This window comes from Bubalus bubalis, chromosome 4, assembly GCF_019923935.1.
Source record: "Bubalus bubalis isolate 160015118507 breed Murrah chromosome 4, NDDB_SH_1, whole genome shotgun sequence".
NCBI classification, from domain to species: Eukaryota; Metazoa; Chordata; class Mammalia; order Artiodactyla; family Bovidae; genus Bubalus; species Bubalus bubalis.
Window position 1 is genome coordinate 18,626,257 of NC_059160.1, and position 281,355 is coordinate 18,907,611.

General features: G+C 41.5%; 6 protein-coding genes and 1 non-coding gene across 16 annotated transcripts; 4 read left to right on the top strand and 3 right to left on the bottom strand.

The window, feature by feature from the left end:
- Positions 1-1,958: 1,958 nt before the first annotated feature.
- On the top strand, positions 1,959-8,701 carry GDF3 (growth differentiation factor 3). Its single transcript, XM_006069793.4, has 2 exons — positions 1,959-2,481; positions 7,804-8,701. The coding sequence occupies exons 1-2, from the start codon at positions 2,214-2,216 to the stop codon at positions 8,628-8,630; spliced, it is 1,095 nt and encodes a 364-aa protein (XP_006069855.2). The 5' UTR covers positions 1,959-2,213; the 3' UTR covers positions 8,631-8,701.
- A 17,885-nt stretch (positions 8,702-26,586) lies between these two features.
- APOBEC1 (apolipoprotein B mRNA editing enzyme catalytic subunit 1) lies at positions 26,587-32,350 on the top strand. The gene is made up of 5 exons (XM_006069764.4): positions 26,587-26,779; positions 28,351-28,378; positions 30,154-30,551; positions 31,305-31,423; positions 32,069-32,350. The coding sequence occupies exons 1-5, from the start codon at positions 26,764-26,766 to the stop codon at positions 32,216-32,218; spliced, it is 711 nt and encodes a 236-aa protein (XP_006069826.3). The 5' UTR covers positions 26,587-26,763; the 3' UTR covers positions 32,219-32,350.
- Positions 32,351-49,425: 17,075 nt separating this feature from the next.
- Positions 49,426-178,585, top strand: RIMKLB (ribosomal modification protein rimK like family member B). 6 transcript variants are annotated; one of them, XM_006069769.4, is made up of 7 exons: positions 137,020-137,081; positions 137,299-137,381; positions 152,602-152,832; positions 165,786-166,016; positions 168,762-168,848; positions 170,409-170,612; positions 174,214-178,585. In XM_006069769.4, the coding sequence occupies exons 3-7, from the start codon at positions 152,658-152,660 to the stop codon at positions 174,675-174,677; spliced, it is 1,161 nt and encodes a 386-aa protein (XP_006069831.2). In that variant the 5' UTR covers positions 137,020-137,081; positions 137,299-137,381; positions 152,602-152,657; the 3' UTR covers positions 174,678-178,585. The 6 variants fall into 6 exon arrangements, with proteins under 6 accessions (XP_044796986.1, XP_006069832.2, XP_044796985.1 ...); XM_044941049.2 differs by lacking the exon at positions 137,020-137,081 and adding an exon at positions 149,262-149,376 and having other exon boundaries at positions 137,089-137,381; XM_044941051.2 differs by lacking the exons at positions 137,020-137,081; positions 137,299-137,381 and adding an exon at positions 49,426-49,554.
- Positions 65,780-77,057, bottom strand: AICDA (activation induced cytidine deaminase). Of its 2 annotated transcripts, XM_006069765.4 has the most exons (5): positions 76,666-77,057; positions 71,193-71,340; positions 68,247-68,520; positions 67,873-67,988; positions 65,780-67,078 (listed from the first exon to the last, which is right to left on the bottom strand). In XM_006069765.4, the coding sequence occupies exons 1-5, from the start codon at positions 76,671-76,673 to the stop codon at positions 67,025-67,027; spliced, it is 600 nt and encodes a 199-aa protein (XP_006069827.1). In that variant the 5' UTR covers positions 76,674-77,057; the 3' UTR covers positions 65,780-67,024. The 2 variants fall into 2 exon arrangements, with proteins under 2 accessions (XP_006069827.1, XP_044796990.1); XM_044941055.2 differs by having other exon boundaries at positions 65,780-67,988.
- TRNAE-UUC lies at positions 82,614-82,686 on the bottom strand. Its single transcript has one exon. It is a non-coding gene; the product is annotated as a tRNA-Glu (tRNA).
- MFAP5 (microfibril associated protein 5) lies at positions 96,528-108,642 on the bottom strand. Of its 3 annotated transcripts, none has more exons than XM_025283165.2 (10): positions 108,519-108,642; positions 108,235-108,368; positions 107,699-107,758; positions 106,127-106,162; positions 103,132-103,176; positions 102,212-102,247; positions 100,632-100,661; positions 99,642-99,729; positions 98,625-98,698; positions 96,528-96,963 (listed from the first exon to the last, which is right to left on the bottom strand). In XM_025283165.2, the coding sequence occupies exons 1-10, from the start codon at positions 108,617-108,619 to the stop codon at positions 96,851-96,853; spliced, it is 717 nt and encodes a 238-aa protein (XP_025138950.2). In that variant the 5' UTR covers positions 108,620-108,642; the 3' UTR covers positions 96,528-96,850. The 3 variants fall into 3 exon arrangements, with proteins under 3 accessions (XP_025138950.2, XP_044796989.1, XP_025138947.1); XM_044941054.1 differs by lacking the exon at positions 102,212-102,247 and adding an exon at positions 102,622-102,654; XM_025283162.2 differs by lacking the exon at positions 108,519-108,642 and adding an exon at positions 102,622-102,654 and having other exon boundaries at positions 108,235-108,380.
- A 31,401-nt stretch (positions 178,586-209,986) lies between the features above and the next one.
- A2ML1 (alpha-2-macroglobulin like 1) lies at positions 209,987-258,579 on the top strand. Of its 2 annotated transcripts, none has more exons than XM_006069772.4 (36): positions 209,987-210,113; positions 211,225-211,411; positions 211,916-212,078; positions 212,799-212,851; positions 217,578-217,598; positions 218,326-218,485; positions 219,647-219,731; positions 220,426-220,552; positions 221,421-221,535; positions 222,323-222,432; positions 224,033-224,200; positions 225,887-226,111; positions 228,805-228,865; positions 229,393-229,538; positions 230,224-230,373; positions 230,915-231,109; positions 232,660-232,753; positions 233,153-233,273; positions 234,223-234,451; positions 234,992-235,118; positions 236,918-237,039; positions 237,997-238,048; positions 238,413-238,496; positions 241,424-241,600; positions 241,765-241,846; positions 242,624-242,780; positions 245,613-245,687; positions 247,542-247,704; positions 249,585-249,799; positions 251,007-251,222; positions 251,608-251,735; positions 251,899-251,989; positions 252,514-252,582; positions 257,001-257,103; positions 257,874-257,915; positions 258,441-258,579. In XM_006069772.4, exons 1-35 carry the CDS (start codon positions 210,049-210,051, stop codon positions 257,912-257,914), a joined length of 4,377 nt encoding a protein of 1,458 aa, XP_006069834.4. In that variant the 5' UTR covers positions 209,987-210,048; the 3' UTR covers position 257,915; positions 258,441-258,579. The 2 variants fall into 2 exon arrangements, with proteins under 2 accessions (XP_006069834.4, XP_006069835.4); XM_006069773.4 differs by having other exon boundaries at positions 210,009-210,113; positions 211,228-211,411.
- The last annotated feature ends 22,776 nt before the right edge of the window (positions 258,580-281,355 follow it).

A 281,355-nucleotide genomic window follows, 5' to 3' on the forward strand; every position in this document is an offset into this window, starting at 1 on the left:
CAGTCATGTCCAACTCTTTGTAACCTCATGGACTGTAGCCCTACAGGCTCATCTGTCCATGGAATTTTCCAGGCAAGAATACTGGAGCGGGTGGGTTGCCATTTCCTCCTCCAGACATCAACTGTTTATCAATTTTAAAACATAAAAATAATTTTCCAAAAGATTGAAATGGAATTACTAATCAAAGGATATGACTATTTTTTATTTTTAAAAATTGTGGTAAAATGCATATAACATAAAATTTTATCATTTTAATCATTCATAAGTATGCAGTTCAGTGCCATGAAGTACACTCATTAAGTATATTCACATTGTCATCAATTTCTGGAACTGTTTCCATCTTGCAGAAGAGAAACTTTATGCCCATCAAACTCCCTATTCCCTATTCTTAGCATTTAGAATGAAAGATACTTAAATAAAAGGATATGATTCACAACCCTCAAGGAATGTGTTATCTGGGAGGGTTGTAAGCAAAACACAGTGAAATGCATGGTGATAAGTATTCTCATGGATGCCCACTCAAAACTCATGGGAGGAAGAGGAAGTATCCAGACCTGTTTTGGTGAGTCAAGGAAGTCTTTGCAGTGGAAGTGACCTTTGACCTTGGTCTGTGCAAAGGCTCTAAGATGAAATAAGCTCATAGGAAAAATAAAAATACATCAGTATCATTAAAGCATTAACACTGAAGATGCTGAGTATTAGGAAATGAAACTGGCTAAGGAGATGGGTACCAAACCAAGGAAGTCCTTAAATGTCAAACTAAGGAGTTTAGATTTTATCCTATAAATGGTGAGAAATTATTATATATTAGAAACAACATTTTGTTTTTCCTTTGGGAAAACAAGCTCTTAAAACAGAATCTTGGAGGGCACAAACAAAACCTTGTGTGCACCAGGACCCAGAAGAAAGGAGCAGTGATCCCCCAAGAGATTGAGCCAGACTTGCCTCTGAGTGTCCAGGAGCCTCTGGTGGGGGCATGGGTGGACAGCGGTCTGCTGTGGGGTCAGGGGCACTGAATACAACAGTCCTGACTTAAGTCCTTTTGAAGGAGGTTCTTAAAATAGGTGGTATTTAAAAATATGTGGGAGAGAAACTGACCAAATTCAGAGAGCCTCATGTTAAAGGGTTTGAGTTTATGAATGGTTACAATTTAGGGCAATGATTTGTGACCCCAAATCATTCACGACTCTAGAAAACTACCCCCTTTCCTACCACTCTCAAACAATTTAAAAGGTTCAAATGATAAATTTACATAAAACAGTTGCTTATTGCTTATAGAAATAAAAAGCAATGAAAAATATGTATATATATATTCTTTCCATTTACTGCAATAAAAAAATTTATCAAGATAAAAAATAGGTAGTATAAAATAATGTAAAATGATAATGTCTCTGTTCTCAAAAAGCTTGAAAGTTATTTTCTCTACAGACAACCTGATTCTTCTGCAGCATCTGAAAAGACTTACAGTTGTTAGGCCAAAACAAAAAACCCAAACAGAAATTGATTTATGCTGCCTTGTTTAAGCTACTCAATAACCTCCATGCCTTTGCACATGTAATTCTTTCAGCCCTGAATGTCTACTAAGCTTTGCAGTTTTTTTTTTTTCCGCTGTGAACACTTTGTGTGCGCTTCCCTGGTGAAGCGCAGGGAAGAATCCGCCTGCCAATGCAGGACACGTGGGTTCGATCCCTGGGTCAGGAAGATCCCGTGGAGAAGGAAATGACAACCCACTTCAGTATTCTTGTCTGGAGAATCCCATGGACAGAGGAGCCTGGCGGGCTGCAGTCCTTGGGGTCACAGAGTCGGACACGATGAGCGACTGAGTGCATGCATATTTGTCTAATTAGACTATGAATGACAAGACCTTGAGCTACTAATACATTTCCAGCACTCATCTCAGCGCCTTGCACATAATAGACGCTTAGTACATGTTTGTTAAATTAGTAAATCTCCTTTCTACTCTGTCTACTGCTGACAAATTTCAGATGGTTGTAGAGTTAGCTCCATGCATGGGTAATCTCTTGTGAATTTTTTTTCTGGAACAGTAGAACTAGGAAAGAGGGAAAAAAAAAATTCTGTTCTTTTGTATCCAATTGCCTTTGAGAGCTGGGAAGAGAGCAGTTCACACCTGATTATCATACGTCAGATAAATCAGCAGCACCTGAATTGCTGGGCAGCTCAGCGCTAGAGCTCTCTGCGGCTTCACCTCAGCCATGCTTCCTTCCCTAGCAGCCTTGGCTCTCTGCCTCCTGTTCACTCTGGCCTTTGGCCAGACACTCCAATTCCATGAACATGTCTTTCTCCGATTTCTGGGTTTAGACAAAGTGCCTTCACCCAAGAAATTCCAACCTGTGCCTTCCATCTTGAAGAGAATTTTCCAGGCTCAAGAGGCAGCAGCCAGCACCGGCATCTCCAAAGACTTGTGCTACGTGAAGGAGCTGGGCGTCCGTGGGAACATCCTCCGGCTTCTCCCAGATCAAGGTGAGGACTTTGGAGTGTTTCCTAGAGGAGAATCTGGGGTGAAGAAAGGGCTAAAGGGGGAATAACAATGACTCAGATGGTGAAGAATCCACCTGCAAGGCAGGAGACCTGGGTTCCATCCCTGGGTTGGGAAGATCCCCTGAAGGAGGGCATGGCAACTCTCTCCAGTATTCTTGCCTGGAGAATTCCCCATGGACCGATGAACCTGGCGGGCTACAGTCCATGGGGTCGCAAAGGGTTGGACACGACTGAACAACTAAGTACAGCACAACAATGACCCAGGGGTTTGTGGAAGGCCATGTGCTGGCATTTTACCTGTTCTACCTAATTTAATCCCAGCCACCGTCCTGAGAGGAAGGCAGGTATTCTTAACAAGTTTTTAACAATGAGGAAATTGAGGCTCAGACAGGAGATAACTTGTAACCTATTCAAGATCATACAGCTAGTGTGTGAACAAAGCCAGGAGTCGAAATGTTTTGTTTTGTTTTCTGAATCAACAGCTTTGTGCTACAGTTTAGGTAGTGGGGAGGAGGTGGGAGGGAGGGTGGAATTAGGGCTCAGTCTCCTCCTCTTGAGCCCACGCTTTACGTATCCCGATGCCTTTGAGCTCAGTGTGTCTGTAAATTTTGCTTCCCCCCCACCCCCCACCTCCCCGATCCTTTTGATGGGTAGAAAAGGCTATTCTGGATTTGTAACTACAGAGGGATAATATATGCCACTGTCATACCTTTTAGTACAAGGATCTGAGTAAGTGCCATTCAGTAATTTGCGAAACTGACCACCCACCAAAAATTACCCAGATCAAGTGTTAAAAGCTGATTCTCCAGTCTAGTTCCTGCTCCCACCTGATTCTTATTCAAAGTCGGAGATGGGTGTTGTAATCTGCATTTCTATATAGCCTCCCAGGTGGTTGAGATGCAGAATTGAGAGCTCTGGTTGGTTAGTTTTACAGCAACTGGAAATAAGGTTTCTGTTCAAGAGGCATTTATTGGATATTTAACTAAATGCCAGGAAATCTGTAAGACATGAAGATACAGAGACCGAAGTCTGCCCTTTAAGAGTTTATAGGAAGAGAAAAAAAAAAGTTTATAGAAAAGACATCAACAAACAGATGACTTCCATATGTCCTGCTAAGTGTCTCGTTAGAGGCTCATGGCCTTGGGGGTGGAGTTTCAGGGATGAATTCTGGAGAGTTTTAAGAGGTGAGGGGAACTAGCTTAATGGATTTTCCAAGGAGAGAGTAGGAAATAGCTGAGGCTGCTGCCTTCCCTTCCCCGTGGGAAAAAAATAATTTTTGTGATGATCGAAATTTTATCTAATGATATAGGAAAAGGACAAAATCTTGTAATCACTCCTCCCTAACCCTCCCCCCTCAGAGAAGGCAACGGCACCCCACCCCAGTACTCTTGCCTGAAGGGTCCCATGGATGGAGGAGCCTGGTGGGCTGCAGTCCAAGGGGTTGCTAGAAGTCAGACACGACTGAGCGACTTCACTTTCAATTTGCACTTTCATGCATTAGAGAAGGAAATGGCAACCCACTCCGGTGTTCTTGCCTGGAGAATCCCAGGGACGGAGGAGCTTGCTGGGCTGCTGTCTATGGGGTCACACAGAGTCGGACACGACTGAAGCGACTTAGCAGCAGCAGCAGCAGCAACCCTTCCCCTGGAGAAAATCATTAATAGTTGTATATTTTTCCAGACTTTTCTTCTTTACATTTATAATATAAACTTGTAATATTTTTATAAATGGAATCATGCTATACATTCTTCCAGTATTATGAACATTTTGTACAAGTAAGAGCAAATAGTGAACTTATCCCTATTTTAATGGTTACATGATACTCCATTGTATAGACATAATGCTACAATTTATTGTAACTGGTGCCCTGTTGATGAATATAAACATATGTAGTGTAGCTTTGTATCTATTGTGTACATGTGTGCACTTTTAGTTTTATTTCCATAGGATCATTTCGTAGAGGATTGTTGTATCAAAGAGTAGGCACATGTATACTTATTTTTTTACATTTCTATGTTTAATATACAGCAAATAGCCTCTAAAATTTATACTCCACAATGAGTGTATGAGAATTCTCACTTACTCTGACCATAATCTCTTTAAAAATAGAAACTTACTGAGGTATAATGTACATTCAGAAGTGTGAGTGAATTGTAGGAAACAGCTCAGTGAATTTTTGCAGAATAACTAGCGCCCAGATCAAGAAATAGTACATGACCAGCACCCCAGAGGCTCCTTCATGCCCCCTTCTGGTTAATCACTGCTTCTCTACAGGGGTAATTTCTCTCCTGACTTATAACATCAATCACCTACTAGTTTTGTCCTTTATTAACTTCATGTCAGTGAAATTGTGAAATGTGTCCTTTCTCACGTCTGGCTTCTTTCACTCTACTTTTGTGAGATTTATCCACAGTGTATGTATTTGTAGTTCTTTCTCATTGCTGTATAGGATTTTATTCTCTTGGTATGTGGCAGTGTACTTCATGCTACACTGGGGAGGTCATTAGGTAACAACACTCGTTCAGCGTTTAACTTTTGTTAATCTGGTAGCAGAACAGGATCTTTCTGTTTTAATTTCTGTTTCTTTAATAAGGTGAAATGGTGCATTTTCAAATGAATGATGAATCATTTATTTGCTTATTTATTTAAAAGTTAGAATATAGTCTCTTTTTCTTCAAGCTTTATTGAGATATAACTGACATGCAGTGCTGTGTAAGTCTAAGGTATACAGCACAATGATTTAATATATATATATGCGCGTGTGTATATATATACACACGCACATATACATCACAAAATGATGATCACAGTCAGTCCTATAAAGGAATTCCCTGACAGTGTCCAGAGTTTAATGAACTTGGCATTTTCACAGTTGTGGCCTGGGTTTGATATCTGGCCAGGGAACAAAGATCCTGCAAGCTGCAGAGTGCTGCCAGAAAATAAATAAGTTTAGTGAACATCTATCATCTCATTAGATAGAAAGTTAATAACATAAAAAACAATTTTTTCCCTTGTGATAAAAACTCTTAGGATTTACTTACTGTCTTAACTTTCATATACAACATACAGCAATATTGATTATATTTATCATGTTTAACTCAATGTGAATCATTCAATTTTATTTTCCAAATAATTGCCTATTTACATATTATGACCTTTTTCCTGTTTAGGATTCTTTTCCTTAATGATTTGTGAGGCCTCTTAATCATTCATAAAAGCTGTTTATAAACATATTGCAAGTATTCTTGGTTGTCCTTTCTGCTTTTAATTTTGTTAGTAAAAAAAATTTCATTAATGGTGTCTCTTTGAATACAATTTTTTATATTCATGTTTTCAAATCTGTTCTTCTTTTCCTCTTTGGCTTTTAGGTTTTTTTTTTTTCACTCACACCTAAGGAATGTGATTTAGTGATATGAGTAAAAAGTGAGACTAGTATATTAGAATTAGAGCATCGAACAGGAGAGATCAACTGTTTAGAGAGGATGAGAAGGATAAGCTCTGTGAAAACTTACCTGAATTTGCTAGTTTGCTAGTTAGTCAACGTTCAAGACAGATGTTTATTTCAGTGGAGTAGTAACAGTAAAAGAGTTGGAAAATAGGGACTTCCCTGGTGTTCCAGTGGTTAAGCCTCCAAGCTTCCACTGTGCGGGTCATGGGTTCAATCCCTGGTCAGGGAGATCCCACATGCCAAGTGGTGTGGTCAAAAAAGAAAGAAAGCAACAGAAGACTATATGGTAAAAGGAAAAGATAGCAAACAAAGGCTTTTTTTTTTTTTTTAAGAAGATAGTTAACAAAACAAAACAGAGAGGGGACATTTTTGGTGATCCAGTGGCTAAGACTCCACGTTCCCAGTGCAGGGGGCCCAGATTCGATCCCCAGTCAGGGAAATGGATCCTACATGCCACAAAAGTGGTATGTATTCAGGTATTCAAAAGTACAAGACTAGAGGTTATTGGCACTGAAAGTGTTAGGACATTGTACTTCCACTGCCGGGATCCAGGTTTGATCCCTGGTCAAGGAACTAAGATCCTGCAAGATGAGCTGTGCGGGCCAAAAAAAAAAAAAAAGAATTACCTAAGGATAAAACATAAGGGAGCACCAGATAGCCAGTATTGGTGGGATGACAGATGTTTGTTTTGAAGTCCTTCTAAGTGGTTACAACTCTTGACAGCATAGGATGTTCTTTGTGCCATGGGTTCCTTTGGCAGTTTTGTTGAAGCTGGTGAACCTTTTATCAGAATAATTGTTTCTATGCTGCTGCTGCTAAGTCGCTTCAGTCATGTCCGGGCCGACTCTGTGCGACCCCATAGACGGCAGCCCACCAGGCTCCACCATCCCTGGGATTCTCCAGGCAAGAACACTGGAGTGGGTTGCCATTTCTTTCTCCAATGCATGAAAGTGCAACGTGAAAGTGAAGTCACTCAGTCGTGTCTGACTCTTAGCAACCCCATGGACTGCAGCCTATCAGGCTCCTCTCTCCATGGGATTTTTCAGGCAAGAGTACTGGAGTGGGTTGCCATTGCATTATCTGAATTGTTTCTATGCCTAAAGTTAAATATTTAGAATTTTAAAAGAAGTCAATTAAATATGGAAATACATTTATAGATATATTATAAAAATAAATGTGTGTATATTAATATAAATGATGCTTTTGTGCAACAAGTAACAAGATCTAGAGAAGGGACTATACCATCAATTCAGAGTAGTTCAGGCATAAATGTTACTTTGAAATGTTTGCAACAACTTAATATATGAACATACCTATGATTTTTATTGGTAACAGTGTCATAGGCTCTTAGAATATTATTAAGATTTGTTGCCTATGTTCATAATCGAAAGAAATGATAAATTTCACTTAGAGTTTACTGAAGATAAAGATGTGATTCTTTTTCCCATCTAAGATGATAGACCTTCTAAGTCCTATTCAGGATCCCTTGGGGACCTGCAGTTATGAAGACAAGAATGTCTGGTCATAGATAAGGAGTAAAAGAAACAAATCCTCCCAAATGGAGGGTTTGAGTATAACTGAGATTTCTCATCCTCTTTTTATTTGCTGTTTTATTTTATTTTTCTGGCCACACCCCGTGACTTCTGGGATCTTAGTTCCCCAACCAGGGATTGAACCCATACCTCCTGCAGTGGAAGAAGTGTGGAGTCCTTACCACTGGAATGCCAGGGAAGTCTTCCCTGCCCTTATTTTGTGTGTGTGGATATACATACACTGTTTGACATTGATATGATCACACAGGTTGGGGTGAAATGAAAAACCTCATGATGACTCTCACATCTTTCGTTCCCATCTAGGTTCCTTCCTTTACTCCGAGAGCCTTTCCCACACCTCCTGCCTACAGAAGCTCCTGTCCTTTAACCTGTCTGCCATTGGAGATGAGGAGCAGTTGACAATGGCCCAGCTGGGCCTAGACTTGGGGCCCAACACTTACTATAACCTGGGACCAGAGCTGGAACTGTCTCTGTCTCTGGTTCAAACAGAGCCCCATGTTACAGACCAGGCCACCCCGAAGATGGGTAAAATGTTTACACTGCAGTCAGTACCGTGGCCTCAAGGTGTCCTTCACTTCAACCTGCTGGATGTGGCTAAGAGGAATAATGACCCCCACAAGAATTTAGGTCTGTTTCTAGAGATAGTGGTCAAAGGAGGCAGAGCCTCGGGGGAGAATTTTCAGCTCGAGGGCACCTGCGCCAGGCTGAGACGTTCTCTTCACACTTCACTGCTGGTGGTCACCCTCCACCCTGAGCAGTGCCGATCTCCCTCCCGCAAGAGGAGGGCAGCCGTCTCTACCTCGAAGGCTTCTTGCAAGAGCCTCTGCCATCGCCACCAGCTGTTCATCAACTTCCGGGATCTGGGTTGGCACAAGTGGATCATTGCCCCCAAGGGTTTCATGGCCAATTACTGCCACGGAGAGTGTCCTTTCTCACTGACCATCTCCCTCAACAGCTCCAATTATGCTTTCATGCAAGCGCTGATGCACGCTGTCGACCCGGAGGTTCCCCAGGCTGTCTGCATCCCCACCAAGCTGTCCCCCATCTCCATGCTCTACCAGGACAATGATGACAATGTCATTCTACGGCATTATGAAGACATGATAGTTGATGAGTGTGGGTGTGGGTAGACTGGCAGCAGTAGACTAGAAGGGGTGCTCTCGGGGTAAATGCTCTAATAATAAAACTACCTGGCTTATGACCTTTGGATCTGAATTGTCAGTATGTTTATGCTTACAGTTTATCATCATTATCCACGATTAATGATGTCCCCTAGTTATACACACACACACACACACACACACACACACACACGGTCTTAATGAACTTAATTTCTGCATCATGCACCTGAGGGTATATTAGAGTCTAGATAGAAGGAAACTGGAATTTACTGATAGCCTATTATGGGCAGGCACTATTCTATGCATTAACTTATAAATACATGTCACTGCTCTTTGAGGTAAGCATTATTATTTATGTTTCATAGATAAAGCAGCTGAGATTTAGAGCAGCTAAATATCCAGTTTTTCTAGAGGCATCAACTTTGGGAGTTCCCCAGAAGTCCAGTGGTTAGGACTCCAGGTTTTCACTGCCACTGTCTGGGTTCAAGTTCCTGTTCAGGGAACTAAGATCCTATGAGCCTTCAGACTTGAACGAGGGAGCCTGATTAGCATAAGCAAAAGTCATAAAAGTTCACCTGTGAACCGTTTATCATTACGTGAGTTTATAGTAAGATGCCAAGGGAAGAGGACCAGCCAACATACTGGGCTTCATTAAAAATAAAAGTGCACCAGTAATTATATGAATGTGTATTAGGAAATTAGAGGAAGGGATTAGTTAAAATTTAAATGCCAAGATTCAAGAAGCTTCAGATCTAGGTACTAGAGGAATTCTAGTTATTTCAGACTGTGCCACTCCTGTCAATATTCTTCAATCAAGAATCTGACTTATGGTTGGATCTGGCTTATTTGTAGTAAGCCATGCCAGGTCTAGTTTCTTCAGTGTGTAAGTTGCTCATATTAATTGGGATGATTCCAAACCATGTTGGCGAAACATGAAAAATCAGCCTGTTGGGTAAATTATTTCTGAAGCAAATTATCACTAGTTTTACTTTTATTATTTATTGAGCATCTATTATATGCCATTTATTGTACAAGGTCTTGGGAAAGAAAAGATTTCTTGGGAAATTTCGCTGTAGTGTGTAAAATCTAGCATGTTGTGCTGTGCTTAGCACTCAGCCATGTCTGATTCTTTGCAACCGCATGGACTATAGCTCACCAGGCTCCTCTGTCCACGGGAATTCTCCAGGCAAGAATACTGAAGTATGTTGCCATTTCCTCCTCCAGGGGATCTTCCCAACCCAGGGATTGAACCCAGGTCTCCTGCATTGCAGGTGGATTTTTTATAAGCTGAGCTACCAGGGAAGCCCTAAAATCTAGCATATTTGGCTTAAATTATTTTAATATCTACAAGTGAAAAAGAATATACCCCAATAAGTGAATATTTAATTATTCAAATTATAATAATGAACTATGTTACTACATTGTTTAAGTGAAATATTAGCATATATCATTGTTCAAATTATATTTATTAACTACTGTATTACTATATGTACTTTAAAAGTTTTTTTTTTTTAATAATTTTTTTGGCTGAGTGTGTAGCTTATGGGGTTTTTTTTTTGTTTTGTTTTTTGTTTTTTAATTCTTAGCTGTTGTGGCTCTTCATTGCTGTGCTTGGGCTTTCTCTAGTTGCAGCCAGAAGGGGCTACTCTTTGTTGTACCCGGGCTTCTCATCGCAGTGACTTCTCTTATTGTGGAGCACAGGTTTTAGGCTCGCAGGCTTCAGTAGTTGTGGCTGGTGGGCTACAACGAGCCCTGACTTAGTAGCTGTGGCTCATGGGCTTAGTTGCTTCTCAGTGTGTGGGATCTTCCTGGATCAGGGATCAAACCCTTGTCCCCTGCATTGCAAGGCAGATACTTAACCACTGGACCAACAGGGAAGCCCCAGCATGTAGGATCTTAATTCCCCAACCAGGGATCAAACCTTGGCTCCCTGAATTGGAAGCACAAAGTCTTAACCACAGCACCACGAGGAAGTCCCTGTCTGAAAGTTTTAAAGAGAAATTTTAACATTTTCTTTGCTCATCTCAGTGTTTCAGGAATAGAAATTCTAATATTTTCTTCCTCCTCACCCAGATATTTCAAGGTGTATTTCCCCCAGGCTACACACACCTACTTTCTAGACTTTTTTTTTTTGGACTGAGTACATTGACCATGATAATCCTGTTCTCCTGACCCCAGCCTTATGATGATCAACCTTTCATGGCCTTTCTTACCTCAAACATTGAGTTGTTTGGGTCAGTTATTGAAATTGCAAGAATGTATCACTGAGACTTCCCTGGGGTGAGCCAGTGGTTAAGAATCTACCTTGCAAGGCAGGAGACAAGGGTTCAACCTCTGGGTGGGGAACTAAGATTCCCACATGCCACAGAGCAACTAAGCTTACCTGCCACAACTGAAGCGTCCCACATGCTGCAACTAAGACCCAATACAGCCAAATAAATAAATACGTTTAAAAAGAAGTGTGTTACCAAGTCGACTGACCACAATTCTTGAGACTGCATTGCTAAATTTACTTTTGAATTGAGCTGAATTGTTACTAACAGATTTCCTGAGTCAAAGAAATAGATTTTGTGTGTGGGGGTTGTCTGTTTTTAATACCTTATGTTATTTTTAAAATTATTTATTTTTAATTGAAGGATAATTGCTTTACAATATTGCTTTGGTTTCTGCCCTCCATCAACGTGAATTAGCCATGTGTGTGTGTGTGTGTGTGTGTGTGTGTGCTAAGTCGCTTCAGTCGTGTCTGACTCTGTGTGACCCCATGGACTGTAGCCCTCCAGGCTCCTCTGTCCATGGGATTCTCCAGGCAAGAATACTGGAAGGGGTTGCCATTTCCTCCTCCAGGGGATCTTCCCAATCCAGGGATCGAACCTGTGTCTCTTATGTCTCCTGCATTGGCAGGCAGGTTCTTTACCACTATCACCACCTGGGAAGCCCATACATACATAAGTCCCTTCCCTCTTGAACCTCCTTCCCCTTCCACCCTTTCCCATCGGTCTGGGTTGTTACAGAGTCTCAGTTTGAGTTGCCTTCATGTTATTTTTTTAAGTTACTGAAAAGATAGTGGCTATTTCCTTCTGCTAGTAGTTCTGCAGTTAGCAAGTTTAGTCACTCCTGACTTAAGTTATCTCCTGAGGCCATTACCACTCCTGAAGCTATATTACACACACACACACAAACCATGCATTACTGCCTTCTGACTTGATTCTCTTATTGTCCTGCTTCTCTGTTGGAATCTTAAATGTCCACTTAGATCAGTCTATAAATAGCACATGCCAGGAAAGTCAAGTTGTATGCTGTGACTGGGGCAGAATGGCACAAAACAAATTCCAAAATATGTTATATACAATGTGTATAGCACAGCTATTTCAGAACATTTCAAGACTTAAGATCTTCTTTAATGGCAGGTCCATCCAAGTACCACAGGCCAGTTTGATTTGAAATTTCACCATCAATTTAATTCATTTAAATTCAATTTGACATTTACTGAATATCTTGAAAGGTAGAAAGAAGGGCACAAATTCTGCCTTAGGGTAGTTTATTATCAAGTGATGTTCCAGCTAGATTTATAAAAACTAGTTCAAATAGCTTCCATCAGGCTCTGATCTGTTTTAACACACTTTGACTTGTTTTTCAGATGTCTTGTCCTGTTTCTGATAAGTTGTATCATGGCACCTGATACTTGTCTCTTTTTAACACTCTTCTGTGGTGCTGGAGAAGACTCTTAGGGATCCCTTGGACAGCAAGGAGATCAAACCAGTCAATCCTAAAGGAAATCAACCCTGAATATTCATTGAAAGGACTGATGCTGAAGCTCCAACACTTTGGCCACCTGATCCAAAGACCTGACTCTTTGGAAAAGACTCTGATGCTGGGAAAGACTGAGGACAGAAGGTGAAGGGCCCTGGTGACAGAGGATGAGATGGTTGGATGGCATCACCGACACAATGGACACGAGTTTGAACAAGCTCTGGGAGATAGTGAAGGACAGGGGAGCCTGACATGCTGCATTCCATAGGGTTGCAGAGATTTGGACATGACTTAGTAACTGAACAACAACTTTACACTCCATTCTTTGTAAGTATTCTTCATCCCAGAGAGAAGGCCATAGTTCTATAACCTCGAGAACCATAGAAGCCATCAGGAGACTACCTGATGCCAGCCTTGAGTGTCTTCAGATGTCTATAGATGAAAAAAAATGCAGGCTGTGCACATACTCTGATCTGTATCAACTACCCTGCTCCTTGAATGATAACTATAAGACCCCTTGCTACCCTCTCCAAGACAGACACACAGAGAGCACTAGCCCGCCATGGCTCACCTTGCCTCCAAAGCAATAAAGCTATTCTTTTCTGCTTCACCCAAAACTCCGTCTCCTAGATTCAGTTTGGTCCCAGTGGATAGAGGCTGGATTTTGACAATAAACATCAGATTAGGTTAGGCCTAAATTTTCTTTTAACATAAGAAAATATGGCATAAATAGAATATCAGGAGTTGTTTGTGGGTTGTTTCCTTGTTGGGGGCCAGCGTGAGGCACTCCACCCGTGGCAAAGGTCATGAAGAAGGAGGCTCGACATACCCAAAGGCGGGATCGAGCCTCAGGAGTCCCCCTGGAAATCCTCGAGCATCTACCCCCATAACCAGAGCCTGCCTACTTTGCTACTTTGTGCTCTCACCTACACCCCTGACTTTACAGGGAGCTGTACCCCACCACCTCTTTCGGAGAAAGAGTTAACTTAGAGCTCCAGTTAATGATAATTCCTGGGCGTGATAGGAGTGTTTCAACCTACAAACTCCTCTGAAGGTTCTCTAGCCTGCCTGACAGGCTTGTCCGGCCACATGTAATTGCTCACAGCCTCCCATCTGTGAGAGGCACTAGATGCTTTAAACCTTCTAAAAACAGGTTCTCTAGAAAAGTTAGAAAACCATTAGTATAAGTATAGTGGGCTGATTAGAAATTGTATTGGTGAAGGGTTTTTCATTTGTTGAGCCAATGTTTGCTGCTAAGTTTCCACATCCCCTGCCCTTATACACATTAATGAATATATAGAAGAAATAAGTATTAACCTTTGATATTAATCACGTTAGACCTTAGGCTAAGTAAATTCTTTCCTTAATTAAAACCCACTACACCCTCACCCTATAGGAATGTAACTTTATCTGGTACCTTCGGAAGGTGGAGTCTTTTTTAAGAATAATCACCCCTGGAGAAATAAGTGTCCTGGTTGACTGACCGTTGTCACAAGGAGAGGGTCATAAATTGTCAGCAGGCCCCCTGGCCAGAAGATGATGTAACACCCCTAAGACCTCTGTATACATTTGTATGAAGCACCTGACTTTGATAAAAGTCAGGACTGCTGACTCCGCATGACTTTTGCATAACATCTCAGTGTATAAAAGTAGACCATGGAAAATAAAGTATTGGGATCAGTTCCTCGAAAGACTGGTCTCCCCATGTCTCTCTCTCTCTCTCTCAAACTCTGGCTGAGTCACCATCTGGAGCGCAGAACCCGCCATGCTTACTAATTATGCCTGGGCTTCTAAGATCCGACCGGGGAGGCCTCAGTGTCTCCTCTCCTTCGGGAGAACGGAAGGACACCTGCAGCCTACATAAGTGGTGCAAACTTCTTGTCTTGAAGTTTTATTAGTCTCCCACGTAAACCAAGCTACTCAGCCTCTTTACTCCACAGAATTTTCCTACTGAGCTATCCTCATTCTATTACTCTTTACATCTCTAATTAATATCTATTTGAAGCTATTGTATCCTGATCCTCGCCGACGCCGTCCCCGCTTCGAATACCCTGGATCAGCCGGGGCTGGACCTCGGCAGTTTCCTTACCACTTCTTTTTTCACTAAAGACAATAATAAACACTTCAGCTAGTATCTCCATGGAGAAGGCAATGGCACCCCACTCCAGTACTCTTGCCTGGAAAATCCCATGGATGGAGGAGCCTGGTGGGCTGCAGTCCATGGGGTTGCTAAGAGTTGGACACGACTGAGCGACTTCACTTTTCACTTTCATGCATTGGAGAAGGAAATGGCAACCCACCTCAGTGTTCTTGCCTGGAGAACCCCAGGGATGGGGGAGCCTGGTGGGCTGCTGTCTATGGGGTCGCATAGAGTCGGACATGACTGAAACAACTTAGCAGCAGCAGTATCACCAAGGTTTCTCTCTCTTTTTTTGGTCACCCTTTGCAGCATGTGGAATGTGGGGTCTTAGTTTGCTGGCCAGGGATTGAACCTATGCCCTCTGCATTGGAAGTGTGGAGTCTTAACCACTGGACTGCCAGGAAATTCCCCTCACCAATACTTCTTACTGTAAAAAAAAAAAAAAAAAATTATTTTAATTATAACCATCCTGGTAATTAAGAAGTTTTATTTCATTGTGGTTTTGTAGTTTCCTGGTGATTAATGATGTTGAGCATCTTTTCATGCGCTTTTTGACTATCTATATATCAAAGTATTACAATATCCACCCTCTTAGAACTTGGGTTCCTTACAGCAAAACACTCAGACAAATAAAAATCTATGGGCAACTTACCAAAGTTCCATTTGGTCGTTAATAATTACCATGGTCTGTTATCATATCCTGTGACAATGTCTCTCAGGGAAGGTTACTCAGGCTAGCAGGCTTTCGGTGGAGATCTTGTGAGGATCCCCAAAGCAGTAGTGATCTCAGTAGATGGACAGCTTCACCCTTTCAGATATCTGGCATAATTGAGATAGGAGACAATATTATCTCTTGCACTGAGCCTTTTTCCCTAGGTGTTTTTTGTTATTGTTGTTTTTTAAAGTCTTTATTGAATTTGTTACATTTTTGCTTCTGCTTACCTTTTGGTTTTTTGGCCATGAGGCATGTAGGATCTTAGCTCCCTGACCAGGGATAGCACCTGCATTGGAAGAACTCTGCATTGGAAGAAGTCTTGACCACCAGGGAAGTCCCCCAAGGTGTTTATTAACATTGGATTTTCTTTATATTCATTCCTTTACCCTCAGTGACCATTCCTCCTCTTCAGATACTAAATTTTATGTATTTGTTTGCCTCAATTAAAAACTAAAAAGAAAATACATGTAACCAGTTGACCATAGATGTATAGGTTTATTTCCATGTAGAGGTCTTGCATATGCTTCAAAGGATAAAAAGAGAAGGGAATTCCCTGGTGGTACAGAGGCGAGGACTGGTCACTTTCACTGCCCTGGCCCTGGGTTCAACCCCTGGTTGGGAAATTAAGATCCTGAAAGTTATGCATTGCAGCAATTAAAAAAAAATATATATATATATATATATATATGTTTATATATATATATAAAAATAGAGAAAAAATCAAAATTAAGAGAAAGGCAATAAAACCATAGATATGAATAAAACAATACTATGTAGCAATTGAACATTAACAGAATAAAATGAGAAATTATTTAATCATCCCAATACATGCAAAAACAATAATATGACAAAAGTCACAACTGTTAGTGATTAAACTCTCAACAAAATAGAGAAAATATTCTTTAGCTTGATGAAGGGCACCTGTGAGAAACCTATAACTAACATCATACTTAAAAATGAATAACAGAGGCAAGTCCCTGGAGATCCAGCGATTAGGACTGGGCACTTTCACTGCTGTGGTCTGAGTTCAGTCCCTGGCAGGGAACTAAGATCCCACAAGCCACATGGCGTGGCCAAAAAAAAAAAAGAACAGCTGAATGCTTCCCCCTGTTAAGAAATTATAAGCCCCAAATATAGTCACTTATGTTAAGCCCACATTATTAAACCAAGACTTGATAGCTACCTAAACTAAATGCAGTTTCAACCTTGCCTAGGAATGTAATCTTCCCAGGTCAGTCTGGAATTTCCTGGTCAGCACCAGAGAAGTAATGTGCCTAATAGACATTTTATTCCCCCAAAGGAAGTAACCTTGTCAGAAAGAACCAGTTCATTTGTTTATGATTTCCTTGTCCCACGTCCTCCTTGCTATTTAAAATCTTTCCTCTTCTGGAGTGCTTTGGAGCTCCTTTCTCTTGACTGGCTAGGCAGGATGTTGCCCAATTCATGAATCTTTTAATAAGACCAATTAGGGACTTCCCTGGTAGTCCACTGGTTAAGAATCCACCTTCCAATGCAGTAGACATGGTTTCAGAAATAAGAGCCCACATGCCTTGAGGAAATTAAGCCCATGTGCTGTAATTAGAGAAGCCCTTTAAGAAAGAGAGAGAGAAGCTCTTGTGCAACAAAGATATAGCTCGGCCAAAAAAAAAAAAAGAGAGAGACAGAAGTTTAAAAAAAGCCAATTAGATTTTCAAATTTTCTCAAATTTTGTTTCTAAATACCCCTATGATTGGGAATAAGTAAGGACATTCCCTATTACCTTCTCCATTGAACATTTTATTGGTATCCTTAACTATTCCAATAAGACAAAAAGAAGAAATAAAAAGGCACACTTGTTGGAAAAGAAGTTAGACTGTCTATATTTGCAGACAGCATAATCTTTGGAAAAGCCTAAAGAATCTACCAAAAAAAAAGAAAAAATTAGGAATAAGTGAAGTTAGCAAATTCACAGATTGGTTCTGTAGGGGAGCAAAATATACCCCTCTCAAATGTCTCTTTGGCATGTGGATTATTTCAAGTTGAAAACAATCAAAGTCTCAAACAAACAAAAACTCAACCAGAAACGTTGACTTTCCTCCTTAGCCGTCTAAAGAATTGAGATAAAGGGCCTTTTCCAGAATAGAGCTGTCGCCAGAAATATCTGCCAAGAATATGGGTTGAGTGTGGTGGAGCGAGACTGAGCAGGACCTAGAGATGAGAATCCACTCTGGATCCCATTGTCTCTGTACAGCTCGGCAAACATCTCTTTACCATGTGGTTTTGCATTTCTCTGTGAATTTTCTCCCTCCCGTTTGAGGTCGCTGGAGAAGGAAATGGCAACCCACTCCAGTATTCTTCCCTGGAGAATCCCATGGACAGAGGAGCCTGGAGGATTACAGTCTATAGGGTCGCAAAGAGTTGGACACGCCTGAAGTGACTTAGAATGGATGTACATCTTTGAGGTCCCAAACCACTATCCCAGAATCTTCTTTTGTCTTTAGCTGATGTGAGGGCTTTGGCCATTGTGACAGGTGATTCTATTTTCCTGGGTCTCTCCCATGTATGCATGCATGCTCAGTCATAAAGGACTCTTTGCGACCCCCATGGGCTCTTGCCCACCGTGGGCAAGAACACATGGGATTTTCCAGGCAGAATGCTGGAGTGGGTTGCCATTTCCTATTCCTGTGTTCCCCATGTATAGATGTTGTGAAACTTTTGTTTGATTTTTCTCCTGTTATATGTCTCATGTCAGTTTAATTCTTAGACCAGTCAGAAGAACCTAAAAAAAGGTAACATTTCTTCCCAAAAGTTACAAGGTGAATATACAAAAATCAATTCTATACTATCAATGAAGAGTTAGAAAATGAAATAAAAAAAAAAAAGCCAATACCACTTATAATCAAATTAAAACCATGAAACACTATGGGATAATTTTAATAAACTATACAAGACACATACTGAATATCACAAAACATTGCTAAGTGAAACTAATACCTAAGTAACTGAAAGAACATAGCATGTTTAAAGGTTAGATCCTGGGTTGGGAAGATCCCCTGGAGGAAGGCATGGCAACCTACTCCAGTATTCTTGTCTGGAGAATTGTGGGCTAGAGTGGGATCCCAGTTTCCCAACCAGGGATGGCACCTTATGCCCTCTGCACTGAAAGTGTGGATTCTTAACCATTGGATTGCTGGGGAAATCCCCCTGCCAAATTCTTCCATTGAAGTTCTAACCCCTAATGTGGCTATATTTGAAAATGGGAGCATCTGAGAAACTAAAAGTTAAATGAGCTTATAAGGCTGGAACCCAAATCTAAGAGGATTAGTGTGCTTGTAAGAAGAGAGCTCCCCACCCTTCAGGCTGCACACACAACATAAGATCGGTAAAATTGAAAGTGTTGGTTGCTCAGTCATGTTCGACTCTTTGCTACCCCATGGACCCCATGGACTGTAGCCTGTCAGGCTCCTCTGTCCATGGGATACTCCAGGCAAAAATAGTGGAATGGGTTGCCATTTCTTTCTCCAGGGGATCTTCTTGACTCAAGAATTGAACCCATCTCCTACATGGCAGGCATATTCTTTACCATCTGAGCTACCAGGGAAACCTGCAAGTTCAGGTGAGAACACAGCAAAAAGGCTGTGTCTACGAGGCTGTAAGTTCTCACCAGAACCAGATTAGTTGGAACTTTGATCTTGCACTTCTAACCTTCAGAAGTCTGAGAAAATAAATTTTTATAGTTTAACCCATCCATTTTGTGGTAGCCCTAGCTGAGTAATATGTAATATCCATATGAACAAAAGTCAACTCTGTCTCTTAACATCACACCACAAAAAAAAAAATGGATTGTAGACCTAATATAAAAGCTAAAACCAAAACTACGAATACTAGAAAATATAGGAGAATAGAATATCTTCATGTCGTTTGAGTAGGTAATGACTTTGTAGACAAGATCCAAAAGGCACTAACCATTAAAAAAAAATTGATAAATTGAACTTCCCCCAAATTAAGAACATTTATTCTTCAAAAGACACCATTAAGGAAATGAAAAGTCAAGTCAGAGACTAAGGAAAATATACATACAGATATATATAGATAGATACATATAAATATATACAGTATATATACAGGTATATACTAAAGAAAATATATACACAGAAAGCATATATAAATATATACAGTATATATACAGGTCCTTTTTTTATTTTTATCTCCTTACTAATTTGTAGGAATTCTATACATATTTTAGATACAATTCCTTTGTCATATGTGTATATATGCTTTCTGTATATATATTTTATGTACTACATAAAATATATATATATTTTATGTATAGAATTCTTACAAATTAGTAAGGAGATAAAAATAAAAAAAGGACAAAACACTCAAACAGGCTTCAGAAAAGAAGATCTATAAATAATTAACAGGCACATGAAAAGATGCTCAACATCGTTAAGAACCAGGGAGATGCAAATTAAAATCTACATACCCACAGAAATTACTGCAACTAGAAAGGCTGACCAAGTGTTGGGGAGGACATCAAACGACTCAGATATTCATTTCCTCCTGGTAGGAGTGTAAAGTATTATAACAGCCCAATAATATTCTTAAAAGTTAAATGCTTACCTATTTGATCCAACGATTTCACTCCCAGTTTCTTTACCCAAGAGAAGAAAATAAATAAGGTTACACAAAGAATTGTACACAGTGTTCACATCATCTTTCTTCACCATAGCCTAAAACTGCAAAATTAGCCTAAGTCCACCAAAGGATAAATGAATAAATAAATTGTAACATAACCCTATAATGGAATTCCAGAAATAGAAAGAAATGAACCACTGATACACCTAATCATGTAGATCAATTTCACAAAGTAGTTGAGCAAAAAATGTGTTGGTGAAAAATTAATCAGTTCATCCAAGAAAGAATTGAAAAATTTTATTACAGACAAATTTGAGGATTATAACCCAGGAAGCTCTTAGAATCATTCTGTTCATTAGAAGTTGAGACATAGTTCATGTAAGTTTTTTGAGCCAGAGGGCTGTACCTTATATGACAGTTTACATAATCCAGATTTAAACCCCATTGTGGTGGGTCCTGTGACAAGATCAAGAAGGAATATTATCTTTTAAGGAGTTGTCTTGTTGATGCTAGAATTTGCAGTTCATGGTTGAGCAGGTATTCCTGCCAATGGGGGAGATTTGGTTCATGCATAATGTAGACACACAATTCACAGTGTGGAGAGGGGTGAGGTCAAAGGGTAGAGAATTTTCAAAAATTTATTTTCATTTTCAGTTGCCCTGGATCTTTGTTGCTGCACGTGGGCTACTCTCTAGTTGCAGCGAGTGGAATCTACTCTTCACTGCGTTGCTCAGGTTTCTTACTGTGGTGGCTTCTTTGTTGCAGAGCTGGGGCTCTAGGCACTTGGGCTTAGCCATCGCAGGGCTTCTGGAATCTTCCTGGACAAGGTATTGAACCTGTGTCCCTTGCATTGGCAGGTGGATTCTTATCCACTATACCACCAGAAAAGTCCCAGAGAAGAATTTTTATGTTTAAATTTTTCTTGTCTTGCCATAAATGTGAATTTTATTTTACAAAAGCAATCATCAAAGTTTGACACATTATATGATTCCTTTTGAATGAAATTATAGAAGAATCCAAACTAATCTTTAGTGATAGAAACATTAGTGGTTGCCTAGGACTGGGAGTGTGGAAAATTCTGCAAGAGATAGGAATACCAGACCACCTGACCTGCCTCTTGAGAAACCTATATGCAGGTCAGGAAGCAACAGTTAGAACTGGACATGGAACAACAGACTGATTTCAAATAGGAAAAGGAGTATGTCAAGGCTGTATATTGTCACCCTGCTTATTTAACTTCTATGCAGAGTACATCATGAGAAACGCTGGGCTGAAGGAAGCACAAGCTGAAATCAAGATTGCCAGGAGAAATATCAATAACCTCAGATATGCAGATGACACCACCCTTATGGCAGAAAGCAAAGAGGAACTCAAAAGCCTCTTGATGAAAGTGAAAGAGGAGAGTGAAAAAGTTGGCTTAAAGCTCAACATTCAGAAAACGAAGATCATGGCATCTGGTCCCATCACTTCATGGGAAATAGATGGGGAAACAGTGGAAACAGTGTCTGACTTTACTCTTTGGGGCTCCAAAATAACTGCAGATGCTGATTGCAGCTATGAAATCAAAAGATGGTTACTCCTTGGAAGGAAAGTTATGACCAACCTAGATAGCATATTAAAAGGCAGAGATATTATTTGGCCAACAAAGGTCCATCTAGTCAAGGTTATGGTTTTTCCAGTAGTCATGTATGGATGTGAGAGTTGGACTGTGAAAAAAGCTGAGTGCCGAAGAATTGATGCTTTTGAACTGTGGTGCTGGAGAAGACTCTTGTGAGTCCCTTGGACTGCAAGGAGCTCCAGCTAGTCCATCCTAAAGGAGATCAGTCCTGGGTGTTCATTGGTGGGACTGATGCTGAGGCTGAAACTCCAATACTTTGGCCACCTCATGTGAAGAGTTGACTCATTGGAAAAGACCCTGATGCTGGGAGGGATTGGGGGCAGGAGGAGAAGGGGACGACAGAGGATGAGATGGCTGGATGGCATCACCGACTGGATGGACATGAGTTTGGGTAAACTCCGGGAGTTGGTGATGGACAGGGGGGCCTGGCGTTCTGCAATTCATGGGTTCGCAAAGGGTAGGACACGACTGAGTGACTGAACTGAACTGAGGACTGGGAGTAGAAGGACTGACTGCAAACAAACATGAAAATTTGGGGCAGTGATGACAAGCTTAAATATCTTGATTATGGAGTGATTACAAACGTATATGTTTATGTATTTTTTTTAAATGTATAACAGGAACAGGACACTGACCGAAATTGAATATTTATATATTTTTAATTGGAGTATAATTGCTTTACAACGTTGTGTTAGTTTATGCTGGACGATGAATTGAATCAGCTATCAGTTCAGTTGAGTCGCTCAGTCATGTCCAACTCTTTGCGACCTCATGGCCTGCAGCAAGCCAGGCCTCCCTGTCCATCACCAACTCCCAGAGTTTACTCAAACTCATCTCCATTGAATCGGTGATGCCATCCAACCATCTCATCCTGTCATGTCCTTCTCCTCTTGCCTTCAATCTTTCCCAGCATCAGGGTCTTTTCAAATGAGTCAGTTCTTCCCATCAGGTAGCCAAAGAATTGGAGTTTCAACTTCAACATCAGTCCTTCCAATGACCATTCACTGGTTGGATCTCCTTGCAGTCCAAGGGACTCTCAAGAGTCTTCTCCAACACCACAGTTCAAAAGGGTCAATTCTTCGACACTCAACTTTCTTTATAGTCCAACTCTCACACCCATACATGACCACTGGAAAAACCATAGCCTTGACTAGATGGACCTTTGTTGGCAAAGTAATGTCTCTGCTTTTGAATATGCTGTCTAGGATGGTCATAATTTTTCTTTCAAGGAGCAAGTGTCTTTTAATTTCATGGCTTCAGTCACCACCTGCAGTGATTTTGGAGCCCCCCAAAACAACATCTGTCACTGTTTCCACTGTTTCTGCATCTATTTGCCATGAAATGATGGGACCAGATGCCATGATCTTCGTTTTCTGAATGTTGAATTTTAAGCCAATTTTTTCACTCTCCACTTTCACTTTCATCAAGAGGCTCTTTAGTTCTTCTTTACTTTCTGCCATAAGGGTGGTGTCATCTGTATATCAGAGGTTATTGATATTTCTCCCAGCAATCTTGATTCCAGCTTGTGCTTCATCCAGCCCAGTGTTTCTCATGATGTACTCTGCATAGAAGTTAAATAAGCAGGGTGACAATATACAACCTTGACATACTCCTTTTCCTATTTGGCACCAATCTGTTGTTCCATGCCCAGTTCTAACTGTTGCTTCCTAACCTGCATATTGGTTTCTCAAGAGGCAGGTCAGGTGGTCTGGTATTCCCATCTCTTTCAGAATTTTCCATAGTTTATTGTGATCCACACAGTCAAAGGCTTTGGCATAGTCAATAAAGCAGAAATAGAGGTTTTTCTGGAACTCTCTTGATTTTTCCATGATCCAGCAGATGTTGGCAATTTGCTCTCTGGTTCCTCTGCCTTTTCTAAAACCAGCTTGAACATCTGGAAGTTCACAGTTCACATATTGCTGAAGCCTGGCTTGGAGAATTTTGAGCATTACTTTACTGGTGTATGAGATGAGTGCAATGGTGCACTAGTTTGAGCATTCTTTGGCATTGCCTTTCTTCGGGATTGGAATGAAAACTGACCTTTTCCAGTCCTGTGGCCACTGCTGAGTTTTCCAAATTTGCTGGCATATTGAGTGCAGCACTTTCACAGCATCATCTTTGAGGATTTGAAATAGCTCAACTGAAATTTTATCACCTCCACTAGCTTTGTTCAGAGTGATGGTTCCTAGGGCCCACTTGACTTCACATTCCAGGATGTCTGGCTGTAGGTGAGTGATCACACCATAATGATTATCTGGGTCGTGAAGCTCTTTTTTGTACAGTTCTTCTGTGTATTCTTGCCACCTCTTCTTAATATCTACTGCTTCTGTTAGGTCCATACGATTTATGTCCTTTATCAAGCCCATCTTTGCATGAAATATTCCCTTAGTATCTCTAATTTTCTTGAGAAGATCTCTAGTCTTTCCCCTTCTATTGATTTCGTCTATTTCTTTGCATTGATTGCTGAGGAAGGCTTTCTTGTCTCTCCTTGCTATTCTTTGGAACTCTGCATTCAAATGGGTATATCTTTCCTTTTCTCCTTTGCTTTTCACTTCTCCTCTTTTCACATCTATTTGTAAGGCCTCCTCAGACAGCCATTTTGCTTTTTTGCATTTCTTTTTCTTAGGGATGATCTTGATCCCTGACCAGCTATATGTATACATATATCCCTCTCTCTTGGGCCTTCTGCAGGCCTCATCCCATCCCACCCCTCTAGGTCATCACAGAGCACCAATCGGAGCTCCCTGTGCTGTAACAGCAGGTTCCCACTGGCTATCTCTGTTACACATGCTGGTATATTTATTTCAAGCCTGCTCCCAATTCATCCCATTGTCCCCTTTCTCCCTGTGTCCATGTGTCCATTCTCTGCATCTGCATCTCTATTCCTGCCCTGCAAACATGTTCATCTGCACCATTTTTCTAGATTCCACATATATGAGTTAATATGTAATACCTGTTTTACTCTGGTAGCTCTGGTGGTAAAGAACGCTCCTGCAACATGGGAGACCTGGATTCAATCCTGGGGTTGGGAAGATCCCCTCGAGAAGGGAATGGCAACCCACTCTGGTATTCTTGCTTAGGAAATCTCACAGACAGAGAGCCTAGTGGGCTAGAGTTCATAGGTTCCCAAAGAGTTGGACACAACTGAAGGACTAACACACCTGTTTTTCTGACTTACTTCACTCTGTATGATAGACTCTAGGTCCATCCACAGCTCTACAAATGACCCAATTTCGTTCCTTACATTTTTTTTGTTTTTAGAAATTATTTGTTTGTTTATATTTTTGGCTGCGCTGGATCTTCATTGCTGTGTGGGCTTTTCTCTAGTTTTTGTGGCCAGGGGCTTCTCATTTCGATGGCTTCTTTTGTTGTGTAGCACAGGCTCTATGGCTTGTTAGCTTAGTAGTTGTGGCTCCCTGGCTCTAGAGCACAGGCTTCAATAGTTGTAGCTTAGGGGCACGTGGGATCTTCCAGGATCAGGGATGGAACCCATGTCTCCTGCATTGGCAGACGGATTCATTACCACTGAACCACCTGGGAAGACCTCTGCCTACCTTTTATAAAAGTCTTTGGACTTCCCTAGGGGTCCACTGGTTAAGATTCTGTATTTCCACTGTTCAATCTCTGGTCAGGGAAGTTCTGCATGCCAAGAAGTGCAGCCAGAAAAATAAATAAATAAAAGTCTTTAAGATTGAGACCAGTTGTATAATTCAGGTTGATCTTACTGCAAGATTCATACCTTAGTCAGTCTGCAAAGTTTATTGTGCTACTGTAAGGCAACATATGTATACGTTCCAGGGATCAGTTCAGTTCAGTCGCTCAGTTGTGTCCAACTATTTGTGACCCCATGGACTTGGCTCCTGAAGGACCTTTAATTATGATGTGGCACTTCTGCCCCTTCTTCAAAACTATCGCCGGCCACTCCAAACATCTGCTTCATCTTGTCCAGCTCCAGCTTGATTTTGTGATTAAGAAAATCTTATGTTTAGAGCTTAGGTGTAGGGTTCATAGAATTTGAGACTTAAAGTACAGGGGCTGTAGTTCTGAGACCCTGTGTTGTGCTTAGTTGCTCAGTCGTGTCTGACCTGCCACCCCATGAGCCTGCCAGGCTCCTCTGTCCATGGGGATTCTCCAGGAGAGGGTTGCCATGCCTTCCTCCAGGGGATCTTCCCAACCTAGGGATTGAACCCAGGTCTCCCACATTTCAGACTGGTTTTTTACTGTCTATGCCACCAGGGAAGCCCTAGAGGGAGCCTTAGATCTTGAGGGTGACCTCAATTCTGGGAGTGTGTTTGCTCAAACCCAGAGGAGCTGAACTCAGAGTTCAGGCAACAGGAGGCAAAGGCAATAGGGAGTATAGTATTCATTTCTTCAAGGCAGATAAGGAAGCGGAAGTGGATGGGGCCATACCCTTAATCTTAGCTTCATGAAGCAAGAGAAATCACCTGAAACTTGTTTAGTTATAATTCCCTGACTCAGAGACCAAAGTTCTTTTGATTTTGCATCTATAATGCCCCTCCCCTTTCCAAGAGAATCTGGGGTGAAGAGTAAAATAAGAGGAAGTTAGAAATTAATGAATAATGGCAGAAGGGCAAGGCCTCACTGTTTCACCACATACCAATGAAAACCTTCAGGTCACAGAACCAGGCCAATTGGCTCTTCCCTTTCTTCTTCCTCTCTTCTCTCCAGTAAACAGCAATGTGTCAGTCTTGTTTTAACTTTAAAGGGAGATATCCCTACATTCATTTGCAGTGAATTAGGCTACGAGATTAATTATCTGCATCATAAGCTTTCTTATCAACCCCCACCAACTGCCCTCTTCATCTGCTACCTATCTGCACAGTCTGTTGTTGTTGTTCAGTCACTAAGTCATGGCCAACTCTTTGTGACCCCATGGACTGCAGTATGCCAGGCTTTCCTGTCCTTCACCATCTCCCAGAGTTTGTCCATTTAGTTGGTGATGCTATCTAACCATCTCATCCTCTGCCACCCCCTATTCCATTTGCCTTCAACCTTTCCCAGTATCAGAGTCTTTTCCAATGAGTCGGCTCTTCGCATCAAGTGGCCAAAGTATTGGAGCTTCAGGTTCAGCAACAGTCAGAGTTGGTTTCTTTTAGGATTGACTAGTTTGACCTCTGTACAGTCTAGATACCTAGTATCTGCCTGAGACTCAGGAATGAGTCATCCTCTGATCAAACAGGTGGCAGTGGTCACACCTGCAGAAACTATGTTCGGGCAGGTTGCTGGCAGCAGCGATTAGCACAATATAACTCCAGAGGAAAAAGTCCAGAGACAGAGCACCATGGCTTCTGACAGAGGTAAATGGTCGGGGGCCCGAAATCTCCATATTCTTGAAAAACTCCAAAACTCTGTGTGTGCTTGCCTATATGTGTGTGCGTATGTGTCTGGTTCATGCTTGTATTCATGAACATTTTCCAACTTTCCTATTTATTAATATCTTCATATTATTCTTAAACAGGAGTTCTTATCGGTGGTGGTGTGATTATTAATACCATCTGTTCATACTGTAAATGATTTTGATCAGATGACACTAAAGCAATGCTTGTTTCATCATAATAAAAAAAACTTAAGTTAAAAAATATGACTCCTAGATGAAAATTTAAGATAGCAGCTGAAGTTCTAGCACCAGGGCATGTTAATGGATTATTTAAAGTTCCATTACTTAGTGTTAGAAAAATTTGTGGGGAAGGAAGAACACCAGGTGGTGGAAGGAAATGATTTTCAGATGAGGTGGGTTTTGAACTTGGTCTTGAAAGGGCAGAATTTTGGTTGGCAAAGAGAAGGAGATTCCTGTTTGACTGACACCAGGAGTTTAAGAGAATTTTCCAAAGATTGTGTGTGGAATAAAATGAATGAATTGATTAGGCTACAGAAGAGTTTTTGGAAGCAATCAGCAATGTGATTAGAAAGCAAATTTGCTTTTTTTTTTTTTTTAATGGACTACAGTTGCTTTACAATGTTGTATTAGTTTCAAGTGTACAGCAAAGTGAAACAGTTATATATATATATGCACTCTTTTTAGCTTTTTTTCCCATATAGGTCATTACAGAGCACTGAGTAGAGTTCCCTGCGCTATACAGTGTAGGTCCTTATTATCTATTTTATATATAGTAATGTGTATATGTCAATTCCAATCTCCCAAATTTATCCCTCTCCCCACCCTCAAAAACAAATTTGAAGACATACTGTTGAGAGTCTTGAATTCCCAGCTAAGGAAATTGAGGTTGATTTTTTTTATTTTAGATTTTTCTCTTTTCCAATATGGTTTTTAATAGTTTACTGTGTATTTTTTTTTAATACGACAAAATATTTGGAGAATTTGTGAATAGCATGCGTGCATGTTCAGTTGTGTCTGACGTTTTGCGGCCCTGTGGACTGTAGCCCACCAGGCTCTTCTTTCCATGGGATTTCTCAGGCAAGAATACTGGAGTGGGTTGCCATTTCCTCCTCCAGGGAATCTTCCAGACCCAGGGATCAAACCTGAGTCTCCTACGGTTCCCGCATTGGCAGGCGGATTCTTTACCACTGAGCCACCTGGGAAGCCCTGTGAATAACACAGAGATGACTAAAACAGTGCTTTAGACACATTTACTTGGCACCTGATGCCTTTTTGTGTGTGTTGGCTTTTGATTTTGGCCACACCGTGCAGTATGCCGCATCTTAGGTTCAAAAGCAGAGATTGCACCCCTGTCCCTGCAGCGCAAGCAGGGAGTTTTAACCACTGGTCCACCAGGGAAATCCCAAGAGAGAATCTTCCAACTGCATTTTCTGATATGATTGGTGGATTTAGAAGAATAGAGCCTTTTTTCTTAGTGGTTCGATTTGTACATATGGGTGTTACTTGACATGATCATCTCTTGGTCAACAGGTCCTCCAGCGGGAGATCCCACATTGAGGTAAGAATTCTACTATCATAGTGCACATTTAATTCAACCCAGAATAGATGAGCATTTAGGAGGGGGAGGACTACAATTTCCTTATTGTTCCTTTCCTCTTTTCTGATGCTCCCATTCTTTGTTTTTGCAACTCCATTCCTTATGCTTACTATTGCTTCCTGTGTCTTCCCTCCTATGCCTTTTGGTTTCAGTTGAAAACAACTATCTTCCAGCTCTCCTTTGTTATTCTCTTACTATTGTTTTTCTCCCTTTAAATCACAAGTTTTCATAGAAATTAGTGAAAACTTCAGCAAACTGGTTTGTCACTTTGATCTTCCTATTTTAAACCCTATTCCCATTTTCTAGACCTTTTTTTTTTTTTTAATTTTACTATTCCACATAGTTTGGGAGATCTTAGTTTCCCAATCAAGGATTGAACCCAGGTCCCCCAGCAATGGAAGAACGGAGTCCTAACCACTGGACTGCCAGGCAATTCCCTAGACCTATTTAAAAACTGCATTTATTTTTAATTGATTGATGATTGCTTTACAATATTGGTTTCATTTCTGCCATACATCAACAGGAATTAGCCATAGATGTACATGTGTCCTTTCCCTCTTGAACTTCCCTTCCACCTCCCACCCCATCTCACTCCTCTAGGTTGTTAAAGTGCCCTGGTTTGCGTTCTCTGAGTCGCTTCCATGCTACTCTCACCATTCATCTCACCCTCTCCTTCCTCCCCGCTGCCCTCATCCATGTTTAGAACAGAGAGATTTGTCAGGGAACATCTTATCTCTTGACGGGTGGGAGGATTACTCTATAAAATAAATTAAGTGATCCTTTAGGAATGAGTGGAGAATATGAGAATGTAATAAACTTATGACTCAACCATACTGCAGAGTCCTTGGCAAAATTCTGAATTTTCCCTGAGTCATAACTTTGACCCACAGAGAGTGTTATGTCTAAAGATGTCCTCGAGAGAAATTTTAATTTCTTTCTTATGAGGAATTAGTATACACAGAATTGAATGTGGAAGAATCCTGAGGCTAAATTACTTTCTTCTCAGAGTTGGTAATAGACTCCTGTTGGCAATTTGAGGATTCCACACCTGAAAAAAAAAAAAAAAAAAAACTATTCCATTGAGGAATAATGAAGATTGAGTGGGACAGGTCACCTCTAAGTGTGAGACAGAAAGTTCAGAGGGACTTCCCCGGCAGTCCAGTGGTTAGGAGTCAGCGCTTTCACCACTGAGGGCCAGGTTCAATCCCTAGTGCTGGGAACTAAGATTCTGCAAGCTGTGAGGCCGAAATAAATAAGATTAGAATATAGTAAGAAAACTTTAAAAGAGACACAGAGACATATTTACACCTGAATTCAAGACTACCAAGCAGTGGTAATAGAGAGTGGTAACCCAAGAACGTGAGTTGGGAAAAACCTATTCCCTGTTTGTGAGAGAAACTCTGATAATGCAAACAGACCTCCCCAGATAACTTTGAGATACAGAATAGAAAAAAAATTCCTGAGATGTCATGTTTTAGGTTTGCCTGATAGAAAAGGAGAAGAAATTATTTCTGTTGTTGTTCAGTCGCCAAGTCACGTCGGACTCTTTGCGACCCCACGGACGACAGCACGCCAGGCTTCCCTGTCCTTCACTCTCTCCCAGAGTTTGCTCAAATTTGTGTCCATTGAGTTGGTGATGCTATCTAACCATCTCATCTTCTGCCACCCTCTTCTCCTTTTGTCTTCTCTCAAATGATGACATGACAACATGGTGGGGGGTGCTTTTTATATTTCAGGAGAAGAATTGAACCCTGGGAATTTGAATTCTCCTTTGACCCCAGAAAATTCTGTAAAGAGGCCTGTCTGCTCTATGAAATCCAATGGGGCAACAACCGGGACGTCTGGCGACACTCGGGCAAAAACACCACCAAGCATGTTGAACGCAATTTTATAGAAAAAATTGCTTCAGAAAGATATTTTTGCCCATCCATCCGCTGCTTCATCTTCTGGTACTTGTCCTGGAGTCCCTGCTGGGAATGCTCCAAAGCCATTAGAGAGTTTTTGAATCAGCATCCTAACGTGACCCTAGTTATTTACATAGCACGGCTTTTCCAGCACATGGATCCGCAAAACCGGCAAGGACTCAAAGACCTGTTTCACAGCGGTGTGACTATCCAGGTCATGAGAGCCCCAGGTGAAAACAACACACCAAGAATCTTAGGTGTTTATGAGAGGCTGTGGTGGTGGTGGTATGTTTCTAGGCCAGGAGACTGGATTATCCCGGACTGGAAGTCTTAGAAGTGAAAGCCCAAAGTAGAATAAAAGCCCACTTCTGAAATTCATAGCAAAGAAAGCATCAAAGAGATGGCTCTTTTCCTTGCTCCTTATTTATTTTATTAATTAATTTATTTATTTTTGGCTGTGCCGGGTCTTCATCACTGCGTGAGCTCTTCTCCACTGGCGGTGCTCTGGCTTCTCATTGTGGTGGCTTCTCTTGTTGCTGAGCAAGGTCTCTAGGGTGCTCAGCCTTCAGTAGTTGTGCCTCCTGGGCTCTAGAGCGTAGGCTCTAGAGTTGTGGCTTTCGGATCAGGGACTGAACCACATCTCCTGCATTGAAAAGTGGATTCTTTACCACTAGCCACGAGCAAAGCCCCCTCTCTACCATCTTACAACGAATTGCTGAATTCCTTTTGGGAAACTTCCCTGGTCGCTCAGAAGGTAAAGAATCTGTCTGCAAGGCAGGAGACCCAGGTTCTATTCCCTGAGTCAGGAAGATCCCCTGGAGAAGGGAATGGCCACCCACTCCAGTTCTTTTTAGGGATGCTGGAAGAATCTAGCCCTTCTCCAGCAGGAAATAGGCCAGAGGGATTTATATATGGTACATTTTTAAGTTGGATTCAACTTTCTGTTGTATGTGTTGAATGAACCAAGATTTGTGTTTCCTTAGAGTATGAGTACTGCTGGAGGAATTTTGTCAACTACCCCCGTGGGAAAGAAGCTCACTGGCCAAGATATCCCCCTGTGTGGATGAACTTGTATGCACTGGAACTCCACTGTATCATTTCAGTAAGTTACTGCAATGGACAGATTCTGATGCAAAAAGAAGCATCTTTCTTCAAAGTTCTCTCCTGATTATTTTAATATGTGCTCTTCTCACCATCACTTTGCCATTTATATTGAGATTTAGTTATTGACTTATCTTTTTAAAATGTGAGCAAGATAACCTCTTTGTGGCAAATAAGAGGGGAAAGGGAATGGATAAACTGATCTAAGATATAGGTGATGGTCAACTCTTTTGTGATCCATGTACTGTAGCCTGCCATGCTCCCCTGTCCATGGGATTTCCCAGGCAAGAATACTGGAGTGGGTTGCCATATCCATCTCCAGGGGATCTTCCCAACCCAGGGATCAAACCTGCATTCCTTCTTTGGCGAGCAGATTTTTTACCACTGAGCCACCAGGAAAGCTCAAGATATAGGTGGGCGCCATAATTAGATTTAATCATCATCATCACTGTTGTTGTTACAATGCATACTGGTTATACTGAATTGCAGATATCCTTTTTCCTTTTTGATGTGTGTCATCTTACTGAAGGAATGTAGGTGACCCATTTGTATTCTCTTGCAAGTAGTTCAGTGGTCTTCCAAATGATGTTTTAAAATGTTCCTGGCATTAATAAAATTATTATTCTAACCTATTTTTTTATTTCAGGGTCTCCCTCCCTGCTTACAGATTTCAAGAAGATATCAGAATCAGCTCATAGTGTTCAGACTTATTCTTCAAAATTGTCATTACCAAATGATTCCACCCTATATCCTTTTAGCGACGGGGATGATACAACTTCCTATGACTTGGAGATGAATAGAATGAATTATTGTGTACATACTGTTTCATGAATAGGCCCTGATGACCCACTAAAGAGTAAGCACCATTAGAACTGAGATATTTTTAGATATTTTTGTATATTTCTGTACACTAATGGCAAATCATCTGGAAAGGAATTAAAGGAAACAATTCCACTTACAATAACATGAAAAACAATAAAATACTTAGGAACTAATTTAACCAAGGATATGAAATAATTTAACCAAGGATGTGAAAGATCTGTACATGGAAATCTATAAGGCATTGATGAAACAGATTGAAGAAGACACAAATAAATGGAAAGACATCCCATGGTCATGGATTGGAAGAGTTAATATTGTTAAAAAAATCCCTACTACACAAAGCCATCTATAAATTCAATGCAACCCCTATCAAGATTCCAAAGGCATTTTTACAAAATTTTTTAAAAAATCCTAAATTTTGCATGGAACAACAAAAGATCCTAAGGGCCAAAGCAATCCTTATACACCTGAAGGAAATGAAATCACTTCCATGTTCCTTGTGGTATTGTTTACAATAGCCAAGACACAAAAATAGTCTAAGTATACACCAGTAGATGAGTGGATAAAGAAGATGTGGTATACTGTGGTATGTATATACACAATAGAATGTTACATAGCCATGAAAAAGAAGAAATCCTGCCCTTTGCAACAACATAGATGAAACTTGAAGGCATTTTGCTATTTATAATAAGTCAAACAAAGACAGCTACTATATGATCTCACTAACATATGGACTCTAGAAAAACTGAACTCATAGAAAGAGAGCAGGTTAGTGGTTACCAGGGGCAGAAGTGAAAGTTGTCAGAGAGCACAAATTTTCACAGTGTTTTTTTTTTTGCTGAGCCTAGTGGCTTGTTGGATCTAAGTTCCCTGACACAGGATGGAACCCAGGCCTTTGGCAGTGAAAGCACAGAGTTCTAACCACCAGGGAATTCCTGGGCAAACCTGCAGTTTTGAGACTAATAAATTCTGGGAAGGTAAGGTATAGAATGATGATTATAGTTTGTACTGTGTTGTGTACCTGAGATTTTCTAAGAGTAGATCTTAAAAGTTCTTATAACACACAAAGAAGTGTAACTATGTGAGGTGATGGATGTGTTCAGTTCAGTTCAGTCGCTCAGTCATGTCCAACTCTTCGCGACCCCATGAACCGCAGCACGCCAGGTCTCCCTGTCCATCACCAACTCTCGGAGTCCACCCAAACCCATTTCCATTGCGTTGGTGATGCCATCCAATCATCTCATCCTCTATCGTCCCCTTCTCCTCCCACCCTCAATCTTTCCCAGCATCAGGGTCTTTTCAAATGAGTCAGCTCTCTGCATCAGGTGGCCACTTAGTTAATTTGGTAATCATTTTGCAACATATATCAAGTCATTATGTTGTACACTTAAATTTATGCAATGTTATGTATCAGTTATGTTCAATAATACTGGGGGAAAGATTTTTAAAAACAATATAGAAATTCTCTTTAGAAAAAAATATTTTATTTTTGCTTATTTATTTATTTGGCTGTGCCGAGTCTTCTTTGCAGCATGTGAGATGTTTGGTTGTGGCATGTGAACTTTGAGTCGTGGCATATGGAATCTAGTTCCCTGACCAGGGACTGAACCTGCGTCCCCTCCTTTGGAAGCGTGGAGTCTGCACCACTAGACCATCAGGGAAGTCCCTGAAGAGATTTTCACAAGCAGCAGTATCACAGATAGTATTATCTACTGCTGTATCACAAATTTCCCCACTACTTTGCAGGCTTAAAATAACAGTGAGTATTTATGATGTCACCATTTCTCTGGGTCAGGTATTCAGGAGTCACTTGTGTGTTGGTGGCTCAGGATATCTCATGAGGTTGCAGCCAAGCTGTCAGCCAGGATCGCAGTCATCTCTAGACACGACTGAGGCCACAGAATGTGCTTCCCAGGGGGCACACACGTGGATGCAAGTGGGCACCTGTGGGCGGTGGGGGGGGTCCTCAGTTTCTCACCGTGTAGGTCTTTCCATGGGCTTCCCTGGTGGCTCTGCGGTAAAGAACCCACCTGCAAGTGCAGGAGATGCAGATTCGATCCCTGGGTCAGGAAGATCCCCTGGAGAAGGAAATGGCAACCCATTCCAATATTCTTGCCTGGAGGACCCCACTGACAGAGGAGCCTGCCAGGTTACAGTCCATGGGGTTTCAAAGGAGTCAGACAGGACTTAGCAACTAAACAACAGCAGGTATCTCCACAGCGCTACTTAAATGTCCTCATGACACAGTGGCTGGCTTCCTACAGAGCAAGTGGCCTAAGACAGACCAAGGTGGAAATTACCGAGTCTGGGAGTCATATAGTATTTCTTCTGCAGTGTTCTTGGATCACACTGGCTAGCCATGATTCAGTGGTGGAGGGGGTGGGGCATAGAAGGAATTCTGAATTCCAGGAAATGAGACTCAAGAGAGGCCATCTTGGATTTGACATGTAGGGACTTTGGCTGTGACTTCAAGCTAGATAATGACATGGAGCCAATTTCTCAGAAGATGCTAAAGGGAAACACAGGACAATCTAGCATCCGCACATTGTTGCTGTTGTTTAGTCGCTAAGTCATAGAAAAGGGTTATTTCTCACTCCCTTTGCAGTCTAATGTCACTTGGGTAAATGTTGTTTCTCCCTGAAGTAACTCAGGGGCCTCAGTTCCTTCCATCTGATGACTGCACCATCTCCTATGGCCTTGGAGTCCTCTATTGAGTTCTCTACATCAGCTGGCTCACAGGAGGTGGGAGCGGGGCAGGGGCCACACAGAGAAAGAAAGCATTTTGCAGTGTGAAAGGTCTTTTTCAGAATCAAGGACTGGAGATGGCAAATGTCACTTCTGACCTTTGCAAAGGTCACTCAGCAAAGATCAGATCTGCGGCCCCACCTAGCTCTAAGGGTGGCTAAGAGACAAGTCCAGACATGTGCCAAGGAAGAAGAGGAAATGGTGAACACATGATGTGTTTGCATAACAAGGAGGCTAGGAAACAGAAACCTTTTGCAATTGGCCAGGGTCAGACAGGCAACACCATGGCAGAAATGAAACTAAAGAGAAATGTGCTCTTTCCTCCCCCCACCCCCCAAAGAATGCAGGGTGTGCCAGTAAGCAACACAGGATCACTTTCCATAATAGGGTCAGACTGGTTCAGTCTGGCTTGCCTTCCTGGGTTGGCATGGGGATAAGGCAGTCTCTTTGGGGGTCATAGATCGGGTGGCATCCTATCAGATGTCTGTTTGAAGACTGTCGATGCATTTTTAAAAACTGCCATGAAAAACAGCATTTATTATTTTTATAAAAATGGGATATTAGGGGAAAAAAAAACTCTCAAAGATACTATAGAGGCAGTTTCTCACATCTGATGTATTTCCTTTTACTATACAGGAAGAATAGTGCAAATCATTAATTTTTTTAGAAAGACTCATTTGTTTTGGTTCTCTGGGGCTGAGAGCCAAGATTTTTCACTTTTCTGGCTTTTTAACTTTCTTTTGGCCTCGCTGCTCGGTTTGTGGGATCTTAGTTCTCCAACCAGGGGTTGAATCCGTGTGCCCTGCAGTGGGAGAATGGAAGCTCAGAGGCCTAACTGCTGGACTGCCGGGCAATTCCCAAGTCAGATTTTATTTATTACATCTGTTGCTTTGTTTCATAAATTGAACATATTCCTCCAAACTCCTCATCCCTCACGTCCTGTCTTTTTATTCTCCATTTAAACATTTTTACTAATTTGACTATTAAATTTATGATCTGGGAAGTTGGTATGGATAAGTCATAAAAATGTGAGTGATAAGCATCCTAAGAACTATGTAATAAAGTTATGGAACAATATGGGAAGGACCTAAAATTTGAAATAAAGAGATAACATTAAATAATTACTATATTTATGATTACCTATTCTTAGAAGGCATGCCTATGATTACCATTCTAGAAGAAGGATAAATCTCTCTTGACTCTTGACTAATCTCTGAGGTAGATACAAATTTTGTCAGTCTCCAAACTTCTCTCTTTTTTTTTTTTTTAAACTTTTTATTTGTATTTAGTTCAGTTCAGTCTCTTAGTCGTGTCTGACTCTTTATAACCTCATGGACTGCATGCAGCACGCCAGGCTTCCCTGAGCCTTCCTGGAGCCTGCTCAAATTCATGTCCATCGAGTTGATGAGGCCATCCAACCATCTCATCCTCTGTATTATTTGTATTGGGGTAGAGCAAATTAACAATGTTGTGATAGTTTCAGGTGAACAGCAAAAGGGACTCAGCCATACATATACATGTATCCATTCTCCCCTAAACTCCCCACCCATCCAGGCTGCCACATAACACTGAACAGGGTTCCCTGTTGCTATCCAGTAGGTCCTTGTTGGTTATCCATTTTATATACAGCAGCGTGTACAGGGAACCATAAATTTGTTCTCTAACTCTGCGAGTGTCTTTCTATTTTGTAAGTAAGTTCATTTCTATCATTTATTTTTAGATTCCACATATAAGGGATGTCATATGATATTTCTCCTTCTCTGTCTGACTTGAAACTTCTCTCTTGCCAAAATATTTCTGATGCTTTTTCTTTCTGTTTTTCTGAGCCTTCTCACATCCACAACTCTCATCAAAAAATTATCTCTGTATAATACTATTCCACAGTTCATTTTTGTTTTTTAATATTAATGTTAAGCAATTTTTTTTTTCCACTGGGCTGCATCCTTGTTGTGGTGCAGGGGCTCTCTAGTTGTGGTGTGTGGATTTAGTTATGCTGCAGCCTATGGGATCTTAGTACCCCAACCAGGGGCTGAACCCGTGTCCCCTGCATTGAAAGACAGATTCTTAACTACTGGAACACCAGGAAAGTCCTCATCTCACAGTTCTGCTTCATACTGAATCTACTTAATTTGCCTCATCTACCTTTATATCACCAGTGTCTAGGTTATTGACTGAGAGGACCTGTTTATCTACAGCAGTAACTTAATTATAAAAAAATAAATTATTTGTAATTATTAGAGGCTATTGAGAGAGTACAAAGAGCATTGTTTTTGTCAGAAAACCAAAAATGTTCATAGCTCTATCACTTAAACACTGTAACTTAGAATGCATATATTAACTTGTCTGAGCCTTAAATTCACTCATCTATAAAATCTGAATTGAGATGGGGTGGGAGGTGGGAAGGAGGCACAAGAGGGAGGGGAAATATGTATACCTGTAGCTGATCCATGTTGCTGTATGGCAGAAACCAACACAAGATTGTAACTATCCTTTAATTAAAAATAAATAAATTAAAAAAAAATCTACAGTAGTAGTGTTAGTCACTCAGTAGTATCTGACTCTTTGCAACCCCATGGACTGTAGTCTGCCAGGCTCCTCTGTCCATGGGATTCTCCAGGCAAGAATATTGGAGTGGGTTGCCATTCCCTTCTCCAGAGGATCTTCCTGACCCAGGGATCGAACCCTGGTCTCCTGCACTGCAGATTCTTTACTGTCTGAGCTATAGGGAAGTCCCCCCAAAATAATCTATAATAAAAACCTAAAAAAGGAAGAATAAAAAATCTGGATGATTAAGGCTTAAGGAAAATGAAAACTGAAGCCAGAAACTTCTATTTCTCTTTATTGCATTAGTTACAAATCACCTAGCCCCAAACCCTAGCAGCTTATTCAGAACATATTTATTATCTCACAGTTTCTGTGTCAGAAATTTGGGAGTGGCTTAGCAAAGTGGTTCTTGTCCTGAGTGTTTCATGTTTCAGTTACATAAGGGGCTTCAGAGAGGCTCTGCTCACCTAAAGGCTGGACTGGGGCTGAAGGACCTGCTTCCAAGATGGCGCCCTCACATGGCTGTTGGCTGGAGGCCTCAGTTCCTTGCCATTTTGGCCTTTTCATGGATTATCTTTGTGTCATCACACGCTAGTAAAGTAATGCTCAAAATTCTCCAAGCCAGGCTTCAGCAATATGTGAACTGTGAACTTCCTGATGTTCAAGCTGGTTTTAGAAAAGGCAGAGGAACCAGAGATCAAATTGCCAACATCTGCTGGATCATCAAAAAAGCAAGAGAGTTCCAGAAAAGCATCTATTTCTGCTTTATTGACTATGCCAAAGCCTTTGACTGTGTGGATCACAATAAACTGTGGAAAATTCTGCAAGAGATGGGAATACCAGACCACCTGATCTGCCTCTTGAGAAATCTGTATGCAGGTCAGGAAGCAACAGTTAGAACTGGACATGGAACAACAGACTGGTTCCAAATAGGAAAAGGAGTACGTCAAGGCTGTATACTGTCACCCTGTTTATTTAACTTCTATGCAGAGTACATCATGAGAAATGCTGACTGGAAGAAACACAAGCTGGAATCAAGATTGCCGGGAGAAATATCAATAACCTCAGATATGCAGATGACACCACCCTTATGACAGAAAGTGAAGAGGAACTAAAAAGCCTCTTGATGAAGGTGAAAGTGAAGAGTGAAAAAATTGCTTAAAGCTCAACATTCAGAAAACGAAGATCATGGCATCTGGTCCCATCACTTCATGGGAAATAGATGGGGAAACAGTGGAAACAGTGTCAGACTTTATTTTTCTGGGCTCCAAAATCACTGCAGATGGTGACTGCAGCCGTGAAATTAAAAGACACTTACTCCTTGGAAGGAAAGTTATGACCAACCTAGATAGCATATTAAAAAGCAGAAACATTACTTTGCCAACAAAGGTTCGTCTAGTCAAGGGTATGGTTTTTCCTGTGGTCATGTATGGATGTGAGAGTTGGACTGTGAAGAAGGCTGAGCACCGAAGAATTGATGCTTTTGAACTGTAGTATTGGAGAAGACTCTTGAGAGTCCCTTGGACTGCAAGGAGATCCAACCAGTCCATTCTGAAGGAGATTAGCCCTGGGATTTCTTTGGAAGGAATGATGCTAAAACTGAAACTCCAGTACTTTGGCCACCTCATGTGAAGAGTTGACTCATTGGAAAAGGGTCTGATGCTGGGAGGGATTGAGGGCAAGAGGAGAAGGGGACAACAGAGGATGAGATGGCTGGATGGCATCACTGACTCGATGGACATGAGTCTGAGTGAACTCCGGGAATTGGTGATGGACAGGGAGGCCTGGCGTGCTGTGATTCATGGAGTCGCAAAGAGTCGGACACGACTGAGTGACTGATCTGATCTGAACATGGTAGCAGACTGCAGTATAGATATCAGATGTTTGCTTAAACATTCATGAAACTTCCTAAAAGAATATACTCAGGCTTTAAAAAAAATTAACAATTTCCTGTTGGAGAGCAAGTGGGTGGCTAGAGAAAGTGCAGATTTAACACTGACTAATCTTTTTTGGTTTCTTTGAACTTCCTTTTCCTCTGCTTGTCCTTTAAATGATGGTATTCTCTAGGTCATATCTGTGGGCTTTTTCCTCAATTCATTTTATATATATATATAATCTTTATAATGATATAAAATTATATATATAATTTTTTAAAAGAACTCTAATCTGCACCTCTATATTCCACTGTCATCTTTTTGTTGACATCTTCTATCTTTTCTTTGTTCCTCTCTTTGTTGATGTCTTCTAAATCTACTTCTTTAGTTAGGCCTCTCTCCTAAAATAATTCCCAGCAAAACATCTGCACCCATATAGGCATAAGAAAATCAAACTCAGTTTTTGAAAAGCAAATATTCTTTATTCTGTAAAATAACTCCACTATCTACTTAGTCACTCAAAGCAAAAAACTGAACCTACAAATGGTTGTACTGAGTGAAGTAAGCCCGACAGAGAAGGACAAATATTGTATATCACTTATATGTGGAATCAATGGTGCAAATGAACTTATTTACAAAACAAAAATAAAGTTGTTACAGATGTAGAAAACAATCTTATGGTTGCCAGGGAGGAAATGAGGGGAGGGATAAATTGGGAGATTGGAATTGACAAATACATACTACTGTATATAAAATAGATAACTAAGAAGGATCTGCTATATAACACACAGGGAACTCTAATCAATACTCTGTAATGACCTATATAGGAAAGGAATCTAAAAAAGAGTGAGTTTATGTGTATGTATAACTGATTCACCATGCCGTATAGCCAAAAGTAATACAACATTGTAAATAAATTATATGCCAATAAAAATTTAAAAATATATAACATTAAAAAAAAAAAAAAACGAAAAAAACCTGAGATGTCTAGAAATTTCTCCTCACTCTGCCTTCCCTCCACTGCAGAATGGTCAGGATAGGTAGTAGGCTAAGGTGGTAGAAAAAAATTTGTGTAATCAAGAGTAATTAAGATGTAAAACTAGGGATGATTGGACATGGAGGCTGCAAAAGTCCTATTGTGCAACTGAAATATTAGTGCAATCAGAGTGTTGTTCACTGACACAAAGCACATGATGAATATTGTTTGATATATCATTAAATAAATACTTTTTGGCCCTCAACATGCCGTATCTTAGCTCACCGATCAGGGATGAAACCTGTGCCCACTGCCATGGAAGTATGAAGTCCAAACTACAGGACCACCAGGAAACTCCCCAAAAGTACTTTCTAAGCCTACAATTGCTAAGTTGCATTCTGTGGTGACTGCTGCTGCTAAATTGCTTCAGTCGTGTCTGACTCTGTGCGACCCCATAGATGGCAGCCCACCAGGCTCCCCTGTCCCTGGGATTCTCCAGACAAGAATACTGGAGTGGATGAGCAGAAAAGCTCAAAAATGAAAAAATGAATATCAAAAGACTACCCCTGTCCTCCACGCAAAACCCACCCAAACAGTTTAGTTCTGAGCCTACCATTTCCCTAAAATGTTGATACCAGAAGCTTTAATGTACTTAAAGCTGCAGCAGTAACTGTAGAAAGCACCACACTACAGAGGAAACTCCAGGAAGGGTTCAGCAGCCGCCCACCCAGTCCTGACCACCCCCACCCCAGTAATATGTAAAACCTCCTGTAAAGTTTTTTTATTACGCTAATAAAGGCATACTAGACTCTCTTAAAGATTCATTATGGGAAAAAAAAAAAAAAGATTCATTATGGACATTCATTTTTATTTATTTGTTTATTTTGGACATTCATTTTTAAAACACACATTGGGAACCTTTCAGAGATTCTGTGCAGAATTTCCCAGCTTCTTAAGAAGCAAACTTTAAAAAGACACATATTTGAAAGTCATGTAAAAATAGAGTTCCATGAAACACACTTTGAGAAATGGAGAACATCTGTAAGGAAACTGAAAAACCTAGGAAGGAAACCCACTTCTGCGGAAAGGTTTCAGATTTAAAATATTAACAAAACTGCAAATGTTTGACAGGTGGCAGGTCTCTTATAGGTGCGAAAATTCTGCCCAAGCAAACTTTCAAAAATCAGGTGAAGCTAGACGAGGTTGAATCAAGAAATCCTTACTCATTGTCCATGTTTTATGGTAATCAGGAAATTAGCCAACCATTTGAGTGGCTGGGATAAAGTCTCTTTAATAGATAAAGGGGTTAGGCACCAAGTCACGTCTGACTCTTTGCTATCCCATGGACTATAGACCACGAGGCTCCTCTGTCCATGGGATTTCCGTGGCAAGAAGACTGGATTGGGTTGCCATTTCCTTCTCCAGGGATCTTCCCAACCCAGGGATTGAACCTGCATCTCCTGCATTGACAGGTGGATTCTTTACCACTGAGCCACCAGGGAAGCCAATAGACATAGATTCTCATTCTAACTATACTCCCTCTAGTTATGACAGTTATCCTGGTTATCAACAGATTAGGGAAACTTTAAGGTAATTTCAGCACCCAGAAAAGTGAAGTCCTACTAAATGCAATGATATTGCAAAGGAATGATATAAGCATCTGAATGCGGAGTTCCAAAGAATAACAAGAAGAGATAAGAAAGCTTTCCTCAGTGATCAATGCAAAGAAATAGAGGAAAACAACAGAATGGGAAAGACTAGAGATCTCTTCAAGAAAATTAGAGATACCAAGGGACCATTTCATGCAAAGATGGGCTTGATAAAGGACAGAAATGGTATGGACCTAACAGAAGCAGAAGATATTAAGAAGAGGTGGCAAGAATACACAGAAGAACTGTACAAAAAAGATCTTCACGACCAAGATAATCACGATGGTGTGATCACTCACCTAGAGCCAGACATCCTGGAATGTGAAGTCAAGTGGGCCTCAGAAAGCATCACCAGGAACAAAGCTAGTGGAGGTGATGGAATTCCAGTTGAGCTATTGCAAATCCTGAAAGATGATGCTGTGAAAGTGCTGCACTCAATATGCCAGCAAATTTGGAAAACTCAGCAGTGGCCACAGGACTGGAAAAGATCAGTTTTCATTCCAATCCCGAAGAAAGGCAATGCCAAAGAATGCTCAAACTACTGCACAATTGCACTCATCTCACAAGCTAGTAATGTTCAAAATTCTCCAAGCCAGGCTTCAGCAATACATGAACCGTGAACTTCCAGATGCTCAAGCTGGTTTTAGAAAAGGCAGAGGAACCAGAGAGCAAATTGCCAACATCTGCTGGATCATGGAAAAAGCAAGAGAATTCCAGAAAAACATCTATTTCTGCTTTATTGACTATGCCAAAGCCTTGACTGTGTGGATCACAATAAACTGTGGAAAATTCTGCAAGAGATGGGAATACCAGACCACCTGATCTGCCTCTTGAGAAACCTATATGCAGGTCAGGAAGCAACAGTTAGAACTGGACACGGAACAACAGACTGGTTCCAAATAGGAAAAGGAGTATGTCAAGGCTGTATATTGTCACCCTGCTTATTTAACTTCTATGCAGAGTACATCATGAGAAACACTGGGCTGGAGGAAGCACAAGCTGAAATCAAGATTGCCGGGAGAAATATCAATAACCTCAGATATGCAGATGACACCACCCTTATGGCAGAAAGTGAAGAGGAACCAAAGAGCCTCTTGATGAAAGTGAAAGAAGAGAGCGAAAAAGTTGGCTTAAAGCTCAACATTCAGAAGGAAATGGCAACCTACTCCAGTATTCTTGCCTGGAAAAGTCCATGGACAGAGGAGCCTGGCTGGCTGCAGTCCATGGGGTTACATGACTGAGCATGTGTGCACGAGGGTGGAGGGTCACAGGTTGGTAGCAATAAACTGGTAGAACTAAAAAAAAAAAAAAAAAAAAAAGCTCAACATTCAGAAAATGAAGATCATGGCATCCAGTCCCATCACTCCATGGCAAATAGATGGGGAAACAGTGGAAACAGTGTCAGACTTTATTTTGGGGGGCTCCAAAATCACTGCAGATGGTGACTGCAGCCATGAAATTAAAATACGCTTACTCTTTGGAAGGAAAGTTAAGACCAACCTAGATAGCATATTCAAAAGCAGAGATATTACTTTGCCAACAAAGGTCCATCTAGTCAAGGCTATGGTTTTTCCAGTGGTCATGTATGGATGTGAGAGTTAGACTGTGAAGAAAGCTGAGCACTGAAGAATTGATGCTTTTGAGCTGTGGTGTTGGAGAAGACTCTTGAGAGTCCCTTGGACTGCAAGGAGTCCATTCTAAAGGAGATCAGTCCTGGGTGTTCTTTGGAAGGAATGATGCTAAAGCTGAAACTCCAGTGCCTTGGCCACCTCATGCGAAGAGTTGACTCATTGGAAAAGACTCTGATGCTGGGAGGGATTGGGGGCAGGAGGAGAAGGGGATGACAGAGGATGAGATGGTTGGATGGCATCACCAACTCGATGGCCGTGAGTTTGAGTGAACTCCAGGAGTTGGTGATGGACAAGGAGGCCTGGAGTGCTGCAATTCATGGGGTCACAAAGAGTTGGACACAACTGAGTGACTGAAATGAACTAAAATGCAGTGAAATGCTTGGTGACTTGAGATAATGGGAAAATTGGGATTACAACTGTTCTACGGTATAGAAAAATATATATAATTACTGATGCCAAAAGCTCAGTCTCTGTACACTGGTGATGAATCAAATATCGGATGCAAAGTTTTGGGTGAAGTAGGAAAGGATTGCTTGGGACTTCCCTTGTGGTCCAGTGGTTAAGACTCAGACCTTCTAATGCAAGGGGTGCAGGTTTGATCTCTGGTCAGGGAAACAAGGTCTCATGTGACTGCCTCGTGGTGTGGTGGAAAAAAAAAAAGGTGACCTTTATTACTTTGCCAGACAAAGCAGGGACACAGCAGGCTCCTACCTTTAAAAACTATGTGTCCCAACTTGGAGAGGTTATTGAGAAATTTTGTAACAATACTTCCCAAGGGTGGGGTTGCTGACAAGATTAGAGTTCCTATAGGATCTCAGGTGGTCTCCTAATCTTAATGAGCTTCTCTGGTCCCTTTAGTCTTGCCTAGGGTGGTTTCTTGGCTGCTGCTCCCTTGATTAGCATCTTGTTAGAATCTGCCCTTTGGAACTTAGGGAAGGTCGTGGAGGTTTGGAGTCTTGCCTACCATAGATGGGGGAGCTAACAAAAGAGGCCTCGTACCTGACAGTCTCACAGAGTCCTACTCAAGTTTCATTACCCACCACAATAAAAAAAGTCTGAGTTTATAAATTTCCATGAGCTTCCCTGGTGGCTCAGACAGTAAAGAATCTGCCTGCCATGAGGGAGACCTGGATTTGATCTCTGGGTCGGGAAGATCCCCTGGAGGAGGAAATGGCAACCCTCTCCAATATTCTTGCCAGGAAAATCCCATGGACAGAGGAGCCTGGTGGGCTACATTCCAGGGGTCACAAAGAGTCAGACATGACTGAGCAGGCATGCACGCACTTGTGGTGGGGCACAGCCTCCCGGTTGTGGCGGGCTTCAGTAGTTGTGGCTCCCAGACTCTAGAGTTCAGGTCAATGGTTATGGTGTAGACAAGCTTTGGTTGCTCCAGGTCATGTGGGATCTTCCCAGACCAGGGATAGAACCCATGTCTCCTGCAGTGACAGGAGAATTCTTTACCACTGAGCTACCAGGGAAGCCACGACCCATGCTTTTAAAATTCTTGAAGATAAAATGTTTCTCAGCTGACTTCTACAGTCAGGCAAGTTGTCTAATATCAGTGGGAATAAAGACATTTTTGACATGCAAAGTATCAAAAAAAGTGATTTTCCATGCTCTCTCAGAAAGCTACCAGAGCATTTGCTACATCAAAATGAGGAACTAAATCATAAAAGGAGAATGCTTGGAATTCAGAACACAAGTAAGTCAACACAGAAGGGAAGGGGAAAAATTCACAGGATGATAGTGAAGGGAGAGCCCAGGGCAACAGAAAGTAATGATCTAGTTTGGAGAAGAGGGGTACAAAGATCCAGAAGAAGGTATCCAGGAGAATGCATCCAAGAAAAAAAAATTCCAATTTTCTTACATCCTTGCCAACATTGGATAATGAAAAAACACACTCATGCGTATCTTCCCTTTATTCTCAACCTGCTTTTCTATTTTACTTTTGACACTAGAGGTGTGGGGTTTTGACACATCAAGTAACTCTCTCATTCTCGGTACTCACTATCAGGTATTCCACAAATCTAATTCAGTTCTGATACTATCTCATGTCAGAGCCCACTGGTTAAGGGCTCAGTCTCTTGAGACTGCCCCCACTTTAGAAATCAGTTGAAAGTCCAGGTTGGGCTTCCCTGCTGGTCCAGGGATTAAGAATCCGTCTGTCAATGTAGTTCGATCCCTGGTCAGGGAAGATCCCGCATGTCTCGGGGCAGCTAAGCCTGTGCATCACAACTACTGAAGCCGGAGCGCCTAGAACCTGTGCTCCCCAACAAGAGAAACCATCGCAAATGAGAAGCCTGAGCACTGCAAGAAAGAGTAGCCCCTGCTCAATCCAACTAGAAAAAGCCCAAGCACCGCAATGAAGACCCAGTCAAAAATAATCTTAAAGAAAAAAAAAAAAAAGTCCAGATTGTTACCTGTGCTTCTTGTAAACTGAGTATAAATTTGAGATTCCCTTGATTGACTCTTGGGGTTCCATTAATTTGCTAGAGTAGCAGTTCACAGTATCCGGGAAGCCAAATGACTTACTAGATAACCGGCTTATTGACCAAGGATATTAAAGGAGGCAAATGAACAGCCTGATGAAGATATACACAGGGTGAGAACTGGGAAGGTCCTGAACCCCGAGGCTTCTGTTCTGGTGGAGTTTGGGGTGTGCCCACCCTCCTGGGATATGGTTAATTTCTGGCTCACCAATATGAAAGCTCTTGGAAACCCCTCTTTTTGAATTTTTATGAAGGCATCATTCAGTTCAGTTCAGTTCAGTCGCTCAGTTGTGTCCGACTCTTTGCGACCCCATGAACTGCAGCATGCCAGGCCTCCCTGTCCATCACCATTTCCCAGAGTTCACTCAAACTCACGTCTGGCAGAATTGACTAAATCATGGTCCACAGTGATTGAACTAAATTCTCTCCAGCTTCTTTCCCTCAAGGTCAGGGGCTGAACTGAAAGTTCCAGGCTTCTAGTCACATGATTGATATTCCCAGAAGCAAGACTTCAGCTTTAAATGACCTAGGGGGATTCCAAAAGTCACATGATAACTATAACAAGGAACACCTTTATTGTGCTCTGACACTTGGGAGTTTCAGAGGGTTTTAGGAGCTTTGTAACAGGAACAGAATGAGGACTAAATATATATTTCTTATTCTAAATCACTATGTCACACTGGGTATGATAAATCTCTTAAACATTTGACAGTCTGATGGATGAACAACAGCACTTCAATTTCTAATTCTTTATTTGTAATTTATTTTTTAACAATTTACTTTATTTTATTCCCTGGTGGCTCAGACGGTAAAGCGTCTGCCTCCAATGCTGGAGACCCGTGTTCAATCCCTGGGTCAGGAAGATTTCCTGGAGAAGGAAATGGCAACCCACTCCAGTACTCTTGCCTGGAAAATCCCATGGATGGAGGAGCCTGGTAGGCTACAGTCCATGGGGTCGAAAAGAGTCGGACACGACTGAGTGACTTCACTTCACTTTATTTTATTTTGGCTGCTCTGAGTTTTTGTCACTGTACAGGCTTTTCTCTAGTTTCGGTGAGTGGAGACTACTCTTCGTTGCAGTGTTCCGGCTTCTCACCGCGTTGGCTTCTCTTGTTGTGGCGCACAGTAATTGTGTCGCACAGGCTTAGTTGCTTGGCAGCATGTAGAATATTCTCAGACCAGGGATAGAACTCACGCTTCCTGAGTTGGCAGGCAAACTCTTAACCACTGTACCACCAGGAAGTCCTAATTCTAGTTCTTTAATTTGCAATTTCCAGCATTTTGTGTGTGGGTGTTCATTGACTGTCTTCTGGAAATTGTGTTTTGCTCTTGAGGAGGAAGAAATTTCCCTCTATTCTTCTAGCTTCTTCAGGCTGGCCAAAGAAATACACTGACATGGGACAGATAACAGGAGAAAATTAAAAGTTCAGTAACGTGTACATGGGAGTGTTAGTTGCTAGGTCGTGTTCGACTCTTTGTGACCCCATGGGCTGTGGACCACCAGGCTTCTCTGTCCATGGAATTCTCCAAGCAAGAATACTGGAGTGGGTAGCCATTCCCTTCTCCAGGGGATCTTTCTGACCCAGGCATCGAATCAGGGTCTCAAGCATTGCAGGCAGATTCACCAGGGACACCCATATTCACAGGACTTGCCCAGGAAAACAGAATAACTGACCCAAGTGGCTGAAGCCCTAATTTTAAATACCATCATCGGCTAAAGACAAAAGAGGCTGGAAGTAGTGATTTGGGATCTCAAAGGGGAGGAAGGCAATTCACATGGAAATGGAAACTGAATGGTAAACAGAAGTTTTTCCAGGCTATGCATAGACATCGGAACACCGAGTGTATTCTCATCTCTGGGACCTGCCTAGTCTCCACCACACCCTCAGCGCTTCTTTGCAGATATTTCTGGTGATAGCTCTATTCTGGGAATAGGAGCTATATACATTTCTTAAGGCAGTTAGAGGAAAGGTCAAAGTTTTTTCTTGAGTCTTTTGGGCTTTGATTGCAGCTTGAACTAATCCATATGCCAAAGAGAATTTTAGGACATGCTCTTCTACAATCCTTTGCCCCACGCCTCCCCTACTTTTTTTCCTATTGGTTCGTCTTCACTCTATTAATTTATGAGGAAGTTTTGCAGATTTCTGTTTCCTTGGAGGCTCAGACAGTAAAGAATCTGCCTGTAATGAGGGAGACTCAGGTTCAATCTCTGGGTCACTAAGATCCCCTGGAGAAGGGAATACCCCTGTATTCTTGCCTGGAGAAATTCATGCACAGAGGAGCCTGGTGGGCTACAGTCCTTGGAATCATAGAGTCGGACATGACTGAGAGACTAGCACTTTGCATTTTAGAGAAAACCTCTATATTTCTCATTTGTGATTTTTCCCGGTCTCTTGACTTTATTGAAACCAAGCTGGATCGTGTGGGGCCTTCCTAGGTACAAAAGCCCCTCTGTGTCCCCCTTGTTTCTTGTTTGTTAGAAAAAGGATTGAGTCTCCAAGCTCTCCCCTGACTTTCAAAGACCAGATTTCAGCAGTTACTAATTAGGAAGCTGAGGGAGTGCAGAAACTAAGGAAAAGCAGTCAAGAAGCAATAGTCCCTTCCCAGGTGGCTCAGTGGTAAAGAATCCACTTGCAACGCAGAAGACACTGAAGCCTAAGGTTCAATCCCTGAGTCAGGAAGATGCCTTAGAGGAGGAAATGGCAACCCACTCCAGTATTCTTGCCTGAAAAACCCCATGGAGAGAGGAGCCTCGTGGGCTACAGTCCATGGGGTCGCAAAGAGTCAGACTCCACTGAGCAACTAAACAACAAAGAGCCTTCCTTCCTCTTCAAGGGATTTGCCTGCTCAGTTGCTCAGCTGCATCCGACTCTGACCCCATGAACGGTAGCCTGCTGGCTCCTCTGTCCGTGGGGATTTTCAGGCAAGAATACTGGAGTGGGTTGCCATTTCCTTGCCAGGGGATCATCCCAACTCAGGGGTCTAACCTGCATCTCCTGTGTGTGTGTGTGTGTGGTGTGTATATATAACAATCCAATGCATATCTTTGAATTGCTCTGCAGAAAATAGAACCCCAGCCCAGCTGAAGGATGCTGAACACAAACATGTGGACTCTAGACGGGTTGGAACCAGAAGGTTGATTACTTAGTTTCTGAAGCACCACCCTGTTACTTCATCACCAACCAATCAGAAAAAAGTCATGCCCTCTGCAGCCCTCACCCCAAATGGTGCCTTTAAAAACTCTTTCCTGAAAGCCATCGGGGAGTTCTGGTCTTTGGGATTGAGCCGCCCCATCTCCTCCCTCCATACTCTGCAATAAACGCTGTCCTTTCCCCTCACACAACTTGGAGGCAGTAAATCGACTTTGCTGCGGGACCGGCGAGCGGATCCAAGTTCAATTCGGTAACGTTATGAGTTTTCTTAAGAGGAATTTAAAATTTTACGTAGTCAGATATATAATTTCTAGTTTATATGGCATGCTGATGAAGATACTTTTTTTATGGGGACTGATATTATGAATTATAATAAGGAATATATATTGGGATTTTGTTCCCTTTTTAAGGCTGCCCTTATAAAACCGTTGAAATTTCCTTAGTGATGAGAGAGATAAAGGTGTTTTGCTATGTTAATGAGGCAACTTTAGGAATGCCCTTATGTCGCCTAAGGATAAGGGCTGGTTGCCAAGGGAGATACACTGTGTTTGTAGGGTTGGTACTTTATCCTTTTCACACTTGGACCTTCTAGGAGGGGTTGTTGCTGTTCAGTTGCTAAATCGTGTCCGACTCTTTTGCTACCCCCATGCAATGCAGCACGCCAGGCTTCCCTGTCCTTCACCACCTCCAGGAGCTTGCTCAAACTCATGTCCAACGAGTTGGTGATGCCATCCAACCCTCTCATTCTCTGTCATCCCTTTCTTTTCCTGCATTCAATCTTTCTGAGTATCAGAAAGAGCCAGTGAGTTGGCTCAGCGGTAAAGAATCTGCCTGCCTATTCAGGAGACGCAGGTTCAGTCCCTGGCTCGGGAAGATACGCTGGAGGAGGATATAGCAACTAATGGCAACCCACTCCAGTATTCTTGCCTGGAAAATCCCATGGATGGAGGATCCTGGCAGGCTACAGTCCATGGGGTCCCAAAGAGTCAGACACGACTGAGGGAGTGAGCACTCACGCACGTGTGTGTTGGTTGGGGCCAGGGGCGGGGATGGGGGGAGGTGGTAGAACTCCCCGCCAACAGTGGAATTGGGTCCAGAACCTAATTTTGGGACCCCCGGAATGGAGGCTAGCCCACTTTGAAACTTCTGTCAGCCCTCACATAAACAGGAAATGCCCCAGGGTCCAAGAAACCTAACATAGACCAGTCACAATCCTCCCACCACGCTTACCTAACCCTAGAAAATAAGCTTGCAAGTCTTACAAGAAAACCCCTGAGCTCCCAATCATGAATGCCTTGTTTACAAGTTGCTGCTTCTAATGCTTTATAAAACTCACTCTAGCCTAGACATCCTGGGGAAGAGGGTTCCATAGCTTCTGAGGCTCTGTATTCCCCCAATTTATGGTTTGTTTTCCCTTTGTGTAAAGAGCATCAAACTGGTTACTAAGTTTTTTTTTTAATAATTTAAAAAATAATTTATTTTTGGCTGCCCTGGGTCTTCATTGCTGTGCATGGTTTTCTCTAGTTGAGGAAGCTACTCTCTAGTTGTAGTGCTCCGGCTTCTTGGTGCATGAGTACTCTTTCTGTATGTGTAGTCAAGGGTATGGTTTTTCCAGTAATCATGTGACAATGTGAGAGTTGGACCAAAACCAAAGAATTGATGCTTTTGAATTGTGCTGCTGGAAAAGACTCTTGAGAGTCCCTTGGAATGCAAGGAGATCAAACCAGTCAATCCTAAAGAAAATCAACCCTGAATATTTATTGGAAGGACTGATGCTGAAGCTGAAGCTCCAATACTTTGTTCTCCAACGTGGGGAGGATGAGTTGACAAGCGAGATAGAGTAGACTCACTGTTGTTAGTTAAAAGAGCCCCTTTGGGATGCTGGTCATGCGTTTATAGTCTTTAACCTGCCCTATTGTGTGGCATTTCCCCACTGAACTGAGTTGGTAAGGTGCTGGCTTGGAGTATGCTGCTGCTGCTAAGCCGCTTCAGTCATGTCCGACTCTGTGCGACCCCATAGATGGCAGCCCACCAGGCTCCCCCGTCCCTGGGATTCTCCAGGCAAGAACACTGGACTGGGTTGCCATTTCCTTCTCCAATGCATGAAAGTGAAAAGTGAAAGTGAAGTCACTCGGTCGTGTCCGACTCCCAGCGACCCCATGGACTGCAGCCTACCAGGTTCCTCCGTCTGTGGGATTTTCCAGGCAAGAGTACTGGAGAGGGGTGCCATTGCCTTCTCCATGGAGTATGCTAACAGCCAGTTTCAGAATTCTGGCAGATGAGAGCAATAAAAGGATTTGAGGGACAGAAAAGTTTTAGATGAGTCTATCTCTGAGTTGGATAAGAAAGAAAATGAAGAAAGGAAGAGGGCTGGTGGGTTGGGGAAAGTCAGAAAGGTCACTGAATTGAATCTTGATAAGATCATTATACAGGTTTTGTTGTTCAATCGCTCAATCATGTCCAGGTTTTTGGGACCCCATGGACTGCAGCACACCAGTCTTCCTTGTCCTTTACCAACTCCTGGAGCTTGCTCAAACTGATGTCCATTGAATCAGTGATGCCATTTATCCCAATTTATCCCCACCCTCATCATTCTTCATTTTCAGAATTTTCTCAGATTTCTCACATGCTTTTTCTACTAAATAAACTTTAGAATAATTTTGTAAGAGTTCTTAAAGAGCCAGCAGAATTTTCAAAGTGTCACTGGTCAAAGTCTAAATACCAGATTAAAAAAGGTAGCCCTTCCTCTATGCTCCAATTACGTGTTAACCTCATGGATCCATTTTTTCCCAGTCAGGTTTCTGGAATTACTAGTGTAGACTCATTTTTCTATTTATTTATTTTTAAAAAAATTTTCTATAGCTGTCCAACTTGGCATGTGGGCTTTAACTTCCCCGACAGGGATGAAACCTGCACCCCCTGCATTGAGAGCACAGAGTCTTACTACTGGACCACCAGGGAAGTCCCTCATTATTCTTTTCTTTATCTTTTGTTGCTCAACTCCTTTGTAGGCCTTTGCTAAGGCCACCAATGGGCTGTCTTCAATATTTAACTTCTTTTACCTATTTGCATTGTTCATATGTTTGAGCACATTATACTTGGCACTCTACGATATGCAAGACCTATTCTCTCCTCGTTCCCTTCTTCCCAGCTTTCTTCTCAGGCATTCCTTTCTTTGTCCACCACTGAATTATTAATGTTTCATAAGATTATCAGCTCTCATTCATTCATTCACTTATTCAGTAGATTGAGTAAAACCAATTTGGTAATCAGTTCAGTTCAGTTCAGTTGCTTAGTCATGTCCGCATGGACTGCAGTACCTCAGGCTTCCCTGTTCATCACCAACTCCCGGAGCTTGCTCAAACTCATATCCATTGAGTCGGTGATGCCATCCAACCATCTCATCCTCTGTTGTCCCCTTCTCTTCCCACCTTCAATCACCCCCAGCATCAGGGTCTTTCCAAATGAGTCAGTTCTTCCCATCAGGTGGCCAAAGTATTAGAGTTTCAGCTTTAGCATCAGTCCTTCCAATGACTATTCAGGACTGATTTCCTTTAGGATGGACTGGTTGGATTTCCTTGCCATCCAAGGGACTCTCAAGTCTTCTCCAACACCATAGTTCAAAAGGATCAGTTCGTCGGTGCTCAGCTTTCTTTATAGTCCACTCTCACATCCATACATGACTACTAGAAAAACCATAGCCTTGACTAGACGGACCTTTGTTGGCAAAGTAATGTCTCTGCTTTTTAATATGCTGTATAGCAGTAAATGGGCTTCCCTTGTGGCTCAGCTGGTAAAGAATCTGCCTACAATGTGGGAGACATGGGTTCGATCCCTGGGTTGGGAAGATCCCCTGGAGAAGGGAAAGGCTACCCACTCCAATATTCTGGCCTGGAGAATTCCATGGGGCCGCAAAGAGTCGGACATGACTGAAAGACTTTCACTTTCACTTTTTCACTTATATAGCAGTAAATAAAACAGACCCTGTCTTTGCTTTCACAGTGATCAAACATTAGGTTTCCCATACTATATCAACACACTTCCTGGGACATCTCATTCATTTCTATGGCTTCAACTACACCTATAATCAGAAGTGATCATCATAATGTATTAACAATGGAATCATCCATACACCAACTAAATCAGAACAGCGTATCAACCAATCAGACTGTCTGGTTGTAAGCTGTTGGAGTGGCTGAATATCAGCTCAACCTTTAATATGTAAATATGATTTACATATTAAATGGTAGTCTGGTAGTAACAGGACAGATTGGAACCTCCAGACCACTCAAATTCCAGCTGCATGACCTGGGGCAAATTACTTCACCTGTTAGTGCTTCAGTTCCCTCTCCTATAGGATGAGATAATGTACCTACATCACAGGGTTGTTATATGAGTCATACAATATAATACATATAAAGCATTTAGAACAGCCTGGAATATATAAGCACTCAATAAATGATAGTTATTATTATTTATTATTTCACAACTATGTTTCCTTTTTTTTTTTCAATAATTTACTTATTTATTTTTGGCTGTGCTGGGTCTTCATTTCTTCGAGGGCTTTCTCTTGTTGTGGTAAGCGGGGGCTACTCAAGTTGTGGTGCATGGGCTTTTCATTGCAGTGGCTTCTCTTGTTGTGCAGCACAGGCTCTAGAAAGTGCAGGCTTCAGTAGTTGTGATTCCCACAAAGGCTCAGTAGTTGTGGTACACGGGCTTCACTGATCCATGGCAGGTGGGATCTTCCTGGATCAGGGAACGAACCCATCTGTCCTGCATCGGCAGGCAGATTCTATACCACTGAGCCACCAGGGAAGTCCAGAGTCATTTTATTTTGTACTAAAATACTTATGAAATGTCATCTTTGTGTGAACCAATGTGAAAACATTTCATTAGGAATTGAAAGTTTTCTAGTTAGGAGAAAAAGTGTTGGAGTTTGTAATCCAAGATTTTATTCTCTCCTTGACTGATTCTGATTTTTAGACCCTAGTTCAACTTCACCAATTTTCATGAAGGCCTTTGCAAACTTCTGTAGCTCACTGATTTTGATATGCTTTATCCCTCTTGGCTTAATTTCAGATTCAGATCTCATCTATGATAAAGGGTACATGAAGCTCCCTTGGGATTTAAAAGTAGAAGGAAAAAGAAACCAAACTGCGTAGACCATGACAGCTTTAAAACCCTAGGGGCAGAATTTGATTAACCCCCAGAGGTGGTTATTTGTACTGGGTAGGTTTCATGGTCCAAAGATTAGGACAGCTTGTTAAGCATCAAGCTAGCCAGCCTTTCTGCCTGTCTTCCTGATGGCCTGTGACTTCACAGACATGATCTGTCCAGAGCTGACTCTCCCTACAGCTAACTCTTCCAGTCCTGAAGATCATACTTTTCCTGGCCTCTCAGCCAAGACTGGGGATAATGCCTGAACCCCAGGACACTTCATTATCTCTTTTTGGCTCCCATAAACTCTTATCTTCACCTTATAGAGTGTACACTCTGTTCTTGCCAGAGTTCTGATTTGTTATGAAGACAATCGGAAATATATATATATATATTTTTTAACATATTTTACATTATAGTCGATTAACAATGTTGTGATAGTTTCAGGTGGATAGTAAAGGGACTCAGCCATACATATCCATGTATACTTTCTCCTCCCCCACCATACTTCTCTCATCCAGGCTGCCACATAGCACTGAGTAGAGTTCTCTGTGCTATACAGTATGTCCTTGTTGCTTATCCATTTTATTATTATTATTTTATTTATTTGGCTTTTCCAGACCTTAGTTTTGGTATTCAGGACCTTTAGCTGTGGCTTGCAGACCCTTAGTTGTGGCACGCTGGATCTTATTTGCGGTATGTGTGATCTAGTTCCCTGAGCCCTGTCCTCTGCATTTGGAGTGTGGAGTCTTTACCACGGGACCACCAGAGAAATCCCTATCCATTTAAAATATATCAGTGTGTACATGTCGATTCCAAACTCCCTAACTGTCCCTTTTCTCTATCCTCCCCTCGTGGAAATACATTCTTGTTCTTCCCAGATTTTGTAGGCATTGGCAATATTTGTGATTGTATTTGTGGACCGGCATATGAATGCATGAATTAGTGAGTTGTGGCTTACACAGCCAGGAATCCACAGATAGCCCAGCCCCTCTCAGCTTGTACACCTGTGTGGAATGGAAACTGGGGACAATTTTTGTGTACCTAGCTCTGCAGGGCCAGCAGAAAAACCAGGATACCATACTGCAGGGTGTCTACCCAGAACCTGTCTTTAAGTCACATGACCTTCCCACACTGCCAAGTGTTAGAGATGGCCAAGGTGTCAAAAAAAAATACTTCGTCCAAGCATCTACTCTATTTTTCTTTTTACTTGAGGCTAGGTGTGGGTTTCTGAGCTAGAAGATCCAGGAAGGATGTTTATGAATAGAGAAAAATTGTTGAAGATGAGAATCTAAAGGGTTATTAACTTTATCACCTTCAGTAACTTAAAAGAAAAGAGAAAAAAAGGGGGGGACGGGCTTCCACTTTGGACTGGAGAGAACAGGGCATCAAGAAACAACCCCCACCCCCTACCCCCCAAAAAAATCAGAAACCAACACAATTCTGAAAAGCAATTATTCTTCAATTAAAAAATGAATAAATTTGAAAAAAAGAAGCAAACTAGTCAGTATCTCTTGATTGAATTTTCTCTTGATAACTGATGCTTTCTTTCACTTTATGCTACAACTTAATATCGTAAAAAAACCTAGTAAGTGGTGTGGAACTCTTCCTGGGCTTATGATAGTACACTGTGCTATGAACAACCTGGTAGGATAAAACCACACTTGCTGTAGACAATATACTCTTGGTAGAGGAGCGAATTATTCTACCAGTTTTCTGTGAAGGCAAGGTTGGTGGGTCAGTCATGTTCTCTGGCAGGTAAATGGCAGGGGTATTCTCCCAGGTTCTGACTACTCATCACTGAGAGAACTCAAGAGGACTTCCCTGGTGGTCCAGTGGTTATGACTTCACACTGCCAATGTAGGGTGTGTTGGTTGATTCTTGGTAGGGGAACTAAGATCTCACATGCCATGTGGCCTGGCCAAAAGATTAAAAAAAAAGAGAGAGGACTCAGACAGTGCTTTCTAAACTGGTGCTATCAAAAGGGAGCTGTATGAGAGATTATTTAGCCAGGTTAGCAATGGAGGTAAGATAAATTCAGAGTCTTTTTGGGAGGAGTCACACCAAAGGGCATGCAGGATCTTAGTTCCCTATCCAGGGGTTGAACCCATGCCCCTGCAGCGGAAGCAAGGTGTTCTAATTACTGGTTAGCCAAAGATTTCCCAGAGTCTTAAAGTAATATGGAAAATTACCCTGTGTCTTCCTGAATCCCCAAATCCTTGAATATGGAAATGTTTGTATAATTTTCCAGCTGTATCTCAAATCAAATTTCCATGGAGGGTCACGTGTTTCCTATGAATGTTCTCATTCTACAAGGTAGTAAATTCTTCAGCCTTAAGTAAAGTTTTCTGTATTACCTCAAGGCATTTTCCCCCCAAAAGAAACGGAAGTTATCCTCTATACAATGCATAACAAATAATAAAGCTATGTTGAAATATAGATTCTAGGTTGTCAGTTTCCTTTACACCAGCCTTAAAGGTCATGCACATACAAAATAAAAAGTAATGTATATTATAACAATTTAGTCTCCTAGGGAAATACTAAAACCATACGGAAGTAGAAACATTTTTCCTTTCTATCTTAATTCTTTGGCTGGTGTAATTAATTAGCACAAGACAGAGTAACCAGAGGAAAACAGTTTTCATTTTGTGTTTACAGGAGCCCCATAGAAATATGAGATTTAAAGAACTAACCAAAGCATAGAGCTTCTATATAATTTAGGCAAAGAAACAATGGGTTGTGAAGAATGGACTGGATAAAAGGGGTTTGGGCTTGCTATAGTATGCAGATGAAGAAGTAACAAGATTTGCTTACACACCCTTCTTGGCTCTCAATTTCTTGTCTCTAGTGGCTCAGTGATGAAGAATCCACCTGCCAAGCAGGAGACTTGGGGTTCTATCTATCCCTGGGTTGGGAAGATCTCCTGAAGAAGGAAATGGCAACCCACTCTAGTATTCTTGCCTGGAAAAATCTCCTGGACAGCCCACCCCTGGTGGGATACAGTCCACGGAGTCCCAAATGACTTAGCAACTAAACAACAACAACAACAAAACAAGGAGGGTACCTTTTGCTTGAGAGGTTTAGCTCTAATTTAGGTAGACAAGGGAGGGTCAGAGTGTCTTTGTACCAATTTTACCATCTTTCAGAAAACTAGAAACCCTCTTATGGGTTAAAGGGAATCAGTTTAGTTCAGTCGCTCAGTCGTGTCTGACTCTTTGCGACCCCATGAACTGCAGCACGCCAGGCCTCCATGTCCATCACCAACTCCTAGAGTTTACTCAAACTTATGTCCACTGAGTCGGTGATGCCATCCAACCATCTCAATCTCTGTCATCCCCTTCTCCTGCCTTCAATTATTCCCAGCATTAGGGTCTTTTCAAATGAGTCAGTTCTTCGCATCAGGCGGCCAAAGTGTTGGAGTTTCAGCTTCAATATCAGTCCTTCCAATGACTATTCAGGACTGATTTCCTTTAGGATGGACTGGTTGGATCTCTTTGCAGTCCAAGGGACTCTCAAGAGTCTTCTCCAACACCACAGTTCAGTGTATTATGTATGACTTGGGTGGGGGGTAAAGGCACCAACTGGATGCATACAAGGCCTTGAGGGAATGAGTCAAGGAGATAGCTAAATGTTATCTTAAGACCTATAAGCCTGAGGCAGTCCTTACTTGGGGGTTGGAAGTGTTTAATATCTTTTTTTTCTGTTTTATATTCCTTTGTGAGATGATCATTCAAGTGCAGCCATGAGGAGACACAGTAAAGTTTATTATATTCACAGATCTTAACACAGGAGGCACAGTATGCCACACAGAGTCACAGGGAAGAACAGCAGAGTGGTCAGGAGACACAAGACAGGAAGGACAGGTTTAGATCAGAACCATTATTGGTGTTTCCAGGAGGAAAGGCCAGAAAACGTGGGTTTGATCCCTGGGTTGGGGAGATCCCCTGGAAAAGGAAATGGCAACCCACTCCAGTCTTTTTGCCTGGAAAATCCCACAGACAATGGAACCTGGCAGGCTACAATCCATGGGGTCGAAAAAGGGTCGGACACGACTTAGCAGCTAAACAAGAGGAAGGACACGGCAGTGCAGGGTAAGCAGGTTAAGCCTGGCTAGTTTGAATTAATTTCCTCGGGTTCTAACCTATGGTGTGTTAGTTGCTCAGTTGTGTCCGACTCTTTGTGACCGCATGGCTCACCAGGCTCCTCTGTCCATGGGATTTCCGATAGTTGCCTGCTACCTGACCCTGGGATGATTAAGAGAAATGAATAAAGTTGTCTGTCAAGAATCAAAACTGGAACTGGCAAGAAGTAAGGGTGTTTGTTGAGCAAGGTTTGGTTGGGACCTCAAATGGATGCATCTTTACAAGGCGGGACCTTGAGACCATAAGCGTGCAGTTGGCAGTGGATATTATTTTCAGATTGGTTAGTAGTGTCCCTGAGTTAGATACAGTTCAGAAAGTTCAAGTTCTCAGTCATGGAAGAACATGTCCGAAACTACATCCACAATGGCTACCCAGTTCCATTTTGATGCCATTTTGAGTTTTAAATGAATTCTTTTCTTTAATGGTTAATTCTTTTCTTCAATGCATATTTAAATGACCACACCGCAGGCTGTTCTAATTAGTGTACACTTACAACAGGTAGTAAGCCAGGATGACTTAGGCATACCTCAGTACTGTAGGATTTCTTCCTTCATAGTCAACTATAACTTCTACAGCTGATTAGCAAAAGATAGGTGCTACTCCCTAGAATTCACATCCCTTTTATGAAGGACATAATTATTTTTGTTTGAAAAAATCCTTTCAGATATTCTTTATAGCCTGCAGGTTTAAAAATTAAATCCCTCAACTTAATACAGGGTTTTTCATGATCAGTCCTGTGCTGCCCCACCCTCTAGACTCCTCTTCTCCTACAGCTGCACCTCCTTAAATGTTACCCTAACCTCTCCATCTTTAAAGTGCTATTCTCTCTGCCAAATGTATCATTAGCTCTTCTCACTATTAATTTTTCATTTAAACGAGGGCTGGGACGCAGAATGAGGGGAACTTTTGGAATGTTAGCCGTGTTTTCTTTTCTTTTTTTTAATGGCATGTGCAATTTCCCCAACCAGGGATCCAACCCAATTCCCCCTGCAGTGAAAGCATGGAGCCTTAATCACTGGACCACTAGGAAAATCCCTGTTTTATTTCTTCAAACATTTTTAAAAATTTATTTCTTTATTTCTATTTTTGGCTGCATCGGGTCTTAGTTTCAGTACATGGGACTCCTTCGTGGTGCACAGGCTTAGTTGCTCAGTAGCATGTGGGATCTTAGACCCCCAGCCAGGGGTCGAACCAGCATCCCCTGCATTGGAAGGTGGATTCTTTACCACTGAAGCCCCAGGAAAGTCCCTTGTGTTTACTTGTTGATTGTGCTATTTGTCAGACGTTTATGAAAATTCTCAAACTGTTGCTTAGGATTCTGGCACTTTTCTCTACATAAAACTTTATTTTAAAAATTATTTATGGACTAAGAATAAAAAATAGAGGGACTTCCCTGGCAGTCCAGTGGGTAAGACTCCATGCTTCTGCTGCAGGGGGCATGGGTTCCATCCCTGATAGGTGAACTAAGATTACAAAAAAAGAAGAGAATATTGGAGAATCTATGATGAGTTGAGGTCATATGGAGCAGGAACTTTCAGAAGAAGATAGCAAGTAATGGAGGCGAACAGAGGGAACCCTTGTTGTTGTTCAGTCGCCTAGTCATGTATGACTTTGTGACCCCATGGACTGCAGCATGCCAGGCCTCTCTGTCCCTCACCATCTCTCGAAATTTGCCCAAGTTCATGTCCATTGCATCTGTGATGCCATCCAGCCATCTCATCCTCTGACACCCTCTGCTCCTTCTGCCTTCTACCCTTAGGGAGAAAAAAGACACTGAGAGAGACAGAAGCCATGTGGTCCTTGAAAAAGCCAGGAAATGTAGCTAGTCACTAGAACCTCTTCGTGGTTTAGTCACTAAGTCGTGTCCGACTCTTGCGGCCCCATGGACTGTAGCCCACCAGGCTCCTCTGTCCATGGGATTTTCCAGGCAAGAATACTGGAGTGGGTTGCCATTTCCTTCTCCAGAGGATCTTCCCACCCAGGGATCGAACTCAGGTCTCCTTCATTGCAGGCAGATTCTTTACTGACTGAGCTATAAGGGAAGCCCAACCTCTTAGTCACTAGCAAAACCATCTCATTTTTCCAGTTATTGTCTAGTACTACTACTACTACTAAGTCGCTTCAGTCGTGTCCGACTCTGTGTGACCCCATAGATGGCAGCCCACCAGGCTCCCCTGTCCCTGGGATTCTCCAGGCAAGAACACTGGAGTGGGTTGCCATTTCCTTCTCCAATGCATGAAAGTGAAAAGTGAAAGTGAAGTCGCTCAGTCGTGTCTGACCCTCAGCGACCCCATGGACTGCAGCCTTCCAGGCTCCTTTGTCCATGGGATTTTCCAGGCAAGAGTACTGGGGTGGGGTGCCATTGCCTTCTCCGTTATTGTCTACATGTGACTGTAAAACAAATTTGCTTTTTATGAGTAGATTGAGTCAGTCTCTGCTATCTGCAGTGAAATGAGCTACACTAAGGAAATGGCAACCCACTCCAGTACTCTTGCCTGGAAAATTCCATGGACAGAGGAGCCTGGTAGGCTACAGTCCATGGGGTCGCAAAGAGTTGGACACGACTGAGCAACTTCACTTTGGTGAAGCCCCAGATATTCGGTCAAACACTGATCTGGGTGTTGTTGGGAATTTTGTAGATAAGAAGTCAGTAATCCCTTAGTTGGAATTCCAGTGATTAGGACTCTGCTTCCACTGCAGGAGTCACAGGGTTCAATCCCTGGTAGGGGAACAAAGATCCCGAATGCCCCGCAGCACTGCCAAAAAAAAATGCTTGATTGTATTTTACATAATCTGAGTGGGTCTTATTCAGTTAGTAAGGATTTAAGAGCAGAACTGAGAGGCTTCCAGGGAGATATTTCAGTAGAGGACTGAAGCTTCTGCCTTAGAGTTCTCACCAGTCCTTCGTGCCACCCCGTGCTGCAGATTTCAGACTCTGTGCCAGCTCCTACACTCGTGTGAGTCAACTTCTTAATGTATATTTTTTTGTTTGTTTGTTTAATTTTTTTTCTTTTAAACTTTTTATTTTGCACTGGGGTATAGCCAATTAACAAACAAATGTTGTGATAGCTTCAGGTGAACAGCGAAAGGACTCAACCATACATATACATGGATCCATTCTCCAAACTCTGCTCCCATCCAGGGACATAACATGGAGCCACATAACATGGAGTAGAGTTCCATCTGCTATAATGTATATATCTTTTTCTGGTTCTCTTTCTCTGATGGAACCCTGACTCCCTCTCCTGCACGTTGTCCAGCCTTTAAAGTGTTTCATAAATCATTGGTAAAGAAAGTTTCTAGACATGTGCTCACCTATGCCCTCGAATCTTCTCAACCCCTGAAATTAGTGGAATAGTCTGTATGTTAGTAAATAAACATTGGAGAATAGAAAACAAGAATTGCTATTGAGTCCTAAGTTTTCAATGGTATTTTTCTAAAATTTTAACTATTAAAAACTTATGCTTTTTTTGGTAGAACTGTATGGAGTAAAAAGCATTAAGTTCCCTTTCCCCTACTTTCTTTCTCCCATCCTATTTTTCTCTCTGGAGATAACCCCAGATGAGTTTGGATATTATCTTTTCAGTCTGTAGTGGCTAAGTGTTATGTGTATCTTTAGGTGTCCAACTCTCTATGACCTCATACACTGCTTCCCAGGTGGCTCAGTGGTAAAGAATTCACCCGCCAATGCAGGAGACTCAGGAGACTTGGGTGCCATCCATGGGTCAGGAAGATCCCCTGGTGGAGGAAATGGAAACCCACTCCAGTATTTTCACCTGGGAAATCCCATGGACAGAAGAGCCTGGTGGGCTGCAGTCCTATTGTGCTCAGTCATGTCTGACTCTTTGTGACCCCACAGACTGGAGTAGGTTGCCATTTCCTTCTCCAGGGGATCTTCCTGACTCAGGGATCGAAACTGTCTCCTGTATCTCCTGCACTGAAAGGCAGATTCTTTACCACTAGCGCCACCTGGGAAGCCTGAAGAGGAGAGGGGGCCCTGAAATACCAGGTGGTTAGTTTTTATGGGCTGAGTAGTTTCCTGGGCTGATAAGTGGGAGGAACATTCTAACCAGCTTGGAGGAGGGGTGGGGATTTTTCAGAATGGAGCCACCACCCACTTTTTGGCCTTTTTGGCCCTAAACTGTCCTGGCCCCTGTGGGTGTGTCATTTAGAGGATAATGAATTATAATTATTGTTTAATGAGACTCAAGATCTACTGAAAGTTGAATCTAGTTGGTTCTAAACAGTTGGTTCTAATGGCTGTGTCCTGCCCCCTTCCTTCTGTTCTCCAAATCTATTTGTTTTTAGTTCAAGATAATATACATTCAAATATAATATAAAGAATCCTACATTAAATATTGGCATTTCAAGCTGAAAGTTTTAAGAGAATTTGAGTCTCTACACAGTGTTGAGATGTTTGAAATACTTAACTTTTATTTTACCTTTTTATAGTTTAATTTGTTAGATTTCTTTGCAATGGGCTTCAGTAGTTGAGACTCATGGACTTAGGTGCTGTGTGGCAAGCCGGGTCTTCCTGGACCAAGGATCAAATCCATGTCTTCTGCATTGGCAGGTGGACTCTGAACCACTGGACCATCAGGGAAGTCCCTAGGTTTCTGTCTTCTGAACAGAAAATGGCAATGCTATTCACTAAAATAGTGCCAGCTTTGTGTAATCCTCCAACTTCATACGAAAAATATATGAAAAGTTAACATCATACCCATTTTACAGATAGGAAAGTAAAACTTTACAAAGGTTAAATACTTTGCCCACTGTTGCAGGGAGTCAGAACTCTGGATTTATCTGTTTTGGAAGTGGACTTATACAATACTTGGTATTTTATATCTGGTGTCTTTCACGTAGCACAGTGTTTTGAAGGATATATTGCAGGATATGTGTGTGTGTATGTCTGTCACTGTCATTCTGACTCTTCGGCCCCATGAACTGTAGCTGGTCAGGCTCCTCTCTCCATGAGATTCTCCAGGCAAGAATACTGGAGTGGGTTGCCATGCCCTCCTCCAGAGGAATCTTCCCAACCCAAGGATCAAACCCAGGTCTTCCACATTGCAGGCGTATTCTTTACCATCTGAACCATCAAGGAAGCCCAAGAATACTGGAATGGGTAGCCTATCCGTTCTCCAGGGGATCTTTCTGACCCCGGGACTCAAACCGGGGTCTCCTGCATTGCAGGCGGATTCTTTATCAGCTGAGCTACCAGGAAGCCCTTCTACTTTTAGGCTACTACCAGTAATGCTGCTAGAATATTCATGTGCAAGTTTTTGTTTGAACCTTTGTTTTTAGTTCTCTTGGGTATGTGCCAAGGAGTGGAATTGCTGTGTCATACAGTAATTTCGTACTGACTTTTGAGGAACCACCAAACTTTTTAATGTAATTTCATACTGACTTTTGAGGAACTACCAAACTTTTTAATAGTGGTTGCACGATTTTACATTTCCTCTAGCCAATATATGGTTCTAATTTCTCCACATTCTCACCAACAATGGTTATTATTTTTTTGGTTTGTTTGTTTATACCCATCATAGTAACTATAAGTGGTATCTCATTGTGGTTTTCATTTGCATTTCCCTCATGACTAAGGATGTTGAGAATCTTTTCATCTGCTTACTAGAGGTCTGTTAATCTTCCTTGGAGAAATGTATCGGCATTTTTTTTTTTTTTTAATGGAGCCACACAGCAGGTGGGATCTTAGTTCCCAAACAGGGATGGAACCCGAACCCCCTGCATTGGGAGCGCCAAGTCTTTTTTTTTTTTTTTGCCTGACACGCTTTATTCAATGCCACCCACAGAAGCCTCCCGCAGCCTCCTAGCTCCTCCCCTCAGGGCTGCAGCGGAGGGGCTTTCCTGGGGTCTGTGGCTACCTGGGCAGTGGTACTGCAGCCTGCATGGGGCAGTGCCCAGTCCTCAAGGCTTTGTGCTTTGACTGAACTTGGGAGGACGGGGTCAGCCAGCCTCCCGGACTGGTGTCCTCAAGAGGGAGCCGGCAGTGTGACCCGGCCCCCAGAGGCTCCCAAGGCCACTACCACCCCGCCAGCAGGCCACCACAGCCCAGGGAGTCCGGACAAACGAGGCAGTGACCCGGGCCTCTCCTGAGAGTCATGGCCTCAGGTGCGGCAGGCATGGGACAGGTCTGGCATTCACAGGCCACACTGGCCATGGCTCAAGCCTCCAGGCTGATGGATGGGCTGCAGCGAGGGTGCTGGCCAGGATCCACTCAGGCAGCAGGGTCTCCCTTCGCCCAGGCCCTTGGGAGGGAGCGCCAAGTCTTAACCACTGGACTGCCCAGAAGTCCCTAAATTAGGTTGTCTATATTCTGGATACTAGACTCTAATCAGATAATATCTGTAAATTTTTTCCTCAGTCTGAGTTTGAAACTGAATCCTCGTAAAACAGAGTTCCTCTACTGAGTTTATGATTAACATCTCTATCTAAAACTTTGTTCCCTTCTTGTCCCACTCCCGTTCCCCTCAGGATTGAGTCCTATCAAAAGGAGAACTGAAAAGGACATGCCCAGGAAAGGCCCCGCTGTGTTCCCTGTTTCTTATTTGTAGAAAAAATCTTTAGTATCTTAGGCTTTCCCTGAGTTTTGAAGAGCAGACTTATGCAGGTATGAATTAGGAACTTTCTCAGACTTAGGTATTTGATAAACTTTGAATTAATTTGTGTGCGTGTATGATCCATATTCAGTCTTTTGTCGATGGATATACACTTGTTCCAGCATCATTTGCTGAGAATACTGTTCTTTCTCTACTGAATGGTCCCGGCACCCTTGTCAGAACTCAGTTGAACATAGATGTGTGCACTTGTTCTTGGACTCCGAAGTCTATTCCATCATACGGACTTTGTGTAGTTTAACTTTTTAAAAATCACCTTTGGAATTACTTTAGTTTGACCTTTTATCTCCAAAGCTCCAAAATTATCATTTATTCAGCTGATTGAGCCAGAATCAAATTTGCTGTGGGAAAAATTTACTAAAAAATCAAGAAAATGGATTTCATAGCAATGTTAATACAATGTTAGACTATGTTACAATTATATGATTTACTATTAGCATTTTCAAAGGTATAAATGTATGAGACATTACAAATCCATTTTAACAAAACAAAAAGGAAAATTATGATAAATGAGACACTGCATACCATAAACATATAATATGAATACATGAATAAGGGTTTTTAATATTTAATTCTTTCACAAATTATGTACAATAAGAGTAAAACAGTATAATTATGCATTCAAGTTTTTTTCTTTTTTTGCTTTCAACTTTTCCTGTAGATCTGTTTATCTGCATTGCAAGGGTTGCTAGGTAATAGTTGTGTTATGGTTATTCTGAATATTTTTCTCACAGTCCATGATAGTTATTAGGAACAAATAACCAGTTTGTGCTGTGGTGGATCATTCCATTTTAATGGATAAAACACTATTTCCTTGCAATGCTCTGTCGTCCTCTCTCAAATACTGTCTTCTGTCACAGTCTCTTATATTGTCACATCTTTGAGAGAAGGGACCCATACATGCAAAAAAAAAGGGAAAAAATCTTGACCTGGTTGACTTTCCTGAGGTTCAGAGAGAATGGACTTTTTTCTTTTCTCAACATTCAAGCAACTCCCTTCCAAGTGTTCACTAGTTACGTGGGAAATGTGTGGTTGCACAATTAAGATTCTAAAAGGATCTTTTTGCAGATTTGTTACCTGAGGTATCAATTCACTTGTAGCATGTCTTTTCCACAGCCCTCAAATTCATTTTAATCTCCTTTATTATACAGCATCCTAACGGTGATCATGCATATTCCATGCCAAGAAAAAATTAGTATGTACAAACATTAAAATCAGGCTTCAGACAATTCAACACAGAACACATGCTTGGATATTAATGCTTTGAATAGACAGCTTGGGGTTGCAGTCACCCAGGTTTTCTCATTAGGTTCTGTGGATCACAGGGTGGCAAGTTTGTTCACTTGAAAGTGAACCCCAAAGGAAAAGAGTAGAAAAATCTATCATTAATACCGTTAGAAAACGCAGAACAAGAATCAAATAATTAAAAATACTGGTCATAAAACCTCTGATCCTCTCACCACGCTCCTCAGCATTAACCTCTTGCTTTCTCTCTGCTTAAAAGTCAAGAGTAGGGACACAGGGCTTCCCAGGCCCTGCAGTTCTGCCATTTCCCAGTAGGGGGCGATGTTACATTGAAAAACTGAACCAGTTTTTTGGCATTAACCCTGGTGGGTCTGTGTTCCTTCTCTTTTCAAGACAGTTTTTTAAAAAAGTCCTCTATGAATACTTTTTTTCTAAACTCAAAGAAAGTGAGAGTTGAAGAACAGCAGAATTCTTCAAAGATAGTTCTTTTACCCCACTATCTTCACAGATACTTCTTTGTATGTGACATTCTTGAAGGTTGGTATCAAAGTCCCAAAGTACGAAATGCATCCCGCAAGTCATCAACCTCGTAGAGTGGCTGTGGAGAAAGACAGTGGGTGACTTTGTAATTTTTGTGTCAATTTTTTCTTGTTAAAATTTATATCTTTTGGTTGCACCGCATCTGGGATCTTAGCTCCCCGATCAGGGGTCGAACCCGTGTCCCCTGCCCCAGAAGCTCGGAGTCTTAACCACTGGACCACCAGGGACGTTCCTATTAATATTTTTTAAGAAAAGAAGGGGAGAGGGAGAGGAAAGAGAAAGAGAGGAAGAAATTTTCCTAGGAGTAAAATGGATTCTGGGGAGAGTCTAAGTTAAAGATGTGAGTGAGGAAAGAGAGGGTAGGGGATTAGGGTGGGGAAGCGGAGAAGGGAAAGGAATCTTACTAGAAGGCTGGTGCTTGGGCTAAGTCGTGTCTGACTCTTTGCGACCCCATGGACTGTAGCCCACCAGGCTCCTCTGTCCGTGGGATTTCCCAGCAAGAATACTGGAGTGGGTTGCCATGCCCTCCTCCAGGGGATCTTCCCGACCCAGGAATCGAACCTCTTTTTTGTCTTCTGGATTGGCTGGCGTGTTCTTTACCACTAGCGCCACCTGGGAAACCCCAGAGGGCTAGTACAGGGCTTTGAATTGTGAAACATTAGAGCAAACTCAGTTGTAGAAGAAATGACAACAAAAACAGAAAAGAGAACGTTTTCATCAGGAAAAATAAGGGGAGAATGATAAACACACACAAACACACACGCGGAAATGTAGGAAATATAAGTAGTGCCAGGGATAGATAACTTTGGAGGGAGAAAGAAAATGAGAAGCAAAGAAAGCCCCCTCACTTACCAAAAGGATGCGTCGAAGCTGTCTAGACAGACGAACCGAATTTTCATGCAGTCCCTCCCAGGCTTTGAAAGTTCTTTCACGATTTTCCACAAAAGTATTCCAGCAATAAAAGTAATCTATTTGAAAATTTAAAAAGGAGAGGGGAGGGGATGGATCAGAGCTCAAATCATGAGGAAAGAAAGAAAACCCTGCCACCCCTCCCCCAAAGTCTTGGGTCCACCGATTCTTTTCCTCCAATTCTCCTTGATAGCTTTCAGCCCCAAAGGCGAGTTAGGACTTTGGGGGCGAGTAAGAATTCTGCCCCCTCTCTCCTCTCACCCAATCTGAATGGCCAGTCCTGCTCTGGAGAGCCGGGCCGAAAGGTCCCTGCGCACCTTTGAACGTCATGATGGCGATCTGGACTCCAGCGCGGTGCAGCCGCCGCAGCCCCTCTGGTTCAGCCTTGCGCTCCTTGTCGCAGAAGTAGAGGCGAGCCGTGAAGATCCGCAGGCTCAGGTTGGGGTACCCCCGCAGGAAGTCGGCCACGTGCCGCGCACAGTCGTAGCAGGGGCTCCAAGACGTGAACCAGGTGACGCGGTAGCACCGCCCAGGGTCCAGATCCCAGTCAGAGATGTAGCGGAGGAAGAGCAACTCCACGTGGCATCCGGCCTGGGGAGAGAGCAGAGACTCAGGGGATGGTGACCGACCTTGACTGTCCTGCTGGTAGCTTCACCGTCATTAATTTGTGTCCCTCCCACCGCTCAGCCTTTTTGGGGTGTCTGTCTTCGGTTTTGTCCGAGGTTACAGAAAGGCTAAGCAACTGTCTGAAAGGACACAATGATGAGTGGTGATCCTACTAAACTCTTTGCACTTTTGGCCTTGGGAAGGGAAAGGGGTGCAGATTTTCTGTTGAACAGTGGGAGGATGAAATGAGTTAAGTGGGTCAAGTAGCATCACACTATCTCAGATTTAGTTTTGTTTGTGAAGTTGCTTTTCCTTCCTTGGAGAGGAAGAAACGGCTTGAAGTGCTGCTGATGTAACCGTTGTGAAAATACACTGGACTCTCCTACACCAAGTGGAGAATAAAAAGTTAGGGTTAGGAGAGTCTGAGACTGACAAGTGGGTGTTGTAAAAGAGGTAGTAGGCACCGGTTGTGGTTTAAGAACAATTAAATACAGGGGTCCCTTGTTTTATTGTGCTTGGCTATATTGGACTTTGCAGATACTTTGTGTTCCGAAGGTTTGTGGCAACCCTGCCTTGAGCAAGTCCACTGGTGTCATTTTTTCCAACAGCATCCACTCACTTTGTGTCTGTGTCGCAGTTCGTGATTCTTGCAAATTTCAAACTTTTCATTATTATGGTTATCTGTGGTCAGTGATCTTTGTTACTAGTATGACTCATTGAAGGCTTAGATGATAGCAATTTTTAGCATTAAGCTTTAAAATTAAGATATACACTTTTTGTTTTAGATATAATTGTATTGCATACTTAAAAGAACTGTAGTATAGTGTAAACATATAACTTTTGTATGTACTAGGGCTGCCTTGGTGGCTCACATGGTAAAGAATCTGCCTGCAATGGGGGAGATCCAGGTTTGATCCCTGGATCGGGAAGATCCCCTGGAGAAGGCATGGTAACCCACTCCAGTATTCTTGCCTGGAGAATTCTATGGACTAGAGGAGCCCGGCAGGCTACAGTCCATGGAGTCACAAAGGGTCAGACAGGATCGAAAAACTAGCACTTTCAGGAAACCCCCAAATTTGACTCACTTTATTGCACTATTCTCTATTGCAATATGCTTTATTGCCATGTTCTGGAATCAAATTTACAAAATCTCCGAGGTGTGCCTGTAATGAGTTTGCTCTTTGTATGACCCCCCCATGATTGTAATAGTAATCACCATAGTGAGATATAGCAAGTCCACTTCATAGTGCAGAAAAGTCATTGCTCCCAGAATCTGAAGACCTAAGTTCCATAAGTCACCCAACTCTTAGATCTTCTGATTCCTCATAAGTTAAATGGAGTTTTGTTGTGAAGACTCAGGGAGAGGGAAGGAGAGGAACACAAAAGCTTTCTATGTTTAGAATGTGTCTTATCACCAAATAGGGAAAAGATTAGAAGCTACAACAATTGCAGTGGGACAATGAACACAACACAAATAGAGGCCAAGAAAAGTGGGATGTGTCAGTGTCATTCTACCCAGGGAGTCTTCCCTGCATTTCCACCAAGACCACATGTCAACTGCATGTTATGTAAACTCTTCTGGATTTTGGTGACGAAGTCTCTTGAAAATGTAATTCTCTGATCTTCTAGGCTTTTTTTTTTAATGCTAGATGTGTTATTGCTCAGTTGGTAAAGAATCTGCCTGGAATGTAGGAGACCTGAGTTCAATCCCTGGATTGGGAAGATTCCCTGGAAAAGGAAATGGCAAGTATTCTTGCCCACTCCAGTATTCTTGCCTGGAGAATCCTATGGACAGAGGAGCCTGGCAGGCTACAGTCCATGGGGTCCCAAGAGTGGGAGACAACTGAGCAACTAAACCACCACTGCCGCCATATTATCGAGAAGCAGTTTTTATTATTTATCTATTCATGGCTTCTCTTGTTACAGAACATGAGCTCCTGGGTGCGAGGGTTCAGTAGTTGCAGTATGAAAGCTCAGTAGTTGTGGCACGTGGGCTTAGCTGCTCCAGGGCATGTGAAATCTTCCTGCACCAGGGATCGAACCTGTGTCCCCTGCACTGGCAGGCAGATTCTTAGCCACTGTGCCCCAGGGAAATCCTGATCTTCTAGTTTTAATTCATGGCTTCCCTGAATTTTCTGAGGGTCACTACGATGAATGTACTTACTGGCTTATGATCCAGGTGAGCAGGAAGGAATAGAAATCATTTGAAAGATAGAACTGAATCATTAATTTTTCCTAATTCTTCTTCCTTCATTATTTAAAATTCCAAAGCCACAATTTGTTTTTCCACGTTTACAGTTCAGCTTGAATGAGCTGATAATATTCCCCCAAATAAAAAATCTCTTTCTTTTGGTTTCTTCCTTAATCTGAAAAGCAATTTGGATGCTGGGGAAAGGAGAGGAAGGTTTGGGGCAGTGATTCTTAGCACCGAAACAAGGTGTGGCCTGATGTGCCCAGCAGGATTCGGGAAGATGTTAAATGAACCTGTCTATTGTGGGTGCAGAGACATATAAAAGAGAAAAGATATCTCAGAGATCTAATGGAGACAAATGAACCAGGCTGAGTAGCATCATCAGCAGGTGGCTATAAAAGTGCCCTCAGTGTAGCTGCTTGGGAAGCAGGCATTAATTAATTAATAGCAAGATATTAATTGATACCTTGTTTCGAAGGTGCCCGAAGTCCAGTGAGAAGGAGGTGGGACTGTCCCGCCGCTTCACCACGTAGCACAAGTAGGTCTCATGGCGGCCCTTAGCCCAGCGCACGTTTTTGAACTGGTAAAGAAACTGTCTCTGCTTCATCAAGAGGCTGTGGGTGAGAGAGGAGGGAGGAGATTCAGCCTTCTTGGCTTTCCATCAGCTTTTAAAGAAAAATCTGTAATACTTGGGCCAAACCAGAGGAGACGCTCTTGCTTCCTTATGCTGGATGCCTAAGACTTACTGAACTTCAGATCCACTACAAACCCCTTTTCATGCTTGTATTTAAGACCAGTTGAGACAGCAAGAACCCCAAAGTGATCCACGCTCACAGGACAGGCTCCTCCCATGGCTGCCTTCTGGATATTGGTAACTTGGAATTACAGACGTCTTTCCCAGTTTCATCTTTTCAGGTTTTCTCTCCATTATTAGTCATGTCTGACTCTTTGCTACCCCACGGACTATAGCCTGCCAGGCTTCTCTGTCTATGGAGTTCTCCAGTCAAGAATACTGGAGTGGATTGCCATTCCCTTCTCCAGGGAATCTTCCTGACCCAGGGATCGAACTTTTGTTATCTCCTGCATTGGCAGGTAGATTCTTCACCACTGAGCCACCAGGGAGGCCCCGACCTCTACCTAAATGTCCAACATAGACCTCAGATTCTAAGTGGTCAAAACAATATTCCCAAATTGCCCTGTCCTGACCTCCCTCTCCTATCCTACCAACTTGCCATCCCAAGTATACAGTCTAAAAGCTGGGAATCATTTTTGATTCTCCTTCACTCATATTTAATTAATTAATCATCTAAATTTATTGAGTCAAACTTTCCAGTATTTCTGGGAGTGTCCCTGCTCTGTTCTCTTGGTTCTCTGCTTCAATCCAATCACTAATCGTTCCTTTTATCACATTGTCCTGATCTCTTAACTGATCTCTCTGCCTGTAGTCCCTTCAAAATAACAGTTTCCATGAGGTGCCCTAGAGATCTCAGAAAATCTAGAATAAACTCCAAACTCATTAATTGTGGTAAAGCTTTTACAATTGGACACATCTACATTTCTAGCCTTGTTTCCTAGTATTTTTCTCTTTTCTCCCATCATTTCACCCCCTTCCTTACCCCTGTAGCAGGCCCCCTGGCCCTAGTCTCTAGTTTTCTTTCCAGCCAACTTGCTGGAATACATCTCCTGACTGAATCCTTACTTGCCTTTTTTACCCCCACTGTGCAAAACCTACCCCTCCTTCAAAGCCTAACATCAATTTCAGCTCTTCCAGGAAGACCTCTCTCAACTGCCACTATCCCCTCTTTCTAGGCAAAATTGAACATTAACAGCAACAAAAAAAACTCTCCTGAAGTTTCCTGCTGTTCTCCACTCATCCCTATCAAAGCATTCAACTTTTATTATCAATTGATTGCTACATCTGTCCCCCTCAGATGTAGAATGTAGATTAGAATTTCTGTGCTTTGAGTCAGGAAGTGACACTTTTTGAGTCATATGTTAAAAGTGTGAAAGGTATTTGACCATTCTTAACTTGAATATTACAAAAAAGCTGAAAGTGAAAATTTTTTTAATGTTAAAGAATTAAAGTTTAAAATACCAATATATCTAGTGATAATTAGACATGGGGCTTCCCTGGTGGCTCAGACAGTAAAGAACTTGCCTGCACCATGGGATACCCTGTTTCGATCCCTGGGTTGGGAAGATCCTCTGGAGAAGGAAATGGCAACCGCCTCCAGTATTCTTGCCTGGAAAATCCCATGGACAGAGGAGTCTGGTGGACTACAGTCCATAGGCTCACAAAGAGCTGGTCACATGACTGAGTGACTAATACTACTTTTTACTAATTAGACATACTATCTAATGATAATTACTGTTAATATACTTATGTTTTTCCTTCTAGTCTTTTTATGCATATATATTTACAAGATTTGAGTTAGGCTGATCTCATGTATATATTCACAATATAATCTAAATATTTTGCCATGTTCTTCACACACCGGGGATGGGGGTCAGGGATAGACTGCTTTTTGTTTTTCGGCACAGTGTCTTGCATGTTATAAGCACTAAATTTTAGAGTTGAATTTGTAGAAATAACTCTCTGCCAACACAAGTTCCTTTGTAGTTGTGAACATAGCACAAGCTATACAGTGTGTGTGTGTGTTAGTCCCTTAGCTGTGTCCGACACTTTGTGACCCCATGAACTGTAGCCCAATGTGGTTGATAACCAAAGCATCAGAAGTTAGTGTCCCTGGTTTTTGTCCTCTGTCTTTTTCAGCAAAAATATCTACTTGTAGAGATAACGCTGCCACCTAGTGGCATTGAGCAGAAGTGCAGACAACTTGTCAAAGTAATGATCTAGGCAGTAATTTGAATACGGTTTGCTTGCAAGAGAATTGAAACTTATTTCAATTTTTTTTTTTTTTTACATTGAGGTTTCCAGGTGGTACCGTATAGAATCTCCCTGCCAATGCAGGAGGATCGGGTTTGATCCCTGGGTTGGGAAGATCCCCTGGAGAAGGAAATGGCAACCCACTCCAGTATTCTTGCCTGGGAAATCCCATAGACAAAGGAGCCTGATGGTCTCCATAGCGTTGCAAAGAGTCAGGCATGACTGAGCGACTGAGCACACACACACATAATTTACATACTTCACCCATTTAAAATTCACAATTCTGTGAATATTGGCAGATGTAAACACCTAAAACTGCTGCAACTCTCAGTGCACAGAACATTTTCAGGGTACCCCTCCCCCCAAATTTTCTCATCCATCTCTTCAGTAGGTTCTTTTTCTCCCTCCCAGGCAGCCACTAATCTGTAACTATAAATTATGGTTTATTTTCTAGAATTTTATTTTAAGTATACATTATCACCTCATTTGTGTCTGACTTCTTTTATTAAGTATATTATGACTTTGACATTCATCCATGGTGTTGCACGTATCAGTAGAGTTTGTTCTTTTGTCCTGCAAAGCAATATTCCATTGCTTCGATACAGCACATTTCGTATCTATTCACTCACCTGTTGATGGACATTTGGATTGTTTCCATTTGAGGGTTGTGAATAAAGCCTCTACACCCACCTTTGTATGGACATGTTGGTTATTGATACTTTGATAGTGAAATACATGAGATAGACCCAGAAGTCAACTTCCCAAGTATCACCCTTAGTAAATCAGTAAGCAAGGACCAGAGATTTTTAAAGGTGTTGTAATTTGAATGTTTTTCTCACACATATGAAGCTTATTGGAAATCTTTTGGGGGGGGGCGGTGTGGGGGGTGGGGGCACTATGCCACATGACATGTGAGATCTTAATTCCCCAACCAGAGATCAAATCCATGCCTCCTACAATGGAAGCATGGTGTCTTAACCACTGGATTACCAGGGAAGTCCCTGGAATCCACTTTAAATCCTGAGGCAGAGAATTAGATGTATCACCAGTGTATACATTACATATACAAAACCATATACAAATTAGCCAATCAAATTTTTATAATTAAAAATTGACATTTGACAGGAATCCAAAATGAATGTTAACAAAGATCTAATAATCACTGGCTTTATTCTAAAGTGATAATAATTTACTATGGTAAAACCACTACAGCACTACCTCTGTTACTATTACTATTGTTAATTAATTAACATAACCACCCTTATCATATTACATAAACCGAATACATAGTAGATGCATAATAAATACTGGAGAGGAAGAAAAAAAAATTCTCTCCTTTGGGCCAGTTTTAAATAGATTAGGCATCATCTCTTACCAATAAATTCCTTTTGCATTTAACCTGTCCTCCTGGGCTGTGTGGATGAGAAGTGGGGGAGAGGATACAATATCATGCATTGCAGGTGGTATTGGCAGGGTGTTCCCGTAGGAGGAAAAAGTGTCCTGGGAGTATGAGGAAGGATAGGACACAGATTAAGGAATTCAAATGGCCTTCTACCCCCACATGAAAATACAGTTTCCATCAGAAGTTACCAGTCACAGTGAACTGAATTGCATGCCTGTGACCTTGTTAAGTATCTTTAATGGAACTAGGCTGGGGGCCTAGTTCCAGCACCCTATTCTCTGGTTTCTCTCTCTCTCTTTTAAGAAATATTTATTTATTTGGCTGCACCTGGTCTTATTTGTGGCATGTGGGATCTAGTTCCCCCACCAGGGATTGAGCCCAGGCCCCCTGCATTGGGAGTGTGGCGTCTTAGCACCAGCGAAGTCTTCTTTGGTGTCTCTTAAGGATGCAGAGGACTCAGTAGAGACTGTCTGTAAGGCCCACAGGTTGACAGCTGTGCCAGACAGCTGTGTGCCCTGAAGCGGAACCCTGGCTGCATCCCCAGCAATGCAAACCAGAGACAGATGGGTTAAAAGTAATCGTGACCGAGTCATCCTTTCCTGCCGCGTGCCATCAGTACTGTGCTCTGCAGATAGTATTTTCCTTAATGAAAGTCACAGTATTTCCCTTTTTCTCCTGTTGAATTTCATCCTCTCTCCTTCTTTGACTTTCTCTGAATTTCAACTCTGATTTTACTGTTGCTTTGCATTTTATTATTTACAAGTATCTCCACTGAGCCTTTTTCCTCTCATACCACAGATTAGTTTTCATTGTAAACTGAGCTGACGTGTGATGTGTGATATTTTGCCCTCAGGTATCTGAAGGACATTTAATCCACCATTAAGATTCTACATTGAGATTGAAGTATATGGATTAGGTGTAAATTTGCATACATTTGCAATAGAAATAGATTCAGTTCTATGGTAATAACAATTGTCATAAACTTCATGTGAAGACATCATCAAAATTTTAGAGTATGCATTAAAGAAGTAAGTTAAGTCATGTCTGAAGAAATGGAAAGACTAGGTAAAGAGTAAAAATGCCATTAACTGCCTCTTTGGCCTATAATATTAAAGAAGTTTTTTCAATTGAATTTATCTCCTTGTCACAGACATAGTGACTGACCTTCAAGCAAATACTTTTGAATATTGGCATTTAGAAAATAATTTCTTGACTATGTAATTATTCAATAAAGTCTCCATAGTCAAGTTTTTCTTCAAGAGGTTCTACAGTTGAATGTTTACAGAATTATTACCATTACCACTACTGTTTTTAGTGCAGTATTGCCATGACCTTTTCATGATTTGAGTCTCTTAACATTTGCCTGATTAATATTACTACCGTAAACTAACCTAACTGCAAGGACCAGTCAATGTATGGTGCATAAAAGTACTTTCGAGTATGGAAAGAAAAAAGAGAGAGAGAATTGGGCGGAAAGCACGTAAGATCTGAACAGAAGATGAGACAGATCCAGAAAAATAACTGTGCATCTTGACCAGGCAGATCCTGTGAGTCAGTGTTAGGGGAGAAAGGGAAAGTTTGCGCATCTTATTACTCAGATTTGCTCTGAGAGGAAAGCCAGAGCAACTACCCACAAGCAGACTGCTTTACCTGTCCATGGTGGAATCCAGTTTGTCTTTCTTGGCTCCCTGAAGATCTTAGGAAGAAAAGCTTGCCTCCAGCACTTCTGCTGCACTGGCTGACAAGGCACCGGTCTCACACATTCAAATTTGAACTCAGCCCTTTAGGCTCCTCCCCCCAGCAGCATCACCACCAACAGGTACCCCATACCCCAGCAGGCTTCCTCCTGTTTGGGTCCACTGGAGATGGGTGGGGTTTTCATAGGCAAAAAATCACAGAGAGAAAATGACTGTGGGCCACTCTGCCTAATGTATAGGTTCCTTTAGTTCTGCTTCTTTAAAAATGCAGTCTACCCTCCACAGGTAGTAAAGATCAGGAGACAGGAGGAGTAGACAGTTTGTATATTGTAATCCTGGTTAAAAAAAAAAGATATCTTTATTCATTTATTTATTTCTTGGCTGTGCCTCAAGGCTTGTGGGAATCTTAGTTTTCTGACCAGGGATTGAATCGAGGCCATAGCAGTGAAAGCACCAAGTCCTAACCACTGGATTGCCAGGAAACTCCTTAAAATGGTATCTTTAATTTTTAAAACATAAGAATAACAATAAACTTAAAAGCATCGTGTGTTCGAGCAGCCAAAAGCATCTATTTCTCATTTAATTACACAATAGCTCTGAGTCTCAATGAAGACCGACACTAACTGTTCCTGCTTGGTTGCTGGCCAAGTACACTCAGGACTTAGGACAGAGGTTTTTGCCTCCCAAACCACTGATTTTTTTTTTCTTTGATTGCTTTATAAGAATTGCTAAAAGACTAGATGATGACACCAAAGGATAATTTTTGCATATGCTCATCTTTTCCACAGAAGCCATATATTAATTTGAAGTCAGAAGCAGCAGCATCTCAAACAGCAAAAAGATTTATTTCATCACACAGAATCAGCCTCTAAGTGACTGCACTGAACTTAGAAAACAGGTTGGGCTTTTCAAATAAGAGGTTTTAAGTTCCCTCCTTCATACAAGCTGGTCTAATATTTTTACTTCTCCCTCCTGCATTCATATGCATTCTATCTGTTCATTCAGTAGACATTTAATACCCACTAGGTGACAGAAGCTGCCAGGTGCCGGTGTTGCAATAGTGAGCCAAGCGGCCAGGGTTCTTGCTCTCTTTCTGCTTCAAGGCTTTAAAAAATCGTCTATATGTTAATGATCCTCTCCCTGCCCCAGTCTGTAGTTCTAGCCTGGAACTCTCCCTTGAACTCGAGGCAAGTATGCCCATCTTCCACCTCAGCATCTCCCTCTGGATGTCTGGGCATTTCAAACATGGCTAAAAACGAGCACCTGTTGTCTCTCCCAACGTATAATCCGGTCCTCTTACCTCTTTGTCTCAGCGGCACTCAGAGCCATCCTGGCCATCTTCTTGGTTGCTCTCTTTCTTTTAAATCTCGTGCCCGAATCCTGTTAACTCTCCTTTCAGAATAAACCCAGACCCTGACCACTCGTCACCACCTCCAGATCTAAGCATCCTGAAAAATTATATTCAGCCGCTCAACTGGCCTTCCTGCCACCACTTTTCTTCAGTTACAGTCTATTCTTACAGCAATCAGAGTAATTCTTTGGGGGGGAAAATATATATATATATATATATATATATATTTATTAAGATTTATTTTCCTTTTTGGCTGCATGGCATGCAGGATCTTAACTCCCTTACCAAGAACTGAGCCCATGCCCCCTGCATTGGAAGTGTGGAGTCTTAACCACTGGGCCACCTGAGAAGTCCTATTTTTGAAATATTTTTGATCATGTCACTCTGCTATCAACTCTCCCTGACCCCTCTTTTTCTCAGTAAGAAGTCAACATCTTTACAAATGGCTCCCCAGACCCTTTGCCCGGCCCTCTGCCCCTGCTGTACCGCTCTCCTTGCTCTGCACAAGGAACACACAGGCCTCAGCCTCTGCACTTGCTTGTCTCTCTGTCTGGAATAAGCTTCCTCTTACTATTATTACTGCTTGGTCCTCTGTCTTTACTCAGATACTCCTTGTATCGAGTTGAGACTTTTTCTTGTCTCATATCTAAAATTTCCACTATATCCCATCACCCTCACCTTTCTCTTTCCACTTCCTTAACATATATTTTTATTTAGCACTTATAACTTCAAATACGAAATTGTCTATGTTCACTGAGTCTTAGGTCCGTGAGAGGTTGATTCCTCTGCAGGGATTCTGCTGGTGGTGGTCTAGTGGTTAGCAGGCTTCCCAGGTAGCACTAGTGATAAAGAACCCTCCTGCTAATGCAGGAGATATCCCTGAGTGGGGAAGAGTCCCTGGAGAAGGGCATGGCAACCCACTCCAGTATTCTTGTCTGGAGAATCCCATGGACAGAGGTGCCTGGCGGGCCACAGTCCATAGGGTTGCAAAGAGTTGGACAAGACTGAGAGACTTAACACGCATGCACACCAGTGATTACCACTCCATGCTTTCACTGCCAAGTTCGCTGGTTCAATTCTTGGTTTAGTCTCCTCTAGTTGAGCGAATTAAGATCCCACAGGCAGTGTGTCATGACCCCCCAAAATAGAAAAAAAAAAATTCCTCTGCAGAGGCCAAGGTGGGATCATCCAAGGGCGTGTAAAATCTGATCCTCTTGTTTCCTCAGATATGAGTAGTATCTTTACTATATTATCAACTGATTGTCTAGAGAGTGACATGCACACACATCCTTCCAAAAGAAGTTTAAATATTAATTCTCAGAGATGGTAACATGACAAAATCTGAAAATTAGAAAAAAATTTCCCAACTTACCCCAGTGGGAAGCTCAGTTCCTGATACTGATGGTGGGAACTTGACGTGATCTGACAATGCTGATGAGCTCCTTTTGTATATTCTCTCTCTTCAAATTATGCCCTTTTGTTCCAGGCAGAAATAGGAAAACAGACTGGCTGCTGATGCACCTGCTTTGTTTCTGTTTAGTTTTGGATTGGTTTCTGGGATTTTAACTTTTTTTTCCCTCATTGGCTGCACTGCAGATCATGTGAGATCTTAGTTCCCTGACCAGGGATCGAACCTGTACCTTCTGCAGTGGAAACATAGAGTCTTAATCACTGGACCCCAGGGAAGTCCCTCTAACTATTTTAAAAGGCACAGTTCAGTGGTATTAACTACATTCACAATGTGCAGCCATCAAAAACCTTTTTCATGACCCCCCAAAAAAGCCCATAAACATTAAACAGTAACTCACCATTCCCCCTAGCCATCTCTGGTAATCTTATATGGATATGACGATTGTAGACACTCATAAGTGGAAACATACAATCTTTGTCCTTTCGTGTCTGCCTTATTTCACTTTTCATAATGTTTTCAAGATTGATCCATGTTAGAGCATACATCAGAATTTCATTCCTTTTTATGATCTGCCTTACTTCAAAGCTCATGCAATGCTATCTTGCTGATAAAATCAACCTTGCAGATCTTAGTCAGATTGACCATATCCGTTTAGAAATCTTCATCAGAGCTGCAGAGAAGAGTCTTCCCCCCCATATTGACTGTGTCGTTAGAATTGGGTTTGGCTGTGTATGTCAGACAGACTCAATAAATTGCTTGTGCAAGATACGATTTCTTTTCCACATAAAAATGTAGACAGTTGGTCTAGCAAGTAATTAAATCTAAATCTAACTGAAGCGTGGATTTTGGAGCTCTTTGTTTTGTTGAAAGAGTCTCTGGTGGTCATTTTTCGCCAGAATGTTTCCCCACCTCTCAGTTCAATAATGGGACATGAGTCTCAGCCAAGCAGCAAAGAGGAATAAAACACTGTGTTTGGGGAAGCATACAAGACCAGGCATTGTTGGGGAAGAACAGAGAAAGATGGCAATCATGGTGGTCCCTTGATTATGACATGGCCTTTCACTGCCATGGGCCAGAGTTCCACCCCTGGTTAGGGAACTAAGATCCCACAAGCCACCAGTTACGGCAAAAAAAAAAATATAAAATTTAAAAATTTGGAAATTCCCTGGTGATCCAGTGCTTAAGACTCCATAGTCCCAAATCAGGGGGCATAGGTTCGATCCCTGGTCAGGGAACTAGGTATGCCTCACAGCTTGGCCAAAAGAAAAAAGAAAAAAAAAAGGTGGCAGTCAAGTCCATTCCTCCGGAAGCAGAATTATCTGTTCAGTTCAGTTGCTCAGTCATGTCCGGCTCTTTGCAACCCCATGAACTGCAGCATGCCAGGCCTCCCTGTTCATCACCAACTCCCAGAGTTTACTCAAACTCATGTCCATTGAGTCTGTGATGCCATCCACCCATCTTATCCTCTGTCGTCCCCTTCTCCTTCCGCCTTCAATCATTCTCAGCATCAGGGTCCTTTCCAGTGAGTCAGTTCTTCCCATCAGGTGGCCAAAGTATTGGAGTTTCAGCTTCAACATCAGTCGGTTCCTCTGCCTTTTCTAAAACCAGCTTGAACTTCTGGAAGTTCACGGTTAACATACTGTTGATGCCTAGCTTGGAGAATTTTGAGCATTACTTTACTAGCCTGTGAGATGAGTGCAATTGTGCGGTAGTTTGAGCATTCTTTGACATTGTATTTCTTTCAGATTGGAATGAAAACTGACCTTTTCCAGTCCTGTGGCCACTGCTGAGTTTTCCAAATTTGCTGGCATATGGAGTGTAGCACTTTCACAGCATCATCTTTTAGGATTTGAAATAGTGCAACTGGAATTCCATCACCTCCACTAGAATTATCTGTGGATATTTATTTAATTCTATTTCATAAATTAGATTTGATAGGGTTGATGACTGAGCAACTGAACAACAAAAACATCAAAGCATTGGTAGAATCTAATAATGTACAATTCAATGTACAGTCTTATATACTGTCTCTTGTTTTGAAAATCTTACTTTTCAGTGTAGAGATTGCATAAAGAAGATTCTCTCCAACATACACAAATTCAGTACTTGAAAATGAAGGTTGTGGGGGAGGAAAAAAATCTATTGTGTTTGTTTTAATGTTTTACCCCTTTGGAGATAATTCAAAAAGTGCTTTTATAAGTAATTTATAAACAGCATCTTTGAAAACTGAAATTCATTCATTTAATACTTATTGAAGGCTTATTATGAGCAAGCATAAGGCTGAGCTTTGAAGGGGAACAAGGGAAGCATATAAGTTCAAGAAACTTACCTTTCAAGCTTCAAAATAGGTGATCTTAAATGACAATATAAAAGAATTAAATGTCAATAAAAGACTTGAAATAAAAATGAGAGAATCATTGCATCTCAAAGTTGAAGGGACGACTGCCTTGTGCTTCTAAAAATTGGATACGCATATCTTCATTGGATACGCATATCTTCATGCCTAAATGTGAATTCATGGCAATATAGGGCTTCCCTGGTGACTCAGTTGTAAAGAATCTACCTGCCAACGCAGGAGACACAGATTCGATCCCTGGGTCAGAAAAATCCCCTGGAGGAGGGCACAGCAACCCACTCCAGGATTCTTGCCTGGAGAATCCTCATGGACAGAGGAGCCTGGTGGGCTACAGTCCATGGGATCACAAAGAGTCAGACACTACTGAATCAACTTATCATGCACGCATGGAGGGTAAGTCAACATCTGGCAGGCACACAAGTAAATAGAGCATCGTGTTAACATTAGAGAAAAAACATAGATTCCAAAGACATTTCAGCCCAACATGTGGCTGGTTTAAGATGCTCAGCATTCCTTATTTTACTTCTCTTTTATAGGAACATTTAATGGGAAAACACATTGAGGAACAATGATTCCATGATTCTCTGTAGAGAATTCTTGGTAAAGCGTCCCACACAGTGGTCTCTTCACCTCTTATTTAATCCTAGTAACAGGGTACCACTGCCCACTTAGTATGATGAAGTCAGAGGAAGAAAAGAATTCATAATCTATTGCTTCACAATAGACTGATTTCCTTTTTCTTTTTTCTTTTTTGGCCAAGTGATTTGGCTTGTGGGATCTTAGTTCCTTGACCAGGGATTGAACCTGGGACCTTGGCAGTGAAAGTGCCAAGTCCTAACCATTGGACTGCCAGGGAATTCCCTAGATTGAGTTCTAAATCAAGATTCTGATGAATGGATAGAATTTTAATAGAGTACAGAGCTCTATCCCTGGTTGGGGAACTAGGATCTCACATGCCTTGTGGCCAAAAAAAGGAGGAAAAAAACGTACAGAGCAGAGAATTTCTGGAGGATAGTCTGAAATCTTGGGTCCTGGGTCTGTACCTTTCACTTATGAAGCATATGACATTGGGAAAGAATTCTTCACAAAGTCATTCCAAGGATCTGCTTAGCTTTACTGTGTGAGTGTGAAAGCTTAGTATCTGGAATACATGAATATGTTTGATAAAATTTCTCATCCTCTCTCCAAGTTGGCAGAAACAACATGAGCAAACACAGAGCTTCGACATGTGCTTCATATGTTTTAGCCACGATGATAGCTTATTCTGGTATGAGTGATGGCTTGTAAGAAAACAATGATGACAGATAAAAATGAAATGTCAAATTCAAGAGGAGACAGCAGCATTGATTCCAAAGGGATATTTTTATATGTGGAGGTGGAAGTATGTGAGGGTGTTTCAGTATAATGCCCCTGTTATCAAAATGTTTCTTAATTTGTGTGCCACATTAAACAGCAGTATCTCTCAAAGTTTGTCAACTGGAGGAAAAAAAATGTTCAAATCTATTTTTCTTAAGTAAATTCGGTGATATAATTATCTATGGTTGGTAAAAGGTTTTTTGTTTGTTGAGGATTTGAGCTCAGTTAAAGAGTTAATTTTATTTTAAAGGAACATAGACTTTGAATAACAATTTTCTGGGCATGTTTAACTAACCTAATTGAGAAAACCATGGTGCTGTTTAATTGTAAATAGAGTGATATAAGATTGGACCAATACTTGATGTGTGCAAGTTTAGTATGTAGGGTTTTTGTGCTTTTAAAAAACAAGTTCAATTTTTCTCTTTTAAAAAAATGAGATGTCATTCATATTCATATAAGCTTCTTAAGAAATGCTTTCTAACAAAATGGAGAGTTAAATAGCTTGCATAATGGCTGTAAGAATTATTTAAGAAGCTTGCCTCATCCAGCACTAGAAAATAACCTTATTTCTCAGAAAGTTATAGTACCTGCTCACCTTTCTTCTGTTAGAGGAGAAAAAAAAGTACATCTCTTATCATGACAGTAGCATTTTTCATTCCTGGAGATTTGGAGTTACTGAGATTAACAAAAAATGGGGTTTCCTTCAGGTATTTTTAAAAGTTATTTTCCTTACTAACTACCCTCTTCCCTCACCAACTTCTCTTGAAAAGTCGGAAACCACAGGACTACCTGGCTAGGTTATTTTTAACGGAAACAACATGACTTGGAAATTGTGCCTCCGGTGGCTGAGTTGTCCTGGACATCTGGGCTTCACCACCAACTGGACTTTCATGAGAAATACAAGCTGGGGTTTCGTTATGGCCAGAAGTCCCCCTGGTAGTTCTCCAGGGTACACATTCCTGTGTCTGAGAGATGAGATGCTCAGACAATGACTCCCTAGACCCCTATTTTTGGACACCAGGTAGATTGTTCAATATGATACTTTGTTGTTTTTGAAAAGAGCCCAAAAAGGTTTCCGCGTGGGTTAAAGTGTGGTCTTGGAGTGCTTCAACTTCTGCATTTCCCAATTTTTGTTTTTCTCACTTTACTGCCAGCCATATTACTGAATTTCTCTGGGGTATGAAAAAGTTGAGGGACATATACAGGAATTACTCACTCAGTCTCTGCTGTGCAGCTGCCCAGAACTTACTGAGGTTGAAAGAACACAGAAGCATTCATCAAAAGCCTGGGGCTGGCCAAAGGTCTAAAAAAAGTTATTTTTGATAGGAACATTAACTAAAGCTTCATTAATCACGCATATACAAGAAAGAGTGAAAAGTTAGGTTTTTGTAATCAAAGACAGGAAGACTTAAGTTCTGTCTCCATCATTTCTTAGTGAACTGTCTTTGTGGGTTGCCTGCTGCCATATGTTATACTTTCCCCGTGTATAAAATGTGAATAAATAATAGTAATAATAACTAACCATTTTTGTGCACTTTATGATAGGCTCTGTGTAAGCAAGTTGCACATATTATCTCGTTTAAGTCAAAGAGGTAGAAACTATTATCCCAATTTTCAGATGTGAACATTGAGGGCCAAAGAGTTGAAATGCTTATCTTAAGACTGTTGAAAGTAATTTTTAAGAATAATTTATTTACTGGTGACTGTACTGGGTCTTTGTTGCTGCAGTCTTTCTCTAGTTGCGGCAAGCAGGGGCTGCTCTCTGGTTGCGGTGAGAGGGCTTCTTGTTGCATTGGCTTCTCTTGTTGTGGAGCACGGAGCACCAGCTCTAGGTGCGTGGGCTCAGTAGTTGTGGCTCCTGGACTCTAGAGCATGGGCTCAAGAGTTGTGGCTTAGTTACTTTGCAGCATGCGGGATCTTTCCGGACCAGGGATCAACCCGTGTCTCCTGCACTGGCAGGTGGATTCTTTACCACTGAGCCACCAGGAAAGCCCTTGTTAAAAGTAATTTAAATAAGATGTTCTGCATGTGGTCTAGTGCATGGAAGGTATTCTATAAACAATAACTGTTTTGATAAAATAGTATTTAATAGAAGCTGAAAGTATTAAGAAGATCAGATACCTTAAAAACATAAATTACGATCATCTAAGTAATCTGCTCCCATGGTTCAAAGTTTTCTGATAGTAATAAAATGTGAGTAATAAAATACATTTTTTAAGTAATAAAATGTGAGTAATTTTGAGGTTCTCATACTCTGAGGAAGTATATAAAATTGCATATTCCAGTGTTTAATTCCTACAGATTTTGGAGTCATTCTGGAGTACAGCCCAGTACTCTGCCTTTTTGACAAATTCCCATTAATTCCAAGCAGGTGGTTAGTTTTCATTGGCCTAGAAGACCTTCAAGGTCTTCCCCGGCTCTAAAATTCTGTGATTGTGTGACTTTATGTACTTCTGAAAAATTTGTGTGTATCTGTGTGTGTGTGTGTTTGCTTGCTTGCTTAATAGACAATTGAAATGCCAGGGGAAATTAGAAGTGCTTCAAATAACGTACAGGTCTTTCTTTCTCTTTGTGGGCATTTGGAAAACCAAATTCCATATTATTTGTATGCTCAGTGATGCAGTATAAAGGATGATGTGATTTCATTGACTGGTAGAGATAATTTTGATTAAAAATAGCTCTAAAATGAATAAGGGATAGGTCCTGAAGCAAGGATAGCAGATTAAATGTTACTTGCAGAATCGCTATTCTCTACTCTTTCTGACTACTCACCAACAGTCGTTGGTATTAGATCACCCTCTCTTTAGGAAGTCCTGGCATCATATTGGCACATTCTTTCTCCTCAGTTCTCACCTTTTTTGAGGGTCTGTAGTGATCATTGCCTTACAATAGTCATTCCATCACTACTGATTAGATCACACTGCTTCTTGATTTAACTAATTTCAGGATCTTAGAAAGTTGAGAAGCATTTATTTGACATCAACAGCCCCAGATTCCTTAGTGTGTGAACCAGGTTTCCTTCTCCTCCAAGATCCCCTTGTTTTTCCTCTCCCCCAACCCATCCTCACGTGGACTAAATATACCATCAGGAGGTCTTCACTTTGTTACAGAAGGCAGGAATTGTCGACTCGGCATAGTTAGAAAGTCATTCAGTGCACTCAGCACTTTGCTGACATTGAACATGGTTCTGCTACCCAAATGTCCTGGTTACTGATTGCTTTATTTCATTATTTTTACTTTTTATTTTTTGGTTGTGCCGAATGGCATGTGAGATCTTAGTTCCCAGACCAGGGATTGAACCTACATCCCCTGCACTGCCAAGTGGATTCTTAACCACCAGGGAAGTCCCTGTCCTGGTTACTTTAGACCTCCATCCACAGGTTCCTTACAGGAGATACAGCTACAGCATAAAAAGAGGTAGAAGTTGCTTCTATTAGTCATTTATGTCCCATACGATCACCTTAAAACCTGATGACGGCAGACACAAAAGGCCACATAGTGTATGATTCCATTCTGGATATTATATGAAATATCCAGAAATTATATGAAATATCCAGAATAGGTAAATCCAGGGAGGCAGTAAACAGATGGGTGGTTACTCAGGTGCTTGAGGCAGCAGAGGATAGTCATGAATGCTTAATGGTTTAGGATTTTCTTTTTGGGGTGATAAAAACTTTTTGGAAGTAGATAGAGGTGGTAGTTGAACAACAATATATGCACTAAATGTCACTGAATTGTATATTTTTAAATTAGTAACTTATGGCTATGCTGGGTCTTCATTGCTGCTTTCGGGCTTTCTCTAACTGGGGAGAACGGAGGATACTACTCTCTGTTTGTGATGTGTGGGCTTCTCACTGCAGTGGCATTTCTTGTTGTGGAGCATAGGCTCTAGAGTGCGGATTCAGTAGTTGTAGGGAAGGGCTTAGTGGCATATGGAATCTTCCTAGACCAGGGATTGAACTCATGTTATCCTGCTTTGACAGACAGATTCTTACCCACTGGACCACCAGGGAAGTCTGAATTGTATACTTTATTTTTATTTATGTGGATTAACCTCATGCGAAGAGTTGACTCATTGGAAAAGACGCTGATGCTGGGAGGGATTGGGGGCAGGAGGAAAAGGGGACGACAGAGGGTGAGATGGCTGGATGGCATCACCAACTCGATGGATGTGAGTTTGAGTGCTTAATGGTTTAGGATTTTCTTTTTGGGGTGATAAAAACTTTTTGGAAGTAGGTAGAGGTGTAGTTGAACAACAATATATGCACGTCCACCAACTCTGGGAGATGGTGATGGACAGGGAGGCCTGGCATGCTTCGATTCATGGGGTTGCAAAGAGTCGGACACGACTGAGCAACTGAACTGAACTGAACACCTAAACAACAAATTTTAAAATCCTGATTAATTCAGAGAAACTTCAAGGATCTGAAGAGCTGGAGAAAACATGGGAGTGATGGGTATCTCTCAGCTGTCAGTATGTGTAAACAGAGGAGAAAGCCCATAACTAAGAGAGGCAAAGATGATACATTCCCTGGATCAGAGGAGAGTAAAGAACAGGAGTGGGAAATTCAGGTGCACAGAATGGGTACTTACAGGGAATTGAAGGCTGTGGGCCAGGCTGTACAAAAGTAAGCATCTCTCTGCCCCTGAACAAGAGAAAACAGTCTGTGGTATAAATGAAAGCTCTGCTTTATCTTTGATCAAAAATCAAACCTGGAAAGACAACAAGAAAACACACGCTATGGCAGGAGGTGAAAGTAGAAACAAGTTGAGTAACCCACATGACTCATCTGCTTGGTGAAGTCAGGATTGGTAGCCATGAGGGCGAGCTGCAGAGTTTGTGCTCAGAATCACTTTCTCTATTGCCCAAAGAAACCATGATTAAAACTGTTGACTAATCAGCCAACAAACTGGTACTCCATCCTTCTGATAAGAGGAAAAGTATGGCCATCTTGGGCTTTTCTCACTTTCTTCCTTCTAACCAGGCTCATGGTTCACAACCCCTGGCTGTCCCCACAGAATTCCAGAGTGGCGCAGTTCCTGGGTGGTGCATGTGGTGTGTGACACCAAGGGCTGTCTAGATTCGCTCACAAACCTTCTTCAGCAACCAAGGAAATTACTTGTAATTTCTAAATAAGATGTTTCTGAGTTTTCCTTTTGCAACTGAGTGAACATTAATATTAACCTAAGGTTTAGAACTTAGTTCAGGCATGGTTCTGCCATACTTTATCCAGTAAGTAGATGGGTCCCTTCACTTTTATAAACCTTGTTCCCTATCTGAAAAAGAAGAATAATGATCCCTCTGCTGTCCATCTCAAAGAATCACGCTGAAAATGAAACAATGTTTGTTCAGACAAACAAACACACCCACCCCTAGCCAAGCAGTAGGCTCCATCAATAAGGGGGCTTTTTCCCAAAGAAGAAGCACAGGGAGCCCAGGGCCAGGACATCTCCCAAGGGTGTTGGTCAAGCTGTACAAATATTTGGCCAGGGAACCAACTCCATCTTCAGCCAAGTTGTGCTGAAGAGGCTGTTCATGACTTGCCCCAGCCAGCCGAAGCTTTCCCTTTCTTTTGTGGATGGTCGGGAAGATAAAGCTTCCTGGCTGAAAAGACAAGACAGCTGTGGTTACGGGGGTTATGCTGCATGATGCACGTGTCCAGGAATAACCCCCAAACTGCACACCTGCCCACACTGCAGGTGTGTACTGCATGGGCACAATCATGGCAAGGGCTGCATTCCCAAGGCCAGAGGTGAGATCACCTCAGGGGCTGTGGCCCTGTCCTGCCCTCTGGTGCTTAGAAGGGTTGCAAGGTGTCTAGTTGTCCAGTGCTTGGGAATGTCACACAGCCCCACCCATCCTACCTGCACTCCAATCCTGCAAGTTTGAGCATCAGAGGCTGACCCGCCAGCTGCTACTGCAAAAAAGACCCTGTTCTGCCCAAAAGATTTTGGATGCTGAAAAAATCAAATTTAAGTTAGGAAGGTCAAACTGTAGAGAAACTAGCATTGGTGGCATTGTACACCCTTGGCAGGTTTCCATACCTCTCCAGGCAAAGCCTACTCCATCAGGGTCATTTCACTTTGGCCTTCCCTGGTGGCTGAGATAGTAAAGAATCCATCCGCCATGCAGGAGATCCAGGTTTGGTCATTGGGTCAGGAAGATCCCCCAGAGGAGGGCATGGCAACCCACTCCAGTATTCTTGCCTGGAGAATCCCATGGACAGAGGGGCCTGGTGAGCTACAGTCCATGGCGTCACAGAGTCAAACACAACTGAGCCACTAACACACCCGTATACACACACACACCTCAGTTTGTCACAAGGGAAAGAAGAAAGTCAACCTATTCAAGGAGAGTTAGGGAGAAACCAAATGGCTTAACTAGGAAAAAAGTCCCTTACTTTTATTAAATACACAATAGTCTTACAGGCGAAAAACCTTTGAATACATGACCTTGTTAGTCCTCAGAAACACTCCTAAGGCAGATGTATTGTGACCAATTTACAGTTATAACAGGTGATTACCTTAGGATCACACAAGGTGAGTGTGACATCAGGACTTGCCCAGAAACCAGTATCAATTCTTCTATGCCATTCAAACAAATAGGATGATACAAATACACATTTTATTATACCTAGAACCACACTGATTTAGATTTTAGATGCTCTGTGTTTGGATGGTATAGTTTTTTAGTTTGTTACATGGCAAGAGGGAAATTATAATTTTTTGTGTGTGATTTTATTTATTTGCCTGTTTTTTGGCTCCGCTGGGTCTTCGTTACTGCTTGGGCATTTCCCTAGTGAGGCCAGTAGGGTCTTCTCTCCAGTTGCATTTGTGGGGTCTAGGGCATGCGGGCTTCAGTAGTTGCAGCAAGTGGGCCCGTAGTTGTGGCTCGTGGGCTCTGGAGCACAGGCTCAGTAGTTGTAGGGCACCGCTTAGTTCCTCTGAGGCAGGTGGGATCTTCCTGTATCAGGGAACCCACATCTCCTACATTGGCAGCTGATTCTTTACCACTGAGCCACCAGGGAAGCACAGAAATTATTCTTGTCTGTTCATTAGAACAAGATTCCTATGAACTGTAAATTACAGTTTTATAGGAATCACAGTATGTGATTTAATTATGAATGATTGTACTTACAATTAATCAGTTTATTGCACAAAGACTGGTCTTTTGATCTCAGGTAGCTAATGGCACAGAAAAGAGCATAGTTGTTTAACTCCATCAGATTTTAGCTCACCTTCCAATAAATAATAGGTTTCTCTCAATAACCATTTAAGGAGCTGCCATACATATTTAATATGAGCATTTTTTGAAGTAATTTTTGTTTTTAGAACTTTGGTTTTAGTGTTCATATTACAGATTTTCATAGGCTTATTTGTATGTAGATTATTTTATTTTCCTTTCCCCCTCTGAATTTAACCCATTTTCAAGAATGGTGTTTCTGTAGAGTTCTCACTACCCTTCATTGTAGCTCTTTGTGTTTGACCTTTTGGGAAAGGACAAAATATTAAGAAAACATGCAATGACAGGCTTGATACCTCAGTGCCCACCAATCCCATTTTCCTTTAAAATATTTACCTGTACCTGCTCAAAGCCTATCACTATTTTTTTTTAATTAAAGAAAATTTCTTTTTTGGATTGATTGGGTCTCCATTGCTGTGCACAGGCTGTCCCTCATTGCAGCGAGTGGGGTCTACTCTCTAGTCATGCTCAGGCTTCTCATTGCGGTGGCTTCTCCCGTTGAAGAGCATGAGTTTTAGGCGCACCGACTCAGTGGATGCAGCGCACGGGCTTAGATGCTCCACGGCATGTGGGATTTTCCCTGATCAGGGATCGAACCTGTGTCCTCTACATTGGCAGGCAGATTCTCAGCCACTCGATCACCAGGGACGTCCTCTATTACTTTTTATAACGGTTAGGGGAGGAGGTGAATCTCACGCACATTTATGAGATCATCCCGAGTTCAGCCCTTATGGATTGGTACAGAACTATGGTAATGAACTCCCCAAAGCTCCACAGTATAGATTTATGGCTGGGTAAACACACAGCAGAAAGGAAAAGAGAATGAATGAGAAGAAAGCCGGAGACAGAGAAACGAACTTAGAACCTGTGGGTTAAGAAAAAGCTAGAATCTTACTGAAAGTGATTGGACAAATTTAAAGAGAAAAAAAAACCCCGTTATCAGTTATTTTTAAAACCATTGAAGGTTTGAGGTGAAGCGAAGCTCATTTTGTCAACAGGAAGCTATGGTACACGCTCTACATTTCTATTTATATAAACAACATTTGCTTTTCCATCTTAGGTTCTGCCCAGAAGTTATCGTCTGACCGCCACTTCTGGCTTTGGTTGACTGGTTTTTAGAAAAAAAAACAAACTGTGACCACCTGTTTCTCTCTCTACCACAGAGAAAGTCAAGTCACTTTCGCTAGTGCTTGGTTAGTGAAAAGTGCTAAGACACACAAGGATTTCAATTTTTATTAGAATGTTGTATTTTTTAATTAATTTATTTATTTTTGGCTCTTCTGGGTCTTTGTTGCTGCACGGGCTTTTCTCTGGTTGCAGTGAATGGAGGCGACTCTCTCGTTGCAGTGCATGGGCTTCTCATTTTGGTGGCTTCTCGTTGCAGAGTACGGGCTCAAGAGTACAGTCTGAAGAGTACAGTCTGAGTAGCTGTGGTACACAGGCTTAGTGACCTTGTGGCATGTGGGATCTTCCCAGATCAGAGATTGAACTCATATCTCCTACACTGGCAGGCGGATTCTTTACCACTGAGCCACTAGGGAATCCCTGGAGTGTTGTGTTTTTAACCAAATCTTTGTCTCCCAGAGTTTGCCTCCCCAGTGTTCCCTCTACCCTGTAAGGTTCCAGATGGGTTGGTATGGAACTCAGATCCTCCACCACATTTCTCCCAGACAGATTTGTGAATTTCCACCTTCTAGCCTCTGGGTTCCCCTTCTCTGGTGTCAATCTCTTGACACTCTGCCATCCCCTACTCCCCCTTCTCTGGTGCTCTTCCAACTTCTCTTTCTATTCAGGTGTGTTCCAACTCTTTTCAGTGTGTTCCAGCTGCTTCTGTACAGAAGGAAGCAAAGTTGCTTGCACCTTCTGATCAGGTGTAAACATCAACTTTCGCAACGAGCGCCAGGCATTGTGGAGGGGGAGGAGTTTGTGGCTGGTAGCACATACTGCTTGGGGACATCAAAAGAAAGGTCCAGAAGTGGGGAGACAGCTTTTTGCACCATGAGTCAAATGAATACTCAGAGAAAGTGTGCAAGGAGCTCTTTTTAGCGAGTAGAGTGCACATTTGAATCTCCAGAACTTCTTCATTCAAAGAAGAAAGAGAATTTATTTCAGTCACATGCATGAAATGATGGGGGAAAGTTAGGTTCAGAACAATTTTGGAAAAGAAGACAAGAAGAAAACATGTTTTTTTTTGTTTTGTTTTGTTTTAAGATGAGGTGTACAGGCAGCTGAGTCTGTCTGTTCAAGGTGCCAGGAAGAGATAATCATCACTGCCTAATGATACTTTTGCAGGCATGCTTAGTCATTTCCAACTCTTTGCAACACCATGGACTGTAGCCTGCCATGCTCCTCTTATTGATGGAATTTTTCAGGCAAGAATATTGAAGTGGGTTGCCATTTCCTTCTCCAGGCGATCTTTCCTACCCAGGGATTAAACCCCTGTCTCCTGCATTGGCAGGCAGATTTTTTGCCACTGAACCACCTGGGAAGCCCAATGTTACTTTTACCAAATCTTTTATTTCCAACACTAAATATCCACTGTTTCAGTTCAAATAATTTTTTCTTTTTGGCCATGCAGCAAGGCTTGCAGGATCTTAGTTGTCCACCAGGGATTGAACCCCGGGCCTTGGCAGTGGAAGTGGACCCCCAAGAATTCCCTCAAATAACTTTTTTTCATCAGAAGTTCCTTGCTTAAGAAGGTTGTCATTTGTGTTCACCTTGAAAAGAATAATATTAATACCATAAAGAGTAAAATGTTTTCAAATCTTTTTCTCGGGTGGACCAAGGGAGGAAAACTAGAATACCAGGGACCTGAAATGGGCTGAGAGTAAACAGCAACAAAAAGGAAGTGAATGAAATTTTAAACTTTTTATTGTGTTTTGGAGTATAGCCAATTAATAATGTTGTGATGGTTTTAGGTGTTTAGCAAAGGGACTCAACCGTACATATACATGTATCCATTCTCTCCTAAACTGCTCTCCCATCCAGGTGGCCAAATAACATTGAGCAGAGTTCCCTGTGCTATAGAGTAGGTCCTTGTTGGTGATCCATTTTAAATATAGCAGTATATGTCCATCTATATGTATGATGTACATGTCCATCCCAAACTCCCTAACTATTTCTTTCCCCAATCCTTGCCCCTCGCAAGCATAGGTTTGTTCTCTGAGTCTGTTTCCATTTTGTAAGTTCATTTGTACCATTTCTTTTTGGATTCCACATATAAGGGATGTCACACCATATTGCTCCTCTCTCTGACCTACTTCACTTAGCATGGCAATCTCTAGGTCCATCCATATTGCTGCAAATGGCACCATCCTTTTTAATGGCTGAGTGATATTCCATTGTATATATGCACCACATCTTTATCCATTCCTCTGTTGGATGGGCATTCTTCCATATCCTGGCTATTTTAAATAGTGCTGAAATGAACATTAGGATGCATATATCTTTTTGATATATGGTTTTCCCCAGATTATGCCCAGTAGTACGATTGCTGGATCACATGGTAGTTCTATTTTTAGTTTTTTAAGGAACCTCCACACTGTCCTGGCTGTACCAAAAAGGTGGATGGAATTTTGTAATGGGGAAGACAGGACAGAGGGAAAGAAAACTGGAACCAAAACTAACCTCCCGAAACTGCCCTGGGACTGTTCTTAGAGCAAAGTTATGAGAGAAAACAAGCCTTTGTAAGGGGGAGGAAAGCAAGGATGAAAAGTGAGTTAAAAGTGTTGCTTTCCACTTGGAGAAGAAGACAAAAGCAGAGAACATCAGAAGAGCGAGAAATGGCAAAGCACAGGAATTTGATGCAAAAGAAAAGGAAGGGTGAAACATGAAACTGCATCCCGTAAGACTGAAGGGGACAGAAAAGAAAGAACTTTCTGGAGAACAGAGGAGTGGGCCACATCTGGGGGAGAGTAAACAAGTTTGTAATGTTGGGGAACCAGTGGTCAAGGAAGGAGGCAAAAGATGGAGAAGAGCAGAGCAAAGATATGTGAGCGATGCTGCTACTCAGCTTTCAAAGGGAGATAAAAGCCCAAGTTCAGGTCTTCTTTCTAAACATAGAAAAGAAAAATAGACCAAAGGAGATCACTGTCCTCTGAGAAGGAAGTTGGAAAAAGTTTTATTTTGAATGTCTAATTTGCAATATGTACAATAATGGGATTGGGGTGCTTTCTGGTGGGAATGCCCCCTCTCAGCCAATGTGCAGTAAGGGTCAGTTTCATGAAGAGGCTCTTAAATGGTTCTCAGAAACGCGGTGCCTTCTGAAACCTCTCTCCTTTGGCTACAATATCCATGGACTCTGTCTGTATACAAGTACATCTTCTTTGAGGGACTGAGGCAAGGATTCCATGCCTCAAGGGTTTTTTCCTAGTATTTCTCTTTAATCAGTTGTGCAAATCCTATTAAACTAAGCTGCTTCTTAACAGACTTCCCTGGTGACTCAGACTTCCCTGGTGGCTCAGACGGTAAAGTGTCTTGCGTCTTGCTTACAATGCGGGAGACCTGGGTTTGATCCCTGCGTCGGGAAGATACTCTGTAGAAGGAAATGCTTCTTGACAGCAAGAATCTAGTCCTCGTATTGGTAGTTTTTCTGCAAAGTGGAAGGAATCCAACCCTTACCAAGTGGACTTTTGCCACATAGAACTGTCTCAAAGTCCTCTCGTTTCTATTTGAATTCCACTGGCTTTTTTGGAAAGGTACTGCGTTATCTCGATGAAAGTATCCATGATGTTTAATGTGTCACTCATAATATGGTTTTGTTCTATGACGTTGTGGACTGTTGTCCTAATATAGAGTATTTCTCTTCTTTTAAAGCAGACATGATAGTTGTGAATTAGACTGCATCTAGGCTTCAAGCAATATGAACAATGCATTTAAATCTCATCTTTGAATGAAAAGAAACCTCTGAATAAACATAAATTTCTTCCATATTAAAGATGGGGCAATTAAACCGGGGCTTAATATTGAGGGAAACTGACTGATCTGAGTTTACCTGGTTCCTGCCAGAGCCAGGATAAGAATGCAGGTTGTCTGAATATTGTGTTTCTTTTACTCTTCTCTGTAAACCATTGAGTATACTTTATATTTGCCTATTAAAATTCAGGTCTGAATTCCCTTCTTTGGCCCCTAATCAGATTATTCCAGAATCCATCTGCATGATAATCTCTAGATTATGGTGATGAGGATAAAAGAAGTAGCAACAGCTCCAGGAACTTCAGAGAAATGATCTGATTTCATGTTAAGCTGTCTGATTAACTTGTGGAGGTGGAGGTGGAGGTGGAGGTGGGCTAACCCCATTACTACCGCAAAGAATACTACATAAGACTTTCTAGCTCTGCTTGGTGATTGAATAACTAACTGCATGAAAAACTGGATACCTTTATACCTGGTGTACTCCTCTCTCTAGCCTCAACTTTTGAGCTTAGCAGAAGACAACATTTTGGGTCTTTATAGTAGGACTGAATAACTCTTGTCTCTGGAGTACTTTCTAGAACTACAAAATTACCATAATCCTTCTCATAAAGAGAGCATATAAAGAAGGCTGAGCCCCAAAGAATTGATGCTTTCTAACTGTGGTGCTGGAGAAGACTGAGAGTCCCCTGGACTGCAAGGAGATTAAACCAGTCAATCCTAAAGGAAATCAACTCTGAATATTCATTGGAAGGACTGATGCTGAAGCTGAAGCTCCAGCACTTTGGCCACCTGATGCAAAGAGCCAACTCATTGGAAAAAAACCCTGTTGCTGGGAAGGATTGAAGGCAGGAGGAGAAGGGGACAACAGAGGATGAGATGGTTGGATGGCATCACTGACTTGATGGACATGAGTTTGAGCAAACTCTAGGAGATAGTGAAGGACAGGGAAGCATGGTGTGCTGCAGTCCATGGGTGTAACTGAGTGACTGAACAACAGAAAGAGGACATACCAGGCAAAACTTAGGACAATCCAGCAAAATAGTAGGAGTAAAGAGGACCATGTAAGTGAATGGGGAGTTAATCTAGGAAATGCTTGAATGTAAAATATTGACGTTCTATAGTTAGTTGAGATTGACTGTGATAGCATCTTCCCCCCTAAGATCTATCTCAAACAGATTCAGTAGTTAATATTTTTAATAATTTTATTCAAGTTTATTTTCTCTTGACATTGTACATAGAATGTTTCTATCTAAGCGACACATTAGTCATTTATCTACCAGGTCTATGATATGGAGAAAAAGCAAAACCATGCAATACTACAAAAACTATATGTTATATACTGAGAAATGACAAAGCGGGTAAAAAGAAAAATGAAGAAGTAGGGGCAAAAGCTAGACATTGCAAAGGGATCGGTTTAAGAACTACTCATGTCTATGGGTTAGCTGACAATGGTTGGACAAGGATTTCCCTCCCACCCACACATTCTTTCCTTCCTCTTCCTGGTTGATCACAGACCACTGGGTCCCTGCAAATTCACATTATCACAGGGAGGAAGGCGGAAGTAGTTGGAGCGTCGGAGTCGCCTTGGGGGCAGACCAGCCTTCTGACGGCAGAGTTCATCTAGAAGAGAAGGAGAGCATGTTGAGATGAGAATGTAGGAAGGTGGCCAGGGCTCCAAGAAAAGAGAAGAAGAAAGAGGAGACTGCAGGGTGGTGCAGTGAAAGGGTTGAAGAGAAATAGATCAGGGTTAGAACCTGGGATCTGTAACTTAATGGTTATTTACTCCCTACCAGAAAGAGTCTTGACTTTTCTGAACCTCACCATCCTTTTCTGCAAAACAAGCATTGAAATACCTGCTTCAAGAATGTAGTTGAAAATGAAAGACTGGATGCAAAAGAACTGAGCACAGGTGGTCAGTTCTTATTCACACCTTGCTCCCAATTCTTCTAATTGTAGACTTATTAAACAGCAGGGGGGAAAAAATGAAGTCCAGTCATTCAAAAGTGTTTACTGTGTGCAAATGGCTAACTTTAGCAAGTCCCCCGAGACACTTGAAAGTGCCTCGAGTCCCAGATACTCATCCTCAGTGTCAAGGTGCTTCCCTTGCAGGTGGCTTGCAGAGCCAATGAAGGCAAGGGGTAAGTTTCCTTCTGCGAAGTTAAGTACAGCTCTTACTCAGAGGGGGTTGGTGCAAGGCCGGCAGCTGAGTCAGAGTGGCTTTTGCGTGTGGTGACTTTGACGACGGCAGCCATCATCTGGGGCTGGGCCAGGGGAAGGTGAGAAATAGTGTTTTCACACCATACATAGGGTCTAACCACACATCTGGACTCTTGTAATTTTTTTTTTTAATAAAATCTTTCTACTTTGCTCTACCTCTGAAGTTTCACAATAAGCAAGGGAAATTGTTCTTGGAATTGGTAGACTACTGTAAAGGTAGCTGGTGTTCAGCCAATGTCCAAGTGACTTTTTATGTATCCAAATGTTATAGCCTCTAAATTAGTGGTTTTTTCCCCACCTGGGCTTATGAACGTGGCTGCAGGACTAGTAGAGATTGTTATTTGTAATAGTGGACTTGGCTTTTCATCTCTGGTGAATGATGTTCAAAGTAGCAGAGCATCTGAATGCACTATCTATACATAAGAGAAGTTAGGGGTTTCTGTCTAGTTGGAAAGGGATTTAGCCATGCTTTCTTAAGGGTTATCAATTTTTTAATGTTAATAATGGAAGATAATTGCTTTATGATGCTGTGTTTCTGCTGTATGACAAAGTGAATCAGCTATGTTTTGTTTACTTGCTCAGTCATGTCTAACTGAGTAGCCTGCCAGGCTACTCTGTCCATGGGATTTCCCAAGCGAGAATACTGGAGTGGGTTACCATTCCCTTCTCCAGGGGATCTTCCCAACCTAGGGATCAAACCCAAATCCTCTGCATTGGCAGATGGGTTCTTCATGGCTGAGCCACCAGGGAAGCCCTATATGCATTCATATATCCCCTCCCTCTTCAGCCTCCCTCCCTCCTCCTTTCATTCCACACCTCTAGGTCATTACAGAACACAGAGCTGAACTTCCTGCACTGTACAGCAGCTTTGAGGGTTATGAATATACCAAACATGGTGCTTTCTTCATATTGTTTATTGGGGGAACTAGTTGGAGCAGGAACTGATGGAAGTCAGAGAGCAGCCTAAAGCCCCTCCTCCACAGCCACATCTTGGATCTGTTAGCACCTTGCCCCAGTTATCAGTTGCTCTCATTATTGTTCCTCCCCATCAAAGCTAGTCTTACCTTTCATAGCTTCGTGTTCTTTACAGACAAGACGGGAGCAGATCTCATTGTTGATGACATACATACGCCGTGAACTGCCATAGATCCAATGTCATGGTGCAAGAAGGACATGGAAAAAGCATTGAGAGGGAGAACTAGCCTCTGCCTGAGATGCCTCTTTTAACTCCTGGAAATACCTGGATTTCCTTAAGTATTTCAGACTTCCCACTCCCACCCCTACCCAAGTAGTGTAGAAGATAGAATGGTATCCATCATGCTTGTTAGTTACAACTTTGCACATTCCACCTAGACTCAAGCTTTAATATTTCCCACACTACTCCCTACTATTTTCTACCTTCACACTTGCATCTTCAGCTCCAGCTTATTTCTCGGATGTGATGAATTTGATAAACCAGTGTTTCCCTCATGACCATCCTTCCTCTAGTACTCACCATCCTTGCCTTCAGCATCTACATTTGTTAGTTAAGCTGTTCCGTGTGCCTCAATCCAGACTCAAGGTTCTTTTTTCCTTCTATCATAATACACTTCCCATTACTTATTTCTCAGGTCTTAAGTCTATTTGCTTTTTTTTAAAAGTATTTTTATTTTTAAGAAAGCTTTTTATTTTGTCTTGGGGGTAGAGCTGATTAATAATGTTGTGATAGTTTCAGGTGAACAGCAAGGAGACTCAACCATAATATACCCGTATCCATTCTCCTCCATGACACTGAGCAGAGTTCCCTGTGCTATACCTTAGGTCCTTGTTGGTTCTCCATTTTAAATACAGCAATGTGTACATGTCCATTCCAAACTCCCTAACTATTCCTCACCTGCATCCTTCCTCAGCAACCATAAGTTCATTCTTTAAGTCTGTGCAGACTCTAGGTTCTAATTGGCACCTTCGGAATAGCTTAAAGGGTGATGCTTAAAACTTCTGCCCCCTTAGAGGCTGAAATTCCAGAGCGGGTGCTCATTAAATGGTTACTGACATGAAAGCGCTATCATGGGCAGCTCTCTGGGTGATATGGGACCCTTTACCTGGTGAAGCATATCTGATGGAGGCATTGCTTGATTGGCCGATGCACGGAGTAGAGTCTTGTGCAGGCAAATTTCTCATCCCGGCACTCTGAATATACCCACCATAAAAAACACATGGTTAGAGGAATGGAGGAGGAGAGAGAGAGCTGGGAAAACCTACTGTAGTCTCTACAGAGGATCACTGTAAGCTGGGGTATGTTCTTCCTGTAAGCAATACAAAGCAATAATGTCCATCTCTTTGTGATCCCATGGACTGTAGCCCTCTAGGCTCCTCTGTCCATGGAATTCTCCAGGCAAGAATACTGGAGTGGGTTGCCATGCCCTCCTCCAGGGGATCTTCACGACGTTGAACCCAGGTCTTCCGCATTGCAGGCTAATTCTTGACCAGCTGAGCCACCAGGGAAGTCCACAAAGCAATAATAGATGTTGGCTAAACAATGAAATTTAGGTGCTTCCCTACCTGAAAGGAAAGAGAATAAAATAGTCCCTGTGGGTTCTTCTAGGAAAAAGTCCTTCTAGGGTTAGACAGGTGGCAACATGAAAGATGAAATGCTAACAGTCATATTCTGAAGAATTTGAATTCTAAAGTGGGTCACTATTTCTCTATTGGTGGTTTTTAACCCTAGCTGCACATCAGAATTATCAGTATGTTAGAGAAAGCATGACATCTACAGTAATGCTGAGTCCTTGAGGTCACTTCCTGACCCACTAACAAACAGATGATGTTCAAAGTTAGTTTATGGAGAGGACTGTTCTGGGAACATGCAGTAGTGATCCCATCTTTTCCCCATGACCTTTAGAACAGGAACTCATAGACACTGAGGTAGGGTGGGAGGGATATGAAGAAGACTACAAATATTCTTTGAGAAAGAATTGGAAATAAAACTAGAAGATGTACCAAGTATTCTCCCAAGAACAAGGAGATTAGGAATCTTCAGGAAGAAAAAAAAAAAAAAGCTTAAGAAAAAGACAGGCAAAAGACAATCATACCTGTGGTAGTATTTTTGTCGTTGAGTGAGGCTGAAAGGAGGAAATTTTATTCAGTTATTACTGGTTCTAGAAGTCACTGCCCTGTAACTGTCATGCCTTACTTGAGATCCACATGTGTGCTCAATCATGTCCAACTCTTTGTAACCCTGTGGACTGTAGCCCACCAAGCTCTCTGTCCATGGGATTTTCCAGGAAAGAATACTGGAGTGGGTTGCCATTTCCTTCTCCAGAGGATCTTCCCGACTCAGCGATCGAACCCGCATTTCCTGCATTGAAGGTGGTTTCTTTACCCCCGAGCCCCCAGGGAAGCCCCAGTCCTAACCTAGGGGCAAGTTAAATACTGGTTGAGTTTGTAGAATGGAGAGTAAGTCAAGGAGTAAGATGCATCTTGAAGAAATGGACTAACCACGGGAGTTACCTGTAAAATGTTATCGGAAGGGTTGCTAATAGGATACTATAGGAAGAATGTTAGCTGGGTGATCTCATCTATCCCCCATTTCTTTGTTTCCACTGCACTGGTTCGTAGCTGCAGCATGCAGGATCTTTACTGGGGCATGTGGACTCTTAGCTGTGGCATATGGGATCTACTTCCCCTACCAGGGATTGAACCCAGGCTCCCATGGTTTCAATCACAGGTTTATATGCTGAGAATTCTCAAACTTCTATGTCTAGCTCAGAACTTTCTTCTAATAAGCACCAGGTCTACAAATACAACTGCCATTTTGTGGAAGAGCTCATGGATTTTTTTTTTAAAGATCCTTCCATATCTCAAACTGCCTTCTTTCCCTTCACCAATTCAAAATGTTCAGTGAATGGTGCTACCATCCACCCAATAGCTACCATCTATCTAATAGAAAACTGGACTTCCTCTCAACAGTCTCTGCTCCCTGACAGCTCATTTCTCTCCCATACCTCTAACAAAATAATTCAGGACATCATATTTTATTGGGACTAGGCAGCAGTGTTCTTGCTGGCTTTCCAGTTCAATAATCTGCTTAGAACTTTCCTTTGCATGAACTGTTCTCTGGCTGGTTTTCATTTCCATCCTAAGCCTTTGCCCATATTGTTTTCTTTACCTGAAAGCTCTTCGCCTTTCCATTCATTTAATTCACTTCTATTTGTTTTCCAGGAATCAACCTAGTCAATGTGCCCTTCAGAAAAGCCTTTCTTAACTCTCAACACTGAATATAATCAAGGACTCTGAGATTTCACAGCTTCTTTTGCTTGATTATATATGTTTGGTGAAACTGAATAAAATTATCCATTCCTTTGTCTTATCTCATCTGTTAGACAAAAGATGTTTAGAAGAAAATCAGTTTTGTTCACCTTTACCTTTACCCATTCAATCTTGGAAACTTGGAGAGAAAAATCAAACCTTGGCAGTTTATGCATCAAACCACGGTTCTTGCTTGTTAGGGGCTCAAACATATCATTAATTTAAATTAAACCGTTGGGCAAATGCTCTGCCTAATATGTAGTCCTATTTAGGGTTCTTCACCAGCTGTACTGTCTTCCATCATGGGTATTGCGGGAAGCCCAGAACAGCCCCCGTGGCCCTGAGGTCCCAGATCTGAACTCACCCAGGTCATCGGTGGAAGGCTTGATATCAGCCAGAACTGAAAAGGCACAAAACAGTGATGTGAGAAGGGCTCCGGATTGACAGAGGGGAAGGCAGAGTGCAGGAGGGAGAATGTGGGTAACAGGAAAAAGCTGAGGCAATGGCTGGGTTTTTTATATTGTGTCCAGGGGAAGAGAGTTCATTGAAGATAATTTTTTTGAGCATTATTTGGCCTGTTGACATTGGAAGTCTTTATGTATGTTTTTTAAAGCTATGAATCCACTTTGCTTCCCTTTTTTAGGGGGCCAGGAGCATCTTTTCTTTCATCCCCTTTCCAGTGATAAAAATTATAAGATTAATTCAAGAGCTAGAATAAATACTGTGACTATTAACATGAAACATGCCATTTTTAAGAGCTGGAGTGAAACCTACCTGTTTCATCTGTAGCAGGATCATTCACCAGATCTGCAAAGATACGATGGATGCAGGGAATGGAAAAACGCAAGCAGGAAAAACAGCAAAGGGAAAAACAGGGTGAGGCATGATGATCTAAAAGGAGGCAAGATTGAAGCGAAAGAACGCGGACTCTCGGGGGGGAACTATAAGGGACTATCACAGAAGGAAAAGGAAGCGGCAAAAAGATTGGGCATGTTTATAGCCTTGGTGGCATCTAACATAGACAACAGGGCTCTGAATCCGTCTCTCTCTCTTTTTAAATATACTTATTTATTTGGCTGTGCCAGGTCTTAGTTGCAGCATGAGGGATCCAGTTCTCTGAGCAGGGACAGAACTTGGGCACCCTGCATTGGGAGCGTGGAGTCTACCTGGACTACCAGGGACGTCACTGAAACTCTTTAATAGTCTTCCTCTTACTTCATACAGACATCATCCTGAATCCTTCTAGCCACAGTGTGAGAGCAAGGAAATAAAAGAATATCTTACTAGGATCTTCTGTGAATGTTTCTGAAGTCACTGTGGTCACATCATCTGCATAAAAACAATCAGAAAACACTTTCTGAGCATTCTCTGCCCCTCATCCCCCACCCCTGCACTCCCAAGAAGTGAAATTGTCAAGCACAGAAGCCATCATGTAGTAAGATCCTAAAAGGATTTTTCTTTGTTTCCCAATCAAAGTCCTTTCCCCTGTAACCCAAACAAATGTCACACTTTTCCTACTCCCATGAATATACTCATACAATCCTAACCCTAGACTGTCCCTTTCCTATTGTTCTTATTGAGAGGAATGAATGAACTACGTGGCCATTAGATAGTCTACTGATTAAACTTTGGTTCAGCATTGGACTGCAAGAATGACTTCATCCTAACAGATAATAACTGATACAGCTAGTTAGGGATTACTATGGGCTTGCTTTACAGATGGTAAAACTGAGCATCAGCAGAATAAATAACTCATCCAAGGTCATAGAGCTTGTTGATAGTTATTATGGGCTGATGACCTCTTTGTGATACTTATTTAAATGAAAATTGTCTTTCTCAAAAAGACTGTGATTTTTTTTTTTTAAATCTTTTGACTGTGCTACTGGGCATGTGGGATCTTAGTTCCCCGAGTAGGGACTGAACTGGCACCCCCTGAAACGGAAGTGCAGGATCTTAACCACTGGATCACCAGGGAAATCCCCAGACTGTGATTTTTGACATTCGTGATTTTGATATTTTTGGATATCAGTCTGATGATTCTCTCTACACAGAGTTCACAAGAGGTTACATTGGTCGTTTTCGGATGCTCACAGTGACAAGTGAGGTAGAGAGGAGAGGAGGGGCGATGCTTTGCTCTTGACCCTTGGAAAGTAAAGACAAAAGAAGTAAAAAATGGTCCAGGTCTTAAGATGGAAGATATTCGGATAAATTAAGAAAACTTCATCTGAAACTGTACATAACAGCAACTCCTGAAACAAATAGTCTCTGCTTTAATAAGCAACACAAAAAAGCAGTGTGAAGAACTAGACGTTTAACAAACCTCCCATCTGTAATGAACCTTCACTGTAAAAGGCTTATAGTCATTATCGGTTTTACCCACTAGAGGTCAGCAAATCCACGTAATACTTTGCTTGAGGTCAGCATGCAAGTGTCAGATTTACAATCTGGTGAGAATAGCATTTTTATAAAGCATATCAGAGTTACTGATCCTTGTACTAGAAGCAAAACACAAAACATTTTAAAGGAATTTCCCCTGCTTATTCCTCACTCATCTTTTAGAAAAAAATTCCAGATAGAAAGGCATCAAATGGGACAGGAACCTTTTTAACATCTTTTTTTAACACTTTTTAACATAAGCTTTCTTCTTTCCGAGCAGATTTTGATAAAAAGGAATTCAAGTTTGCTCCAGTCCCACAGGATAAATGAAAAACCACTGACCCGATTCATTCCAGAGGCTGTAAGAAGGGAGTGGATTTTCTCCGGGGTGTAGCCAATTCCTGTCCTGTTTCCATTTCTCTCCAGCTACATTCCAGTCCAACCACTCACGGAAATAGAGGAAGCAGTGGGTGAACAAAGGGTTTGAGAATATCCTAGCTGTGTTTTTAGAATTTCAGGCACAGTGCTAGTTTTCTGTATATCCCTCAGTTTACCCACCTTTTCCATGAGCTACCTCCATAACAGCTTTATTAAGGACTTATGAATGTTTTCTGAGAAGGAATCTTATGGAGACATTTTCATCAGCTCTTACAATATTTCTGCTCAAAAAGCATCACGAAGTCATAAAATAGGACTGGACCTTAACCAGCCCAAAGAAAGGAATTTGGATTTGTAGTTGTGCTAGTGCTGGGACTTCCCAGCTGGCTCTAGTGACAGAGAATCTGCCTGAAATGCAGGAAACATGGGTTCGATCCCTAGGCTGGGAAGATCCCTTGGAAGAGGGAATGGATGCCCACTCCAGTATTCTTGCGTGGGAAATCCAATGGACAGAGGAGCCTGGCGGGCTACAGTCCATAGGGTCACACAGAGTCAGGCACGACTGAGCATCTGAGCACAGCACAGCACAGGGCTGAAATAAAATCTGGGTTCAAGAATGTATGGATTCAGACCAGAACAGAGAAAAGGATTTTCTGTATTTTTATTTTTCTACCAAGATGCACAGTAAGAAATTATATTGTGAGCCAGTATATACATATAAAACTGAAAGAAGAGTAAAAATAGTACTTCTGTAATCTACTTGCAGTCTACTCTATTTTTATTTATCTTCTAAGAAATATTTATTTTGGCTGTGCAAGGCCTTAGTTCAGGCTCTTAGGATCTTAGTTGTGTTGTGGCATGGGGGTTTTGGTTCCCTGCGCAGGGATCAAACCTGGGCCCGCCTGCATTGGAACCATGGAGTCTTAGCCAGTGGACCACCAGTCCCCAGGGTACTCTGTTTTTCTGTTTTTATTTTAGTCTATCTTAACTCGTTAAAAGCACCAGTTGTGACCTACTCATTAGATCTTTCGACTTATTAAAGGGTTATATACTGTAGTGCTCTCAAGGGTTGGGAAAAACAAGAGAAATTATAATTATGTTGATGCCAAGAGGCAACTGCAGATATTGAATCGAGCTGAAGGAAGCGGACCTTTGGAAGCCAAAACTTACGGATTCTGTCTCATTGAGCCACAATTTCTCTATAGGACTGGGAAGACTTCTTTTTCTGTCTGCATTTTAGTTTTTCCACTCTTACATGGATAGGAAAATCCTGTTAGGAGTAGCAGGCGTTATCCGAGGGTGTGGAAATGAGACGGACATAGAGAAGATTTGAGTGATGTTATTTCAGTAGTGAATGAGAAAGTTTTATGAATGGGATGACAAGATTGTTGAATTCATTTCTATTATTTCACACACCTTGGCACTTCATCTCTGTATGGTATGACAAATTCTTGGAACTCTGACCATTTGGTTCCATTGTCCTGATAAGAACCCCAACAGAGCCCAGATCCATGGGATCACTTACCTCCTCGCTGTCCGCTGACCCCTAGGGGTATCCGGCCTGCACAAAGGAAGGAGAAGTATGTGAATGCTTCCAGCTCTATACTTCATAAAGCTTTTCTGAGATGAACCAGAAAATGATGGGAAAATTGCTGTACTTTATCTTGCCATGTTTTATTTCTGTTACAGCTCCATATAGAAAGAGGCAGACTGTTAGTATTACACACAGACCCGGAAGCACTCAAAGACAGGAGACTGCTGAGCACAAAGGGGAGCCCTGACTCAAGAGGCCTCTTGCTCTCAGTCTGTTCAGAAGGGGTGGGGTCCTGATCCACCCACAGGCGGCAGCCCTTCCCGATGGCCTGTCCTTCTGTCCCCACAGCCAGCCCCTCCAGCTACACTACTGAAAAAGGCCCAAAATGATTATCTCAGTCTGTGTTGGGCAGAATTAAAAAAAAAAAAAAAAGAGTAAGGTTTTTTTTTTTTTTTTGGAAAGTCCAAGGTTCACAGAGTGGCCAGTCATCTAGTTTAATTCTGTGCAATCTATGAAGATCATTTTCCTTTTGCCTATAGAGGTGGCAACATTTTCGTGTGCACGTGAATCTGCTTGTGTGAGTCTGGTGCTTGTGTTTGTTAGGTTAATATATCCCCACTGTTTTCCTTGACAGTTTTAAGACGTGGTGTGTGCTCAGTCACTCAGTCTGACTCTTTGTGACCCTATGGACTGTAGCCCGTAAGGCTCCTCTGTCCATGGGATTCTCCAGGCAAGAATACTGGAGTGGGTTGCCATGCCCTCCTCCAGGGGATCTTCCAGACCCAGGGATTGAACCTTCATCTCCTATGGCTCCTGCATTTCAGGGCAGGCAGATTCTTCACCGCTGAGCCACCAGGGAAACCCCTTCTTCATGGTTTAAACTTGAGTTTCTTGTGAGGAGGTCCTTATGTCTGGGTACACAATTGGATACATCAGCTTCTCCTTTTGCTTTCTTTTTTTTGGGGGGGGGGTGGTGTTGCTGGGATCTTAGTTTCCTGACCAGAGATTGAACCCGGGCCACGGCAGTGAAAGCATTGTGTCCCAACCACTGGACCACCAGGGAATTTCCTCCTTTGGTATTTGTTTCCCTGTTTGTATATTTATGAGAGTGGCCCTCTTGGTTAATATGCATTTGTGTGTATCTTAGTTTTGCTTTAATTTCATAACTCTCAGGCTGCCTGCCTTTCCCCAGATCTGAGGTCATCTCCAATCACATCCCTCTAATCGCAAAGTCTTTTCTTCTCTTCTCTCTCTCTCTCATTTTTTGGTCATGCTGCAAGGCTTACAAAACCTTAGTTCCCCAGCCAGGAATTGAACCTAGGCCCTTGGCAGTGAGAGTGCAGAGTCCTAACCAGGGGACTGCCAAGGAACTCCCTGTGTTCTTTTACTTCTCTTTAATGGGAAATTCTAGAATTAAATAGCAAGCATCTCTCCTCCCATTCCCCTTCAGCCTCCTTCCATCCTCCCTCTAACATACGCCTCCACCCTCCCTCTAACATACACCTCCACCCACCTAGAGGAGCTGACATTTTAGGGAGAAAAGAAAAAAAGGTAGGGACTCACCAGAGGACATGATGAGGGTGGTGAGAAGCAGGAGCACTTTGGGTCCGAAGAACACCATGTCTGACAGGTGAGTGGGGAGAGTGGAGACTGTGATCAGCACTTCCGCTCCAGGCAAGCATATCTGTAGGATGCCTTGCTTTCCAAGGTCTTTCCTGGTCCCCCATAAGTCTCAGACCCTTCCTCTCTTTTCTTCCAACACTTCTTCAAACTCTCTTCTGTGATCATTTGCCATCATTCTCACCCCTTCTTTCCCAGCATTTCAGGAAATTTTATACTGATGGACCCCCCCATCCACCCTATGGCCTCTTTAAACCCTAGTATCTAAACTTTTGTTTTGATATCTGTTACTTTTTTAAAAAAATAATATCTGCTCATCTAAGTTTCTCCTCATTTGAATTCCATGGATAATTGGGATGTCTGTTCAATTCTAAATCAGTGACATTCTCCATTTTCTGCTTCCAGCCCTTTAACACACACACACACACACCCCCCCTCCCTCTGTCTATTTAGGGTTTTAGACAATCCAAGCCACTCACTGTTGATGGTTCTCTGCTCTTTCCACCGAGCCCTTTGGTTGTTGAATGTGTCTCTCTCCTTCTCTGTTCCACTTTGGCTGGGGTGTAAGATGAACAGGGCCACTCCCTGGAAAGGACTTCGAATTTGGCCTACTCTGAAACAATGAGATGAGGGAGAGCAAGGAAGAGAGAGAGAGAGAGAGAGGGAGGGAGGGCGGGAGGGGGAAAGCCAGGCTAGAGGAGTTTGATTCAGTGCTACTATGATGCGGGGAGGATAAGGGCGATGGGGCTTTGCAGTCACTCACACCCTCGTTCCAAAGGTTATGATCACACTGATGAGAGATGGTGCTGCTCCCTTGACGGGTTGGCTCAATCTCATATATGCCTTTCTTCCATGAACCACCATCTGGCCCCAGTCTCACTTTGTCCTTGGGTTACTTTTTACCTAAAGAGAGAGAAAAAAACAAAAAAAACAAACCCCCGGAATCCATTTCTGTGTCTCTGGCTGTCTTCCATATTTGAATCATTCTTCCAACCCCCTTTCTCACTTTTGTCTTTTTAAAATTCTGCTCCCCCAAATGTCTTTGTTTCTTCGTGTCTCTCTTTTTTCTTTTCCTCTTCTTGACCCACACATTTAGCCTCCCCCCACCCACCCCCATAATCTCATTTATTGCCACATCCAAGCAAACAGACACCACACAGAGTTTTGTCCAGGAGAAGGGCTGGCTGTCTTAGGGTTAGGGAAAGTTAAGGAATATAGGACCCTCATCCTTTTGTAATGTGGAGGAGCTCCATGAGAGAAGACAGCCTTAGGCTGTCTTTTGGTTTTGTTTAAGCTTATGTTAAAAATCTTGGTTTCTTGCCTTTGAGGACAAAAATGCCATCAGAAGGCCAATGAAAATTGGGAGCCAAGTTCATTCTGCTTGCTTTATTTCCCATCATATCACATAATATGTATATAACACTTTCTCTGATCCAGGCGCTATAAAAACTTTGTCTTTGCTCTTATTCCTAGAAACTCTCGTGCTTAGACCATTACAACATCTCCACTTCAGCAAGAATAAACTTGAATGACAGAAATGCAAATCTGAAAAATGGTTGACCTTAGGTGCACTAGCAGGGTGTCAAATTCAAGTTATCTGTTGGCTTCCTTAGTCTATATTCCGTTCCCTGAACAGCTAAATTAGAGAAGCATCCAGGTAGACCCAGGTGGCTCAGTGGTAAAGAATCTGCCTGCCAATGTAAGAGGCTCAGGTTTGATCCCTGGGTTGGGAAGATCCCCTGGAGAAGGAAATGACAACCCACTCCAGTATTCTTGCCTGGAGAATCCCATGGACATAAGATCCTGGTGGGCATCCATGGGGTCATGAAGAGTTGGACATGACTGAGCAACTGAGCACCAGCGCCAGCACAGGTAGACAGAGCAGATAATATTAATGTGTTACAGACCAGAAGAAAGAAGAAAATTAATGATGTAAGGGAGGAAGGGAGGAAGGAAGGAAGGAAGGAAGGAAGGAAGCGGTCCTGAGGAAGGAAGAGCTATGGACATAGAAAGAAGCAAATAGCACCTGCGGTTTCTCTTTGGAAGCTGTACCTGCTCCATCTCTGAACTACACGGGTTCTGGTTAGTTCCTAGAACAAATCTGTGGACTAAACCCAAGTCTTCCTCACCAGCCTGGTCCAAAACTTGATCTTTTTCCATCTGCTCCATAACGAGAGTGCAGAGGCTGCAAAACAGATGTCTGGGGAGAGCCAGAGCAAGGAAAGGCAGGGTGGTGGGTGTGGGGAAGGAACGAAAGCAGATGCAGAGCAGAACTCAGGCAGGACGCACAATAGAGGGCCTAGACACACTCATGTTTTCCGTGAAGCACAGACAGATGGAGGAACTGAACTCCCGCCAGTCGTTTGGCAGGGCCGGCAATGACCTCAACTTGCTGGCCCAGCCAGAGACTGTAAGACTGTATGTCCGGAAAGCCTCCCCAGGCAGTAGGAGGGGGCGCTCTCCTGGGGTCCCAGGGGGCGGGGAGTCTGAAGTTAGAGCTGAGAAAACAGGGACAGAATGTTCAGAGCAAGCAGAGGGAGAAGGCAGGCAGCGAGTGGGACCTCAGAAGGAAGGGAAAGGGGAAGCTGGAAAGAAGGCGGGAACTAGTGAAAGCAGAAACCACCCTGTATTCTTGCTGATCCTTTAAGGATGTCATTTATTTGCAAGGACTTGGGTTGATTTCTTATTCATGACCTTAGAGAGCTTCAGATTTACTTTTCTCTGATGGTTATCATTATAATTACATCAAGTCAAAGTCAGCACCCATGGCCCAGGAATGAGCAACGGCCACCCAGAGACGTGAGCTGAGACTCTCCCCAGGGAAGACCTCCCTGAGCTGCAGTCCGTATACTCATCCAATACAAGCTGGAGCTGCTGCAGGTCAAGGACACAGGAAAGGCCTCCGAGGAATTGACTGGCAGGTGCAGAAGCGACTTAAGGCAGGCATTCTCATGTCTGAGAGAGCCAGGAAAATACTAGTTTTTCAAAAGAGGTCTCCAATTGGTGGACAATGGGTAAAATGCAAAGACCGAGAAGGGAGGCAGAGATGCAAGACTGTGTGCTGGTTTATTCATCTGTTTACTGGCCTGTGAAGAATACACCCATTAGCTGAAGGCCTCTGGGCAAATGTACAGAAACGTTATTACTGCGGTACGATCCAACTAAATTAAATCCAGGGCCTAAACACACACAGATCCCATAAAAGGGAGGAGAGGAAAGGAGGAGGGTTATATGAGGTGGGGATGGGGGGTGGGGGAGTGCTGTGTGTAGCAGAATGAAGCAATAAAACGGTAACAGCCAAACTAAGAGATGGACTCAGCGGAGGCCTTCAGCGCCAACAAACGTATGTCCTCTGAGATCTTGGGCTAGGGAGAGCCTCCCTTGTCTTAGTAACCATGCACCTCTCCAATGCTCTGCTCTTTACACCTCCATGCCTTGCACTTTCCGTTCCTTCCTTTCTGAAATATCCTTTTCCCAACTCCAGTAAAGGCCTGTGAAAGTGTTAGTGTTAGTCACTCAGCTGTGTCCATCTCTTTGCAACCCCGTGGACTGTAGCCTGCCAGGCACCTCTGTCCATGGAATTCTCCAGACAAGAATACTGGAGTGGGTTGCCATTTCCTTTTCCAGAGGACCTTCCCGACCTAGGGATCAACCCTGGGTCTCCTGCATTGCAAGCAGATTCTTTACCATCTGCGCCACCAGGGAAACACAAAAATAAATACCTATACGCACATCAAAACCCAGCCCCAAGGCTGCTCTTCCCAGAAATCTCTGCCTGGTCCCCTCTGCTTCTGAAGAGTTAACCAGGGACTTCCCTGGCAGTCCAGTGGTTAAGACTTCACCTTCCAATGCAGGGGGTGCGGGTTCAATCCCTGGTCTGAGAGCTAAGATCTCATGTCTTGAGGCCAAAAAACCAAAACATAAACCAGAAGCAATATTGTACCAAATTCAATAAAGACTTTTAAAAATGGTCCACATAAAAGACAATTGTTTAAAAAGGTCAATTATTTCCCTCTACTGAGCTACCTCTCCATTTTATTTTTATCATTGTGGCATCAGCTTTATTATATTCTTTTACGTGTCTGTCTTCTTGATTACACTGTGAGGTCCTTACTCCGCTCTGGCTGACATAATGATTAGCACAGAGCAACTCAAAATTTGTTCATTTGAGTTGAGATGAAGACTTGGAAATATTTTGAGATATAAACATTCAAAAAATGCAAAAAAAAAAAAAAAAAGTCGAGGGGAAAGTTCTAGAAAAGAAAGTAGTTTGAGAGGATACAGGAGTTCAGCCAGTAAAATAATTAACCAATGTTTTGATCCAAAGGGAGGGGAATAGAGCTAGAGGAAACAGGTATAGAAATCAGTTTATTCCAGAAATAAAGGGATTTTGGCAGCAGGGCTGTGAAATCAGTGCATGTTAAACATGTGACGAGTGCTTCTGTCTCATCATTTTCAGAAGGTGTGGTGGCCTTGCCCTGCTCCTCTCGACCAATTGTGCAAACATAAAATACTTGATCCAGGTTCAGAACTCTTGTCAGGTTTCCTGAAATGGAACTCACAACAAATAAATTTGAATAACCGATAAAATTCGCTGTAGACACACAAAATAAGACAAATACCTTGTTCACTGATAGGAAATCTCTATCTTCTCATTCTACTCATCAGGAAAGAAATGAAAACAAAGTCTGGAATTCAAAAATATGAAAGACATCCAGGAAAGTTCAATGTATAATTTTTTTTTAACGCAGTGTTCTTATTTAATTTTTTCATCTTTGTTGCTGCACACAGGCTTTCTCTAGTTGCAGCGAGCTGGGCTACTCTTTAATTGTGGTGTGTGGGCTTCTCATTTCAGTGGCTTCTTTTGTTGCAGAGTATGGGCTCTAGGCAAGGGCTCAGTACTTGTGGAGCAGCTGCCTAGTCATCCTGTGGCACTGTGGAACCTTCCGGGTACAAGGAATCAAACCTGTGTGCCTTACATTGGCAGGCGGATTCTTTTTTTTATTGGAGGCTAATTGGTTTACAATATGATAAGCAGATTCTTACCTACTGGACCACCAGGGAACTCTCATGTATATAATTATTCTCAAATAGCAACAGCTAGTAAAATAGCACATTTATATGTTTGCATTTTAATAGATGGTATGAGCCAGGACACCTACAGGATGGTCCTTGGTGATCCCCACGTTCTATTCTTCACCCCTACATATACTACTAGCCAATAAGATAACAGCAGAGGCAATGGACTATATCTTCCCAGAAGAGATTACAAAGAGACTTCAGCTTTTAGGGCTGGTGCTCTCTCGATCTCTTGCTTGTTTTCCCTGAGCAAACCCGGCTGCCGCTGTGAGTCACTCCATAGAGAAGGTCATGGCCAACAGTTGTGTGAATGAACTTGGAAATGGATTTTCTCTCAGTTGGCCTGGAAGACTGCAGCCCCAGCCAACACCTTGACTATAGCCTAGTGAGCTGCCCTCAGCCAGAGGTACGCAATAAAGCTGTGCTTGGCTTCCTCACCAACAGAAACTTTGGGAAAATAAATGTTTTAAACTGCTAAGTAGATAAGAATGCATCATAAAACTATTGTATTCCAACTAAATAGTATATAATAAAATCACATTAATACAATTATACTATTATGAAATACTGCTGCTGCTACTAAGTCACTTCAGTCTTGTCCGACTCTGTGCGACCCCATAGACAGCAGCCCACCAGGCTCCCCCGTCCCTGGGATTCTCCAGGCAAGAACACTGGAGTGGGTTGCCATTTCCTTCTCCAATGCATGAAAGTGAAAAGTGAAAGTGAAGTCGCTCAGTTGTGTCCGACCGTCAGCAACCCCATGCACTGCGGCCTACCAGGCTCCTCCGTCCATAGGATTTTCCAGGCAAGAGTACTGGAGTGGGGTGCCATTGCCTTCTCCGATGAAATACTAAATTAGCTAGTATAATACATATGTTCAGTTGCTCAGTTGAGTCTGACTCTTTGTGATCTCCTGAACTGTAGCCCACCAGGCTCCTCTGTCTATGGAATTTTCCAGGCAAGAATACCAGAGTGTGTTGCCATGTCCCTCTCCAGTGGATCTTCCCAAACCAGGGATTGAACCTGCATCTCCTGCGTTGGCAGGCAGATTCTTTACCACTGTGCCACCTGGGAAGCCCTAGCTAGTATAATATGTTGGCTATTAATATACACTAGTTTAATACACTAGTGTTAATATATACTAATGTTCATGGAGCACTTACCATATGCTAGGCACTGTGTTAAAAAGTGTGATTGGGCTACATAAATTAAATACATCCTTTTGAAATTAGTACATTCATAGGAAAGCATACAGAAAAGGAAGGAGAGATGAAAAGGAAGAAGAGATAAGGGAGAAAAGAAAAAAGAGGGTGGGAGAAAGAAAGAAATCACACAGAAACCATAGAATCACCTTTAATATTCACTTTGTATCTAGATTTGCTAGGGACTTTTGGTGGTCCTTCCTTCTGGAGAAGGAAATGGCAACCCACTCCAGTACTCTTGCCTAGGGTATCCCATGGACGGAGGAGCCTGGTAGGCTATAGTCCACGGGGTCGCAAAGAGTCGGACACGACCGAGCAACTTCACTTTCACTTCTGGTGGTCCAGTGGTTAGGACTCTGCTTCCAAAGCAGGGGATGCAGGTTTGACCCCTGGTCAGGGAACTAAGATCCCACAATCCTTGTGGCCAATAAAATAAAGTTAAAATTAAAAAATTAAAGAAGACTTTCTATAATTTAGTACTATAACTTACTTGAAATGTAGAAAATCTTATGAGCTTCCATAGAAAAGAATTTGACAACTAAAACATCCAGTTTGTAGTCAAGAACCAAAGGAATTTGTTACTCTGCCTGGAGCAGAAAGCCTGAGGGAGGAATTTAATAGTTTTTTAATGTATACTATTTTGAAGATTTTGGTAGCTTCATATTTATCACTTCCACAAAAATTAGGGCAGAATAAAAATGAATTTCTTTTGGAGGTTAGTTTAGATGATATCTTAGAGAGATTTCCTGAATATAAGGCCATGAATAATTAAAATTCATTTAATCAGTCAACAGACTTCCTATACTCCAGCCATTCTGTTAATATGCAGTTGGAATAGAACAGAAATAAAACAGATATTGTTTTGCTTTTATATTACTCACAACATTTTCTAAGGAAAGTTCTAGAAATGCTTTCCTTGGAGATAGTAGAGTGATTTGATGTATTTCTAGAAACACAGATGGATTGAATGATTAGTAAAGTTAGATCTGAATCTCATGACAGGAAAATTGGAATTTGCTTGTTTTGGGTTTTTTTATTATTAATATATAAAAATAAATTTTATTCATGGCTGTGCTGAGTCTTCTTTACTGCACGGGCTTTCTCTAGTTCTGGTGAGCAGAGGCTACTCTCTAGTTGCAGTCTGCAGGTTTGTCCTTGCTGTGGCTTCTCTTGTTGTGGAGCACTGTCTCTAGGCATGAGGACTTCAACAGTTGCAGCTCCTGTGCTCTTAGAGCACAGACTCAATAGTTGTGGAGCGTGGGCTTAGAGGCATATGGGATCCTCCCAGTTCAGGGATCAAACCCATGTCTCCTAGATTGGTAGGTGGATTCTTTACCACTGAGCCATCAGGGAAGTCCTGGAATTTGCTTGTTATTGGGTTCACCTGCACCCCTTGCATTTTCTGGTATAAGTGAAGGAGGCCTTCAGAGCTGTCCTGAGATGGACTTCTGGGTTGGGCAGAAGTACAAGGCTATCTTTCTTATCTTGAACCTTGATAATCTTTCCACTTGAAGATCCTTCTCCCTAGTTCCCATAAGAGTGATCTTTAACAAACCACACTGACACTTAGGATTTTGAAAGAAAAACAGCTTATTATTTTCCATGATTTTGTACATTGGTCAGGCAGTAAGTCTGCTTGACATGGTGTTGGCTAAAAAATCCCAAATGGTCTCACTCATGGCTCTCTGGTGCTGGCTGCCCACGGAAACGAGCCTCTGATGGGGCTGCTGGCAAAAGCCTCAGTTATCATCTATGTTGTATCTACGGCTGACTCACTTGGGCTTCCAACAACATGGCCCTGGTCGAGAGAAGAAACATCCCAAGAGGCAAAGGAAGAAGGTGCAGATCTCTTAGGATCTCCTTCACTTTGTTTTCAGTTTTTTATTTTTTGGCTATGCTGCTGGGCATGAGAGGGCTTCCCTTGTAGCTCAGTTCGTAAAGAATATGCCGGTAATGCAGGAGTGAAGTGAAGTTGTTCAGTCGTGTCCAACGCTTTGCGACCCCATGGACTGTAGCCCACCAGACTCCTCCATCCATGCGATTCTCCAGGCAAGAGTACTGGATTAGGTTGCCATTTCCTTCTCCAGGGGATCTTTCTTACTCAGGGATCGAACCTGGGTCTCCCACCTTGTAGGCGGACGCTTTACCATTTGAGCCACCAGGGAAGTCCGTAATGCAGGAGACCCGGGTTCAATTCTTGGGTTGGGAAGATCCCTCGGAGAAGGAAATGACAACCCACTCCAGTGAGAATCCCATGGACAGAGGAGCCTGGTGGGCTACAGTCCATGGGATCGCAAGAGTCGGATACAACTTAGGGACTAAACCACCACCTGGGCATGAGGGATCTTAGTTTCCCGACAAGGAATCAAACCCGTGCCCCCTGCAGTAGAAGCATAGATTCTTAACCACTGGGCCACCAGGGGAATCCCAGGTCTCAGCCTCACAAGTTCCCCAGCATCACTGCCACTATATTCTGTCAGGTAAAGGAAGTCTTCAGGGTCTCAATTCCAAATTAAGGGAAGGAGAAATAGACTTCTCTCCTTGATGAGAGGAGTGGCAAAAAAAAAAAAAAAAAAAGTGTCACAGGACTTCCCTGGTGGCTCAGATGGTAAAGAATCCATCTGCAATGAGAGAGACCTGGGTTCGATACCTGGGTAGGGAAAGTCCCCTGGAGGAGGACATGGCAACCCACTCCAGAATTCTTGCCTATTGAATCCTCATGGACAGAGGAGCCTGGCGAGCTACAGTCCACGGGGTTGCAAAGAGTTGGACAAAACTGAGGGGGCTAAGCACAGCAGAGCACACATGTGTCACAAGGATAAATGGAATCTTTAACAGATTAGGTAAGAGCCAAAGAACATTTGTGTTTTGTCCTTTCCCTGAAGCCTAATTCCCTCTCATCACAATTCTAAAGACCTCTTGTATGCTCAATAAGATAGAAAAAGTTCAGTCTTTGGTTTGTGCGGCATCCGACACTGTTCTGCTGCTTACACTTCATTGCTGGAAGTGTTCAAGTTTCTTCCGCAGACACCTGTCTCTTGACTGTACCCCACTCCTGTGTCTCTATTTACCATCTTTTGCTTCTGCTCCCAGATCTATACCTCAGTCTCTTCTACACCTGAAAGTAAAATAGGCATCTCTAGTTGGATGTTTCATTGGCACCTTGAGTCCGTCAGGCTTTATCTTAGAGAGAGCAGGATCATTTAAGCAGAAAAGGGTGGGTGGGGGCGGCAGAGGTGGGGAAGCTAAAGAACAGACTCCTAGCAGTAACCTCCAAGAGACCAGTACCCATCTTCTGGAGGCCACCTTGCATGCTGAGATATCACCACTCAGTCTACAGAAGCACACAGGCTCTGCTAGAATCCACACTAGCAAAATGCATCTTCCCTCCCTGCCTCTCTCTTCACTTAAGTGGCTTTCAATGCAAGTCTTCTCGGTTGCTGGAATGTAAACCACATTTAAACTCTAGCTATAAGAGAGTCTAGGGTATGTAGTTTTTAGTTTTCCACCCTCTATAATACGGGACGGTGCCCAAGAAAGACATGTGAATAAATGTAAAGTAAATTGCCTTATTTTTGCATATGGAAAATTGAGTCATTCTCTGCATTGGTTGGTGCCCCTCTCATTCTAGAAATCTGCCACCATCACCCAGATGAAGCATGTGAGTCATCCCTGAATTTGTCTCTTACCCTGAATCCCAACACACGCACACACACACTCACACACATACACATACATCCGTTTTCTCTCTTATTTCCATCACCACCCCAGTTCAGTCCAAGTCATTACTCTAACAGTCTCAACTCATCTCCCAATTTCCTCACCTTAATTGGTAATACACAGCACTATGAGTAATTTTTATAGCATTACTCAACTTAGGTCATCCTGACTTAAAAATCTTAGAGGCATATCATTATCCTTAGAACACAGATAGAACCTCTTAGTTCCATCTCTCACCACCAGTGCTCCAATCCAAGCACCCCAACCCATTTTGCATATTGCTTTCCGACCACACTGACTGACTTAACAGTTCTGCAAAAGCTCCAAGTTCTCTTGTTGCTTCTAAGCCGCTGTACATACTCCATTCCATTTGTACCACCTCCCCCAAAATCCTTAATATACCAATTTACAATAACAACCCTTGTGTTCATCTGGCTAATTTCTTTTTCTTTTTTTTTTTCTTTTTTTTTTTTTTACGGAGCAAACGTATTTAATAAGTTATAAGATACAATTTACAGTCGGCATTTGGTTCCAGTTTCACTTCCACGTCCCAGTTCATGAGGCCTGTGGTCCTTCCACATCAGGCTTCGGGCAGTTCCAGTTTCTACTCATCCTTTTCAGCTCGGCTTTCAATTGTTTTCCTGAGTGTCTCCACCACAATGTGGGCTTATTGTGGGCAGATGTTTTGCTCACTGTTGCATGCCCAAAACCAAGCCAGGGACTCCTATTTGTGCCTCAGAATACAGATGCTTAGTGGAGAAGGAAATGGCAACCCACTCCAGTGTTCTTGCCTGGAGAATCCCAGGGATGGGGAAGCCTGGTGGGCTGCTGTCTGTGGCGTCGCACAGAGTTGGACACGACTGAAGCGACTTAGCAGCAGCAGCAGCAGCAGCAGCAGCAGCAGTGTAGGGGAGAAACTGTATTTCCTAAGACTGAACACAAGAGGGCGACAAATCACTTCTCTGGACCTGCTCTGACATTTGGCTGAATTTTCCTACACCTCATTTACTATTCCAACTGACTGTTGACATAGTTCATGTAGCACAACTCTTGAGCTGTGCCCAACAGGATGAAAGATTCCTAATGACTCAGAACTGTACTTCATTTATATTCTGGCTGCCTTCTCAGTGCCGGGCACTTCACTACCTACTGGTAATTAAAGATGAATCAGTCCCAAGTCCTCCGTTCAAATAATCTAGTGGGAAAGAGAAGCGAACTTAACTTTATTCCCAGACATAGGAAGACACAACACATTTTTTTTTTTTTTCAGTATCACTGGCTTCTTAAAATGGCAGAAAGGTTAACAATTGGGTGTAAATAAGACTGAAACTTAGAGGCTTCCCTAGTGGCTTCAGTGGTAAAAAATCTGCCTGCCAACGCAGGAGACACAAGTTCGATTCCTGATCTGGGAAGATCCCACCTGCTGCAAAGTCACTGAGCCCTTGTGCCACAACTACTGAGCCTGTGCACTATAAGAGAAGCCATTGCAATAAGAAGTCCAGACACTGCAACTAGAGAAAGCCTGCATGCATCAACAATGACCCAGCACAGTAGAAAATAAAAAACAAAATAACCAAAATAAAATTATTTAAAGACAGAAACTTAGACTTTCCTAAGTGACATGTTTGAAAAGCATAATCACCACCAATCCAGCTAATTCTACCCTAGGTAATTCTAGGATAGTTGGAGAATTATGCCTCATCCTAAGCCCATTATTCCCCCTCCCCATTTTGAATAGACTTTTTTTTTTTTTTGTCCAGAGCAGTTTTTATGTTCAGAGCAAAACTGAGTGGAAAGTACAGAGAATTTCCATATACTCCTTGCCCTACATACTCACATACTTCCCCACTGTCAGACCAGGGAAGTCTACTGTTACAAGAGTAAATTAGGGTTCACTCTAATTTAGAATGCTGTCCATTATGTGGGTTTTGACAAATGTGTACTGACATGCATCCACCATTATAATATCGTACAGAGTAGTTTTACTGCCTTCAAAGTACTCTCTGCTCTGCCTTTTCATGACCCCTTCTCCTCTGAGCCCTGACAACAACTGATCTTTCTGCTGCCTCTTAGGTTTTTTTTTTTTTCTTTTTCCAGAATACAGATAGTTGGAATCATACGGTATGTGTTTTTTTTTTTCAGACTGCCTCTCTTACTTGATCATAATGCATTTAAGTTCAGTCCATGCCTTTTCATGCTTGGTAATTTATTTCTTTTTAGTGTTGAATAACAGTTAAACTGTGCATTCACCTACTTGATTGTTTCTGTTTGGGCAATTATGAAGCTGCAATAAGCATACATGTGCAATTTTTTGCATATTTTTTCCTTTGGATAAATACCAAGGAGCTTGAGACTAGATCATATGGTAAGGGTATGTTTAGTTTTATAAGAAACTAATCTGTCTTCCAAATTAGTGGTACCATTTTGGATTCTCAGCAGTGAATGGGAGTTCCAGTTGCTCGACATCCTTGCCCTTGTTTCATATTATCAGTATTTTGGATCCAGCCATTCTAATAGGCATGTAGTGATATCTGATTTTTTTTTTAATTCTCATTTCTCTAATGACATAGGATATAGAGCGTTTGTTTCATTTGCTTAGTTGGCATCTTATATTTTTATTGGTGAGGTACGTGTTTCAGGTCTTTTGCCCATTTTAAAATCAGTTTTCTTTTAATATTTATGTATTTATTTGGCTGCATCGGGTCTTAGTTGTGGCAGGTGGGCTCTCAAGGACTTGGGCTCAGTACTTGGACCTCTCTGGCTGAGTTGCTCCATGGCAGGTGGGATCTTAGTTCCCCAACCAGGGACCGAATCTGAACCCTGGACTGAACCCAAATCCCTGCTTTGGAAAGTGGATTCTTAACCACTGGACCACTAGAGAAGTCCCTGTTTATTTTTCTTATTGTTGATTTTTAAGAGTTATTTGTATCTTTTGGATAACTATTTTTTATCTGGTATGTATTTTGCACATATTTTCTGCCAGTTTGTGGCTTGTCTTCTCATACTCTTGAGACCATGTTTTGCTGAGCAGAAATTTGGAATTTTAATGATGTTTCAGCTTATTAATGACAGTGACTTTGTATCTAAAAAAGTCACCACCATACCCAAGGTCATTTATCTATGTTATCTTCCAGAAATTTTATAGCTTTTCATTTTATATTAGGTCTATGACACATTTTGAGCTAAATTTTGTAGAGAAGAGCATAAGGTCTGTGTCTAGATTCTTTTTGTGGGGTGAGGGGAGGGCATGTGGATGTCCAGTTGTTTCAGTACCATTTAAAAAAAATTTTATTCATTTATTTATTTTTGGTTGTGCTGGGTCTTTGCTTTACAAGGGCTTTTTCTCCAGTTGTGGCGAGTGGGGGCTTCTATTTGTAGTACAAGGGCTTCTCGTTGTGGTGGCTTCTCTAGTTGCAGAGCACAGGCTTTTGAGCTTGCAGGCTTCAGTAGTGCTTCTGCTCAGCAGTTGTGGCACACGGGCTTAGTTGCCCCGCAGCATATGGAATCTTCCCAGACCAGGGATTGAACCCGTGTTCCCTGCATTGGCAGGCAGATTCTTAACCACTGACCACCCGGGGAAGTCACAGGACCATTTCTTAAAAAGACTGTCTTGGCTCCATTGTATTGCCTTTTATCCTTTGTTCTAGATCACCTGATTGTTAATTTATGTAGGCCTATTTCTGGACTCTATGATGTATCTTTGATCTTTTGTTGCCAATACCACACTGCCTTAATTACTGTAGCTTTATACTGTTTGATGCACAGAAAGACAAATGCTGAGACACAGAGGTGTGCAGCAGAGAAAGGGTATATTCATGAGGCAGCCAAGCAAGGAGCACCAAGCTCAAATCCACCTCCCCCAAGGTGAAGAGCTTGGGATGTTTATGAGACAAAGAAGCAGGGTGGCCTGAAGTAGGGCTTCCTACGGGGAAAGAGATGGGAGGCAAGGTAAAGATGAAGTAATCAGTGTTCTGTGCAGGTGTATCTGATTTTCGTGCTTCTCATGGGATGCTTGTTCAGAAAACAGCAGCATCAGCATGATCCCAGGGTGGGAGTTTTGACCCCCTGATGTCAAAGGTTATCAGGGCCAATGGTTGGTTTGACCTGGACAAGACTAGCTCCCAGTTTCTGAAAAACAATTTAAGCAATTGTAGTGTAGCATGCATACATCAGAGGTGTAATTGATCAGGGCTGTTAAAGGAGTCTTGTGATGTTTCATCTAAGCTACGTGAAGTTTTGAGCGTATGCAATCCGCAAGAACAATTAAAGCAAGCTTGGTCAATGAAGGCAGGTTACGGGTTATCATTTATTAAGCAAGTTATAGTTCAAAGGATCTCAATAGTAAGTCGTGAGGTCAGTTAGTTTTAGTCCTCCATTTTGTTGTCTGTTCTTGGTCTGGGTCAGTCTGTGGACATTCAGAAAATAACTTGCTGGAATTTTGATTGGGATCATATTGAGTCTATAGATCAACTGGAAAGAACTAATATCCTGACAATATTGAAGTCTTCCTATTCATGAACATGAGATAGCGACTCATTTAGTTTTTCTTTGATCTCTTTTTTCAGAGTTTATGGTTTCCTTTGATCATTTTTGTATTTAGGTTTATACCTGTGTGTTCAGTCACTCCGTCGTGTCTGACTGTTTGCGACCCCATGGACTGTAGCCCACCAGGCTCCTCTGTCCATGGGAATTTTCCAGGCAAGAATACTGGAGTGGTTGCCACTTCTTCCTCCAGGGGATCCCCCCCACCCAAGGATGGAACCCTCTTCTCTTGCATCTCCAAAGTAGTTCATTTTATTGGGTCTCTGCTGCCCTCGTCTCCCTCCCTCCTAGTACACAGCACATAAAACCCTGGGAATATCAGAAGTTACTTGTCTATTCTAAGCTAATGAGATGACTGGTGCTGGGGACTCTAGGACCATCATGGGATGAATGTTCATTGCTGGGGTAATTACCCATGTGATTAGAAGGTTGGAATTTTCAGCCATCTCCCCAGCTCCAAAGAGGCGTGAATTATTGTTGATGGACTATGATTTAATCCTCCCCCATGTAAGGGAGCTCCATAAAAATTACCTGATGGAAGGGGTTTGGAAAGTGTATTTTGTGGGGAATACATCCCAGTGCTGACACGGTACAGTGCCCAAGGATGGCACAAGAGCTCTGCATATTCCTCCCTCATACCTTGCCCAACACGCCCTGTCCCTTTGGCTGCTCTTGTTTCTAGCCTTTACAATGAATGGGTAATACTGAATAAGTAAGATACTTTCTTGAGTTCCATGAGTCATTTAACAAAATTATTGAACTTGAGGAAAAGATTGTGAGAATACTGATTTATAGCCTGGTGTTCAGAAGCTCAGGAGGCAAGACTTGTAACTGGTAGCAGAAATGGAAGCAGTCTTGTGGCACTAAGCCCCAGACTTGAGAGATCCAACGCTAACTCCGGTTACGTAATTTTACAGTCTAACTGAATTGTAGGATACCCAGCTAGTGTTTGGAAATTGGGAAGTGTCAGAGAGCCAGACCCACACATTTGGTATGTAGGAAAAAAAAATAGTTTCTTGGAGTGAGACTTTTGTAGAAAAAAGGCAGAAGCAAAGCAAGAGAATTATTGCTTGGCTATAACTTAAGGCCTATATGGCTGTTTGTGGTTGGTTTACTCCTTGGAAGAAAAGCTCTGACAAACCTAGACAGTGTATTAAAAAGCAGAGATGTCACTTTGCCAACAAAGGTCTGTATAGTCCAAGCTATGGTTTTTCTATAGTCCTGTACAGACGTGAGAGTTTGACCATAAAGAAGGCTGAGTGCTGAAGAACTGATGCCCTTGGTCAGCTAGGAGATCAAACCCTAAAGAAAGTCAACCTTGAATATTGATGCTGAAGCTGAAGTTCCAAAACTTTGGCCACCTGATGGGAAGACCTGACTCATTGGAACAGACCTTGATGCTGGGAAAGATTGAAGGCAGGAGGAGAAGGGGCAATAGAGGAGGATAAGATGGTTGAATGGCATCAATGACTCAATAGACGTAAGTCTGAACAAATGCCGGGAGATGGTGAAGGACAGGGAAGCCCGGTGTGCTTCAGCAGTCCATGGGGTTGCAAAGAGTCTGACACGACTTAGCCATTGAACAGCAACTACCCTTAGGTTTCAATTTCGTAAGCTTGAGGCATTTACAGGCTTAGATTTTGGTTTGCTTATATACAGCCACCTTGGAATTAGAGCCTCCACAGTCTAATGGCTCCCTGCTTAATTAACTTAATGATTTCTCCCTTCTGACCATCCTCTTGTACCTCTTGGGAGATTCACCAAAAATTTGGTATTAGCAGAACTCCTCAGTCACCATCAGAATTAAGTTGCTTTTGTCTCATTGTGATACTGATTACGATGTCAGGTTCACAGAAGAATTTGTTTGGGGGGAGTTCTCTGGCACTCCAGTGATTAGGACTCTGTGCTCTCACTGCCAAAGACTGGGGTTCAATCCCTGTTTGGGGGAACTAAGATCCCACTAGCTGCATGGCCCAGCCAAAAATAAAAAAACATTTTTTTTTTGGTTATTCATTTTGTTTCTGTTATGCAAGCACAATGAGACCATTTGACACGCAGCTGATGGCTATGAATGTGCATTTAAGACCTGTGAGAGAACACAGTGCACCAAGGAACCAACCATGGTTATTATTCAATTCAGTTCAGTCGCTCAGTCGTGTCTTTCTGACTCAACCCCACTGACTGCAGCACGCCAGGCCTCCCTGTCCATCACCAACTCCCGGAGTTTACTCAAACTCATGTCCATTGAGTCGGTGATGCCATTCAACCATCAAATCCTTTGTCGTCCCCTTCTCCTCCTGCCTTCAGTCTTTCCCAGGATCAGGGTCTTTTCAAATGAGTCAGTTTTTCACAGACCATAAGGAGGATAATACCAAGAGTGAGAGGTATATTCCTTAATCAGAACTTCCTATGAACCAAACCAGTTGTTATCAAATAAATCAGGGAATGTACCTGAAGGGTCATCAACCCACCAAAGGCAAGTGGCTTATTCATTAATCTCGTGTATTTAGCACAATACCAGAGTGTAGTGGTGTTGATCCAACTGTGACAGGAGGCATTCTGCCGTGGCACAGTTTCCTCCTTGTTAAGCTGACAAGTAACGTCAAGCAATTCTATTATCCAAGACCATCCTAGCAAGAAAGCGTCAGGACTTTTGTTGTGCAACTATGACCTGAGTTATACATTTAGGGATAATTGCCAGATTTAAGGGCCTGGCAGGAAGTGACCTTCCTTTACCTGCAAAGGCTGCCAAGAATCCTGTAAACAGGTTAGCAGGCCTGTTTTTCCCAAGGGGCTTGACTGACTCCACAGAGTCGACCTGAGTTTTACTCTGGGCTTTGAATTCCTTCCAGAGGCGAATTTCTGTTCTTATAAGGACTTCACTTAGAAGGGCAAGTATGGTTGTTTTTAATCCTCAAAGAATAGGGCTGAATGAAATCAAGAGGCTGATCCACCCACCCAAATACATGAATTAAGATGGAAATCTAGATTCCTGTGTTCTAGATTTAGAGCTGTGGGTCTCTGGAATGTTTTCGTAAATGCTTCCACAATGACCTCAGCATGTTTTTCTTTCCCTTTGGGTACATAGTTTCATTTTAGCTTAGGAGAAAATGCCTTAAAAAAAGAAAAAAAAAAAAAAAAAAAGACTTTTAAAGCTACTTCCAATTAGGCCAACTTTTGACCACAGGCCTACATTAAAAAAAATGTAGATCTTCTCCTCCCCTCCCTCAAATATTTTGTCAGGTTTCAGCTGGGACAAACAGTAAATTTTCCTGGTAGTTTGGAACAATCCCAGGGATCCAAGAGGTGTTTCCAAAGAGGATGCTAAAGATAATACCTTCCTAGATCTGGAGCCACTTCGAAAAATAACCCAAAGACATCCAGCAACAGTCAGTAGGACCCTAGCCACAAACAGCCCACGTTTCTGTCCAGCTATATTTTGGGGCTGAAATGCCTGCATATGTCCCTAAGAACCGAAAACCTGAGTGCCCCAGGCAGGCAGAGAAACTTGTTGTTTAGTTGCTAAGTCGTGCCTGATTCTTTTGCGACACCAAGGACTGTAGCCCAGCAGGCTCTTCTGTCCATGGGATTATTCAGGTAAGAATACTGGATTGGGTTGCCATTTCCTCCTCCAGGGGATCTTCCCTATCCAGGGACTGATCCTGCATGTCTTGCATTTCCTGCATTGGCAGGCGAACTCTTTACCACTGAGCCACCTGGGAAGCAGAGAAACTGTAGAGGAGGATAAATAATTTTCCTTCTACTCTTGAGAGAGGCTGGGAGTCCTCGTTGTCTAGGGTATCTCTTGACTGGATCTAAAAGTTAAAAGATCCCCCACTCTGGCCACTGCAATTCAAGATTATCTTTGGTGAGATTAATATACTTGTTCAGTCTTAAAATTTATTCACCTGCAGGCTCACAATGGACCCAGTTCAGTTTAGGTCAGATCCAATCCCATCCCCAATCCAGTCTGGTTCTAAGTTGGACCCAGTTTGACTTTGGCTGGTTTCTGGACCCAATCTGGAAAGATGAAATGCTCAGATAAAGTCTGACAGCTCATAACCCAAGGATCCAAGAGGGTTTCAGCCACATCCTCCAGAGAAGCTGTGCTTTAAAGGGGCTAAGTGAGTACTTCTACATGGTTTCTCATTTCTCTAGGAGGCCACTCAGGAGCTCCTTCTGTTCCCTCTGCTGACAACAGAAAGCTAAGAGACCAACTGAGGCATATTAAGAGTATGTGAAAATGTTAGTTGCTCAGTTGTGTCCACCTCTTTGAGGCCCCATGGACTGTAACCCTCCAGGCTCCTCTGTCCGTGGAATTCTCCAGGCAACAGTAATGGAGTGGGTTATCATTCCCTTCTCCAGGGGATCTTCCCAATCCAAGGATCAGACCTCCGTCTCCTGCATTATAAGTGGAGTCTTTACTGTCTGAGCCACCAGGGAAGCCTAAAAACAAAGACGCCAAGGCAAGCTACAGTCATGTGCCATGACTCAGATTTTTAAAATCTGAGTATTTTGCGAGTATACATGAACAATCAATTCTAATTGAGCAGCTTCCATGGGAGTTGGGGAGATTTTTATAGGGGAAAGGAAGAAGCAAGAAAATTATTGGTGGGATGTATTATGTTGGTCAAAATGTTCGTTTCGGGTTTTTTTTCCGTAAGACCTTACTTATATTCTACTTGGTGGCCTTTCATCCTAATGGCCCCCTAATTTAATTAACACATGCAGATTTAGGAAGGGCTCCATGAAAGAATTGTGAGGAATAGTGGTTATCAAGCCTTAGTGCATCAAAATAATCCAATGTACATCACAACTCTTGAGCTGCTTCTTTCATTTTGGTGTGACTGGCGTGGGGATTAGAAACTGCAAATGGGGATAAGAACACCTCTAGGTGGAGGTGTTCCTAAAAGTGAGGACTTCAGACTTCTTCATACCAGTATTTCTTAAACCTGAGAGCCTGAGTCAGAATCCTCTGAAGGTGTGACTGCCAGAAAAAATGCACGATGGTTAAATAAATTTGACCTGCAATAATAATTTTAGTATATATAAAAAATTGCACTATTTGGGATAGATCATCTGTTAGTTTAACTGAAATTCAAATGTACTTTCTTTCCAAGCATCTTTCAAATGAGTACTTTGTGTTCCTGTTGTGACTGTTGTCTGTTTCGTCTTTTTCAGAAATTTCAAACGATACAATCTCATCAGGAGATTGTTTTATCTCTGATTCACCTACTGAATCTTCTGACCTACTTCTAGAATCACCTCAGTTACTTAGTGGGTAACAAAAATTTCAATAAACCTTTATACTTCTTTTTTCTTAGTTTCTCCGTTTATTTTCACACTTCAGTTTGGTCTCTCCTCTGCTGTCCCCTCCTAACTCTTGTTTCTCTGCTTTTGTTCAAGCTGTCTTCATGGAAATGCCTCCCGCGGCTTTCTCTCCTTCCTTCCCTTCTGTTTCCTTTCTCCTTTTTCCTTCTCTCCAAGCCTCCCACGGCAAAATTAAACTCTGCAAACAAGTTAGGACACTAGGGACCAGGCCACAGTATTGTGTTCCAGAAGTTTCTGTTCTGACAGTCCTTTTGCAAGAGCAAGTTCCCAGTCTGGGGAAAAGAGAGCTTCAAGAAACAATCGCTTCGCCCGAGGATCTGTTGGGGGAGTGATGGATGGTACCGCAGTTACTTAACTGCCGGAAAAGGAGGGGAGTCACTGCCAGGCAGCGGGAGGGGCGGAGGTGGCTGGGAGAAAGAGCCAGTCAGGAAGAGCCATGAAAGGGGGCGGGGAATGCGCTGCCTGTGTATGCTGCCTGCAAGACCTTTCTGCAGATACTGTGTCTTTGTGAGCTGACTGCGGAGGCCATGTGCATGCAGAATGCATGTGAATGTATGCGTTGCTTATTTCAGATCGCGGGTCTATGTGAACTGCTGACTGCAAGAAACAGGAATGTACCGTTGAAAGGATTTTGCAGTCAGAGTGCTTGTTTGTGGTTGTGTGGTATGTGTGACTGACTTTTTGCCAAATGCGCTGTTTCAGATTCCAGCTCTCAGAGTGGAGTGGAAGTCTGGCTGACTAAGCCAAGATGCAACAAAGTCAGAAGGAAATATGGGGGCAACTTGAGGTGGAAATAGAGAAGCTTGTTGCAACAAGAGAAAGAAAAAAAAAAATTGGAGAAAGGAGAAATGAATGAGAAACAGAATATAAGCACCAAAAATTCCTTACTTGGAAGAAATTTGTAAGGAAGAGAGAAAGAAAAGCAACATTCTTCCCGATGTAGGCACTATATATATATATATATATATATAGTCACTATATACTATACATAGTGTACATATGTATACTATACATAGTGTATATATATATATAGTCACTATATACTATACATAGTGTATAACTAAAGATACATATATATCTTTAGTTCCTCTGGTACCTTGATGAGATTATCTCCTAGTTTTTCCTCCCTTATTTCTTTCTAGACATAATTCATCTTGGCAGGTACATTACACATATATTTTGGTTACACCAGGGGATAGTTTAAAACTTAACAGTTATCCAGAACCAAACATTACCAGTTCTTAAATGAGAGATAGGGGCTTTTATTTATTTATTTTTTTGGTGCTGTTATTAGACCAGAGAGCTATTGGCTGTAATGGAAAGATGTCCAGTTTGGGGGTTTTTTGGGGGGGAGGGGCATCCCTGGATAGGCTCAAACCAAGGACATTCAGTTTTGATCAGGAATTTGTTTCATTTTAATTGTTTATAATTGTTTAGTGATTGAAATAGTTCATGAAGTCCATGATATTTCAAAAACAGGGGTGTTGAATTACAGTCTCTGCATTCCAGAAGTAGTTATTGTTATTACTATGATTATTAACAATTTGACAGGGAGTACCTACACCTGGAGTGAGGTATTCAACTTGGTCATGAGAACTTCTAGATCTCCGTGGATAAATAGCATAACTTTGAACTTGGAGGTGGGCTGGGGAGGGAAGTCTTAATTGGGACCCTATTCGTTTTGCTTTGTTGCAAACACACTACATATTTTGGATGGCTTCAAAATGGGGTCATTACGATGTGTTCCTCAGCTCTTTGCTTGCTTCATTTTTAAAACATTAGAGATTATTATAACTGTATTTCCGGTACTACTTGTCCTCCATTCATTAATATGTCTTTTATTTTATTCAGCCATCTTCTCCCTTTCTTTTCATCTGCCTTGCTCCTTCTTGTTTCTCATCATGTTTCCCTGGATTTGATTAAAATTCTCTTCACTTCTCTCCTCACCACTCTCTTCTTTATGGAAATTATTCCTTTTCAGGCTTGTCTTTTTCCTCATTCCCTTCTCTGGTGTCTTTGTCTGCAGCAGAGGGGGTCTGATGTTGATCTGAGGTAGGGAATAAGGCCTGGGAGAAAGCAGCCTGGGGGAAAAGGAGGAGGAAGCAGAGATTCAGCTGTTTCTGCCATTATCTGGTGAAAGGCAGGCTTTAAGCCTGCCTCTGTAAATTCCTCCCCTCCCGCCCCCACAGTTCCCCACCTCAAAGGGTCTCTCCACTTCTCCACCTTAAATTCCATTCCCCACCCCCACCCCCCCCCCACCCCCCGCCCCCCTGCCATTTCTCGGGTGACATTGCTCTCTACCAGCTCTGACTGCCAGGGACACTGACCTACTTTCTCCCCTCTCTGTCAGGCATGAACCCTGATTTGTCTAGTAAACCCTGAGTTTCTGCTAAATCCTTTTTTGCCCCAACCTATTAATGGGCCCCTTTTGAACCTCAAAGCATTTCACAATTTCCCACAAAATAGTAGTTTTTATGTTCAGCAACTGAAGTTTGAGAAGAAGCTTAATGATAAAAAATCTGTGACTTTAGCAAATCCATCTATGACAAATGAATTGGTACTTTGTTGATCACAGTAGAATCTATACATATTCAGAGAGTAACAGTAATAGTTTTTTGGTTGAATCTTTATATGTTTGATTGATGGATTCGTAGATTCTTTGTGACAAATTCTAATACACACACACACCGTTATTTATCAATGGTATGTTATGTTAGAGACATAAGTCAAAATATCAGGCATTGCTATCCTAATACTACTTTACATACTAAGTAGTAGGAGGAAACTGCTGACAAAATCAACTGTGCAGTCATTGAGGGTTTATAAGAAGTTGGTTCAGAGTATGTACTTTGATGCTTGAATTCAAATCATGGCTTTGCCACTTGCTAGCTAGTAATAGCTGTGTGAGTTTGAACAAGTTATTCAGACTCTCTGTTCCTCAGATGGTTCAGTGGTAAAGGATCCGCCACCAATGCAGGAGACACGGGTTTGATCCCTGGGTCCAGAAGATTTCCTAGAAAAGGAAATGGCAACCCACTCCAGTATTCTTGCTTGGGAAACCCCATGGACAGAGGAGCCTGGAGGGCTACAGTCCATGGGGTCCTAAAGAGTTTGACATGACTGACCAATTAAACAACAACAACAATCTTGGCCTAGCTTGTCTGTCCTAATTGTCCAGAAAACTTTTGGAAAACTAGCAGGAAGGTTTGGAACTTTCATATTAGAGATTTGCCTAGTAATTGCACTGTGTCACTCGACATAAAATTTCTTTTTCCTTTTTTCTTTCTTTCTTTTCAGTGTTTCCTCATGCTGCCAGGATGAATCCCAAATTGAGTTTGGGGGAGTCAGGTAGAGTTTTCTATTTAACCTAAGAGAAAAGTAAGGAAGATTAAATAAATCTAGCTTAATGATCACTACGGGTTTGAAACCCAAGAGAGCAAGAATGATTTAAAAATGAAATGAAGAAATAGATATTGTTCTGTTTCTTTGCTAATGAATGGAGCTCCCCAGTCCAACTTTTTATAATTTTATTTATTTATTTACTTATTGGGTGTACTAGGTCTTCGTTGCTGCTCAGGCTTTTCTCTAATTGCAGAGAGTGGGTGCTACTCTCTGGTTGCAGTGCGTTGGCTTCTCATTTTGGTGGCTGCTTTTGTTGTTGAGTGCTCTAGGGCTTCATCAGTTGTGGCTCCCAGCTCCAGAGCACAGGCTTAGTAGTTGTGGTACACATGCTTAGTTGCCCCATGCTACGTGGGATCTTCTGAGATAGGGATCGAACCTGCATCTCCTGCATTGGCAGGCAGATTTCTTTACCACTGAGCCACCAGGGAAGCCCTAGTTTAACTTTTTAAATGTGAAAAATGCAGCAACAGGACCAGAGCGATCAAGATGGTGCCAGGTCATTAGAATGATCCCAGAACTCTTTCATTCTTTCATCCATTCAATCTGTAAATATTTGTTAATCATTCAAGGTGCTACTGGTGACATTCATGGCAGATCCAACAGCTCATGTGTGGTTGGATATCATTTCTATGGTTGAAACGTCACCAAATTCAATCAGGTGACTCTCTGCCCTGAGTGGAGGGTTCTCCCCTATTTCTTTTTCCCCCTATTATTTCTTTAAAGAGAACATGCTGATACCTTTCCACATTTGCTTAGTCCATTCTCTCTTCTTCCATTCTTCCTAGATTGAGATACTACTAATAAAATTTTACTTTTATTATTTATTTATTTTTGGCTGTACTGGGTCTTTATTGCTGTTTGGGCTTTTCTCTAGTTGCAAAGAGCGGGGACTACTCTCCAGTTGCAGTAGGCGGGCTTCTCATGGCGGTGGCTTCTCTTGTTGTGGAGCATGGGTTCTAGGGTGCACGGGCTTCAGTAGTTCTGGTTCCCGGGCTCTAAAGCACGGGCTCAATAGTTGTGGCTCAGGGGCTTAGTTGCTCTGTGGCATGTGGGATCTTCCCTGCCCAGGAATCGAACCCATGTCTCGTGCATTGGCAGGCAGACTCTTTACGCACTGAGCCACCAGGGAAGCCTAGACTGAGATACTTTTAATAAACTCCAGTGGATAGAGAATCCGGAGACTGGGAAATTGCCACCAATGATGTTACCTCATTGCCTCAATTTTCTCTTCTGTTAGAAGAGACTAACAATATTTACTCAACATTACAAGGTTGCTTGGGGCTTCCATTGAGTTTATAAATGCCAAGTGCTTTAAATTAAGAATATTTTACAGATGGCTTGTTTCTTTAAGACACTATTCTCAAACTTTCCTGTGTCTAAGAATTACGTGGTAAGCTTGCAGGCTATTGGCTGATTCTATAAGCTTTGTGTTTGGCTCAAAAAAAAAAAAATGCAGATACTCTGGCAAATTCAGAAAGTCAAAGGTGAAGGCTAAGGAATCTGCATTAAACATTCTGTGTACTCTTGTGTAGTATAGTAAAAGAGACAGTGGGCAGATACAACTAAAGGAAGGGGACAAAAAAACCTATATCGTGCTCTTTCTAAGTCTTTTTCCTTTACACTTTTTCCTTCTGTGATTCAGCCAATGTACCGTCTTTCCTGACTCTTGCCACCCCATCCTCCTTTGTGTTGGCATTGGCATTTTCTTAGCATAGTTAGAGGCGCTTAGCTTACTGTGCAGAAATGGAGTGGAGGGAAAGGAGGAGGGACGTGGGTGGAGAAAGGCTAGATCAGGGTTTAGCGATTTCTAACTGTGAAGACTGTTGTTGCCAGGCTGGTTCTAGCCGGCTGACTCTGGGAGAGGAAGCCTGAGGAGAGCTAGACTGACTGCAGCTGCTGCTACTGTTCCTTATTTGCTTGTGTACATTCTGATAGAAGACTCACTACCTTTTCTCCACCCACAAAAATCACATTAGTTATGCTACTGGTGGACACTATTTTAGGTACTGATAACAATCCTGGATTCCTTCCTGTTTATAGTTTTTTCTCTTTACTACTTTGGGCCTTTCATTTTGATCAAATCCCAGCTGGTTTCTTTGTCTTTAACCCCAGGAGGTAAAGACATGCACCAGATGGTGGCTATGGGGTACTTAAAGATTTTTGCTTGACCTGCAGTCTCCGTGGTAGATGAGTTATGCTTTTCTGACTGATGTAACTCTACACCAGGGCAACTCGAGCAGAATCAGAGAGAACCTGGGCAACTTTGTTGGGAGATTTTGTTTCATCAAATCCTCTGTTTTATGTGCCTCCCCCATTACTGTTTTCTCATACAGATAATTCCAGCATCTCTATTGTCTAAACCTTGGTCTTGAGAATTCCCAGAAGAGTGTTAGCAAATACTGGTGTCTGGACCCCAACCCCAGATATTCTGATGTAAGCTCCCCAGTGGTTCTATTATGTCTAAGAACAAAAATCTGGAAATGTTTTGCTTTATGAAAAGGATGTACTTTAACTTTGTCTCACATATTATTCAGGGTAGAGTTGGTCTCACAATCAAAGGGACATCAGTAAATATGTATCTTTGTACAATCACCACATGTCTGAACATTGTATAACTTCTCTTTGGTATTTGACTATTTCGGTATCAGCCATGTATAATAATAGCTAATGTGCAGTTTCTATATAGTGCATTATATTTATGTTACCTCATGAATCCTTGAGTTTCCCTGGTGGCTCAACTGGTAAAGAATCCACCTGCAATGCAGGAGATCTGGGTTCAGTCCCTGAATTGGGAAGATCCCTTGGAGAAGGGAATAGCTACCCACTCCAGTATTCTGGCCTGGAGAATTCCATGGACTGTATAGTCCATGGGGTTGCAAAGAATCAGACACGACTGAGCTACTTTCACTTTCATGAGTCCTTAAAGTTCAATGAAATAATCTTCATTTTGTTGACGAGAAAACTGAGGTGACGATCCCATGACACCAGTAAATAAAGCTAGGATTTCAAATCAGATAAATCAGATTTATCTGACTCCAGAGATGTGAGGTTACTAATAATATGGCTTCTCAAGGGATTCAACTGACCCTCTTTTGAAGAATATTAATTTATGGGTTAAAAACTAATGGTGCATGATTAAATCAAGATAAACTACATTGTTCCCGAATAGATGAGTCCTTACCTGTCCAGACATAACTACCATCAACCTATGAAACCTATAACTACTTCGAACTTATGATTGAACCTAAGAAACTGAACCTTGCTTTCCCACTATGGAAATGCTAAAAATAGTGTCATGCCACTAGCTTTGTGTTTTCTTTTTTTAAAGTTATGTATTTAATTTGGCTGCACCAGGTCTTAGGCCTGTGGGATCTAGTTCTCTGAACAGGAAAGGAAGGCAGAGTCTTAACCACTGGACCACCAGGGAAGTCTCTCACTGGTTTTGTTTTTTTAAAATATACTCCCAGGTTTGTTTTTTTGTTTCCCTGACTAGGTTACATGAAGGCAAAGTTGCTATGTTTTCTGAATTTCTTAGGATGTGTCTGGCACATAGTGATAGTGTATTGAATGATTGATAGCATTTTTTAAAAAGATAAGCAGCTAGTTAGTTACTAGTCTAATACTCCCTATCCACACTTGCACCTATACAACCTGGGTTTCCTGGATGTTCATGGCACTGTGAATTGGGATCCTCTGTTGGGCATGTCTGCAACCTTTTCTCTGTGCCAGTTTCCCTGTGTTTCTTGGGCTCACTGTGGTCATATCTCTGTGATCAAGCTTTGATTGCAAAATAATTCTCTTTCCTCTTCAGATTGAAGAGAAGTACTTTATGTTCCAGGAGATAGTATCAGAGTGGACTATATAGTAACATTTTAGTTCTGTAGACCTTTCCCCCTTTCTCTTGAAGGTAGTAGATCATATGTATTTCCCTGTTGGCTCAGTGGTAAAGAATCCACGTGCTAATGCAGGAGATGTGGGTTTGATCCCTGAGTCAGGAAGATACCCTGGAGAAGGAAATGGCAGCCCACTCCAGTATTTCTGCCTGGGAAAGCCCATGGACACAAGAGCCTGGTGGGCTGCAGTCCATGGGGTCACAAAAGACTGTCATACAATTTAGCGGCTAGACAACAACAACAGGTCATATAGCACTTTTGCCCCTCTATGTGTATCTTTGATGAAAATTGTTCACTATCCTTGGTTACGCTCAGTGACATAACATATAGTAACAGCAGTACAACACCCTAAATCACGCTACATTTCTCAGTCAGGGGACTCTGGTAAATAAATAAAAAAGCAGACTGTAAAGATTGGGGAAGGAATGCTGAAAAGAATTTGTTGGCTGAGGGGACTGAGAAGCTATTGTGATCTGCAAGAAGGCTGACTTGTTAGGACACAACTGTAGCACAGCTGGGGATATCTGGGGGTAAGAAATAAGTAAGGTTATTTGGAAATGACTATCTTCCATATAACTATGGTTTATCACAGGATATTGAATATAGTTCCTTGTGCTGTATGGTAGGACGTTGTGTATCCATTCACTATAACAGTTTGTAACTTCTAATCCCAAACTTCCAAGCCATCTCTCCCCCATTTCCACTCTCTGAGGCCTGTTCTCAGTCTGTTTCTCTTTTGTAGATAAGTTACTTCATTTGTATCATATTTTAGATTCCACATATAAGTGATATCATATGGTATTGGTCTTTGGTTTAACTTCATTGAATATGGATACCCTCTAGGGTCATCCACCTTTCTACAAAGGGCACTCTTTCATTCTTTTTTATGGCTGAATAGTATTCCGTCCTACCTATACACATCTTCCTTCCCCATTCACATTTGGGTTGTTTTCAACAGATTCATATTCTTACGCTCCTTTGCAGAGGAGTTTTTGGACCTTCCTCACCAGCGTGAAATTACCAGCACCATCTTTTAAAAAATCTGTCCCTTCTCAGCCATACTGTGAAGAAACTTACTGAAGTGAACATTCCTTTTTACGCAAAGCTTGATTACAAAATGCTTTCAAGTGTATTATCACATTTCATTCTCACAGCAACCTTGGAACATACGCTGTTCAGAACAAAGCCTCAGAGAAAGTTAGGCAACTTCATTTTTCCAAGGTTTGCACTGGTTTCTAAGTGGTAGAGCTGGCTGTGCCACGCGGCCCCGCCTGCATCTTAAAACCTGCCAAAAGCCCTGAGAACATAGGATGTAGTTAAAAATTGGCCTCACACTACACAGAGGCATTGTCCTTACTCTGAACACGGAGAAGGACCTCAGAGGTATTTACGATCTTTGTCCCCAGATCTTTGCCTCCTGCCTCCGGAGTGGAGACCACCGTTCGAAGGGACTCGCGGGGACCGGGGTCCGCAGGGGAGCGCGGGCGGTGGGCGGGGCCGGGCGGGAGGCGCCGAAGGGTGGACACGCACACCGCCTACCGCGTCCCCCCGGACTCGGGGGGCTCGCGTCAGGGGTGGGCTAAGTAGGGCCCGAGGAGGGGCTATGAGGGAGGGCAGGGTATGTACAACGGAAGGGATTCACCACGCGGTTTCGAGTTGGGAACAGACCTCGCCCCTCCACCGGTTTCCCTTTCTCAGTGAGGACGGTTTGGGGGCGGGTGGGGAAGGCGCGTCCTCGAAGCGCTCTCGCGCTCCCATAGCCCTCCGGGTGCGCGCGCCCACCGCCTCGCCTCGACCCCAGAGGCCGCAAGGGCTGCGAATGGGGACGGGGCGCCTGAGGGGCGGGACCCGACGCAGGTGTCAGATCCGCTCGGCCGGGTTCGACTGGCTGGCTAGCTGGCTCAGCCCCTCGCTCGCCGGCCACCGCCCCCCGGCCCGCGGCCGCGCCGCAGCAGCGTCTGGAGGGCGGGGTCGGGTGTGCGCGCGGGTCCTCGGCACGCGGGCGGGAGGTGCGCGGCGCTTGGGTCTCAGGGAGCGCGGGGCGGCCCCCGCCGGCGTCGCGCGCGCTGTGTGAGAGCGGGGTCGCGCGCGCGGGCGCGCGCACGCCAGGCAAGTGAGGGAGTGTGAAGGGAGTGTGAGGGAGAGGAGCGGCTGGGGGTGAGTGTGCGTGTGTGGGGTTGAGTGTTTGCCGGGGTGGGGGTGAGGGAGAGCCGCACCAACCGCGCGGCTGTGAGCAAGGGGGCGGGGGGTGAGTGGGCGAGGGCGTCGGGCCTGGCTGCTGGAGCCGCGGCGCCGGCGGCGGCGGCAGCGGAGAAAGGAGGCGGCTCCCGGCATCCCGACCCCCCTTCCCCTGCCCTCCTTCTCGGACTTCCAGCCCGCCCGGCCTCCCGCGCTGCCCTCATAGGCCCCCAGCCCGGCGCCGCCGGCCAAGAGCGAGGGAGGAGCCGCCCGAGCCAGGTGAGCTGGACCCTCGCGTCCCTTCCAGGGGGTCGTGGCGAGAGGTGGAGGCCCTCCCGCCCTTCGCCTCAACCCCCGCCCACCGCGGCCGAGTTGGGGCGGAACGTGCTCCGGAGGAGCGGGCCGGAGCCGGGGAGCCGCCGGGGACGGAGTCTTGTGGAGGCCGGTGGTCTCCTCAGAGCCGGGGGCGGCGGGCGTGAGGCGGACCCCGGGCGGGGAGTGCGCGCCGAAAGGGGTTGAGGATGCCGGTGCGGCAAGCTGGAGGGAGGGAGGCGGCGGCGGCTTCGGGCGCGGAGCAGTGCGGTCCCCCTCGTCGAGGGGGTGTGGTGAACCGGGAAGGCGCGGCCGAGCCGCACACGCGTGGCGCTAACCTGTCCCCGGGAGCCCGGTAATCGCTGCCTCGCCTGGTGCCATCAGACGGATTCCTGTGGTGTGAGACCGAGGCGGGCGGGGTGGTGATAGTCCTGCAGTTAATTCTGTTCTGATTTCACGTTTTTCTCCTTACGTTTTAGAAAAAGTGACAGCCATTCCCCCTTTTCCTTTTGACAGTCCTCTGGATAAGAATGGGGTGACATTTAATAATTGGTTGTCCTGATTTTTTTTTTAAAGGCATTTGACCATGATGCAAATCTTTTAACCCCTCCCCCCATAAATACAAAATAGTTAAGAGGATAATAACTTCAGATTTGCCTTACTAATTTGTCCTCATCTCTGGTAGCAGATTTGTTTTATCCCCCGATTGTGTGTGAATAGAGATGAGGCGTTGATTCTCTTCTGGGAGTGGGATTTTTGTACTAACCGTGCTCCATGTAACCTCCTTGTAAATTCTTTCATTGTGCTGTTTTCCCATTAATTACCAGACTTGTTCCCACATATTTGTGGAGTTGGGTTAGATTTGAAATCTGTATGGAAACTGGGCAGCCTAATATGGAAGATTTTCTTTTTGTGGGCTTGATAGGTTGATTATGTTTATGGACGACTTAACTTTTAACTAACCATTAAAATGTAAATATTATCTATTTTAAACCTCACTTTGATAACATCGGATAGTGTCAAGGTCGTTGAAAAATCTGTTGATTGTCCAAACACTTTAAAATATTCATTTGGATTAAAAACAGCCTCTGAAATTTCAGTCATGGAGAGTCACCATTCATTTTCTAACTTTCGGAATGAAAGGCTCTCATATAGTTGTAAGGTAGTTATAGTTTAAATTTCTTTTATATTGTTTGGTTGGTGTGTCAAAGGGGAGGAGGCCTATTCTGTTTTGACGTGATCTTTTGTTTATTCCATTCTGTCTTGGTTAACTATTAGTTTCCTTCTTTCGTGTCATGGATTTAGTTGTTCGTTTGGCAACATGGCTGATGTTTTTCTCGCTCTGTCTGCCTTATTTTCTCTCACCTTCTCTTATCCTTACCCCCAGATGTTGGAGTCTCCTTGTTGGGGAGGTGGGCAGTGTGTGATTCTGAGAACCAAGAAGGGGAACAGCAAATTCAGTCTTCTGTTCAGTAACATTCAGAATCCTCTACTTAGTCAAGAGCCAGTTTTCTCATCCTGCCTTTCTCTCTGCAGGGGGTAAGGAGCTGTTAAAATCAAACTTCAAGACTTGTGGCTACCAGCTAAAATTCCACTGATCTTAGTTTCTGGTTATGATATCCATGCGTGCTCAGCTGTGTTCAGCTCTTTGCTGCGACCTCATGGACTGCAGCCCGCCAGACCCCTCTGTCCGTGGGATTCTCCAGTCAAGAACACTGGAGTAGGTTGCCATTTTCCACTCCATGGGATCTTTCTGACCCAGGGATCGAACCTGGGAAGCCCAATTCCTGGTTGGATAAGTTAATCATTTCTCCTGTTTCATCTTGAATATGATGGCACGTAGGGATGGAGGGGAGAGTAACAACAAGAAATTGTCCTTTTTTTTTTTCCCTTTTCCCTTCTCATTCTGTCCGCTTTTGCTCACCAGAGGGAAATTACTAGCAGTATGTTATAAATATTCTAACACTTCTTAGCCATATTGTAAAGAAAATTCTAAAGTGAAGGTTCATTTTTTCCTCTAAACACCAACCAAGCTTAGTGCATTACTTTTTTGGGACCCAAGATGAAACATACCTTTCAAATTATCTTCCAGTTCTTACTTTCCCGTATTTGTAGTCACCTGGAATTTGCTACTGGATAAGTTACTAGAGTGATTTCAAGTCCTCTCTCCTCCCTCTGAGCTGAAGGACTGAACACTGGGCCAGGTCAGGGGAATGGAACAGAGCAGAATTAATTGTTCCACACTTTGGGACATAACACTTTCCTCTGGGAGGCAGACAGAAAGCTAAATATAGAAAATGGGTGGAGAAAGAACTTCTGTACCCATGAACAACCCACGAAGAGAGAGAAAATTGAGTTTTATTGTATGTTGTTTGCTGATAGCTGTTTTCTCAGTGGGGGAGTACATAAGTGATGTAGATTTGTAGAGACTTTATATGTAGATTTGTAGAGACTTCAAAAACTGGTTAGTTTTTGAAGAGTGCTCTCTGCAAGTGGGATTATCATAAGCATTTGAGAAAAGAACCTTTAGAAACGTTATTTAATTGAGGGTGTAGATTATGATAAGGACAATGATAAAAGTAGTATTATTCAATGTTAGCTGTACTGGCATGTGCAGTTGTTTCAAGAGAGGTTGAATAGGGGAGATTAGGCGCAGAGGTTGGGTAAATTGTCTTTCAGTACTTGGGAATTTTCCTGCTTGTCATATTTTTAGGGTCATTAAGAAATAATACCTTCAAAAATATCTGTATATTATATACTTTAGATTTATGTGCCGTACATATCTGTGTAAATGTTCAGCTTGCAGAAAAGGACTGATTTTCTGGCTTCATCGTAACTGATGCCATGGTGTTAGTTTCAGTATTTTCTTTTCCAGTGTTTTTTCCCTTTCAAAATTGGCTTGGAGGACAAAAGCCACAGAGCTAGCCAGCTCTACTCCCTTAGAGTCTGGTCTGCATGGAACCCTGCTTATATCTGCTTATATCTTTTTTCCTCTCCTTTCTGACCCTAACCCTAGCCCCTACTTTAATTGTTAACAAAAGTAATTATTTCAATATCAGTTGTATAACAAGGATGGGAAGTAGCAGTAGGTTTGGGTTGTTTGTTTCTTATGAGAAACTGAAAACTTAAATTTCTAAGTTGCATTTAGATATTATATGGCAGTTTACTTGGTGTTAGTGTTTAATATTGAAAATAGCTATGTTTTTTTCATCTCCAGTTATACTTCAGTAAAACAAACTTCTTTAAAGTAACTCCCTCTTAACCCTGTCCTTTCTGAGGTTTTATGCTTCCCACTGGGGATATTAGTAGAGAATAAAATAGATGGGGATTCTGTCCTCATAAAGTGTATAGTTTAATTTCATTGTTCTCTGTCCTTTGCCCTGTCAGTCACTTTTCTCTTCAATGTCTTGAGGAGTCTACTCTATCTGTGAATTGATGAATTAGCAGAACAAATTTGTGTGAATATTGTTATGCCAGTTTTTTTACTACTTTTCTTTCAGAAGTTACAGCGCACCACAAAATGTGATAGAAACAAACAAACAAACAAAAACGGCCCCTTAAATGTTTTTTTCCCATTCATCTTCTTAACAGTCCTCCTTTCTTTCTGTCTCTCTCTCTTAACCACTTCTAATACTAGCTCTTACCTTCATGTTATTAGAAATACAAAGGTAGAGCATGGATTGGCTGTATAAGATCAGACCTGTTCTGTCTTACTGCTCTGCTGTCCTGTATTGGCATTATTTCAGTCTTTTGATACTTTTATCAGAAAACTGCATCTTGAAAATACATGTGAGTTTGCCCAATTATAGCAGCATTGGAATTCTTCCGTGATGTTTTTCTCAGTTGTTAGCTTATTCCTTTGACATGTGATGTAATTAACCATATCCATAAAGTCTTCTTGAATATAATAACAGTTTCCTAATTGTTTTTTTCAGCATAGTGTCCAGAAAGAAAATTTGGAAAGAAGGCCCAACATTTAACATGTTAAATGTGATGAACTTTGAACTGTACTGTGCATTGCATCTCAGGAAACTTTTGAAATTTTGTGCCACGTCCAGAGATACTCTGATGTAACATTTCTCTGTTAAGTGAAATCATTAGAAATGTTATTTGGATTCCAGAGAAAACATAGGTTTTCTTTATACCACAAAGTATTTTAGGAATTTTAGTAACTAACCTACAGATTATTTAAAGGTAGCATTTCAGGCCCTTTAATTGGGAATGTGTGAACATTTGCATGTTAATTTGTCCATGACAATTTTTTCTTTTTCCAGTTTTCTTTTTATGGTATAGTATACACCTAAATTTGACCATCTTAACAGTTTAGTGGTATTCAGTATACACATATTTTGCAACCACCACCATGGCCATCTCCAGAATTCTTTTCTTTGTCCTGCATTATTGACAACCTGTACCCATAAAACATTTAACTCCCCAATCTCTCAGTGCCCCAGCCATTAACAACCATCATTATGCTTTCTGTCTCTGTGAGTTTGAGTACTCTAGTACTGGAGCATAAGATTCATTCATGTTAAGCATGTAACAGAATCTGATGTCTTTAAAAGGCATTGTGTGTATACTGCATTTTTATTTATTCATCTGGCATAAAGGTGGCTTGCATCCACCTTTGAGCTCTTGTGAATAATGCTGCATGTGTGTACAAATACCTCTTTAAGACTCAGCTTTCAGTTCTTTTGGGTATATACCTAAAAGTGGAATTCCTGGATTGTGTGTTGATTCTATTTTTAATTTTTTGAGGAACTGCCATACTGTTTTCCATAGCAGCTGCACTATTTAACATTCCCACCAGCAGTTTGCAAGGCTTCCAGTTTCTCCACATCCTCCCCAACACTTGTTATTTTCTGTTGTTATTGTTCTTTTTTTCTTTTTGATAGTAACCATCCCGTGTGTGAAGTAGTTTCATGTTTTTATTTGCATTTTCCTAGTGCTTAGTCATACTGAACACTTTTTCTTATTCATGACATTTTAACATCAGGTCATTTTTAGTTCTCTGAGGGCTGAGACTTCATTTCTTACCATGATTTTCAGTGTCTTCAGATAAAGTGCATAGTAGACACTCATTAATTAAATGTATTATGCAATTGAATGTTTAGTTTTGTATATTTAGTAGTTTATCTTTTTTGACTATAAAGGAATCCCCAGATATCTTTGACATAAGTTAAACTTATTTCTTCCTCATGAAAAAGAGATAGTAAACAGTTTAAGGTTATAGCACTGTGCAGTCAAGGTCTTGTAACATGTAAGCTGTGCTTTTTACTCCAAATGGATGTTAGAGATACATAACAACCATGGAGCAAGGATCAAGGAAGAGTACATCCCTTTAGTATGCTTCCTGGAAGTTGGAGTGCAGTACTTTGACTCAGTGCTTTGATCATATTTAGTTGTGAGAAAACCTAGGGAATACAAATAAAGGTTCTTAGTCCTATGGCACTTTGCTCAGCTAAATATCAGATACATTATTGCTGAGGAGTAAGTAGATAGTGGATATTGGGAAGCAAGTGGCAGTCTCTGCTCTTGAATATGTAGAATTTGAGGTGACTCTGGGCTCTTCCTCTTTCTAATTTAGACAAGTGACCTGTCTGCTAGTTTAGCTTCACCTGCCAAATGATAATAATAACGTGTCATGAGGATGATTGTGAGGATTAAATGAGAAGATACAAATAAACTGTCTTAACATTGTATTTGGTATATGTAATCACTCAAGTGAATTTATTTTCTTTATTTAAATTCCCTTTGATATCTTTAAGTATCAAAATAGTTCAGAGAAATTAAAAAACTTGAATCCTAGTCTTGGATCTGCTATTGTGATATCTTGGGCAGGTCGTTCCTTTAAGATGGGATATGTTATGTCTGTGTTTCTCACGTAATTATGTACGAACTAAATGACATTCACATAATTGTATGCAGATTAAATAACAAAATATAGGGACTTCCCTGGCAGTCCAGTGGTTAAGACTTAACCTTCCAGTGTAGGGGTATATGTTTGATCCCTGGTGGAGAAGCTAAGCTCCCACATGTCTCTCCACCAAAAGACCAAAACATAAAACAGAAGCAATATTGTAGCAAATTTTCAATAAAGACTAAAAATAGTCCACAACAACAACAACAAAAATCTTAAAAAAAAAAAAAAGGCAAAGTGGGAAATGTTTTGTGAACTATAAATGGAGAATGTTTTTAACCCCACTTGTATGCATTGTTTTGCTTTTGTCTTGCATATGTATAAAGAAGGGAATTTATAGATGCTTGTTTATATATTCCAAAGTGTTGCCTTTCTTTATTACCTTCATTGTTTTCTGTTTCTGTGTAGACACTGTTTTACTGTTTTTCTTATGTCTTTTGACAGAGGGTCCCTATTGAGTCTGTAGAGAAAAATGGCTATCCTCTCAATTTTTCACCCCCAAATCATGTATATTCTTTTTTTAAAAAGGGGTATTACAAATTAAAGAGCTATATGGAGAGAGTGTGAATGAATATGTCATATAAAATTTGGAAAATAGCTATTTGCTCTGTTTTTGAGGTATACGCTTTCAGGAATAATGAGGGGACTGTCATACTTTTCTTTTCTATCACTGTAGTCTTTGATTAATACCTAACCTCCTGCTCCTGCTTTCAAAGCATTTCAGTCTACCTTCAAGTTAATGTGCTAATGAAAATGGTGTCCAAACAGTGATATTATTGTTAAAGTGGCATCTTAACTAAAGGATGAGATTGTAGAGGAAGTATCTCTACAAGTTTCAAAGGGACAGTCGTTTTGTGGGTAATGGGGTAACAGGCGTATTTCAGAAAACTATATTTATTCATTGATTTGGTTTCCCTGGGTCTTAGTTACGAAAGATGGCATCTTTAGTTGTGGCATGTGGGATTTAGTTCCTTGACCAGAGATTGAATCTGTGCCCCCTGCGTGGGGAGCACAGAGTCTTAGCCATTGGACCACCAGGGAAGCCCCCAGGTCTAACACTACTAATTGATTGTTTGAGATTCTTCTGAGATTTTCATTTTATCATTCATTTTCGTTTGTGGTTGTTGTCCAGTCTCTTGAGTCGTGTCTGCCCTGAACTGCAGCACCAGTCTTCACTATCCTGGAGTTTGCTGAAATTCATGTCTGTTGTGTTGGTGATGCGATCTGACCATCTCATCCTCTACCGCCCTCTTCTCCTTTTGCCTTCAATCCTTCCCATCATCAGGATCTTTTCCAATGAGTTGGCTCTTTGCATCAGGGTAATCAAGTATTGGAGATTCAGCATTAGCATCAGTCCTTCCAATGAATATTCAGGGTTGATTTTCTTTAGGATGGACTGGTTTGATCTCCTTGCTGTCCAAGGAACTCTCAAGAGTCTTCTCCAGCACCATAATTTGAGAGCATCAGTTCTTTGGTGCTCAGCCTTCTTTATGCTCCAACTTTCACATCCATACACGAATACTGAAAAGACCACAGTTTTGACTATTCGGACCTTTGTCAGCAAAGTGATGTCTCCGCTTTTTAATATGCCATCTAGGTTAGTTATAACTTTTCTTCCAAGAAGCAAGCATCTTTCAATTTCATGGCTGCAGTCACCATCAGTTCAGTTCAGTCACTCAGTCGTGTCTGACTCTTTGTGACCCCATGCACTGCAGCATGCCAGGCCTTCCTGTACATCACCAACTCCTGGAGTTTTTTCAAACTCATGTCCATTGAGTCGGTGATGCTGTCCAACCGTCTCATTATCTGTCCTCCCTTTCTCCTCACTCCTTCAATCTTTCCCAGCATCAGGGTCTTTTCAGATGAGTCAGTTCTTGCCATCAGGTGGCCAAGTTTTGGAGTTTCAGCTTCAGCATCAGTCCTTCCAGTGAATATTCAGGACTGATTTCCTTTAGGATGGACTTGTTGGATCTCCTTGCAGTCCAGGGGACTCTCAAGAGACTTCTCCAACACCACAGTTCAGAAGCATAAAGTCTTCAGTGCTCAGCTTTTTTTATAGTCCAAGTCTTACATCCATACATGTCTATTGAAAAAACCATAGCTTTGACTAGACAGACCTTTGTTGGCAAAGTAATGTCTCTGCTTTTTAATATGCTGTCTAGGTTGGTCATAACTTTTCTTCCAAGGAGCAAGTGTCTTTTAATTTCATGGCTGCAGTCACCATCTGCAGTGATTTTGGAGCCCAGAAAAATAAAGTCGGTCACTGTTTCCATGTTTCTCCATCTATTTGCCATGAAGTTATGGGACCAGATGCCATGATCTTGGTTTTCTGCATGTTGAATTTTCAGCCACCTTTTTCACTCTCCTCTTTGACTTTCATCAAGAGGCTCTTTAGTTCTTCGCTTTCTGCCATAAGGGTGGTGTCATCTGCATATCTGAGGTTATTGATATTTCTCCCAGCAATCTTGATTCCAGTTTGTGCTTCCTTCAGCCCAGTGTTGTTCCATGTCCAGTTCTAAACTAACTGTTGCTTCCTGACCTGCATGCAGATTTCTCAAGAGGCAGGTCAGGTGGTCTGGTATTCCCATCTCTTTGCGAATTTTCCACAGTTTATTGTGATCCACACAGTCAAAGGCTTTGGCATAGTCAATAAAGCAGAAATAGATGTTTTTCTGGAACTCTCTTGCTTTTTCGATGATCCAGCGGATGTTGGCAATTTGATCTCTGGTTCCTCGGCCTTTTCTGAAACCAGCTTGAACATCTGGAAGTTCACAGTTCACGTATTGCTGAAGCCTGGCTTGGAGAATTTTGAGCATTACTTTACTAGCGTGTGAGATGAGTGCAATTGTGTGGTAGTTTGAGTATTCTTTGGCATTGCCTTTCTTTGGAATTGGAATGAAAACTGACCTTTTCCAGTCCTGTGGCCGCTGCTGAGTTTTCCAAATTTGCTGGCATATTGAGTGAAGCACTTTCACAACATCATCTTTCAGGATTTGAAATAGCTCAACTGGAATTCCATCACCTGCACTAGCTTTGTTCATAGTGATGCTTCCTAAGGCCCACTTGACTTCACATTCCAGGATGTCTGGCTCTAGGTGAATGATCATACCTTTGTGATTATCTGGATCGTGAAGATCTTTTTTGTATAGTTCTTCTGTGTATTCACCTCTTCTTAATATCTTTTGCTTCTTTTAGGCCCATACTATTTCTGTCCTTTATTGTGCCAATCTATGCATGAAATGTTTCCTTGGTATCTCTGATTTTCTTGAAGAGATCTCTAGTCTTTCACATTCTATTGTTTTCATCTATTTCTTTGCACTGATCACTGAAGAAGGCTATCTTATGTCTCCTTGCTATTCTTTGGAACTCTGCATTCACATGGGTATAGCTTTCCTTTTCTCCTTTGCTTTTTGCTTCTCTTCTTTTCACAGCTATTTGTAAGGCCTCCTCAGACAGCCATTTTGCTTTTTTTGCATTTCTTTTTCTTGGGAATGGTCTTGATCACTGCATCCTGTACAATGTCACAAACCTCCATCCATAGTTCTTTAGGCACTCTGTCTATCAGATCTAATCCTTTGAATCTATTCCTGACTTCCACTGTATAATCATAAGGGATTTGATTTAGGTCATACCTGAATGGTCTAGTGGTTTTCTCTACTTTCTTCAATTTAAGTCTGCAGTCACCATACACAGTGATTTTGAAACCCAAGAAAAGAAAGTCTGTCACTTTTTCAATTTAAAACCCATCTGTTTGCCATGAAATGATGGGACTGGATGCCATGATCTTAGTTTTATGAATGTTGTGTTTTAAGCCAGGTTTTTCACTCTCCACTTTTACTGTCATCCAGGGGCTCTTTAGTTCTTTATTTTCTGTACCTTTAATAAATCTCACACTCCACCACCACATATACATACTAAAGTGTTTCTTCCTTTCTCTCATCCTTCTTAATGCTTTTGTCCCTCTGCCTCTTATTCCCACTCTTATTTATAACAGTAATACAGTCCCACCTCTTACAGAGACCTTTGGATAAGACAAGGAAAGGAAAAAGAATAAATTTCATATATATTCCAAATTGTGTTTTGTTGGGCTTGGAGGGGAGGAGGGAAGCATTAGAATTTATTGAGAGAAAAGCATTGATAATCAGATCATTGGTTAAAAACCTTAAGCATAAGAAAGTAGGTGTTAAAGGTTTTAATTGAAGTCAATATAGGTAGGTAGTATGATTTGGGTAGTATGATAGGCAGGTAGTATGATTTAGTAGGTTGTTGGGACTGAAAGAACATCTTTGGAAATTCAGGCTATGCTATTTAGTATCACTTAATTAAAAAAAATAGGTGCATTTCTTAATTGTATTAATGTACATTTCTTAATCTGTAAATGGTTACTGTAATCAGTTCAGTTTAGTCGCTCAGTTGTGTCTGATTCTTTGGGACCCCATGCACTGCAGCACGCCAGGCTTCTGTGTCCATCACCAACTCCCAACTCCTGGAGCTTGCTCAAACTCATGTCCATCGAATCGGTGATGCCATCCAACTATCTCATCCTCACTTGTCCCCTTCTCCTCCCGAATTCAGTCTTTCCCAGCATCAGGGTCTTTTCAAATGAGTCAGCTCTTCGCATGAGGTGGCCAAAATATTGGAGTTTCAGCTTCAGCATCAGTCCTTCCAGTGAATATTCAGGACTGATTTCATTTAGGATGGACTGGTTGGATCTCCTTGCAGTCCAAGGGACTCTCAAGAATCTTCTCCAACACCACAGTTCAATAGCATCAATTCCTTGGCTCTCAGCTTGCTTTATAGTCCAGCTCTCATATCATACATGACTACTGGAAAAACCATAGCTTTGACTAGTAATACCCAAGGTTTAATTTGAAGTAGTGTTCATTTCGGAGAAGGCAATGGCACCCCACTCCAGTACTCTTGCCTGGAAAATCCCATGGATAGAGGGGCCTGGTGTGGGCTGCAGTCCATGGGGTCGCGAAGAGTCAGACACGACTGAGCGACTTCACTTTCACTTTTCACTTTCATGCACTGGAGAAGGAAATGGCAACCCAATCCAGTGTTCTTGCCTGGAGAATCCCAGGGACGGGGGAGCCTGGTGGGCTGCTGTCTGTGGGGTCGCACAGAGTCGGACGCGACTGAAGTGACTTAGCAGCAGCAGCAGTGTTCAGTTAACTTTCAGTTTTAAAATAATTCATTATTCAATTTGGAGTTTGATAAGGCATGCCATTCAACATCTTTAAACATTGTGATTCTATTAGATCATCTGTTTATAATGTGTATCATCACACACACACACACACACACACACACACAGAGTTGACTCTTGAACAGCATGGCTTGGAACTGTGCAAATCCAGTGATTCAATAAATATGTACTGTAGTTCTTTGCTTGCTTAACTGAGGCAGTAGTGGGAGCACTGAGTTAGGGATGCCCATTAGGCACATGAAAAGATGATCTGAAATTCAGTTCAACTCCTGGTTGGAAAAATATATTTAGTAGGTCAATGATAGTAGTTGAAACTGGGCTGAGAATGACTTTTCTTGAGAAGGGAAAGAAAGATTTAAGAATGAAGCCCTGGGGATTATGTACAGGAGGAGAGCTGACAGGAGAAAAGAGAGAAGATAATAGGCAAAGACTGACTGTTCACACATTTGTTATTTGTGTGTATAAACCGGATTCAGCTCCTGTATTTCACATCTGGGACAGAATGATGTCATTGAAAGCATATCTGTAGTAATTGCCAAATGGAGTAAATCCTAGTTTTTATTTAAGTGTATATATTTTCCAACATTTTTTCCTTTTCTGTCTTTTTAGTCTGAGTTCATTTGATGTATCTTATCTTTAATAAAGAATTTTTCTAGTAGTAAGAAATGTCCTTAATGTTATCAGATGGTAGACTGTGATTTTGCTTTTTCCTTGGCAGAATAATTACCATTGGGAAGAGGCCTCTCAAGAAAAATGAATGAAGAAGCATCTTAGGATTCTCATTTAATTAGCCTTGCCTGGACTATTGGAAGATAGCAGATAAAGATAAATTGGTGTGCTTATCCATAATTTTCACAGGAAAACTCTCTAATATAAAATTAAATTTTATAAATTTCTTCTATTTCAAAAACACGATTTTAGCATTCACGTAGTATCTGATATTTATATATCATTTTCCTTGGTACTTTTAGATGAAGAGGATGAGAGTTAGATCTGATTTTACATTCTAAGAGGAAAAATAAGCTCCTATGTGTATGTGGGCATTTGCAAATGCTGTGTTTATCTTACACTTTTGGAGAATAAACTCTTCTCATACAGATATGTTATTGGGTAGCCAGACTTACTCAGTTAAATGTCAGGGGAAAAGGGGGAAACCATTTTATTTTACAAGGGACCCTTTCTTGTCATTGATTGATTGATTGCTATGTGGCACAGCTTGCAAGTTCTTAGTTACCCAACAAGGGATTCACTCTGTGCCCCCTGCAGTGGAAGCAGAGTCTTAACCACTGGACCTCCAGGGAATTCCCTCCTGTCTTTTAAATAGTGAATATGATTTGAACTTCAAGGTATTCCTTCTATTGCCATACTTTGGGCTCCTAGGCTGTGTAGATTTACAGTTATACTTTTGACTTTTTATCGTTTTCCTTCATGTTAAGAGGTTGGGTAAAAGGAAAAGTAGATGTTTTAAAATAATAGGGAAGGAGACACCAATCCATTGGTCTCTGGCCCGTAGGAATGTGTTGGTGGCCTCTCAGGCCAGGAGGGGCCATATGGGTGGGGACAGTTGGGGACACAGAGCCTGTGCCTTTGTGGTTGGCGTCTTCACCTGCCTGTTTCCTGGGTTACACTGTCACATGGTTAGATGTAGATTTCAATGGAACAGCCTGAAAAAGACAAACAGCCACTGTAGCAGCATCCCTGAGCACCAAGCCACTTACCTTCCTATGAAAACCAAAGTGGACCATTGGGCAAAGAAGAGGTTGTACCCTTTGACTCCCTGGCAATAATTGGTCTCTGAAGATGACTTAAGATGGTAGTAGATAAAAATCTAGACAGGTGTTATTTGAAGATACCAACACCAATGGAACAGTAAGCTAAGGATGGTTAAGCACACTTTGCCTTTTATAACCTGGTGATGCCATTTACTTGGTGTACAGGAAGACTTGAGTTGGAACACAGTGTTGCCACATACCTTTGCAAAACTTTATAAAAAAAACCAGGGCATAACATAATATTCTGAAAATTTTTAAGTATTCTGCATAAGATACGTCAGTGCAGCACAGGGTGACAACCCCCATGTTGTCTGCCACTTAGGTGGGCTTTGAGGATCCATAGCCATTGACGACATCAATGTAGTCTCTACCTTCTTCTGCAGGGTAATAGCGTTCTTCCAGTTCTACATTAGGGGGTTCAAGCACCCCTTCTTGAAAAGCTGGGGTCCAGTTGTGGCAATCTTTACTTCACCTCACCCTGACAGAGAGGGAACATCGTTTTCTTAGAACCCTGGGTGCAAGAGGATTTAGAGCCTCTTCATTAAAAAGAAAATGAAAAGAGCTAGGGAGCCTAATCTGAGCATATAGTTAGTTGTTCGTTGTGTACCAGCATAGAAACACCCAAACTTTACTACGTGAGACTATCAGAGCTGTGGCCATGAGGCCAGACAAAAGGTAAGCTCACAACACCATCTCTTAGGAGTCTGCAAGACTGTATGAGACTGCAGTCTTTGGATGCCTTTTATTGTGTGATTATAGAATCATTGGAAGCACCGTGTATTACTCTTGTGGCCTGGGCATTTTCCTGAGAGCTGATTTTACCGTAACTGCTTCCCACTTCCCAGTGGCTACCACAGCCCCATCCTGATTTCTACTGGGGCCACAACTGAACTAGTAATGCAGGGCAGTTTCATGCAGTGAAATCAATCATAAAAACAGACAGTGGTCTAGACTTCAGCATGAGTGGAGGCACAGAGGTATTGAGTATTGAAGGTCAATGAGTGGGTGTTTCAAAAGTTACCCATTGTAAACACTTTAAGGGCATTTTTATATTAATAGTTTCCCTCTCATTGGAAACTGGGCATCTCTCTGGTGTGACTTGTGGAGCTTTTTCTTCTAAGTGAGACCTTTTCCAGTGGTCTGGAAGCCCACATTCCATATTCCTAGTGTGTAAATTGAGCTCTAAACCCCTTTCTTGTGCTTATTTACTGGTATCCAGTGATTGATGCCTTTGAGTCGGTGGGTCCCTTGATGTTCTACTCTTACTGTGTGCATCTGTGGAGCAGGCCCTTCTGGTTTAGACTGGCAAAAGCACACGAATAGTACCAGTTGCAGCTGCTATGAAGCAGTGTATATGTAGGGCCATTGCTTCCCCTTGTTCTTTCCTTTTGCGTTAGTTTTGCCATGTCATGTGGAATAATACTAGGAATCTTTTATTTGTTAAAAATCACCTATTAATGCTTGTTAGTAAAACTTGTAACTTTTTGCTGCTTTTCATGAAAATGATTTCCACTTCTCTTACTCATGATATAAACTCTTAAGAAGTAGCACTCTCTTTTTTGGTGGCATTCTAGTAAACAAGCTATGTTTGTTTAATAAAAATCCTATTTAAAGATAGAATAAAAACATTGAGTAAGAGCATGCTGTCTCTTGACTGAAAAATAAATTTTACTGAAGAGCTTTGGCATTTATTTTGGTTATTTAAAAATTTTCCACCACATTCTCAAATTTTTATTTTGATTAAACGGTGATTGACATCAGTAGTGATGCTCATCTAGTAATATAGTTACTACCTTCTCATTTTTAAATATACCTATAAAGATGTTTATAATAAATTATACACGTGCTGTGTGTGCTTAGTCGTGTCCAACTCTGCGACCCTGTGGACTGTAGCCCACCAAGCTCCTCTGTCCATGGGATTCTCCAGGCAAGAATACTGGAGTGGGCTGCCATTTCCTCTTCAAGGGGACCATCCCGACCCAGGGCGTAGAATCCGAGTCTCTTGTGTCTCCTGCATTGGCAGCCAGGTTCTTTACTACTAGCACTTCCTGGGAAGCCCAGCAAATTGTACATACGTGTATGGAATAAGGAAAACAGTTGAACAGTAACTGCACAAATGTACACTATTTCTTTGAGTTTGTAGTGATGGAAAAGATACAGGGATATAGTTTTTCCTATTTTTTTTATGGTTAGTATATAATTGTAGTGTTTATTTGTGTGTGTGAGAGGAAAAAAAAATAAGATTTCTTGATTTACTTTGTATGTGTATTATTCTTTTCCATCTAGGAGGAGTCTATATTCAGGACGAAGTAATCCCAGGAAAGGAAGAACAGCAGATCAAGATGTGTAGCTCTGTGGCTGCCAAGTTGTGGTTCTTGACAGATCGTCGAATCAGGGAAGACTATCCCCAAAAAGAGATCTTACGAGCATTAAAGGCCAAATGTTGTGAGGAGGAACTGGACTTTAGGGCTGTGGTGATGGATGAGTTGGTGCTAACAGTTGAACAAGGAAACCTGGGTAAGTCTATAGTTAAGTAACAGTTTGGATTTTTACCTAGAATTTGGTGATTCTTTTTGTTTTAGAAATAATTAGGTCAAAGGATCTGATAATAGGCTTTATCATTACTGAGTATCATCTAGTCTAAAAATCTAGTATATCTTACAGAAGAAATGAAAACAGCAGTATTTATTAAATCCCTCATTATAGTATTTATTAAATAGTTGTGAGGGAAGTTAAAGATAACCTACTACTTTTTCCCCATTATTATTGTCCTCTAGTTTTTAAAAAGCCTTGTTTTTAAGATGCCTCTAAAGGAATCTGTACTCCAGTCAGGGGTCCGTCTAGTAAATTAATCAAAATCCATGTGTGATTCTTCTTTTCTTTTTTCTTTAGCAAATACTTTATATGTATAGTGTAAAATATTAATAGTATTTTTAGTGAATAAAAGTGTCTTAACTGATGAGTTTTTAAAAAAATATTTCTAATAGTTCATATTGTTTTTGGATTACTAGGGGAAGATATTTTGGAAATGTGTTGGAAATTCTTTAGGACTATCTTTCAGGACATCTTTCCTTTGGAAAAGTTAGGATTTGTTACAGCTAAATTGGTCATCTCTGTTAGGGAAAGGTGGTTATTGGTGGCGCTAGTGGTGAAGAATCTACTTGCCAATGCAGGAGATGCAAGAGAAGTGGTTTCAGTCCCTGGGTTGGGAAGATCCCCTGGAGGAGGAAATGGCACCCAACTCCAGTATTCTTGCCTGGCGAGTTACAGTCCATGGGGCCACAGAGTCTGGCTTGACGGAGCAACTGAGCTCTCGCAATAGTAAAGCAAAGCACAGGTCTGCTATTGTAGGGTAGTTTCATTCATGAGCTAGTTAATAATAGATCCAGAATCTTGCCTGATTTATACCATGATATCTTGGGTTTAAATAAGTAGAATCTTTTAGCACTCACTCTCTCTTTATCTCAGTCCTCTTAACATTTTTTATTGCATTCTCGTTATCTTTCGGCAGTTATTGTTTCTTTACAAATAACTGCATTAGAAATATTTCTAAATTATTTCACTTGAATTAATAAGTAGTTACTACCTTTATAAGAAAAATGCATACCATGTTATTTTCAGTCCAGTTTTTGTTTTTTTTTTTTTAATACATATGCCCAGTTCCAGCACCTTACACAGATTCAGAAAAATCTGGGGTAGAGCGTGTGTTATTCATTCATTAAATATTGAGTACCCACTTTGTGCTAGTTAATTGGTATGGCATGTAAAATTAGACATTAACATTCATCAGTTGATCACACAAATAAATGTAAAATTATTATGAAAGGAATTGGATGTCACTGCACCCTCCTGTACCTGTAACAGATAGATTTCCCTTGAAATCTTTTATCTAGTATCTGTTACATGCTTTTACAACTTTATAATTATAAGGCCCATACAACTGTTGTTGAAAATAAAAACTCAAGATACTTTATGTTAGAAGCATGTTCTTGAAGTCTGAGGGAGAAGAGATCTCAAGGACAGTGTGGTTTTTAGCTCACTAAACACAACTTCCACAGGGTTCTGGTGTATGTTTCTGTGTTTTAAAGGTTGAAATACTAAAGGCTGCATTTCCAAGAGTCCCCTGTGTTCCTCATGTGACCTAGCTTCTGTCAAATAGGCACATTACAGAAAGATTTGGGAGGTTAGAAGATCACTATTTTTCAAAAGTTTCATAGGTTGAAAACCATTGTGCTTGCTTTTTTCTTAGGTGCCTAATGGACATTTTTACTTTGTTCTCAACTGTTTCCACGCCAGTCTTTCAAAACCGAATCCATGTTTTCCCCCTAAAACAGTCTTCTTATTTCAGTTTTTCTGTCTTTGTAACATTGCCTTTTGGCCTTTTAATCCATTCTTAAGAGCCATTTATACCACAAAATATTGTTGCTTTTTCCTTCTAAGCCACAACTATTCTAACTTCAACTTTTCACTGTCCTGGATCAGGGTCTTAGGGTCCAACATTTTCATGACACAACAGGCCCATATCTCTTTTTCACAGTCTTTCCTCTCCAGCCCTCTCTCATTCACAAATACTACCTTTATCATCTTAACATGATAAAACCTTGAGAAACTCTTGTTTCCCCACAACATTGAATCTAATTTTATATTAAGGACTTCATTAATGCACATCATATGAATCCAGGAATTCCTAGTTGGTTTTTTTTTATTTCACATTTTGAATATTTTTTAATTATTTAAATCTCATACTATCTTATAAGGAAGGTAATAGTATCATTTTATAGATGAGGAAACAAATGAGGAATTAAGTGGAGAAGTAATAACTTAAAAAAAGAAATAATAATAAACACTATTTATATACCTTTATTGAGAGATTTATTTTTGCTTACTACTTTGAGTTAACTGACAAATGTCCTGTCTTTTCACTTTGCAGCTCATAAACTCATTCAGTGTTTGCTTTTCTGTGAATGCCTCTTTTTTGAATTAGAGTTTTGCTGGGAGTCTTAGTTGGTAGTTTTTTCTTTTAGCAGTTGGAAGATACTAACTTCCTATCTTCTGGCCTCCAAAGTTTCTGATGAGAAATTTGCCAGTGATTTTATTGAGGATCCATAGAATGTGATGATTTGCTTCTCTCTTGCTTTTTTCAAAATTTTCTTTGTCTTTTGAAAGATTGATTATAGTGCATTTCACCATGTGTCTGTCAAAAGGTGGAGATTGTTGAGCTTCTTGAATGTTTATATTCATGTCTTTCATCCAGTTTGGGAAGTTTTCAGCTGCTATTTTTTCAAATATGATCCTCCCCACAGTCTTCCTGGGACTCCAACAATGCATAAGTTTACTGATTGTTCTGTCTACTCAAATCCACTTTGAATTCCTTTACGTCAATTTCATTTCTGTTCTTGTTCTTTCAGCTCCAGAGTTACTTATTGGTTTCTTTTTATGTGTTCTGTCTGCTGATATTAACATTTTGTTCACACATTGTTTCCTTGCCTTTTTTCATTCTTTGAGTATCTTTAAGGTAGTTTCCCCCCTTAAAAAAAATTTTTTTATTAGGTATGCTGCTGCTGCTAAGTTGCTTCAGTCATGTCCGACTCCATAGACGGCAGCCCACCAGGCTCCGCCATCCCTGGGATTCTCCAGGCAAGGACAGTGGAGTGGGTTGCCATTTCCTTCTCCAGTGCATCAAAATGAAAAGTGAAAGTGAAGTCGCTGAGTCATGTCTGACTCTTCGAAACCCCATGGACTCCAGCCCACCAGGCTCCTCCGTCCATGGGATTTTCATGGTTGATTTATAATGTTGTATTAGTTTCAGGTATACAGCAAAGTGAATCATTTATATTATATATAAATATATCTGCTCCAAATTTATCTCCACCGCCCCCCATAGTTTCTTTTAATGTCATTGTCATGCTCAGTTACTCAGTCATGTCCAACTCTTTGCAACCCCATGGGCTGTAGCCCGCCTAGCTCCTCTGTCCATGGGATTCTCCAGGCAAGAGCACTGGAGTGAGTTGCCATGCCCTCCTCTAGGGAATCTTCTTGACCCGGAGATCAAACCCAAGTCTTTTATGTCTCCTGCATTGACAGGTGAGTTCTTTACCACTAGCACTACCTGGGAAGCCCAGTGGAGGGAATGGTGTAACAAAAAGTACTATGGCCTCTTTGTCTGCACCTCTGTGATCAGAAGCTGCATCCAGCCATCAGAGCAGAGATCCCAGATATTTTGAGGGCAGGTCATTATACCCACCCTGACTCCTGCAGGGTGTGTCAGCTGCTCCAGAACCAAGTGCACAGTATGGCTAGAGAATGGGGGATGAGTAGTTGCTGCTGTTCTGAAATTGATCAAAATTTAACTGCATTTATGATCCCAGTCTTTTTCTAAAAGTTGTGGTCCTTCAGCAAATTGATGAGGGGTTGTCTAGATGACGAGGCAGAGTCCTGATGCTTCCTCCTCCTTCATCTTTCCAGAATCCTCTCTGTACTTATTTTTGATTGAGGTGTATCTTCTTGTTTTGTTGTTTTATATTTTGGGAACAAGTATCTTACAGGATTATGTGTACCATGAATATCTTTTATCTGTGGCTTGCTTTTTTCACTCTGTTAATGACATCTTCTGGTCAGTAAAAGTTTTGAATTAAGTACAGTTTATATTTTTCCTTTTTTGATTAGTGCCTTTTATGTTGCAGTTAAGAAAATTGTGTGTGCCCAAGAGTCTTTATTTTATAATACATGCTGAAAATCTATTTGATAAAACACAGTATTATTAGGTGAAATTATTGTTAAGAAAAGGGCATTATAGTGTGGTACCATTTTCTAAGGATATGTGAGTGTTAACTTTTGCTGGTTTAAGAAATAATTAATAAAAGGATAAACCATAATTTTCTAAGTATGGGCTTCCCAGGTGGCTCAGTGGTAAAAAATTCATCTGCCAATGCAGGATATGTGGGTTTGATCCCTGGGTCAGGAAGATCCCCTGGAGAAGGAAATGGCAACCTACCCCAGTACTCTTGCCTGGAAAATCCCATGGAGAGAGGAGTCTGGTGGACTGTAGTTCATGGAATCACAAAGAGTTGGACGTGACTTAGAGATTAAACAACAAGAACAATGATGATTACCTTTAGGGAAAGGAAAAGGATCAAGAGGACAGGGATGAGCAAGACTACTCTGACACGTTTGGGCATGTATTGATAATTGTTGAAACCAGGTGATAGTACATTGGATTTATTATATTTTTATTTTCTATTTAGAATTTTCCTTAATAAAAAGTTGAAATGTTTGACCTGATGAAAGTTTGTTTGACTCAAGGATAGGAGAAGTAATTTTGGAATTTAGTTATTTTTGGTGTGGCACCTTGTTGAGTTTATAGGTTGTTCTTCTTGCTTCCTGGATTCCCAGAATTGCCCTGGTGTTTTTTTTACCCTGGTTTTTACATCTTTCTTTCTTTCTTTTTTTTTTTTTTTAATTCTGTGCATGATCCTATATACCTCCATTATTATTTTTCCTGCTCAAGTTAACTAGAGATATTTTAATTGCTTACAAATCAAATAAGCTTCCCCAATACAAAAATTAATTCCAGAGAGCATGTTGCCAACAATAGACCTTCAGAGACTTGGTTACTTGGCATAGATAGGGCAGAAATCAATTAAGACTATCTTTCCAGAATGGGATTCTAATAACCCAAGGCACACAGTGATGAAACTGGAGATTAAGTAATTACTTTTATTCACTTGGAACCATGGCCTCTTGATGAAAGTCAAAGACGAGAGTGAAAAAGTTGGCTTAAAACTCAACATGCAGAAAACTAAGATCTTGGCATCTGGTCCCGTCACTTCATGGCAAATAGATGGGGAAACAATGGAATCAGTTGACAGACTTTATCTTTTTTGGGCTCCAAAATCACTGCAGATGGTGACTGCAGCCATGAAATTTAAAAACGCCTGCTCCTTGGAAGAACAGTTACGACCAACCTAGACAGCATATTAAAAAGCAGAGACATTACTTTGGCAACAAAGGTCCATCTAGTCAAAGCTGTGGTTTTTCCAGTAGTCATGTATGGATGTGAGAGTTGGACTATAAGGAAAGCTGAGCACCGAAGAATTGATGCTTTTGAACTGTGGTGTTGGAGAAGACTCTTGAAAGTCCCTTGGACTGCAAGGAGAACAAACCAGTCAATCCTAAAGAAATCAGTCCTGAATATTAACTGGAAGGACTGATGCTGAAGCTGAAATTCCAATACTTTGGCCACCTGATGGGAAGAACTGACTCATTTGAAAAGACCCTGATGCTGGGAAAGATTGAAGGCAGAAGGAGAAGGGGACGACAGAGGATGAGATGGTTAGATGGCATCACTTATTCAATGGACATGAGTTTAAGTCAACTCCGGGAGTTGGTGATGGACAAGGAAGCCTGGTGTGCTGCAGTCCATGGGGTCACAAAGAGTCGGACACGACTGAATGACCGAACGAAACTGATTCAACCGTCTGTTGAAGATAAACCTTTGTCGTCTGTTAGATACTGCTGCAGAAAACTTTCAGTTTAAAAATTATATTTCTTTTTACAAACATGTTAGTTTTCTAGGAACCTACTTTTATCTTGGCCGTTCTTTTCTTTAGATTTTTAGTTATTGTTAGTTACTCAGTCGTGTTCGACTCTTTGCAACCCCATGAACTGTAGCCCAACAGGCTCCTCCGTCCCTCGAATTCTCCAGGCAGGAGTTGGAGTGGGTAGCCATTCCCTTGAAGGGATCCTCCCAACCCCAGGGATCAAACCCAGGACTCCACTGTAGTGAAGCCCCAAAAGAAAGCCTGTTTCTGCCTGGCTTCAAGTCGAGGACCTTTTGAGTGTGAGGCGAATGTGATAACCTCTCCATTATGGAAGCACAGTTATTTTGCTGAACCTCACCACATGCGGGACCTTAGCTCCCTGACCAGGGGATTTGCTTTTAGTTCATTAATTTCTGTTCTTCCTTTTTCTTAGATGTTAATGATTTGATTTACCTCTGGTGTTTTAGTTATTTACATCTTGTTTTAGGCAGTATGTCTTCAGACATTACGTAAAACACATGCTCTGTGTCTTAAAAAATGATGAGAGGAATTTCTCTGGTGGTTCGGTGGTTAAAACTCCAATGCATGGGGCAAAAGTTTGATCCTTGTTTGGAGAACTAAGTAAGATTCCGCATGCTGAGTTGTGTGTCCCACCCCTTCCATGGTGAGACAAGTTCAAATTTCAATATAATAATAATTGAGTATCTACTCTATTCCAGATAGTGCTGGGGGATATAGCTTTGAACAAGGTAGTATTTCTTACTCTAATGGAAATTTCTTGTTATTTTGACTCTCAGTCTCCCTTGTGCAAAAGAGGAAGATGGATGGGAGAGATGATTAAAATTTATTATGCTATGCTATGCTATGCTAAGTCACTTCAGTCGTGTCCAACTCTGTGTGACCCCATAGACGGAAGCCCACCAGGCTCCCCCATCCCTGGGATTCTCCAGGCAAGAACACTGGAGTGGGTTGCCATTTCCTTCTCCAATGCATGAAAGTGAAAAGAGAAAGTGAAGTCGCTCAGTCGTGTCCGACTCTTAGCGACCCCATGGACTGCAGCCTACCAGGCTCCTCCGTCCATGGGATTTTCCAGGCAAGAGTACTTCTTATTTGCCGGGCACTTCCGAACTAATGTTAACAAAGTTAATTCTCGTCACAACTTTATAAAGGAATTACTTCTACTATTCTTATTTTAAAGAACCTGTGGCACAGAGAGGTTCAGTAACTAGCCTGGGGTTACACAGTGGAGAAACAGTAGAGCTTGGATTTGAATCAGATATGGGGTCGTTGTTGCAGTAGATCTGTTCACTTTCTGTGTTTGCCTTTGCTGTCCTTTCATTATCTACCTTTGATAATGAGTGAAGAACCTTAATTTACTTACCCTGTGGTTTCTTCAGAGTTTTCTGTATTCGGTGAGTTTAACACTGTTTCCTTCTTTATAATTTATTATTCTATAGCTTTAAATTTTATTTAAGGTTATATAAATATATATTTATATTTTGAATTTTATATCAAAAAGTTCTAGATATCATCTAGTTACGTCACCTGCTCTACTTTGCCAAAGTAGGTTGGAACAGACTATATATTTGACTTTAACCTGGAGCTGTTAAAAAGTTTACTCTTTTTCAAAGTGGAAAGTGAGACTTGACATTTAAAGGACACCACAAAGATACCTTGCTTCCCCTCTCGCCTTGTCATTACTAGTCTGTTGCTGGAAAACTGCAGTACATTTTTATGACTGGCTTCATTAATAGTGATTAAAATGATACACTTCCCCACTTTTCTTTTCTCTCCATATATATATTCAACTATTTCAGAGTAGATTGCTATCTTATGGGGGGAAGAAAATGTATAGAGATAGTATTTCATACTTGCATAATAGTAAGGGAAAAAACTTCATAAAACTTTTCATGCTAAATGAGAAAAATATATTTATATCTTTTTGCTTCCAATACTGAGACCTTATGCATCAAGTATTAAGTAAACCCAGTTTGCTTGGGAGCTGAATACAAAAGGAGATAATCAAGTTCCCAAGGTATATTACTAGTAACAATTAACACATGTGCCATCAGGCTACTTCATCCTACCATTGTAAACTATAGAAAAGGTAAAGAGAATGTACTCTAACATGCTGAGCTCGAATACCAACATTTATAAAATTTAAGGAGTTTAATTAGAAGTATTTAGTGGCATCACATTTTTCGGTATTTGTTATATCTTACCTCCTTTTGAGGATAGAGTTGGTTATATTCACTCCAGATTCTATAGTTTCTAAAGGCACTTAGAGCAGAAGCTTGGAGAAGGCAATGGCACCCCACTCCAGTACTCCTGCCTGGAAAATCCCATGGACGGAGGAGCCTGGAAGGCTGCAGTCCATGGGGTCGCTGAGGGTCGGACACGACTGAGCGACTTCACTTTCACTTTTCACTTTCATGCATTGGAGAAGGAAATGGCAACCCACTCCAGTGTTCTTGCCTGTAGAACCCCAGGGACGGGGGAGCCTGGTGGGCTGCCGTCTATGGGGTCACACAGAGTCGGACATGACTGAAGTGACTTAGTAGCAGCAGCAGCAGCAGCAGGGCAGAAGCTAGCCAGTCATTGCCTTCAATAAAAGATGTCTTTAAAATAAACAGTCATAATCTGAATGCTTGTTTGTTTGCTTTATACTTTTCCTTATCTCTTTGTCCTTTCCTCTCTCTCCCTCTCCCTTTTTTTCACACATGACTGTCAGCTGCTACACAGCAGTGCTCAGTGATAATGAGGCACACTGTTAAAGTAGTCCCCTTTTGTTTCTTTCTGGACCACTGATGAGGGACCTGGGAAAGAAATGTTATTGGTTCCTAGTCACTCTCCAAAGAGGACATCTTTGGAGAAAGTTTGTTTTTGCTATCTGGGATTAATAGTGAGACAAGTCTTAGAAACAAATTTGAGGGGGAAAAGGATTGCTGAGGATATTAAGGAGGGATGGTTTGATAGGAAACATAAAATTTATTTTGATGGGAAGCAGGTGAGCAGATAGGAAACACATATATATTCTCAAAAGAATGGATTCTTACATTATGCCTGGTTTTTTGATACTTGATAATTTCTAGATATGTGAGTTCTAACCCAGCCTTAATAAAGACTTTTTAAGTATTTTGTATAACTCTTGAGAATTATTTGACCCTTGGTACTACAGATTTTCATTACTAATTGCCCTATTCTCAAAATTTGGGCAGTTATTTCTTTCTACATTTTTGGGACCTGTGGGACAAATAAGCCAGTGGTTTTTTTATTTTTTTCCCCCCTTTAAGTTTAAGAAGACCTTTCTGATGTGGAGATAGACCTGTATTTATGATGGGCAGCAGTCCAATGTGACCAAAGCCCCCTTGCTGCAGTCTTTTTTTTTAATGTCCTATTTAAAATATTGAAAAATAGATTTACAATGAGTTGAGTATTTTAAAGCGTTCAGAATTATGTGGTCTTTTTTTTTTTTTTTAAGATTTTACGTGTGGTGAATTTAATAGCTTTGTCAGTTAAGTAATGGATTAGTATTCTAGGTTACTGACCTAAACAACTGAATGTTAATTTAGCAGGGTGTAGGGAGTGCTCAGAAGTTATGACTCTGTTATCCTGCCTACTTGCTATTTCCAGGTAGAACTCACAGCCTGAGAAAGAATATGTTAGATTTCTGGTCCAAAATTTGTTTTCGACTACCCCTTCCATTCATGGAAGCCCTTTCAGGCTGTCTAGTGTTGTCATAATTCATCTGTCTTAAATCTTTGAGTGCTTCCTTGATTTTTGGCACAGAGATTATGTGGCTTTTAAATCATGTACAAATAGCACCTTCACTTCCAGTTAAAATACTTAAAGTTATGTCAGCTTTAAAAGATTGCTGAAATCCTGATGAATACTCTTGAACTCTAAAGGATGGAAGAAAAAGAAATGCCAGTCAGCAGAGAGCCCTGTCAGTTGTCTGTTTCTTATTCCCTGAGGATAAAAACACTTAATACTTGATCGTGTAGCCAAACTAGACTCAAAAAGCACAGGTGTAGTGAGATTTCCCACTTAATTACTGGCAAGGAGATTAATATCCCAAAGGAATCTTTCCACTAGGAGAAGAATCAGCCCTTAGCACCTTCTCACTTTGCCGTGACAAAGCAGCAGCCTTTTAATACATAATACACTTTATACAAAAAATACAGGAACAGAAATTTTTCCCAGCCCCATTGCTACTCTAAGGTTAACTCATTACTGACTTTTGATGTTTAATCATACACTTAATCCAAAACTTACATCTAGAATATTTACATTGAAATCTCTATCGCAGTACGAAACAAAGTTAGATGAATAGCATCATAAGTTACCATTTAAGATGATAAGCAAAAAAGAAGTGGAATTGAAAGCAGAACTGACTGGTAGCACATTCATTTGGAATGAATAGCTGTGGCCATAATAAGTACAATTGTACTTATTATGTACTTATTAAATAAGTGCAGTTGTACCTGTGTATCATGAATAACAGAGATCTAAGGAAAAGAGTCATTTGCCCTGTATTTCAGTTTCGTAAGCTCTACATCAAAGATAAGTTGTATTTACTAAAAGTACCCAAGAGATCAGTAGTACTTTGCCTTTTTTGGGGATTCACATTCGTCTGTACCTGCCCCTGTTTTTCTGGGTAGCCTCAGATCACCTTCTGCTTGCCTGGAGTAATAAAGTGTTTTTGTCACAGGAGGCACTGAATTTCTTTCCATCCTCAGTAATAGCCATTATAGTGTACTATGTAGATCTGACTGCTTTGGGTAAAGTACTCCCATATTCCCAGTTTTTTTTTTGGCAGCAGACTTAGAGTGAAATACTTCCATTACCTTTAATCCCCTGTCTTAAAAGTAGCAAAAACTCCAGTTTAGGGAAATGAGAAGATGAATTTTCTCTTGACAATTAAAGTATCTTTTTTCTGCTCACTCTTCTTTTTACCTTTCATGTAACAAATTTGATTATTTTCTTCTGGTAACACCGACTTTTCTTATTTTTCATAATAATACTTAAGACTAGGTTTTTTGAGTTTTTTGACTGATTTTTCTTCAGATTTTTGCTTCCTTCTCGTTGCTGAGATTCATCAGGTCTTGGTCCTAGGAATTTCCATTTTATCTTTTTCGTTTTTCAGCCTATATGTCCCTATTTCTTAAGTCTTGGGCTGATTCCTGTAGGTGCACATTCAACCCCACCTACCAGGTATGAATTCTGTATACATATGTGTATAGTTCCTACCAGGTATGAATTCTGTATACATATGTGTATAGTTCCTATCCATACTTCAACTATTACAGAATAGTTCTACCTTGATGACCTTATGTTATCACCAAGATCATATCTATGATCCAGAGTCAGCATCTTCTGCCCTAAACCAAATTCCCTTTTCACCTTTTTTCCATTCATTTGGTCACTAGGCTTTTTTCTGATTTCAAGGAAAATGCTGTTTAAATCTTGCCTGTTGAGGCAAGTCAGCATAAAAGCCAAAGAAATGAGAAAATGCAGGATTGCAGAAATCTGCTGCTGCTGATCTCTAGCAGCATGATTATGAGGAGAACGCCTGGAGCCATTGGCCAAAAACCTCACATCTGCTGATGACCACAGCGCTACCCATAACTGCCCCCAGAGATTAATGACTTCTACTTTGACCTTTAAAATAGTGTGTAATTATCTTTCACTGGTGAATTCTCCAATTGGAATCCTGCTGGTAAGGGGGTCTGGGAGGTGTGTCTAGCCACTGCCATACAGGAAAGGATTAAAAGATAGGGATGTATCAATAGGCAATATCAAGCTCGTAACCTCAGTTCCCTTATCAGAACAGATATAGTCTCTTTGACTCAGAATTGTGGATCCAGCAGTTTCACTTCGGAATATTACTTAAAGGAAACAAAATCACTATCTTGAAGATTTATCTGTTACCCCCATGCTCATAGCAGCATTATTCATAATAGTTAGACATGGAAACAAAATTAATGTCCATTGACAAATCAGATGAGTGTATAAAGAAAATATGTTGTACACACACACACTCTCCCTATAAAAGTCTTGGGTATGTAATATGTAGCATGGTGATTACAGGTAGCTGATATACCTTATTTACCAATCTTCCCAACTTCTAGAAGAACCTGACACATAGTAATTAATATTTATTGAATGGATATCCATGAGTAAGGGGTTGATTATATGGTGTATCTTCAAGTATAATTCCACTGACCCCAATAAAGCTATATTTACATTGGCTTAGATGTCTGGTATAATTTTACATGATGAAAGAAAGTGCCACAAAATGATACAAACAAAATATTTGTCAAATTACCTACATATTTTTCTTTACTTAGTTAACATTAGGGGAAATACTAATAATAACCTGGGATGTTGGATGGGATAAATGTATTATATTTTTATATTTGAATGTTTTAATAAGTATATATATTTTAATGAATATAGGTTTTAAGAAGCAACTCGAGTACCTTGTTCCATTATTTGGGACCTTTTCAAAAATAGAATGGTACTGGACAAAACTGAAGAAACCGCTCTTTTAAATACTAAAAGCATATGTAAACACCAAGTTCTTTGCTTTTTGAAAGCAAATCTGGACATGTTTCTGTCTTCATAGGGATAAAAAAGACTGTCATAAATCTCTTCATAGAGATTTATGACAGTCTTTTTTATCGAATACATAATATTTCATTGTATTGGCATATACCAGAATTTATTTACCCAGTACATAAATTCTTCTCATTAATTTTTTTTTCTTACAAAAGAAAATGATTTAGGGAGGAATGTGTCTCTGTCTCAGTAAAATGTTAGCAGAATAGTACATTTAGTTTTGAGACCTGAACTTTGGTATGTATCTATTTCTCTGTTTTGTTGTATATTCTCCTTTGATGGTTTTGGTTTTATCCCTGTGTATTTCAGGTCTGCGTGTCAATGGAGAACTAATCACCGCCTACCCGCAGGTGGTGGTAGTGAGAGTACCAACCCCTTGGGTGCAGAGTGACAGTGACATCACTGTTTTGCGCCATCTAGAGAAGATGGGATGCAGGCTGATGAACCGACCTCAAGCCATCCTGAACTGTGTTAATAAGTTCTGGACGTTTCAAGAATTGGCAGGTCATGGTGTTCCTCTGCCAGATACTTTTTCTTATGGTGAGTTTACTAATAAGACTTTATTGCCTCAGTTTTAGAGCACTGATAATATAGAAAGCCCTACTAAACTGATAGGGTTATGTGATACAAGGAAATTTGTGAACATGAAAGAACTTCTTATAGAAGTGACTTTAAGTTTTAACAAACTAGGCAGGAGAATTATGAGACTTATCTTTGGTATGGAGAAGGAAATGGCAACCTACTCCAGTACTCTTGCCTGGAAAATTCCATGGATGGAGGAGCCTGGTAGGGGGTCACAAAGTCGGACACGACTGAGCGACTTCACTTCACTTCACTTCTTTGGTATAGGTAGAATGGACTTATCAAACTCTTTCTGTAAAGGGTCAAATAGTGAATATTTTTGGCTTTCCAGGCCATATGTTCTCTTTTGTGACCCTCAGTAAAGCTGTTGTATTGTGAAAGCTGCTGCTGCTGTTTTTTGTTTAGTTGCTAAGTCGTGTCTGACTTTTTTGTGACCCCATGGACTATAGCCTACCACGCCCCTCCTGTCCATGGTATTTCCCAGGCAAGAATACTGGAGTGGGTTGCCATTTCCTTCTCCAGGGGATCTGTTGACCCAGGGATCGAACCCATATCTCTTACATTGGCAGGCAGGTTCTTTTACCACTGAGCCATCAGGGAACCCTGAAAGCTGCAGTAGACGAAGCTTAAACAGTAAACGTGGCTATTTTGTAGTAAAACTTTATTACAAAAAGGCTATGAGCCAAATCTGTCCTCAGTTTGACAAGCCCTGAGGTAAAAGAATCTGATAATTGCTCTATAGTTTCTGATTATCTTCATTACCATTTTCATGTTAATGCTTCATAAATATTTTCATATTTTGAAAAAATTAAAGAAAATGACACTAGATATGCTTTAAACCATTGCTTCTGAAGTCATCTGTGGGAGAGGACCATTTTTATATTTTTAAAAAAATTTACTGTGGTTTTTAATACTATAGTGCTCTAAAACCAATTTACAGTATACATAAAGTACTGTAAAAATATCAGAACGATGCCAAATTGTTTTCTTGTGTTTACTCATCTTATATTTTTCTGGACACATATCAGTAGCAAAGAAGTCACAGAGGCAGAGGTTCCTGACCACACTTGATGAAGTAGCACTGTTATAAACATTGTTGTGTTAATATATTCCTGACTTTCCGGTTTTTCTAGTTTGGAAAGAATCAGGCTTACTATAAATCACTGTAGTTTTTCATTAAAATGTCCAGCCGAATGCTTGAAAAGTTGGAGAGGCTTTAAAAAGAAATTCCTGTCCTCTTGTTATTTTTAATATTTTAAAGAAGGGAACTCAGCCCGTTTGTATGGCATATGTAGATACCATTTCTCTTTTTAGCAATTGCACAAGAAGAGACAATATGAATAGTTCTTTCTTCCTAACAGTTCTTTTTTCTTTTAAAATGTTACAGCTTACCTCATCAGTCTATAGTACTGATTTTAAGAGAATGGAAAGGAGCAAAGTATATTAACCAAATCTGGCTTAAAATGTGGAGACTGGCTAATCATAATTTCTCTTAAGCTACAAATTTATGATATTGCAGTTGTTTAATGAACTTTTTCTTAGTCTGATTATTCTGTCAGCCATGCTGATTTTTTGCAACTACAATCCATTTTTGCTCTTTATCATTTGTTTCTGCTGCTGCTGCTGCTAAGTCGCTTCAGTCGTGTCCGACTCTGTGCGACCCCATAGACGGCAGCCCACCAGGCTCCCCTGTCCCTGGGATTCTCCAGGGAAGAACACTGGAGTGGGTTGCCATTTCCTTCTCCAATGCATGAAAGTGAAAAGTGAAAGTGAAGTTGCTCAGTCGTGTCCGACCCTCAGCGACCCCATGTACTGCAGCCTTCCAGGCTCCTCTGTCCATGGGATTTTCTAGGCAAGAGTACTGGAGTGGGGTGCCATTGCCTTCTCCGATCATTTGTTGCTAGGAAGTATAAACAGAAAGAACAAGATATAACCTGTGGGTTACCTGAGAAGCTCATGGTAGAATGAACTCTGGTTTATAATAGAGAAAAGAAAAATTAATTTGTGTAGTTGATAAGAGTGAGAGCACACACACACATGCATGTTAGCATTTTTTCAACTTTGGATGAGTCTTCCCCACTGACTCACTCTTCTATTTCTTAATCCAAATAGAATGCTGTATACTAAAGTTGATCTTAGGGCTTCTATTACTTGTGTGGTAGAAGAATAAAGGATGAAAATATGAAAAATAGAACTTCCCTGGGGGTACAGTGGATGAGAATCTGCCTACCAGCGCAGGGGACAGGTTTAACTCTTGGTCTGGGAAGATTCCACATGCTGCAGAGTAACTAAGCCTGTGTGACAGCTGCTGAAGCCTGTGTGCCTAGAGCCTGTGCTCTGCAGCAAGAGAACCCACAACAATAAGAAGTCCTATGATGAAGAGTGCCCCTCACTTGCTACAACTAGAGAAAGCCCACACGCAGCAATGAAAATGGAGTGCAACCAAAAATAAAAAATTATGAAAAATGTTAATAAAACTAGGAAACTTTGTGTTAACTTCTTTGATTTGGATATTAGAATGTTTATAGTTTAATAGTTTTTATCAATTTAAAAAGAAGTAGTTTTAAACTGATAGTTAACTGAAGACAAAATTGAGCCATTAAGTTCTTACCTTCTACCTTCTTTGTCTTGCTGACTTTAGATAAAATTTATCATAAAACACCTCTGCTGCTATTCTTAAATTTTATTTTTTGCTCAAACCAGGTGGTCATGAAAATTTTGCTAAAATGATTGATGAAGCAGAAGTACTGGAGTTCCCAATGGTAGTGAAGAATACACGTGGTCATAGAGGTGTGTATGAATTGTTGCTATTATACCTAATATTGAAACTATTCTTCAGAACTTCTAAAGAATTGTAGGGAAATTGCTAGGGGTGTGGTACCTCAGACTTGTGGAAGGCTTTTGTGAGTTGTTGAGTTTTGCTGGAAGCTATTTCTGTTCATTAAGTGGTTATCTTGGACATTTTAAGATGCATACTTAATTTAGACTGAGTCTCAAGTTAATGATCTATCTTCCTTTTCAACAGTACAAGGATTCTAGATCACTAACACCATCGTCCTCATCCCAATTTATGTTGTTTGAAAACAGTATATAAAATATCTTAATAACTTTGGATTAAGTAATGATTTTTTTAAGGGGTAAAATGATTCATAAATCCAAGTACTTCCAAGCTTTAGTGCCTTGACAGATAACTGGATGAGGGTTCAGCTGGGACTTCAGTGCACTATTTCTACCTGACTTCTCCTGTCAGCCAAGAAGTCTCAGGGCTCCTACAGTGACTGCTCCAGTGAACAAAGAATCTGTGTGACCTTTTACACCCTAGCCTCAGAAGTCAGATAGCATTCCTTATTCTGTATTCTGTTGGTTGAAGCAGTTACATCCCCTCCTAGATTCAAGCAGTGGGACATAGATTTCCCCTTCCTCTTAATGAGAAGACTGTCAGAGTATTTATAACTATGTTTTGGTTTTTTTTTAATTAATTTATTTATTTTTTACTTTGATGCTACAAGTGGCTTTTTTTTCCTCTTTTTTTTTTTTTAAATTTTATTTTATTTTTAAACTTTACAATATTGTATTAGTTTTGCCAAATATCGAAGTCAATCCACCACAGGTATACATGTGTTCCCCATCCTGAACCCTCCTCTCTCCTCCCTCCCCATACCATCCCTCTGGGTCGTCCCAGTGCACCAGCCCCAAGCATCCAGTATCGTGACTCGTTTCATACATGATATTCTACATGTTTCAATGCCATTCTCCCAAATCTTCCCACCCTCTCCCTCTCCCACAGAGTCCATAAGACTGTTCTATACATCATTGTCTCTTTTGCTGTCTCGTACACAGGGTTATTGTTAGAGGCTAATTACTTTACAATATTGTATTGGTTTTGCCATACATCAACATGAATCCGCCACGGGTGTACATGTGTTCCCAATCTTGAACCCCCCTCCCACCTCCCTCCCCATACCATCCCTCTGGGTCATCCCAGTGCACCAGTTTTAAAAACAGACACTTCTATTGGCACAAAAGTAGTAATGTACTACTATCTTACTAAATGCAAATATAGTATCTTAATATTGCGTAATATATAAAACATACGTTTTAACTCAGAAAAATGTTTTACTGATAAGTGAGGCTAGTATTATTGGCTAACCTGAAGAAATACAATTCACAAGAACCCAGCCTCACAATATATACCAGAATAAATTCTGTTAAGAGATTGGGGAATGCGAGAGTGACCATAGACAACTGATTCTGAGAAAGTAGAATGGGACACAAGAAGATACAGGTAGCAGATATCAACTGCATATAGTTTGATGACATACTCATTTCTTACTCTTTTTTTGGTCACAGGCAAAGCGGTTTTCTTGGCTCGAGATAAGCACCATTTGGCTGATCTAAGTCACCTTATTCGCCATGAAGCTCCATACCTGTTCCAGAAGTATGTTAAAGAATCTCATGGAAGGGATGTACGTGTCATTGTTGTGGGAGGCCGTGTGGTTGGCACCATGTTACGCTGTTCTACAGATGGGAGGATGCAAAGCAACTGCTCACTAGGTAAAAGCAATGCAGGAGTTTTTCTGTGATGTAAAGTAGTGTTATTTAAGCTTATTCAATGAGTATTTGTATATAACTCAGATCTTTTTACCTAATAAGTTGCAAAATATATCTTTCACATATAAATATCATTAATAGACTTAATACGAACATAATTTATGTATGTGTAAATTTGCTTTCACCCAGGCTCAATTTGTAATGCAATTCACACACCTATGAAGTGTCTACCAGTTTCCCTCTTTGGTTTTATATTGAATTGGCCAAAAAGTTCTTTTGGGTTTTTCTGTAAGATGTTACAGAACTTTTTTGGCCACCCCAGTATTATTTTCTATATAATTAAGGTTCATTTAGGCTGTGTCCTAACCTATTTAACTTGTTGGTCCAGATAATATTGCAGATTTTCATTTGTTTAAATGTATATTTTCTGAGATCTTTTATTGTTGAAGTGCCTCAGAGCATAGTCTAGGTGTTTTCCTCTTCTCTGTTTATTTTACTTTCTTAGTAATCTTACTTAGTTCGTGGCTTTAAATGCCATTTATATGTTACTCTTCTCAAATTTATCTCTCCAGTTTAGGCATTCTTCTTGAACTTGGGCACACATGTCACTGCTTGTCAATAGCTCCATATAGATAACTGTTAGAGATTTTAGTCTCAACATGTCCAAAACTGAACTCCCCATCTAACTACTTCTTCCAGTATGTCCCACACACTGTTTTCTCCTTATTGTTTATTGGCAGCTGTATCTTTCGAGTTTAGAGTAAATCCTTGGAGTCATCCTTGATCCCTTCACTAGTGTAAGACTTCATGTCCAGACTCCTTGAAATCTCTACTCTGAAAATGCACTACCTCTTATTCCCTCTCTCCCCAGTGAGAGGACTAGAACAGTCTTACTTTCCTTCCTGCTCCCCTCCTCTTGATTCATTTATTCACTGAACAAATATTTTTGAGCATCAAGTACTGTTTTAACAGTATTTTGTATATAACAGTGTACAAAACAGACAAAAATTTCTGCTTTCCTGGGCTTTATTTTCCATTGTTCTGGTGAAACCATTTAATAGTTTTAGTTCAAGTATGGGTTAGAATTTCTTTTATTGAGTTATCTCTTCTGTTTCAAGAATCAAGAGCTTACTTTATCAATTCCTAGGCTGTCTTTATCTATGTACAGTTAATTATACCCATATTGGGGCTTCCCCAGTGGCTCTGTGATAAAGAATCCACCTGCAGTGCAGGAGATGTAGGAGACACAGGTTCGATCCCTGGGTCAGGAAGATCTCCTGGCGGAGGGCATGGCAACCTACTCCAGTGTTCTTTCCTGGAGAATCCCATGGACAGAGGAGCCTGGTGGGCTACAGTCTACGGGGTCCCAAAGAGTCAGACATGACTGAAGCAACTGGACATGCACACACACATACCCATATTGCAAGAATTATTACTCATCACTCTTTATTCCCCAGCTGCTCCTTCCCATATCTTGAGTTTTTTAGTCATCTGCTGTTAATATCTTTTCTAGATTATTTTCCCTGGATGATGTATGTGAGTGATAGATACCTCAGAGACTGCTTTCTTTTTTAAGAGAGGATGATGTATTGGCTGAGATAGGATCCTGATTGTAAAAGTCTTGCTTCAGTTCTACTGGTTTATAGTTTATGTGTGCATGCTTAATCACATCTGACTGTTTGTGGACCCATGGACTATAGCTTGCCAGGCTTTTCTGTTCGTGGAATTTTCTAGAGAAGAATACTGGAGTAGAGTGCCATTTCCTACTGTGAGTGATCTTCCCGACCAAGGGATCAAACCTGTGTCTCTTGTGTCTCCTGCATTAACAGGTGGATTCTTTACCACTAGTGGCACCTGGGAAGCCTGCTTTATAGTTTACACTTTTACAATTGAATGTCCAAATCTACTCTGATTGGGCAGCGGGGGTGAAGTGGGGGGGTAGGTAATATATATTCTTTGTAAGTTTTTTGTTTTGTTCTCTTATTTTTGGTGTTTTACTTGAAAAGCTCAATGTTTTGTCAGGATATTTTTAGATATGTGTCTCTTCTCAGTCTGTCCAATGTGGATTTTAGTAAGGTGTTTCTATCAGACCTACTCGTTTTAAGCCTCAGGAAAACTCTTCTTTCCTTCTTGGGGAGTTTTTCTGATTCAGTTAGCAAATTTTTTGTTTGTGGCTTCACCTCAGTGTTTTTGTATGTGTTTCAAAATATTTCTTAAGCTAGATTTTCCAAGTTATACTCACAAAAGCAACTCTCCTTCATTTCTGCTATGGAAGTTTTTAAGTTGGGTAGTCATTTTTGTTTTAGTTCGGAGAGTTTTTTTGTGCTAAACTTGAACTTAATGCTTTTCTTTTATTCAAATTGTAGGTGGCTTGTTGTTTTTGTTCTTTTTACTGTTCCATCACATCAGAGCTCTGCTCTGGTTATTTGGAGCATTGCAAATGGTTACAGAGCATTAAAGATCCATCAGTACTGTGGATGCCGAGAAGCAGTCTTTAATTCGTTGACTAGTGTGCCCACAAAGCCCTCCTATTTCCTGGGCTTTTCTCCCTTACTCTTCCAGCCTCACTGGTGGTGGTGGTGGTGATAGTGGTGGGCAGGTGGGGAGGGGTACCTGAATCCTACTCATGTGTGCAAAAGACTTTTGGTCTTTTCAGGGTCAGGCAATACTCACATAGTAGTGAGGTTAATTTTCCTTCTGTTGAGCTCTTAAAGCCAAGGTTTTGTCAGAGTTCTTTTGCTTTCTGGTCCTTATCTAAAGCTTCCTGAAGCTGGTCACCAAATTAGAAAATCTAGTTCTAATTCTTTTCTCTCAGATACCAGCAAAGAGTTCCCCTACACTCAGCCAACTGCATTAAGCCCCAGGATCCTTTCAGCTTAGGGATGACACATAGAATAGGGGCTGTTGAGCAAGAGAACCGTGTTCCTAGATTCTATTCTCTGTTGTTGCTGCTGCTGCATCGCTTCAGTCATGTCCGACTCTGTGCGACCTTAGAAACGGCAGCCCACCAGGCTCCCCTGTCCTTGGGATTCTCCAGGCAAGAACACTGGAGTGGGTTGCCATTTCCTTCTCCAATGCATGAAAGTGAAAAGTGAAAGTGAAGTTGCTCATTTGTGTCCGACTCTCAGCGACCCCATGGACCACAGCCTATCAGGCTCCTCCGTCCATGGGATTTTCCAGGCAAGAGTACTGGAGTGGGTTGCCATTGCCTTCTCTGATTCTCTCTTACGCATCTCTATTATTTTTAGAAATCAAAATCTGGAACTGAGAGAAACCAATAACAATATTAGTTTAACTGTATTTTTGCAAAAGTTCCATGTTATTGCAAGTAAGATAGGCTTTAGTCAAAGTTCATTGTCTTCAGAAAATATAACATATTGAAAAAGTACTCACTCATCAATTTGTTGAGACTGGCTTGCAAGAGGATTCCCTAATGAAGGAGTTCTAGACTTCAGAGTCCCAGTTTTACATTAGCAGAGCAGTTTTGTTTTTGCTGTTGATTTAGAAGATTTTGAAGAGATGGTTAACCTTAGCAGGGTTACCTTTAAGGTCCGCTTTAATTTTACTCCAAAAACGTATCACTTCTTTTTTTCTCTTTTGCCAGGTGGTGTCGGGATGATGTGCTCATTGAGTGAACAAGGGAAGCAGCTAGCTATCCAGGTGTCTAATATCCTAGGAATGGATGTGTGTGGCATTGACCTATTGATGAAAGACGACGGCTCCTTCTGTGTCTGCGAGGCCAATGCAAATGTAGGTTTCATCGCCTTTGATAAGGCTTGTAATCTAGATGTAGCTGGTATCATTGCGGACTATGCCGCCTCCCTTCTGCCCTCTGGCCGGCTCACCCGGCGTATGTCCCTGCTCTCCGTGGTGTCCACGGCCAGTGAGACTAGTGAGCCGGAGCTGGGTCCCCCAGCCAACACTGCTGTCGACAACATGAGCGCAAGTTCCAGCTCTGTTGACAGCGACCCTGAAACCACCGAGCGAGAGCTGCTCACCAAGCTCCCAGGGGGCCTGTTCAACATGAACCAACTGCTAGCCAATGAAATCAAACTCCTGGTGGAGTGATTCCACCGGTAAATAATTAACCAACAAAACCCTTGTAAAACTTTCTTTTTCTTCTTTTCTTTTTTTTTCTTTCTTTTTTCTTTTCTTTTTTAAACCAACTTGCAATGCTGTTCATGAAAAATGCTCAGGAAGATGAGAAAATTGAGTAGGAGTAGTTAGGAGGGAAGAAGTGGGAGATAGACATGATCTCTGCTATTAAGGTGTTACTTTTATTTACAAATGCTACAGATAGAGAGGCAGAAGAGGTGAGACACAGAAAAATGTTAGGCTCTTGTAGTTACTCTTTTAAGTTACTCAGAAATGTGTAGGCTCTCAGGCCATGAATTTTTTTCATGGTCCTTTTTGTTTTTGTACAGTTGGTACAAATTTCACAGGAGTGTAATTTCATATTGCATTTTAACGGATGAGGTAAACATCCACCTAAATTATAATTTTTTCTTTTTTAAAAATCTGAAAATTCAGCCTATACACTATTAACTAGCAGCTTTATCTTCATATTTACGAAATCCTGAGGGACTCTTTTAGCGACTTTTTTCAACCCTTGATATGGGTGGGAGGGCAACGTGAGTGTGACCCAATAAAAATTTCCTTTAATGACAAAATTGGCATGTTTGCATGCATGATAAAAGGGAAATGAACAGTATTGCAATGTCTGGCACACAAAACAACATTTACTCCATTGTAGATAAAATTGCACTAGTTAAAAATATGTGCATTGACTTGTATTTGTTAGTGTTTTAGCCTTTTTTGAAAGACATATGCTCTGTTAATGTTGCATTTTTTTTTAATACATGCTAGTCTTAACATTCCCTGATCTATGCCTGCATCTTTAAGAATGGCCAAAGTGAAGAAAATGCTACCTTTTTTGTTAACAAGACACTGACTTGAAACATGTGCATTTAAGCCTTTTATTTTTTCCTTTTTTCTTTTGGTGGTTGGGCATTTAAAGAATAAGGACAAGGAAAAATATTTTGGGGGAGCAAATCAAGGGCCTATAAGTTCCTGACTATAAAACTGAAGTGATTCCATCATTATTTATTTGCATTTTTCACATTTTAAGAGGGTGTTGTGTGTGTGTGCGTGTGTGTGCGCATGTGCTTGCACACGCATGCATGTTTATGTGTTTGCTTTTTGTTTACACCAACCAATCAAAAAGGATAGATACTAGAAAATGGAGCATGATGGGAAACACAGTTTTTTACTTAAAAAAAAAAAAAAAACAGTCAAGTTGTTTTCATAACTGTACTCTGCTGGGTAGAGGTACTCACCTGAAGATATGAGGAGAATAGATTCTTTTTAGGCATTTGTGTATATGTGTGTTGTTTGCTTTTTTCTTTGATTCTAGACTGTCCAGTGTATGATTTATTCAAGGCTACATGCTTTCCCTCTGCTTCTTGCTGTGCATTTTTTCCTGTTACACATAGATTTTGCGGTGGGGTAGACTGAACATTTTTTGTTTGGGGACTTAGCAGTCTCTTATAGCCCTACTCTGAAGCCTTCAATATTCTCTTTATATTTCTTTATTTCTGAATTCATAAAAGCCCCCAAACTGCATATAATATGAGCCTTTAAACATGGGAAACTATTCCAACGAATGGTTTGGAAGGTGTGTTAAGAAGTAGAGATGATCCAGAATTCAACGTAATTTTTTTAAGCAGCAAGTTCCATCTCCCTACAATCCTCTGAAGCTTTTTACCCAAGTCCTTTCTTGCCTCTCCAGTGCTTTTTTTCCTTCAGATGGACCTTAAACATAATTTCTTGGACACTTACTAGAGAGACTTCGAGGCAATAAGATCAGTATTAACCAGTTCTAACAGAGGTTTGATCATGCTTATTGTACAGTTTTTCCCCCATTTAAAAAAAAAAAGGAATGTAATAAAATTTGTTTTCTTTTCCATAGAATTAAATAATATTAAAATGGAGTGAAAGGTTGATTGTTGACAAATAGAATAGTACCTCTAATCTGTGCAGTGTCTCATTTCACCTTAGTAAAAGATGTATAAGAGGAGTTTCTGGTTTACTTTAGGATATTCTAATCTCATCTAAAAGAATTTGACTTGTACCAGGTTATCGTGGGACATATTGTGGCATATATAAGTACCTCTGGCTCACTTGGTACTTGTTTTACTGAATGACCGTACTTTGGAAGGTGCACACTATTTGGGATAGAGAACTGAAAAGGGAGAATATTTAATTAAATCATAATTCATATGTGTATAGAGACCATCTGGTTGCCACATAGATTATGACACATATACTTGGAATAGTTACATATCACATGTATATAGGTCAGTGCAGTTTAAAACACAAGTAGAATACCTCTCTCTTTGATGAAAAACTCAAGGTTTCTCTTGGATGGGATAAGGCACCAGGAAAGATACAGGTGTAGCCTTGTAAAAAATTATCAAATTGACCAACTACGTTAGAAAAAATATCTGAGATTATTTCACTGTTACTTTTGCTCACTATCCATCTTTTGTGCATTCACACTCTATTAAAACATAGCCTTACCAACCTACTTCTAGATCATACACTCATATGTTAGAATGAGAAGGGCAAGAATGGTCATCTTAGAGTTAAAGAACACAAATGTCCTCTTGAATTCTCTCAAAAAAGTAAAGACTATGAACAAACCATACTGGAAGAACCCAAATAAACCAGCCCAGATATTTAAGTGAAAGTTAAATATATTTTCATATTGTTTAGTAAATTTCTTAAAATCTTTATTGCTATTATGAGAGTTAAAAATGTGTATTAACTAAATATGTATAGTTGTTATCATGTGAAAATCTGAATTATTGTAAAACTATTATATATTGTTAAAATTGTAATTCTGAATTGTATTTAAACATAATTCTTTCTGATATTGCTTTTATGTCACCCATGATGAAAAGCGGACTATATATATATACACAAACATACAGATATGAACTATTCCATTTAAAAGTTTTAATAGTTATTTTCTTTTGATTGGTCATTTCTGCTGGCTTTAATTCCACTGAACTTTGAAATATTTCTGTATATGCTATCAAATAAGAAAACATCCTGGAATATTTAGGAAAAAAATCCATTGAGAGACTTGTTTTCATCAACCACTTTATCAGACTTTTGAGAAGGTATTGAAGACATTGAAAGAAGTCATTGACTTTCATGATCATCTCTTCTTTTTCTCAAGAAGAAAACAAGGAAAAAGAAATTCTCTTCCTTCAGTGAATCCCCAGTTTGGGGTCTGGGGCGCTTAGAGACATTGTGAAATCCAATCTTGTGTTACATTTTTCTGCTGGCTCACTCACTCTTTTTGAGAAGGTTTATGGGCTATATGGCTGGTGAGACACGATCCCCTCCTAAGAAAATGTAGGTGCTCAGACAGGTAACCTCTGCTGCTACTGTTTTTATTTGTTTGTTTGTTTGTTTAATTTCTTTTAAAAATTGTTTTTGTTGTACTAGGATATTTTTTAATGTAATATATTGCAGGATTTATAACGAGGTACTGCTTTCTTTCTTTCCTTTTTTTTTTTTTTCCTTAAAAAACAAAACAAAACAAAATTTCATTTAAGATACATTTAGGCGCCTTTGAAGCTTGGATTTTGGAATGTTTCAGTAGTGGACAGAAATCTGCTGTTGGAATCTCCTAGTCTTCCAGGTTTAATTTGAAATGTTTTTAGTTTTGTTTTGGATTTTTGTGTGATATTTTATTTCCTTTATACCAATTGCCCTTTTGCCATGCTGTTTTGGGGTGGCTGCCTAACTCTAGTGACAGTTCTTTCTACATTAACGAAAATGTGGTGTTTTAAATTCCATAATGTTTTGCATTTTTTAAATTGTTTTTAAAGAAATATTCTAACTGCTTGCACTATTACTGTTCTTTGCCAGCCTTTTCAGGAGCCAAAAAAACAAAAACAAACAAACAAAAAAATACCCAGAGAAAAAACTTTCCTTCTTCCCCCTTCCTGATGATGAGTGAGAAGTATTGAGAACTTTCGGGGTCAGTGCCCTTCTAAACTCCCCTTCCCCCAATAATGCAGCTGTAGAGTGAATGGTAAATGCAGCGGTTTGGATTCAGGCACAACCCCAGCCTGCCGGCAGGTAATTTGATTCTCCTTTTTTTTTTCCATCACAAGGCTAACCTTACTTTCTTTTTAAAAGTTCCTTTCTTTATGTACTTTGAAGGCACCCGTGGGTTTGTAATTACTTTTGTTTCAAAAAACAATGTGTAAATTCATCTAGCAAATAATTTACTTATAGAAAAACCTTTGGGGGTAAAGTATGAATTAGTTGGGATGAACTCAGAACTTTCTTGGGGGATTTGCTTTAGCCATTTAGATCTTTCCGTTTCTTGCATATATGTCTATAATTATTTCAGAGTGTGACTTTTTTGGCTTTGTTTTTGTTTTGGGTTTGTATGTTTCTTCCATTGTGCTACTCTGGCTTAAGCTTTTTCAGAGGTTGGTGTTCCGAATACACAGTGAGCTCACAGTATAAAGACATCAATTAGGAGTTGACAGGTATGGAAAACTAGAGTTTTGAAAAGGTAAAATTAGGTTCTAGGTTATATATATGGTAAAAACTCACCATAGCCCTCAGTTGACCTTAGTAGTGCTTCTCTTTCTCTGACTTCATTATAAAAGTGAAAGATAATGAGACCAAGATAATAGAGAGTGTTTATTTCAGGAGCAGCATAATTTCAGAACAAATGATTTTAGTGTTTCTGAAACACTAGTTCTCACAAAGAGGTAGATGTCAGCAGACATCATGAAGTAATAGTTTAAACATTCAAAAAGTTATAGGTTGAATAGATTGGAGGGCACTTCTGAAGCACAAGCTCTTGAAGCAATTTATTAATTCCATGGAGTAAAGTTAGTGGCCGAAATAGGAATATAACTTAGCCATTTTAACAGCCTTCCCGTTAGTTAATATACTATCCCCTCCTCTGTCTATCCCAGTCCATCTATCCTTTTCCTTCTTTTTCTTGTCCTTCCTGAAGTTTAGCTCTAATATGAGTTTTGGAAGATAATCCTCTTTCTGATAGGTAGGATTTTAGTGGCAGAAGTCAAGACCTTTCCAAACTTCTCTTTGGATGTCCTATCCCAAGAAGGCTGTAAGTCTGATAACCCTCCAGGTTAGTGAATAGGGAATCCTGGCTTGTAATGTGGTTTCTACTGCTAAAGGCATATAATAAGTTACTAATAAGGTACTAACTTGTTGTGCTTCAGTTCACTCCTGTGAGGTAGGGATAATCATTCCCGTAGCATCTTAAGATTTAAAATATTTATCTCTTGAACTGAAATTTACTAACCAAGGAATCCCACTGCACTCATGCAGTAATTTATGATGTATACTAAATAGGCTTGAATGGAAGGACCTTGTTCTGTTGCTGATAAGAATGGCCAGCATTAGAGTGTATATACTATGTGATTACTTGGAACGTGGAGGATTGTGAACCTCCATTCCGCTGCCTTCCCCACTTCCCCCTCCCTGAAGATCACTTACATGTTAAGAATGATTACTTTCAGATTTCACCATATTCAAACTATATTAGATGGTCCTTATATAGCGTATATACCTGGCTGCTGTTGTGTGGTTTGGGAACATGAGGGGTGGGGTGAATTGTTGTTGTTTTAGGTTTCAGTCAGACAGCCATCCCTGTGCCCCAGTTCCCAGAAGCACAGCAGGCCTCTAGAAGCATCCGTGGGAACGGCGCAGTCCTGACATCAGCAACTCTCCTGCTCAGGCTCATCCCATATCCAGAGGTCAAAGGGTGGGGCTTGAGATGGGGGAAGGAATGAAAAAGCAGAAACAATGTCACTGCAGTGCCACTGTTGACCAGCCTTTCTTTAGTGCTTATGTCAGTGTTTGCTTAATTTTTTTTTAAGTTGACCAAAAAAGATTTTACTTCGGGAGTAAAGGTAGTGGGAGGGTGGAACAAAAACATGCCATTTTTACTAGTTCATTATTATCACTAGCTCATTCTTGCATATTGTTCTTTAGTAGCTAATAAAGAATAAATGAAACTTAGACCTCAGTAATAAGGAAAATGCGAATACAAGTGAATCTCAGGATACTAAAAAAGAGAAAAAGCATTTTTGTGGTATTAATTTCCAGTTCTACAACAGTTATTACATTTGTCACTGTGTCTCCCTTTTTTTGCCTTAATTCTTCTATGTATGTTTACAGTATGAGAAAATGTGCCTTTTTTTTTTTTTTTTTTTTGGTGGTCAGTCCTTTTAAAAAGACCTAATGAAATTACTACTCTTTTGCAAAAAAAAAAATACACCCATTGCTTATATGGGCATACAAATGCTACCCTATTTTAAATGTAGGTGGCGTATGTGTTCGTGTTTTAATGTATTCAGAGCCATTGGGCAATAAGCAGTCCAGAACATTGAAAACTCAAGCAGGTAAAGCACCTAACACCCTTAGTTTCTAGAATTACTTTTAAAAGCTCCTTTATTGCTGCATCTTCCATGAGTCTTTTGGTAGTCTCTGAACTTAAAATTTGCAGGAGTTGTAGACTACCTAGTCAAAATGTTAAGTTATGCATTTATTATTTGTAGGGACAGGTGAAGAAGAAAAGTGTTAACAGACAAGAAATGGCTCCTTGAGATGGCAACTGCTGAGTGTCTGAATCTCTCCCCCTCCCCCAGCTCAGCATGAACATTGATCATACCTGTTTTGATTTTCTGTGATTGGGATTTTTGTTGTTTTAACTTTTGGCGGGGAGGTTTCAGGGAAACAGGAAGTTCATGCACATGTGAAAATATGAAATGTTAAACAAAGGAAGCTTTCTATTTAATGTGACTAGTAAGCAAGAACCTTTTCTATATACTCTTCTGCTGCAGCAGAGAAATAAACTGGTAGGTGGCAGCAGAAGAAAGAATTCTTCAGATTGATGGCTACTGGCAGTCTGCATAGGAGAAGAGAGAGAACGTGACATACCATGTCCAGCAACAGGGCAGAAATGGAAACAGGACTGCAATTGCTGATCTTGACTCTAAAATGGTAAGTTAATTTCAAGAATGTGTTTTCAGTCTGATACCAGTGTTCCATAAATTACTGTGGTGCGTAACCATGAATGGCTATAAATTTTTGATGTAGAATGAATTTGTCCTAGAGTACTATCATTCTTTAAATTAGGGGAGAAAAATAGCAATATGTAAAATTAGAGATTTCCAGTATATTGATACATGTAAATTTTTTTTATCTCAACTTTATTGAGGTATAAGTGACAGATAAAATTTTAAGAAAGTGTACAACATGGTAATTTGATACTTATTGTGAAAAGATTTCCCCCATCAAGTGCTAACATATTCCATATGGGGACTTTAATGATGGTAAAAATTTATGCTATCTCATAGTAAATATAACCTCCCATTTTTAGGGGGAGCATTAGGGGGATAACTACAGAAGTTATATAATTTGACAAAGTTTGGGGCCGAAAATGATCTTGCCATCTCTTTCCTTTCTAGTCCCATTTCCTTATCACTGTCTGTCCATCAGTCCCTTCTGCACATCCACCTTCTCTCTTGCTTATTTGGCTCTTCCTTCCCTCTCCTCTTTCTCTGGTTGTGCTTCCACTGGCTTGGTATTTCTCCTACCTCTGTCTCTCCGTGCTTCTCTTTCTCACTCAGTCCCTGTGGATTTTACTTCATCTCCCCTCTGGCCTACCTTTGTTTCTGTTCTGAGAAACAAAACAATCTGCAACAAAGATAGAACATTATATTCTGAATTTCTTTTTCTGACAGATTTCTATGCTAGTAATGGAAGAAGTAGATAGTTAAGTAGACTGATTGTGTATACTTGTAATAAAGGATTTACAGTAACATGAAGCTGAAATAACTGATATCATCATTTAAATACATGGTGAATTTTCTTTTTTTAAAAAATGGTGTAAAAAGTCACCTATTAAAAATCGATTAATGCTAAACACAGCTTTACATATATTAGAATGGAACATAAGAATACATGGCTTCAGTTAATAAGATTACAATTTCTAAATTTTTAAAAAGAGATCTGTCACATTTTGGTTAGTATATGGAGATGTCAGTGCTTTAGAGATGAAAAAAAATCAACAGCTTGGATCTTAATTGGAGCCATAATTTATTGCTCATTGAATAACTTACAGAAAATGTAGTCTGGAGCAGTAGAGGAAGAACCTTTTAAGTTTAATTTTGTTTGTTCAGGCATTTTGTTACAGTAACTTTTTGTGATATTTTTTCTCTTCTTGGTGCTGACTAAAATAAAACACTGTTGTCTATATGATAGGATTGTTAGGGAGTAATATTACTGACACATTTTTTGTATAACTGTTATTTATAACAATATAAAATTCAGTGTCTAAAATTAGGTTGATTTTTGTAAGATAGCACATATCTCTCTAAAGTGAAGTAGCTCAGTTGTGTCTGACTCTTCACAATCTCATGGACTGTAGCCTACCAGGCTCCTTTGTCCATGGAGTTTTCCAGGCAAGAGTACTGGAGTGTGTTGCCATTCCCTTCTCCAGGGGATCTTCCCGACCCATGGATCGAACCCAGGTCTCCCGAACTGCAGGCAGACCTTCTAAGCCACCAGGGAAGCCCATATCTCTATAGTACAGTTTAAATCAGTCATTAGAAAAATATGCTTACTTGATGTCTAACTGAAATAAGTCACAAAACTCCAGGGACAAAAACAAAATTTTGGCTGTGGTATTATTGGCAACATCTTGAAAAAAATAGATAAAATAATGGACCTATAAATGAACTGTTGATTGCAGAAAGAAAATTCCAGGAAATAAGAATAGTTTCTCCTGAAGAAGAGTCAAGTAAATTTGACAAGTAAGAATGATATACCTTAGACCTTTTGTCAGTTGAGATCACCAAGGTAAAATGTGGTGATTACAAAAAGATACGGTTATGGTTTTTGGCAGCAGTCTAGACAGTTTACATGGAGAAGGCGATGGCACCCCACTCGAGTACTCTTGTCTGGAAAATCTCATGGATGGAGGAGCCTGGTAGGCTGCAGTCCATGGGGTCGCTAAGAGTCGGACACGACTAAGTGACTTCACTTTCACTTTTCACTTTCATGCATTGGAGAAGGAAATGGCAACCCACTCCAATGTTCTTGTCTGGAGCATCCCAGGGACAGGGGAGCCTGGTGGGCTGCCATCTATGGGTTTGCACAGAGTCAGACATGACTGAAGTGACTTAGCAGCAGACAATTTACTATTTTTTATTGTTAAATTAGCTACCCTGTGTATCTTCTTTTTCTTTTCTCTCATCCTATTTATAGATACTATTTAAATCTGTGGTTTGAGTGAGCTGTATGTGTTTTTGCCCTCTAGGTTCTTTTGGTCTCACAGAATGGATGAAGATTGATCTTGACTGGATACTTTTTCAAATGGAGGATAGAAGTAACACAAAACAAGGCAACAGTAGCTCTCCAGTGTTTGGTTCAATGTGCTTTATTTCTAAAATAAAAACACCAGAACTGGGAATGAAACAGCATGGGGTGTGATTCATTCTTCTGTCAGTTATCCCTGCCCACTGCATTTTGTGTGAATTCACTTGAGTCCATATTTCTAGGCTTGTTCCACATGGGTCATTCCTTGTTTCTCTTCTTCACTTTTTGCGAGCTGGAACTCCTTGGTTCTTGACAGACTGATCTCTGTATAATATATTCTGATATGATTATTACTTTTGGCAGAAAGACAGACACTAAAACATGTATTATGTGGAATTTCTCCTACCCCTTTCATCTCAGTATATCTGTCCATGCTGAATAATTGTTGCCATGTTTTTGTCTCTGAAGAAGTGCAGCCTTTTTCCTGTTACTCTGACAAGGCTCTGGCATACACCTGTCATAGCACTGCTCACTATGTTTTAATCTTGTGACTGGAGACCATGTCTGACTTAGTTTATTTAAACTGTAGGGGATCTGATAACATACATGTATACACAGAGGCAGCTATCATACTTTTGGTAAAGAATGGCCTTTGTATTTGATACAAATTCTGATTTCAGTACTTACTGTTTACATGGCCTTTGAGAAGTCACCTGCAAGCCATAAAGGAGTGTTTATAAGAAAAATGGAAATAATTGTACTTGCTTTACTAGGTTAATGTCTAAGTAGTAGCTAAACTATAATACATGTATAATTCTTAGCATATAGTTGAGTATTTAATAAATACTGTCCTTGAATTCTGTAAATTTTGGTTATTGAAATCTTATTCAAGACCTGCTGAATCTGAATTTTTCTTGAATTCCTTTCAGTTTTATTATTTAAGCTCCTTTCAGATGATCTTTTGGTTGGATCACTGTGTGTGCGCATATGTGTGTGTGTGAGAGATTTCTCAATACAGACAGGATTATTCCATATTTCCACATTTCATTGACTAAGGAATTTCATATTAAAACAACAACAACAACAACTTTTATCTTGGGACTTGCCCGGTGATCCAGTGGATAAGACTCCCAGTGCAGGGGACCTGGGTTTGATCCCTGGTCAGGAAACGTAAGATCCCACATGCCAAGACTAGGCCCGAGTGCCATAATTACCGAGCCTGCATACTGCAATGAAGACCCATTGCAGCCCAGATAAATTAAAACACAAAACCCTTTTATCCCCCCCACCCCCATTAGCTCATAACAAAAATATTCTTTTCTTTGGATTTGCCTGGTCATCCAGTGGCTAAGACTCTGCACCCCCAAAACAGGGGGCCTAGGTTCCATCCCTGGTCAGAGAACTAGATCCTACATGCTACAAGTAAGAGTTTGCATGCCACAACTAAAACAAAGCCTACATGCTGCAGCTGGGACCTGGCACAGCCAAAAAAAATTTTTTTTTTACTGTTTGTGTTACATGCAATCAAAGAATTCTACTAATGATACAGGGAAGGAGACTGAAGGAAGAAAAACCTTGATAGATTTTTCTTAGGGTAACCAATTGAAAAGAATTTGAGCACAAATTCAACCTTGCTAGAAGAGCTAGTATTTTCAGGGGGGAATATGTATACTAATGGTAAAAAATGAAGCACAAGCTGGAATCAAGATTGCCGGGAAAGAGATCAATAACTTCAGATATACGGATGACACCACCCTTATGGCAGAAAGCAAAGAACTAAAGACCCTCTTGAGGAAAGTGGAAGAGGAGAGTGAAAAAGTTGGCTTAAAAGTCAACGTTCATAAACCTAGGATCATGGCATCTGGTCCCATCACTTCATGGCAAATGGATGGGGAAACAGTGGCAGACTTTAATTTTTTGGGCTCCAAAATCAATGCAGATGGTGACTGTAGCCATGAAATTAAAAGACACTTACTCCTTGGAAGAAAAGCTATAACCAACCTAGACAGCATATTAAAAAGCAGAGACATTACTTTGCCAACAAAAGTCCATCTAGTCAAGGCTATGGGTTTTCCAGTGGTCATGTATGGTTGTGAGAGTTGGACTATAAAGAAAGCTGAGTGCCAAGGGATGGTATGGGGAGGGAGGAGGGAGGAGGGTGCAGGATGGGGAACACATGTATACCTGTGGCGGATTCATTTTGATATTTGGCAAAACTAATACAATTATGTAAAGTTTAAAAAATAAAATTTAAAAAAATAAAAAATAAAAAAACAAAGAATTGATGCTTTTGAACTGTGGTGCTGGAGACAACTCTTGAGAGTCCCTTGGACTTCAAGGAGATTGAACCAGTCCATCCTAAAGGAAATCAGTCCTGAATATTTACTGGAAGGACTGAGCTGAAGCTGAAACTCCAATACTTTGGCCACCTGATGCGAAGAGCAGACTCATTTGAAAAGATCCTGATGCTGGGAAAGATTGAAGGTGGGAGGAGAAGGGGACGACAGAGGATGAGATGGCTGGATGGCACCACTGACTCAGTGGACATGAGTTTAGGTGGACTCCGGGAGTTGGTGATGGACAGGGAGGCCTCGTTTGCTGCAGTCCATGGGGTCACAAAGAGTCAGACATGACTAAGTGACTAAACTGAACCCTGGAAAACTATAGCTGGAGCTTTCCATGGTTATGTTCAAAGAGAATCCCACAGTTTGATCATGTGATTTATTATCAAAGGATGGGGGAAAACAAAAGTAATGGCTCAAGTCCACAAGCCAGACAGATTATTGGATTGGCCTGAGTGACACTAGATCTGATGGAGGATCACTGGCCCATAATAGGAATGTGGTAGGATTAAAGAATTGCCAGATCTAGTTAATAACCAGGGGCTAAGTTGCGAATTGGAGAAGGCAATGGCACCCCACTCTAGTAGTCTTGCCTGGAAAATCCCATGGACGGAGGAGCCTGGTAGGCTGCAGTCCATGGGGTGGCTAGGAGTCGGACACGACTGAGTGACTTCACTTTCACTTTTTTAAAAAAATATTCTGAAATTTATTGTAAATATAGTGCTTTTATTATGTTCACAATACTAGTATTGATTTTTTTTTAATTTTTTTTTTTTTTTACTTTGCAATATTGTATTGCTTTTGCCATACATCAACATGCATCTGCCACGGGTGTACACATGTTCCCCATCCTGAACCCCCCTCCCACCTCCCTCCCCATACCATCCCTCTGGGTCATCCAGTGCACCAGCCCCAAGCTTCCTGTATCCTGCATAGAACCTGGACTGGGGATTCGTTTCTTATATGGTATTACACATGTTTTAATGCCATACTCCCAAATCATCCCTCCCACCCCCCATCACCACAGAGTCCCACTTTCACTTTTCACTTTCCTACATTGGAGAAGGAAATGGCAACCCACTCCAGTGTTCTTGCCTGGAGAATCCCAGGGATGGGAGAGCCTGGTGGGCTGCTGTCTCTGGGGTCGCACAGAGTCAGACACGACTGGAGCAACTTAGCAGCAGCAGCAGCAAGATGCTAATAGGGATAGTGAAGTCATTTGTACCAGTTCAATAAAATCAACTTGAGTATTTAAGCACACACTCGGAATATTTGCAACATCCATATTTGGTGTAATTAGGGTATTTTATACTAAAAGCAGAAAAAACAAAAGTTGCCAGTTAAATATTTCCAAAACAATTTTTATTATCTCTTTAAGTATGTACTCCCATCTACTGGAAAACCCATTTGAGTGAAAACATATGCCAACATTAGTCAGAAACTATATATATTTGCTAGCACAAGTAACACGTTTTTTATAAATTCAATTTATGTGTAAACAGATGGATTAGCATAATTCCAGACCACTTTTTGTAAGTCATCTCTGCCAAAGAGCCTGAAATATACTGGGGCTGGTTTTCGCTGGACCAGTCCTGACTTAGGATAACACGAATACATTATACCTAGAGTAGATTTATACAGATTTCTAAGTTCAAGGAATTTGCAATGAAGTGAAGTAAGACCAGTCAAGTCTATTATTTGTCCAATAGTCTCTATAACCCTAGCCTAATCATTTGACAAATACTATCAAAGTCAAATTAAAACTGAGTCTAATATTTAGCTTTGCCACATGCTAATTCTGTGATTGTGGAGAATTTATCTTTGCACCAATTTTTCCATCTGCGAAAATGATCAGTGATAAGTTTTTCTTAGATTGTAAAGTAAGCCTAATAGCATTTGGAACTAAATACTAAATGGCTCAGCTAAAATTTCTCCCTTTTTCCCTGAACTATAAGTGATAATCTCTGTCTTCCACTATCCCAAAATTCAGCTGGAAGATGGAAAGAAGACATTGTGAACAATTAAATTTGCATAATATCAATAGTAGAAATGGGAGAAAATATTTGCAACCCTATATCTGATAACAGAGAAGGCAATGGCACCCCACTCCAGTACTCTTGCCTGGAAAATCCCATGGACGGAGGAGCCTGGTAGGCTGCAGTCCGTGGGGTCGCTCAGAGTCGGACACGACTGAGCGACTTCACTTTCACTTTTCATTTTCATACAATGGAGAAGGAAAAGTAACCCACTCCAGTGTTCTTGCCTGTAGAATCCCAGGGACGGGGGAGCCTGGTGGGCTGCCATTTCTAGGGTCACACAGAGTCGGACACGACTGAAGTGACTTAGCAGCAGCAGGAACAATACATAATAGAATGAGTTTTCCACAAGAATAAAAGGGAAAAGGTGTGGTTTTCTTCTCTAAAAAGAGCCAATGAATGGAATGAAAATGGAGACTAGTAACATAGAGATTATTTTCTTGTTTTACTGGAGATACAATATTTGAAAGGTTAAGATAGAAGATTTAAGTGATCTTCCAATGGTTACACAGTAGCAAAGCCTAAGTATTTAAAAAGTACCCTTAGTCACTGTTCTCATAGTGGGAATTTGGAGCATTTTGGTTTATTTTATGAAGATCTGGTAAATGGAAATGAATTGAAATAGCTCTGGATACTCAGGAAGTGAGAAGAAAGATATTTCTTCCTTTAAGCCCCCAAGATTCCCATCCTCTGGTATGTGTGTATGTGTTAGTTGCTCAGTCTTGTCCGACTATTTGTGACCCCATGGACTGTAGCCCACCAGCCTCCTCTGTCCATGGGATTTTCCAGGGAAGAATACTGGAATGGGTTACCATTCCCTTCTCCAGAGGATCTCCCCAAACCAGGGATCAAACCTGGGTCTCCTGCATTGCAGGCAGCTTCTTTACCGTCTGAGCCATGAGGGAAACAAGCTCTTACTTCCCTTTCGTTTTTATAAACTTTTATTATTTATTAATTTGGCTGTACCAGGTCTTCGTTGTGGCATTTGAACCCTTGAGTTGCGGCATGCAGGATCTAATTCCCTGATCAGGGGTCAAAGCCGGACCCCCTGCATTGGGAGCACAGTCTTAGCCCCTGGACCATAAGGGAAGTCCCTATCTTTTTCTTAACATGTATTTATTCATTCATTTATTTTTGGCTGTGTGGAGTCTTAGTTGCAGCATGCAGAATCTTGTTGTTGTGTGAGTGCTTAGTAGTTGTGGTGTGCAGGCTTAGCAGTTGTGGTGCGCAGGCTTAGTTGCCCTGTGGCAAGTGGGATCTTAGTTCCTGGACCCAGGATCAAACTCATGTCCCGTGCATTGGCGAGCAGATTTTTAACCACTGGGCCACCAGGGAAGTCTATATTTCCCTTTCTTTAAATGGGACCTGTGTATATGGTGGCATAGCACTGTGTGATTAGGTTATGTTGTATGACAAAGGTCCGGGGACTTTGTAACTATAAGACCTTTAATCAGTTGGCTTTAAATTAATCAAATGGCAACCTAGATATCCATCAGCAGATGAAAGGATAAGAAAGCTGTGGTACATATATACAATGGAATATTGTATTAAAAAGAATACATTTGAATCAGCTCTAATAAAGTGGATGAAACTGGAGCCTATTATATAGAGTGAAGTAAGCCAGAAAGAAAAACACCAATACAGTATGCTGCTGCTGCTGCTAAGTCACTTCAGTCGTGTCCGACTCTGTGCAACCCCATAGACGGCAGCCCACCAGGCTCCTCCATCTGTGGGATTTTCCAGGCAAGAGTACTGGAGTGGGGTGCCATTGCCTTCTCCGCCAATACAGTATACTAACACATATATATGGAATTTAGAAAGATGGTGATGATAACCCTGTATGCGAGACAGCAAAAGAGACACAGATGTATAAAACAGTCTTTTGGACTCTGTGGGAGAGGGCGAGGGTAGGATGGTTTGGGAGAATGGCATTGAAACATGTATATTATCATATGTGAAATGGATTGCCAGTCCAGGTTTGATACATGAGACAGGGTGCTCGGGGCTGGTACACTGGGATGACCCAGAGGGATGGGATGGGGAGGGAGGTGGGAGCGGGGTTCAGGATAGGGAACACATGTACACCCGTGGCAAATTCATGTCAATGTATGACAAAACCAATACAATATTGTATAGTAATTAGCCTCCAAAACAATAAAGTGAAAAAAAAGGAGTTCACTAAATTATAATAATTCAGAAGTGAAAAAAAAAAAAAAAAATCAAATGGGATGAGATGGCAGTCTGCTGACACCCTGAGCCGACTTGTGCCCAGACTCCCTACCCATTAACTGTGAGATAATAAATGTGAGTTGTTTTAAATACCTAAACTTATGATAGTGAGTTATGTAGCAGAAGAAACCTAATAAGGACTTCCCTGGTTGTCCAGTGGTTAAGCCTCCAAGCTTCCACTGCAGAGGGCATGGGTTTGACCTCTACACAGGGAAATTCTGCATGCCTTGTGGTGTGGCCAGAAAGGAAAAATAAAATCTACTGTATGTATACAAAAACTAGGTCTGAAGAGAAGCAGTAGAGACAAATTTATGAGAAAGACTGAGGCATGAGGACAAGATGATGCGGTGGTGGGGAGATGGGAAAGAGAGAACTTACAGAGGTCAAGTCTGGAAATCAAGGGAGAAGTGAGCTTCTCCATGCAGCTGGGATGTGTTTTAAGAAATCGAACTTGCCAATTTGGGGCCGCTCAAAGGACGTGCCTTTTATAACTCTGGCCTAAATGGGAACACCAAAGTAATTACTACCCTGAAAAGCGGAAATCATGTTTTAGAGCTTCTATGGGTACCGCATGCTCCTCTGTCTCCAGCAGAGACCTCAGCCCACACAGACAGCTGCTGGCTTCACATGAGGTGGCCCTCCGTGTAGAGCTCCACCTTTGTCTAGGCCAGGAGAACTGGTATTGGCAGCTATCACAGAATAAAAGAATGGAGGACCTGCCAAGCAGCCTTCCTAGTAAGGTATATTTGAAAGAAAAATGAGATCTGGCGTTATGAAAGGAGGTTGAGTCTAGCACATGTTTTTCTACTTAAACAGAGCTGTGAGCTTTTCTACTTCAAAGACAGAACACATGGAATTAGATGGGCCTCTGGGCTTCATTTACACTTTCTCCTGGTTTTACTTATATAACTAATCCCTTCAGGATACAGAAGGAAGAAGTTTCTTTTTAAGCCAACAATTATATATGTAGATAAATACTTTTAGAAAAAAATCGTTGCACTTTTTTTTTTTTTTTTCCTTTTAAGAATGGTGGTATTGGGAATTCCCTGGCGGTCCAGTGGTTAAGACTCCGAGCTTCCACTGCAGGGGTCACAGGTTGAATCCCTGGTCAGGGAACTAAGATCTCACATGCCTCAGTAGTGTGGCCAATAAATAAATGAAAAAAAACTGATCTTAAAAAAAAGAAAGGGTGGTATTGAAACCGTCTGGAGATGGATAGTGGTGATGGTTGCATAGCAATGTAAATGTACTTACTGCCACTGAACTGGACACTTTAAAGAGGCTAAAAGGGTAAATTTTACACTTCCTTTAATTTAGCACATTTTTTTAAATTGAAGAGTTTACAGTTCTACCGTTAGTTTCTAAGGCCCCTTTTCACATCTTCAGTGGCATTAAAAATCTTGACAAATTCAGTTTTTAAAGGAGCCTGATGGTATTATATAGCAAGTCTTCAAATATTTCTAGTAGGAATAATATTTTCCAAGTACACATCTGAGCTCCTCCTGAAGTTCTATTAGACATTTTTACCCTTTGAAGTTATGTTTTTGAGGCATTTCAGGCTGAGCTTAATATCAGATCCTGCTTCCCACAGTTTGCGTCACTTAGCCCAATCTCTAGGTTAAACTCTGATCTCTAGTAAAAGCACATTAAATATCTCTGGTCCAACAATAACACTTGGCCTCTAAGAATCTTTTTTACTGGCAAGACTCTGATACTGTACTCTGTTTTCGATAACCAGATCTCTGTTTTGTCTCTTGTGGCTGAGTGTCTGTTCTGTAACCTTACTAATACCCTGAATGCTCTATGATTAGGTTTAGAGTCTCATTCCACAAATATTTATGGGCTCTACTAGGTGCCACACACTATTTTAGATGTTTGGGTAAAAATCAGCAAAAAAAATGAAAGAAATCCTCATCATCATTTGCTTTATATTACAGTAGGGGAAACAGATAGTAAATGGTAAATGTTATTAAGCTGGAAGTGAGCCTGGAATGTTTGAGGAACAGCAATGAGGCCAGTATGGATGGAACACAGAGAGCAATGGTAGAAGAAAGGTAATTAAGGGCTAGATTAACAGGCCTTAAGAAAACTGTAGAGACATTGTATTATGTTGTAAGAAATTGAGAAGCATTGAACAATTTTGAGCAGAGAAGTAATATGGTCTAACATATTTTTAGTTTTTTTTCTTTTTTTTGGCTATGTGGCATGTGGGATCTTAGTTCCCTGACCGGGAATCAAACCCAGACCCTTGAATTGGAAATGCTAAGTCTTAACCACTGGATGGCCATAGAAGCCCCTACAAGGGCAACAAAGAAGCACCTAAAATTATTAGTAGGAACAGTCCCCCAGGTTCACAAAAGGACTTGAACAGTTTGTATTCCCACCAGCCAGAATGGAAAACTCAAATATATCATGGGACCAAAAGTAGGGAACTCGAAAGTGTATTGCCTCAGCAGTGGGAAAAAAACTGCCATAGTTTAAAAGCCATTCGACCACACTTAACAAAGCTCACCAATAAGCCTTACCAACAAAGACCTACTGTATAGCACAGGGAACTCTACTCGGTATTCTGTGATAACCGATATGAGAAAAGGATCTTTAAAACACGAATATGTGTATATATATATAACTGAATCACTTTGCTGTACCCCTGAAACTAATACAACATTGAAAATCAACTGTACTCCAGTGAAATGAAAATATATTTAAAAAAAAAAAAAAAAAAAGCAGGTATTTTCCTCTTGGTCCGGTGGCTAAGACTCCATGCTCCCAATGCAGGGGATCCAAGTTTGATCCCTGGTCAACGAGCTAGATTCCACATGCTGCAGCTAAGACCTGGCTGCTGTGTAAAATAAATAATGTTTTTAAAAAACCAAACTTTGATCACAGCTGGGGTAAACAATAGATTAACCAAAAAGCTTAAAAGGGAAAAGCTGAAGAGTGAATTAGCCGTAGGGGCTTTGAAAGCTTCAATATATCCTGGAATCTAGGAGGCCATATTCATGAGTCAGGCTGTACATGTGTTCAAGAAAGACATGAAGAGGAAAAAAAGACGAGAAAGAGGGACCGCCCTGGTGGTCCTGTGGTTAGGACTGGGCGCTTTCACTGCTGTGGTCGTGGGTTCAACTGCCGGTCAGGGAACCAACAACAGTGAACTGGGAAGAGGGAGAATCTGATTGCCAGAGTTGCTACATTATATTGTTTGATAAACCCAGTTTCCAAAAAAATATTCAGTTCAGTCAGTCGTGTCCTACTCTTTGCGACCCCATGAATCGCAGCACACCAGGCCTCCCTGTTCATCACCAACTCCCGGAGTTCACTCAAACTCACGTCCATCAAGTTGGTGATGCCATCCAGCCATCTCATCCTCTGTTGTCCCGTTTTCCTCCTGCCCCCAAACCCTCCCAGCATCAGAGTCTTTTCCAGTGAGTCAACTCTTCGCATGAGGTGGCCAAAGTACTGGAGTTTCAGCTTCAGCATCATTCCTTCCAAAGAACACCCAGGACTGATCTCCTTTAGAATGGACTGGTTGGATCTCCTTGCAGTCCAAGGGACTCTCAAGAGTCTTATCCAACACCACAGTTCAAAGGAATTAATTCTTCAGCACTCAGCTTTCTTTATAGTCCAACTCTCACATCCATACACGACTACTGGAAAAACCATAGCTTTAACTAGACGGACCTTTGTTGGCAAAGTAATGTCTCTGCTTTTGAATATGCTGTCTAGGTTGGTCATAACTTTTCTTCCAAGGAGCAAGTGTCTTTTAATTTCATGGCTGCAGTCACCATCTGCAGTGATTTTGGAGCCCAAAAAAATAGTCTGTCAGTTTCCATTGTTTCCCCATCTATTTGCCATGAAGTGATGGGACTGGATGCCATGATCTTAGTTTTCTGAATGTTGAGTTTTAAGCCAACTGTTTCAGTCTCCTCTTTCACTTTCATCAATAGACTCTTTAGTTCTTCGCTTTCTGCCATAAGAATGATGTCATCTGCATATCTGAGGTTACTGATATTTCTCCCGGAAATCTTGATTCCAACTTGTGCTTTGTCCAGCCCGGCATTTTGCATGATGTACTCTGCATAGAAGTTAAATAAGCAGGGTGACAATATGCAGGATAAAGGTAGGAGGGAGTGGAGCTATGTAAGAGTAAAGTTTCTGTAAACTATTGAAATGGAATTTGTATTAATCCAAGACAGACTGCAACCAATTAAGATGTTAATAGTAATTCACAGAGCAACCACTAAACACACAATTTAAAAATTTGTAGGGAATTCCCTGGTGGTCCAGTAGTTAGGAATCTCAGCTTTCACTGCCAACGGCCTGGGTTCCATCCCTGGTTAGGGAGGTAAGATCCTGTGGCCAAAAAAATAAAAGTACATAGTAAAGAAACAAGAACATTTAAGTGACCCACTAGAAAGCTATAACAAAAAAGAATGCAGTAATGGAGGAACTGAGGAACAAAAAGACATAGTAAACAAATGGCAAACTGGCAGACATAAATTCTAACTGTTCCTTTAATACATTCAATGAAAGTAGATTAAATTATCAAAAAGCTGAAATTGGCATAAGGATATATAAAAGGAAACACATGATCCAATTATATGTTGTCATGTTTGATTCAAAGGTGCAAGTAGATTAGAAGTAAAGGAACAGAATAGGTTACGCTGTGAAACAGTAACCAAAAGAGAGCTAGAGTAACTATACTGATATCAGACAATGCAGTCATGAAGACAAAAATCGTTACTAGAGACCAAAAAAAAATATAATGAGAAAAGGTCAATCTATGAAGAAGAAGTGACAATTATAAACATACACACCTAATACAGGTCTGAAAAATAAAAATGGACAAAATTGAAGGAAGAAATAGACAATTCAACAATAATGACTGTAGAATTTAATTCCCTACTTTCAATAATGGTTAGAAGAAGTACAAGGAGAATCAACAGGGAAACAGACTTGACCAACTTTACATCTAACAGACATCCATGGACTACTTCAACACCCAACAGTAGCAAAACACATTTTCTCCACTGCACATAAGGGCTTTCCAGGTGGCACTAGCGGTAAAGAACCCTCCTGCCAATGCAGGAGATATGAGAGATGCTGGTTTGATCCCTGCGTCAGGAAGACCCGCCTTGAGGAAGTCATGGCAACCCACTCCAGTATTCTTGCCTGGAGAATCCCATGGACACAGGAGCCTGGTGGGCTACAGTGCATAGTGTTGAAAAGAGTTGGACACGACTGAAGCAATTTAGCAAAAGCAAAAAAAGGGGGCATGTAAAACATTTCCCAGGGTAGAATATATGTTTTTCAACATCAAAATCTCTATCTAGATCCTTTAAAAATTTTTTCTCTCTCTTCTCTCTTTTTTCATTGTGGCTGCAACCCTGCACCATATGGGATCTTAGTTCCCCAACCAGGTGATCAAACCCATGCTCCCTGCATCAGAATCCACAGAGTCTTAACTACTGGACAGTCAGAGAAGTTCCCCAAACTTTCTCTTTATTGATATTCTCTATTTGATGAGACATCATTCCCATACTTTCGTTAGTTCTTTAGATGTGATTTGATCACATTTAAAATAATTGGGGGTGTGGGAGGGAGGCTCCAGTGGGAGGGGACACACGTATACTTACAGCTGATTTACAGTGTTGTACAGTATAAACCAACACAACATTGTAAAGCAATTATTCTCCAATTAAAAACAAAATAACTAACACAAAGTTTTTACCTAGTAAGTACAACATCTGGACTTCCTCAATGACTATTTCTATTGATTTTTTCCCCCTGTGTATAAATGATACTTACTTATTTCTCATAAATTTTTTACTGAAAACTAAAGGTCTCAAATAATACTACGGGGCAGCTCTGCAAAGTAGATTCTGCTGCCTCCTTGAGGTTTATCATTTTGGTGCTTCTTAAACATGTTATTTGTTTGTTCTGTGGTTTTTAAAAATAATTCCAAAGAATTTTTCAATGTCAGGCTTTTTCAAAGCCCCTATGGATACCTCATTCCTCAGCTTTACTTTTTAAGCTTTGTGGTTAGTCTATTGTGTGTATCAACATTTCAGGCAGCTGTGATGTTGAAACATTCAGCAAATGCTCTTCCCTCGGTCCCCAAGGTGGTTAGCTCTGGGCAAGTTTGTGTGAAGTTAAAGAGCCTTGCCAGTGGTCTTCCAGGGAACCCCTAGCAAATAGATCAAATAATGACGTTTCTTTGGGAATAAGATCTCTTCTGCTCCCCCACCCACAAATGGCGCTAGTGGTAAAGAACCCTCCTGCCAAGGCAGGAGACTTAAGAGACACCATCCATCCCTGGGTGAGGAAGATACTCTGGAGGAGGGCATGGCAACCCATGCCAGTATTCTTGCCTGGAGAATCCCACGGTCAGAGGAGCCTGGCGGGCTAAGGTCCATAGGGTCGCAAAGAATCCGACACGACTGTGACTTAGCACGCAGTCACGCACAGTATTAGAAACGCAGGCTTTATTTTTAAGGCTGCCACAGAACTGGGGAGTGGGATTAAGATACGTTAAAATGCTGCAAAGTTCATTGCTGTTACTAGGTTTGGCTCTTTTTCTTTACTAAATGTTCCTTGGATACATCGTTACCATTTGTGCCAGGCTTTTTTGGTCGCATTTATGCAAGGACAAATTTTTGGAGGGTCTTACTGTATGATTTTTGCTGAAATTACCTTAATTTGCTCTCATTTTTTTTTCCCTCTTTCATATTTATTAAATACCTCCCACAGCAAGACACTGTTTTAAGTGGCCTGAGGTTACAGCCTGTTCTTCCCTGGGGCTCACATATTATTAATACATAACCCCAGTAATAAAATAGTGGTGGCTGGTGTCGAGTGTCCAGTATCTTGCTGTGAAGTGTATCGGTGCTATTGGTTCACTGAAGCAGTCAACAATAACATATTGAATGCTTCCTATGTGCCCAGCATTGCTGACTTTCTAGGAAAACTTTTGTTCTATTCTCATATCAATCTCTTATAGTCTGCGCCTCCAGAAGGAAGGTTATGCTTTACTGGAAGCACTTACATCTGTTTTATTCCTCCTTTCTCTCCTTCCCCCTCTCCCAAATCACGTTCAAAAAGAGTGGCTTAATATAGATAAATCAGTGCCTCATAGACAAAATAATATGGTTATGACTGAAGAGGAAGTTCCTGTCTTTCAAAATGGAAGATGTTCTTTCTTTTTGGCTTTGGTAAAGGATTTAAAGTTAAAAAGTAAGAGTGATAGGGCTTCTCCGGTGGCTCAGTGGCTAAGAATCCACCTGCCAGTCTTCCCTGATCCAGGAAGACCCTTCATCACACAGAGCATCCAGGCCTATGCTCCACACAAGAGAAGCCACCGCAGTGAGAAGCCCACTAGAGAGAAGCAACTGGAGAAAAGCCCGAGCAGCAATGAAGAGCCAGCATAGCAAACAATAAATAAATAAATAAATAAAATTACATATAAAAAAAATTAAAGACCATAAACGTCCAATGAGAACCTGTATGAAAGAGGTTCCCTGAAACTTCTCAGTCACATGCTGTATTCCTTTGACCTTTTCCTTTCAACTCTAACCCAGCCCACAGATTTGTCTTCTAAACAAGTATTATCAGTAGCATGCTTTAGATATTAAATCATTCCAGGGATGGAGAGGGAGCCCCCTGCAGTGGAAGCACAGATTCTTAACCACTGGACCACCAGAGAAGCCCCACAAGGCATTTCTTTAGTACTTTTTTCATTCATTATTCGACTTTTCATGTGTACGTTATGTTATGAAATATTTTCTTCGAAGTCAAAGAAAAGGTCTTCGAATACTTTCCCTATTATGTTTAACATGCTGAAGATGTCTTTTATATATAAATCAAATTCACACACACACACACAAACATGATTTACAGTTGGCTTATATGATTGTGGAAACATGTCCAAAATCTTTAGGTTCAGCTGGCAGACTGGACCCTATCTCCAAACATAGTCACACTCTGAGGTATTGACTGGGGATAGGGCTTCAGCATACAAATTTAGAGAGAGCGCAATTCATCCTATAACAGTGATCAATAGATATTTATTGGAAAAAAATCCTTCTCCTATGTATAATCTGAGCATGTGATGTCTCTGTTTCTCCTTTGCCTCTTGTAATAGGCACGTTCAGTTTTTTTTTCATGTCTTACTTCAGGAAACTAAATGTTAGTTCAGGTACTGTCGAAGCTTGGGTGAGGTTGCGTGGGAACCACATTTGCCCTGATGCATTCATATCTGAACTTTGACACATTACATCCTTTGCTAGAATGGATTTGGAAAAGAAAAGAAGTGAGCTTATAATTAGTCAAGAAGGGTGGAGGAGACACAGAAGCAAGCAAGGAGTGGCCCAGCCCCGGGCAGTTCCTCCCTGGTTTTTCCCCAAAAGCAGGACTTAAATTTAGTTAGTCCCTGCTCTCCAGAGGTAGTCTCAGCTCAGCAGACTAAGAGTGGGACAGAAACACACCCCTGTCTTCATTCTTCTTCTCAAATGAGGAGAGCAGAAACCTAGCTTGCTGAGAATACCATAGTACCAACATGTATCCTAGGAGACTAGCAAGCAAAGAAAGCTGGTCACATTTGGACAACGAAATTTTCAAAGAAAATGTTAGCAGATGGAAGATCAAAGAATATATGTGAAAAAGTGGAAATAACCTGAAAATGAGAAAGGAACATTCTGGAGCAGAAGGGTGTGGGATAAAATATAAAATATATAGAAAAGAATTGGGAATGCTGGGAGAACATAAATTTAAAAAATTCCCTACACACCAGAACAAATTTTTTCCTTAGCTGTACTGAGTACTTGTCTTTTAGTCACTAAGTCGTGTCCAACTCTTTGTGACCCCATGGACTGCAGCATGCCAGGCTTCCCTGTCCTTCACTATCTCCCAGAATTTGCTCAAACTCCTGTCCATTGAGTCGGTGATGCCATCCAACCATTCATCCTTTGTCGTCCCTTTCTCTTCCTGCCCTCAATCTTTCCCAGCATCAGGGTGTTTTCCAATGAGTTGGCTCTTCGCATCAGATGGCCAAAGTGTTGGCGCTTCAGCTTCAGCATCAGTCCTTCCAATGAATATTCAGGATTGATTTCCTTTAGGATTGACTGATTTGACCTCCTTGCTGTCCAAGAGACTCTCAAGAGTTTTCTCCAGCACCACAATTTAAAGCATCAATTCTTCAGTGATCAGCCTTCTTTATGGTCCACCTCTCACATCTGTACATGACTACTGGAAAAACCACGGCTTTGACCATAAGGACCTTTGTCAGCAAAGTCATGTCTCTGCTTTTGAATACACTGTCTAGATTTGTCATAGCTTTTCTTCCCAGAAGCAAATGTCTTTTAATTTTGTGGCTGCAGTCACTGTCTGCAGTGATTTTGGAGCCCAGGAAAATGCAATCTGTCACTGTGTCCAGGTTCAATACATGTAATGTAGGGACTTCTCTGGCAGTCCAGTGGTTAAAATTTTGCCTCCCAATGCAGGGGTTGCAGGCTTGATTGGAAGACTAAGATGCCACATGCTGCATGGCCAAAAACAAGCAAACAAAATATACTTGTTGTGTAGATCAGCACCCCTCCCTAGCCTAGGCATTACTATGTTTTCATTGCACAGTCAATATTTTACTGGATATGCAGCTAAATCATTCTTACTTCTTACCCACCTCCATTCTCATTTTTCTTTTAGATCCACAGGATTAGAAGATGTTCAACAAAATCCCACAGTTAATGAATTTTATCTACTAAAATCAAAGGGCCAGAGTAAAAGATCATTGGCTGAAGAGAATGAAGGTGTATTTCTGGGATTTTAGAAAAGGAGAGAGAAGTAGACGTGGATAGTGGTGGGCTCTGACATCTTACAAAGGGAAGAAGTGGAGAAAAATTTAGAATCAGAAAATTCAAAGGAGGAGGAAAGAAGGAAGAGATACATACCAGAGGGATTATGATAAGCAGATTCTACAAAGTTTCTTTCTTCATTATTTATTTATTCATTTTCAGCTGTGCTGGGTCTTTGTTGCTAGGCAAGGCTTTCTGTAGTTTTGGGGAGGGCGGGCTCCTCTCTGCTGTGGTGCAAAGGCTTCTTATTGCGGCTTCTCCTGCCGTGGGGTACAGTCCCTGGCATGCAGTAGTGTTCAGTGGTTGTCACACAGGCTTAGTTGCTCTGAGGCATGTGGGATCTTCCTGGACAGGGGACTGAACCCGTGTCCCCTACACTGGCAGGCAGTTTCTCATCCACTGTGTCACCAGGGAAGTCCTCTTCATTTATTCATTTTCAGTCTCTTTGTTTTGACATGTTATAAAGTACCTTACTCCTATATTACAGCTCAGAATGAATTATTTTTTGCTTTTGGCAGTCATTTGTCTTTTAGAGTGATTTAAATTGATCTATATGCCTTTTATATTTTGATACCATATCCAGAGATCTGCATTTATTTGTGCAGTTTCTGTATGAGATCTTATTCTAGGAGTCAGCACAGTTTTTCTGTAAATGATGAGGTATAAATAATACAGGCTTTGCATGCCACATAGTCTCTTAATAATCCTTTAGACCTACTACAGCACAAAATAGCCACTGATAATATGTAAGCAAATGAATATTACTGTGTTCCAATAAAACTTTATTTGGAAAACCTGTGAAAGGCTGGATATGAACAGCAGGCCAGTTTGTCAACTCCTGTTTTATTTCTTCTGCCTTAATTAAGGACTCCCTTTAATGTTGTTTGTAGAATACATCTTCTGGCAATAAATTCTCTCAGCTTTTGTTTGTCTGGAAAAAACCTCTTTTCCCCCTTCCTTATTTAAAGATACATTTGCTGAGTACAGAATCCCCACCCCTTCTCCCTTCTTTTGATGCTTTGAAGATGTCAGTCCATTGTCTTCTGGATAATTATGTTTTTCAAGAAGAGTTTGCTGTAATTCTGACCTTTGTTTTTTTAATATGCAATATATATATATATATATATTTTTTTTTTTTTTTTCCTCCGCTTTGGCCACCTCCAGGACTCCCTATTTATCTCTAGTTTAGAGAAGTTTGAACATGATGGGTTAGGTGTGTTTTATTTTGGCATTTATCTTGCTGTGATTCTTGGATTTAGTATTTGATGCTTTTAATTATTTGGAAAACTCATCTGTTATCCCTTCAAACATTTCTTCGCTTGTTTTTTTTCTCTTCCCCTAGGATTCTAATAACATGTACATTAAACGATTTGATATTGTCCCACAGCGCTTGGATACTCTGTTCAATTTGTTTGTCCTCTTTTTTTCTTGATGTTTCAGTTTGGGTAATTCCTATTGACTCATTTCAAGAGTAGAAATTGATTTATTATTTCCTCAGCTCTGTCAGGTTTACTAATGAGCCTTTAAGAGGAGTTGCTCATCTCTAATACCATAGTTTTTATTTTCAGTATTTTTATCTTTTATCACTTATGTCTTTCTTTTAGAATCCCCTATCTGTTCATAGATGCTGTCCACCTTTATCATTACATCTCTTTAAAAATTACTTATTTTTTTGGCTGCACTGGACCTTAGTGCGGCACGTGGGATACAGTCCCCTGACTAGTGATCGAACCCAGTTCTCTTGTGTTGGGAGCTCAGAGTCCTAGCCACTGGACCACCAGGAGGTCCTTATCATTAGATCTTTTATGAAATTTCTCCTAGCCATTTTAACTTCCCTCTTTGATATTACTAACACGCAGATCACCTCTGAACCTGGTTCTGTCAATTGTTTTGTATTGAGAAGGCAGGGGGTTTGTCTTCTTTGTTCTTCTTCTTTTGATAGATAGTATAATTTTTAAAAATATTTATTATTTTTATTTATTTGTTTGACCAGGTCTTAGTTGGCCAGGTCTTGGTTGTGGTATGTGGAATTTAGTTCCCTGAGCAAGGATGGAACCTAGGTCCTGTGCATTAGGAGCACAGAGTATTAACTCCTGGACCATCAAGGAAGTCCAGATCATATAACTCTTGATTGAATGCCAGACATCTTGTGTAGAATAGGAGAGATTTACGTAAATACTATTTGTGCCTCTTCCCAGGCAGTTTAGCTTGGTGGATGGAACCATCTAGTTAAAAGGTGAGGTGGAATTAGGTTTTGCTATTGCCAAGATTACTTCTAGAGCACCATAATTTTCAAATTCCTCTTATGGTGTCTTAGGCTTAGGGTGGGGTCTGAAATGATGGAAAGATTTCTCAATGTTTGTTCTCCACCCTCAATTCTCAACATTCTTTATATACCTTGTAGGCTTATACAGAAGTAGTTTCTCTCCTGGTTCTTGCTCCTCTGCCAGTGGCAGATGCTACTACTCATTACTTGGTGCTTAGATAGCTTTTATATACCCGGGCCCTGGACAATGAGGTTTCTCAGCATTCCTGCCTACCTCTGCTTTCTGTCTGTGGCAGGTCTTGTGTGGGAAGGATTTTCTTGCCCCTCCCTTGGTTTTAGGAGATCTCTGAAAGCACTGGCAGGACTTTCCTGGTGGTCCAGTGGTTAAGAATCTGCTTGCCAATGCAGGGGCAAGCAGCATTTGATCCCTGATCTGGAAAGTAACATGCTATGTGCCTCAGAGCAACTGGGCCTGTGTGCCACGACTACTGAAGCCTGGGTGCCCTGGAACATGAGCTCTGCAACGAGAGAAGTCACCACAATAAGCCCTTGCTTGCCACAACTAGAGAAAACCCACATGCAGCAATGAAGACCCAGTGCAGCCAAAAATGAATAAAATACATATATACATACATGCATAATGAATGAAAACACTGGCACAGAACTCTCCACTGAGGACTGTTTCTTTTCCCTCCCCAGGATAGATTTTTTCCCCCTTATTCCTTCTGTTGGAAACAGTGGGGTTTTGCTGTTCCTCCTCAGAGGCTTAAGACTTTTGAGAGAGGAGTAAGGGGAGCTGGCCCTTTCAGGCGGAGATAGATAATGTTGTCCTCTATGCCTATACTACTCAGTGAGCCTTACTTTACTCTGTCATCCTCACTTAGTGTTTCTTGTGAGCACCTGGTCAAAGTCTTGGGAAAGAATCTGTGAGTAAATACAAGTTCCCTTCCTTCTTTGGCACACAGAGAATTTTCTTGGGAGTTACTCAAGCCCACAGTTCAGTTCAGTTCAGTCGCTTAGTCGTGCCTGACTCTTTGGGACCCATGGACTGCAGCACGCCAGGCTTCCCTGTCTATCACCAATTCCCAGAGTTTATTCAAACTCATGTCCATTGAGTCGGTGATGCCATCCAACCATCTCGTCCTCTTTCATCCCCTTCTCCTCCCCGATTCAGTCTTTCCCAACATCAGGGTCTTTTCAAATGAGTCAGTTCTTTGCATCAGGTGGCCAAAGTATGGGAGTTTCAGCTTCAACATCAGTCCTTCCAATGAATATTCAGGACTGATTTCCTTTAGGATGGACTTGTTGGATCTCCTTGCAGTCCAAGGGACTCTCAAGAGTCTTCTCCAACACCACAGTTCAAAAGCAGCAATTCTTCAGTGCTCAGCTTTCTTTATAATCCAACTCTCACATCTGTACATGACTACTGGAAAAACGATAGCTTTACCTAAATGGACCTTTGTTGGCAAAGTAATGTCTCTGCTTTTCAATATGCTGTCTAGGTTGGTTATAGCTTTTCTTCCAAGAAGCAAGCATCTCTTAACTTCATGGCTGTAGTCACCATCTGCAGTGATTTTGGAGCCCTCCAAAATAAAGTCTGTCACTGTTTCCACTGTTTCTCCATCTATTTGCTGTGAAGTGATGGGACCAGATGCCATGATTTTAATTTTCTGAATGCTGAATTTTAAGCCAACTTTTTCACTCTCCTCTTTCACTTTCATCAAGAGGCTCTTTAGTTCTTCGTTTTTTGCCATAAGGGTGGTGTTATCATCTGCATATCCGAGGTTATTGATATTTCTCCCGGTAATCTTGATTCCAGGTTGTGCTTCGTCCAGCCCAGCGTAAGCAGGGTGACAATATACAGCCTTGACGTACTCCTTTCCTGATTTGGAATGAATCTTTTGTTCCATGTCCAATTCTAACTGTTGCTTCCTGACCTGCATATAGGTTTCTCAAGAGGCAGGTCAGGTGGTCTGGTATTCCCATCTCTTTCAGAATTTTCCACAGTTTATTATGATCCACACAGTCAAAGGCTTTGGCATAGTCAATAAAGCAGAAGTAGATGCTTTTCTGGAACTCTCTTGCTTTTTTGATGATCTAACGGATGTTGGCAATTTGATCTCTGGTTCCTCGGCCTTTCTAAATCCAGCTTGAACATCTGGAAGTTCATGATTCATGTACTGTTGAAGCCTGGCTTGGAGAATTTTGAGCATTACTTTACTAGCGTGTGAGATCAGTGCAATTGTGTGGTAGTTTGAGCATTCTTTGGCATTGCCTTTCTTTGGGATTGGAACGAAAACTGACCTTTTCCAGTCCTGTGGCCACTGCTGAGTTTTCCAAATTTGCTGACATATTGAGTGCAGCACTTTCACAGCATCATCTTTTAGGATTTGAAATAGCTCAACTGGAATTCCATCACCTCCACTAGCTTTATTCATAGTGATGCTTCCTAAGGCCCACTGGACTTCGCATTCCAGGATGTCTGGCTCTACGTGAGTGATCACACCATCGTGGTTATCTGGGTCATGAAGATTTTTTTTGTGTAGTTCTTGTGTGTATTCTTGCCACATCTTAACATCTTTTGCTTCCGTTAGGTTCATACAATTTTTGTCCTTTATTGTACCCATTTTTGCTTAAAATGCTCCCTTGGTATCTAATTTTCTTGAAGAGATATCTAGTCTTTCCCATTCTATTGTTTTCCTCTATTTCTTTGCACTGATCACTGAAGAAGGCTTTCTTATTTCTCCTTGCTATTCTTTGGAACTCTGCATTCAAAGGGGTATATCTTTCCTTTTCTCTTTTGCCTTTCACTTCTCTTCTTTTCACAGCTATTTGTAAGACCTCCTCAGACAACTATTTTGCCCTTTTGCATTTCTTTTTCTTGGGGATGGTCTTGATCCCTGCCACCTGTACAGTGTCACAAACCTCCATCCATAGTTCTTCAGGCACTCTGTCTATCAGATCTAATCCCTTGAATCTATTCCTCACTTCCACTATATAATTGTAAGGGATTTGATTTAGATCATACCTGAATGGTCTAGTGGTTTTCCCTACTTTCTTCAATTTAAGTCTGAATTTGGCAATAAGGAGTTCATGATCTGAGCCACAGTCAGCTCCTGGTCTTGTTTTTGCTGACTGTATAGAGTTTCTCCATCTTTGGCTGCAAAGAATATAATCAGTCTGATTTTAGTTTTGACCATCTGGTGATGTCCATGTGTAGAGTCTTCTCTTGTGTTGTTGGAAGAGGGTGTTTGCTATGACCAGTATGTTCTCTTGGCAAAACTCTATTAGCCTTTGCTCTGCTTCATTCTGTACTCCAAGGCCAAATTTGCCTGTTACTCCAGGTGTTTCTTGACTTCCTACTTTTGCATTCCAGTCCCCTATAATGAAAAGGACATCTTTTTGGGGTTCTAAAAGGTCTTGTAGGGCTTCATAGAACCATTCAACTTCAGCTTCTTCAGCGTTACTGGTTGGGGCATAGGCTTGGATCACCGTGATATTGAATGGTTTACCTTGGAAATGAACAGAGATCATTCTGTTGTTTTTGAGATTGCATCCATGTACTACATTTCAGACTCTTTTATTGACTATGATGGCTACTGCATTTCTTCTAAGGGATTCTTGCCCAAAGTAGTAGATATAATGGTCATCTGAGTTAAATTCACCCATTCCAGTCCATTTTAGTTCTCTGATTTCTAAAATGTCAATGTTCACTCTTGCCATGTTCTGTGATCAGGGAGATGGCACTCAAGCCCACATAGGCCTTTAATAGTTAATGTGAGTGAGTGAGTGAGTGAAAAGTCACTAAGTTGTGTCCGACTCTCTGCGACCCCATGGACTACACAATCCATGGAATTCTCCAGGCCAGAATACTGGAGTGGGTAGCCTTTTCCTTCTCCAGGGGATCTGCCCAACCCAGGGATTGAACCCAGGTCTCCTGCATTGCACACAGATTCTTTACCAGCTGAGCCACAAGGGAAGCCCAAGAATACTGGAGTGAGTAGCCTATCCCTTCTCCAGCAGATCTTCCCGACCTAGGAATCAAACCAGGGTCTCCTGAATTGCAGAAGGATTATTTACCAACTGAGCTACTAGGGAAAGTTCATTATAAAACTTCAGCTGGTCCAGAATCTGGCTGCCAGTGTAGGGGACATGGGTTCAGTTTCTGGTCCAGGAAGATTCCACATGCTGCAGACATACTAAATCCGGATGCCCCAACTACTGAAGCCCTCATGTTTTGGAGACCATGCTCTGCAGCAAGGGAGGGCAAAGCCATGAGAAGCCAGGCACTGCACCAAAGAATGGCTCCCGATCACTAGAACTAGACCAGATCACATGCACAGCAATGAAGGCCCAGTGCAGCCAAAAATAAATAAATACATAAAATGAAAATAAAAACGTTTAGCTGTATTATTCTTACTGCTTCTATGATGGCTCCAGTACTTCCCATGTACTGACACAGATGAAACATCCCATCTTTGCTCTGGAGGAACTGCGCCTCCTTAGGTTTCCAGCTGTTTAGTTGACCTAACTTTGACTCAGCTCTCTGATTCAACTTTTTGGTTCAAGAGAAGCTGTGATCTTGCAGTTTGTTTTGCTTCTCATCACTGGCATTTTTGCAACCATAGAGGAAGTGGAAATTTCTAAAAATTAATTGTCTTGTTATTTCTTCCCTCCACCCCTTCAATTAGTATTACAAATGATTCTCTTTGTCACAAAAGCATTATTTTAAATAGCTGAACTGTATTAATTTATATTACTATGGCAATGTTTTCAACCAAACTCATATTATTGGGCATTATAATAGACTTCATATTTTTTCCCCCAGCATCTTTACCCCAACCCTCTTCTTTCTTTAGAGGGTTTCTCGTCTCAAAGTCCATGTGGTTCGATGGGGCTGTCAATCACAGTAAGCCATAATGCTGGTCTCAGAATGACCCAAGAACTCCCTATCATGGTATAAGTAAGCAAGTAAGTAAGTTCAGTTGTGTCTGACTCTTTTGCAACCCCATGGACTGTAGCCCACCAGGCTCCTCTGTCCATGGAATTCTCCAGGTAAGAATACTTGGGTGGGTAGCCATCCCCTTCTCCAGGGGACCTTCCTGACCCAGATACTGAACCTACGTCTCCTGCATTGCAGGCATATTCTTTACTATTAGTGCCACTTGGGAAGCCCTATCATAGTATCCTGGCTACAATAGTTGATTCAGAAGTGAGTGTGTGAAACTCAAGGAACAAAATCTTTCTTTAGAAATTTATATAACTTAGATGAAAATTTTTGTCCACTGAAATCCTAGAGCTGAAGGAATATGGATTGAGGACGTGCAGTTGCCATCTTCCTCATCACTTAAAGGAAATCCTCTGTGTGGCAGGAGATGAGCAAATAAGATGGAAAAATTGGGGGTGCAGGAAATGAATCCTGGCAGCATCGAGGCTCCAATCCCAGGCCATAAAGTTTTCAGAGTTTCTCTGGTTCAGTTCTTTCTTTCTTTTTAAAAATATTTTTATTTGTTTATTTTTCTGGGTCTTAGTTGCTCAGGATGTTTGATCTTTGTTACTGCTTGCAGGTTGGACTATAAAGAAAGTTGAGAGCTGAAGAATTGATGCTTTTGAACTGTGGCATTGGAGAAGACTCTTGAGAGTCCCTTGGACTGCAAGGAGATCCAACAAGTCCATCCTAAAGGAGATCAGTTCTGAATATTCATTGGAAGGACTGACGCTAAAGCTGAAACTCCCATACTTTGGCCACCTGATGCGAAGAACTGATTCATTTGAAAAGACCCTGATGCTGGGAAAGATTGAAGGCAGGAGGAGAAGGAGACAACAGAGGATGAGATGGTTGGATGGCATCTCTGACTCAGTGGACACGAATTTGAGTAAACTCTGGGAGTTGGTGATGGATAGAGGTCGCACATGACTGAGCAACTTCACTTTCACTTTTCACTTTCATGCATTGAAGGAGGAAATGGCAACCCACTCCAGTATTCTTGCCTGGAGAATCCCAGGGACAGGGGAGCCTGGTGGGCTGCTGTCTATGGGGTTGCACAGAGTTGGACACGACTGAAGCGACTTAGCAGCAGGAGCAGCAGCAGAGGCCTGACGTGCTGCAGTCTATGGGGTCACAGAGTTAGACACGACTGAGTGACTAAACTGAACTGAACTGAACTGAACTACTGCTTGCAGGATCTTTAGTTACTGCATCTGGGATCTAGTTCCCTGAGCAGAGATTGAACCTGGCCCTGTGCATTGGGAGCATGGAGTCTTAGCCATTTGACCACCAGGGAAGTTCTCATTCTTTCTTTATGTCTGAAAAGTGTGAGCTACTCAGTCATGTCTAACTCTTGGTGACCCAATGGACCATAGCTTGCCAGGCTACTCTGTCCATGGGTTTTTCCAGGCAAGAATACTGGTGTGGGTAGCCATTTCCTTCTCCCAGGAATATTCTCAATCCCAGGATTGAACCTGTGTCCCCCGCATTGCAGGCAGATTCTTTACCATCTGAACCACCAGGAAAACCCTTTTTTTTATGTGTTATTCTCCCCAGTTATTAAAAACTCTTTTTTGTTTAAGTAGGCTTGATTCAGGTTGGTCACTGGTGTTAGAAAGTATCCTAACTAATTTATACTTTAGGTGGCTTTCAAGTCTTGCCATTGTAAAGAGCACTGGGAAGAAACTCAGTGGATATATTTTCTGCATACATGTCTGCTCTAGTTTCCCATAAAAATATGTTCCGAGAATAAGAGTCATTGAGTCAAAGAATATGCAAAGCAGTGAGGCTCTTGACCAGTATTGTGAAATTGCTCTCTGAAAGATTGTCCAGTTTATATTTTCTCTATGGTGGATATAGTTTCCTGTTTTCATACAGTCATGATAGTTGTGAATAATATTAAAAAAAAAATCCACCATTAGGTAAACGCCTACTGCTTTGAATTGATACTGCTCCTGTGATTCCAAATACGTCTTAATAGAATAATAAGAAGAGGAAAAAAAAAGATCAAATGTGAATGGGAATTTGGAAAGAAATCAGAAGGAAAGGGAAGGACCTCAAATGTGTTCTGAGAGGTTTACTGCTGTGAATACATCAACCCTGGTTTTTCCCCTAAACAGGTTTTTGAAACTGGCTGAGCCAGTATGAATGTTTCAGGGAGAAATAAATTTTAAGACGTGAATAGAAGCCCTACCCTGGTATACCACCTCTGCCTGAGGCCCCAAAAGATGATTGGCTGTGGCATCCTCATTGCTCCACATCCTACCTGGGGGGTAGCATATATATGCTACAGGGGGTGAGCCAACCTCTGGCTCCTGCTCCTGAGGACTCTGTCACCCACAAAGATGTGGGCTCAGCTCCTTCTAGGAATATTAGCCCTGTTGCCAGCCTCGGCAGGACAATTTCTCCCGTAAGTGCTTGGTGTGTCATGGTTGATTTAGGGCAGGTAGAGTCTTCGTCCATCTTTCTAAGACAACTACAGTGGGGCAGGAGATAACTTTTTGTTTATTTTAATGCCCTTTCATCTTTTTCTTTCTTTGGTTTTATTTCTCCTTTACCCAGAGAGAAAAGCTAAGATGCCAAGAAGAAACTTTAAAAAATATGATAATATCAAAATATAGTAGCCTCCCACTGCCCTGATCTCTGTTGTTCTGGTTGTTCAGTTCTTGTTGCTCTTTCTTTATGTCTGAAAAGGGAAAGTGTGAGTCACTCAGTCATGTCCAACTCTTTGTGACCCCATGGACTGCAGCACTCCAGGCTTCCCTGTCCTTCACCATCTCCTGGAGCTTGCTCAAACTCATGTCTGTTGAGTTGGTGATGCCATCCAACCATCTCAACCTCTCCTTCTCTTCCTGCCCTCAATCTTTCCCAACATCAGGGTCTTTTCCATTGGGTTGGCTCTTCGCATCAGGTGGCCAAAATATTGGAGCTTCAGCTTCAGCATCAGTCCTTCCAATGAATATTCTGGATTGATTTCTTTTAGGATTGACTTCCTTTAGGATTGACTGGTTTGATCTGCTTGCAGATCCCAAATGGAACTTACTTCCTCCTTGGTACCCTGGGCCTAGGTTCTCCATGGTGGCCTATGGTAGGGGGGTGGGGGGAAGGGTGTGAGTATAAGGCTGAGTTATTTGTTATTTTTCTCCTTCTCCCTTATAGAAAATAAGGGTCATAATGGCAGGTGCTTTGGCTCTTTAATTCATTGCTACATGCTGAATACTCAGGAGAGGGATTAATTAATTTTTCATTGAATAGATGAGTCATTGCTCCCCTGAAATCCTTTTGCTTCTTTAGTAGAAGTGTAGTTCTGATAGCTTAGATGGTAAAGAATCCACCTGCAATGCAGGAAACCTACATACGATCCCTGGGTCGGGAGGATCCCCTGGAGAAGGGCATGGCTACCCACTCCAGTATTCTTGCCTGGAGAATCCCATGGACAGAGGAGCCTGGTGGGCTACAGTCATGGGGTTGCAAAGAGCCAGAGAGACAGTTAGTGACCAACACTTTTTCTCTTTCTTTAGTAGAAACTATCTGGTGGCATTGCCAGCCCATCTTAAGTTCCCCTCTACTCAGAGGGTTTGCTTGGATCTGAGTCCTGGGTACAACAATGTAAAATTCACTGTTACTCTGGAGACCAAGGGCAAGACTCACACATTGCTGCAACAGTTTGGACTAAAGACGAGACACTTACACTGCTCGTCCTTTTTGGTAAGTACAGGCCTAGCCCAACTCTCATCCTCAGTTTTCCTATTCTCCTCCATGGATGCACTATAATTTGTCTTTAAGTATGTTTTTTGTTATCTTACGTTTTGCCATGGCTTCTAAACTCATCTCTCATCAACTTCAATTCCTGGCCATACTTCTGATATTATTCTCTGGAAACTTTTTTTTCTTTCTTTAAAAAAAATTTTTTTTTAAATTACAGAAATGTATGATAACACATTTACAGGTGACTTGGAAAGTACAGAACAAAGTTACATAGAGTTCCACTAAATATTACAATTATTTAAGTAGATAAATTAAGATTTTTACTTGGAATTTTAATATCAGACTTCTGGCAACTTTTTCATGACTTCAACCTTGCCACTTCCATCAACTCATTCCTTTCCTTTTACTCTCTCTCTCTTGGGTTAAGACTAGCTGGTTCAGTCCTTCCCCCACCACACCCCCAGTCTCCTGCTCCTCTCCAGAGCTCTCCCCTGTCTTGGCCAGGTACCACTTCCTTCTGGTGGCACAGAAGAAGTAGCCACCGTCCGGGTGAGAGGAGTTGGACATAATGTCTACTTTGAGGAGAAGAAAAAGGTTCTGATTCAGAGGCAGCAGAATGGCATCTTTATACAAACTGACAAACCTATCTACAGCCCAGGGCAGGAAGGTAAGAGGCATACAGGTGGGATGAGACAAAAGCCAGGGAGTATCTTCACACATTCTTAGAGGGGCTTTGCGGATTGGTGGTAGCCCCATGGACCAAGGAAAGAGATGGAGGGATGGAGGAAGCCTGGAGGGATAAAGGGTTATAGGTGCTGCATGCAGACAGTGCTGTACAAGCAAAAGAGTAGTGGGTGGAGCTGCTACTGTGCGTGTGTGTGTAAAACAAAATACAGGGAATTCCCTGGCAGTCTAGTGGTTAAGACTCCGCATTCTCACTACTGTGGGTCCAGGTTCAATCCCTGGCTGGAGAACTAAGATCCTACAAGACCCACTGCATGGCCAAAAAATTCCCAGTAAATAAGTAAAACAAAATACAGATTTCTCCTGGAAAGGAATTTGGCGGGTGTAACTGGATTGCTTGGTCTCATAGCAAGCTGCCTGTGTAAGAATCAGAAAACAATCAAGGGCATTTGGCCCAAGCCCTAGGATTTATATTTGCTCCCTCTTCTTTGAAGCAGATTCCATCCTGAACTTTCAAAGTCAGGAGCTGTGACTGTTGGGGCGTTAGCTGTCTCTCAGACTCGGTTTTATTTCAAAAGTAAAACCTGGTAGGATTTTGCTGACTCAGAAGTATGTATGAGGAAGCAAAAAGGTGGAAAAAAGAAAGATTCTGAGGTAGGGGGGTGGGGAATCTCTTTTGCTAATGACGCCCTTTTCCTTCTAGTGCATTTCCGTATCGTCACCCTCACCAGCACCTTTGTTCCAGTGAACGACCAGGTAAGAGTTTCACTGGGAAGAAGGACCTGGCAAGGGAACGCGTGAGGGCAGACTGGAGCATGAGGGAGGAGAGACTCTTTCCAGGGGAGGAGGCCCTTTAGAAGCAGAACACTTGTGGGTTCTACAGTCAGGGAGCTAGTCCAAATCTCCTAGCCCCCATCTGCCTGAAAGCAGGCAGCAGCATCTTGCTCTCAGGTTTGACATCTGAAAGCATCAATTAGGTTAACATTCTTAAGAGATGGTTCCATTTGCCTCTGTTAAGAGCTTTTTCAAACGTCAAGACGTTCCCTCCAGGAGTGACACCTAGTGGCTCTGCAGTTCAAATACTAAGAAGTAATTCACGAATACTTTTAACAAAAGGAAGAAATAAGGATCTTTTTTTTTTTTCTTCTTCTTCTTCTTTTTGACTATGAGGCAAGGTAATTTATAGCATAGACAATTTTCTTAAGGCAACGTTCTGTGCCAAAGGTAAAAATGCGGTAACATTTGGCGAATACTTAAATTTTCCTCGAACAATTGGATCACTAGAATCACAAGTCATATGATTTGGTTTGCTCTGAACTTAGCACTTGTGTCATTTCTACAAGTGTTTGAAATACTGGGTTGGCCCAAAAGTTCGTTACGAACTTTTGGCCCAACCCAATACCTCTCAGACACCCCCAGCTGCCTTCTTTCTCCTTCAGTCACAGCCCATGTGTTCAAATGAAAATTTTAAAGATAGTCATGGAGAAAGCATTGCTTATATTTCCATCTCCATGTTCCCAGGCTGCTGTTTCCTTTCCTGATGTACAGGGAAGCTATAAGTTTATTGTTGATCAGTAGCCTCCTCCAACCACTACTTTCTTTCCTGATTAAGAATTGGTTTTTTAGTTTCTCCTTCCTATCGCCTGTATTCTTTCCTTATCACTTTGGTATAATATTAAGCTGTTGTTTAGTCGTTCAGTCATGTCCGACTCTTTGTGATCCCATGGACTGTAGCCCACCAGGCTCCTCTGTCCATGGGATTCCCTAGGCAAGAATACTGGAGTGGGTTGCCATTTCCTTCTCCAGGGGATCTTCCCGACACAAGGATGAATCCCAATATTCTGTTTGGTGTGGATTCTTTACCACTGAGCACCTTGGAAGTTTTTATTCTAGAGCTGGGATGAGGGTCAGTTCAGTTCAGTTGATTAGTTGTGTCTGACTCTTTGCAACCCCGTGGACTGCAGAATGCCAGGCTTCCCTGTCCATCACCATCTAGACGAAAGGGTCAAAGTGTGGCCACAGCGAGAGTTATTTTAGACTGTACTTCCCCCTGGATGTTGATCTCATTAGCTACCCCTCTTACATTGTCTTGCCTCTGTTCAAATTGTGCTGAATTACAAGTACTCTGATTTCTGTACTTCTATGCTCTCTTTCTGTTGTCAAATTACTCTTTTCTCCACATACCTTTTCTCTAGTCAGCCCCCACTCCAAGTTGTAACTTGGAGCCCTGAAAATCTTGAAACACTGAATTTGGAACTCCAAATGAAACATTGCAATTAACTAAAAATGTTTTACTAAGAAATGGAGTGGTAGGACTCCCCTGGTGGTTCAGCGGCTAAGACTTCACAGTTCCAATGCAGGGGGGCCCAGGTTCAATCCCTGGTCAGGGAACTAGATCCTGCATGTGGCAATTAAGAGTTTGAATGCTGTAGTTATAGATCCCACATGCTATAGCTAAAGATTCCCACATGCTGTAACTAAGACATGGCACAGCCAAATAACTTTAAAAAAAAAAAAAAAAAAGAAGGGGAGTGACAAAAACTGGGAGTTTACAGAGTTCAATATTTCATCCTCAAGCAACAAAAGTATACATGCTAGTAACTGATTGTATCTAGCTTTGTTGCTTACCTAGTTATTCAGAAACTTCAGGTAGCTTCCAATGAAAATGCTACCTTTCTGGTTGAACACTTACTGGTGTCCAAAGCTGCTTCTTGACTCTTTAAAAAAATGATTTTGTTCTCGAAGGAACTGTTTTTTTTACCCCCTAGGATTTATAGCAATGGCAGTAATCTCGGTGACACTTGCCTTCTTATCATGTATATAGCCAGGTTTGTGCATGTCCTATTTTTCCCTTTAGGAAGAGGGGCAGAATGTCCCCCCACAATATCCCCCAGCCCCAAATGTACCACTTGGGCATGTGGATTCTTTTGAGCTGAAGGCTGGGTTCACCAAGAAAAGAGCTGTTACTGAGATAACTTTTTTCCTTCCAGTCTTATTGAGATGTAATTGACATACAGCAATGTATAAGCTTAAGGTGTACAGCATAATGATCTGACTTATATACACCATGAAACAATGACCATAGTAAGTCTAGTGAACATCTGTCATCTCATATGAGAACCTGCCTGCTATGTAGGAGTCACAGGTTTGATGCCTGGGTCAGGAAGATCCTTTGGAGGAGGGAGTGGCAACCCACTCCAGTATTCTTGCCTGGAAAATCCCATGGACCGAAGAGCCAGGCAGGCTATAGTCCATGGGGTTGCGAAAGAGTTGGACATGACTTAGTCACTAAACAACACTCATCTTATATAGATACGAAATTAAAGAAATAGAAGACAATGTTTTTTCCTTGCGATGAGTAGTCCCATTTAAAAAATTTTGCTTGTGTTCCCCTTACCCGAGGAGACATCTCCAATAAAATATTACCAAGACCAATGTCAAAGAGTTTACTGCTTATATTTTCTTCTAGAATTTTATGGTTTCAGTTCAATTGTTTAGTAACATATTGGTTAGACTCGATGTTTTTTTTTTTTTTTGTAGTTGATTTTTAGTCTCATAGTGTTATGGTTGAAAAAGATTCTTGATATGATTTCGGTTTTCTTAAGTTTATTGACTCTTTTTGTATTCCATCATGTGTCTATCATGTTACAATATTCCATTTGCACTTGAAAAGAATGAATATTCTGGTTTGGGATGAAATACTCTATATTATATAGAATGTTCATTTGGCCTAATAAATTGCCAAAGGCCATTGTTTACTTACTGAGTTTCTCTCTGAATGCCTTGTCCTCTGATGTACATGGGGTGTTAAAGTCCCCCACTATCATTGTGTTACTGTTAATTTCTCCTTTTATGTCTGTTAATGTTTGCTTTCTTTAGGTGCCTGTATCTTTTAAAAAGAATATCTTAAAGAAAATATTATTATAACACCTGAGGAAATTAACAAAAATTATTTAATATTTTTCATATAATATTAATTTCTGTTTTCCAACTAACACATTTTTTTTTTCCAAACTAAGCTCTGATCAGATTCATGCATTATATTTGGTTGTTACATTTAAAAATGTTCTCATATTCTAAACTAATCCCCCTTATTTTCTTATTAGTTTGACTTTTTTGAGAGAGAGAGCGATGATGTCAGCTAGATGACTTATAGAATGTTCCCATTATGGAATATGATGTTTACTTTTGAGGAAGCCTAGGTGGCAGGGCTTCCCAGGTGACGCTAGTGGTTAAAAAAAAAACAAACAAAAAAACCCCACCTGTCAATGTAGTAGGCAAAAGAGATGCAGGTTGATTCCTGGGTTGGGAAGATCCCCTGGAGAAGGGAATGGCTACCCACTCCAGTATTCTTGCCTGGAGAATCCCATGGACAGAGGAGCCTGGCGGGCTATGGTCCATAGCATCTCACAGAGTCGAATACAACTGAAGCAACTTAGCATAGCAGCATAGTTGTCTTATGGAATATCCAACAGTCTTGATTTGCCTGATTATTTCTTACTGTGTAATATAACTTGTTCTTTTATCTTCTGAAGGCAGTTCTGAAGTCTTAATTAGGTTTAAACTAAACTTTTGGTTAAAATATTTGGTTAAAAAGATAGATAATGTTGGGAACCTCAAATATATCTCTTCAGGAGGTACATAATGTCAGCTTGTCCCATTATTAATGATAGTGAGTTTGATTACTTAGTTAGGGTGATGGCAGACTAATTTCTCCAGTGTTAAGGTGTGTCCTTTTTTTTTTTTTAATTAACGAGTAATTTGAGGTGACACTTTGACACCTAGCACAAGGACTTATTCTCCAATTAAACCTAGTGGTTTTTGTGTCCATTTACTTGAGGAAATGACACATGATCCTTTGATTGAGCTATTTCAAACATTTTAAAAAAATATATTATTTTGCATTGCTTGAAAGTAAGATTCTTGCCCACTGGTGTTCAGAAAGTAGAGGAGGAGGCTAGGAGATAGTTGGCTCCCAAGAAGAGGTTCAAATATGAGGGAGTCTCCAGAGAATGAGATGGTGGATAGCATCGCCATGATTTGATGGACATGAATTTGAGCAAACTCCAGGAGACAGTGAAGGATGAGGGAGCCTCATGTGCTGCAGTCCATGGGGTCACAGAGTCCGACACAAGTTAGTGACTGAACAACCACCACCATTACCAGATACTAATACTTTCTTTTAGGACTTGTTGTGAAAAAACTCAGTCACAGAGCGTTGAAGGATGCTGAGGGTCAGAAGTTCCATTTCTTCAAAGTTTTTGGAGACTGGCAATCCCTTCAGGAAAGCTCTTCTTTCTCCTCTCCTAACCAATAAGCCTTTGCCCTGTTGTTACTCTTACCAAGGCACGAAAGAGCCATTTAGAAAGGAAGGGGTAAGCAACAGAGAAAGAGAGAAGCCTTTGTGAACTTTTTGCTTTCAGCAAGCCTACCCTTATTGCTAGCTCTGCTTTAACCCTTATTATCTGGTTTTCCTTTTCAGTACTCCATTGTGGAACTGCAGGTAAGTAGAAGTTTCTTTCTTTTTTGCTGTCCTCTATGGAGAAGGTGGTTGGTGCTAAGCCCCAAAGCCAGTAACAACCGTGGGATCTTGGCCCAGAGCCTGAGACTTTGCACTGGCCCCAAGTGCCCCGATTCCACCTAAGCTGTGCATGTTCTCCTGCCTCTGCCCACCCCGCCCCTCAACCTCTGTAAATAAGGACAGCAACCTTTATAGTGACGAACCTCCCTATTCTGATTCCTGCGACTTCTCTGTGCTGTGTCAGTCCAGCAGAGCTTGGTTCTGTACTCCTCTTAGTCTTTGGGATGGCTAATATCACAGACAGCCACTGAACATGACAAGGATACCTGTGAGAAGTGTTAAGAGGCAAGAATTCCCCACAATACCCCCTCCATTTTTCCATCAAATTAGCTCTCTTTCAGGTATCTTACAGTCAGTCTTTCAGAGTTACCTGTCTTAAGGGACCAAGAATTAGCATTCTTTGTAAAGAACATCTTACATAAACAGTGTTATCCTGGATAACATTCTGAAACTGGATAACATTTTAAAGAACCTAGTCTAACTATTTGAATCCACAGAGGTTTCTTTTCTTCCTGGATGCAGACCACAGGGGCTATGAACAGCGAGTGGGATTCTTTACCCGCTTTTTGCTTCTTTACCTGCTTTCTGCAGTGCAGGGTGGGAATCAAAGAGGCAAGCATGTCATGAGATTTCTTTTTCTTGGGCACAGGATCCAAATAACAATAGGATTGCACAGTGGCTGAACGTGGTGCCCAAGCAAGGCATCGTAGACCTGTCCTTCCAGTTGGCACCAGAGGCAACGCTGGGCACCTACAGTGTGGCCGTGGCTGATGGCAAGACCTTCGGGACCTTCAGTGTGGAAGAATATGGTAGGTGGGAGAATTAGTAGGTCCGAGTGTTGGACATGATCTTGTGTAAAAACCAGCAAAGGTCAAGTGAAACTTACTATGGAACTAGGTCAAAGATGGCAGAAGAGTTTACTTCCAGTGGAGCCTCATCACCAATCCAATGGACATGAACTTGGGCAAACTCTGGGAGATGATGAGGGACAGGGAAGCCTGGCATACTGCAGTCCATGGGGCTGCAAAGAGTCAGACACGACTTGGTGACTGAACAACAACAACAAGATACACTCATTGTAACACATTAGCATAAGCTAAGTGACACACCCACTAGCGCCATGACAGTTCCCAGGCTGACCATCAGAGATAAGAAAGTGGGCTGTGAACCAGCCTGCAAATCTCCATCTCTTCCCCAAAATAGTTGGATTACTCTTCCTTCTCATTAGCCTATGAAATTTTTGCTGTTGTTTAGTTGCTAAGTCATGTCCAACTATTTGGTGACTCCATGGACTGTAGCCCTCCAGGCTCCTCTGTCGGTGGGATTTCCCAGGTAAGAATACTGGAGTGGGTTGCCATTTCTTTCTCCAGGGGATCCTCCTGACCAAGGGATCAAACCAGTATCTCCTGCATTGGTAGGTGGATGCTTTACTGCTGAGCCACCAGGGAAGCCCAGCCTATGAAATTACCTAGCCCATACAAACTAACCATCCCATATTTTCATGCCTCTCCCCTTCTGAGATGGCTCACACTCTGTCTGTGGTATGTGTTTCTTTTTAAATAAATCTAATTCTTACTTTAAAAAAAAAAGGGGATTATTTATTCATTTTGGTGCTAAATCAATAACTTTGGGAGGATTTTACCTTAATAATGCCCCATTAATTTAATTAGCTGGGCTTCCCAGGTGGCCCTAGTTGTAAAGAATCCTCCTACCAATACAGGAGTCCTGGGTTCCATCTCTGGATCAGGAAGATCTCCTGAAGTAGGAAATGGCACCCCACTCCAGCATATTCTTGCCTGGAAAATTCCAAGGACAGAGAAATCTACAGTCCACGGGGCTGCAAAGAGTTGAATGTGATTGAGCAATTTAATTAGATAATTATTATCACGGTTTTATATCCCTCTGTTCACTACCTGTGTAGTCAAACTTTCTTCCTCTTCATTTTCCGTCTCTCTTTCCACTCTTTCCAGTGCTGCCTAAGTTTAAAGTGGAAGTGGTGGAACCCAAACAGTTATCAGTGGCAGAAGACTCTTTCTTAGTGAAAGTTTGTTGTAGGTAAGAATCAAGCTCTGGATCCATTGAGGATGAAAGCTATATTGGGAGATGTTGTGATCGAGTGTTATGAGGAGAGGATTGTGGAGGTAGTGGTTAAATCTTGTGATGTTTTATGTGGCTCAGAGTCACAAGTTCTGCAAAAACACACATTTTTAAAAAATTGTTTCTTATGTGGACCATTTTTTAAAAAGTCTTTATTGACATTTGTTACAATATTGCTTCTATTTTATGTTTTAGTTTTTTGGCCATGAAGCATGTGGGATCTTAGTTCCTGGACCAGGGATTTAACCCGCATCCTCTGCATGGGAAAGTGAAGTCTTAACCATTGAACCATCAGGGAAATCCCAGGGACACATTATCTAACTGCATTTTTGTGCTTACTTGCCTCTGCTTTCTCAGCTGGCATTATTGGTTTAGAGTCTACTTTGTGCAGAGCACAGTATTGAATCCCATGGGAAGTAGGAGTAAGGAAAAAGAAAGACACTGTTGTCCTTTGGGTGGTATTTATTGTGCAAAGGCAATACTCTAAAGCTTTGAGTAAAGCAGAGATGTGAATGAGAGCTGGAGAAAGGTGGGACTGTCAAAGCGCTTTCAGAGATGGGCATGCGAAAGAAAGGAAAAGTGTTTAGGGGAGGAGGGCCTGGATCACAGCTGGACCTGCCCCTCTCTGATTCCTCATGCTTTTCTGGGTTAGGTACACCTATGGAAAGCCCATGCAAGGAGTAGCGCACGTATCAGTGTGTCAAAAGCCATATACTTACGGGTATCTGGATCCAGAACGGGAACATTTACCTGACAGATGCAAGAAAGTCTCTGGACAGGTGAGTAAAACAGGATGTAGGAAAGGAACCTTATTCTTATGTCCTAAAGAGTAAGTAAGCACCAATATAGAAAAGTGGTTAAAAACACCCAGAGTAGAAATAATTTCATGTGATTAGTACCTCATTCCTAAAGAACACAGAAGTTTTTTTATCCCCCCAAAGATAAAGCTCTTTTAGAATCTGCCTTGGGATCAAGAGATTAACCTAAACCCTTGGAAGATACAATTTTCCTGTTCTGAAGGTGGTTCTTTTCTCCTTCTCATATCTTGGAACTTCCAAGTCATGTATGGGTGTATGCTTCATGTTATGGAATACCTTTCTATCTTAAAGATGGAGAAACTGAGAATTTCCTAGTGGTCCAGTGGTTAGAACTCCATGCTTTCATTGCCAAAGGCCCAGGTTCAATCTCTGGTTGGGGAACTGAGATCCCATAAGCCATGTGGCATACACACACAAAAAATTGAGAAACTGAAGTATAGAGATAAGAAATAATTTTCTTCTACAGGACATCATGAGTTAGAAGTAGAGATTAGGGTCTTCCCTGGTGGTCCAGTGGTTAAGAATTTGCCTTCCAATGCAGAGTATGTGGGTTCAATCCCTGATCAGGGAACTAAAGATTCCACATGCTGCTCAGCAGCTAAGCCTGGGAGCTGTAACTATTGAAACCCTGCACCACAACTAGAGAGCCCGTGTACCCTAGAGCCTGTATAATCACAACAGATAGCCTGTGCGCTGCAATGAAAGATCTCCTATGTCACACCTAACGCCAGTGCAGCCAAGTAAATAAATAAATTTAAAAAGAAGTCGAGATTAGGTTATTCACCCTCTTTCTTCCTCTCTCTCTCTCTCTCTCTGATTGCCTCACTAGATTGACAAAGCAGGATGCATCTCAACTTCTGTGGCCATGTCCATGTTCAACCTTACTGGGTATTTTTACAGACAAGACATCAATATCATGGCTACTGTGGTGGAGGAAGGGACAGGTAAGTGGGATGCTCCTTGGTTCATTAAGAAAAGGGAAAGGAAAAGAGTTGTCCAAGAGAGAGACCTTGTATAGTCAAAGCTATGGTTTTTCCAGTAGTCATGTATAGATGTGAGAGTTGGACCATAAAGAAGGCTGAGTGCCAAAGAATCGATGATTTCAAATGGTGGTGCTGGAGAAGACTCTTGAGAGTTCCTTGGACTGCAAGGAGATCAAACCAGTCGATCTTAAAGGAAATCAACTTTGAATATTCATTGAAAGGACTGATGCTGAAGCTGCAATACTTTTGCCACCTGATTCAAAGAACCAACTCATTGGAAAAGCCCCTGATGCTGGGAAAGATTGAGGGCAGGAGGAGAAGGGGGTTGACAGGATGAGATGGTTGGATGGCATCACTTACTCAATGGACATGAGTTTGAGCAAACTCCCGGAGTTAGTGAAGGACAGGGAAGCTTGGCGTGCTGCAGTCTATGGGGTCGCAAAGAGTCGGACATGATTTAGTGACTGAACAACAACAACAACTCAGACGACTCAAGACTAGCCTTCATCAGTGCTTAGAAGGGACTCCGTTCTAAGTTCACAGTCAATGGGAAATGTCAGATTTCATCTGCCATCCATTCCCTATTTCCCCAAAAGTTTGGGAAGGAGGAGTTGGTTTAGATCTTTGGTCAGAATGATAGTCATCTTCTCACTTCCTGTGGCACCATCCTTTCAGGTAGTCTTATGTTAAACATGAAGATGAGGATGTTAGGTATTTAGATCATCATACATCTGGTTTCCCTCTGCAGGAGTGGAGGCCAACATCACTCAGGATATATACATTTCTTCACAAATGGGATCCATGACCTTTGAAGACACCAATGATTATTATTACCCCAATTTCCCCTTCAGTGGAAAGGTATGTTGAAACTCATCTCTGCTCAGACAAAAAATGCTTAACCACCCTGTCAACTCCTTTCTGAACACATATTAACTTAGCATTTTTCTAAGTACTCTATATGTATTCACTTTAATCTGTACAACAGTCCCGAGTTAGACATTATTATTGGCCCCATTTGACAGACAAAAAGGCTGAGACACAGAGAGGTTAGTGAGGTTAGGTGATTTTCCCAAGGTTATACAGCTCGTAAGTGGTAATTATGGTCGGAGCTGGGCAGCCTGCCTCTGGAGCAACAGTCCCCAACCTTTTTTGCACCAGGGACCGCTTTGTGGAAGATGTGGGGGGATGGTTTAGGATGATTCGAGTGCATGACATTTATTGTGCGCTTTGTTTCTATTATTAGTACATCAGCTCTACTTCAGATCAGCAGGCGTTAGATCCTGGAGGTTGGAGACCCCTGCTCTAGAGTGTGTGCTTAATTCCTGGCACTGTGTGTCCTTAATCTCACATGAGATGGTGCCTTAAATACTAATGTGACTTCAATGACCCTCCCAATGCCAGGGGTTCACCTCCTCCTGCGTCAGTCTTTGAATTTTAGAGCTGCAAGTTACCTGGTGAGATCCTCTAGTCTGAGTTTCTGCATCTAGGCAAGGTTAATATCAAACTTCCTGCCACAGCGAGCCACTTATGGCTCCTTAAGCATCGTCTTTAGAGATTTAAAAAATTGAGGTGTCTTCTCTCTGATTCCTAGCATTCCATAATTGTTGAACACTATAGTATTGTACATATTCAGATCTGTTATTCCTTGGTCATCTCTTCTTTAGACCAACAGTAGATCCAGACTGTCTTAGAGCCTAAGGATTATACAATTTAGGAGTGGAAGAGGATGCTCTGTAGGAAAAGGAAAGCAAAAAAATATACAGAGCTTTGGCAGTGGGGTATGAAAATGAGGGGCCCTGATGTTTCCTAAGCCATGTGGCAAATCTACTTCTTTTTTGATCATTCATTTGTTTTTTTAACATTTTATTTTGTATTGGGGTATAGCTGATCAAAAGTGTTGTGATAATTTCAGGTGAACAGCAAAGGGACTCAGGCATACATATACATGTATCCATTCTCCCCCAAAGCCCCTTCCCATCCACTGTTACATTATGCTGCCACATAACATTGAACAGAGTTCTCTGTGCTATACAGTAGGTTCTTGTTGGTTATCCATTTTAGATATAGCAGAGTGCACATGTCCATTCCAAACTCCCTAACTATTCCTTCCCCACCACAACCTTAAGTTGTGAGCCTCCAAGTCTGTGAGCCTCTGTTTTGTAAGTAGTTCATTTGTGTCATTTCATTTTAGAGTCCACATATAAGGGATGTTATATGATATTTCTCCTTCTCTGTCTGACTTACTTTACTCAGTATGACAATATCTAGGTCCATCCTATGTGTGGCAAGTCTACTTCTGCTCCAGGTCAAGCTACTTCTGTGTGTTTCTCAATTCCTCGTAGATCCTCATTTCCAACTCTTCGCATCACATTTATCTTCTTCTGGACTCTTTCCTGAAATGTCTCCTTAGAATTTTGAATGTACTCCAAAACTTACTCTAATGACCTTCACCCCTCAGATAAGAGTTAAGGGCCACGATGGCTCCCTCCTCAAGCATCATTCAGTGTATCTGGTGATTCATGGAGAAAATGGAGACATCAACCAGATCCTAACTACTGACAACAACGGCCTCGCTGCCTTCAATCTAGACACGGCTAATTGGAACGGGAAAAGCATTTCTCTGGAGGTAAGCACTGGGAGTTCCCCTTTACAGCACAGAAGACCATCTGAAGGAAAACTTCAGAATGTCCTTGTTTCTCTCTCTGCCCTCCCGGTAAGTCCATCACCCCACTTAGTTACCAGTTCTGCCCTCCCCTCGACAGAAAGTTTCTCTTAGACACCACCATTTAAAATTCTCATCAAATAAATGACCCTTCGGATAAAAAAAATTGCTATTTCTATTAATTCATTTTATAACTTAACTGCCTCTCTATCTGGTTCTCTACTTGAAACCAGATTAGGGAGGAAACAATGGTTCAGAATCATCTTCTTCCTCTTACTCCCCCTTTCCTTCTTCTTATTACTCATAAAAACAGCAAAGAGAATTCTAGATTTTGCACAGCTTGGAAGGTTATTTGTACCACTTATCAATTGCTGCTTCACAAACAACTGCAGGGTAATTCCCTGGCTATCCCGTGGTTAGGACGTGCTTTCACTGCTGAGGGTGACGGGTTCAATCCCTGATCAGGGAACTAAGAAACCAAAACAAAAAAAACAAACAAACTACAGAACTTCAGTGTTACACAACAGGAAGTATTTACTGGTCTTGTACCTGGGTAGTCTGATGGCGGCTCTGCCCATCTTGGTGGAGTTCCTTATGTCTGTGGACCAGTTGACTGTAGGCTTGTACTCCACACATCTCATGATCTGCGGAGACAGTCCAGGTATACCAATGGTTCAGTGGGTAAAGAGTCCACCTGCAATGCAGAAGACACAGGGGATGTAGGTTCGATCTCTGGGTCAGGAAGATTCCCCTGGAGGAGGATATAGCATCCCACTTCAGTATTCTTGCCTGAAAAATCCCATGGACAGAGAAGCCTTGGTGGGCTACAGTCCACAGGGTCTCAAAGAATTGGACATGACTAAGTGACTAAGCACATACCCATTCTCATGGCAGTGAAGAGATGCAAAAGCAAAAGACATGCAAGGACTTTTCTGAGCCTCTACTTAGCTCACATATTTGAATATCCATTCCCCAAAACAAGTCACCTGGTGGGTCCACAGTTAGACCAAAAGGGTCTATGATTCCCTGGTAGAGGATGTTGCTATGGGGAAGGAGGAAGAACTATAGCCCATAAGCAAATATGTACTATTTCTGTTGTGACTGATTTGCCTATTTCTGTACTCTAGGCATCACTCAATCACTCCTCTTAGAAACGATTATTTTCAGTCTTTTTTTGTATGTGACTGTTCGGCATGTAGGATCTAGTTCCCTGAGTGGGGATCAAACCCATGCCCCCTGCATTGGAAGCATGAAGTCTTAGCCACTGGACCACCAGGGTAGCCTGATATTGATTGATTGCTTTTCAGTATTATTATCCTCTGTATCTAGTTTTCTTAATTTGAGATAACATTCTTTAATCTCTTAGTCAAACTTGTCTCTCCTTTGCATCAGTGTGTGAAGGTATATTATTGACAATTTTCTATTACCTGACAGTTATATATCAGTCCTTACTTTACACCCTGACATACCAAAATGTTGCTGCAAGTCACCACTATTACGGAGTCCTCAAACATTCTTGGTTGGACCTCTAGCGAAATATCTACACGCCACTGTTAGGGAGTACAGATTTGAGAATCACAACAGCCCTACTGGGTTGATATAGTTGGGGTACATGCCTTTAAAGGTCTTTTTTTTCTCTCTCTTTCTCAGGGAAGGTTCCAATTGGTAGAAACACATGATCCAAAACAAGTGCCTCGTTACTACCAAAATGCCTACCTGCACCTGCAGCCCTTCTACAACACGACTCGCAGCTTCCTTGGCATCCGTCGATTGAGTGGCATCTTGGAATGTGGCCGGCCCCAGGAAGTGCTGGTGGATTACCACATCGATCCGGCTGATGCAAAGCCTGGCCAGGAAATCACCTTCTCCTACTATGTGAGACTGGGAGACGGGGACTGGAAGGAAAGGGAATAAGGACAGTGAGTCAGAGCAAGTGAACAGTCTGGATAGAGATATAAGACAGAACTTCCCTGGTGGTCCAATGGTTAAGACTGCTCTGCCAATGCAGGGAGTGCAGGTTCAGTCCCTGGGTGGGGAACTAAGATCCCACAGGCCGTGCAGTACAGCCAAAAGAGTTTTTTAGAAAGCTGTAATGCAAGCCATATAGGTAATTTCTAAATCTTTATTTGCCACATTAAAAAATTAAAAGAACAGGGGAAACTAACTTTTAAAGGATATTTTATCTAACCCAACATATGGTCATTTCCACATGAAATCAACATAAAAAATCATTAATTAATATTTTACATTTTTTTGTTTCAACCATGTAACAAAGTATGCATTAGAAATTCAAAGTATGTATCTAATACTTAAAGGAGTTTGGACAAGTCACATTTCAAGGAATCCAGGAGTCATATGTGGAGAAGGCAATGGCACCCCACTCCAGTACTCTTGCCTGGAAAATCCTATGGACAGAGGAGCCTGGTAGGCTGCAGTCCATGGGGTCGCCAAGAGTCGGATACGACTGAGCGACTTCACTTTCACTTTTCACTTTCATGCATTGGAGAAGGAAATGGCAACCCACTCCAGTGTTCTTGCCTGGAGAATCCCAGGGACAGGGGAGCCTGATGGGCTGCCGTCTCTGGGGTCGCACAGAGTCGGACACGACTGAAGCGACTTAGCAGCAGCAGCAGCAGCAGCAGGAGTCATATGTGCCCAGTGGCTACCATGTTGATATAGGTATAGAAGACAGGAGGACATGGGTAATAAGGAGATTTTGAACAGGAGTCCAGGGAAATTGTGTGAGGAAATAATACTAGGAATTAATGAGAAAATGTTGCTGACAAGGGCTGAAAGGGAGCTGGGTGGGTGGGTGGGAGGGACTGAGGAGAGGATGCGGACTCAGAATAAATTTCCTTATGTGTTTCATTGGTCAGTGTTTTAAAATAGATAATATAGGGTTAACTTTGATAGCAACTTTGCTGGAGAAATATGATTACAACTTGTAGTCTGAAAAAAATGTATAAAGACAAGCAGTTTGGTGCCTTGCCTGGTGGTCCAGTGGTTAAGAATCTGAGCTTCCATTGCAAGGGGCATGGGTTTGATCCCTGGTCAGGGAAGTAAGATCCTGCATGCCCTGCTATGCTGCCAAAAAAACCCCCAAAAAACAAAAAGAAAAACCAAGACTAACAGTTTTACTGGTCACCATGAGTCCAACTCCCCAGGAAGCTCTCAAGAACTGGATTCATGTGAACCTCGGGTTTGATGGTCCAGAGTTTTTTTATTCCCTTATCATCTTCTTAAAGTCTGAGAGAAACTTTCTCCCCCTAAATCATTTCAGTGTCTCCATCAATCTAAAACAATAATCCAAATAACAAAATGAGGAGGGGTGGGTGGGAAATAATAAGGCAGAGTTATAATATATGTACTGAGTTCAGGACAGACGTGTGGGAGGCTTACGAGAAAAGTGGAATTGGAGCAGATCAGTGCGGACTTGACTGAAGCCTGAGGAGCTGGCCTACTTAGAAACCATTTCACTGAGTTCATTTTCAGGGGAGAGTGAACCGGAAGGGAGTGATAAAAAGAGATTTCTTGCCAGAGAGTCAAATGTCAGAGGACTCAAGACAGTTCAAGATGTATTCATTTCCACTGAATTCTTTTAAAAAAGTTTTTATTTATATATAGTTGATCTACAATGTGTTAGTTTCAAGTATTCAATTACACACACACACATAGGTATATATATTCTTTTTCAGATTCTCTTCCCTTAGAGGTTATTACAGAGTATTGAGTAGAGTTCCCTATGCTGTACAGTAGGTCCTTGTTGGTTATTTATTTTATATATAGTAGTGTGTATATATTAATCCCAAATTCCCAATTTATCCCCAACCCCCCCACCTTTAACTTCCACTGAATTTTGAATTGAGTGATAATTTTTTTAAAGTTGCAAAAACAGAAACAGACTCACAGAAATAGGGAACAGATTTGTGGTTGCCAAGGGGAAAGAGACTTGTGGGAGGGATAGATTGGGAGTTTGGGATTAGCAGATCCAAACTATTACATATAGAATGGATAAACAACAAGGTCCTATTGTACAGCACAGGGAACTATATCCAATCTCCTGGGATAAACCATAATGGAAAAGAATATTTAAAAAAGAATATATATATGTGTATAACTGAGTTACTCGGCTGTCCAGCAGAGCTTGGCACAACATTATAAATCAACTGTACTTCAGTAGAAAAAATTGTTTTTTAAAAAAGGTTGTAAGGATGGATTTTAGTGGACATTATGTTACAGGGATCATAAAAGAATAAAACCTAGAGATCTTCAAGAAATGGTGTCAACTATCTGTTGTGAAGAATGGTTTCTGGTTCCAAAGCCATGGTGGCCTGTGTCTCCTCCCACCCACCCCCTGGTCCTTTGCAGACCCCCAGCTGGAGGAAGAGTCATCAGGATTCTGGGTACCATCCAACATTTGACAAACTGAAGGATGCTCCACAGAGTACTTACCTGGACTCCTGAACTATGAAAGAAGCCTCTCCTTACAGAGAGATGTAAGGATTGGACCAGGCTAAACTCCTCTAACTTCTATGTTGTTGATGATTTTTATTTTTTCTCTTCTTTAGTTAATAGGGAAAGGAAATTTGGAGATGGAGGGGCAGAAACACCTGAAGTCCGGGATGAAAGGTGAGTGTTCATGAATCTCTTGGGAGACTTAAACTTTAAATTTCCAGTTGAATTGGTTTATAATGCTTTTCAGATCTCCTTTGTGGTAGTTTCCTTCTACTTTTTTGTATATTCATTCTATTAATTTTTGAGAGTTTGATCTTGAAACTCCAACTGAAAATCTTCATTTGTCTACTTAAAAATACTTGCAATATATAGTGGAACTACATGTAACTTTGTTCTGTGTTTTCCAAGTCTCCTGTAAATTTACATTACATTTGTAATGTAAAATTGTTTTTACATTAATTCAACAAACAAAAAAGAAAGAAAGAAAAAAGAAGAGAGACAAGAAAAAACTTTAAACTTCTAGGAAACAGTTCTTATACTAGAAGCAAGAGCAGGAGTAGCAAGAACAGAACAATAACCACAGATCAGAAAAATGAGGAACTTGCCCGCGGCTGGTTCAGGGAGAAGTGCAGGCACAGGCTGGATGTCACTGGTGGGCGAGCGTGTGCTCTCATGCCTGAAGATCCCCTCTTCTCTTTCAGGACTGAAAGGCTCCTTCTCTCTCCCACTGGTCTTCAACTCCAGATTAGCCCCTGATCCTTCCCTGGTGGTCTATGCCATTTTTCCCAATGGAGGTGTCATAGCGGACAAAATCCAGTTCTCAGTGGAGATGTGCTTTGACAATCAGGTAAAATGGCAGTTAAGGCGGGTGAAGGAAAGGTCTGGGCAGAGAGAGGGAGCTTGTGTATCCTGGGGGTGGAGGGAGATAAGGCAGGGCCACTGGGGAAGGCAGGGGATAATGTTGAAGTTGGATGTCATGTTCTGTATCTTTAGCATGGTTTGTTGAACTGTCTCTCCTTCTTCTTTTAAAAGGTCATGCTGGGAAGTCACATGTTCTATAGACCTATCCCATTAATTCTCTTTCTACTTTCCGTCTTTTAAACTTTCTGTATTATTCTACTGTGCTGCTTACTTTTTCCAACTGTATCACAAGACACCGCTTCTAAAGGGCAAGACTTTACAAAGAAAAATCAGTATAAAAGTGAAGGACTTGGGGGAATTCTCTGGCAGTCCACTGGTTGAGACTTCATCTTCCAATGCTGGGGGTTTGGGTTCAATCCCTGGTCAAGGAGTTAAAATCCCACATTCTTCATGGCCAAAAAACCAAAATATTAAACAGAAGCAATATTGTAACAAATTCAATAAAGACTTTAAAAATGATCCACATTAAAAAAAAAAAAAAAGACAAAGCAACTCTAAAAAAAAAAATGAAGGAGTGGGCTAGGGACCGTACTTAGGGGTTATGGCTGATGACTGTTTCTCCTCCTCTCCAGCCTAACCTGATCTCCATGTTGTCCTTTTCTCTTCCCCAGGTTTCCATTGGCTTCTCACCTTCCCAGCAGCTTCCGGGAGCAGATGTGGACCTCCAGCTGCGGGCAGCCCCTGGGTCCCTGTGTGCAGTCCGGGCCGTGGATGAGAGTGTCTTGCTGCTTAGACCAGAGAGCGAACTGAGCAATAGCTCGGTGAGTGGCCTGCTGACATGGCAAGAGGGGGTCGACAGAGAAGATAGACTGGCTGCATCAGGATAAGAGATGGATTCCAGGGAACAGGAAAGAGAGTCTCAGGGAAACAGTGCCTCACACAAGGGGGAGGCAAGGCTGGTGTGGATATGAAGGTAGAAATGATGATATGGGAAATTCCTGGAAATCCAGTGTTTAGGACTCAGGGTTTTCACTGCTAGGTTCCAGGTTCAATCTCTGGTTAGGGAACTAAGATCCTGCAAGCTGCTTGGCATGCCCCAGCCCCCGAAAAACACAATATGAGAAGGGCATGGTTAATATGATCATAGGGATCAGGAAAGATGAAATAGGAGATAAAGATCAGATTATGAGAAAAGATGAACTAGAGGAAAGGGCTTAGGATGGAAGAAATTCTGGAGTAATGAGGACAAAGAATACAAAGACAGTAAACTGTGCCACAGAATCTGAGAGAAGTGATTTCACTGTGTCAATATTTCATTTGCTTAAGAAAAAAATATTAATTTCCTTTCCTGTCTGTTCTCAGGTCTATAGGATGTTCCCAGTCTGGTACAATCACTACCCCTATCAGGTGGCTGAATACGATGAGTGTCCAGGGTTTGATGGTTGGAGCGTTCCACAGCCCCTTATTGAGCCAGTGCCCGAGGAGCGTTGGAACAATCGTCTTGCCATGTGGAAGCCTTGGATCTCTGAAAAAACAGACCTTTTCAGTTTTTTCCAGGTGGATGTTCTTACCCATTTTGTTCTCATAGAAACAATGGTGGTGGGAGGGGGAAAGGAAAGTCCATATTGACAAAAGCATGTGGGCTCAGGTGGGCACTGACAGGGGCAAAATCTTGAAAGAAACTCCTGGTGGGCAAGGAGCCTCTCTTGGTTCTTATGCTTGAAGAAGTTTCCCACATGTGAGGCTATATACCTATCTTCTCTCTGGGGTCTGCAAACATTGACTTCCATGGGATCGGTACAGAAGGAAAACACACACACACACACACACACAAAGAAAGGAGTCCAGAAAAAGGAGTCCACACAAAGAATAGGAGACCAGAAGTCTCCTATTATGAAAGATTTTGCATTTTTTTTATCAGCAAAGTTTTGGGATGCTTTGGCCCATGTCTGGCCATTGGTTCTCTGAGGTCCGGAAGCAGGTCTTGTTCAATCTTTTTGTTCTCTCTAATACTTTATCCTTCAATATATTTTTGAGCCTGATCCACTCAATATATTTTTATTTAATTGATCAAGCTGATATGGTCTCTGCCTTCAGAAAATTCATTTCAAATCAAATAATAAGGATACAGTGACTAATATTCGGAAGAAGTATTAAACATATCGAACAATGAAGTAAGTGGAATACTACTATTTAGCCAAAAAAAGGAATGAAATCTTGTCACTTGCAACAACCTGGATGGACCTTGAGGGCATTATGCTAAGTGAAATAAGTCAGATGGAGAAAGACAAACCTTGTATGATCTCACTTATATGTGGAATTTTAAAACAACAGTTAACAACAGATTCATAGATACAGGAAAGAGACTGTAGTTGCCAGAGATGGGAGATAGGGGGCGGGCAAAATGGGTAAATGTGGTCAGAAGGTGCACGCTTCTAGTTGTGAAATAAACAAGTCTTGGGAATGTAGTGTACAGCATAGTGACTGTAGCTAGTGATACTGTACGTGGTTGTTTAGTTGTTCAGCCATCCAACTCTTTTACGACCCCATGGACTGTAGCCCGCCAGGATCTTCTGTCATGGGATTTCCCAGGCTCATGCTAAAGTGGGGTGCCATTTCCTTCTCCAGGGTGTCTTCCTGACCCAGGGATCAAACTCCTCCATTGCAGGTGGATTCTTTACCTCTGAGTCCCTGGAGAAACCCAATGATACTGTGTAGCATACTTGAAAGTTGCTAAGAGAATAGATCTTAAAAGTCCTCATCACAAGAAAATAAGTTTTTGTAATTATATATGGTAATGGATGTTAACTAGACTTATTGTGATGATCATTCTGCAGAAACGTATGCATATGTGTGTATATACATATGCATAATACATACATATATATGTATATAAATACAATGAAATAAGTTTTCACTGAGAGACTTTCATGCTGGCTGGAATAGAAGTGAACCAGTCTTGGTGGTTGGTATAGGTCTCACAATTAATAGGCAAAGAATGTGTTGGTTCAACCCTTTGAGGGTGAAATTTCTAAGCAGTAGCCCTTGTAGTAAGGGAGAGGACCCCCTCTAACACTTCATTCTCTGGTCCCTTTGGTGCCTATCAGAACGTGGGCCTGAAAATACTGTCCAATGCCAAAATCAAGAGGCCAATAGATTGCAGTCACCAGAATTTAAGAGACAGGTTTACGATGGCTGAAGGTAAGCTGCCTCTGATTCACTGAAATATTTAGAATCACGAAACTCTGAAAGCTCCCTCTTTGCCTCCTCTTCTTGCCCTGAGCCTCTAGCCAGGATGATAATGGATTGTGGGTTATAGATGCAGGCAGTTTCCCCAAGGATTTCACTCTCTTTCTATGGGGAGGGCTTTTGAAGCCTGAAGTTCTTATCTATTCATTCTCTGGCCAAACGTCCCCACCTGTCACTTTCCCCAGTAGCCTTGTGACCAGTCAGTTCCTCAGTGGCCCTTCCGCCTCATCTATGACTTGTATGTTCTCTGCTTCCCTCTGAATGTCTTGCTAGTAGTCCCTCTACTTTGACTTATTGCGTGACACAATCGAGTGACACTTCTGCTTCTTCCCTTATTCCTGGTCTCCTTAGCAGCGAATGAAGTTCGTCTAGTGGCTTTCAAGCCAGCTCCATTCCAGCCAGTTCAGCCGGAAGAGTCTCAGGTTCGCCAGTACTTTCCAGAGACTTGGCTGTGGGATCTGTTTCCTGTTGGGTAAGTGATACCTCAAAGGTATAACAAGATTATATATATACAGTGTGGAGTCAGGAGAGAACCCAGACTCAGATAATTGTTTTAAATTAATTAATTTGACTGTACTGGGTCTTAGTTGTGGCATGAGGGCCCTTTAGTTGCAACATGTGGGATCTAGTTCCCTGACCAGGGATCAAACCCCGACTACCTGCATTGCGAGCTAGACTCTTGGCCACTGGACCACCAGGGAAATCCCAGACTCAGATAATTTCTAATGAACCTAAGTCTCAAGCCAGAGAATAGCAAGGAAAGATAAGAAAGCCTTCTTAAGTGAACAATGCAAAGAAATGGAGGAAAGCAGTAGAATGGGAAAGACTAGAGATCTCTTCAAGAAAACTGGAGATACCAAGGGAACATTTCACACAAAGATGGGCACAATAAAGGACAGAAAGAGCAAGGACCTAACAGAAGCAGAAGAGATTAAGCAGAGGTGGCAAGAATAAACAGAAGTCTCAAACCAAGAAGGTTTAATGGAAATATGAGAACGTTTTTCTTTCCCTGGATTCTTAAACAATTGTATACAATCATTCAAAACAAATCCACACATCTTCACTTTTGCACAGTGCAGACAGGGCAGGGCCACACCAACAGAAAGGCACATCTTGATGTTAGTTTGGTTTGTGCTCACTCCTTTCCTGCTTGTCCTGACAAACCATAAGGATGAGTATTCTCACAGATTCGGAGGGCACTGGGCTGTCTTACAGATATGTTTACACACATACCGCCTCCCCCAATCCTCAGACACATGCTTTTCCCATACTTGTACAGCCTCACCTGAAGACTCACAGTCTGAGATTCACTTAGGCCTCCAGTCCAGTTGCTTCCCCCCGACCCCACCCGCCATGCACAAGAGCAACAAAATAGTCATTTCTGCAGGTGAATTTGTAGCTGAATTCTTGTGTCCTCACAGCTACTCAGGAGAGGAGTCTGTCCACATCACAGTTCCTGACACCATCACCACGTGGAAGGCCATGACTTTCTGCACCTCCCAGTCCAAGGGTTTTGGCCTCTCACCCACTGTTGGAGTGACTGCCTTCAAGCCGTTCTTTGTTGATCTGACGCTCCCTTACTCAGTGGTTCGTGGTGAATCCTTCCGTCTGACTGCCACCATCTTCAATTACTTGAAGAAGTGCATCAGGGTAAGAGCTGGGGATGTAGGAAGCAGGTATCCCCTACACTGGAGGCATACCCATCTCCCCAGAAAAGAAGATGAGACATCAGTGTCTTGGCCCTCCCATCTTCCTAACCTTTTGTGCATTGTCTGCTTTACTCATATCCTTTATAATTTTTTAAAACTTATTTTAGTTAATTAATTTATTTTGGCTGTGCTGGGTCTTTGTTGCCACTTGGGCTCTCTCTGGGAGGCTTTCTCTAGTTGCAGTGAGTGGGGGCTACTCTTCATTGTGGTACGCAAGCTTCTCATTGTGGTGGCCACTCTTGTTTCGGAGCACAGGCTCCATGCGGGCTTTAGTAGTTGTATCATGTGGGCTCAGTGGTTGTGGCTCCTGGGCTCTAGAGCACAGGTTTGTGGTGCATGATCTCAGTGGCCCCTCAGGACATGGGATCTTCCCAGACTAGCGATCAAACCTGTATCTGCTGCATTGGCAGGCAGATTCTTAACTGCTGGACCACCAGAGAAGTCCTACTCATATCCTTTATCTTTCAAATATCCTCTTTAGGTTCAGACTAACTTAGCTAAGTCAGAGGAGTACCGAGTGGAAACGCAGACAAACCCTCAGGCCTCCACCTGTCTGTGTGCTGACGAAGCAAAATCCTATCACTGGAACATCACGGCTGTCAAACTGGGTAAGAGCAGGATGTGTCAGGTAGGCAAGGAGAGAACAGAGGTTAGGAATGCTACCCTTTCCTCTACTACATTTGCTTTGTTTTCTCCTTCCTCTCTGTATATTTGCCTCTATTTTTCTCCCTCTTAAGTCTAGGTTATAAATAAATGAGCAAATATTCTTTGATAGATGACTCCAAATTATCCACATCGGACTATTTCAAGTGTGAAAGGGCGAGCTTTTAAAATTTACACCAAGGACTTCCCTGGTGGTCCAGTGGGTAAGACTCCACACTCCCAATGACCAAGTTCAATCCCTGGTCTGGGAACTAGATCCCACATGCTGCAGCTGAGTTCACATGCCACAACTAAAAAAATACACCGTGTATCCTGCCTGTCACAACGAAGAAGATCAAAGATCCCAGGTGCAGCAACTAAGACCCAGTGCAACCAAATAAATAAATATTTAAAAATATATATTTATGCCAGGACAAGGGATATAGTTTCATGTTACTAGTCAGACACTAACTATGGGCCAGGCATTATCCTAACTGTGTTACATTAATTAACTCATTTAATCATCACAATTTGGTCTTCCCTCATGATGCAGTGGTAAAGAAATAACCTGCCAGTGTAGGAGACACAAGAGACCCAAGTTCTATTGCTGGGTTGGGAAGATCCCCTGGAGAAGAAAATGGCAACCTACTCTAGTATTCTTGCCTGAAAAATTCCATGGACAGAGGAGCCTGGTGGGCTATATAGTCCATGGGATCCCAAAGAGTTGACTGGTCACGTGCACATGAGGGCACACACACACACAATCATCACAATAATCCTTTCAGATGTAATTTGCTCTCAGATTAAATCCTTGCAACTCAAATTGTCATCTTTGGGTGAGTTAGTGATCTACTGCTGCTTAACAAATTACTCTAAAATTTAGCAGCCTTAAAGAACGTTTATTATCACAGTTTCTGTAGGTCAGTGATTGGTATGGTTTAGCTGAGTGCCTCTTGCCCAAGGCCTCTCAAGAAGTTCAGCCAGGGCTGTGTTCTCCTCCAAAGATTTGCCCAGGAGAGAACTTGCGTCTATAGTCATTCCAGAGCCTCTGATCCTCATGGGCTGTTAGACTGAAGGCTGAAGTTCTTGGCCTCTGGTGTTGGTTGATGGGCTCCCTCTGTTTCCTAACCCATGGCTTTTCCCACTAGACTGCCTCCTGACATGACAACTGGCTTCGTCCACAGTGAGTGTCTCAAGGGGAAAAGGGAACCCAAGACAGAGTTACATGTCTTTTTTTGGCTGTGCTGGATCTTCATTGCAGCTTGCGGACTAAGTTGCTCTGCAGCATGTGGGAACTGAATTCTCCACCCAGGGATCGAACCCATGTCTCCTGCACTGGGAGGTGGATTTACAGTCTCTGGATCACCAAGGAAGTCCCTGCAGTCTTTTTATAACCAATCTCAGAAGTGACATCTCACTGCTTCTGCTCTAGCCTCTTCTTTAGAAGTGAATCACTAAATCCAGCCCACAAGCAAGGGGAGAAGATGACAGAGCAGTGTAAATATCAGGATGCAGGGTTTGTCAGGCCCCTTAGAGGCCGCCTAACACACTAGACCAGCATCAGTGACTCCTGGAATCTTGTTGGAACTGCAGACTGTGGGCCACACCCCAGATCCACTGATGCAGAGCTCTTATTGTAACAAACCAGAGCCGCAGGTGACTTGCATGTATCAAGTTTAAGAAGCAACAGTCTAGTGGGGAAGAGACCTCATTGGTACCTGTGCCAATGGGGCCAATATCTTCCTTTCTCCCTCTTTCTTCTCAGGTCATGTAAACTTCACTATCAGCACAAAGATTCTGAACAGCAATGAACTCTGTGGGGGCCAGAAGGCATTTGTTCCCCTAACGGGTGGGAGTGACACACTCATCAAACCAGTTCTGGTCAAGGTGAGTTTTCTGCAGGTCTAGCTTCAGAGGCAAAGGCAGCTACCAAGCCAGGGATGTTCAGCATGTGTCCGACCACATCAGTGAATCTGTTGCAGCATTCTAAGTCCAGCTGCCATCAGGTAGCTTACCTTTATCCTTCCCTGAGCCATTTCTGCTCTTAAAAGCTTGATAAACCCGTACCGATGGCCTATGAAAGTGTCTAATATAGTACCTGTACTTTTTTTTTTTTTTAAGAAAGAAATGGAAAATTTTATTCAAGCCAGATTTGAGGATTATACCCTGGGAAAAGCTTCTCAGAAAGCCCTGAGAACTGTCCCGCACTTTGGAAGTCAAGGCACAGTTGCATGAGTTTTCTTTGAGACAGAAGACTGTATATCAAATGATACATTATTGACAATTTACATAATCTGGATATAAGGGTCATCATAGTGGGTCATGTGACCCCTTATAAGATTAAGAAGGAATGTTATCTTTTTAAAAAAAATTGGAGTATAATTGCTTTACAATGTTGTGTTAGTTTCTGCTGTACAGCAACATGAATCAGCTGTATGTATACATATATCCCCTCCCTCCTACTCCTCCCTACCACTCCTCTGATACTTGGTACTTTGGAGACACTCAATGAATGTTAGTTTCTCCTATGAAAATCCCTAGGTCAGCATTAGCTGGGTCGCATCACTATAAATTCCATTGCCTGTCCTGTCTCCTAGAAGTGTCCCAAACTTGTCTTTAGCTCTAGCCCAGAAAGAATCTTACTGAGAGGCCCCTCCCTGGGTTGAAAAGGAGTCCTTCTGAATGTCAAAGAGAAGCTCTGTTCTCTCCAGTTGTGAGCGAAGCCCTTGGGGCACAAGCAGGGCCTCTTTTTCCCATTTCCCTTCCCTTTCTTATCCCTCCAGGGCCACCTGCCCTGATACTCATCTAGTTATTCTCACCCATCCTTGTTTCTTTTCCTGTCAGCCGGAAGGAGTCCTTGTGGAGAAGACACACAGCTCACTGCTGTGCCCAAAAGGTGGGTGAACACAGAGAGGGGTTGGTTGATGTGAGAATTCCCTTAGCAACAGATTTTCTTAGGCAAAAGGAGGAATCTACAGGACAAGAAAAAAATAGGAGAGTCTAGGGGTGCCCTTCCCAAGGGAGCCAACTAGCAGAGAGGCAGGAAAAGAAGAGAAATCGTACAGCACATTGTGGTGCTGGCTGGAATTTATTTTTAGCAAAGACCGCTATGAATAGTAATAAAAAAATCTACCTCCAACCCACAGAAAGCAGTGGTTACAGAAAACCCTGGGTGATGGCAAGTTTTTCTATGGTTTGGGCTCAAGAAGCCCCACTACTTCCACCTTTCTAGTGTTTTACCCTTTCTCTGCCCCTCACAGGAAAAGTGGCTTCAGAATCTATCTCCCTGGAGGTCCCTGTGGATGTTGTTCCTGATTCAGCCAAGGCTTATGTCACTGTTCTGGGTAAGCAACCAGAGATTCTTGGCTCAAAAAGGAAAAAGTGGGGCCAGCAGCTATCAAGGTGTGGTGTGAGTTGAAGCCTATGGACCTACCTGAAGGAAGGTGTGGTAGACTACAAGAGACAAAGGAAGAAGAGCTTATTTTACAAACTGAGCACATACAGCCTATGCAGTACGGATGGGATTATATAGACATATACCCAGTTAAAAATAGGAATGAGGGACTTTCCCAGTGGTCCAGTGGTTAAGACAGCATGCATCCACTGCAGGGGGCCTGGATTTGATCCCTGGCCAGGGAACTAAGATCCCACATGCAGTAAGCCAGGACCCAAAAAATAGAGAAACAAAGACAAAAAACAGAAAAGAGACTGGGAAGAGGAAGTTAAAACTCATTAAGTTTTATATGTATTTAGGTTTAGGTCTATAAATTGAGTAGAAGGGAGACAAAATATTTGTGGTAACAATTTAAGAATAAGAACTTTATCCATTTGAATATAATTTTGGAAAGATTCAACCATGTTTAAAAGGGTATGCCACTTCTTTGGGCAAGAAGAGGGAGCAAGTAGGAAAACATGAGCTTGAAAATTGTAAAATTGTATCAAACTGGTTTAGGATCTCAGTTATGCCATTTAATAGCCATGTGACTTTGGATAAGTTAGTGAATGATTTTGGTCCCTCTTTTCCCTTCTATAAGACAGGGATAATAACCTACCTCTCAGGATTGGTGTAAAGATTAAATATAATATAATATCAAGTTCCCAGCACAGTATCTAGCACATAGTAGAAGGCTATATGTGTTATTCTTTCTTTACTCTTATCCCCTACCCAGATCCCTTCCAGGTTAAAATGTCCATTTTTTCTGCATTTGATTCTAGTATAGCACTCACCATCCTGAATTATAACTCACTATCTTTTTGTGTCTTCCACACTGCATTGAGGACTCCTTGAGGTTAAGGGTCCTGTCTATTTATTTACTTAAATATTTTTATTATTTGGCTGCCCTGGATCCTCGTTCCTGCACGAGCTTTCTCTTACTCTCTAGGTGTGGTGCACAGGCTTCTCAGTCTGGTGGATTCTCCTGTTGCGGCGCACAGGCTCTAGGGCGCCCGGGCTTCGGTAGTTGTGGTGCATGGTCTTAGCTGCCCTGTGGCATGTGGAATCTTCCCATATCAGGGGGATCGATTCCCCACATTGGAAGGTGGAGGATAATTGCTTTACAACATTGTGTTGGTTTCTGCCATACAAAATGTCAATCAGTCAAAACTAGGCATATGTCCCCTCCTTCTTGAATCTCCCTCCCATCCCCTACCCCATCCTACCGCTCTAGATTGTCAGAGCACCTGCTTGAGCTCCCTGTGTTATAAATCAACTTCCCACTAGCTCTCTGTTATACGTATGGTAATGTATATGTTTCAATGGCAGGCAGATTCTTAACCACTGGACCACCAGGGAAGTCCCAAAGGCCATGTCTTTTTCATTTTTGTTCTTGGAGCAGTTCTTGCAGTTGGCATTCAGGACATATTTATACATTCAAATTGAGCTCAATGACTGAAATGAAGATGTTCATGAATCACTTACATCAGGCTTCCTGGGTTGTGAAGTCTATGGAAGGGTTGGGAAATTTAACGTGGAAAAGCGTGCCAGGAGGATGTGTGTGTCTGAGTGAGACGTGGTGATTCGAAGGGTGATGTAGTTATATGCAGTGGAGGCACTTAGAGACTGAGACTAAGAATTGCAGGTTTTGGTACATCCCTCATCAGCGTTTTAAAGCCTTGCACTCCTTCAGGTGGCCTATGTATCTGTCTGTGTACTCTAGTACCTTGCACATACCTAATGTTATAGTACTATGTTATAATTGCTTATAATAAGTTAGAATAGTGATGTAGGGACTTGCCAGGTGGTCCAGCAGCCAAGACTCAGAGCTCCTAATGTAGGGGGCCCAAGTTTGATCCCTGGTCAGGGAACTAGATCCCACATGCTGCAACTAAAGATCCTGAATGCTGCAACTGAGACCCAGAGCAGACAAATAAATGAGTAAATATTAATATATTAAAAAAAAAAATTGTGGGACTTCCCTGGTGATCCAGTGGGTAAGAATCCACCTTCAGTGCAGGGAAAGTGAAATGTGAAAGTGAAATGTGAAATGTGAAAGGATTCTACCAGAATCCTAGATTGGATAGCCTTTCCCTTCTCCAGGGTATCTTCCCAAACCAGGGATGGAACCCAGGTCTCCTGCATTGTAGGCAGATTCTTTACCAGCTGAGCCACAAGGAAAGCCCAAGAATACTGCAGTGGGTAGCCTCTCCCTTCTCCAGGGGATCTTCCTGACCCAGGAATCGAACCAGGGTCTCCTGCATTGCAGACAGATTCTTTACCAACTGAGCTGTCAGGGAATGTGGGTTCAATCCCTGGTCAGAGAACTAAAATCCCACATGTCTCTGGGCAACTAAGCCCACATGCCACAACCAAAGCATAGCCAAAAAAAAGAAAGAAGAAAAAAAAGCCAAAACAAAAGAATTGCAGTGTATTGTAATTGCTTGCCCCACTGACTATGGGCTCTTCGAGGTGGAGACTGTTGTCCCTGGAGTCACAGAGTAATGACTCACAAAATGGTAAGTAATATGTGTTCTTTAGAGGGCTTCTCAAGTGGTGCTAGTGATAAAGAACCCACCTGCCAATGCTGGAGACATAAGAGATGTGGGTTCCATCCTTGGGTAGAGAAGATCCCCTAGAAGAGGACATGGCAACCCACTCCAGTATTCTTGCCTGGAAAATCCCATGAACAGAGGAGCCTGGTGGGCTACAGTCCATGGGTTCTCAAAGAGTCAGACATGACTGAAGCAACTTGGCACACATGTATTCATTGAATGATAACTCTTCAGGATCCCTGCTTCTCCCACCATCTTCTCTCTCTTTCCTTTTGGACCCCAGGAGACATCATGGGCACAGCCCTGCAGAACCTGGACAACTTGGTGCAGATGCCAAGTGGCTGTGGGGAGCAGAACATGGTCTTTTTCGCACCTATCATTTACGTCCTGCAGTACCTGGAGAAGACAGAGCTGCTGACGGAGGAAATCTGGTCCCGAGCAGTGGGCTTCCTGAAGCTGGGTGAGCTGGCTCACCCTTTCTTCTTGAACACTTGCTTTGGGGCCTATGGTTGGGTTATTAAGACACAGGGAATTTTGGTATCTGAAGTGTCCCTTATCCTTGCAAGCCATGGGAGTGTTTTTTGAAGTTATCGCTCTCCTCTAAAACCACATCTGGCTTCCCAGGGTACCAGAGGGAACTGATGTACAAACACAGTAATGGCTCCTACAGCGCCTTTGGGGAGCAAGATGGAAATGGAAACACATGGTAATGTTGCCCAATTCCCAGTGAGTTCTGCTCCCCAGAGCATAATTCCAGAACCCTTTGGAATTATTCCTCTATCCTCCGCTGCACCCCATTCTTGCTTTCTATCCTTTACCACTTAAACATATTTTAAAAATAAATTTTATTTTTTTATTTATGGCCATGTTGGGTTTCTGTTGCTCTGTGGGCATTCTCTAGTTTTGGTGTGTGGGGTTTCTCTTGTTGTGGTGTGTGGGTTTCTCTTGTGAAGCACAGGCTCTAGGTGTGGACTCAGCAGCTGTGGTACATGGGCCTTAGTTGCACTGTGGCATGAGGAATCTTCCTGGACCAGGGATGGAACCCCTGTCCCCTGCATTGGCAAGTGGATTCTTATCTGCTGTGCCACCAGGGAAGTCCTCCTCTATCACTTTAATACTATTTATTTCAGCTTCATGTATGGTCAAACCCCTTACCCTTCTCCCTCACCTTGAACCTACCAGTTTTTGTCCCCACGAAGGCCAAGTAAGGCCTCCCTTTTCCAGGCTTACTATGGCATTATGTTTCTTCAACTCCTCTTCTGGAACCACACACCAGAACAAGCTGTAGAACTGTCACACACCCTGGAGGAGGAAATGGCAACCCACTCTAATATTCTTGCCTGGAGAATCCCATGGACAGTGGAGCCTGGTGGGCTATAGTCCATGGGGTGGCAAAGAGTCGGATACGACTGAATCGACTTAACACATTGAACCCTCACCTAGAAATCTGCCTTAATGTGCATTTCCCTCTTTACCCATACAGGCTGACAGCCTTTGTCACCAAATGCTTTGGCCAGGCTCGGCAATTCATCTTCATTGACGACAAGAACATCCAGGATGCTCTTGAGTGGATGGCAGGAAACCAGCTCTCCAGTGGCTGCTACGACAATGTGGGAAAGCTCCTTCACACAGCTATGAAGGTGCGGCCCTGCCCAGGGGCCTGGAGTCCCTGAGAAGAACTTGACCTCTGATTGCACAGAATCAAGACAGCGCTGGCCCGGGGTTTGGTTCTTTAGGTCTCTGGCCTGGCTAAGGGGTGACCTTGGTCAATATTCTTAGCCAGTCTGAGCCTGAGCTTCCATATCTGTAAAATGAGAGTATGTACTAGGATATGGTTCTCAAAGTGCAGTCCCCAGGTTCAGCAGTACCAGCACCACCTGAGAACTTGTTTGAAATGCTAATTCCAGCTCTCACCCCAGACCTAGTCACAGGAACTCTGGGGGATGTGGGCCAGCATTTGTATTTTAACGTAGCCCTCTGGGTGATTCAAACACTTGGTAAAGTTTGAGGACCACTGGACTGGAAGGTCTCTGAGCATTTTACAAACTCCCTAAGTATGAAGCAAAGCCATTTGCTCTGGTGGCGATTCCTAGGCAGCCCAGTGCCTTTTTTTTTTTTTTTTTTAATAATTTTGCTATTAAAAAAAAGTAATTGTTTGTTTATTTTGGCTGGGCTGGATTTTTGCTGCCGCACAGGCTGTTGCCCCAAGGTATGTGGGATCTTAGTTACCCAACCAGGGATCAAACTCACGTCCACTGCATTGGAAGACAGAGTCTTAATCCACCAGGGAAGTCCCCAGCCCAGTGTTTATTGTAAGGGGGTCTACTCTCTGCCAGGCACTATGTACTCCGTTTATTTGATGTTTAATGTTTGTTGTTGTTTAGTTGCTTAGTCGTTTATGACTCTTTATGACCCCATGGACTGCAACCCTGCCAGGCTCCTCTATCCATGGGATTTCCCATGGGTTGCCATTTCCTTTTCTGGGGGATCTTTCTGACCCAGGGATCGAACCCGTGTCTCTTGCATCTCCTGTTTTGGCAGGCAGATTCTTTACCACTGAGCCACCTGGGAAGCCCATTTAATGTTTACAACAAATCAATATGCTAAGTCCTAGCATGGGGCTTCCCAGGTGGCTCAGTGGGTAAAGAATCCACCTGTGACGCAGGAGATGTGAGTTTGATTCCTGGGTCGGGAAGATTCCCCTGGAGAGCATGGCAACCCACTCTAGTATTTGTGTCTAGAGAATCTCATGGATAGAGGAATCTGGCAGGGCATAGTCCATAGAGTCACAAAGTGTTGGACATGACTGAAGCAACTGAGCACGCACACACAAGTCCTGGTACCATTTTTAATTCCATTTTACAGATGAAGAAACTAGGTGCAGGGGTTAAGTAAAGTGCCCGAGGTGATTTTTTGTGGGTGCAGGACTGTCATTTGAACCCCAGCAGTTGGACTCCAGGGGCATTGCTTGCCTCCATTCACTGCAATGCCTCCCAACACAGGGTGAGGTGCTGGGGTGTGAGTAGCTCTTGTTCAATTCAGAACAGACCCAGTGAAAGAAAGACTGAACCAACTTTCCTGGAGAGATCATTATTGCTATTCCAGGCCCTGGATTAAAAATCTTGAGTGTTGAAAACAAAATCTGTGTATGATTCATTAGTATTCCTTATGCAAGGTCCTTGCAGTGTCCCCCATATGTATAGTACAAGCCTGGATGTGACTAGAACAAGATTCTAGAGGTTTTTCCTCCTCCTGTCTTACCAGAGCTGGCCAGTCCATCAAGAAACACATCATTTGTCTTGTCAAGTTTGGTGGTTTGGTCCTTAGTGGGAGCTCTGGACTTAAACTCCTTGGGCTCAAATCCCAGCCCTTCAGCTTATATTGGCTGTGTATTCTTGAACAAACTATTTCACCTTTTTAAGTGTTTGTTCTTTTATCTATTGAACAAAGATCATAATTTAGATTATATTTTTTTTTTAAAGAAAAGACTAATATTCTTCTGTGAACGTCATTAATCAAGGACGGGTGTCACCCAATGTCTCCTGGAAAAGAGGCTGGGCTTTGTGCCACTTGAGGGGAACATTCATCTGGGGAGGCTCAGATTCAGTAAAAACCTGAGAATAAGAAATTCTCAGATTCTTCGTATCCCCTGCTTCCTTCTTTAAAAAAAAAAAAATCTGTTATGCTTCGTAACCCCTTCTCTTGGGTTTCCTAAATACCCACTCAGAGCTGAAGACCTCATGTTACTTCTTGAAGGTTACTTGAAGGTCACTGTTGGAGGCTGTGCGTCACTGAAGTCCCTCCAGTCCTCCTCCCCGCCCCCACCCACTGTCTGTCCTGGAGTCTTGAGGTCGAGTCAGCCTGTGGAAAGGAGCACTTTTTATTTTCTTAATTCAAAAATTGAGGAGTGGAATGGGATGGGAGGTGGGACAGAGGTTCAACAGGGAGGGAACATATGTATACCTATGACTGATTAATGTTGATGTATGGCAGAAACACAATATTGTTAAGCAATTATCCTTCAGGTAAAAAATAATAATAAATAAATAATTTTGTTTTAATTGGAAGATAATTGCTTTACAATGTTGTGTTAGCTTTTGCTATACAACAGTGGGAATTAGGTACATGAGTATATAAGTCCCCCTCCCTCTTGAGCCTTCCTTCTACCTCCCTCCCACCCTCCCACCCCCATCTCACTCCTTTAGGTCATCACAGAGCACTGAGCTGAGCTCCCTGTGCTATACAGCAGCTTCCCACTAGCTATGTATTTTACACAAACTAGTGTATTATATGTCAACGCTACTCTCCCAATTCATCCCACCCTTCCCCCGCCCCTGTGTCCACATGTCCGTTCCCTGCATGTGCTAATTCATCTGTTCAGAGGGGACACCTTTTTGTAGTTTGTAGTTTGCACACAATTCTTGCACATGCTGGCTGCAGCCTTGACTTCCTGTCTCCCTGTCTCCTTCCAGGGTGGAGTTGATGATGAGGTCTCCTTGACTGCCTACATCACGGCTGCATTGTTGGAGATGGGCAAGACCACAGATGTGAGTTTCTCTAGCTCCTCCCCTTGACACTCTCCGGATCATGCCTATTTCTAGAGAAAGTTACCTAGTTTTGTCCCTCTCCAGCCAATAAAGGACAGAAATGATAGGGACCTAACAGAAGCAGAAGATATTAAGAAGAGGTGGCAAGAATACACAGAAGAACTATACAAAAAAGATCTTCATGACCCAGATAATCACGATGGTGTGATCACTCACCTAGAACTAGACATCCTGGAATGTGAAGTCAAGTGCGACTTAGGAAGCATCACTACGAACAAAAAGCTAGTGGAGGTGATGGAATTCCAGTTGAGCTATTTCGAATCCTGAAAGATGATGCTGTGAAAGTGCTGCATTCAATATGCCAGCAAATTTGGAAAACTGAGCAGTGGCCAAGGGACTGGAAAAGCTCAGTTTTCATTCCAATCCCAAAGAAAGGCAATGCCAAAGAATGCTCAAACTACTGCACAGTTGCACTCATCTCACACACTAGTAAAGTGATGCTTAAAATTCTCCAAGCCAGGCTTCAGCAATACATGAACTGTGAACTTCCAGATGTTCAAGCTGGTTTTAGAAAAAGCAGAGGCACCAGAGATCAAATTGCCAACATCCACTGGACCATTGAAAAAGCAAGAGAGTTCCAGAAAAACATCTATTTCTGCTTTATTAATTACGCCGAAGCCTTTGACTGTGTGGATCACAATAAACTGTGGAAAATTCTGCAAGAAATGGGAATACCAGACCACCTGACCTGCCTCTTGAGAAACCTGTATACAGGTCAGGAAGCAACAGTTAGAACTTTTGCTTGGAACATGCAACAACAGACTGGTTCCAAATTGGGAAAGGAGTACGTCAAGGCTGTATATTGTCACCCTGTTTATTTAACTTATATGCAGAGTACACATGAGAAATGCTGGGCTGGAGGAAGCATAAGCTGGAATCAAGATTGCTGGGAGAAATATCAATAACCTCAGATATGCAGATGACACCACCTTTAGGGCAGAAAGTGAAGAAGAACTAAAGAGCCTCTTGATGAAAGTGAAAGAGGAGCGTGAAAAAGTTGGCTTAAAGCTCAACATTCAGAAAACAAAGATCATGGCATCCGGTCTCATCACTTCATGGCAAATAGGTGGGGAAACAGTGGAAACAGTGGCTAACTTTATTTTTCTGGGCTCCAAAATCACTGCAGATGGTGATTGCAGCCATGAAATTAAAAGACACTTACTCCTTGAAAGGAAAGTTATGACCAACCTAGATAGCATATTCAAAAGCAGAGACATTACTTTGTCAATAAAGGTCTGTTTAGTCAAGGCTATGGTTTTTCCAGTGGTCATGTATGGATGTGAGAGTTGGACTATAAAGAATACTGAGTGCTGAATAATTGATGCTTTTGAACTGTGGTGTTGGAGAAGACTCTTGAGAGTCCCTTTGACTGCAAGGAGATCCAACCAGTCCATCCTAAAGGAGATCAGTCCTGGGTGTTCTTTGGAAGGAATGATGCTAAAGCTGAAACTCCAGTACTTTGGCCACCTGAAGCGAAGAGCTGACTCATTTGAAAAGACCCTGATGCTGGGAAAGATTGAAGGCAGGAGGAGAAGGGGACGACAGAGGATGAGATGGTTGGATGGCATCACTGACTCAATGGACATGGGTTTGGGTGGACTCTGGGAGTTGGTGATAGACAGGGAGGCCTGGCTTGTTGTGGTGCATGGGGTTGCAAAGAGTCAGACACGACTGAGTGACTGAATTCAGAACCGAGAACCTTTTAAACTGAAAGGAGGGTATGGTGACTTCCTTATCACCTCCACTTTTTAAAGGAATGCCTTCTAATTTCAGTTCTTTATCTTTACTTTTCAGGACCCAATGGTGAGTCAGGGGCTGCAGTGTGTCAAGAGTTCCGTTTCCTCCACCACCAACCTGTACACACAGGCCCTCCTTGCTTATACGTTCTCTCTGGCTGGGGACATGAACATCAGAAACATTCTTCTGGAAAAGCTATATCAACAGGCTATTGTCTCAGGTATGTTGGCCATGTTAGCTTTTGCTTTGTTTTTTGCCACACTGCATAGTATGCAGAACTTCCCAGACCAGGGATCAAACCCACTTGGATGCCAGGGAAGTCTTTTTTATTTTTTGTCATGATATGTGGCTTGCAGGATCTTAGTTCCCTGACCAGGGATCGAACCCAGGTCTAAAACAGTGAACCCAGGTCTAAAAAGCTCTGAGTCCCAACCACTGGACTCCCACGGAAGTTCCAGTTTTTTTGAAATTGTGAAAAGATGTGAAAAATTTCCCTAGTCTCTGTAGTCGCGCACATGTTCATTTCTAGGATTCATTTTAGTAAAAGTTAAGTCATAAAATCACTACTAAGAGTTTTGTGGGAAAACCCCTGAAAGTCCTCAAAGAGCATGTTATATTTTTAACATGAAGAGAAAATAGATGGTAGAAGCAGGTCAGAAAATGTACTGGCATTGGAGAATCCCTAGTTTAACAGTTCTTTGGTGTAAAGCCACTGAGGCTGATGGGGTAAGATGAACTTAGAGATTTCTCGAGGTCCTTCTCAAACTTCGGATATATTTAAGAATAATTTGCAATATTCTGGGAATTTGCTATTGGTCCAGTGGCTAAGACTCAGCACTTTTACTACTCTAAGATCCCTAAGATCCTGAAAGCCCTGTGGCATGGCCCAAAAAAATTAGATATTCTAACAGATCTTGTAAATAAAATATTAATGCTCTTTATTTAAAATTATACTTCCAGGCATAAATTTAATCTCAGCTTTCATTTATACAAGTGTCATTGCTGAATTGTACTCTCATCAGGGCTCTGGGTAGATATTTGGCCTGTGTATAAGCAACTCCAGTCCAGGAACGGGGGTCTCAGACAGTGGGTGGAGTTATACCTGCTCAGGTATATATCAACTTAATGTAATCATCTTTTCCTCATTACCTTGCATTGTAGGCTCACATGTTTTCTTTTGTTCTTCCACTTAGATTACCTCCTTTGGGCTATGTATTTATTATCTCTGAACTTATATATTTATATTAAAAATTAATTTTTTGGCTGTGTCAGGTCTTAGTTGCAGTATGCAGGATTTTTCGTTGAGGCTCACGGACTCTCTAGTTGCAATGTGGGCTTAGTTGCTCTGTGTCATGTGGGACCTTAGTTCCCTGACCAGGGATCGAAACTTTGTCCCCTGTGTTGCAAGGCATATTCATAACAACTGGACCACCAGCGAAATCCCTAAACTTATATTTAGTAAGACTTCTAGCTTCCACTCCTCATTTCAACTTGTTGTTCTTTATCTTCAAGTTACTGTTGTGACTGTCACAGAAATGGGATTTGACCTCATCATCTACTTGCTTGCTCTCATTAGCATTTCTTCTGTGGTTTCTCAGCATTTTTATGCATATTCTCCCATATGTTATCATTTCTGGAGGCATTTATTGATGCTCCCAGCTTCACCCAGGGGAATTCTGTGTGGGTGTACACACATGCACACACAGACACAAATTCTTGCATATACATTATGGCCAATAAATCAGAAGATTTGAGAAATATTTTTTTCTGACTGATGATTACTTTTTGGTTGTTACTTTATCTGATTTGGGGCTTCCCAGGTGGCTCAGCAGTGAAGAATCCACCTGCCAGTGAAGGAGACATGGGTTCAATCCCTGGGTGGGGAAGAGCCCCTCAAAAAGGAAATGGCAACCCATTACAATATTCTTGCCTTGAGAATTCCATGGACAGAGGAGTCTGGTGGGCCACAGTCCACAGGGTCACACAGAGTCAGACATGACTGAAGCAACTTGGCACACTTGGTGCACACACATTTACAAAGTGAAAATAGGAAAGTCATTTCCTTCCAAGACTTTCCTAATCATGCTTTTTTCTCCATAGGAGAGTCCACTCACTGGAGCCAGAAACCTGCTCCGACTTCAGATGCCAGGCCTTGGTCTCAGCCTGAGCCTGTGGATGTGGAACTCACGGCCTATGTATTACTGACCTTGCTTAGCAAAGAGGACCTGACTCAAAAGGAGCTAGGCAAGGCCACCAGCATAGTGGCTTGGTTGGCCAAACAGCGAAATGCATATGGGGGCTTCTCTTCCACTCAGGTAAATAGCTTGTTCTTGTGCCTTTTATCAGGTAGGATTGGATCCCACATGGAGAGAGAGGAAAAACGATCACCCTTGCCCTCTAGGTCTGGGGACTAATCATTCTACAGAAAGGGAGAAAAATCATGTTTGAAAAAGACATAGAAGGATTCATAAAATTAGGTCATATGAGCACATAAATAGTACTATACGTATTTAAGTCTTAGTTTGTAGGGTAGGAAACATCACAAGATCCATGTTTTACATGTAAAGAGGACATGTATAATTATGGCTAAATTTACATAGTCACAAATTGGAAAGCCAGTTATGGGGTCTGTAAGCATAAAGGCACGACTTTACGGGCGTACCTCCTTCTTCTATTTCAAGTATTGGAAATCTGGTAAGACATAGTCTTTAAAAAGTTTACAATCTAGAAGGAAAGCTAGGAAAAGTTGTATATATACAAAGTAGGATCTGTCTTATTCCCAGAAGATGAAAAGATTGTCACATGGCATAATGGTTAAGGAGCTTCCCAGGTGGCTCAGACGGTAAAGAATTTGCCTGCAGTGCAGGAGACCTGGGCTCAGTCTCTGGGTTGTGAAGATCCCCTGAAGAAGGGAATGGCAACCCACTCCAGTATTCTTGCCTGGAGAATCTCATGGACAGAGGAGCCTAGTGGGCTTGAGTCCATGGGGTGGCAAAGAGTCAGACATGACTGAATTACTAACACACACACACACACACACACACACACAATGGCTAAGAAGCCTTGTCCTTCAAGGATGGATTTTCCAAGGATCCCCTGATACCCTGTGTCACAGAAGATTTTTATGCAATTAAATAACTTGGAAGAACATGCAGTTTTTAGGGCTATCAAGCTACTGCTGTTTCCTCCCCAAATAAGGAGACTGCAAAACAGCTATTAAACAATGATCCACTCACTCCTAATAATAACCTGTTCTGAAGCTAGGCTTCATTGCTAAGTATAAATATATGAAATTAAGCCTGACAACCTATGATGTCTGATAATAACTTGATGGTGATTTTCTATGCAGGTAAGATGTGATTTCTATGTGAGCTTTCCCAGCATGGCTAAATGTGGATCTTCGAGTCTTAGAGGAGGTATCATTCAAACTAGCAAACACTAATCAGGTGTCTAGGCTTGAGGGTTGTTGGAAGTTACTTCCAGTGGCTCACAAAACAGTAAGTACGTGCCTATTGTTGTCAGGACACCGTGGTGGCTCTCCAAGCTCTCGCCAAGTATGCCACCACTGCCTACGTGCCGTCGGAGGAAGTCAACCTGGCAGTGAAATCCGCTCAGAATTTCCAGCACACCTTCAATGTTCAAGCTGCCAACCGTCTGGTGTTCCAGCAGGAGATGTTGCCCCATATCCCTGGGGTGTACACCTTGGAGGCCTCAGGCCAGGGCTGTATTTATGCGCAGGTAAGCAGAGCTCTGGGCTTCCCAGGTGGCTCAGTGGTAAACTATCCACCTGAAATGCAAGAGACATGGGTTCAATCCCTGGGTTGGGAAGATCCCTAGAAGAAAGAAATGGCACCCAACTTCAGTATTCTTGCCTGGAAAATCCCATGGACAGGGACGCTTGGTGGGTGACAGTCCCTGGGGCCGCAGAATCAGGCACAACTGAGAGACAAAGCTGAGCTCCAGCAGGATTAGTGTGAGTTGGGGAGGAGAGTCTGAGAGTATCTCAACCTCCAGCAGAAAATCTTCTCTATCTTATTTGTAAGGACAGTCATTTAAACCATACAATCTTTAAAATTCTCCCCAACTCTGATTTCTCCAACTGTTTTTTGTTTCCTCCAACTAGACGGTGCTGAGATATAATATCCTCCCTCCGAAAAGTGTGGAGGCCTTTAGTCTTAGTGTGAAAACAACGGGATCTCAGTGTAAGCAACATACTTCACTTGGATCCTTGGTGCTGACGATCCAAACCAGGTGAGGAGAGCAGAGAGGGGTTGGGGGACATCTAGAATAGGGTGACTGAGCTGGAGTGTGTGTGTATGTGTGTGTGTGTGTGTGTGTGTGTGTATTGTGAACACACAGGGTGCTGAGAGGGAAGACAATGGGCTGACACAGGTTTGCTTCTTTCTGCCCTCAGTTATGTGGGGAGTCGCAGCTCTTCCAATATGGCTATTGTGGAGGTCAAGATGCTTTCTGGATTCAGTCCTGTGGAGGGCACCAATCAGCTAGTAAGTTGCTTCTGTTTTCTAGTTTTGAAGGGAGACTAATGATCATAGCTTTTAATTATCATTAAAAACTGGTGAGTTGGGCATGATGGTTTATACATGCAACTAACTCATGATTATAGTTTCTAAATGGGCTACAAAGATACATTGAGTATATGAGATTGAGGGCAGGTAGAGAAGACGGCAACAGAGGATGAGATGGTTGGATGGCATCGTCAACTCGATGGACATGAGTTTGAGAAAGCTCCTGGAGATGGTGAAGGAGAGGGAAGCCTGGTGTGCTGCAGTCCATGGGATTGCAAAGAGTCATACATGACTGAGTGACTGAACATAAATAGGCTGATATGTTTAGTTATATCAAACTGATATGCCAGTTACTGTCTTGGTTCCTTTTTCTTATGTTTTTCCATGTTAAGAAAACGTATATTGCTTTTGTAACCATGGCAGAGCTTTGCAAGATGACCTTAGAGGATAAGAAAGGCTCTGGCTCTCAGTCTCTCTCTTTTTTTTCATCCTTTCTTATTCAGCTTCTCCAGCAACCACTGGTGAAGAAGGTTGAATCTGAAATTGACACACTCAACATCTACTTGGAAGAGGTATGGGGTCAGGAACTGAAGCAAAGTGCTTAAGTGCCATGTGTCTTTTCGCTTCCCTTCTAATGTAAATGTACTAGTGTCACACACATGAGGTTGAGCAACCTGGGAGGGTAAGTGTTCACAACCACTTTGGAGTCAGCCCTGTATAGTTTCTTTTGGAACAACTCTGGTGAGTGAACAACTCTGGGGCTTCCCTTGTGGCTCAGATGGTAAAGAATCTGCCTGCAATGCAGGAGAACTGAGTTTGATCCCTAGATTGGGAAGATCCCTTGAAGAAGGGAATGGCAACCTACTCCAGTATTCCCACCTGGAGAATTCCATGGACAGAGGAGCCTGGGATCACAAAGAGTTGGACATGATTGAGAGACTAACATACACACACACTGGTTAGTGTATCAGAACAACCCTGAAATCATGATGCCATAGTTTAAATGATGCTTTCATACACACCTTCCCTGAGTCTCACATACCACCCCTCCTTCTATGTAAGGAGACTGAGGCTGAAGTGATTGAGTAGGTGGGCTTCTCAACTCATCCTTTTTGTCAGGAGTCAAGGTGGGAGTTGAACCTGGGGATACTAATTTCCACAACACCATTCCTAAGACTGCAGTGGCCAGATGGTCTGTGTACCAAGCCAGATTTGTCAGTCAGCTTCTAACTCAAGACATCAAGTCTAACGGTCTAAAAGCCAATCATGATTATATCTGTGACTATTTCCTTTTTTCTGTGTATCTTTTCCCCTTTTCTCTTTACCAATATCATCAGAGCGCAATCTTATTCACATTTAACAAAAGTTACTTTTGGCTTTATTTCTCTTCTCTGTTGTTCTTTGTTATTTGATTATTTGGTTTTGGTGCTCTGTTTAATTAATTTCTTCCTTTTTAAAAATTATTATTTTTGGGCCCAAGGCCTGAGGGATCTTAGTTCCTGGACCAGGGATTGAATCCTGGTTCATGTAGTGAAAACACTGTGTTGTAACTACCAGACCACCAGGGAACTCCTTCTTTGTTTTGGACTGAAAACAGGAGAAAAGGATATTTTCTGTCATTCTTTTTCTAACTTCTTAAATTGAATGCTAAATTTGTTTATTTTTAATCTCTCATTTTCTGATTAATTTAAACTATAAATTTCCTTCTGTGTATATTCTTTGTCCAACAATTTTTGACATGCACTGTTTTCTTTAACAACTTACTTTATATTTTAATTTTTTGAAAATTCATGGGATATTTAAAGCCACTTTTTTGTTACTAATTTCTAATTTTATTGCACTATGGTCTGAGATCATGATAGTGAGCTTCTAAAATGCATTGGGTTTTTTTTTTGTTATCTAGTATGTGGTCTGTTTTTGGAAATGTTCATTGTGTGCTACAAAAGAATATCCAGGTCCTTTCTCTTGGGTCAGAAAGACCCTCTGGAGAAGGAAATGGCGACCCACTCCAGTACTCTTGCTTGGAAAATTCCATGGATGGAGGAGCCTGGTAGGCTGCGGTCCTTGGGGTCGCAAAGAGTCGGACACGACTGAGTGACATCACTTTCTCTTTTTCTTTCTCTTCTCTTGGGTATGGATTTATCTAGATCTAAAAGTCCAAAATGATTATTTCTGTTGCTCATACCTTTGTTATCCCTGCTTATTTTTTCTGCTCCATCTATCAGTTTTTCGAAATTTGTCAAAATTTGTAATTACAGTGGTTGATTGGTCCTTTATCCATTTAGCTATGCTAATTCTGTCAGTCATTTCTTGATATATTTTTTGATTATATAATTAGGGTTGTATGTTTTATGAACATATCTTTTTAAATTTCCTTTTTATTAGTATATACTGTCCTTCATTTACATTATATATATCTATATATATTTCTTTGCCTTAGATTTCTACACACATGTGTACTTTTTTTCCTTTGCCTTAGATTCTGTCTGATCAGATATTAAGTCTGCTATCCCAGCTTTCTTTTGGTGTATATTAGTCATTTGCTTTAAATCTTTATGATAAATAAAATGATTGATGAGAGCAGTGGTTCCAAAGATGTTTTTTCAGGACCCCTCCATACTCTTAAATGATCTCAAAGAGCTGATGATAGCGTGGGTTACATCTATTTATCTTATTAGAAAAGATAATGTCTTATCCTATTAGAAACTAAAAATGAGAAAAACATTAAATTATTTATTAAGCTATTTAAAAACAATAGTAATAAGCTCACAACATTTTAATATAACATTTCATGAAAAATGTATTTCCCAAAACAACAAAAAAATTAGTGAGACTAGCAGATTGTTTTACATTTTTGCTTTAATATCTAGCTTAATCAGAGAGAGTGAAATTCTCCGGTCTGCTTTGGCATTCAATCTGTCGAAATATCACACATCAAGTAGTCCCCTTCCACTAGTACAGTGAAAGAGAATGAGAATGAAAAAAAGTGAATACTGTCTTAGTATTAGCCCTGGGATTTCTTTGGAAGGAATGATGCTAAAGCTGAAACTCCAGTACTTTGGCCACCTCATGCGAAGAGTTGACTCATTGGAAAAGACTGTGATGCTGGGAGGGATTGGGGGCAGGAGGAGAAGGGGATAACAGAGGATGAGATGGCTGGATGGCATCACTGACTCGATGGACATGAGTCTGAGTGAACTCCGGGAGTTGGTGATGGACAGGGAGGCCTGGCGTGCTGCAATTCATGGGGTCGCAAAGAGTCGGACATGACTGAGCGACTGAACTGAACTGAATTGATTATTCCCAAAATAATTCTGCTCTCACAAATTGCCAGATAGTCTTGGGCATTCCTGAGAATTCCCAGACCATGTTTTTAGAAGCCCTGTACCCACTCCAAGAGAAGGCAATGGCAACCCACTCCAATACTCTTGCCTGGAAGATCCCATGGACCGAGGAGACTGTTAGGCTACAGTCCATGGGGTCGCACAGAGTCAGACACAACTGAGCGACTTCACTTTCACTTTTCACTTTCATGCATTGAGGGAGGAAAGGGCCACCCACTCCAGTATTCTTGCCTGGAGAATCCCATGGACAGAGGAGCCTGGCAGTCTGCAGTCCATGAGGTCTTGAATAGTCAGACAGAACTGAATGAATAAGTACACAGAACATATCTAAAAAAATCTCTTTCAAAATTTCTTCCACTTCAGCATTTATAACTTCGTGTCTAAATTTATAACATAAACCTTACTTTTTCTATTAGAGTAATTTATGCAATTGTCTTGAACTCTCCATTCATTTATTCAACAAACAGTTTTTGAGCAATCAACATATACCAGATACTCTTCAACATGATAGAGATGTGGCAATAAAAGTCATAGACATGACTCCTGTCCTCATGGAGCTGATATTCTAATGGAGAGACAAACAATATGCAAATTAAAAAATACATAATATGCACAAACATACATATTTAGGAATAGTTTTAGTAGTCATCAGTGCTATGTAGGAGTGTGGTGGGGCTAAGCCAGGATGTGACTTTTATTTTATTTTATGTATTTGCCTGCACTGGGTCTTAGTTGTGGCACTCAGGATCTTTGAACTTCATTGTGACATGCAGGGTCTTTAGTTTCGGCATGTGAGCTCTTAGTTGCGGCATGTGGGATCTACTTCCCTGACCAGGGATCGAACCCAGGCCCCATGCATTGGGAGCTCAGAGTCTTAGCCACTGGACCACCAGAGAAGTCCAGTGTGACTGTTTTAAAGTCAGGTGGCCAAGAAAGGCCTCTGTGAGGAGATGTCATTGGATGAGAGAGCTGAATGAAGAGAGAAAACCAATTGTATGTATAAAGCTGTTGAAGGATAACGGAAGCTTCTGTTCCTTTGGCCACTGCACTTAATTTAGTAGAGGAGCTGTAGCTTAGACCAGACCAAGAGTGGACCCATTTTACAGAAGGACCAGGAAACTGTAAGATGCTGAGAAGAAAGCCAGAAAGACAGCAGGAGGCAATTTTGGGAGTGGCAAGAAGCAGAGGTAGAAGGGTTTCAGGAAATCTGTGTGAAGACAGCAAGAGTCTTTCTTTCTTTTTTTTTTTTTTTCCATTTTTTAATTTATTTTAATTGGAGGCTAATTACAATATTGTGGTGGTTTTTGCCATACATTCACATGAATCAGCCATGGGTGTACATGTGTTCCCCATCCTGAACCTCCCTCCCACCTCCCTCCCCATTCCATCTCTCAGCATCATCCCAGTGCACCAGCCGTGAGCACCCTGTCTCATGCACTGAACCTGGACTGGGGATCTATTTCACATATGATAATATGCATGTTTCAATGCTATTCTGTGAAATCATCCCACCCTCGCCTTCTCCCACAGAGTCTAAAAGTCTGTTCTTTACATCTGTGTCTTTTTCAGCAAGAGTTTTTCAATCTCCACATTGCAGAGATGTTATTTTCACTTTTGTTTTAATGGGATGTTTGTCTGTCTTATAGCTCGGGAAGGAAACTCAGACCTATACCTTCACCATCAGCCAAAGTGTGTTGGTCACCAACCTCAAACCAGCAACCATCAAAGTCTATGACTACTACCTGCCAGGTGAGGGCCCAGATTTACCTGCATCTCCTGACATATTTCTGCCTCCTTTTTCATGATCTCTCTCTTAATTTTCCAAATACTCTTTTCCAAGCCAAGTGCACATCATTATCTGATCTCCTAACACACTTTGATTCAGTTATATGCCATTTTTAAAAAGTCTTCTGACCTAGACATATTTTATACAATGTGGTCCATAGACCAAAAGAACAGTATTCTCTAAGGACCATTCTTAATATGTTTGCTTAGATGAATAATTTACTGCAAGCATGCAAATATTAGTCATTGAAAACTTGCTATATTCTGAATATGCTCATAACCTATAGAAATCTTTTGGAAAGGGTTAAAGCAGTAACTTTTGTTCTAAATGGATTTTTTTTAACAGTAGCTTTTAAAATTTATTTATTTGAATTAACTTATTTTATTTTTGGTTCTACTGGGTCTTCATTACTGTGTGTGGGCTTTTTCTAGGTGCAACAAGCAGGGGCTACTCTTTGTTGTGGTGTGTGGGCTTCACATTGTGGTGGCTTCTCTTCTTGTGGAGCTTGTGCTGTGGAGCGCGGGCTCAGCGGTTGTGGCCTACCGGCTTAGTTGCTCTTTGGCATGTGGGATCTTCCTGGACCAGGGATTGAACCCGTGTCTCCTGCACTGGCAGGCGGATTCTTCTTATCCACTGTACCACCAAGGGAGTCCTAAACTGATAACTTTTATGTAGTTTCTCTCTGAATGTATGAGGTCTGCAATATAATGATATATGTTATTTAATTTTACAGATGAACAGGCAACAATTCAGTATTCTGATTCCTGTGAATGAGGTAAGCCCAAAAGAGAGAAGGGTGGGCTTTGGGGATTGGGTGGTAATATTTAAAAATTAAGGAGTACTTCTGAGTTACTAGTATTATCTTTTAGAAGCTTATATTTGATAAAAATAAACTTTCCTTTTTTGTCCTGAATTCTTTTATTTAAAAAAATTGAGGTATAGTTGTACACTATGTCCTGAACTCCTGGAAAGAAGAGTAATCATCTCTATTGTTCACACCAGAAAAAGTTAATAGTGGTAGTTGTATGAAGGGGTTCTATGTGATTTTTAAAACCACTGGTTTTTTATTTTTCCTAGCTGAAAAATTTTCTAATTATTAATTATATATCTTTTTATATAAATATACTAAAGCAAAAGTAAAGATGACTTGATTCTACTTCCCTGAGATAACACTCTTACTAATAATCCCATCCCGTGTTTTGAGAGATTCTTTTTTTTTTCCTAGACAGAAAAAAGCTCCTCTATAATTGTGAAGACTTTCTGAGTATCATGATATCTTCTGTCTTTGTCTTTCCCCCAGGAGAGAAGTTGGAAAGAGACAAAGAAATCCTCCATGATGTCACTGAACAGCATTCTTCTGTCTCTGAAAGCAGAACTCATTCAGTCAAACAATTTGATTCCTCTTCTTAAAAAATAAAATGTAACCAAGTTAAACTGAAGATTGAATTGACTCTGTGAGGTGATTGATGAATTGGGCAGCATTCCATCTAGCAAGCAGAAGGATGCTCCAAGGCATTGTTGTTGTTGTTCAGTTGCTAAGTCCTGTCTGATTCTTTGCGACCCCATGGACTGCAGCACCCCAGGCTCCTCTGTCCTCTGATATCTCCCAGAGTTTGCTCAGATTCATGTCCACTGAGTCGGTGATGCTGTCTAATCATCTCATCCTCTGCTGCCCCCTTCTTCTCTTGCCCTCAGTCTTTCCCAGCATCAGGGTTTTTTCCCTGTGAGTCAGCTCTTTGCATCAGGTGGCCAAAGTTACTGGAGCCTCAGCTTCAGCCTCAGCCCTTCCAATGAATATTCAGAGCTGTACAAAAGGAAATTAGCAAAAGAAAAGAAAGGATTATTTTTAGGCCAGGACATCTTCTTTTAGCGGGGGTTGGAGGGGAGAGAATGACAAGGGTTTTACCACATAGATGGATGGAGAGGGCCCACGTGGCAGATGATCTCATTGGTGGTGAGCAGAAAACTCTGGAATAGTTGATTAAGATTACATTCTGGGGGAAGGTCAAGACTGCAAGTAGGTCAGGTATTACATTTAGGGTTGGTATCAGGGGCTTTAGCACAAGTGACACCATTTTGGGCCTGTGGTTATTCTCTTTAACAGTCTGACTAGTGAGTGGGTAATGGATGTGCAGATCTGAACCTCAGCTACTTTCTATGGCTTTACAGGGGCAGAGGTGCCAGAATAAAGTGCTGGGGAAGATGGCCTAGGAATCACCACACGCTGGAGGAATTGTACAGGAAAGCTCCTTGGGGTAGGATCATTGGTTTAACCATTATGTTGAGCCATCTGGGAGTCTCCAGAAAGGAGATGATGGTAGAGGTGTTCCAGGGAACACAAAAATGTCTTCCTGGAGTTTAAATCTAAGGGAAGATGTGATTTAGGTATTTGGGAATAGACTAAAAAGATTCTTTTTTCTTCTCTTTGAAAAGAAAATTTGTGCACTTGACTGCATATTTCCAAGGATACCAAAGGTTCTGTTTAAATCTGATGATTATTCTTTAATAAAAACTCACATTATAGTTTCTTCTTTAAAACTTTTGACCCAGACTTCGCCAAGATTCGAGTTAAGTATTCAGAGAGCAATCCAAAGAGAATCGTAATTAAGGGCTTGCATTCAGCCAGTTGTCACTGCAGGGCAAACAGTGATCAATAACAAGAAAAGTGGCTGCCAGAGTTCCCTTACTTAGTGGCTTTGCTTTTGTTCAGCCTTTTCCCATTTGGGTTACCTGTCACAGGGTAATCTTCCTTGGGGAAATGTTTTTGTTTTGGAAACAAGTTTGGAGGCAATGGGAATAGCAGTGGAAGATAAATGATATTTAAACAGAGAAGATTCTCAAGGTAATTACACCCTTTTACCCTGGATCTCCACACTCTGATCTTGCTCCTCTAGGTCAGAAACTCAGACCAAAGAATCAGGGAAAAGTAAGTCCATGATGTAGAGATATTTCCCTAAACCCAAAGGAATGAACTGTTTGTTCCTTATCTCCACCACCCTAGAGGTTGCCCTGCTCCTCCTAGGAGTTCTCAAAGTGAGAGAAGATGGAGAATGTATCCCAGAAGGCCATCTCTAATCCTGCCTTACCCTTTGGTATCATGGGAAGAGAACAGAGAACCCTAAAGAGGGCAGTCATGGGACTTCCCTGGTGGTCCAGTGGGTAACATTCTGCACTCCCAGTGTAGGAGGCCCAGGTTCAATTGCTGGTAACTAGATCCCACATGTAACAACTAAAGATTAAAGATCCTAAGTACCGCAACAAAGACTGGCACAACCATATAAATATAAATAAATAAATATTAAAAAAAAAAAAAGGAAATCGTGAATGCTCCTCCTACCCAATGAAAGTTCCAGCCCCCTACTTTTGGGTCTGTAGTTCCTGCCAAAACTTCTCCTTTTTTGCAATGGACAGATGCAGTGGTCTTCAAGATTTAGGAAGTTATGTCTGGACAAAAAAACCCAAATCAAATGATTATAAGAACAATTCTTGTATCTTTTGGATGGAAAGAATTATCTCATGATTTAGGACCATCAACTATATTGAATGAAGAGAGGTTCATGAGAAAATTCACATCATTCAACTTATTGAAATATAAACATCTGTGCATATTTGAGAAGCAAGGTGATTTTAAGGATTAAATAGCTTTGCCTGGAGAATCCCAGGGACAGAGAAGCCTAGTGGGCTGCCGTCTATGGGATCGCACAGAGTCGGACATGACTGAAGCGACTTAGCAGCAGCAGCAGCAGCATTAAAGTGATAGGGAACTTTCCTGGTGGTCCACTGGCTAAGACTCCAATGCAGGGAGCCTGGGTTTGATCCTTGGTCAGGGAACTAAATCCCACATGTCACAACTAACAGTCTATATCCTGCAGCTAAAGATCCTGCATGCTACAATGCAGACCCAGAACAGCCAAATAAATAACATTTTTTAAAAAAGTGACAGTGTTCTAGTATATATGGTTAAATATTCAATACATGCCTTTATTAATATGCCAGGTACCTTGCCTGTCCTGGGAATACAAAGATAAACGAGGAGCTCACAGACTAGTGGAACGAGAAAACAAACACATTAACGCTGTGATACAGTGTGACAAAAAATAACGATAGAACAAGTACACAAAGCTATGGGAGCAGAGAGGAGAGGTGTCTTCCCAGGCCAAGGTGATGGGGTGTCAGGAAAGACTTCTTCAGATTGGTGTCTGAGCTGGATGAGCAACAAGCAGGAAAAGAGGGAGCAAGTTTGGACAAAGTGAGTAAAGAGAAGTGAAGTGTTAGTTGCTCAGTCATGTGCGACGCTTTGCGACTCCATGGACTGTAGCCCGTCAAGCTCCTCCGTCCATGGGCTTCTCCAGGCAAGGATACTGGCATGGGTTGCCATTTCCTTCTTCTGGGGATTTTCCTGACCCAGGGATCGAACTCGAGTCTCCTGCACTGTAGGCAGTTTCTTTACCATCTGAGCCACCAGGGAAGCTTGGGCTACATATGAAAGACAAAGGAGGAGAAGAAAGCATGGTATTTCACAGGAGTAGTTCAGTGTCCTCCTGTGTGGTATATTTGTGTGTGTGTGTGTGTGTGTGTGTGTGTGAGTAGTAAGAGGTTAGGTCAAGAATTGCTTTTTAGAATGATCATTCTAGCAACAGAGTAAAGAATGGAGTAGAGAATGGTAAAGCTGGGACTTCCCTGGTGGTCCAGGGGTTAAGATCCTGCACTTCCAATGCAGAGGGCAAAAGTTCAGATCCTGGTGGGGGAACTAAGATCTCACATGCCTCAAGGCTCAGCCAAAAAAAATAAAACAAAAAGAGTAAAACTGAAGTCCTCAAAATCATTTAGGAGGCAATACAGCAGTCCAGGTAAGAACTGGTAAACTGGCAGTGGGGGTGAAGACGAGGGGACTTATTCAAAAGTTACTCACTGAGGAGACAGCCTCAGGAAGACACAGGGATATCAAAGACAAAATATACCAGACAATTAAGCAAATGGTTTTATTCAGGCTGTTGCAATGGAGAACATGTTCATTAACGAAGACAGTCTCATGGAAAAGAAAAGGGACCTGAGATTTTACAGAAGGAAAACTTAGGGCGTCGTGTATGGAACTTATTGCTGTCATGAGACTTTTCAGAGAATATACAAGAATAGCATGATTCTTTGCTTTGAGCTGTTTTCCTTGACACCAAAGGTTTTGGGGTTTGGAAAACAAAAGGATGGTAGGATTTCTTAACTGGCTTATTTTCCAGGAACACAGGCTCAGATAAAACTCGATCCTGTCAATGACTGATTGGATGTAAGACAATAGAGTCATGGAAGTGTCTGGGAAGCTATCAGGATGCTAAACTGTAAGAGAGGAAAATCTTTTCCTCTACCCTCTTAGATTCAGTGACTGGGGCCTGTGAATAAATTGGCAAAAGATAGATTAACAGAAGAAAAGGCTTATTTCGTGTTCACGTCATTGTTTGAATGGAAAAAAAAAAAAAAAGGAAAACCCAAAGAAGCAGTCAAGCCTAATTTAAGAGAAATGACAAAACAAAGGAAAAGGGATTTAGGCTTCTAGGGGTTGACAATGGTGGGATGGTAAATATACAGGCAAAAAGGAATAGGAGATGAGGGTTATTTTAGTAAGGTTTTTTTATGAAGATGAAAGTCAATGCCACTTAAAAATGTTTATTTATTTGGTTGTGCCAGGTCTTAGTTGTGGCATGCAGAATTTTCACTGTGGCATCCGAGATCTTTAGTTGCAGTATACAAACTGTTAATTTCAGCATGTAAGATCTAGTTCCCTGACCAGGGATTGAACCCAGGCCTCCTGCATTGGGAGCTCGGAGTTTTAGCCACTGGACAACCAGGGAAGACCCAACCTTTCCAAATTTTTGAATAGGAATTACTCATAGAATTTCTCAGTACATGGTCATCATCTTGAATATGCAAGAATGTATCCTGTGACAAAGCCCCTCATCAGTGCAATCCTCCCATATTAGTGGTCTTGAGTCTATGGGGTCGCACAGAGTCGGACACGACTGAAGCGACTTAGCAGCAGCAGGGAGGGACAGCTCTGTACTATTTTTTAGTTTTTAGGAGATGTAATTTAGACTGTTTTCTGAATCCTGGATAAAGTTCATGAACTGCTCACCATTGGCAGAAGATAGAATTATAGTTTATTTAGAATTAAAAATGTCTTTAGAATCTTCTAGTAACTAAAAAAATGAGGAAACAGACACAAAGAACAGAACTCTTTATTATATCCAAGACTAGCTGCACAGGAGACCTGAGGGCTGTGGAAACTGAACAGGCTGTAGTATCACAGAAAATCTGATGTGCTAATGTGTCTCCCTAACAATGGGCTTTCTGCAGTGTGTGGAAGGTGGAGATGATTTGAAACAAAGGACAAGATACCTTGGCTCCTTTAAAAAAAAACAAACAAAAAAAAAAAAACACAGAAAAACTGTTTCTCTGGAGAAATTCTGGACAAATGTTCAGAGAGGGTCTCTTACCCTGGGGATGAGGAATTTCTTTAATTAGGTCTCAGTTTTGCTCCCCAGGAAGGACGCACCAGTTCCTGTTCTCTATGACTGTGGCTCCACCCTCTGGGAGATCCTTCTATGCTCATTTCCTCCTCGGCCTCATCTGAAGAGAGCATCGGACCACTGAGCAGGTTTACATCACCTGCAGAAGCTGAAGTCCAGGAGTCATTATCCAATCCCAAATACTCACAGATTTCTTTTTTTTTTTAATTGAATTTTTATTTTCTATTGGGATATAGTCGACTTACTCCCAAGTTTCTTAATTCATGGTCATGGTTTCAAAATTTAGGTGGCTTCCTAATCTTCTTAAAAATTAAAAAAATTTTTTTTCTTTTTTTTTGTGGTATAGTTGCTTTATAAGTTATGTTAGTTTTTGCTGTACAACCACATGAATCAGCTATAAGTATATATATATATATATACATATACACACACACACACATACATATATCCCCTCCCTCTGGAACGTCCCTCCCACACCCCTTCTTATCTTTTTATTCTTGTTAGCTCTATATGTCAATAGTCATATCTGTATTTCTTTTTTCTAAGACTTACCTCTTGGGACTTCCCTGGTGGTCCAGTGATTAAGACTCCATGCTCCCTATGCAGGGGGCACAGGTTCAATCTCTGGTCAGGAAACTATGATCTCACATACTGCACAGATCAGATCAGTCGCTCAGTCGTGTCCGACTTTTTGCGACCCCATGAATTGCAGCACGCCAGGCCTCCCTGTCCATCACCAACTCCCGGAGTTCACTCAGACTCACGTCCATCGAGTCAGTGATGCCATCCAGCCATCTCATCCTCTGTCGCCCCTTTCTCCTCTTGCCCCCAATCCCTCCCAGCATCAGAGTCTTTTCCAATGAGTCAACTCTTTGCATGAGGTGGCCAAAGTACTAGAGTTTCAGCTTCAGCATCATTCCTTCCAAAGAAATCCCAGGGCTAATCTCCTTCAGAATGGACTGGTTGGATCTCCCTGCAGTCCAAGGGACTCTCAAGAGTCTTCTCCAACACCACAGTTCAAAAGCATCAATTCTTTGGTGCTCAGCCTTCTTCACAGTCCAACTCTCACAGCCATACATGACCACAGGAAAAACCATAGCCTTGACTAGACGAACCTTTGTTGGCAAAGTAATGTCTCTGCTTTTAAATATGCTATCTAGGTTGGTCATAACTTTCCTTCCAAGGAGTAAGCATCTTTTAATTTCATGGCTGCAGTCACCATCTGTAGTGATTTTGGAGCCCAGAAAAATAAAGTCTGACACTGTTTCCACTGTTTCCCCATCTATTTCCCATGAAGTGATGGGACCGGATGCCATGATCTTCATTTTCTGAATGTTGAGCTTTAAGCCAACTTTTTCACTCTCCACTTTCACTTTCATCAAGAGGCTTTTTAGTTCCTCTTTACTTTCTGCCATAAGGGTGGTGTCATCTGTATATCTGAGGTTATTGATATTTCTCCCGGCAATCTTGATCCCAGCTTGTGTTTCTTCCAGTCCAGCCTTTCTCATGATGTACTTTGCATATAAGTTAAATAAACAGGGTGACAATATACAGCCTTGACGAACTCCTTTTCCTATTTGGAACCAGTCTGTTGTTCCATGTCCAGTTCTAACTGTTGCTTCCTGACCTGCATACAAATTTCTCAAGAGGCAGATCAGGTTGTCTGGTATTTCCACCTCTTTCAGAATTTTCCACAGTTTATTGTGATCCACACAGTCAAAGGCTTTGGCATAGTCAATAAAGCAGAAATAGATGCTTTTCTGGAACTCTCTTGCTTTTTCCATGATCCAGTGGATGTTGGCAATTTGATCTCTGGTTCCTCTGCCTTTTCTAAAACCAGCTTGAACATCAGGAAGTTCACGGTTCACATATTGCTGAAGCCTGGCTTGGAGAATTTTGAGCATTACTTTACTAGCATGTGAGATGAGTGCAATTGTGTGGTAGTCTGAGCATTCTTTGGCATTGCCTTTCTTTGGGATTGGAATGAAAACTGACCTTTTCCAGTCCTGTGGCCACTGCTGAGTTTTCCAAATTTGCTGGCATATTGAGTGCAGCACTTTCACAGCATCATCTTTCAGGATTTGGAATAGCTCAACTGGAATTCCATCACCTCCACTAGCTTTGTTCGTAGTGATGCTTTCTAAGGCCCACTTGACTTCACATTCCAGGATGTCTGGCTCTGGGTCAGTGATCACACCATCGTGATTATCTGGGTCATGAAGATCTTTTTTGTACAGTTCTTCTGTGTATTCTTGCCATCTCTTCTTAATACCTTCTGCTTCTGTTAGGTCCATACCATTTCTGTCCTTTATCAAGCCCATCTTTGCATTAAATGTTCCTTTAGTATCTCTGATTTTCTTGAAGAGATCCCTAGTCTTTCCCATTCTGTTGTTTTCCTCTATTTCTTTGCATTAATTGCTGAAGAAGGCTTTCTTATCTCTTCTTGCTATTCTTTGGAACTCTGCATTCAGGGGTCATGGTGGAGAGATCTGACAGAATGCGGTCCACTGGAGAAGCAAATGGCAAACCACTTCAGTATTCTTGCCTTGAGAACCCCATGAACAGTATGAAAAGGCAAAATGATAGGATACTGAAAGAGGAACTCCCCAGGTCAGTAGGTGCCCAATATGCTACTGGAGATCAGTGGAGAAATAACTCCAGAAAGAATGAAGGGATAGAGCCAAAGCAAAAACAGTACCCAGCTGTGGATGTGACTGGTGATAGAAGCAAGGTCCGATGCTGTAAAAAGCAATATTGCATAGGAACCTGGAATGTCAGGTCCATGAATCAAGGCAAATTGGAAGTGGTCAAACAAGAGATGGCAAGAGTTAATGTCGACATTCTAGGAATCAGCGAACTGAAATGGACTGGAATGGGTGAATTTAACTCAGATGACCATTATATCTACTACTTTGGGCAGGAATCCCTCAGAAGAAATGGAGTGGCCATCATGGTCAACAAAAGAGTCCAAAATGCAGTACTTGGATGCAATCTCAAAAACGACAGAATGATCTCTGTTTGCTTCCAAGGCAAACCATTCAATATCACAGTAATCCAAGTCTATGCCCCAACCAGTAATGCTGAAGAAGCTGACGTTGAACGGTTCTATGAAGACCTACAAGACCTTTTAGAACTAACACCCAAAAAAGATGTCCTTTTCCTTACAGGGGACTGGAATGCAAAAGTAGGAAGTCAAGAAACACCTGGAGTAACAGGCAAATTTGGCCTTGGAATACAGAATGAAGCAGGGCAAAGACTAATAGAGTTTTGCCAAGAAAATGCACTGGTCATAACAAACACCCTCTTCCAACAACACAAGAGAAGACTCTACACATGGACATCACCAGATGGTCAACACCAAAATCAGATTGATTATATTCTTTGCAGCCAAAGATGGAGAAGCTCTATACAGTCAGCAAGAACAAGACCAGGAGCTGACTGTCGCTCAGACCATGAACTCCTTATTGCGAACTTCAGACTTAAATTGAAGAAAGTAGGGAAAACCACTAGACCATTCAGGTATGACCTAAATCAAATCCCTTATGACTATACAGTGGAAGTGAGAAATAGATTTAAGGGCCTAGATCTGATAGTTAGCGTGCCTGGTGAACTATGGAATGAGGTTCATGACATTGTACAGGAAACAGGGATCAAGACCATTCCCACATACTGCAGTGTGGCCAAAAAAATAAAAAACTTACCTCTTAATTGTGGATGCTTCAGGACTCTAAGCTTTGGTAGAAAGTTACACCCTAAGCCATTTTCCCCCCTAATGCTTTAATAAATTTTGTCTAATGGCTTAATCCTTTAGTATTTCTAATGTAAGAATTTACTGTGCAATACATTAATCCATCCTGAAGTTTTGACAACTAATGGGACTACCATAACTTGATTTGACCTTTGCCATAAAGCTAAGATTGAATCAGCTTTTATTATTCAAAAGCTTTTCCACACAATTGCCTCTTCCAATCCCATAACCCACTTTCTGCACTTTTTCCCTTTTCACTCCTGATTGACAAAAACGGCCAGTTCTTTGCTATGATCATCTCTCGTAGATTCTATTCAAATTCCGTCAAATGCAATAACCGATATACACTACTGACATTCTATTTTCCAACGTCTTCTAGAACTATAATATCATCAAACCCATTATCTGGCTTTAAGTTATTACAGATAAAATAATATATTTTCCCAGACTTTCAGTCTCCAATAAATTTCGTCATTACCTGCTGACTGGTCCTGAAGCTAAAGTTACATATTTTAGGAATTTAATGAGAAAATCACCTTATTCCTAGTGCTATTGAGTCAGGATTGATTAGGTAAAGTTGTCAAGATAACTTCAAAGCTGAATGATTAAAGTAAAAGCAGGGCTTCCCTGGCTACTCAGTGGTAAAGAATGAGTCTGCCGAAGCAGGAGACACAGGTTTGATCCCTGGTCTGGGAGGATCCCACATGCCACACAGAGCAACTAAGCCCGAGCGCCACAACTATTGAGCCCGGGAGCTACAACTACTGAGTCCACGCGCTGCAACTACTGAAGCCTGAAGGCTCTAGGGCCTGAGCTCCACAAGAGAAGCCACCACAATAAGAAGCCTGCGCACAACTAGAGTAGCCCCCATTCTCTGCAATTAGATAAAAGCTCGAGCAGCAACAAAGACCCAGCATAAATAAACATATTTTTAAAAGATACAAAACTATTTTTAAAAAAGGTAAAAGCACTGACTCCTCATTTTACACGTCCATGGAAGGGTGGATAGGGCCTCGGCTCCGGCTCCAGGTGGTCTTTATTCCAGGACCCAAGGTGACTGAACAGCTGCTCTATTTATTGATTTATTGGTATACATTGTAGCAGAGGAGAGGAGAGCATGAGATTAGGGGTGTGCACTGGCTCTTGAGGCTCCTGCCCAGAAAGGATGCACATTGCATCCACTCACATTGCATTGGCCAGAGCAAGTCACAAGTATCCAACTTCCAATGGATGGGGAAGTACAAGCCTATCAATTGCCCCAAAGGAGAACTGATCTGGAACCCTTGTGACATGTCTTCAAGGCTGCCTCGTATGTTAAAAACATACGAGATTTAGAATTTAGTATGAGAATTTAGAATTTAGTATGAGAGTCTTCATCTGTGTTCAAACTAATATTTATGTTACCATGAACAAATCATTCAGCATATCAGCATTGGTAACCTCATCTATAAAAATGGAGAAAACAGTCCTTAATTCAGTGAATGCCTGGAAGGAACAACCAAGACATCACATGTAAAATTGCTTAGCCCAGTATTAGTTTCCCTCTTTTCTTCCATTCACTGCCCAGATATAATGTATCATTTGGTTTTAGTACATTCCATAAAGAAGAATTTGTACCTGTTTGTTGGCTGCTGCAATTCACAGAAGTAATTTCCTTTGACCATACCATATTACAAGCTTTTTGAGAACAGGGGCAATTTTTTGGGTAAAATTTTGGTTAATGAACTAATTTTTATCTCTACTAGGGGCTGCCGTCTATGGGGTCGCACAGAGTCGGACACGACTGAAGCGACTTAGCAGCAGCAGCAGTAGGTCTTTGTAGCGGTGAACTGGGGCTACTTCTCATTACGCTGCCTGGGCTTCTCATTGCAGTGGCCTCTCTTGTTACAGAGCACTAGCTCTAAAGTGTGTGCTCAGTAGTTGTGGTGCATGGCCTTAGTTGCTCTTTGGCATGTGGGATCTTCCCAGACCAGGGATCGAACATGTGTCCCCTGCATTGGCAGGTGGATTCTTAATCCCTGGACCATCAGGGAAGTCCCAGGGCAATGCTTTATAGTTCTTCTGTATCTCTTATATTGCCTAGTACAGTGTTGAAAACATTATTTGGGCCACACATATATTGATTATTTTCTCCTGCAAAGTGTCTGACTTCTAGGGAACTGGGTTAACTCACAAATGAATCTTTCAATAAATTTCAATTTACTCTCCTAGAACTTGTTGCTTTTGTTTTACAGCCCTTTCCAATTGATTATTTTGTTTTATACTTAAAATATCATGGGAACACAAAGGAGATATTACACTCATTTACAGTTCAAGAATAAACATTGGGGGTATTTCCTGAGTTCACCCTACAGTTCACCTTTTGGCACAAGGAACCTTAGAGGTTTACAACCCAAGAAACCAATGACATGATTTGGGCTGTGGTTGCTGAGGCAGAGGACAGCCAGTAAATCAATTATGCATTGCTTCTTTGCAGTGGTTCTTTCCGGCTCTCTCTAAGGACTTCCAAGAAGCCAGACCAGAGGCAGAGCTGGAGTGCAGGCTCATTAAAGCAACCTCCAAATCTAGATAAGACACTTCTGACCAGAAACCAATAGACTGTCAGATATTTTTCCAGCAAAGATGGATTTATTCTGGATTAGCCCAGAATTGCAGTTCGGGGTCTGCAATCATGATGAGCCAAGTGCAGGTCCTTGCACTTCAAGGAAAGGAGAACAGTTTTGCAGAGAGAAGAAAGTTGGGAGGGCTACAATAAACAGAGTCCACGGGTTTTCATTGGCCAAGTCCTTGCCAGGAAAGAAGAGGAATCTTTCTTCTTCCTGTTGGGCTCTGCTGTGACCGCAGGGTGTGAGGTCTCCCCCTTCTTGTCTCCCAGCTGTATTTATTTGTGGTTTCTGATTATTAATTTTTTAATAATCCTGTAATCATGATCTCTCAGGATCAATGTGAAAATTAAATGGGTAATAAGTAAAAATCATCTGGCATAGTTAGTTAATATAAATGCCTGTCAAGGTTGTGCCAGTTTGATTGAGATAAAATTCTATGAGATATTCCCTCTGATTCCTTCATATTCTGACCAACCTTTATCTCAAATATTATTTTTCTCTTTTTTTGTAGGAAGGGCAGCTCTTTTGAAGACCAGATGGGAATTTCATATCTTTGAGTATTCATAGTCTTTTTATAGAGACTGCCTTACACTCTGTGTGTGTCTGTGCTCAGTTGTGTCCAGCTCTTAGTGACTCCATGGATTATAGCCTGTTAGGCTCCTCTATGCGTGGAATTTTCTGGGCAAGAATACTGGAGTGGGTTGCCATTTCCTACTTCAGAGGATCTTCCCGATCCAGGGATTGAACCCATATCTCTTGTGTCTCCTGCACTGGTAGGCAGATTCTTTACCACTAGTACCACTTGGGAAACCTGCCTTACACTCTAGTTGATTGTTCAGTTGTTCAGTCATGTCCGACTCTTGGTGACGCCATGGACTGCAGCATGCCAGGCTTCCCTGTCCTTTACCATCTCCTGGAGTTTGCTCAAACTCATGTCCATTGAATCAGTGATCCATCCAACCATCTCATCCTCTGTCAACCCATTCTCCTCCTCCCCTCAATCTTTCCCAGCATCAGGGTCTTTTCTAATGAGTGAGCTCTTTGCATCAGGTAGCCAAAGTATTGGAGCTTCAGCTTCAGTTTTTCCAATGAATGTTCAGGATTGATTTCCTTAAGGATTGACTGACTTGACCTCCTTGCAGTCCAAGGGACTCTCAAGAGTCTTCTCCAGCACCACAATTTGAAAGCAGCAATTCTTTGGTGATCAGCCTTCTTTATGGTCCAACTCGCATATAGCTACATGACTACAAGAAAAACCTTAGCTTGGACTGTATGGACCTTTGTCAGCAATGTAATCAACTCTAGCTGATAATTAATAATAAAATAACAATCAATATTTTTTGAATTCTTACCAAGGACAATCAATGGGCTAAATGAATACTATGCATTACCCAATTTTCACAACAATCCTGCAAGGTTGGTAGACCCCCTCATTCTACAGATAAGGAGAACAAGACTTCCAGTGGTTGTATTACATGCCCAGGACCATGTAAGTGACAGAACTAGTAAGTAACAGAATCAGGATCCAAATCCAGATCTCAGAGTTCATGCCCTTAACCACAGACTTAATATGTATACCTGACTTTATTTCCTAATTATATTGTTATCTGAAAATGAATGAATATTCTTATCTATTTTAATACATAATAACATATAGCACAATGCCTTAAAGTACATAATTAAATCACAGGAAATATTTACTAATTCTTTAAAGGGTGTTATATTTGTGTAAAGAATTTTAGATTCAGGTATATGAATTCAGGGTTTATAAGCGAGACATCTGAAGATTATTAGAATATGCCACTACAGGAAATTCCCTGGCAGTCCAGTTGGTTATGACTTGGTAACTGTGGCCCAGGTTCAATCCCTGGTCAGGGAACTAAGATCCCATGAGGTGTGTGGTGCAGCCAATAATGAGAAAAAGGCAACACTATCAAAAGTGTGTGTTCTGTTGATAGTAATTATCTTTCTGTGGGAAGTATAGCTTAACTTCAGTTAACTAGTGTCCACAGGAGATGTGTTTTGTGTGTGTGTGTGTGGAAGTGAGTGGGATTGGTGGGTGTGTGTATGGAGGGTTAGAAAGGCAGAGAGAAAGAGAAAAAAATAGGAAAAGAACTATAAAACTGCAAGGCTTAGATAAGAAGTCATCTAAAACTGAGGGCTTTTTAAAAAAAATCATTTTTCTACTTTACCATGAATAAGAGATGACATTTTACATGCCATCCTTGCACTTACTCATCTCTGTTAGGAGACCTAAGGTTATCTCTACTTCTGGCTTTCAGAATTAATCTATCCACTCAGCAAAATATGAGTGCAACCTCCATGGATAGCAATTTTGCAATAGTTACTAAAATATATGCATACAGTTTGACCTAACAACTGCACTTTAAGAAATTAATCTTAAAAAAGAAAGAAAGAAATTCATCTTAGGGACTTTCCTGGTGGCCCAATGGCTGACTCCACACTCTCAATGCCAGGGGCCTGGGTTCAATCCCTGGTCAGGGAACTAGATCCCACATGCCACAACTAAGAGTTTTCCACAATTAAAGATTCCACATGCTGCAACTAAAAAAAAAAAATCTCGCATGCAGCAACTAAGGTGGAAGATTCCACATGCTGCAAGATCAGCCAAATAAATAACTATATATTAAAAGAAGAAAGAAATTCATTTTACAGTTATGCTTGTATCTATGTGTACTGATACATGTTTAAGAAAATTATTACAAATAGCAAAAATGTCTATCAAAATATTACAAATAGCAAAAATGTCTATCAATGTATCTATATTATAGAATGACAAAGATATTCAATGTAGCGACACAAGGGAATAAAATGCAATCATTAAATTAGAATATGGCAGCTCCATGCAGGCTGTTATAGAATAACCTCCAAGGTCTATTCTCAGGCCCCAAACCTTGGAGGTGCTTTTGTTTCTTTTTTTTCCTCACATCCCACATCCATTACATCAGTAAATGCTACTGGCCCTAGCTTCAAAATATATCTGATACGGGAGCACTTTTCATCATTTTTACTCTTGTTACTCGAGTCTACTGCAAATTCCTCCTCACTGATCCTCATCCTTCTATCTCAAGCCTGTTCTTATCCTGGCAGCCAGAGCCATCCTGTTAAAAACATAAACCAGGGAATTCCCTGATGTTCCAGTGGTTAGGACTCCCCTCTCTCACTGCCAGAGGCCCAGGTTCAATCTCTGATTAGGGAACTAAGAACCCACAAGCCTCCAAGCATGGCCAAAAAAAAAAAAGTAAGTCAGATCATATTACTCCTCTACTAAATCCTTCCAACATTTCTCAGCCGGAGTAAAAGCAGAACAGGTTTTACAATCATTACTTGTTTCCTCTCTCCCTCCCTACCTCCTCCCCTGGCATGCTCACGCTTCTTTACACCTCCAACCCCATCTCCCATTCCTTTCCTCCTGCCTCATTCTGGTCCAGACACATTGTGCTTGCTATTCCTGTATCAGAGGAAAAAGCTTCCTGGCTGGGTCTGAAAATTAAACTGACAAAGATAGGTTAACAGAAGAAAGTGTCAGTCGCTCAGTTGTATACGACTCTTTGGGACCCCATAGACTATAGCCTACCAGGCTCCTCTTTCCATGAGGATTCTCCAGGCAAGAATACTGGAGTGGGTTGCCATTTCCTACTCCAAAGCATACACATTTATTGAATATAATTTTGATGTGACCAGGGAGCCTTCATAAGGAAATGGAGACCTGTAGAAATGGTTAAACTCAAGTACTTTTATGCTAGGGTTGATGAAGAATGAACAGTCAAGGAGATCTGAAAGAAATCTGACAGGTCAAAGAGTATGAGAGGAATGTTGTCAACAGTGGGAAACTCAACAAGACCTGTATGTTAGGCTGTTTCTGGCCTCCCTGATTTCAGAGGTAAGGATGCCCCTTTCCTCCAGGTATAGGGAGAGGACCTCTCAGGTAAGAGTTTATAACTTGTGTCAAGGGAGAAGGGCAGGGAGAAGGTCACTCTGACCTTGTTTCTGCTGTTTTCTCAGAAGTCTTCAGCTTAAAATACTCAATATGCCAAGGTGTCTGGAGCCAATGGTAAAGAATCTGCCTGCCAACGCAGGAGATTTAAGAGACAAGGGTTCGATCCCTAATTGGGGAGATCCCCTGGAGTAGGAAATGGCAACCCATTCCAGTATTCTTACCTGGAAAATTCCATGGACAGAGGAGCCTGGCAGTTATAGTCCATGGGGTGGCAAAGAGTTGGACACGACTGAGCACGTATGCACACAAGGAGTCATATTTTGGAGTATCATGTCTGCCTCATTCTTTAACACACTGGCACATGATGCCTCTGATTGGAGCAAATATGCACATGGCTGCCTCTCTTCCTTCCTTCATCTCTCTCTCTCTCTTTTTTTTTTCAGTTTAGTTCAGTTCAGTCGCTCAGTCATGTCTGACTCTTTGCAATCCCATGGACTGAAGCACGCCAGGCCTCCCTGTCCACCCTCAACTCCCAGAGTTTATTTATTTAGCTGCACCAGGTCTTAGTTGTTGGATTCGGGCATGCATTTTAGTTGTGGGCATGCGAACTCTTAGTTGCTGCATGTGGGATCTAGTTCCCTGACTAGGGATCAAACTCAGACCCCCTGCACTGAGCGTGTTGCCGCTGGAACACCAAGGAAGTCCCATCTCTGTTCTTAAGTACCACCTTCCCTGTGAGTTCTTCCCAGTCAACTGTATTTAGATTCTATCCCCATCTCCAAGTTCTCCCAACCTCTTTCCATTTAAGATTTTTCCTCTATTGTATTTGTCATCATTAACATTCCATATATTTTATATTTGGTTTCTCGTTTTTCTCCCCTACCAGAAAGCAAACTCCATGAAGGTAAGGATTCTTGTCTGTTTTGTCTACTAATAGACACGCATAAGAGAAAAAAGTGACTGTCTTACGGTAGGTCCTCAAACTATTTTTGAAGAATACCAAATATATTAGAGGTATTAGATGTAGGCTATGAACTAAAGAGAAGAGCTGAGGTCGATTTCAAGGTGTCCTTGCTAGACATCAGGGATTGCTGCTTCCTGAGCTGAGGAAGTCTGAGAGAGGAACAGGCTTGCTACACTTGTTGGGTGGTCTGCCATCCCCATCTCTAGAATGCAGGGAGGAAAACTCCGGCAGGGAGCTTAGGTGAGGAGACCTATTCTCCCTGACTTTGCCAACTCTAACAGTTTCTTTTTCTTTCATTCTTTTTAATTTTTGTTTGAATTGTGGAAAAGTCACATGATATAAAACATAGTGTGCACAACTGTACACTTCAGTGGCACTAAGTACATTCACACAGTTGTGTAACCATCACCCGTCTCCCCCTGGCATCTACCACTTTTTTTAAAAAATTTATTTTTAATTGAAGGATAATTACTTTACAATATTGTGTTGGTTTCTGCCATATATACATCAAAATGAATTAGCCATAGGTATACATATGTCCCCGACTTCTTGAACCTCCCTCTCTCCCCATCCCACCCCTCTAGGTTGTTACAGAGCCCTAGTTTGAGTTCCCCGAGTCATATAGCAAATTCCCATACCAATGCTCTTTCTGATTCTATGAATTTGACTATGCTAGGTGTCTTGTATAAATGGAATTAAACAGTATTTGTCTGCATCTAATGTATACTGAAATGCATTTTTAAGATTATATGTCCTACAAACAGATTGCACCTTTTTTTTTTTCTTTATTTGGATTTACATCTGAATAAACGAGCTATTCCCTGGTAGCTCAGATGGTAAAGCGTCTGTCTACAATGCAGGAGACCCGGGTTCAATCCCTGGGTCAGGAAGATCCCCTGGAGAAGGAAATGGCAACCCACTCCAGGACTCTTGCCTGGAAAATCCCATGGATGGAGAAGCCTGGTAGGCTACAGTCCGTGGGATCGCAAAGAGTTGGACACGACTGAGCAACGTCACTTTCACTTTCCCAGTTGTCAAAAAACAAACAAACAAAAAAATGATCCAAAAACTAGAAATAACAGGAAGAGGTTCCTAGGTGTTCTTTCAGTTTGATGCTAAACTTGTGCCTTGCAATGATTTCCTGTTGATTGAGTTACTTTACAACCCTGAAGAGGCAGAGATGAACTCAAACCTCAAATAGTTCCTGTCCAGTAGTGAAAAAGATAATCTTTAAGTATGGTTTATGGTCGGATATGACATTAACCAATTTTATATCCAACTCAGCAATCTTCTCTAACATTCCTTTATCAAATGACCTTTAAACATCCAATTTCTCAAATTCACTTTTCAAGAGAAAGATTTTTTTGATGTGGACCATTTTAAAAGTCTTTATTGAATTTGTTACAATATTGCATCTGTTTTATGTTTTGTTTTTTTTGGTTGTGAGGCATGTGGGATCTTAGTCCCCTGACCAGGGAATGAACCTACATCTGCTGTGTTGGAAGGCAGTCTTAACCAATGGACTGCCAGGGAAGTCCCTCAAATGCATTTTGAACTGATTTTAGTATCTCACTGATTCTTTCATTAATTAACAAGTTATATACAATCTTTGACACATGTTCATTTTATTTTTGTATGAGAGTTATGATTCTACTTTTTTGAAAATATATTTGAATGGCATTTTCACAGAACTGAAAAGCTGCCACTCTAAATAATTCCTGAGCACTTTCTCATTGATTAGCTCAAGCATGTGATACGATAAAATTTCTAGTTGTTAGCAAACAAAGAGTAAAGAAGTTGGCAACTGGCTGGACTTTTAGGCAGCAGGAAAGGTAGAAGATTAGCTTCTGCTTTTTGAAATACCAGTTAGCTTATGTGTTCACATTCCATTGCTGCTGTAACAACAATTTGTCACAAGCTTAGTGGTTGCAAACAACACAAATTTATTATATTACAGTTCTGTAGATCAGAAGTGGGACATGCATCTCACTAGGTGAAAACCAAGGTGTTATCAGTAGGCTTTTCAGGATGCTCTAGGGAAGAATCCATCCCCTTGTTTGTTTGGGTTTTTTTTCAGCTTCTAGAGGCTTCCTGTATTGCTCAGCACATGGACCTCTTCCATCTTCAAAGCCACCAATGGCAGGATGCATCTTTCTCCTATCACATCTCTCAATCTGTCTCTTCTGCCTCCCACTTATCATTTTAAAGAACTCATAATTACAATGGGCTCCTCCAGATAACGTAGGATAATCTTCCTATGTTAAGGTCAGGTGATTAGACACTGTCAATCAATAAAATAATGCAGGAGGCTGCAAATAAAAGTTCATTTGGGGGCTTCCCTCGTGGTCTAGTGGTTAAGAATCTGCCTTGCAATGCAAGGGACACCGGTTCAATCTCTGGCCTGGGATGATCCCATTTGCTCTGGGGTAACTAAGTCTGTGTGCCACAACTACTGAGACTGTGTACCTCCAGCCTGTGCTCTGCAACGAGAAGCCACTGCAAGGAAAGGGTTGTGCACCACGACTAGAGAGTAGCCCCCGATTTACCACTTAAAATCGAGGGGCTTGAGTAAGTCTCTGTGTGAGTGCGGGTGCGCGCTTTAGAAATACTTTGTTGTTCAGTTGCTAAATTGTGTCAGACTCTTTGTGACCCATGGACTGCAGCACAGCAGGCTTCCCTGTCCTTCACTCTCTCCCAGAGTTTGCTCAGATTCATGTCCATTGAGTCAGTGATGCCATCCAACCATCTCATTTTCTGCTGCCCTCTTCTTTTGCCTTCAATCTTTCCCAGCATCAGGGTCTTTTCCAGTGAGTCGGCTCTTCACATCAGGTGGCCAAAGTACTGGAGCTTCGGCTTCAGCATCAATCCTTCCAATGAATATTCAGGGTTGATTTCCTTTAAGATTGACTGGTTTTGTTGTAGGAAGGGGGCCCCCCCCTCCAGGGCCCCAAGAGTGGGCTTTTGTCTAACATTGGGAAAAGAATTGTCCGAGGAGACATGTCCTGACAAAGCAAGAGACTTTATTGGAAGAAGGCACCCAGGAGGAGAGCAGCAGGGTAAGTGAACCCAGGAGAACTGCTCTACCACATGGCTCGAAGTCTTGGGTTTTATGGTGATGGGATTAGTTTCCGGGTTGTCTTTGGCCAATCATTCTGACTCAGAGTCCTTCCTGGTGGCGTATGCATCGCTCAGCCAAGATGGATGCTAGCGAGAGGGATTCTTGGAAGTGAATCAAAAGGTCTCCTTTTGACCTTTCCCGAACTCTTCCGGTTGGTGGTGGCTTATTAGTTCCATATTCCTTATCAGGACCTCCTGTCGTAAAACAACTCATGCGAATGGTTACTAGAAAGCCTGGCCAGGGTGGGCGGTTTCAGTCAGTGTGCTTCCCCTTAAACAGATTGATCTCCTTGCAATCCAAGGGGCTCTAAAGAGTCTTCTCCAGCACCACAATTCGAAAGCAATTCTTCGGCACTCAGCCTTCCTTATGGTCTAACCCTCACAACCGTACATGACTACTGGAAAAAACATACTTTTGACTATACTTTGTGAGTAAAGTGATGTCCTTGCTTTTTAATATGCTGTCTAGGTTTGTCATAGCTTTACTTCTAAGGAGCAAGTGTCTTTTAATTTCATAGCTGCAGTGACCATCTGCAGTGATGTTGGAGCCCAAGAAATTAAATCTGTTACTGCTTCCAATTTTACCCCCATCTATTTGCCATGAAGTGATGGGACCAGATGTTTAGTTATTTGAATGTTGAGTTTTAAGCAAATATAGGAGTCTACAAATCTTTTTAATCTTCATTTTCTCCCAACTAGACCTTGAAGTGGCATATAGAATCATGGTGGAATAAAATCAGTTAAAGTAAAGGTTATGGGAGGGAGGTGGGAGGGGGGTTCAAGATGGGGAACACATGTACACCTGTGGTGGATTCATGTCAATGTATGGCAAAACCACTACAATACTGTAAAGTAATTAGCCTCCAATTAAATAAATTTACATTAAAAAATAAATCAAAACACTAAAAAAAAAAGTAAAGGTTATGTTTTTTTCCCCTACTTCTTTCCCACCCACATTTGCATAAAAATGTGATCACACAAGCTTACTTACTTGGTTATTTGTAAATACTTGACACTAACACCTCTCTTGCTTCACAATTTATTGCACATTGTTGGGTTTAGAAGAGAAGCCTGAAAAATTCAGTGGCTATGCAAAATTATATTCCTTTCTATTTGTTTTAGTTGCTGCCAAATGGTTGATTTTCTTCAAATTCTGATCTTTCTTTATTCAGACAAGTTTTGCAGGGGGAGGGCTTCAATTTCTACACACCAGGTAGAATGCATTTCCTTTTCACCTATTTAGGTTAATGGCCTTCAGTGTTATGCAGAGTGAAGAAATTATTTGGCCTCTATTCAGAAGACTATTTGGTTTGAAAAAGAAAAGGCTAATTTCAGCATAATCATTAAATGAAAATGAGACAGTTTAGCACAAATTCAAAAAAACAAAAGGAAAGAAAGGAGTCAGTTGAGGATTTTCTAGGGATCACAGAGTGTTTTGCTCTGTTGAGGCTGAGGTAAGCATTTCAGTAGCAGTTCCCAAGCTGATTGAGTCTTTGATGAGGATTTTATGGGTGGAGGTTTCTCTAATACTTCACTTTGCTGTTAATACATCTCTTTTTTTAAGCAGGATTTGTCTTTGGAAAATTGGCTAGGCTTATGACCCTGGAAGTCTGGTCTGTCTTGGACAGAGAAATGAACTTGAAAATAATTACTGTGACATGCGGGTTACAAGCGTTTAACTTATGAAAATTAAACTAAAGGCCCATAATCAATATGGCATGCTCTGTGACGAGTATTTGTAGCCTAGACTTAGACCAGAAATTCAACAAAATTATATAACATCACTACCTTATTCCCTAACATCATCTAAACATACAACTTTTAAATGTATAACTTATACAGAGGGGTCCATGAGCCAGGAAAAAGAAAAAAAAGTGTTTAGGGATGGAATAAAATTATATGCAAAGGTAGTGATTCTGTTCTACTTCCGTGTGTGCGTGCTAAGTCGCTTCAGTCATGTTCAATTCTGTGCGACCCCACGGACTGTAGCCTGCCAGGCTCCTCTGTCCATGCGAGTCTCCTGGCAAGAACTACTGGAGTGGATTGCCATGCCCTCCTCCAGGGGATCTAATGGCTTTGGAATAGCCAGGTACCCTCTAAGTATGAAATCCCACAGGTTATTGGAAAAATGAGTGCATGCACTCTGGCATCTGCATTCCTCTACTTGGGATATATTACAGGCCTTCTTTAAACACTTCACAGTGATAATTCTGCCATGGAAACATGAATAACGTTTCTTGACCTGAATGTCTTAGAATCTAAAAAACTGTCTATAGATAGAACTTTTTCATTGGTGCCAGGAAATTCAGCTTAGGCTCGATCTATTCATTCTAAGCCTCCGCAAGAGACCTTTAAACTTATTAGGCATGCCAAAAATCTGGGTTTGAATTAAATGACTAACGCTTTACCTAGTTTCTACCACCAGTTCTTTGCCAGAATCTTTTCGATTCATCCTCAGCCAAAGGTGTTACCCATCCTGACAACATAGCCTTTCACCTCCTCACACCTCATGTCTTTGCTTTTCCAGTCCTTTGGCTGCCCTCCTTTTTCTTCCCTCACATACTTGTCTGACTGGTTCCTAGAAGCTTGGCTGAGATTTTTCTCTGACATAAATCTGGCTACCACAAATTAAGCACCCCCCGCCACCCCCGGAAACACACTTCTCAATGCAAATCTAAATAGATCTAATTTATAAACAAAGAGAATACTTCTATTTTCTTTACAAAAATAAATCACGTCTTGGCTTTTAAAGGAGAGAATGAAGAGCTAGTTGACAGAAAAATAACTGACTAGAACGGTGATTAGGAAAAGATAGAAGGTTAAAAAAAAATAGCTACTCAACTATGATAACATCAGAAAAAGCATCAACTTCGTTATTTATCCACAAGGCAGCCCTGGCTCGATCCGTACAGGTTAATGAGTTATCTTTGTTCTGTGCTCTGATATAATTTAAGCCTCCAAAACCGGACTGCACTTAGTAGGTGCTCTAGAAATATGTGTTGAGTGTTCAAGGGCTAAGAGAATTAAAAACTGATTTTTAAAAAAGTGACAAAAGCCACAGCTTCATCAAATGTTTAGCCTTCCCAAACACAGCCCCATTGTTCTACTCGCTTTATACTCCTGCCTTCTCCCTTGTTTTTGTCGTTCTTTCACATACACATTTAAATCTAAGAATACAGACGAACACCAAACCCTGAAATAACAGACTTAAACATGTTATTCAAAGCAAGTTATATTAGGCGGAAGCTTTTGAAGGAATGTCAACTCCTAACGGGTTCACTGTTTGCCGTACAGCTTTTCC

Excerpts from the sequence above, each read along its gene's own strand:
- GDF3 (XM_006069793.4), top strand. The coding sequence starts at position 2,214 with ATGCTTCCTTCCCTAGCAGCCTTGGCTCTCTGCCTCCTGTTCACTCTG. Across the intron at positions 2,482-7,803 it reads CCGGCTTCTCCCAGATCAAG|GTTCCTTCCTTTACTCCGAG; the intron begins GTGAGGACTTTG and ends GTTCCCATCTAG.
- APOBEC1 (XM_006069764.4), top strand. Across the intron at positions 28,379-30,153 it reads GCGGGAGATCCCACATTGAG|GAGAAGAATTGAACCCTGGG; the intron begins GTAAGAATTCTA and ends TTTATATTTCAG. Across the intron at positions 31,424-32,068 it reads AACTCCACTGTATCATTTCA|GGTCTCCCTCCCTGCTTACA; the intron begins GTAAGTTACTGC and ends TTTTTATTTCAG.
- AICDA (XM_044941055.2), bottom strand. Across the intron at positions 68,521-71,192 it reads TCGGGCACCTTCGAAACAAG|GCCGGATGCCACGTGGAGTT; the intron begins GTATCAATTAAT and ends CTCTCTCCCCAG. Across the intron at positions 67,989-68,246 it reads CGCCATCATGACGTTCAAAG|ATTACTTTTATTGCTGGAAT; the intron begins GTGCGCAGGGAC and ends ATTTTCAAATAG.
- MFAP5 (XM_025283165.2), bottom strand. The coding sequence starts at position 108,619 with ATGGTGGTTCATGGAAGAAAGGCATATATGAGATTGAGCCAACCCGTC. Across the intron at positions 100,662-102,211 it reads GCCTTCCACCGATGACCTGG|CCTCACTCAACGACAAAAAT; the intron begins GTGAGTTCAGAT and ends TCCTCCTTTCAG. Across the intron at positions 99,730-100,631 it reads CGACAAAAATACTACCACAG|AGTGCCGGGATGAGAAATTT; the intron begins GTATGATTGTCT and ends GGGTATATTCAG.
- RIMKLB (XM_044941051.2), top strand. The coding sequence starts at position 152,658 with ATGTGTAGCTCTGTGGCTGCCAAGTTGTGGTTCTTGACAGATCGTCGA. Across the intron at positions 168,849-170,408 it reads GAATACACGTGGTCATAGAG|GCAAAGCGGTTTTCTTGGCT; the intron begins GTGTGTATGAAT and ends TTTTGGTCACAG. Across the intron at positions 170,613-174,213 it reads GCAAAGCAACTGCTCACTAG|GTGGTGTCGGGATGATGTGC; the intron begins GTAAAAGCAATG and ends CTCTTTTGCCAG.
- A2ML1 (XM_006069772.4), top strand. The coding sequence starts at position 210,049 with ATGTGGGCTCAGCTCCTTCTAGGAATATTAGCCCTGTTGCCAGCCTCG. Across the intron at positions 218,486-219,646 it reads CTTCAGTGTGGAAGAATATG|TGCTGCCTAAGTTTAAAGTG; the intron begins GTAGGTGGGAGA and ends CACTCTTTCCAG. Across the intron at positions 229,539-230,223 it reads AGATGTGCTTTGACAATCAG|GTTTCCATTGGCTTCTCACC; the intron begins GTAAAATGGCAG and ends TCTCTTCCCCAG.